Genomic DNA, 288358 nt, shown 5'->3' with positions numbered 1-288358 from the left:
GGATCGGCTTCCCCAGGCGCAATTTAAAGGGCCTGCGGCTCCCAGCAGCAGCTGGAGCCCCCGGCCCTTTAAATTGCTGCCAGAGTCCCACTGCCGGAGCCCTGGGGTAGCGGCAGTGGGGCTGGGGCGACGATTTAAAGGGCTCAGGGTGGTAGTGGCAGTCGAGCCCTTGTCCCTTTAAATCTTCCCCAGAGCCCCACTGCTGCTTCCCCAGGGTTCTGGCAGGCTCTGGGGATGATTTAAAGGGCCCAGGGCAGTAGTGGCGGCCAGAGCCCTGCTGCTGGAGCCCTAGGGCAGCGGCGGCGGGGCTACGGGGACGATTTAAAGGGCCCAGGGCTCTGGCTGCTGCTACCGTCCAGGGCCCTTTAAACCTCTGCCAGAGCCCCTGGCTGCCGCTGTTACCCTGGGGACGGGGAAGGAGGCACTTGCCGGTACAGGGTGGGCCGGGGCTGGCTTTGATCTTCCCCAGCCCAGCCCTGTACTGGTAAGTCCCTAGACTGACTTTCACCCCTGCATAAAACTCATCCATTTCATCCTCATGTAACAAGTTTACATTCAACAAGACTTTGTTCAAACCATGGGAACAGCCATGGTACTAGGATGGCCCCAATATTCCAGCCTCTTCATAGGCCGCCTCAAGGAAGAATTTCTGGACAAATGTACCATGAAGCCAATTGCGTATACTTGAGATACATCAATGGTATTTTCATCCTCTGGACAGATGACCTCATGCTCCCTCATAGATTTCCACCACAACTTCAACCACCACCACCCATACTCTTTCTAGAACATTCCCACACCAGCATCAACTTTCTGGACACCACAATCAGCTTCAACAATGGAACCCTACAGACGACTATATACAAGAAACCCATGAATCAGCACATTTACCTTCAGAGATCCAGCAACCACCCCAGATATACCAATCTGTTGTCTATAGCCAGGCACTCAGATAACACAGAATATGTTCCAAAGATTAAGTCTGGGATACAGACCTTACTCCTGAGGGAATTCAGCACCCAAAAAAAAATCTGCCCACAATATTTTAAAATTCTACATATTTCATTCATGCCAGTTTGTTGTTTGTTTCAAAATACCTGTCAAAAAGTATGACTGTAACAATACAAACAACAAAAAAAGATTCAGGAAATGTTTTTTGACAAATAGATCCCTTACTAGGCATATTAATTCAGAACTTTGAGTAATAATTCATTTAAACTACAATACAGAAACATATTTTTCACATCTCTCAGAAGCAGTGCAACGGCTTGGGGGAGTCGGGGACAACAAAGAAGTTGAGGGAGAGGGAAGTAATTGCTGGGAATGAGCCCGGGGGTGAACCAAGAGGGTTGTTGGGTGTGGGTGGGAGAAGTATGGAACAGGTTTTGAGGTGGTGGGTTTTTTGTTTTTTTTTGTTTTGAGGGGGGAGGATTTTTAGTGAGTTGGGGATCCTCCCCGATGGAGACCCTGGCTCACTCCTAGCCTCTGTCAGGCATATCTGCCCCTATCCCCATGTGTCCCTGCACCCATACTCAGGCCCCCCCCGCTTAGCCACCTCTCCTCCCCTATACGTCCCTGTTCTCCCCTGCCCCCATCTCAATGTGTCCCTGGATCCACACTCAGCCACCCCCTGCCCCCATGTGGCCTGCATCCCCCCCATCCCCATGTGTCCCTCTACCCCCACTGCCATTCAGCTCCTGCTCCAGTCTGTCCCCTCACTAGGCCTTGTGAACCCTACTGTGTGTGACCCCCAAGCAGCCCTGTGTGCCCTGCTCTATTTTTCTCTCTCCTCCCCCCCCGCCCTGTATCCCATGTCTCCTCACCTGGCCTTGTGAGCAACGCAGCCTCTGCTCTCTCCCTGTCGGCTTCTGACTGTTATGGCTGGTGAGCAGTGAACCTGCTGCCTCTGTTCTGACATCATAGCTGCCCCCGTTGGACGAAAGGCGTAACTGCAGAGTCTCCAGTAGAATGTATTTTGTGCGGAGAGAAAAAAATCTGTGGGACACAGGAATTCTGCACTTGCGCAGTAGCACAGAATTCCCCCAAGAGTAACACCTGAAGACACTTAAAACCACTTTCACCAAATAAGAACACATTCTAAATGTTTCCCGAACCCTTTCTTTTGGTCTTCAACAACCCCCCCAAGCTCATCATGAGAAGCAAGCTCCCCATACATCAGGACATACCAACACAAAGCACCAGACCCTTCCAGAGTAACAGCAGTAGAGGTATGTCTGCAAGTTTTACATCTGTGATGATTAATACCCCCCACAAGTCACCTTTCAAAATCCATATTTCCTGCACATGCCTATCACAACATATAATATGCCTCATCCAGTGCACGAAATGCCCCAGTAACAACTTTGTGGATCAAAAAAAAATACTTACTATGCTATGGAATGAACATGCACAGAAAAATTGTTCTCACACAACTGAAGTCAAGAAAAAAGCTAAAGGGTTCTCATTACAATATTAATTTCCCCATTTTAGCCATATGATATGAAGTATAATGACCAAACTTGTAAGTTAGGTTCTTGTGTTTAAAAAAACAACAACAACAAAAAAAAAACAACCCACAACTTACATCATATGTGTATTGTAGAATTATTTCAATCAAAGCTGTAGCTCTTTTCTTTCCTGACTTTTGGGTGTGGTAATTTGTATCCTTCATTGTGCATTAATATAGGCTTTTCCATTAAATATTCATTTTCAAGCAAGCCCATGGAATCCTTCCCTCGAGGCGCTTAGAAGCTAGATTTGCAATTTGCAGAATTAAAACACTGGTGTATAACACCACTTTCCTCCCTCATTCTGGACATGAAAATGATTGTGATGGAGCATAGTGTATTTTTTATGGTGGTGGAGTTTTGTCTTAAAGTTTGTGTGGGTCTGTGCTTCCCAATTTGTTCTCACACCGAAGGATAACTATCTGTCAAGCAGCAGCCACATTGGCATAAAAATGCTTTACACATGGAACCAGCTGCAAAGAGACTCTGAGGGGGTCGCGATTATACTCAGTTTTCTTCTGCAGTCCTTCCAAATGCTGTTGCTGACCCTGTTGAGAACAAAAGAAAAGTAGGTGGAGACAGAGCAAAAGGACAGGATGAAGAGAAAAGGGAGACTGAGGACAAAGGAGATGGAAGAGACAAAGATGGGGGGAGGAAATGACAAAAGGACAGAAATAATGACAGTGGCCTTATATTAGCATCCCAGAATCTTTTTCTGAGAAATGGATAAAATTTTAAGTGAGCATCCGAAATGTGTATTTTAATAGTACACTAGACTATCACATAGAAATCCCCCCTAATTCCCTCCGTCCCACTAAAGTCTTTGAGGTGGGAGGGGAAATGACTTTCAAAAACACCTGCTTGTGCTCTAAGTGTTCAGACACCATTTACTCTCAGTCTTATGTCCTGAGGCTGGGAATTAATGTGGGTGTATGTCACAGAGTTAATGTTACTTACTTCTGCTGCAAGATTAAACGCTTTTAGGCTGTAATGGGGTTTACTGCACATATCTCTAGAAATGATCCCTTTTTGCCCTTGCAAATTTCGCAATCTGAAGAACCCTCTCCGCCCCCCCCCCTTGGGGAGTGGGTAAGGGATGGAATATGGGAAAATATCCCATTGCTGTACATTTCATTTAATAAAAATTGTTCCTTCACTATTCACTTTGTAAGTGTATTTGTTCTCATGCATAACAAGGCATATGTATTGTCCAAAATGGAAATCTTACAGTTCTTCAAGTAGTGTCCCTAAAGGTGCTCCACTTCAGGTGTGCATGTGCCTCTTCGAACTCTTGATCAGAGATTTTCAGTCATCAGAGTCTGTTTGGTCCACGCATGCACTCTGTAGCAGTGCTACTCAAAGTGGTGGTCTGCGGAATGGTGCCGGTCCGCGAGCCATCGGCTGCCGGTCTGCGCACACATTGGAAAAAAAAATTGCCTGTCCCCCACATCAGATAGCTTGAGAAGCACTGCTCTATAAGATCTTGTGCCATGCTCCGAGTGCATATAGGGCTTCTCTAGCGCCTCAGCCTGAGACAGAGTTCTAGAGTGTCTGTGTGTTTTGTAGTTGTTGTTTAGTTAGTGTTAATTGTTAATGTAGAATTAGCTATGTAGTTGTGAGAGATTTTCAGTTTTTACTCTCCCTTTTCCTCCCTCTCTTTTTCTGGGGAGCTTATTTGGTCTGGTTAGGCTTGCCTGGCTTGCCAGGTTTCAAACGCAGCCTCTCTTGTCGGGAGGCTATCCCAATCAGCGACAGCCACTCCAAGTGCATTAATTGTTTCGGAGAGTCCTGTGTCTCCCCAAAGTGAAACTTTTGCCTGTCTCTAAAATTCTGTGCATGGAAGACTCAGGAGGCCAAACTGAAGCTGCTACTGATGGGGTGCTCCTTTCAACCTGCTTCCGAGTCATCTCACGAGACCCGCCCCCTCCTCCAGACAGATCCAGTGCCCCTTTGGCTAACGCCTTGCCTAAGAAGGTTTCAGGGAAGGCTCCAAAGTAGAGGAGTGCAGTTTCCCACCACAAGGAGCTGGCTTCTAAGAAGTCCTGATATCCTGCTAAGTCTGTGGTGTCAGAGGCCCTGACCTCTCAACTCGGTACCATGGAGGTGAAAGACTGTTCATCTGGTACCGGTGGAGCAGGAAATCCTAGAGTGCTTTTGAGAAATATGGCGCTGGCAGGGTCCCAGTATTGTCCACCTCCAGATCGACACTGTCTGTTTTAGACTTAATGGTGCCTTCCCATTCAGCTCCATCGGTACTGCAAAATCAAAGCACATACTTTCAGCCCTGGCTCCTACGTGCTCCAAACCAGTGGTACGACCCAAGTCGATTGCTGCGTCAGTACCAACTCACTTGGTACTGGAGGAATTCTGTTACTCCAGGGACTTGTCAGCATTAGATGAGCTGGAGTCCTCATTACTTGTAGGTACTAAATACCACTTGGTAATGAGACCCCAGACTCTGGATTACCAGTGCTTATCAGTACTGCCAGATTCTCTGCTTTTTTTTCTACTGGAGGACATTGAGGAGGATAAAGCAGACATTGTCAGTTTCCTCCATATCAGTGCAGGGTTCCCCTCCACTTCATTACAGGAACCCAACTTGGGCAAGGCCCCTTGCTCACATCAGGGAGGGTGGGATCAGTGTTGGGTACCACCCCCTCTCCCCTCTGTGGGTCTCGACGCACATCACAAGCTCCTGGACATTTTGCAATCAATGACACCCACCTGGCTTGTCCTACCCGTTAATGAAATGCTCCTGGATCCAGAAAAGACTGTGTGGCAAACTCCTGCCATCATCCTGCTAACTTGTAAATGGGCATATAAGAAATATTATGTTACCCCCAGGGACTCAGAATTTTTGTTTTCCTACCCCTGCACCTCATTCTGTGGTGGTGAATGCTGTAAATGAGTGGGATAAACATCCTTATTGCAGGTCTTCTCCTTATGACAAGGACCAGATAAGGCTAGACCTGTTTGGACAGAAGGTCTAGTCATCTACAGCCCTCCAATTTTGGATCGCATACTTTCAGGCAATCATGGCCAAGTATGTCTGCATGAATTACAAGTTTGCATCCTTTATTGAAAATCTTCCACCGGAGCATAGAGAACACTCCAGGCCATCATTAAAAGGAGGGTCAATTATTAGCCAGAACCTCTCTCCAAGTGTCCTTGGATGCTGCGGACATTTCCATTAGATCCATCTCCATAGCAGTTGTGGTGTGAAGGGTGTCATGTCTCTAGTTGTCAAGATTCCTGAGGTTGGTTTAGAGTACAGTTGAGGATGTCCTGTTTTGATCATCAGAAGCTCTTCTGGGGAACTAAGAATGAGTTCCTGCACATGCTGAAGGACTCCATGGTCATGTTGAGGTCTCTGGGTATATACAGCTCTACAAACAAGAGGAGACGAAGCAGGTCTCAAACTGTCCAGAAATTTTGCCGGGGTCATGGTTTTCACCGAATCTGCTAGAAAAAGATAGAGATTCCAGAGAAAAAGAGCTCTCTACCCTCTTTCAGCTAGTGCTCAGTCATAATTGGAACAGTAATTTTGACAGGTTGTTCAAGAGCTTGACTCCTCCTCTCTTGCCTCTAGTTTGTAAGCTGCAACCTTTGCCCATCTCCCTTCTTTTGGAGATAGTCTTTCCCATTTCCAACAGGCCTGGTGATATATTGCAACAGACAAATAAGCTATGGATATAACATCAGGCTATACTATCCACTTCACATCCCCCTCCTGACCCTTCAGGGACCCCTTTCACAATACTATACTGAATCAAGAAGTACGCTCCCTCCTTTGTTTAGGAGCAATGGAATATGTCCTATTCCTCTCCTGCCCTTGAGGGACACGGGTTTATGCAAAGTATTTTCTCATGCTAAAGAAGGATAGATGATGGAGAGTGATCTTGGATCTAAGACACCTGAACAAATTTGTAAATTCCCAGAAGTTCCAGATGGTGACTCAGGCAGCTATAGTCCCTTCTCTAGAGGCAGGAGACTGGCTTTTGGTTCTCAATCTACAGGATGAGTATTTCCCAATAGTGATACATCCTGCACACAGGAGGCACTGCGCTTCATTGTGGGCCAAGATAACTTTCAGTATAGAGTACTTCCTTCACCCTCTCTTCGGCCCCAAGGGTGTCCTTCAAAGTTTTAGTGCTAGTGGCTGCTTACCTTCGTCAAAAAGCAATTTTCGTGTTCCCATATCTTGATGACTGGCTACTCAAGGGCTGATCTTATGAAGCAGTTATAATTTTCATCCAGTCAGCTTGCTCTCTTCGGAGTTGGGTCTCCAGCTAAGCATGAAGTCTGAGTTAGCCCCTGTACATAGAATACAATTCATAGGGGGCATATTTGGATTTGTTGGCAGTCAGGGCCTTCCTTCCCACAGACTAATTCATAACTTTGTTGAATTGCTTGGGACAGTGGAAGCCCCCATAGTACAGTAAGGAACCGTTTGCAGCTGCTGGGTCATATGGCAGCTTGTACCTTCGTGACATGCAATGTTATGCCTCCGCTGCTTTCAGGGCTGGTTCAGGAGGACCTGTTCCTCAACCAGAGAGAGCTTGGATAAACACGTTATGGTTTCCTTCAGGCTGAAGAACTCCCTGAATTGGTGGAAAGATCAATGCAGAGTCTGTGTGGGCATCCCTTTCCTCCGCCCAGCTCCAGCAATAACTATGACAGCAGATGCATCACTGTTTGGGTGAGGAGCACACATCAACACACTCACAACTCAGGCAGGTGGTCCATCTCAGGAAACTGGTCTCCATATCAGCTGGTTGGAACTCAGGGCAGTCAAGAATGTCTGCCTTCAGTTTCTACTCCTCATGAAGGGCAAATTAATCAGAATCATGATGGACAATGTGGCTTGCATGTTCTATATCAATAAGTAGGGAGGAGCAAGATTCCCCGACGCTGTACGCTAATGCCATGAGGTTATAGAACTCGTATATAGCTCATCAGATTCAGATTTCAGCTGATTACTTTTGTGCAGATTAGAATGTCACAACCAATATGCTCAGCAGGTGCTTCTCCCTGCACTACAAATGGGAGTTGGATGCTCAAATCCTTCATAGGATATTCCAGAAGTGGGGACTTCCACAGGTTGACCTATTTGCCACATTCAGAAGCAGGAAGTGACTCTTATTCTGCTCAACAGAAGGCCTAGGCCGCCTCTCTCTGGAAGGCTCCTTTCTAGGATAAAGGGCCTGTTTTGTGCATTCCTTCCAACACCACTAATATTAAGAGTGATGGCCAGGGTTATCCTTGTAGTGGCAAGCTTGGTATCCTTATCTGCTTCACCTGTGTCCAACTAGCACTCAAACTTCCAGCTGTCTCATATCTCCTCTCCCAGGCTGTGGGTTGTGGCTTCACCCAAACCTAGGGGTCCTTCATCTCCAAGCCTGGCTCCAAGATGGTTCATGAGATTAGAATCCAGTTGCTCAACAGGAGTACAAGAAGTATTACTAAACAGTAGAAGAGAGTCAACTTGAATTCCTTACCTTCAGAAATGAAAAAGGTTCAACCATTGGTGTCGCTGTCACCGCCTTATGCCTGAATTGTCTCTGCTTTCAGCCATCTTGGATTATGTGCTGGACATAAAACCAAAAACATTGTTTATCCATTAACTCTATTAAGGTTCTTCTCACCGATAACAGCATTTCATTCCCCACTAGAGGGGTCTTTTATTTTTTCTCACCCTGTGTCCTTGAGATTTATTAAGGGTCTTGGGGAAATCTTGTCCCCCCAGGTTAAAGCTCCTGCTCTGCCTTGGGATCTCAGTCTGATACTTAGATACCTTATGAAACCTCTGAGCCTGTGATGACCTGCTCCTTGCTTCATTTATCTGTGAAGATGACCTTTCTAGTAGCTATCATGTCAGTCTGCAAGAAATTGGAGCCTTGATGGCAGGACCCCCTTCCCCCCCCCGTTTATAATAATTTTCAATGACAAGGTCCTCTCTATGGCTGCACCCAAAGTTCTTATCTAAGGTGCTGTTGTATTTCCATCTTAACCAGTCTATTCATCTACCAGTATTTTTTTCCTAGAGCACAAATCTCAGTGGGAGACTTTTTTTTTTTTTTTTTTCATACTTTAGATGTACAGTGGATGTTGGGCGTCTATCTGGCTAGGACTGAGCAATTTCAGAAATCATCTAGATTTCATCACTATCGCGTATAGATCAACGGTGCCTGCAGTCTCTTTGCAGAGACTGTCGAGATAGATCTGAGTGTATTGTTGCTTGCTGTGATGTAGCTGATGCTTTGCTTCCCGAAAGGATTTTATAACAAGGATATGTTTCCACTACAGACATAGTGGCAAAGATGCAGCTGCACCACTGTAGTGTAGATATTACAGTGATGAAAGAGGTTTATTGTTTGCTGTTGTAAATCTATCTCCTTGAGAAGTAGCAGCTAGTTTGATGGTAGCAGCCTAGCAGTATCTACACCAGAGCTTAAGTCAGCTTAACTACGTCTCTCGGGGGGTGAATTTTTCACATTTCTGAGCAATGTAGCTAGGTCAACCTACATTTTAGGTGTAGACCTGGCCTTGAGCATCTGGAGTATCTGTTTGTAGAATGCAGTGAAGTAGGCTGGTAGAATTGCAAATTCATTTTCACGTTTGACTTCTCATGTAATAGTAACAAAAGTCTCTCCCTTTGTACCATGGGAAAGGAAACATTGAGGGGTGACAGGTTTCAGAGTGGTAGCTGTGTTAGTCTGTATCAGCAAAAACAAGGAGGAGTCTTTGTGGCATCTTAGACTAACAAATTTATTTGGGCATAAGCTTTCATGGGCTAGAACCCACTTCATTAGATGCATGAAGTGGAAAATACAGGAGTAGGTATAAATACATGAAAAGATGCGAGTTTCCTTACCAAGTGTGAGATCAGTTTGAGACAATTCAATTGACAGTAGAATAATAACTTTTGAAGTGGTAATGAGAGTGGCCCATTTCAGACAGTTGACAAGAAGGTGTAAGTAACAGTAGGGGGAAATTAGTATTGGGGCAATTAGGTTTGGGTTTTGTAATGACCCAACCATTCCCAGCCTTTATTCAGACCTAATTTGATGGTGTCCAATTTGCAGATTAATTTCAGTTCTGCAGTTTCACGTTGGAGTCTGTTTTTGAAGTATTTTTGTTGAAGAATTGCCACTTTTAGGCCTGTTCTTGAGTGACCAGGGAGATTGAAGTGTTCTCCTACTGGTTCTTGAATGTTATGATTCGTGATGTCAGATTTGTGTCCATTTATTCTTTTGCGTAGAGACTGTCCGGTTTGGCCAATGTACATGGCAGGGGGGCATTGCTGGCACATGATGGCATATATCACATTGGTAGATGTGTCGGTGAATGAGCCCCTGATGGTGTGGCTGATGTGGTTAGGTCCTGAGGGGTGAGCATTCCAAGGTGCTCTTTGTACTTATGCCAGCAGAAGAAGGAAGTAGTGTTGTGGTGTCCATACAACTGATCCTTTTAAAAGGAGATAAGCCATGAAACTGCCAACAAATGGACTTGTTAGGACAGAACTGAAAGGGCTTGCTTAAAGGGAAACCATAAACTTAGGCATCTTCCTTTGTTCTTGAACTTATTTACCCAGAACTCCTTTTAAGAGGGGAAAACCCAAGATTGCTATATCTAAAATATTAGAGCAGGGGTTCTCAAACTTCATTGCACCGCGATCCCCTTCTGACAACAAATAATACTACACGACCCCAAGATGGGGGACCTGAGCCCACCCGAGCCCTGCTGCCCTGTGTGGGGGAGTCAAAGCCTGAGCTCCACCACCCTGGGCGGGGGCCGGGGGGGAGGGAAGGCAAAGCTGAAACCCAAGGGCTTCAGACCCAAACAGGGGGCTTGTAACCTGAGCCCCGCTGCCCAGGGTGGAAGCCCTTTGGCTTTGGCCCTGAACAGTGGGGCTGGGGCTTCAGCCCTGGGCCCTAGCAAGTCTAAGCCAGCCCTGGTGACCCCGTTAAAATGGGGTTGTGACCCACAGTTTGAGAACCGCTGTATTAGAGTAATTATTTCTCTATTTTTTCGCTGTTTATTTTGTACATTTGAGAGCACTTTGTCTTTGACTAGACCAACACAAACACGGGAAATTACTTGCACAGGAACTGGAAAGAGGGAAATAGGACAGTCTGATTGTAAAATCACAAAAATTGGGAGGACGATTAGGAACGGGTATAATCTGAAAAGAGAGACTGTGAATTTGAAAACCAGTTAGTTTTTAAAGATTTAGTGTTTGCATTCCTTGATTATACTAGATTGATGTTATGTAATGTGCTTTTTGTTTTGAATTTAGAGCAAATAAAGGTATCATTAATTCCCTGCAAATAACCATTTGGGCTCTTGACCATTTTGTACATTTGAATTTCTACTTTCAGGATTTTTTTCTGGTTAGAAGCTCTGAAAGATCTCTGAGAGGATCAAATTCTTCTCTTAGATGTGCATTACTTCCAGTGAATAGTCTCCTTGGTGAAGTGGTCCTTTGCTTGAGTTCAGTGGGGGTGGAGTTAAAGAGCAGTAAAACTTTACCTATCTTTGAACTAGTCAGTGAAGCCCTGGAGTTTATTTTAGGGCTTGTTTACACAGGGAGTTATTCCAGAATAGCTATTCCTGATTAACTCCATGTTTGGGTGATCTTATTCCAGAATAATAGTGCCTTATTCCATATGATTTTAACTGAATTAAACTAACTTGGAATAAGGCACTCATTCTAGAATAAGAGCATCCACTTGTGGAGGAAATCAGGAATTGTTAATCCACTTTGAATTTACACCATACCTTATTCCAGATAATTTTAATGTATAGGCAAACCTTTAGACAGAGGCCTTCTCCTGTTATGATAGATTTAGTAATCCTGGTTTAAGCAAAGGCATGTTTCATCTTTGAAAGACTTGCTTCTACCCTGAAATAATCCCTTTAGCCTTGGAGTCTAACCCAGACAGAGAGATACTCTGGCCTATAGTTTTAATCCACCTAAGGAAGCTTGGTTTACGTAGAGACCTGCACCAGCAATGAAAGATTCTGTTTGATATAGAAGCTTAGACTGAATGAAAACTTGTTTTAACTCTGGTGATTTATACTTTAGATAAGAGCCATATGAAGAAGTTGCTATGGGAATCTCTGTAATATATGTTAGTTCCTTTGGGACCCCCCCCCCCAAAAAAAGTTGAATTTTTCTTCACAGAATCTGAGTCTGACTCACAGTTCACTTATGTGAGATTATTCTTTTGTATTAATATTATTATTACACTTGGGAGCTCTAGATGGAGACCCTTTTGTACTGGACATACAGATAACAAAAACAGTCCCTGCCCCAAAGAGCTTGCTATTTTAAGTAGATTAATTAGACTAGTGTGCTGCCCCTATATGACCAGTATTTGGCTGTCGATATGGTGCTTTTCCCTCAGACCTGAATTCTCTGGAGTAGACTTAGATACTGCAACTCTGTCACTTTGCCTAGGGTCTAAAAAAGAAAAATGAAGTAGTATATCTAGCTAAAGCTGTGCAGGCATCTAGCGTTTGGCTGTCTCTTTATTTTGTTTTTTTTCATCTCATTGCTGTCTCTTCAGTTTGTTTGCTACATGCATGGATGGAAGATATTGCCTACTATCATTTATTCAGTTTCTGTCTGATAAATGAGTAAACGTCTGAAGCTTTTCTGTGGAAAGTACAGAGTTTGGTTTTGGTCCTTTGTGAAAACTAAGTGCTGAGCAGCACTAAGGGGTCAGCTTAGACTCTGAAATAGAACCTCCTACAGGTGCCAGAGAAGATTTGTTGTTCATATCTTTCAGCTTCTGTGGAGAACAGAAATGCTGTTTTGAAGGTGGGAGGCTGTATCTCTGACCCAGAAAACTCATATGAATCCTTCATATTCTGCCTAACTTTTACTATATCCCAGAAGCCTCCCATAACTTCTCTAAATCTTGTAACTTTGCAACGTGTATGCTATTGACACATACCATATTTCATCTCTTTTAGCCAAATAAGAATTCTTTGTAGGCAACAGAAGCATAATTCTAAAGAAAATGAGTCCTGAGACTGAATTTGTCCTCAACTGAAATAGCTTGGTTTAGAGTTCTTGGTGCAGGAAATAGACATAAATTTTAGTAGAACAGAGTCTTGCGTGGCTCCAAGTCTGTTCCATTTAAGAATGAGTTGCTGAGGTTTTTCAGATTTGTTTTTCTGTAGTCTTTTTGTAGTAGTGACTTTCTTCACTACCCTGCTGTTCAAGGGTGAAAATCAGGTGCCAAGTTTTTGTACCAGAAAAATATTTTTTTAAAGCCTTAATATTTGAACATTTTTTGAATGTTCTGAAATAGTGATTAGTGTCTCTTACAGCTAGAGCTGATATGATGTACTGATATAAGCCCTGTTTTCATAGCTTGTTTGAATCTGGTAAGGATGGGTGGAGTCTCTTTGTGGTGGCTTCCTCTACTTAGTTCAAAAATTGTAAAGGAGTATATTGGGCAAATAATCTCTCTCTCCCTCCCCACTCCCCCAGATCTTCCCTCAGATTCATCATGTATGTGGAGATATCATGAAAGACTGAGAATTTGAGCTACTGTTAGTATAACTTCTCCTAGATTGTTCATTGGAGTTCAGTTCTGTAGTTGCCTTGCTTTTCCCACACCTTGCCTAGGTAGGGTGTGAAAATAAGTGGTGTTAAGATCCACCCAGACAAATGGATATGTTGCTGGTTGGCAGGTGATAGTGAATTGAGGTATTGAGAGAATATGGGGCTCTGTCTGCCTTTTGGTCAAAATGGCTTGCTGTTCCAGGGTCTTAGGTACTCCACTTGCCGTATGACAGGTTTCAGAGTAGCAGCCGTGTTAGTCTGTATTCGCAAAAAGAAAAGGAGTACTTTTGTGACACCTTAGAGACTAACAAATTTATTTGAGCATAAGCTTTCGTGAGTTACTGCGTAGTGACCCAAAGTGCCTTTTTTCATCTTCGGCTGATGAAGAGATTATAGCCATTTTTGTCTGATAGAAGAGGACTTTTTACAAGTGACTCATAGTCTAAGCACAACCTATCTTTAGTGTCTGCTCATTTTAGCTAGTATAGAACATGGCTGCCTATCTTTTAGCAGGAGTAGACTGGCAAATATATGCTCCCAGTTGTTCCAGTTGTAATTGCATGGTGTTTGAAGCCCAGAATAATTTGGAACATGCCTATCTTGGAGGACACTTATGCTAATTTGGAGAGTTTTCCCTGTGTCCTTTTTGTGAGGGATAGATTTGGTTGGGAAACTTCTGTTGTGATTCATTGAGGTTAAATTTTTCTGTGCTGCTAGCAGCAGGACAGTTCTCAATAGAGTATCTTTGACCCCAGAGTATGCTAGCTTTCAGGGAGTGCTTTAAGATTTAAACTAGCTTTTTTTCTGACTTGAGGCATTCAGGTGAGTGGAATTTTTTGATAGCTGTAGAGAGCAAAAAGCAATATTTAGTTTTACCTATACGTTCATATATTTTTAATTTCTATGTTCTAAAGTGTGAAGGAGATACATATTTACATGAAATATAGTGTTCCAGCTGAAACTTGTAAAAGATACAGTGTTCTCAATCCTGAAACAACTTTCCCCCTCCTCCTTGAGAGCAAGTTCAATTTGTTAACTTTATTGAAATCTAGAAAGAACCTGTGGAGTTGGGGAAAGAGATTGGAGTGTGTAATGTTGTGGGTTTTTGTTTGTTTTTAACAGAAGTCTTGTCCACACTTCTACCAAAAAAAGAGGCTTTTTTCAGTACCATACTTTCCAGCCCCATAGCCTTCACTGTAGACTAGCTTGATGTACTGGAAATTTAAGACTAACCAAAACATAATTTATGTTTGAATTGCATGGAACCACAACTCTATTTATGACAAGCTTGTAATGGATGGGATGGGTTGTTGAGAAAAGTTCGGTGGTTAATTTTTGTAAAGCCATGTTTTCACTGTGATGTACTATATCGTATTCAAATTAAATTCAGATAATTGTTTTGTTCTGGGCTTCAGCTTTATTTTAAAGCAAGAAAATTCAGTTAGGATTGTGACTTTGTACTGAAGTTTACTTTTGTACTTCAGATCTAGTTTGAAGAACACTATTGTGCACCATAACTGAATAGTGCTAGTGTGGCAAGGCATCTCTTTTGCCTTGCTGGGCACAGTGTTTCCCACTCTGGCAATGGGGGACGGCCCTGGAATAAATCAGACCCACTCTGGAGAGTTGTTGTTCCTCATTTTGGTTTGTATTCTTCCATATTTTCAAGAGTACTTTTCAGCTAAACAAAGTAACAAGATCATAACAAAAAAGATAATAGCTTTTCCTGATTTTTCTCAGTGGTATTGGCTCATTATGGTGGCCTCTGGGTGCCAGTCCTTCCCCAAGCAATCTGTTAGTTTGGCTGCTTGCCCTATAGGGAGGGGAGCAAGTCTTCCACTCAGGAGAAGCCTTTTTTGTTGCTGCCACTAGCCCTGCTGCAGCTTACCTCCCCTCGCACCTGCTCCTCTCACCAGAAAAGGGGTTTTTAGAGGTAACAGGCAGCCCTTAATTGGGCTCAAAGGTCTCTAGTTGACCCGAGATAACCTCTTTTCAGTTCATGGGGGAAAAGGGCCTTTACCATTCTCAGGCCGATATACCTGCTTTGTCACAGCAGGTGAATTTAAGGATGGCAGCAGCTTTTTATGTCCTTGTTTTACTGATGTTTGAATGTATTTTTCATGTATTGTTTGTTTTAAGACCTTTAATAAATTGCTCCCAAAATTCTTTGCAATTGTATCAATCAAGATGAAATTTTATTTTTCTGGTAGGAATATTTTCTAGAACTTGACAAGACTTTGTCTATTAATCTTCAGATCTGTATGAAACTCTGATGTTGTGTTTAATTAACATACAGTTTATTAACGCATGCACTATACCTGAACACAAAAAGTATGCCTGTACTAAAACAAGTAGAAAAAGTAGTCTCTTCATCCTAGGCCTTTGTGTAAGTCCTGGAGCAGTAATCTAGCCGTTAGTTAACCCGGGTAGTGGGAAGCATTCATAGCCTCCAGCTCAGACACAGCCTTCATACAGAGGGACAGACTGGTTTTAATCCAACAGCTATTTCTCAGTGAAGAAGTTAGGAAATTCTTTCCTGTGCTGGAACTGTGAGACTGAAATTGTGGAAGGAGATTCTGGTTGAATGAGACACTTCGTTACCCTGCAGTTTCTTGATGTCTGTGATAGAACAAGCCAAATATTTTCTTTTTCTCCTTCTAGATCTAGGGTATTCTTACACCTGGATTTAGGAGAACGTCCTAATCAAGTCCAGCTCTACCTATTCTCCAGTTGGGCTTGAAGTTCAGTGTGATTTACAGCTGAACACCTAAATATTTAATAGATTGACATTCTTGAAGGTGGAGGGAACCAGTTACTGTGCCTCACCCACTAGGCTGATCTGCTATTGATGGCAGTGCTCTATAGTTTGGCTTTCAGGATCTTCTGGAGTGGAACTGGATACAGGATTAGCCAAAATGCTGTTGATTGCATGGTAAAGTCATACATGGAAGATTCTGAAGTCCGATTACAACTGATGATTCTCCAAATGTAGATTAATTTCCAAAATTAAACCAAAATATAACCTGGTTTATATATAGCCTCAAGAACTGGGTGCAGTTTGATGTCAGAATAATCTTTTTGTCAAATAATCAGTGTGGCAGATTGAAATACCCCAGAACCAGCAGCACTTCCAAAGTAGCTCCTTCTAATTCATATGTTCTACAACAGGTTGATGCAGACCACATACAAACTTTTTGAAAGAATGTGGGATAACTAGTTGGAAGTGGTAAACTTGCATCTTCCAGTGGAAGTATAGTGCACACTTCAGCTTCCACACAAAATATCCTTAGCCTAAACTATTAGTCTCCTTCAAGAAGACAAGCCAGATAAACCAGCAAATTACATATAAGAAAGAGAGTATTCCCCTCTCCCTCCAAACTCACTTTTTTTTTTTTTTTTTTTAACAACGGTATGTCTGTTTCTGCTTTTGAGTATGTTACTAATGTTTAGCAAAAACAGTTCTATCTTAGGTTCCCGGAAGGTGTGGTTCTGTGTGGAGCTCGAGGAGCTCTCCCTTTTCCTCTTTGTCCAATCATCTCCTTGATGTTTTCATATAGAACAGGATTTATCTTTACAAAAGAAAGAGGAAACTACATGTCTGGCCAAACACGCCACCTATTTCCACTGACCCGTCTTATGTCTTTGACCCACTAGCAGGGAAAAAATGTTTTCTTCAAAGTTTATTTTTATTTTGTGCATCATGGAACAAAAGGTCAATTTTTGATCAGCTAAAATCAGGACTGACTGTTAAAGCTCTGAGTAGTGTTTGGTTTGAAGTTGGTTTCCAATGTTTCATTTAAATGAGGAGGCTCAGCAGCATGTGTGCTTTAAACCAGAACAAAACCTTTTTCAGAGGAATTAAACCTAATTAATTTAAGCAGTAAAATGTGATCAGCACATACTTTGTGCCACATTTCCAGACATGTGCAGGAAAGACTGGATCAACTTGCATTCAGAGAAATGATTGTTCTTTCTATCCTCTTTAACCTTTTCTTCATTTTATTTTATTAAAATCTTCTGCTGGACTTGTATGCCTGTGTCTTCCTATTTTGATTCTTTTCTAATTGCTAATTGTTTAAGCACTTGCTTTCTATTTTCAGCATTTTTTCATGATCCTGTCAGTCTGTAAGTGTGTGCCAAAGTCTTGCAGCATTTTCCCTAGGAATACATTTTGCTAATCTCTTGATTACATAGTATTGCCTTGTTGGTAGCATTTACTATAGTGTGCTTCTGTGTTAAAGCATTTTATTACTGGATTGCCTTTTTGTCAGTGTAGTATCCAGTCAGTAAAGTGAAGTAATCTTTGTCGCTGGGGATTCTAGTTGTTTGTGCTGATCTGGGTAACCACATCAGTTGTTGCTGGGATGATAGAAGAAATTGTATATAGGTTTGTTAAACCAAAAGAAGTAATACAGACAACAGGCACATTTAAACCCTTTGTTGGAGGAGGTGTATGTGTTTGGTGTCACGGTAATGCCTAATTTTTTCTTTCAGCTTGGTTTGTGAAGTACTCCAGAATCCATGCTCTTCCTTGTCTCAAGAAATTTGTATGTGTGACAGAGAGTTGAGTGGAGTATTCTGCACCTGGTTTGCATCTTACCATTCTTAATGGTGTATCGGGATACATTGGGCTGTCTGAATATTTGAATGTGACTCCATTAATTTTATATACATGGGTAACCAGTTAAGTTACTTACTGGTGTAGCTGTCTCACAAATAAGAACAGTCCTTTCTTATTTTCAGTCACTTGATTAACTTTAAAGTTGAGAGATAGTGCTCTTATAGGAGTCTTCACATGAAAATTTAGAGATAGTGCTCTAGTATGAGTTTTCGCATCATCCCTTGTCCCCTTCTCAAAACTCAGGAAAGTATTATTTTTCTGCTTACAAGCAGATGTCACTCTTCAAAGGTGGTGTATAACCAGGCATAAAACAGGCTTGAACTTCTAAGCTCTGGTCTCAGCACTTCATGTATTTAATTAAAAAAATCTAGTCCTTCTGGTTGTTTGAAGAACCATCCAGATGTGAACTGGTGGTGTACTAGTTTTGCTGAGCCTGCAAACAGACATCCTGAAACTAAGTTCTCAGAAGCATAAACTGCAACATGCATCTTGACTGCATGACACTCTCTGCCTTTTAGTGTTGTCATGCAATAACCATACAGCTATGATTGGTACATAAGTGTTTGTAGCCCCAGATTAGATGAAACTGAAAAAAAATCTCTCTTCAAAAGTCAGTTTTTCCTTTGCGTGTCACTACTGGGTGTAATTAAGGTTGCTTTAACTGTTCATTTCTTTACCATAATGTGTTTAGATTTTAAAAAAAAATTTAAATTTAATATTAACTCTTACTCTATGTCTGCACTGGTAACTGAAAGACAAAAGTGTTGCTGGCGACAAGCACCAGTGTGAACAGCGCTTTGTTGGTAGCGCTCTCCTGCTGACAATGCAAACGCCACTCATTGGGGGTGGAAGTTTTTTTGTCAGCAGGAGAGCCGACAAACAGCGGCTACACTGCTCGCCTTTTAGCGGCACGGCTGTAGCGACACAGCCATGTCGCTAAAAGCTGTGTAGAGTAGACAGCCTTAATTTCCTGGGTTTGAAATGGTTTTTTACCCTTGAGTTACTGATATGTACTGAACCTCAACTCTGGTTCAGCATAGTATTTATGTGGCAATTGCATTGTCGAAAAATATGGTATAAGAACACTAAAACTCATAAGGTATTACTATTTCTAATTGAATATAAATTAGTAACAGTAACCTAAAACCTTTAACTTCAGGTGATTTTTTTTGGGGGGGGGAAGAGTCAGATTTGCTAGTATGCTGTGGCTGCTTTATCTTTTTTTTAGAACAATGCTAAGTAGCCAGAGCATATATTGTCCAGTTTCTTACAGCTCCTAGCCTCTACAGTCCCCTGCATATAACCAAGTACTAGTTTTCTCTCCATCCTGCCTCCCATGTTTCTCTAGCTACACATTCCAAATTGTTTATCGTTGGCTGTTATACCCAAACTTTTCTCCTTCAGCAAATTCTGAAGAATTCTTCTACAAAGAATTCCATGAAGAACAATATGGCTGCCATCTTTTGCTCTCAATAAGAATGAGGTTAAGGCTGAGCTTAAGCAAAGATGCCCTCTTTCAGAGTGGCTGCTGCTTCCCATTATCCCTAAAGGTAGTGAAGTCAAGCTGCTCCCTTTAATATCGGAAGTGACTCTTACCTAAAGCAAGCACTATGGCTTCTCTTCCAGTGGGGGGAAAAGGGGGGGTGTTGATGGCATCTTGAAAGGGAAGAGGTAATAGTGTTCTTCTACAGAAAGTTTCAAATATAATGATTGACAAATAACTGAGTGCAGCTCAAGATGTTATCTTGTTTCTTAGTTCCAGAAAAATGTTGCCTAGCTGCATATTCATGTAGTTGACAGTTTCTGTAAAATGTGTCATGGATGGTCTCTTGTGACAAGGGCCCTGCAATGTAGTGACTTGTTATTGTATTGCAGTGGTTTAGATAACGATTTAGATAATGGCATAGAGAGTACACTTATAAAGTTTTTGGCCGATACCAAGATGGGTGCGGTTGCAAGTGCTTTGGAGGATGGGATTAAAATTCAAAATGATCTGGAGAAGTGGTCTGAAGTAAATAGGATGAAAGTCAATAAGGACAAATGCAAAGTCCTCCACGTAGGAAGGAACAATCAGTTGCACACATACAAAATGGTAAATGACTGCCTAGAATGGAGTACTGCAGAAAGGGATGTGGGGGTCATAGTGGATAACAAGCTAAATGTGAGTCAACAGTGTAACACTGTTGCAAAACAAACAAACATCATTCTGGGATGTATTAGCAGGAGTATTGTAAGCAAGACATGAGAAGTAATTCTTCCGTTCTACTCTGCGCTGATTAGGCCTCACCTGGAGTACTGTGTCCAGTTCTGGGCACCACATTTCAGGAAAGATGTGAACACATTGCAGAAAGTCCAGGGAAGAGCAACAAAAATGATTAAAGGTCTAGAAAACATGACTTTTGAGGGAAGATTGAAGCAATTGGGTGTGTTTAGTCTGGAGAAGAGAAGACTAAGAGGGGACAAGACAGTTTTCAAGTACATAAAAGGTTGTTACAACGAGGAGGGAGAAAAATTGTTGTTCTTAACTTCTGAGGATAGGACAAGAAGCAATGGGCTTAAATTGCAGCAAGGGCGGTTTAGGTTGAACATTTGGAAAAACTTTGTAACTGTCAGAGTGGTTAAGCACTGGAATAAATTCCCTAGGGAGTTGTAGAATCGCCATCATTTGGGACTTTTAAGAGCAGGTTGGACAAACACCTGTCAGAGATGGTCTAGATAATACTTAGTCCTGCCTTGAGCGCAGGGGACTGAATTAGATGACCTGTTGAGGTCCCTTCCAGTTCTATGATTCTATGCAAATTCCGTGGAAAGATTTTGTTTTGTCAAGTCTGGAATTGCTGTACAATGTATTTCAAGACTCAACTGTGCACGTGGAGAATTACCTTGTGCTTGCTACCAGTGGAGCCAGACTGAGTCTTTTTCTCTGGTGAAACTACATTACTGTCTACCACTGAAGTAGCACTTATTTTATGAGATTAAATGCAGAGTTTATTTAATCATGTATAATAATTGGAATCTATTTGTTTAAAGTGTTGGAGCCTTTCTGTGAACTATGGATTTTGGGGAAGGGGTTGGAATGCGGGCAGGAAAGGGGTTGGAAGAGGTAGAGCAGGGGCGGGGCCTCATGGAAGGGGTGGAGTGGGGTGGGGCTGGGGCAGCGGGGCGGGGGAGTCAGTGATGCGACCCTCAGGCCAATGTACTTGTCCTCATGTGGCCCTCGTGGTCATTTGAGTTTAGCGAATTCTCAGCCTAAATCAGAAGTCTCATTCATACCAATTTCTTAAATATAATAAGCTTTAGATTGTGTTTTTGTTTTATTTGCTAGATAATCTGTGTTGATCTGTTTGCTATTAAAATCTGTCTTTTTTTTTTTTTTTTTTGGTAGTTGTTAAACTTGTTCTGTTTTGTCTAAAACCAGCGTGTGGAAATCATAATTTGGGGCAGAAAGCTGTGTATATCCCTCTCCACATTGAGGGAGGGGGCGAATTTCATGAGCTTATGCTGTACAGATCTCTGTGTAGCGCAAGACAGTATAATATTAGGTTTACCCTCCAGGTACAGTGTCTGCCTGTGAAGCTGGTTAGTGCCCAAGCTGTATTCCATTGGAGGGGCTAGTCAGAGAGCCTGACTGCATGTTATTACAATTGGGTGTGTCCCTCCCTGTGTGCAGGTGAAAGTGTGAGACTGGGAGTGTGTCTGCAGCTTGTCACAGCATTGCAGGGTGAGTGGGAGCCCAAGCTGGTGGCTTGGGGGCACAGTGGTACCCCAGTTCCAGGTGGCATCTTGAGTGGGGGGAACCCATCACAATTACCTCACCCACTTTGTCTCTCTAAGAATACACTAGAAGTTTCTTCACTTACAATGTAGAGGATGATAGGCATGTAGCCTTTCTAGAAAGCAAATTGTGGATGCACTGTGTGTTCTACAGCTAATAATAGCCTGTGAGATGAAGCCAATACCAGTCCCCTTTCAGATACTTAAAGCAATGTGACACATGTAATAGGCAGTTTTGCTCCTAGTGTGTTTGCATTTTAGGCATACGGTTATCAAATGACTGAAGTAATTGTAACCACATTGATTTAGGGAAGGGAAGGGAAAGGAGGTCATTGTTCTAGTAACAAGTCATATACTACGATAGCCAGCTTCATCTATATTTTAGACAACCACAGACTATAAGGCCAAGTTATTAATGTTGCAAAACCTGAATCCTTTAACTGCTTTATTTTATGTCTAGATACTGAATGGAACAGCAGTTTATTTAGACTTCTAAAAACTCTGTTCCCTTCCCATGTATAGATGGTTTGAGAAAATTGTGCACTATCCCAGCTGGACTCCTTTCTGTATGGAGGATGGGACTTTCAGTCAAATTCTAGTTGAAGTCCTCTAGATGTCAGTATGTATTGGTGTCTTTCTGACTGGTGTAAGAAAGGTATTGGTCATTTAGGACCATATTTTCTCAAACTTTAAGTAAAGTTCTGAAGTAGGCTCCAGACCAGAGTTGGGAAAACTTTTTGGCCTGAGGGCCACATCTGGGTATGGAAATTTATATGGCGGGCCATAAATATTCACAAAATTGGGATGGAGGTGTGGGAGGGCGTGAGGGCTCTGGCTGATGGTGTGGGCTCTGTGATGGGGCCAGAAATGAGGAGTTCAGGGTTTGGGAGGGGGCTCCAGGCTGGGGTAGGGGGATCGAGGTGTGGGAGGTGAGGGCTCCAGCTGGGGGTGCAGCTCTGGGGTGGGTCTGGGGTTTGGGATGCAGGAGGGCGTGGCCAGGCGGCTCTGTGCGCTGCCCCTTCCGCAGGCGCCATCCTTGCAGCTCCCATTGGCTGCGATTCCCAGCCAATGGGAACTGCAGGGGCAGCATGCGGAGCTCTGATTGCACTTATGCCAGAGGCCAGACATGCTGCTGCTTCTGAGAGCTCTGCAGAGTGGGGCAAGCCCCCAACCCTGCTCTCCGGCTGGACTGCCGTAGTGGGGCAAGCCTCAGACCCCGCCCGTTGGCGGGAGCTTGAGGGCCGGATTAAAACGTCTGAGGGGCCAGACATGGCCCATGGGCTGTAGTTTGCCCACCCCTGCTCCAGACCATTTAGTTCTTGTTAACTGCCCTCATTGTCTTGGAAGCTCAGCTGGTGTATTTGCTCTTGCTTGCTATAGCACTTACAGGAAAGCTGCATTTCCTTCAGCATTAGTTTTTGATTTAATGTTCTGTTAAAAGGTGAATGTGGGTATGGAGAAATAAAGGCAGTTTGAACATCTGATAACTTTTATGTCTGTAATAAAACTAGATCAGTAGAACCAAGTAACGTTTTTTTGCTCAGTTGAGCAGCTCAGGGTGTACCCCAAGTGGGACATGAGGTCCTACCTAATACATAGCAAGAATACTTGCCAAAGGTACATCTTATCTAAGCTTGACTTTTTTCCAGAGTAGATAATCTCTTGGGAACAGCTATACCTTGTACCTTACTACCTTTACACAGCAGTTTATGGTCTTAATTTACACACTGGCGTAAACAGGACAGCTGTCTTGCTTGTTGCATAGAAACATTAGTGGTGAGTAACCCAGCATTCAGAGTAAACTGTACAAACTCACACCAAGATTCTCAAGTCATTCTTTGGATAGAATGAGCGTATGATGTGGTTAGGGTTGATAAGGCAAGAGAGCCCACTTTCAGGGCCCAGGCCTGCCCTCTGCAAAATGAAAGCTAGTATAGAAAGTATATGAAAGCAAGTTATTGGGAAGCTTCTTAATAACTTAATTTCCCTAAAACATTAGCACCTCTTTTTTCTCCTCTGCCTTCAAAACCTCAGTAGAGCATGGCAGGGAATTGGTTGTTTCATGGTAGTGAATTGACATTCGTCTGTAGTCAAATCTCTGCAACTGCCTTGAATCAGCCCCAGCCAGTGATGGGAGTGTCTGAGCTCATAACCTCTGTGCAGCTCTGAGCAAGTGCTACTGCACAGGCTCATTTATAGTTCCGTCTTTTCTGTCGAATTGCACCTCTTCCCACAGAACATCTACCAGGGAGAGTAGCAGTGTAAGCTGACAGAAATGGAAACTGTAGTGCTGCCAGGGTGGATTGATTTTAATCAAAGCAATTTAAATCACTGATTTTAGTTAAGACTTAAATCTGCAAGTGGGAAATCTTGATTTAGATCATGGATTTTTATGTTGTGTTATACATTTTTACTTTTCAGTTATTTTTGTAAACAAAAGTTGTTTCTCATTGGTTGGTAGCCATTTAAAACATGTTGATGTCAAAATCTGGCTTAGCACTTCAGTAAATTCTGATTGCAGATGCTTAGTCAGTGACTTCCACCAGTTCAATGGCTTGAGTTTCTATAAAATTTGGAAGTGAACATGTCTGCTTAATATTATTTTTGTATACAGTTTAAATTATTTTAATAATTATAGTAAGTTAAGGCCTTAACATAGATTGCTAAACCTATTTAAAAAAATAAATAAACTTAATTAAAACAAAGCCAATTTTAAATAAAATTCTGACCTTTTTTTTACTCTTTTAAATTGATTTTTATTCCCCCTCATTGCTGCCTTCTCTAGCTTTAAAGCAGTATTTCAAATGCTGGTTAAATGTTTACTCATTTAAAACAGAACTCTTCAGTTCAAATTTATTTTAAATGCCAAGATTATAAAACAATTTTTACCTTGTCATGTAACTCATCTAATTGATGAAGGACAGCTGGATTGTTTAATTTGGGAATCTTTTGTTTAACAGATTGTTAAAGGTTTCCTTGCCTTATTTAGAGTGTCTTCCTGTCTGCTACTCTATTCATGTACTGCAAAGATATGAAATGACTAATGCCCCAACTCATTGAGTGGGCTGTTTTTTGTTTTGCCTCTCAAGTAATCCTGCCAGCAGAGTCTGGTGGTGGTAGTAGGTGAGTGACTTAACCATTAAAACGGTGGCAGGCTGCCACAGTAGGAAATGGAGATGGATTTCATGCATTCTGCTGAGGGTTGGACGACTGTCAGTTGAGGACTGCTTTTGAATAGTCTTTGTGGGAGGCTGAGTAAGGATTCATCATGTACCTGGTTAGTGTAAAATTCCCTTTGCCTTCAGTTGTTACCTTCTTGCTGCCAGATATAAAAAAACAAAGTGAATATTATTTATACCACATGCAGGTGTTAAATAAGTACCAGTGTTTATAAATGATTTGCCTAGCATGTTTGGCCCCACCATCAAGCACTGTGACCACTAAGCTTTCCAACACCACGTTCTACAAGCCATTACCCTCTGATCCCACTGAGGGTTACCAAAAGAAGCTACACCATCTGCTCAGGAAACTCCCTGAAAAAGCACAAGAGCAAATCCGCACAGACACACCCCTAGAACCCTGAGCAGGGGTATTCTATCTGCTACCCAAGACCCATCATCTCAAGCATTGGCACCCTGACAGCAGGATTGTCTGGCTATGTAGACGCCCCTCCTCAGGTCCTATACTACCAGCACTCCTAGGTATCTTTGAGACACCACTGACTTCCTGAGGAAACTACAATCCATCGGTGATCATCCAGAAAACACCATCCTAGCCACTATGGCTGAAAAGCCCTCTACATCCCACACAACATTCCACACAAAGATGGACTACAAGCCATCAGGAACAGTATCCTCGATAATGTCACGGCAAACCTGGTAGCTGATCTTTGTGACTTTGTCCTTACCCATAACTATTTCACATTTGGGGACAATGTATACCTTCAAATCAGCGGCACTGCGATGGGTTCCCTCATGGCTCCACAGTATGCCAACATTTTTATGGCTGACTTAGAACAACGCTTCCTCAGCTCTCATCCCCTAATGCCCCTACTCTACTTGCGCTACATTGATGACATCTTCACCATCTGGACCCATGGAAAAGAAGCCCTTGAGGAATTCAACCATGATTTCAACAATTTCCATCCCACTATCAACATCAGCCTGGACTATTCCACACAAGAGATCCACTTCCTGGACACTACGGTGTTACTAAGTGATGGTCACACAAACACCACCCTATACCAGAAACCTTCCGACTGCTATGCCTACCTACATGCCTCCAGCTTTCATCCAGACCACACCACATGATCCATTGTCTACAGCCAAGCTCTACGATACAACCGCATTTGCTACAACCCCTCAGACAGAGACAAACATCTACAAGATCTCTATCAAGCGTTCTTACAACTACAGTACCCACCTGCTGAAGTGAAGAAACAGATGGACAGAACCAGAAGGGTATCCAGAAGTCACCTATTACAGGACAGGCCCAACAAAGAAAATAACAGAACGCCACTAGCAGTCACCTTCAGCCCCCATCTAAAACCTCTCCAACGCATCATCAAGGATCTACAACCTATCCTGAAGGACGACCCATCACTCTCACAGGCCAGTCCTTGGTTACAGACAGCCCCCAACCTGAAGCAAATACTCACCAGCAACCACACAACAAAAGCAACAAAGCCCATTGCCAACTCTGTCCACATATCTATTCAGGGGATACCATCATAGGGCCTAATCACATCAGCCACACTATCAGAGGCTCGTTCACCTGCGCATCTACCAATGTGATATATGCCATCATGTGCCAGCAATGCCCCTCTGCCATGTACATTGGCCAAACTGGACAGTCTCTACGTAAAAGAATGAATGGACACAAATCAGACGTCAAGAATTATAACATTCAAAACCAGTTGGAGAACACTTCAATCTCTCTGGTCACTCGATCACAGACCTAAAAGTGGCTATACTTCAACAAAAAAGCTTCAAAAACAGACTCCAACGAGAGACTGCTGAATTGGAATTAATTTGCAAACTGGATACAATTAACTTAGGCTTGAATAGAGACTGGGAATGGATGAGTCATTACACAAAGTAAAACTATTTCCCCATGGTATTTCTCCCCCCCCCCCCCCCCCACTGTTCCTCTGATATTCTTGTTCACTGCTGGAATTAGCCTACCTGCTTGTCACCATTGAAGGTTTTCCTCCTTTCCCCCCCCCCCCCCCGCTGTTGGTGATGGCTTATCTTAAGTGATCACTCTCCTTACAGTGTGTATGATAAACCCATTGTTTCATGTTCTCTGTGTGTGTGTATATAAATCTCTCCTCTGTTTTTTCCACCAAATGCATCCGATGAAGTGAGCTGTAGCTCACGAAAGCTTATGCTCTAATAAATTTGTTAGTCTCTAAGGTGCCACAAGTACTCCTTTTCTTCTTACAACAAAAGCACTAACCCAGGAACCTATCCTTGCAACAAAACCCGTTGCCAACTGTGTCCACATATCTATTCAGGGGACACCATCATAGGACCTAATCACATCAGCCACACTATCAGAGGCTTGTTCACCTGCACATCTACCAATGTGATGTATGCCATCATGTGCCAGCAGTGCCCCTCTGCCATGTACATTGGCCAAACCGGACAGTCTCTACGTAAAAGAATAAATGGACACAAATCAGACGTCAAGAATTATAACATTCAAAAACCACTTGGAGAACACTTCAATCTCTCTGGTCACTCGATTACAGACCTAAAAGTTGCAATATTACAACAAAAAACCTTCAGAAACAGACTCCAACGAGAGACTGCTGAATTGGAGTTAATTTGCAAACTAGACACCATTAACTTAGGCTTGAATAAAGACTGGGAGTGGATGGGTCATTGCACAAAGTAAAACTGTTTCCCCATGTTTATTCCCCCCCCCCCACTGTTCCTCAGACGTTCTTGTCAGCTGCCTGAAATGGCCCATCTTGATCATCACTACAAAAGGTTTTTTCCTCGCCTGCTGGTAATAGCTCACCTTAACTGATCACTCTTCTTACAGTGTGTATGGTAACACCCATTGTTTCATGTTCTCTGTGTATATAAGATCGTCCTACTGTATTTTACACTGCATGTATCTGATGAAGTGGGCTGTAGCCCACGAAAGCTTATGTTCAAATAAATGTGTTAGTCTCTAAGGTGCCACAAGTACTCCTGTTCTTTTTACTAATCTCTCTATCTCGCAGGACTTATTCTGACATCCCAAAATGCTGAGCAGCTTTGTCACCATTTTTATTAAAAAATCGGGCATAAAAAAATTGCCTGCCTATATAATACTTATAGCTAGGCTTGGCAGGATTCAATTTTTATTGTTTTTTTTTTTTTTTTTAAGAATTTTAATTGGGAATATTGTGTTTATTTTTAAGCATTTTTTTAAATTTTTATCTATTTAAATTTTCACAGTTGTGGGAAATTATGAGGCGTCAGACATTTAATGACCGTAGATGCTGAGATTCAAAATATTAAAGCTTTAAAACCATTTACATGCAAATTGTCAATATCACATGTGAAAATATACAAAGTAAATATCCTTAAATCAAACTATAAGAAATTCTCAAGCAGCATTTTTCTTTCTTTGCTTATGTGCAAATTTTGATTATTGATGGAAATATTGTTTTTTTGGTTTGTACAGCAAAATCGACATTTACTTACATTTACCGATAAAAATTGAATCCTTGCAAACCTGCTTATAGCCATAGATGTTCACTTGCACTTTATAGTAGTAAACATACATAAAAGACACACTTTTGAAGAGCTTAGTGTTTAAATCTCCATAATAGACAGACAATACAATCAGTGTAACTTGCGTATGATGACCCTGATTTGGATCTAAGCAGAACTTTTGGAGCAGCATGCTTTTTTAAAGAGCGATTTGAAATAGAAGGAAAGTGTTGATTTAAAAGCTTTTCCAGACTTAGTAAGAGGTGTAAACCGAGGAGACCAAGGGAGCAGCTAGAGCAGAAATGAGATCGGATGTAGAGGGATGACTTGTATGTCATACATTGCTTTCAACTTGTATCTTCAGCCAGAAGTTTTGTTCTCGGACTTCAGTTTGCAACTGTCTTTCATAGGTTTTTGCTATGACATTCGTCACCATAATAGGAGTGTTTCTCACATTCATTGATTTATTGAAGTTATCCTCATAACACCTCTGTATGATACAGAAGCATTATGCCCAGTAGAGTTGGAAGTCTCAGTACGCTTCCTTAGCCCCAAGGTCATTCTTCCTCGCCATCTATAGATGGGACAAAACAAGGAGTCAGACTACTTTTATTATGCTGTTCTGTGGTAAGTATGTTCAGAGACCTTGTTTAGTGCAAAGCTCTTCCAAGCATTTGATTTAGTTCCTTCTGCTGAGAAAACAGAACCCCAACAATAATTTGAGAGGAAGTGGCTAGGGCCCTACTCTGGGACTTGGGAGAACCACTTTCAATTCTCTGCACCACTACAGACTTCCCGTGTTGGGCAAATCATATAGTCCTGGTCCACACATGAAAGTTTTACAGATATAATTATTTTGGTTAGGAGTGTGACTTTTTTTTTTTTATAGCCAAAATAGTTTTACTGTTTATAAATGTTAGTGTGGGTGAAGTTATACTGGTATATGGTGACTGGTATAGTTACTTCCCTTCCTTATTGGGAATAACTCTACTGATATGAAATACCTTTACACCATTAGAATTGCATCCATACAAGGAGGAACTGTACATCTGCAAAATGTGGTTACATAGCACTTCTCTACCTCAGAGGGGTGTTATGAGGATAAATAGGTAAAGGCTCTGAGGCGTGGAGATGATACTTAAGATTGGTTGGGGCTATTTTCAATCTTAGTTCAGTTTCTTTAAATTCTGTGCACCAGTCTGCACTCTTGTGGGAAACAAGTCTTTCCTTTTTTCTAAAAGCAGATTTCTCCTATTGGCTCCTGCTTGGCTTTGCTCAGCAGGAGAGAGTCTTTGCAGAAGCACTTCGGGAAGGGCTGGGGACTTGCATAGCCTAGTGGTACATTCCCAACCTTTATATATGGCTGGGCATTGGCAATGTTAAAGAGCCTCCTACTTCAGGAAATTAATTTTGCATTAGGAATGGGAGGCAGTACCTAATGCAGATTCCTTTTGCACAATGGGTTCTCCCAGATCTTACCATCCCAGAGGGATATGCCAGAGTTTGTCCTCTTGCAGCCAGTGACTTAGCGGCCTCAGACTTTGCTGTACAGTGCATTAGGGAGATGCTGAAAGGGGTTTTAGTGCATGACATCAGTCTGCTTTTCTTTCAAGATCTTCACTTTAGCTGGCAAAGAATTTGCGATTTATCTTCGGGATGTCAGCAGAGCCATTTTTGAACCCAGACTGACAGTCTGCTCTTCACCATATAATGTTGTGCCATAAATCCTGCAAACAAGGTCAGGTAAGGAGACGAAAACTCCCTCTCAGTGGGGCCCCATGCAGATAACCTGCTCCTGCATTCCCACAGGGTCATTTACAGTCAGATTCCATGTTCTCTCTTTCCTCTATCACTAACTAGCTGTAATCCAATCAGCAGAGTGAAGCAATTTCCTGTGGATTTGTGTGTGTGTGTGTGTGTGTGTGTGTGTGTGTGTTAGGGATGGGGGGGGAAGGGTTGCGGTACTTCAAAGATTGCTTTAAAGCCAAATGCTTCCTATTGTTGTGGCTAAACAGGAGGCACTTCTCCTGTGTTGTCAACTCTTGTGAATTTGTGAGTCACATGAGTTTGGCTGGCACTGGACCCAGTCTCACGGTGATATGGGGTTTTGCGAATTTCAGCCCTGCCTGGTGAGGGTAACCCCCTCTGACTGCCTTCTCCACTGTCCTAGATCTTGGGGAACAGCTGCTGCAGGAAGCAGTTGACACAGTTCTCACAGGTGGGGAAGAGGGAGCAAAAAGAGCCCAGCACTTCAGCACAGCAAAAAGAGCCCAGCACTGTGCTCCCTCCTTCCCTCTCTGAACTCTGATCAGTAGGACAGCACCTTTCTCTCCTCCCCCCCCCCCCCATATAACACCAGACCTGGGAAGGTGAAGAGCTTCTAGAGCTGCCCCTCCCAGCCTGGAAAGAGTCCTGCTGCAGGCTCTATCCGCACACCTGGGATGGGGGACAAACATTCCCAGGAGCTGCAGAAGGAGCAGAGGTGTGGGGGTGGGTGGGAATTAATTGCTGGCCCAGAAGTGGGCAGATGTGAGAGTGAGAATTCCTGAAGCAGGGGACAAAATAATCTTAATACATTTGGAGCCATTGGGACCATTACTTGACACATGTGCTCTCAAGGGGTGAGCAGGGGAGTTGAAATATCAAGATGGATGAAAACCGCAATATAATCTTATTAAAACAATTTCAGTTTTTGGAGTGGGTGGGGAAGTGTGGGGGTCTGATTCATGATTTTTGACTCTTCGGGGTTGTCAGTACTGCTATTTAGCAAACTTATTCTTATCCTTCATTTCTGCCATATTAACAACCAACCTTTCTCAATAATTCTGAAGATGATGATTTTCAGCGGCAGAAATTTAGATGCTTTGTGGAATCTCTAGTTTTGCCAATCCAAGCATACAAAAATGTTGAGTAAAGGCCCTCAGAAGTCCATGAGATCTTAGATTTTTTTTTTTAAATCTCTCTCTGTTTTTGAGTGTTTTTGAGGCAATGCCTTGTTCAGAATTAAACTTAAAATATGTGTACACAATTGCAAGCCTCCCCTGTTTACTGCTTCGAGGGGGATACCTCTTAAGTTGTCTTAAACCTGTGGTGAGGAACTTGCCTGTCTTTTCCTCTATCCCTCCCCCCCTGGCCTTTTCAGTATTCTGCCTTGTTCCCTGCCACACCCAGTCTCTTGCCCTACATTGTCCTTTCATGGTATGCCACACACCTCCTACATTAACTTGCCCCCATATTTACCTTTGTTAGCCTTATTCTTGATAAAATGCTAAAGCTGGCTGTATGGGCTACATTTCCCTTTCCCTTTTGAAATCATTTGATCTTCATCATATTCCCTGCTCCCTGCAATTTTGTATCACTCCTCAGTCATCTTCCTGCTCCTCACGTTACCCTACCTCTCCCACAGTATTTCTCCTACATACCATATTACCACATCTCTCTACAATTGCCTGTCTGGTTCCCTAACCATATAGTTTGGGAGCTGCTATCTTCTGTTAAGGTTGGCTACCACTTTTGTCGTTTCTGTCTCTATTAGTGCAACGCCTGACTTCCATATGCAAAAGCTGTAGGATACGGGGAGCTATCTCTAGTTAGGTCATAGTGCTACTTCACCCCCATTGAAAGTAATAGAAGATTGGGCCATTTGAATAAGAGCAAAATTCACCAATTTAATATAAGAAAATAGGAGATTGCTAGAAACAAAACACCTAAGATTATGAGGCTTGTGATAAAATCACAGATTTAGTATATGTTGCCGTTTTTCTTCTATGCTGGTCAAATTCTGAATTTATAGGTCAAGATTTTCAAAAATAGGTTCCTAAATCCGTATTTAGATTCCTAAATGAATGGCCTGCTTTTTTTCTCAAATGCTGATCACATTTGAATTCAATAGGAGGTGCTGGATTGGCAGTTTTTGAAAAATCGGGCCACTGATTAACAGACAAGGTTCAAAATCATGTACCTAAAGATTACTTATATGTTGGCACACATGCCCAGCACAATGTGGCCTTAATTTTGAGCAGGGCCTCAAGGTCCTACACTCGTATAAATAATAATTATCCAATGTATCAACATCTCCTTTAAGCATTTGTTTTGTTGAGTGTGATCTTACTGGACTGGTTGGAGACCAAAGCCGTTCACATGTTCATATCCTGGATGACTGGCAGACATCCTTCCTTGAGTGGCGACTTCCTTCCTTGGATAGAAAACTGCAGCCAGCTTTTTCAGATGTAGATCTCTATACAGTCCTTCTGAATTCTAGATGTGGCTTAATCTCTTGGGGTGGGGAGTCTAGATGGTAATTCATTTTGTTCATAATAGAGGTTCACCGTAAGAGCCATTGGAAACATTTATCAAAACACCTTCGCGCTATTCTACCTACACACCCTATCTTTAAAACAAAATACAAAACTGCTCTTAGCAGATAAAGGTTTGTAGTCATGACTTGAAAGCAGCAGGATTTTTGACCTGATTGTACTTATGAGGCACTATTTTTAGATTGACTTCTATTTCTTTTGTTTTAAAAAGCATCCTTTCCAAGCTGCAGAGGGCAAAATTCTTGTCTAACTTACCTGTGAAGATCTCTTAGCATAATGATAAATGTACATTGAATACACTGGGAGTTTCAATGCCCGGGTTAGTGGGTGCTGAAGATAAATTGTCTGTCATGGTATCCAAGCCCTGGTCTACACGACACATTTATGTTGGGGGAAAAATGTTCCAAGTGTAAGAGATCTGTGTGCAGTTCTGGTCTCCCATGTTTAAAAAGGATGAATTCAAACTGGAGCAGGTACAGAGAAGGGCTACTAGGATGATCCGAGGAATGGAAAACTTGTCTTATGAAAGGAGACTCAAGGAGCTTGGCTTGTTTAGCCTAACTAAAAGAAGGTTGAGGGGAGATATGATTGCTCTCTATAAATATATCAGAGGGATAAATACAGGAGAGGGAGAGGAATTATTTCAGCTCAGCACCAATGTGGACACAAGAACAAATGGGTATAAACTGGCCACCAGGAAGTTTAGACTTGAAATCAGACGAAGGTTTTTAACCATCAGAGGAGTGAAGTTTTGGAATAGCCTTCCAAGGGAAGCAGTGGGGGCAAAAGATCGATCTGGTTTTAAGATTCTACTCGATAAGTTTATGGAGGAGATGGTATGACGGGATAATGGGATTTTGGTAAGTAATTGATCTTTAAATATTCAGGGTAAATAGGCCAAATCCCCTGAGATGGGATATTAGATGGATGGGATCTGATTTACTATAGAAAATTCTTTCCTGGGTATCTGGCTGGTGAATCTTGCCCATGTGCTCAGGGTTTAGCTGATTGCCATATTTGGGGTCGGGAAGGAATTTTCCTCCAGGGCAGATTGGAGAGGCCCTGGAGGTTTTTTTACCTTCCTCTGTAGCATGGGGCATGGTTGACTGGAGGGAGGCTTCTCTGCTCCTTGAAGTCTTTGAACCATGATTTAAGGACTTCAATAGCTCAGACATGGGTGAGGTTTTTCATAGGAGTGGGTGGGTGAGATTCTGTGGCCTGCGCTGTGCAGGAGGTCGGACTAGATGATCAGAATGGTCCCTTCTGACCTTAGTATCTATGAATCTATGAATCTTCACAGGTAAGTGAGACAAGAATTTTGCCCTCTGCAGCTTGGAAATGCCCATGCCCTTGAGCAACACAGTTATACTGACTGAACTTCTAGTGTACACAGTAGGTTTCAACCTTGAGATCACAAGTTTTGTGACTCATCCTGATTTTATGAAGATCATGAAATTTTTTATATAATATGACTGGGTCAGGCCAGACAGCTATAGGAGAGTGGTGGAAGGCAAGTATATTAACCCCAGAATAAGCAAGTCTCTTTTCCCTTGGTAACTGAACAGGGGTTGCTCCAGTTTAATTACAACACCTGGGGCCAGTCTAGGGGCCTGCCAGAACCTGTTAAGAGCCTCCCTTCCAGCCAGATAGGGCACTCAATAGGAGCTGTGGGAGGAAGGCGAGCTACTGGAGAGCTGGGCGGTGAATAGGCTGACAAACACCCAGAGGGAAACCCCACAGGTACAGAGGCGAAGGGCAGGGAAAAACCCTGCCCAACTGGGCGAACAGCCCTTCCGGGCATAGAGGTCTGAGGGAAGAGACCCCTCCAGATGGGAGAGACTGAACTGGGTGTCTGGTCTGTAGCCACCACGCCCGGAGGGGCTAATAGAGACTAAGAGCCTCCCCTTGTCCGTCCCCCCGTGTCTCCCCATGGCGTCAAGGAGGCAAGGTGAGGACGCCAAGCCCAGAGGCATGGGGAAATTGAGGGAGAGAGGAATACCCTGGCCCGCTGTTAAGTGGAAGCGCAGAACCCACCGAGGTGGAGAAGGAGATCTGTCACAATAATCTAAGCTGCTATTTTTAAAAAAATTAAATAAAATTGGATTGTAGTCGCCTTGGTTGCAGAGACAACCTTAGAAATGTAAACATTGAGTAATGATATTTGACTGTATGGAACTGGGAAATATGCAGTTAATTGATAAATAGATTATATGGTTAGAAGGGACCGTTGTGTTAATCTGTCTGACTCTCTGTATAGCACAAGCCACAGAATGTCCTGAATTTGTTTGAACTAGAGCAGATCTTTTTAGAAAAAAAGTCCAGTCTTGATTTTAAATTGCCATGATGGAGAATCCAGTATATCCCTTGGTAAATTGTTCCAGTGGTTAATTACCCTCACTTTTTCTAAAATGTTTTGCCATATTTCTAGTATGAATTTTTGTAGTTTCAACTTCCAGCCATTGGATCTTGTTAGCTCTTTGCTAAATTGAAGAACCCATTTATCAAAATTTTGTTCCTCATGTATTTATGAACCGTGATCAAATCACACTTTAAGTTTCTCTTTGGTAAGATAAATAGATTGCGCTTCTTGAGTGTCACTATAAAACATGTTTTTCAATCTTTTAATCATTCTTGTGGATTCTCTCTGAATCCTCTCCAATTCATCTGCCTCCTTCATGACTTTGAATCATTATGTATAACTTAATTCTGGTAGTTTCACATTTTAAAAAACGTCAAATTTATAATGCTCTTTAGTTACACTCCAAGCGATTGGTCGTCAGAGCTAATTGTGAATTAGGCAGTGGTAATTCTTGGGGTTTTTTTGTTTTGCCATTTCATGGCATAAGTTTAGATCATCATTTCCAGAGGAGGAATTAGAAATCTCTTGGGGATTATTTTCTTAATTAAAAAAAAAAAAGCGCGTTACTCTTCAGTCCGAGTGCTAATAAGTGCTAGTATTTCCTATAACATGGTGAGCTATGGAAGATTAGTTTGAAAGAGACTGACTTCTGAAGCCAATAGAGCAGAGGTGGGCAAACTATGGCCCATGGGCCACATCCAGCCTGTGGGACTGTTCTACCTGGCCCCGAGCTCCTGGCCGGGGAGGCTAGCTCCCGGCCCCTCTCCTGCTGTCCCTCCTCCCCCGCAGCCTCAGCACGTAGCACGGTTGGCTCCAGCCGAGTGGCGTGGCTTCCAGTCCTGCTGCTCTGAGCGGCATGGTAAGAGAAGCAGGGGGGTTGGATAAGGGACACGGGGTCCTGGGGGGCCTGTCAGGGGACAGAGAGCAGGGGGTGGTTGGATGGGGTGGAGGTTCAGGGGGTGGCAATCAGGATGGTCAATGGGGGGGTTGGGGTTGGAGAGGCGTGGGAGTCCCGAGGGGCCTGTTGGGAGGCAGGGGTGTGGATAGGGGTTGGGGACAGGGAGCAGGGGGGGCTGGGTAGGGCCCCAGGGGGGCAGTTAGGGCGGGAGGTCCCAGGAGGGGGCAGTCAAGGGGCAGGGAACGGGGGGGTTGGATGGGTTGGGGATTCTGAGGGGGGCAGTCAGGGGGTGGGAAGTGGGAGGGGGCAGATAGGGGGTGGGGGGCCAGGCTGTTTGGGGAGGCACAGCCTTCCCTACCTGGCCCTCCATAGAGTTTCGCAACCCCGACGTGGCCCTCGGGCCAAAAAGTTTGCCCACCATGCAATAGGGTGTTCCAAAATCTATGTGAGAATCAGTTCTACTGCTTGCCATTACCTGAATAAACCCGTCTATTCCAAATAGACACATAAAGATATGGCAATCTAAGTAAGAGGTGACAATTCTTATTTTTAGAGGCAAGTAATAACATTTGTTTTTTGAGCCTCAAGAGTTGATAGGTTTCAGAGTAGATAGAAAGTGGATGTTACTTCCATACAGATGTTAACACTGATTTCACATCAGTTTCTTCCTTTTGATAATTACAAGGAGTTGCTTTGCCTTCATTTCTCTCTCCCCATCTTTCATGGGGAAAGGCTCATTTAAGGGTAGCTCTTTGCCAGTGGACCATGTGGGCTTCTTTTATCCCCTTTTTAGCAATCCTGGGTGATTTTAGGTAGGTTGCACTAGAGCAAGAACTCCTGCCTGCATGCCTCTGTGTGGAGACAGGTGGTATGTGTCAACTGTGGCTGAGTCTTCTTGGTCAGCTGACTTACCTGATAGGCAGTTTGTAGCCCAGTAGCAGCTATTTGGAGTGTGACAACCAGCTTTCCATGCTGAAGTCAGTTTTTATTCTCACCAAAGAGACTGCCTGAAAGGCTCTTAAGGCAGTTGAGGTAATGTGTCCTGGGATCCATTCAGAGATGAAGCCACTGTCATGTTGATATGAGAGTCAACTGTAGATGACTAGTTTCAGAGTAGCAGCCGTGTTAGTCTGTATTCGCAAAAAGAAAAGGAGTACTTGTGGCACCTTAGAGACTAAAAAATTTATTAAGCATAAGCTTTCGTGAGCTACAGCTCACTTCATCGGATGAAGTGAGCTGTAGCTCATGAAACTTATGCTCTAATAAATTTGTTAGTCTCTAAGGTGCCACAAGTACTCCTTTTCTTTTTGTAGATGACTAGTAACTCATTATACCACCTACCTAGCTCTTATCAGTAGATCTCAAAGTGCTTCCAGGCACCTCTGAGATACAGAAGTATTATCCCATTTCTACAGACGGGGATCCGAGGCACAGACTTCATGCAATAAATTTTGGGAATCCAACCAAACAGAGGCTTATATGCCAAAATGCTTCATCAAGAATAAGGAACAACCAGAACATAAGAGGGAGTTTAAGGGATGAAGAGTGTCTGAAAGGGGAATGAGGATAAACAAAAAAGAGGTGTGGAAAGACAAGACATGGAAGAGATGCTGTGAAATCAAAGTTGATCTAGGACCATGGTGTGTAGATGGGAGAAGGCTCTGGTGCAAAAGACCAGATTTAATGCATAAGTGTACTTGGAAAAGTCAAAATTTTAGGACCCCTGTAGTCCCATAAAATTTCTGAAATGAGCACAGTGAATTTGTTTAATTATGTGCCTGCCTCCAGTGAAGAAAAAGACAAACAACTTCAGTTTTTGTTTGAATGACTCCCATAAACTACCTGTTGTACTCGGTATTGCTAATCCCAAATTTAAAAAATCGTGAGTCAGGCACTCCCTCCCCCTTCCCCCCCAAATCATGACATTATCTTAAAACTCTAAGCCTTTTAAAATGTTTTTAAATTTGGGGGTATTTATTTACCTCTTGGTATTTGAACCTTTAGGTTATATCTGGCCAGGTTTTCCATCTTTTTTCTCCTTAACTATGAAGGCTAGCAACTTTGGGGACGGGGGATTTGTTTTGTTTTAAATGAAAGCCAAGCTTCTCATGTAATCCCAGAGCTCCAGAATCTAGGAGTTTACGACAAGAATCAGAGTAGGCAATAATACTGAATATTTGGCTGGTAGACTCAGCTTTACTAAAGTTCAGTTCTTGTTCTTATTAGCCACATTTGATAAGTGACATTGAAAGACAATTATTTTTAGTGTTTTCTCCAATCCCTCTAATTCCCCAGTCAGCTGAAGTACAGTGCTTAAACCATTCCTAATCTATTTCTTTCCATTTTTCTTTTAGACCTTGCTATTGTACTATTGATCTCTGTTTGGAAACTTTATCTAGTCCTCAATTTTCCCCATTGCATATGAAACTTAACAGCTGGCTGAAGACTTGGTAGGGATTCCTGCTTAGTTTCAAAAGCTCTCCTTTTGTCCTCCACTACTTAAATTAAAGGACTGGGCTGGGAGGAGCATACTGCAGATGCACCTTTAATGTCTTTCAATTCAGTTGCATACGGTTGACACCAATTTATTAAATAATTAATGAAGAAAGATATTGATAATACATTTTGAATGTTGAAAGGACATCTTGCTATTTAAGTTAAACCTATGCTGCTTCTCTCTTTTCCTCATTTTAACAATTCAAAAGAAATGAAATTAAGTAATTCACTGTGTTGGCCACCTCATACAGGGAATGAGTTGAATTTTAAATTGAAATTTAAAGCTATTTCTGAACCAGGTTAAAGAGTTTGATATTTGGTTTTAAGACAGAGTTCTTCAAGGATTAGTGTACTCAAACTGAACTGGCTTCTGTTTGTCTTAATAACAAGAGGCATGCACAACTATGAATTAATACAAAATTTATATTTTTTGAATGCTTTATTCAGATCCTGACAACATGCATTTAGTGAATCAAATAGATGGATCAAATTCTCTCCCAGGATCTGGAGTTTTCCAGGACTGAATGTACTATAGAAGAAGCATGCTCAAGCCCTACAAGAAGTAGTCCTCCATATCTCAAATAATGCCACTACCCAGCAGGTGTTTAGAACAGTGCTAATGGGCTTTATCTTCATAACGCTGTGCTTTGTGGGAAAGGGAAGGAATTTGGCAGCGAGAGGGAGCCTGAGGTGTGAAATGCTGTTGCTCACTTGTGACATGAGATGGGTGCTTTCCTTCCATCTCTGAGGGAGCATGGTACCTCAGCTGTTTTCCTAGTCCCTGCCAACCCAGGGAATCAGGAACAGAGTTTGGAATCTGATCTCTGACTCATTGCAGGGTGGGATTTCTCCCGACTGCCTACCCCACTTCACATAAAACCCCCAAAGTGAATTTTGCTTTCTTTCCACAATTTTTAGAGAAAATAGTTTAAAAGTCTCATTTGGGAATGTACAGATACAATTTTAGTTGACAGGTTTCAGAGTAGCAGCCGTGTTAGTCTGTATTCTCAAAAAGAAAAGGAGTACTTGTGGCACCTTAGAGACTAACAGATTTATTTGATCATAAGCTCTCATGAGCTACAGCTCAATGCATCTGATGAAGTGAGTTGTAGCTCACGAAAGCTTATGCTCAAATAAATCTAAGGTGCCACAAGTACGCCTTTTCTTTTTGCGAATTTTAGTTGTTTCTTTTGGGCATCCCAGTTAACACCAACACATCCAGTGACAGTCACTTAGAGTGGGTTTTGATTTTTTTTGGTTAAGTAACCAAACTTGGTGTATAAAATACAGCAGTGAAATGCAAAACCTCAGGAGGAAAAAATATAAATTTCTACATTAACTTTTAAACGTGTGTAATTATGAAACATACAGGTTAGTGAATTTGGAATAAAACTAATCAGTAACTGCATCACAGAAAAACATCTTTACCTGGGGAAATCATCCTATGCAAACTGACTTCAAGAACTGAGCTGGCTATTGAATGATAGCACAGAGCCCTGTCTGCAATTCAGAAGAGTTCTTGTTCCAATCTCTAGCCAGATAATCTGGACGGTAAGAGATTGGAGAAACTATGAAGGCAGCGTACTCTTGCTATGTTAGGGACCTGGGTAAGAAGGAAACACCCCCATGGCTGCTTTCGAGTAAGTCCTTCAGGCTAACCCAATGCCTTCTACAGAAAGGGGAAATGAGAAATACTGACCCCCCGTCGTTTGTGATGTAAAAACAAGCAGGGTAGGTCGGCTGAAATGCCTTTTTTTTTTTTAAATGGGGGAAGAGGACAAATCAGGGGTCTTCTGTGCCCATGATAGCCTTTTCACTTACATGTTACACCTTCCTAGGTAGCTCCAAAATTCAGAAAATATAAAGTAGTTTAATATTATAATGTAAAAAGTAGAGATTTTTATTTCTTTTTCCCCCTAATTTCTGCAGTCAGCAATATGGGTGTGGAGATCAGTGTTTCTAATAATTTCATTCTACTTTCCTCGTTTTTCTCCTATATCTGTCTCTGGCCAGGTTTAGTCCTCTAACTTTTTCAAGGTCTGTCAAAACTGTAGTGAGATTTTCAGTATTCACTTTTACTTTCCATTACTTACTTTGTTTAGTTTCTCTCATCTTTATCAATAAAAATTGGTGAGGTCACTTACACCTTCACATTTTCATTACTGCTGACTCTGCAGTGGAGGTGTTGTTTAAAAGCAATTGTTTCCACTGAAATTTAAAATAATAGAAACATTTCTGTTGAGGGACATTGGCAGTATCTCTCTCCACTTTTAGTGTTCTGAAGATGTAAATCACTATATGTAATATGTATTATTATACACAAACCAATTGCTTATAACTTCGTAATTTTAATATTTTCCTACTTTCATAGTGAATAGTTCTTGCTGAAGATCTCTCTCTCACTCACTCACACAGTTTTAGAGGTCAGTGTGGACTTTTCTAAATGGGAAAAGTATGCATCTTACCACCCTTCTTAAATAAGGTATTTTTCCTCTTCAAACTTAAGCCATCCTACCTCACTTCATTCTTCTATAGCAGTTGCTTGGTTTATAGGTCCTCCCAACCTGCAGATGGAGACCGTACACCAAGTCCTGTGACATACCTCCTTAAGCCTCTCAAATTGTTTCTATCTCTAGCAGGTGGATGACCTATTTCCCTAGCAGTGAGGCTCCTAGAAGGAGAAGAGGGAAGCAGGCCTAGAGGCCTAGAAAACTCATTGCCACATCACTGTGTGCAGCTACATTGCTGGCCCATGTAAGGCACTGACTGCTTTAAGGGTGCTTGTTCATACTTGTGCTGTGCTATGCTGTATCTCAACGCCTGGCATGGCTGACCCTGGCAAGAATCCCAGGTGCCAGTTTGGGGTCGGGAGCTGCAAATGTTGCCAGGCCCCAAATCAGCCTAGCATTGCTGGATTCTTTTGCCTCAACTGCAGTTGTGGTTCAGATACTGAGGAATTGGTTAGCAAAGAGGAGTTTCCCCTAATGAAGTGCGTATCTGAAGGTAAGAGGACATTGCCTGAGCAGCCTAGGCCGGTTCAGCTCCAACTCTGGCACAGATGTGCCAGCCTGGGCACCTGCAGCTTAAACTCTTTTTTTTGATGCACACACTCACCATCCCCAAGGCAGTCCCTGTTCCCACACTGAGTGTTAAGGAGGAAAGAGTGGATGCAGGCACAGCCCTGTCTCTTTGAAGAATCTGACCCTCTACAGGGCCAGTCTAGTAGGGGACATCTTTGGTTCAGCCATAGAGGGTCAGATGCGGAATAGAGCAGCTGTGGCCCCGTTTCCCCTCCCACCCCCTCTTGCCTTAGAGGCCCTCTCCCAAACAGTGCCAGCCCAGTGCTTTAAGTATGCAAAATATCCTGCCTGTTTCTATCCCCACACTCCCAATGGCAGAAGCAGGAAAGCAACAAAATATCCAGTAAGAGAGCTGCTATGTTTCAGAGCAGTTTACTGCACCAGTGGAAAGTACCAGTGGGAGGAACTGTGCCAGCCTCAGCCTGGGAGTTGGATACTCTGACCTAGAGAAGGGCTCAGGCGAACAGGGCATGTTGCTATTCAAATAGTAGATGCTCCAGTGAGAACCCTTAGCATCTCCCTGCCGCTAGCAGTATTGGTCTGTTTGGGCCTAATTTTCTGACCCAACTCCAACCCTTCCCCCCTAACCTGAGTCAGTGTCATCACTGCCACCTCCTGCCTGTGGAACTCCTCCTGCCTGTGGGGTTCATGTGGCAGTGGCTGCATTTGCTGGTGGCTCCATGCCCTGCTCCTGCCATCTGCTGCTCCTCCGCAGGGTGTGTTCTGTGGAGTGAGTACTTCTGGGATTCATCAGCATGCTGACCTTCGAGTGAGGTGGCAGCAGCTGGCAGGAGCATGGCACAGAGCCACCCTCATGCCTACCCCATGGGCTGGGGGCATGCCCGAGAGGGTTTGGTTGTTTTCCCACCCAATCTGGACTCAGTGTTTGTAGTTTTGGGTCCAATTGGTTTGCAGGGCTCTGCCTATCAGGGTGGCTCAGAAGGAGCCATTCAAGCAGTAGTGAGACTCCTACAGTTGCTAGCCCTAATCTCACCTTCCACCCCATCATGAAGAGTATCTGAGAGGGCCTTGGCACTGTTTGAGGCAGGTCTCAAGGGAAACAGTCACAAACATGATCGGACCAGAGAATACAGTGAAATTCAGGATCAGGAGGACCTATGAGGGAGACGTAGTAAACTCCATCTGTCCCTCCTCAAGTCCTCCCTTCTCCAGCAAGGAGGAGGAGAGGGAACAGAAGATATGTTGCCAGAATTTCCCTCCTTCCCTACACCCTCCTTATTTGCAAAACCACAGCACTGCAGCATGTGGCTCTCCTCTCCTTGCAGATCTAGATATTCCAGGGGAGAGATCTTTCCATCACTGTAGGGGCAGATCCATCTTCAGTTCTATCCTCCTATGTATAAAGATGTAGGTGCCCTGCTGACCAGTCTAGATATTTTAGCCAAGATCTGGTTGAATTCTTTGACTGGTTTTGTCTATATGAGAAAGTTGCACTGGAGTAGCTTGACTTTATTTAAACCAATACGAGTAAAGCAAACCCCTGTCTGGACATGCTTATTTCAATTTAAGAGTGGCTTATTTCTGTGTGGCTTATATCAATTCACAATCTGTTTAAAGCCTGGGTTAAAACGAAAATAAGCATGTCCTCAACAGGGATTTGTACTAGTTTAGCTAAGTCTGCTTTAAAATAACACCTGTGGTTAAATCAGTGCAATTTTCTCCTGTAGTCAAGCATTCCAGGTTTTCCAGAAAAAGGAGCAAAAGAGGAGGAGGGAAGAAAAATCATTGCGCCCTGCCTTGCAAGTGATAAGATGCCAGCCCTCAGTATCTACTGAGAATCTCACAGGAAACGATATTGTCATCAGTAATGTTGAAGCTGAAGAAGCTTGTTTCCATGGTAAAGAAGTATACTGATCTCCAGATTAGAGGGCATTGGTTAGATGGCTGCAGTAGCTTAGCAGATACCTGGAGGCAAAGGAGGAGAACCCCAAAGTTACTGAAGCACTGACATTTCTGGAGTTGGCTCTCTTGGTTATATGTGATACCACATGCATGACAGGTGCAACTTCTGGAGTCTTGTCTACTTGAAGAGATTTCTGTGGCTAAAATACTGAGCAGTGGATCATTTTTCTAAAACCAAATTTGCTGTCTTTTCCCTTTTAAACTGTGCATGAGGGAGGTCTACCTTCTCATGGAGTGGTGTCACAGACCTTTAAGGCACATTCAGCTTGATCAGTAGAATCCTTGTGTGCTGACATCAGAAAAGTGTCTTTACTGTAGATCTGTAAGACAGCCAGAGGGGACTTCAGCCCATACCTAACCTAAATGTTGGAGCTAATGTATTTATTTCCACAGATGTGACTTTTGGCAGAGAGGTATTTGGCTGTTGAATGCTAATTTTTCCCACACTCAAGCACAGTAACTGCTTAAGTAGGTCCTAAATGTCTGGACTGCTACAGAGTATCTAGTAGGGGAAATTTTCTTTCCTTTTCTTTTTAAGATCCTTCTGAAGTAGTCAAGACTCCCCATGTTTAGTTTAGCATCTACTTGTCCTATTCTTTTCTACATCAGAATTTATTGAAAGGTTCTGGTTGATGTTCTAATAATCACTGAAGTTGTATGGTCTAGCTTCTGGGGAACTGCTTTTATAATATCAAGTGGGAGTCTTGATATTATACCCTACGTCCTTTATATTAGGGGATTTGTTAACGTATAAGTCAGGTATCAAAAATATTGAAAGAAAACTGACAGGCTGAAACAGAGCATGCCCAAAAGCAAAGGTTTTGAAAACTCTGAAGCTGAAAACTGGGTTAAAAGGTAGTCATGGTAGTCATGCAGCCTTCATAGCCCACATCCAGTACTGCAGCATGAAGCATATTGGACCCAAATTATGCACAAGGTCATGCATGACGCAGTGCAAATGGATGCATAATTTAACTTTCTATTGAATTTGTTCTGCCTAAATCCACAAGAATGTTTTCTTCTGGTTGTGAACTTCACTAGAGCATCTGGATTATATTTACATAAATTCTGAAGTAAAAAACGGTTCCCTGGATAATGAGGAGCAAAGCTCTTTACCCCTTCCATCTTTCTGCAGCCCACCTCCCTGTCCTATATTAAAGCCACTAAGGAGAAGAGACATAGCTATGCGGTTTCAGAGTAGCAGCCGTGTTAGTCTGTATTCGCAAAAAGAAAAGGAGGACTTGTGGCACCTTAGAGACTAACACATTTATTTGAGCATAAGCTTTCGTGAGCTACAGCTCACTTCATCGGATGCATTTGGTGGAAAAAACAGAGGGGAGATTGATATACACACACACAGAGAACATGAAACAATGGGTTTTATCATACACACTGTAAGGAGAGTGATCACTTAAGATAAGCCATCACCAGCAGCGGGTGGGGGGGGAAGGAGGAGGAAAACCTTTCATGGTGACAAGCAAGGTAGGCTATTTCCAGCAGTTAACAAGAATATCTGAGGAACAGTGGGGCGGGGGGGGGTGGGAGGGAGAAATAACATAGGGAAATAGTTTTACTTTGTGTAATGACTCATCCATTCCCAGTCTCTATTCAAGCCTAAGTTAATTGTATCCAGTTTGCAAATTAATTCCAATTCAGCAGTCTCTGGTTGGAGTCTGGTTTTGAAGTTTTTTTGTTGAAGGATAGCCACCCTCAGGTCTGTAATCGAGTGACCGGAGAGATTGAAGTGTTCTCCACATCTCCTACTGTTCTGTTTACAAAATACGTTCAAGCATTGGCTGCTGTGGCTGCAGTCCTCATGCCTCACTGTTGGATATAATGCCATTATAGAGTGGGCAAACATATGGGGGATGGGTGTTGCCTTGTTGCCACTGGGCATGTTAACAGAATATGGTGCTGCACTGGCATTGCTCACATTTCTGGGATGACTCTCAACTGAGTCACTGGTTGAATCCTAGCAATACGTATAAATGGCAGTAGCAAATTGCATATCTGCTTGAACTGACCTTTTTTTAATCCTTTGAAATTGTCCACGTTATTACTCAAGCGAAAATAATGGACAGCAGGACATGTACCTTTGCAAATTGAAATGTAGTCATGCATTCTTTATTTAGCACTACAACAACTGTTCTGGTGCTCCAGCAAAGTTTTCAGGCTGGAAACTGAGGTGAAGGCTGCATGTTTCTGGGGCTCAATCACGTTGCTGGCATTTGTTACAAATGACTCATTAAGTACATGTATATTGAACCACCCCGTCTAAAGGAAAAATGTGATTCAGCACTTAATTTCATCTTGTCTGATGAAAAATTGGCTTGGAATGTGGTGCAGTGTCAAATTGTTCTTTAAAATGGGATGCATGTATTCCCACTTGTGGATTGTATCCACTTGAGAGCCTTCTGGAAAGCAAAAAGAAAGAGGACTTGTGGCACCTTAGAGACTAACAAATTTATTTGGGCATAAGCTTTTGTGGGCTAAAACCCACTTCATCAGATGCATGCAGTGGAAAATACAGTAGGAAAATATGTATATACACAGAGAACATGAAAAAATGGGTGTTGCCATACCAACTATAACGAGATTAATCAATTAAGGTGGGCTATTATCAGCAGGAGGAAAAAAAACTTTTGTAGTAGTACTTGTTGGAGCTATATGAGCACCCTCTCCTGGTACCAGGTGTTCAGAGTTTAGGGTTTAAAAGAGCTAAGTGGCTCCAGCTACTATAGTTTCATCTGTATCATGGCTAGAGGCAGGTGTAGGGACTGCCCCTCCATGACCAGAGCAATTGCACATATGTTTTTATCTAAAACTCTAACTCTTCTTGTTAAATAGAATTACTGACTAGTGGTAAATAACTTTGCCATTGTGTACTTTTGTTTAGACTGGATCCAGGGTCCTTTGATGATCTTGATCATGCCAAACAGGCCTCTAAGATTCTGGACTGGAAAGGTGGATTTAAGTTGTGTGCTTCTCCACGTTTCCGAAGGCAGATATATGTTCCCAGGGTTTGTTCTATCTTAATGAAGCTCATTCCTGAATCTCTGGCTAATGTTTAGGGCCTTCACACTGAATCTGTGCAGGCAAGAAGGCTGTTACCTCACCAGGAGGCCTTACAAGCCCAGTCTCTGAGAAGGGACAAGCAGGTCTCCTTTGTCTTTAAAGCCAGGCAAGTTAGTCAACACTGCAAAAGTCTATGCCAAGAGGATTAGGCTCCATTGCTATAGTGCTGTAGGCTCCATTTCAACAGGCAGAGAAGCCTCCTCAGTTCCTGGAAATGATTGTCAGGTAACAGTGAGAGGTCCATATTAGTTTGAGGCTTATTTTAGTGTGGTAGCAAATTGTTCTTAAGCTTGTTCTCTATCGCTTCTCCAGTAGCTGATGCGCTAAGTTTCATGGGGACATTAAAGGACTCTGCAGCCTGCTTGGGGATTTCTTATGTGAGTACCCAGGTATTGCTCATTACTAAGACTAAGATTTTTCAATGGTTATTTTTAGTAAAAGTCATGGACAGGTCATGGGCAATAAACAAAAAAAATCACGGAAACCACAACCTGTTTGTGACTTTTTGTGCTATGTCTTCATGGTTTCCCTTGCCACCGTGGTGGCTGGGAGCTGCGGGGTTCCCTCTCTTCCCAGGGCAGCTGGAAGCTGCAAGGGGTGCCTCCCGCCTTCACCCATGGCAAGTGGGAGCTGTAGAGTGAACATATTTCCCAAAGACAAAACAGGACACCCCCAGCCGCTCGTCCGAGGCATGTGTGTCCTCCCCACCCCGTGAGTCTGTCGCCTGTGGCTGGAACCTTGCAGGGCCCCGCTAGCTGCCAGCTCCAGTCCGTCAGCCCAAAATGTCAGGGAGGTCTCTAGAAGTCAGGAATTCCGTTACCTCCATGACATAAACGTAGCCTTATTCATCACCCTTAGGGTGCTTAAATATATTGAGGAGCATAATCTGCAAATATGGAATCCTTTGGAACAGGGAGTTAGGGGTGTTCCGTAGTCTTGAGGTCTGTTTATCCCTCTGTCCGTGGGCAGAGTAGAAAAACACATAGGAAAACATTGGGTGCTAATTTTTATGCAGCATGTACGAACCATCAAGGCTGATTGACCTGGTGATGACAGCCTTGCTAAGTCTGAAAGTGTGTGTCTGGCAGCAGCCTGGCATAGGTGTGCTAGATTCATAGATTCCAAGGCCAGAATGGACCATTGTGATCAACTAGTCTGACCTCTGGTATTACACAGGCCATAGAACTTCTGCAAATTTATTCCTAGAGAAGATCTTTTAGAAAAACATCCAGTCTTGATTTTAAAATTGTCAGTGATGGATAATGTCTGTTACATTGCTTAATCCACTATGGTAAAGTGCTAGGATATTATAGTGATGAGTGCAATTTAAGGACCCATAAAGAATAAAACGCAGTCACACAAGTGGAATGGTTTTGAATGGTGGGATCCCTGGCTAATCTCTGCTACTTCCATTTTGTTACAGATTTTCTTGCTGTGAAACATTTTTCAGTTTAACTTTGCAGGTAAAATTGTATTGCTGTGGATTGATGTGATTACCTCTGTGATGATAGTTCAGTGTGTCAAGGGAAAGCAGATATAAAGTATTCACCATTCTTCTTTTTCCTCCTTTTCGTTTCACAGGAAGAAATCTAATTCCATTTCAAAAATCTCTACCATGAGTTGCCCTACCTCTAATTTATTTCAGACTTTTAAAATCTACATTAGATACTGTGTCAGGTTGCCATTTAAAATAATGCGTTTCTAAAAAATGTTAAATTAGCATATTGAAAATTATGAAACTAATACATTTGCACTATAGATGTTGTTTCTTGCTAGCTAGGCTAGTTGCTTTCTGGTTTATTGTCACTTTGTTTTTCATGCACCTGTACAGTTGCCCAATTTTGGGGTCTTCAGAGAAATGTTTGTGTGGGTGGTGTGAGAATGAATTATCGTAAACCGATAGAAATATTTCTATTTTTAAATTTTAAAGTTTCATGCAAGGTTCTACTCTGAGTGGTGCACCTTTATTAGCTAGTTTTTAGAAGCAGAATGTGTTGTCCTTATTCCATTAGGCACAGTGGCATTGGTATGATTAATGATATTATTTCATTGTTACCATTCCAGTTCTGTATTTAAAGGTCTGGGTTTCCATTATTAAGTATGGTTTAGTGCCTAGGTATTTGTGATAATGGTGCATTCTTAAGTACTTGGAATTATTAAAAAAAAAAACAAAAACCACTCTATAAACTCACCATTTATTGGATTCATCTTTGTTTACTGATAGAGGTTTGTGAGAACTGCTGCGCCCTGTTGATCTTTTTAAATCAGGAGTTACTTGGGGAAGGGTTGGGGAATAATTTTCCAGTATCAGCAAGTGAAATAAGATTAAAAATAGATAGGGCCAATCATTAGGAATCATTTAAACTAAAAGACCCACCCCTTCATTACACAGCATCGCTATTTCTTTATTCCTTGCTGCATTGGAAAGTTTGGTTTGGGGGTGGAAGAGATATTGATCGCTTATTGGCTTGAAACTTCCACAACATGGCTGACTCCTTTTAGGCTAGGAAGGACTCATGCTGCTAAACTTTCACCCATTGAATTCCATTTGCTCTCCCAGGAGTTCAAAGGATCAGGAGGTTTTAGTTTGTTTTTTGAGTCCAGGGAGACTAAGGTGAAAGAGCTAAACCCTTCTCAACACTTGCTGAACTGTGACAAACAGTTTCGTCATCTGGGCAGAGCAAAGCAGGTTTTTTTCCCCAAAAAGGATTCTTGTTGCCTTCTATCCATGGCAGCAGCGCACATCCACCCAGAATGCCAAGATCTGGGGAATCGTTTATCACTGATACAGGAGACAAACGATGAACTTGAAATGATCCTCCATAGCCAACCATACAGGAATTCCTTCGCAATGGCCTAGAAAAAAGGATGTATGTTGGCTCCATTTTGTGTTCCCCCTTTTCAGTGGGGAGGTAATGGTTCTGTTGTGCGTGCTCATCTTTGTATTATAATAAATATTGCATACCATCCTAGAATATTTGGAAATGTCTTCTGCAGTTGAACTATGTTAATTTATTGGCCCTAATAAATTGGAAGAAATCTTGCTCAATTGGATGTTTTAGCACTATCAGAAAAAGATGATTAGTAATGTTTTCAAAAGCATCTAAGGACATGTCTACTCAAGAAAGTTATACGTGTGTAAGTTAGGTGTGAATTTAAACTAATACAGTTACACTAGTACAACTCCCCATGTTATCCCTGTGTAGTTACCCCAATTTTACTGTAGTGTTATAACTGGTCTATACAAGAGATATTTTTGAAAACACCTAAGTGCCTTAGGGCTTATGTTCCATTTTCAAAAATAACTTAGGAGCTCAAGTGTTATGACTTTCAATGACATTGACTCCTAAGTGCCTAAATCACTTTTGAAAATGGGGGGATGGGCTCCTAAGTAATTTAGATATTTTTGAAATCTTTGCCCAATGACTTTACAATTGTGTGTCACTAATGATACATGATAATTGTAACAATAATGAAAGGCTGGTGAATCCAGCTTCTAAAATGCTGTCTCATCTGAAAGAATAGGTCCTTTTGTTAAAACCTGGTCAACACCTAAAATTTAGGTTGACCTAGCTACATCTCTCAGGGCTATGAAAAATTTTATGCTCTGTGCGATGTAGTTGGGTCAAATGTAGATGAAGCTAGGTCAATGGAAGAATTCTTCTGTCGACCCCAGCAACTGTCTCTCAGAGAGGTGGATTTACTACAGCGATGGAAGACTCCCTTCTGTCTACACTACAGTGGTGTAGTTGCAGCTGTAGTGCTTGTAGTATAGCTCTCTAGTAAATCTCATTGTTTCCTTGGACTTTGGCTGCTCTGCTGGATTACGGGCAGCCCAACCAGATTAGCCTATATTTCCTGCTGAATTGTCACCTTCCTTTTCCCTCTTGCTGCAAGCTGGACCCTAGCTTTGGATCACTGATCGCCTGTTGCTTGGCTCCTTACAAGGAGCATGTGCTGTCAGGAAAGTTGGAGAGCAACAAATCCCAGGAGGAGACAGAAAACAAAATGTCAGGCACTGGTTGGAGCAAAATGGTGAATTCCACAGCAAAAATCTAGAATCATGTGGCATTTTTCAAAAATGCCAGTGGAATCAGGGTCCCTAACTGAGATGAATGGGGCAGCTCATGCCTCTTCAGAGCAATTGTTTGAGTCTCTTTGATCTGCTCGGGCAGATCTCACCGTGTTGGATTGTGCTCAGTTCACATTTTCAGGGTTATCAATGGCAAAATGCAAATATGAGAGCTATAAACATTAACTTTTTTTTAACATACAAGATGAGGTTCTGGAGTTTAGTTCTGCAGCAAGAGATTAATTCTGAGGTATGTTCTGCAGATTCAGAATAAACAGGCTTGTGTATAAGACGGTCTACTACTTTGTTGTTGTAGTGTTTTTCACAGTGGAGACCCGTTGTTGGTCCTTAGGCACTACCATAATAAGCATGACGATGAAAATCTTCACAAAGTGGTAAAATAGAGATTGCTCTTAAGGTCATGGTATTGTATCTTAATCTATGCAAGTTTCAGTAGTTAGATTCTACATAACTTACTGCTACTTCAGAATCTTGAGTCTTTCATGGTAGAACACCATTATTTGGTACAGAAAAGTGGTGAAACTATGTTTGTGCAGTGATGGTCTCAGGCCTCACAGGAGTATGTAAGAGGAGCATACTTGCATTTAACAAACTTCAAGAATGATGATGATGTAAATATTTAACTGCTAAGAAACAAATGGAGCCAGGATGCATTCTGAAGTGGACAAAGGGCTACATAGTTGAGCAGCTTATAAGAAATCATTTTGTGAAGTAAATAAGCTTACAGATGACACAAAGTGCTTAGACAGCACAATGATAGGGGCCTTAGAAATTCCAAAGAAGTGTGTGCTTTTTAGCAGTATGTTAGTCATTTAAACGCATTGCATAGAATTTGTTGTTTAGCAGTCATCCTAATTAAAGTGAATATGCTAGTTATTGGAAGCCTGAGTGGATTTTACTGTACCTGCATTTCTAGAAGTCACCATTATAGAGATGCATTGCGGGTTACCATTGCATGGTATGAACATAATGTTATCTGGGTAAATGAATCACTGAGGAAATAGGGCCCATTGATAAATCAGAGTTCCATGGTAGCCTCTCAAACAAAAATGCTGTCCAGCTCTTCATAGAATGCACATAAACCTAACTCATTACTAAGTACCAGTCATTGTCTTGGGTATTCTTCTAGTTTTGCTGTAGTTCCTTAGCTTTGATGTGGTATCAAAAAGGTTCCTGAGAGTATCTCTTCTCCATTTGCTCTGCTAAGCCTCCAATGTTTAATGGAAGGATCAGACTGGACGTTCTTCCTCTCTGGAAGCAAGTCCAGGACCTCTTGACAGGACCATGTGGAATGTTGAATTTCCCAGCTAACAGTTGTGTTTTAGAAAACTACAAAGTTAAGAGTTAGGCCAAGGTGTACTGAAACCGCAGTCTATCGTGGTGACCAATATTGTTTCCTTGTACTCCCTTCTCTCTCTTTAGCTGTTTGTTGTCTCTTGTTTTATACTTAGTCCACGCCCCAAAGAGCTTACAATCTGTCTTTTTGTTCAGTCTGTACAGCACCTAGCGCAATGTGGTTCTGGTTCATAACTGGGACTCCTAGGTGCTGTGGTAACACAAATAATGTTTCACTTTTAGTTAGAAAAAAATAAATTGAGGAAATTATTCTGTCACCCCAACAATCTTAACTCTGCCCTGTAACGCTGCCTGAGAACAGCCAAAAAATTTTAGACTATCTTTTTTATGCAAAATGCATATCAGTTAATCTCATTAGTAACACAACTAGAATATTTTAATCTTAATTATACAATAGCTGCACAGACTCGTTAGCTTAGTGTTGGACATTGCTATCTGGCCCCGAGTAAGGAATACTTATCTAACTCCTGATTGCCTTCAGTATGCTGATTACTCATTCCACTCTATTCCCAAATATTCCCTGTATCAGTTATACAGGTCTCATTACACAGATTGTGAAACAATGGCACTTGTATGGAAAAAGTAATGGCTAGTGGGATGATGACAGAGCATCCCAATAGTGTTCAGGACAGGGACATCTTTTTGTTCTGTGTTTGTACAGCGCCTAGCATAATGGGATCCTGGGCCATGTCTGGGACTCTTAGGTGTTATGATAATACAAATAAATAATAATTTAGTCTAGATACATATACAAAAACAGTTACATATACAAACAAAGCTGTGGCTCACATTTTCAATATTCCCCACAAATTGTATGTGTGTATTCTCTACAAAGTATGTAGTGTTGGTTGCCTATTGTGCTACATAGACTGAGCTGGTGTGTGTATGTTAATTTTACGTGTCTATATTTTCTGAAGTAGAACTGTAACTTTAAATTCTCAGGTGAATGTTTATTTTGTCAGTAAAGTATTTTCTCTTTTTATGGTTGCTTCTTGAAGTAATGGCTTTTTTTTTTTAACCTTAGCTGCAGGTCAGCAAAGCTTTTTGCCTGGGAATTAGTTATGCTGGTCTATGTTTGCAGTGATATTACAAATATCTAGGATATGCATTAACTTCTGTTATGAGTTATCTTCTCTAAGAGAGTCCTCAAAATGTGCTGTTTGTGGTTACCAGAGGAGGTTGGTGCAAGAGGTAAGTAGAAGTTTCAGAAAAGGATAAGCATTTGCTTGTTGCTCAATAATACAATCTGCTGAGGAAGTATGTCTTTCCTGCTAAGTGACAGATGGATAAACTAGCTAGGCAAACTTCTGCCCACACTTTCCATTCTATGGCATACATTTTCTGTGAGATGGTTCAGAGTAAACTTTTTGATGCTGGAAAGGATGGAGAAAACTGACTGAACTGTATCATGGGTGTTCTGTTGTGTTTTTTCTCTTGATCATTGCTTCTTAACTGTGTAAAATAAGGCAATCTGTATGGTAAAAAGGCAGACAGTATTTGGAAGTTAAGCCTTATTGTGACTGGGAAGTCGATATTTAAATTTATTATGAGAGTGTTGCTATACCTACACACATAAACCCTCCCCCTTTCCCCTGTCTTTCCCAAACAATATTGCTAGTACTAAACCTGCAAAGAGTAAATTATATGACTGAAGAGGCTAACTGAACTCCAGCACTGAGTGGAATGACTAGAACAGAGACACTAATAGAATCCCTGGACCTATTTCTGGATGATCTTTTGATGGGTATTTTCAGCTGCTCAATTTATAGGACAGAAGAAAAGTGCCCGCATGTTGATTTTAATGAGTATGGCAGATAAGAGGCAAGTATCTACTTACCTGCAGTTTCACTCATTATTATGTGACAACCCACGTACTTACTGTTACTTCCTATGGCATATAGTGATTGAGAAAAGACTTAAACACCACAAAAATCAGTTGAGCTGCTTATTAAAGTCGTAACGAGTTTCTGTCTCCTTGATCCACTGCCCCTTGCTCTGTGTGATACTATAGCTGATTTTAAGAATATAATTGTGTTTATTTCTACATGAAATTTATTTTAGGCAGCCCCCAGATTTTCAGTTTTCTGTACATTGTAGATTTTTGTATTTGAAAATTCATAACACTACTCTTTAGAAGTTGTCAAGTTGCTAGAGATGTTGAGGGCTTAGAAGCAGCTTTGGCAGCCTACAGAGGCACTGGAATTCTGTGTTTGGCTTTTGGCATCTAGGAGACATTATTAGGATTTTGGTGCCAGAGGAAGGAGTATCTCCTTTTCTGCCCACATTATGAGAGGAACATGTTTTTTGGTATCTTAGTTTTCTACATCAGCAATTATTGACAGTAACTTCTAGCCCTAGTGCATCCTTCCCCTATATTTGCCATTACATTCAAGAAAAGTGAATAAGCACTACAGCTGCTCAGAAATTTTCCACTAAAACTGTTTCATCGGAAAATGCCAATTTCGCCGAGCAAATTGTTCTGTCAAATCTGTGAGAGTCAACAATTTTTTTTTTTTGTCAAAATGTAGCAGAGTACCAGGGTGGTCTGCCTCCTCACCTCCACCGTTGCTCTGGGGGATGGAGAGGCAGAGCAAGAGTAGTTTTCCAGATTGTGTAGGTGACTTAAGAGCAAAAGTCCTCTTGAAAGTCAATGGCAATCACTGAGGTGCTTTTGAAAATCTCCCCAATGTGCTTTGAGAAACTGTCCCTCCAGAGACTGCATCTTGCAGATCAAAAGCAATAAAAGCAAACAAAAATACACCTCAAGGTATTTGAGTTAAATGTTACATCTGTAATTCTTCTTCTGAAACATTGACTAATGCTTGATCAAATGAACCAAAATTAGAAACATCTTGCAAGTGTAAGCAATTGAGTTGAATTGTACAGAAGTGCTTGTGACATGAAAAGGTTGTTTTCATAGAATATCAGGGTTGGAAGGGACCTCAGGAGGTCATCTAGTCCAACCCCCTGCTCAAAGCAGGACCAATCCCCAGCTAAATCATCCCATCCGGGGCTTTGTCAAGCCTCACCTTAAAAACCTCAAGGAAGGAGATTCCACCACTTCCCTAGGTAACCCATTCCAGTGCTTCACCACCCTCCTATTGAAAAAGTTTTTCCTACTATCCAACCTAAACCTCCCCCACTGCAACTTGAGACCATTATTCCTTGTTCTGTCCTGTTGCTCATCAGGAGGGACTTAAGCAGGATTCAAGAGAATTGGAAAGGGACCTATCAAGGCATGTGATTTCTAATCCAGACAAGAACTAAGAGTGTGCATGCCAGTTTGCCTCTTCACTTCAAAGCATCATATGAATGATTGGTGGCGGGGCCACAGAGCAGTTGTAGAGGAGAAAAAGGAGTTGATGGAGCAATCACAGGAGAATACTAAAGGGAAAGGATGGAGTCACAAGCCCAAGGTCTACAGGAGAAGTGGGTTGCTGACTGTGTCAGGCATCCCAGCTGATTGAGGTGCATGAGTATAGAGAAAATACTACTTAGACTTTTTTTTTTCAAAAAAAAAAGGCAGGTATTAGTGATTCTAGTGAGGACATTTTTTTAATGGGGAGGATGAAAGCCAGATTGGACGGGATTAAAGGGGGAATTGGATTGAAGAGAGGGAAGGTGCCAGGCATTAAAATGGATCTCTCAATCTCCCCACTGTATTTTCCACCAAATGCATCCGATGAAGTGAGCTGTAGCTCACGAAAGCTTATGCTCAAATAAATGTGTTAGTCTCTAAGGTGCCACAAGTACTCCTTTTCTTTTTGCAAATACAGACTAACACGGCTGCTACTCTGAAACCTGTCAAGGAGTACAGAGATGGTGCAATGTGGGGTTGCTTGAGGTTTTCTTTTAGGACAGATAAGCAGCCTGTCTGAGTACAGAGGGGACAGAGCCAGTGTGTGTCTATGTAAGGGAATTGAAATAAGGGTGGAATGAAAGAGGAAGTAAGTGAAGCCTTCAAGTTTCTGTTCACAAACTCCTCTGCTTGTCATGCTTCAGAGTAGCACACAGAGTTCAGAGGAGACAAAGTAGGAAGAGCACAGGTGGAGAGAACCTGCTGGTTTCTCTCACTTTTGCCTTTCAGTGTAGTACAGAGGAGGCACACTTACACACAGTTGAAGGTGGTGAAGAGCTGTGGTGAACTAGCTATGAATATATGAAGAACAGTGAAATTGCTTGGTCAGGAGCTGAACAGCTGAAGGAACATAAGACAGACAGTTCTGGATTTTTTCCAGAGTCATTCAGTAGAGTTTATGGGAGAGCAGTCTGACAAACAATCAAATCTTTTCATAAACTCTTTAACCCGAATGGAATTTTATCTTGACGGACAAATTTACCTTGGTTAGACACAATCAGAATATCTTTCAATTCTGATTAACTGATTAGAAATCTGCAGCTGCAGTTTTTATGTCAGGTAATGCCTTTCACCAGTAGCTAGAACCCAGTTTCTCATCTGGAGAAGCATTTTCAAAAAATGTAAGGTTCCTAGAAGTTTGTCTTTTTGTTTCTAAAACTCAGAAATATTTCACTGAAGTAACTGTCAATATTTGGCTATCTCAATTTACATGACTTCTATAACAGAGCAGGTACTTGAATACATTAGCTTTTATGTATGTGTGAAGTTGGGTTAATATTCAGCTTGAAAGGGTCTGGATAGAGAACTCTGGTAGAGATTAAATGGTAAAATAAGTCTCAAGTTGTCATCAGAACACACTGCAAAATGGATTTACGGATTGAAATAGCATTTAATAGAGCTATAGCTTGTTAGTATAGTGCGTTTTCTTTCCCCAGGAGGAGATACCTGAAGACGATACCTGCAGTCAGTACCTTGAAAGCAGGGTACGTTAATGTTAGTGACTGAAACGTAAAGAGCGAGGAGTAAAGATCAGAGCAGTTGACAGTTAGGACTTCTAGATTCTATTTCCAGTTCTGCATTTGACTTTTGGAATAACCTCTGCATCAGTAGACTTTGTGTAATACTTCATAGGTACTAAACCATACAATATCACTGAAAAGTCCTTTGAGGGCTTAAGATAAAAAGTGCAGCAGAAGTGCAAAGTATTATAAACATATAGACATAAACATAGAGCGGTACCAGTTTCACATCATGCAAAAGTTCTGAATATTAAAAAGGCTATTTGCTTAGCTGGAGTTCAGTTTTATGGCTGAGGGAATTGTGCAGTCTCACATAGTTACAATAAAGATGGACCATACTGCCACCAGCACATCAGTCTACTTTAGAAACCAGCCTCTTTCACATTATTGTGGACTCTTTCCCTGGATGTGAGAGATGCTTTGAAGATTGCTTAGTATTTGGAATTTTGGTCCTTTCTTTAGATTTTTCAGAAGAAATAATTTAAGTATTTTAGTTCTCTTATAGGTATTTTGCATTCGAAGGCCTCAAGATGTATTGTGTGCTTCTAGGTCAAATGCTTCCCAGGGACCAGTGAGTATAACACTGAGGCCATGTCTACACATACAGACTTACAGCAACACAGCTGTGCTGCTGTAAGAGTGCTCATGTACCCATGTTATGCTGATGGGAGAGAGCTCTCTTGCTGACATAATAAAACCAGCTCAAAGAGTGGCAGTAGCTATGTTGGTGGGAGAATGTCTCTCGCTCACATATCGCTGTGCACACGAGCGCTTATGCTGCCAAAATTTATGTCAGTCAGGGTGGTTGTTTTTTTTTTCCACACCCCTGACCGACAAAAGTTTTGCTGACATAAGTGCTAAGAGATGTACAAAATAAAGTACTTAGTTTCTCATTAAGTCCAAGTTTGGTACAATGCTTGTGGGTTTCACAAGTCACAACTCGCACATAGTGGCAAAGCCTTCTGAGAAGAATTAGTACTTTTAGAAGCCATTCCCTCCTCAGTAGCGTCCCATCTATGCTGGGTTTAAAACCAATATTTGCCAGATGTTTTAGGTAAACTCTGTTTAAAGTCTGATTAGCTGGCAAGTGTATACAGTCAAACCTTGCTGCTCAGGCCCTAACTAAGACACGCATACAAATACTGTATGGTTCTGCATGTACTGTTCAACTAATATGTATGTATTTAGCTATGCAACGTATATGATTAGTACAGTGGCTAGTGGCTTGGTGCTATCACAGTACAAATAAATGTGTATATATTATGTTTGTAAATATGTGTTATGGTCAGAGTCAAGGTTGTGAAATGTGTAAGGTGAATTTTTAAAGGTAGGCAACACGCATAGTGGGATGTTTATAATTACTTGTACTGGTCATGTCCATATTTACTAATCCTTAGTGCTTGTTAACTGTAAAGTTCTTACTATCCATTTGTAGATTAACCAGTGGAACTACTTTAACTTGGGATTTACAAAGTTTTTGTGGAGGAAATTCCTAGGTTTTTATAAAAAGAAATGCATGGAAAAAGGAGTCTAGGCTGCATTGCATCTCTTTAAAATATAAGCTGGTAGAGGCACAATAGCTCTTAGCTGAGCTAACTAAATACTTCAGTGCTTACATTTTTAAGCATTCAATGGGTACAATTATGAGTTAGTTTTCTTGTAGTCCAAGGAGAATTTCAAGGAGCTGAATAGGTTCTAGTACCTGACCCTATCAGCTCTGTGGGGGTTTAGCTAGGTAGCCAAGGGCCTGTGGATAATACTCTATAATACAGCTTTTGTTGCCCAGATATTGGTGAAGGAGAGTTTCTGCTGGCAGAGCGAGCTCCAGCTCTGAGAAGAGGCATTTGGACAGGTCTCCTGGCAACTTCCTTTAAATCCTGCTCACTTTGCTTTCAACCTCTAAAATTTAAGTGCTTCAGAGTTTAACTGGCTTGTCTGTAAAACAGTTCCCTTCTACTCCAAAATTTTAATAGCAAAGTTTGAAAAATTTACCAGATAAACCCTAACCTGAGGACTTCAGTCTGCTAGCCAGAATGAAAAGTACTTGTGTCCCCCCCCACCACCCTTTGCTTTAAAAGAAAAACTGTGTGGTGATTGTGTTGTATTTGATGGCATATTGTCAATCAGCATTCTGTTCATTAATTTTTTGAAAAGTGACTTAACTCTCATTTTTATTGTATTCTTTCCCTTCCTTGCTTCATTCCATTTTTTCTTTTTCCTTACCCCATGATCTATTACTGCAAATCTCCTAGGCCTTGGGTACATGGGGGTTTTAAAGCCAGATTAAGTGCACAATGACACAATTCATTATAGCTCACGGACTCTGCATTTATTATGAATTCTGGAGTCCTCTTACATAAGAATGGCCATATTGGGTCAGACCAAAGGTCCATCCAGACCAGTATCCTGTCTACTGACAGTGGCCAGTGCCAGGTGCTCCAGAGGGAGTGAAACTAACAGGTATTGATCAAGTGATCTCTCTCCTGCCATCCATCTCCACCCTCTGACAGACAGAGGCTAGGGACACCATTCCTTACCCATCCTGGCTAATAACCATTAATGGACGTAACCTCCATGAATTTATCCAGTTCTCTTTTAAACCCTGTTATAGTCCTAGCCTTCACATCCTTCTCAGGCAAGGAGTTCCACAAGTTGACTGTGTGCTGTGTGAAAAAGAACATCCTTTCATTTGTTTAAAACCTGCTGCCCATTAATTTCATTTGGTGGCCCCTAGTTCTTATATTATGGGAACAAGTAAATAACTTTTCCTTATTCACTTTCTCCACATCACTCATGATTTTATATACTTCTATCATATCCCCCCTTAGTCTCCTCTTTTCCAAGCTGAAAAGTCCTAGCCTCTTTAATCTCTCCTCATATTGGACCCGTTCCAAACCCCTAATCATTTTAGTTGCCTTTTTCTGAACCTTTTCTAATGCCAGTATATCTTTTTTGAGATGAGGGGACCACATCTGTATGCAGTATTCAAGATGTGGGCGTACCATGGATTTATATAAAGGAAATAAGATATTCTCCATCTTATTCTCTATCCATTTTTAAATGATTCCTAACATCCAGTTTGCTTTTTTGACTGCCGCTGCACACTGCATGGACATCTTCAGAGAACTATCCACGATGACTCCAAGATCTTTCTTCCAATTAATTGTAGCTAAATTAACCCCCATCATATTGTATGTATAGTTGGGGTTATTTTTTCCAATGTGTATTACTTTACATTTATCCACGTTAAATTTCATTTGCCATTTTGTTGCACACTCAGTTTTATGAGATCTTTTTGAAGTTCTTCACAGTCTGCTTTGGTCTTAACTATCTTGAGGAGTTTAGTATCGTCTGCAAACTTTGCCACCTCACTGTTTACCCCTTTCTCTAGATCATTTATGAATAAGTTGAATAGGATTGGTCCTAGGGAACTGACCCTTAGGGAATACCACTAGTTACCCCTTTCCATTCTGAAAATGTATCATTTATTCCTACCCTTTGTTCCCTGTCTTTTTTAACCTTTTCTCAATCCATGAAAGGATCTTCCCTATTATCCCATGACAACTTAATTTACATAAGAGCCTTTGGTGAGGGACCTTGTCAAAGGCTTTCTGGAAATCTAAGTACACTATGTCTACTGGATCCCCCTTGTCCCCATGTTTGTTGACCCCCCCAGAGAACTCGAATAGATTAGTAAGACATGATCTCCCTTTACAGAAACCATGTTGACTTTTGTGCAACATTTATGTTCTTCTATGTGTCTGACAATTTTATTCTTTACTATGGTTTCAACTAATTTGCCCGGGACTGACCTTAGACTTACCGGTCTGTAATTGCCAGGACCATCTCTAGAGCCCTTCTTAAATATTGGCATTACATTAGCTATCTTCCAGTCATTGGGTACAGTAGCTGATTTACAGGACAGGTTACAAACCATAGTTAATAGTTCCGCAATTTCACATTTGAATTCTTTCAGAACTCATGGGTGAATGCCATCTGGTCCTGTTGACTTGTTACTGTTAAGTTTCTCAATTAATTCCAAAACCACCTATAGTGACGCTTCAGTCTGTGACAATTCCTCAGAGTTCCTCAAAGTGAACTAAATTTGATAAAAATTGAGTTAGTTCAATATATTATTTATTCACACAGTGCTGCTGTGCCCTACTTTAGTAGTCCTCCAATTGCTATCGCACACACAGCTATGCAGGCAACCATTACTGACATGTCTGTTTACCTGTGTATCCTCCACTGCTCTGGTGTCACATTGACTAGGTGCCTCCTCCCCCATTTAAAACTGGCATGGTGCCAGAATTGGCCTATTTGCTCTTGGATTTGAGTATATCGGCATTGCTGCAATAGTTCTTCAGAAGCCTTACAACATGCCTCCAGCAGCCTCTTGGAGCCATGCTGGAACCCTGGATCTTATTGCCACCTGGGCAGAAGCATTGGTGTAGGGAGCTCTTGTGGCCAGTTAATGAAATAAAGCTCTTTTTGTGCACACTGCTAAGTGGAGGTCTGTGAGGGCTCACAACTGGGACACCAACTAGTGCAGGATAATAGAGCAAACAGCTGAGGAGAATGTACTGTACATTACAACCAAGGATGCCAGGAAAAGGTACAGCAGCAGAAATGTTATCTGTGTGTTTTTGAGGAGCTGCACAGGATTTTGATCAATTACACCACCACTGAACCCTACAAGGTTGTGGACCCTGCTGCCCACCTTGATACCTCAAGGATGAGCACCAAGAGTCCTCAGATTGAGCAGTGAAGAGCTGTCCCGGGAAAGCCAGGATCTCTTTGGCTATTTCTGAATAGGAAATGAGCCTGATTCTCTTCCAGAAACCTAGGCTAGTATAGGATGTAACTTCAGCATGTAAGTATCTATCTGTGTTTAAAACGTATTCTGCTATACTGCCATGCTAGCTTCAGTTCCTGGTGCTCCATGGCCGCAGATGTTTTTGTTGGATGTGAGCTAGAAGCCATCAAGTCTCCAGTCTCCACCTCCTTGCGCCCACACTATGTCTCTAATACATGTTTTCAAAATGGCAGCTGCTCCAGCTGGGCAGTTGGCTTATGTCTCTTGCTAAAGCCCCAACTATCGACTGTGCTCAAGATCACACCACAGAAGGCACATCCCTATCTACTTATTTTCCTTTTGCTTTCCTGCATCTATCCTGCCTAGTGAATGCCCTCCCCAAACCCCGTTTGCCAGCTCAAAATGGCAGCCAGCAGATACTTACATGTGACCAAGGAGAGTAGGCAATGCAGTGCGGTAAACCGGGGCTTAGTCATATTCTGCAGCCTTGGGACAATACAGAATGCTTGCTGCAGCCATGCTCTGAGGCCATTCCCTTTACAGACGCTCAGGCCAGAGAAACAGCCTAGCTCTCTTCAGCAAAAACGAGGCTCTGTTGAGTCATTGAATAACTTTGAGTCTAGCCCCTTAACACCAGACGACCAAAGAACAAGAAGAAGCAGAAGCAAGACATATACTTGCCTGTGACTTGAATTCCTCCTCCCCTTATTGTGTTCTACCCTGCACTGTGTCAGTTTGAATTTGTTTCGTTATTGTTGTAATTAAAGGTTTATTTCTGGTTGCTATGTAATAGATTGAATTTTTAACGGTTTTTATGATTAACTCTTATAAAGAGTCATCAATGCAGTTTATATGGAAAATCCATATATTTTAAATAATTCATAAGGATTTACAAAAACTTAGGCACAGATACAAGATAAATTAAGGCTTGCCACAATGTTCCACTTCCTCTACCCATAAGCGAAAAATGCCAATATCATTCTGGGGTGTACTAACAGGAGTGTCTTATGTAGGACCTGGGTAGTAACTGTCCAGTTCCATTCAGCATTGTTGAGGCCTCAGTTGGAGTACTGTGTCCAACTCTGGGTGCCACACTTAAAATGGGAAGTAATTGGAGAGAGGTCAGAGAAAAGCAACAAAAGTGATAAATGGTTTAGAAAACCTGACCTATGAGGAAAGGTTAAAAAAACAGGGCATGTTTAGTCTTGAGAAAGATGACTGAGAGGGATCCGATTAACAGCATTCAAATATGTTAAGGACTTCTTATAAAGAGGACGGTGATCAATTGTTCTCCAGGTGCACTGAAAATGGGACAAGAAATAAGGGGCTTAATATGCAGCAAGCGGGATTTAGTAACATTAAGGAATACTTTGCAGCTGTAAGGTTAGTTAAGCTCTGGACCAGGTTTCCAAGGGAAGCTGAATTTTCTGAAAGATCCTAGCATCATGGACCCTTCTAGGATACGCTGATTTAGGTTTAGAAACCTGCTGCAGTGATCAACCAGGCCTTTGAGCACCATGAAGAAATACCCACTTCCGTTTATAAATTCTGAGCTCTGCCTATAAGAGAACTAAAATACTTAAATTATTTCTTCTGAAAATCTAAAGAAAGGGCTAAAACTCCATAATACTAAGCTATCTCCAAAGCATCTCTCTCACCCAGACAAAGAGTCCACAACAATGTGAAAGAGGCTAGTGTCTAGTAGACTGAAGTCCTGGTGGCAGTATGGCCCATCTTTATTGTAACTATATGAGACTGCACAACTCCCTCAATCATAAAATCAACTCCAGCTAAGCAAATAGCCTTTTTAATATCCAGAACATGTGAGAGAAGGGGGAAATAGGCACATGAATCCTTTTAGTTGCCCCAATACAATTTGGGAATCCCATGTGTGCAAAGCCATCAATAATTTGAGCATTACCAAGCTTTGTAACCCAGTGCAACAGTACCATAACCATAGTAGCATCACACACCTACGTGACGTAAGAACAGCCATACTGGGTCACACCAAAGGTCCATCTAGCCCAGTATCCTGTCTTGGGAACCTGGCATTGGCCACTGTCTGAAGATGGAATGAACAGAACAGGTAATCATCTAGTGATCCATCCCCTGTCACCCCTTCCTAGCTTCTGGTAAACAGAGGCTAGGGTCACCATCCCTGCCTACCCTGACTAATTGCCATTGGTGGATCTATCCTCCATGAATGTATCTAGTTCTTTTTTGAACCCTGTTATAGTCTTGGCATTCACAGCATCCTCTGGCAAGGAGTTCCACAGGCTGACTGTGTTGTGTGAAAAAATACTTTTGTTTGTTTTAAACCTGCTGCCTATTAATTTCATTTGGTAACCCCTAGTTCTTGTGTTTATGAAGAGTAAATAACACTTCCTTATTTACTTTCTCCACACCAGTCATGATTTATAGACCTCTATCATATTCCCCCTTAGTCATCTTTTTTCCAAGCTGAAAAGTCCCCAGTCTTATTATGTCTCGTATGGAAGTCATTCCATACTCCTAATCATTGTTGTTGCCCTTTTCTGAACCTTTTCCAATTCCAGTATATCTTTTTTTGAGATAAGGCGACCACATCTGCACGCAGTATTCAAGATGTGGGCATACCATGGATTTATATAGAGGCAATATGATATTTTATGCTTATTATCTATCCCTTCTTAATGATTCCCAACATTCTGTTTGCTTTTTTGATGTGTGCTGCACATTGAGTAGATTGTTTTCAGAAACTATCCACCATGACTTCAAGATCTCTTTCTTGAATGGTCCAGCTAATTTAGACCCCATCATTTTGTATGTATCGTTGGGATGGCCTCAAATGACTTGCTTGTTGCAGACTGCTAAAATTCAGGGGTGGCCAGCTTCCAGCTGGCACTGGCAACTCCCTTCTCCACTAGCATGGGACACCACACATTGGTATGCTGCCACTGCAAGTCCAGGGTTAGTTCAGCACATATCTCACAAAAGGTTGCAGTTGCCAGCATAATGGTGTGGAGCATTGTTGGTCCAATATTGCTGATAGCAATTCAAAAATGCACTAGCAGTCAAAATGACACCAGAAAGGAAGTATGGGTTGGAGATGGTGGAAACATGGGATTTTTAAAAAATCTGAACCCACTGGCTTCTGCTACGCATCCCACAATACCCAGTGAAAAAAAATCTAAGAATGCAAACTGCTCAGCAATGAAGCAAAGGACCATAGGATATCCTCAGAGAATGCCATGCATTTAGTATGTCTCAAGCCACCGCTTGAGAGTATTATTTTTCCAGAAGAAAACTGGAATTAATACCAGGGTGCTGTCCAATGTTCCCTCTCTAAATATTTCCATCCATGGGTAGAACAAATTTTATGTGCACCAATATCGAGATAATGTGCGGTGTGCATCACAGTAGAAACAAAAAACCTAAATATATAATATATATTTTTAAAAAGTTACCATAGCGATAATTACCTCCGTCAGGGCAGGTTAGGGCATTTTAGAACTCCCTACTCAAAGAATTAAATTTAGCAGTAAGAGAGAAATAAAAATTATGAAATGCATAGACCAGTCAAAAAACTAAAATAACACACTTTGAAACAATAAAATACAGAGAATATATGTACATTGCAGGAAGTACCAAGAAGTAACAACAACACAACAACAACAAGTTCTGTTGGAGATGGGGGTGTGTGTGTGTAAATGTGAGCGAGAGAGGAGATATCCTGTGCGTGTGCGTGCGCTGGCTGCTGGGGAAGTCCTGAGGAGGTCTGTGCACTGTGTCGCATTAAGGCCCGGGAGGTGTTCAGACCTCAGACCGCATCATGTCTCCTGCTCCTGAGCCCTGTCCCTTCCCCCAGGCTGTGGAGATGGGGAATGTGAGCAGGAAGGAGGTGGGTGAGGGGACACCCTGATGTCAGTGCTTCCCCTTCCTCCCCCCTGCACAGCAAGCAGGAGTGTCCGGGAGCCTTTGGCCAGGGCTCCAAGGCAGAGAGCAGGAGCAATGTGGCTGCAAAACAGCCGTGGGGGGGCACCTGAACACATGCTGCCAGATGTGCGCGTCTCTGCTAATGAAGTGCATGCCACTTGATTAACTGCTGGGCAGCTGCGCAACCACACAGCTTAGAGGGAACACAGGTGCTGTCTGAAGATTTTGCTTAGTGGTTCCATCTGTTCTAGCCTCTGGCTAGTAGGTGAGCTGATCATTTTTGAAACTCCTTGTGTGTTCCTGCCCCTTCTGACTGCTGAAGGGAGAAAGAACATTCATTCCCAAGACAGTGATGTTGACCTGATTCTGTATGTTTGGCTGCTGCTGGTCACGGGATTCTCAGTAGTAGCATGTGAAAAAGAAATCTAGATTCTGCAGAAATTGTGGTACTTTCCTGGAAGAGATTGTTACTAGCCACAGGTTGATGGGCTTTTCAACTCACATTTTAAAAGGGTCATCTTACTGCTTGGGTCCTGGAGCTAATAGGTTGTCCCTCCTCTTAGCTCTCACTACCTTAGAGGTTAGGAGCATTTGTAAGATAGCAAGAACCTAAGGGAATATACCAGATAGCTCAGAGACCTCAAGAGTTAGCAGCTTTCCCGAACACAGGGAGCTATAGGTAGTAGGAGATAGAGAGCTTATTCACCACTTCAATGGTCTTATGGGAGTTAAAGAAACTGACTCATAACTGAGACAGGTATTGCTTATGATTTGATTTAGAGCTGAACCTTTGAAGAGCGTAAACCAATGTGTAACTTTTATACCAGCTTTGCTGACAGTAATCCAATAACTATGAACACTATAATAACTTTACTATTTAAAAACATTTTCTAATACTGTTATGGTGAGTATGTACATTTGTGGTTTTAGAATGGTGCAGTTTCTGAAGGAAGGGAATCAAAGAATCATAAACATCTTATGGATTTGAAAAATGAAGCACTTTAAACATATATCCTAAATGTCTGAAACTCCATAAAAATTATTTTCTTAAACTAAAATGACTACAAATGTGTAAGGCTAGCCTTGTTCCTATTAAAATTGTGCAAATTTATCTTGGTTATGGTCATTAGTAGCTAGCCACCAGTGTAAGTGAAGCAGTGCAAATGCCTAGTGTAGGTAGGTCAGGTTGTGATAAATTCTAGTTTGTATAGATGCAACTTAAGCTGGTTTCACATGGAGTTAAGCAGCAATGGTGCATACTGTGGCTAAAGTGGCTTTTGTCTGTCTGTAGTAGTGGGGTTACGCTGGTGCAGCTAACTGGTGTCTAGGTGCTGAGGGCTGAACTCCACAGTTAGACAAGATTTTAGGCTCTTAATGGATTGCTGATTGTAGCCTTAACTATGGAGTTGTGACAAGCACTTCCAAAGTGTGTTTTGTAGCTAGACATAAATGTTTGAAGGAAAGAATTCTGCTCTACTGGTGTTAAATTGGCAGTTTGGTTGTGGTAATTATCAGAGTAAAATATTTGGAAGTGGATTGATATTTGTTTCAGCAATATAAATAAACCTATTGCATGGAAGAAATTAGATGTACCAATTTCTCTCTCACTAAATAGTGCCAAACAGTACATTACATTTCTTTGCATTGTTTCCTTTCCCTTCCCTGTCACGTTAAGATAGTTCAAAAGTTAGTAAAGTTTACTATCTTCAGTGCTAGTCTGTCTGATAATGTCACACACGTATCTTATTCAATGTTCTCTGCTTTCCAGCGAGACAAAGATGGCAGCAAAGTGACCTACAGTGGTGGCAACTCCTGGACAAGGTCCGTATCGACCGCAAGAAGTTAGTTATACAGACACCAAGGTGATTGGAAACGGATCTTTTGGTGTTGTGTATCAAGCCAAAACTCTGCGATTCAGGAGAGCTGTGGCCATTAGAAAGTTCTTCAGGACAAAAGATTAAGGTGGAGATTTATATGAAACTTAAGTTGTCTTTAAAATATTCTGTATTTCTACTCTGATTGCAGGTTCTTTGGTGACTTGCTTTTCATGGTGTACATATACTTAATATTGCAACTTGAATCACTATCATAATAATTTTGCTTTGTGTGAAGGAAGAAGTTTGAAGTCCTAATTTGAAGGTGTTAGTTACATTTCTTGTATCAAAGTATTTGTGGTCTCAGGTTGGGTTCCAGTAGCAAACAATTAACTAGGGGAAGTAGGGAAAAGCTCTTTGTTAAAAGTATTATTTTTTGATATGAGAAGACTGCCCTGATCATTAGTAATAAGCAAGTGGGAGAGGATGGGGACGGCAAAGGCCGTCAAGCTTGTTCTAGATAGCTATATCTACAGAGCTAGACTGTGCGGAAGGCCCTTCTCAAGCAGTGAGAGATGCCTCACACCAAGTGAGAAGGAAGTAGACAGAATGAGCACAGGGGAATTGGGACTCAGTGGGAGTTAGGCGCCAGGGGAAATAGACATCTATATTTAATTACTTAGTCCTATCTAAACCTCAATATTAACTTTTGTGTGTTTTCTTATATTAATCTATCTCTACTCCTTTAAATGCACCCTAACTATGGAGGGCGAAGGTGAGCAATGGATTAATCAGGAGAGTGCCACTCAGTGTATTGTTCCAAGTATTGCTGCTGTGTTGGTCCCACAATATCAGAGGGATAAGGTGGGTGAGGTAATACCTTTATTTGACCAACTTCTGTTGGTGAAAGAGACAAGCTTTCAAGCTACAGAGCTCTTTTCAGGTGGTCCTTAATTGCACAGAGTACTTGCTTTGCGGTCAAGTGGTGTATGTCTGCACCTAGTGCAAGCAGCTCGTGGCCCTCAGAGCCCAGGTACAGCATCTTGAGGACAGTGTTGCTGGACATAGGAGCGTCTAGAGATGGTATATAGCAGGGATCAGCAACCTTTGGCATTGGGTAAGCCCCCGGTGGGCTGGGCCAGTTGTTTACCTGCTGCGTCCGCCAGGTTTGGCCAATTGCAGCTCCCACGGCTGTGGTTCGCTGCTACCAGGCCAAAGGGGGCTGCGGGAAGCGGCGCGGGCCGAGGGATATTCTGGCCGCTGCTTCTCACAGCCCCCTTTGGCTTGGAGCAGCGAAATGCGGCCAGTGGGAAGCTGCGGACGCAGCAGGTAAACAAACTGGCCCGGCCCGCCAGGGGCTTACCCTGGCAGGCCGCATGCCAAAGGTTGCCGATCCCTGGTATATAAGGACAGGATTACAAGACCAAATGTAAGCAAAAGGTGCAAGTTAAAGAGAGATGGTCAATTTGAAAATCAAATTTTCATCTTAAAGTTGGACACCTATTTGTAACACCTCAGATTGGTTCCCCCCCCCAAACCCAGTCCATCTTGTTTTTTTCCCAGTTGCTTACTTTGAGCATTTTGGCAGCACTTTGTGTATAGTCATTTTCATTGGTGGTGGTTGTACTTCTGGTTTCCTGTTCTAGCATGATGACATCACTCTCATGGACTGCTTTACCAGAGCTCACATACATGCTCTTCCTCAGGCCTTGCAACACGGTTATCATCAGTAATGGCATCAGCAAACCTGAATGGCACTGAGTAGGCAGAGACAGGCAAGCACACAGAAAAGGAGGCGGAATGATATATCTTTATAAGGAATCTTGCACTCATTTAAAGCATTTTATTTTAACTCTTCTGAGTGAGAAACCAGACGTAACTTTTTGCATTGTTGTTCTGTCTACCAGAATGCCATTCCTGAACCTTTTACACATGTGGTAATGGCTGGCCTGGGAAGGCATGCCACATATTGTGAGGGCAGTGAAGAGAGAATTCTATGGATGGGGATTAGGTAAATGGTAGAGCTAGTCTGTTTTGAGAGAGAGGTATTACAATCCTCTTTGTGCGTTTTCAAGGGAGGCTAGTTAACTATTACCACTGCTAATGTCATAATTGTAAGATGCAAGGTAGTACATTGGGACCAATTCTTTACTTCGTTACAGCTTGTGCATTCCATGGACTTTACTGGAGTTTCACTGGGTTTAAAAGTCAGAATTTGGCCCAGAGTGCTAGTTTCTGTGGGTCAAACCTTAAGACCTTAGCAGTGGTAACAGTTTAAGTGATCTCATCTTTTCTTTATAAATCAGCATGGGTGGTTGTGTGATGCACTTAAACATAGGCAGTTGTTACTCCTTCAGTAACAGTGATGCAGTACAGTAATGTTCCTAGGTTATAGCTTCTAACTTTTCAACTTCCTTTAAGCAATTAAGAGAAAATAAATTGTAGCTTGAAATTAACATCTGTATTACCTATGTTTCCCTATTCAGTTCAGGAAAGGCTCCTGATTTCAGCAGGATTGCTCACTGAAGTGAGCATAATATTATTATCCTCCTCTTTATGGCTCCTAGCTAATTGGTTAGGCAAGGATGTGTATCAGCAGTATATATGTCCAGTTTGCAAAAGCCATAATAATCCTGGCTAGGAGCAAGTAATAGTAAGTTCCCTACAGGATGGGCACCAAGTCCTTTCCTTTATCTTGTGCAGCAACCAAGCACACTGTCAGATGAACAAGGTGTGCAATTTTGCTAGCCTTATTGGATAGACACACTCAGAGTGTAGTTAATATATGAAAACTGAAGGCTAAATCACACTGGCCATCCAAGAAGCTAGGGCATCAAGCACCACTGCTGCTCTTGAGTGGCCATGGATTTGATTTGGGGGAAACGTGTGCTTGTTCACAGGAAATGCATATCACTGTCTGTAAATTCCATATCTGATCTGGAATTGAACTTGATCCTCCCTTCTGACCAAAGAATGTGGCTAAGGCCAATGGTTAGGTTCAGTGTCCTTTAAAAACTTGTCAGCCCGCTTCTGAGTCAGCTGGAAGGCATAAAGGAGCATTGGGAGACTCTCCTTTCCTCTCTTGATAGGGTGTTGCATCCCAGCATGGCTGACTTGGGAAGAAGGGTTCAAGCTCAAGTCTTTTGTATGCTAGATTTCCTTGGAAATCTGCCACCATTTCACTATTACTGGTATGGCTCTGCTGGTGGTGGTAACTCAGGAAGTACTAGTGTAGACAGGACTCGGGTAGCTTCAGCTGTTTGCCTTCTGTGGGTAGCACATCTAGCCTGTCAGGTTCAACCTGTAGATATCTGTAACTTGATAAATCCTTTATTGTGTCCTCCTTTGTGTGTGTGTGTGTGTGTGTGTGTGTGATTTTTTTATTTTTTTAAAAAGAAGCCATTAGACTTAAAATACACAGCTTAATAGGTCTAAGATCCATTTCATTCCAAAAATATGAGATATTTCCAATGAGAAACAACAGTATTGATGCTGAGGGCGATATTCGGAAGGGAGTTTCCAGTCTCATATTCTCAAGTGTGGAAGGAAGGGTATATGTAGGGGGAAAAACATATTGGCAAGATTGGCAAGTTTTGTGTGTATTTCCATGTGTGAGTCTGTGGAGAACAGGAAGTTGAGAAATGCTACCTTTCATGTTAAGTTTAATCTGGAAGTTAGTAGCTGTAGTTGGAATTGCCAGGCCAGCACATGATACTTCTTAAGCTGATCTGTCAGGTTTGTTATAGGAAATATGGAAAACCCTTTTTTTAACCTTCCATCCATTTTGGGTCTCCATGCATTCTGTAACTGAAGCAGCAGCACTACATTGTTTAAGCATGAGAAAGGCAATATATTGACAACATTGGCACATGATTAGTTTAATTTGGCAACTGAGATGTCCTATAGAAAGCTCCATGGTTAAAATTGTCAGGGAAGCATATATTGACTACTTCTACATTTTAAAGATTTTTCTTTATTGTGGAATTGAACACCCAGTGTTAATTGGTCATGTAGAGAAATAATGAACTAATGCAGTGATGTTGTTTATCACTGGGTGTACAAAGGACAACTTTCCAAATGAATAATTCTACTGAATTCTGTAATGCAGTCTCTAATTTCCTTCACCTTTTTAATATGAATGTACTGACCAAGGAGATTTAAATTTTGTTGTGCAGTGTTCCTGGCTCTTGTGATCAAGTCAGAGCACAACATGCTAGGATCCGATGTGTCTGTGGGCCTCGTCTCCACGTTAAAGATAAGGATGACTGCAGTCACTTCAGTTCATGTAAATTAGGTGTTACCCATGCAGTTCTTAGTTGAGCAAAGTGTGAGCACCCCAAATTTAGTGGAATCATTCCCATGTTGCTGGTTCTGTCGGTACTTTGAGAGGTGACTAGGCTGGTTGAATGCCGTTGGCACATAGGAATAGTAGTCTATAGGAAACACATTCAGAAAGTTTACAAATACATTTGTCAGCTTGTCTTAATTTTTACATGTATTTTCATCCATACCTGTTTTATACGTAGCTTCTTAACTGGTGCAGCCTAATTTATGTGATTTTTATTTTTCTTGTCTAAATTTTAAGTGAAATTATATTTTTATTAGCTTGTGATTACTATTCTGAGGATTTATGTTCACAGACCATGTATCAATCGTGTTTCTCTCCGTTTCTTTGAGAAATGCAGTAAAATGTTAATTGATACATTGGCACAAATAATGGACATTCCAGAGGAAGAATATTCATATTCCTACATATATTTTAAGAACATTTCCGGATATGAATAAATCAGCTTCTAGCATAATCTCCTAATTGACTACCAGTAGTGACTGTAACCATTCATGTCAAGGTGCATACAGGCAATCCTTGACTTTACAACATTCGACTTTTGACGAACAGTACTTACGACATCTTCTGAATTGACGCCCTGATTCGACTTATGACAGTTGGTTTCAACTTTACGATGCTTGGTCCCACAATGGAGTGGATTGCGGTTCTGCGTTATGATGGTTCGACTTACGATGCAAATTTCGGGAACCAATTGTGTCGTAAGTCCAAGGACTGTCTGTATTGGAGTCTGCAGGCCATCTCCATCTTAACAGTGAATGTGGCTGTGTTCTATTTTGTATTCAGGTAAGTTAGATTTGGTGTCAAGCCTCTGGAAAGCTGCAGATGTGGACCTCAAATTGGGGTAAAACTTAGATACTTTGGGGGGGGGGGTGTGTGTGTGTATATATTTTTTACAAGATACCTGTTATCATGGAATGTGGCTGCTACACATTCAGTTTCGAATCAACAAATGAATCCCCAGTAAGTGACTCAGAATGAGAATTTAGCCCCGTTCCTGATGGCAATGGTAATAAAAAACCTGAATTAAATAAGTTAATTTTTTATGGTGTCAGAGTAAAAAACTTTAGCTCTGGCTGCCCACCAGTGTGCACATGTTCCATAGGTGAGGACCCTTTACTCCTGAGGGCATTCTGCACCAAAAAATTAGAAATTCTGCACACCGTATTTTAAAATTCTGTAAGTTTTATTTGTCCATAAATAAAAGAAGAGGCTCCAGCTTGGCTGCACAAAGGTAGGAGATCACCCTGCAGCCACCCCCACCCTCACTCCTGGAGGACGGACTCAGTGGAGAGGCTGCACCAGACCCTGACACAGCACAAGGGCTGGGCCTTCCCCAGAAGCATCCTAGAGTCTTGCCCCTCTGCACCAGGTGTGGGGCAGGCAGGCTCAACCAGGCAGTATCCAGGTGTGAAGGGGCAGTGTGGGGGGATCCAGGTGTGGGGTGAGAGGGTTCTGTGTGGGAAAATCTGGGTGCAGGCAGCTCAGTGCCGGAGGTCTAGGTTTGGGGGCATCTGGATGCACAGAGGCTCGTTGTGGGGATTCCAGGTGCAGGGGAAATGGGACTCTGCAGGGGCTTCCAGGTGAAGGTGACTGGTGCTCAGTGGAGGGGTCTGGGTGTGAGGTCTCAGTGGGGGAGCCTGGGTGCTGGAGGAGGGGGGCTTGGTGGGCTGGGGGTCTGGGCACAGCTAGTTGCGGGTCAGTGGCATGGGTGTCTGGATGTGGGGGCTCAGCTTGGTGTGGGGTGGGGCTTGTCAGGATGGGGGTTTGAGTGCAGGGAGCTCAGTGGGGGGTGTCTGGGGTGCAGGGGGGTTCTAGATGCACTGGTTGAAGTTCAGTGGGGTGGGGTTCAGATATGGAGTGCTAGGGATGTTCTGGGTGTACGGGGTGAGGTGTGGCAGGGGTGTCTGGGTATGGAAAGTCTGGATGAACAGGGGTTGGGAGGATGGGGGATCAGCTCCGCATACAGTATATCGTCCTCCCCATCCCCCCACTGCAGCTGAGGAGTGATGGGAGCAGGAAGCAGAGGAGGATGCTGAGCTTCCTGCAGTTGGGGAAGGTATGTGGGGTGGGTCTGACGTAGCCCCACCAACTCCTTGCAGGGGAAGAGGAAGCTCTGTCCTTTCCTGTCTCCAGCCCAGCTGGGACTAGCAGCTGATCCTGGCTCAGGCTAGGAGCCACTGGCTGGGGTGTCCCCTGCCCCGTGGTGATTTACCTCTCTGCTGGCTGCTTTGGGTGCCTGAAACATTGTACCTGCACTGCTAGGAAGTGGTGTGTGACTGCTCTTGCGTCTTTCCTTTGCTTCCCTGTTTTTTTCTGTGGGAAAGCAAAGAAATCTGCAGGGGAAATGAATTCTGCACACATGCAGTGGCACAGAATTCCCCCAGGATTAAATTGCAGCTTTCACCTTGGAAGATTCAGTTTCAGGAACTGACAGCCAAAGTATTCCAGCATACTTTATTGGGTTTTTTGTGTGTGGCTTTACAACTGCTGTAAAATATTAATGTTAATTTGAAGTTTCCTCAGCCATAAGAATGAGCTTATGAAAATACAGCTGGTATAGTCATTGAGCAGTGCATGCACTAAACAATTTGCTATCTTGCTGTTCCCATGAAATGGGAAGTAGTTGCTGTCTCTATGCGTATGCCTTTTTGCATTTGTAAAATGTCTTTTTGAATAGCTGAATGTTATAGCATAATGAAGCAACCAGAAGGTAAGATAAGCATTTTGAGCATTCAGCTTGCTTGCCTTTCTCGGGGGTGGGTGCACTTTTGTAAGCTGTCTCAAATGTTTCTCAAAAAAAGCCTGCTCTTCTCCAAATCCTGCCTGGTACATATCAAACTGCTAAATATAGAAGGACCTCTTCAAAACGGTCAGCATCCATTGTTTGTGTTAATTTCCTTACAGCTACTTTGGTTGCAAATTGTGAAGAATGATATGTGATGATGGGTAAAATTTTCAAAAGCACCTAAATCACTCTTGCAAATGAGACTTAGGGCTTGTTTACACTTGAAAAGCTCCAGCAGCACAGCTGCAACTGCACTGCTGTAATGCTTCAGTGTAGACACTCACTACAGTGATAGGAGGGGTTCTCTTGTAGTTTGTAGTTAATCCACCACCCTGAGAGGCAGTAGCTAGGTCAACAGAAGAATTCTTACCATGGAATGGGGGTGCTACACATTCAGTTTTGAATTCTTCTGTTGACCTAAGCTCTTCTATGCCGGGGGTTAGGTCGGTCTAACTACATCGCTCGAGTTGTGGATTTTCACACCCCTGAGCGACATAGTTGGCTTAACATAGTAGACTTAACTTTTGAGAGTAGACCTGGTTGGAGGCACTTACAAACTTAAATTCCATCCACTTAGGCTCCTAAATCATTTAGGCAGCTTTGGAAAATTTCCCCAGTGTCTCTTTCTATTGTGTTAGCAGCTCACTACATTAAAAGGTTTTTTCCCTTTTGTGATTGATGGCTGCCACTATCTGCACACTTAAAGAATGCTCTCCTTTGTCTAATCAGACTTATTGATACCTTTCACTTCCAGAAGGACGGTGGCTCATAGTCCCTGTTGTGGACTGAGTCTTTGAAATAGGTTTATCTGGAATTCCTCCCAGTGTCATCCCTGGCCTCTTTCTCATTCTCCTCCTCCTCCTCCTCATGTTCCTGTTACGCCTCTGGTGTTTAGGGCAGTGACGAAGCTCCTCCGGTCCTGTCTGTTTCTGGCAAGTCTTTCAGTGGTTCCCCAGCTGTGCCCCAGGTTTTTCAGCTCGACTTCCACAGCTCTTCACCAGGTTGTTTTCAGGCGGCCTCGTTTTCGCTTGCCTTCACATGTCCATCTTATTGCTGCTCTGGTGATGGAATCAGTTTCCATCCGAAGCACGTGACCGATCCATCTCCAGTGCCTCCTGGCAATGATGGTGCTCAGATCCTCTTGGCTGCACTGTGTCAATAAATCTTGGTTTGAAATTGTTCTGGACCAAAAAATACGGAGGATTTTTCTGAGGCAGGTTGTATGGAATGAAGACAGTTTGGACATGTCATACTTTCTCATTTCCCAGCATTCTGCACTATAAGTTGAATGTACACAACTCTGATAAATCTTGAGTTTAGTTTTGGTGTCGTATTTAGATGATTTCCAGACAGTATTTAAGCTCTTGAAGGTGTTCTTGGCTTTATTGATTTTGTTCTGGATGTCCTGGCTTGTTCCACCGCCTTGGCTGATAAGTGCTGCCCAACTATGTGAATGTTTCTACATTGGTAAGAATATAATCCTCTACCTGTACTGGTGTTGGTGAAGCAATAGTAAAGGCATGATATCTGTCTTATTGCAGTTGATTTTTCAGTCCAATTTGCTGGCTGAATGCGTTGAATTGAGTTGTTTTTTCTTGTATATGGTGTTGGGTATTGTGACAAAGTTCCTCCTCTACCTTGGTGGGTCTTGTGCTTATTGGCAGATTTGCTCGCCTCGGAGATTGACAGCAGCCCTCAGTTTGGCCGTTTTTGTGAACCCACAGTCCAGGTCAACTCCTCCTGTGTCTGATCAGGAGTTGGGAGGTTTGGGGGGAACCTGGGCCCGCCCTCTACTCTGGGTTCCAGCCCAGGGCCCTGTGGAATGCAGCTGTCTAGAGCGCCTCCTGAAACATCTTTGACAGCTACAACTCCCTAGGCTACTTCCCCATGGCCTCCTCCCAACACCTTCTTTATCCTCATCACAGGACCTTGCTCCTGGTGTCTGATAATGCTTGTACTCCTCAGTCCTCCAGCAGTACACCTTCTGACTCTCAACTCCTAGTGCCTCTTGCTCCCAGTTCCTCACATGCACACCACAAACTGAAGTGAGCTCCTTTTTAAACCCAGGTCCCCTGATTAGCCTGCCTTAATTAATTCTAGCAGCTTCTTGATTGGCTGCAGGGGTGTTCTAATCAGCCTGTCTGCCTTAATTGTTTCCAGAAAGTTCCTGATTGTTCTGGAACCTTCCATTACCTTAGCTAAACTCTCCTGTAGCCATCTGGCCTGACGCTGTCACAGTATGCGATAGGAGAGCGACATCATCTGCGAAGTCCAGATCTTTAAGGGATGAGAAGATTGTCTTTCTCTTATGAGAGCTAGACTGAAAGGGAAACATAATATCGCCCTGATTCAGTGCTATGCTCCAACAAATGACAGTGATGAAGTAAAGAGAACAAATTCTACCTTATGCTACAAGTGGAGTTAGGTTGTGGCGTGGTACTCTTCTAACTACTGTCATGGGAGACCTGAATGCCATGGTCGGTAAGGACAATACAAACAATGGAAAGACATGGGTGGCACCATGAATGAAACAGAGAAAAGCTTGTTGATTTCTGTAATATGAATGACCTCCGTGGAACCCTATTTGTGAAATTCACAAGCTGACATGAAGTTCTCCAAATGGCAGAGATAAAAACCAGATTGATCATATCATGATCAATGGCAAATGGCGACGCTCACTGACAGATGTGAAAGTGAAAAGGGGGGCAGATGTTGGTAGCGACCACCACCTTGTGACAGCCTCCATCAAGCTAAAACTGAGAAGTGTGGGTCCACCAAACAAGGGACATAGATGTTATGATATTGACAAGCTAAAGTCCCTTGAAATACAGAAAGCCTTTGTTCTGCAGTTAAAGAACAGGTTTCAAGCAGACCTTTCTCATTCTTTGTGAATGAATTTGTCCATCGTTCTCAGCTGTTTAACATGGAGGACAGATGGAATTTATGCATTTTTAAAATCTGCTGGGTTTCTAGGAACTGCATTCCCTGTTGCAGAGAAGTCAGCCTGATATGACAGAGTGAACCCGATGACTTCATAGTTCTGTGTCTCCATTTTTTTCTACTAGTCTTGTTGCTTGGGATGTAGACAGTTCTTCCTGCCAGCATATTAAAGACGTGCAGAGTTTCTATTATCAGTCCCCTGTACATAAGGAGCTTGTTGGTTGAGGATCTGTAGTTGGTTTTTCTCCAAAGGTGCAAAAAAAACCCTCTTTGATCTGACCGGTAAATTTTATCAAAGACTATTTTCTTTCTTTGCCACTTAAACTGTAACAGAGCTGCATGTGGCTCTGGAGCCACGGTTTGGCCACCCTGGCATAATTTAACAAGTGTAACACTGAGGCCACTCAGACAGCTGCAGCAGCACAGAAGCCAGCAAACAGAGCTCTAAATGGGAGTTTGAGTGGGAGTTCTGTTGGAGGCGTTTGGGGGAAGACTAAGAAGCCAGGCAAAGGAACAGACAGGCTAGCGAAGGGAGTGTGTGATGGTCTGGCAGTGTTTTGGTGCTCGTTGGGGGTTTGTTTAGCTGTGGGTGGTGGTTTTGGTTTGGTTTGTGTTTCCTGGGCTAACAGGACTTAGGTGAGAAGGCGATGATAGACACAGAGGCATCAGTGGTAGTGACCAAGCAGTGGAGGACACAATGAAGATGACTGGATGTAGAAGCTGTGGCATGTACATGATTCTGGAGGGGGTACCTGAAAAGAGTTTTGTCTGCATGAAGTGCTGCCTGATAGAGCTGATGGAAAAAAGATCTGAGGATTGGAGATGCAGGTGGAAACTCTGGTTGAGTTTAGAAGCGGGTTTGAGCAGATGATGGAGCAAAGACATGAGGAGGCTGAAGGGAAAAGCTTAGACTTGCAGATGGAAGCAGGACCAAAGAACTCTGAGGGGAGACTGCTGGGTGAGGAAAGTGGACAGTGGAAGCATGTGACTAAGAGAACCAGGCAGAGGAAAAGGTGGACAAGTGAAGGAGAAACAGAGCTCAGGAACAGGTTTGCAGAGTTGGAAAGTGAAGCAGGGGCATAGCAGGAGATCATTGAAGGTGAGAGGAAGGAAGAGAAAAGCAACGTGTCCTATAGGAAGAGGGCAAGAGCCAATGGAGATAATACCAAATATGAGCCCCAGGAGGATACAGGATGGGTTGCAGAGGATTGCAAGGGGCAATAGAAATCGAGAGGACTTGCAGCCAGACGGAACAGGGGATAGACTGGAGAATCGCACCATCGCCAGGAAAAGGCAGGTCTACGTGACTGGGGACTCCTTACTGAGAAGAATAGACAGGCCTGTAACCAGTGCTGATCCAGAGAACAGAAGGGTGTGCTGTCTGTCGGGGGCTAAGATACTGGATGTGGACCTGAGGCTGAAGAGAATCCTAATGGGAGCGGGAAGGAATCCACTGATCGTCCTTCATGGGGGAACAAATGATACTGATTAGATTCTTGCTGGAAAGTATCAAGGGAGACTATGCCAGGCTGGGGAAGACATGTAAGGAAATCGAGGCTCAGGTGATCTTCAGTGTGGTTCTGTTCCTAGAGAAGGGCAACAAAGGTCTGACAAGATTATGATGCTCAACAGATGGCTCAGGCGCTGGTGCTGTAAGGAGGGCTTTGGGATGTATAGCCACTGGGAAGCATTCATGGACAGAGAAGTGTTCTCTCGGGATGGACTTCACCTGAGTAAATAGAGAAATAGACTTCTAGGATGGAGGCTGGCACAACTGATCAAGAGAGCTTTAAACTAGGAATTTGGGGGAGATGGTTGGGAGATGTCCAGGTAATCTCCACACCGGGTTTGAACATTCAGAGGGAAGAAAATGAAGTAAGAAAGGATACAGCTGTGGATAGGAGAATGGACATAAGGAGGAAAGGTAATGTATGTACCAGTCTAATAGGTGATGCTGGCGGTAGAATGTGAATGAGGCCAAACAGCAAAAATTAAGATGTTTGTACACTAATGTGAGGAGCCTAGCTAACAAAATGGAGGAACTAGAGCTACTGGTGCAGGAAGTGAAACCAGATATTACATGGTGGAATAGTAGTCATGACTGGACTACAGGTATTGAAGGGTATGTGCTGTTTAGGAAAGACAGAAATAAAGGCAAAGGTGGTATAGTAGCATTGTATATGATGATGTAGACTGTAAAGAAATAATAAATGATGGAATGGATAAGACAGAGTCTGTCTGGGTAAAAATCACATTGGGGAAGAAGGCTACTAGAGCAGGCAACCTATGGCACACGTGCCAAAGATGGCATGCGAGCCGATATTTAATGGCACCCTGCTGCCTGCTGGGTCCCGCTCGCCGGCCCTGCTCAGCCCGCTGCCGAACCCAGGCCGGGACCCCGGCAGACAGCAGCATGCCATTAAAAATCCTGCCAGCCCTGGCCCGCTCTTCTCCCCCCCCCCCACTGCCCCTGCGGGGGCAGGGTGAAAAAGCTTGGTCCTGCCGGCTGCTGCTGCAGGGCAGGCAAGCTCCCCCCTCCCCCGCCTCTTCTCCCAGTGTGCTGGGTTCCTGCCCCTCCTCCTCTTCCTCCATTCGGCCGATCAGCTGATGGCCCTTGTGGGTAGGGGGAGAAGCAGAGCTGCAGCGTGCTCGCTGCTCGGGGTGGGGGGAAGGCCGAGAAGAGGTGGGGAGGGGAATCAAGGCATATCCCCTCCAGCCCCCTGTCGTGAGCCGCTCTGGGCAGGGGCTGAGAGCAACCCCCCTAGCTCACACCTTCAGCCCTCTGCTCTGACCCCTGCACCCCCCCCCACACGCCTCCTGCCCTGACCCCTGCACCCCCCTCACATACACCTAGCCCTCACTCTAGCACCCCCCACACATGCCCCCAGCCCTCTGCCCTGACTCCTGCACCCTCCTCACACATCCCAGCCCCCCACACCCTATGCCCTGACTCTGGCACCCCCCATTCCCACCCCCACCCTGAGCACCAAACAGAGCTCCTGCACCCCCCCCCCACAGTCCCACCTGCACCCCTCGCATCAAATGGGAGCTTCCAGGTAAGCATTCCACACCCAAACCTCCTGCCCCAACCCTGATTCCCTCCCTCATTCTAGCTCCTGGCCAGACCCTACACCCCAACCCCCAGCCTGCTCCTTCACCCCCAGCCCTGTGCTCAGTGCACTCCCACCCTCAGGTCAGTGCAGAGAGAGAGGAAGAGAATGGGCTAGAACCAGGGAGAAGGTAGCTACTCACTCTGTGGGGAGGGCCGGGATCCCAGACCGGCAGCGGGCTGAGCAGGGCTGGCAGCCGGGATCCTGGCTGGCAGGAGCCGGTGGACGGAACTCCAGACCAGCAGTGGGCTGAGTGGCAGCAGGCTGAGCCGCTCAGCCCACTGCTGGTCGGGGGTCTTGACCGCTGGCCCCAGCTCAGCCTGCTGCCAGGTTCTAGCTGCCGGCCCCTTGCCAGCCAGGGTCCCGGCCTCAGGCCCCTTTTGGCCTGCTGCCTGCCTAGGTGAACAGAACCCCAGGCTGGCAGGGGGCTGAGCGGGCCGGCGGCGTAAGATCAGCATTTTAATTTAATTTTAAATGAAGCTTCTTAAACATTTTGAAAATCTTGTTTACTTTACATGCAACAATAGTTTAGTTATATAATGTATAGACTTAGAGAGAGACACCTTCTAAAAACGTTAAAATGCATTACTGGCACGCGAAACCTTAAATTAAAGTGAATAAATAAAGACTACTCGGCACACCACTTCTGAAAGGTTGCCAACCCCTGTACAAGAGCCTCCCTTGGGATGGCGCTTGGGTTGTGCTGTAGGCTGTCAGGATCTGATTTGGATATGGATAGAGACCTCTTTAATGTGTCTAATGGAAGTAAATACTAATGGGAATTGTGTGATCATGGGAGACTTTAACTTCCCAGATATAGACTGGAGGACAAGTGCTAGTAATAATAATAGGGCTCAGATTCTCCTGGATTCAATAGCTGATGGATTCCTTCACCAAGTAGTTGCTGAACCGACAAAAGGTGATATCATTTTAGATTTGGTTTTGGTGAGTAGTGAGGACCTCATGGAAGAAATGGTTGTAAGGGACAGCCTTGGTTCGAGCGATCATGAGCTAATTCACTTCAAACTAAATGGAAGGATAAACAAAAATAGATCTGTGACTAGGGTTTTTGATTTCAAAGGGCTAATTTTAAAAAATTAAGGAAATTAGCTAGGGAAATGGATTGGACTAAAGAATTTGTGGATATAAAGGCAGAGGAGGCCTGGGATTACTTTAAATCAAAGTTGCAGAAGCTATCAGAAGCCTGCATGCCAAGAAAGGGGAAAAAATTCATAGGCAGGAGATGTAGACCAAGCTGGATGAGCAAGCATCTCAGAGAGGTGATTAAGAAAAAGCAGAAAGCCTACAAGGAGTGGAAGATGGGAGGGATTAGCAAGGAAAGCTACCTTGTTGAGGTTAGAACATGTAGGGATAAAGTGAGAAAGGCTAAAAGCCATGTAGAGTTGGACCTTGCAAAGGGAATTAAAACCAATAATAAAAGGTTCTACAGCCATATAAATAAGAAGAAAACAAAGAAGTGGGACGGCTAAACACTGAGGATGAAGTGGAAGTTAAGGATAATCTAGGCATGGCCCAATATCTAGACAAATACTTTGCCTCAGTCTTTAATGAGGCGAATGAGGATCTTAGGGATAATGGTAGCATGACAAATGGGAATAAGGATATGGAGGTAGATATTACCCCATCTGAGGTAGAAGCCAAACTCGAACAGCTTAATGGGACTAAGTCGGGGGGCCCAGATAATCTTCATCCAAGAATATTAAAGGAACTGGCACATGAAATTGCAAGCCTATTAGCAAAATTTTTTAATGAGTCAGTAAACTCAGGAGTTGTACTGTATGACTGGAGAATTGCTAACATAGTCCCTATTTTTAAGAAAAGGGGACAAAAGGTGATCCGGGTAACTACAGGCCTGTTAGTTTGACATCTGTAGTATGCAAGTATTTCTTGGAAAAAATTTTGAAGGAGAAAGTAGTTAAGGACATTGAGGTCAATGGTAATTGGGACAAAATACAATGTGGTTTTACAAAAGGTAGATCATGTCAAACCAACCTGATCTCCTTCTTTGAGAAAGTAACAGATTTTTTTAGACAAAGGAAATGCAGTGGATCTAATTTACCTAGATTTCAGTAAGGCATTTGATATGGTTCCACATGGGGAATTTATTAGTTAAATTGGAAAAGATGGGGATCAATATGAAAATTGAAAGGTGGATAAGGAACTGATTAAAGGGAGACTACAACGGTCACCTGAAAGGCGAACTGTCAGGCTGGAAGGAGGTTACTAGTGGAGTTCCTCAGGGATCGGTTTTGGGACCAATCTTATTTAATCTTTTATCACTGAACTTGGCACAAAAAGCGGGAATGTGCTAATAAGTTTGTGGATGACACAAAGCTGGGAGGTATTGGCAATACAGAGAAGGATCGGGATATCATACAGGAAGATCTGGATGACCTTGTAAACTGGAGTAATAGTAATAGGATGAAATTTAATAGTGAGAAATGTAAGGTCATGCATTTAGGGATTAATAACAAGAATTTTTGTCATAAACGGGGGACACATCACTTGGAAGTAACAGAGGAGGAGAAGGACCTTGAAGTATTGGTTGATCACAGGATGACTATGAGCCGCCAGTGTGATATGGCCATGAAAAACGCTAATGCGGTGGGATGCATCAGGCGAAGTATTTCCAGTAAAGATAAGAGGGTGTTAGTACCATTATCCAAGGCATTGGTGAGACCTCATCTGGAATACTGTATGCAGTTCTGGTCTCCCATGTTTGAAGGATGAATTCAAAGTGGAACAGGTACGAGAAGGGCTACTAGGATGATCCGAGGAATGGAAAACCTGTCTTATGAAAGGGGAGTCAAAGAGTTTGGCTTGTTTAGCTTAACCAAAAGAAGGTTGAGGGGAGATATGATTGCTCTCTATAAATATATCAGAGAGATAAACACCACGGAGGGAGAAGAATTATTTAAGCTCAGTACCAATGTGGACACAAGAACAAATGGATATAAACTGGCCATCAGAAAGTTTAGACTAGAAATTAGACAAAGGTTTCAAACCATCAGAGGAGTGAAGTTCTGGAACAGCCTTTCAAGGGAAGCAGTGGGAGCAAAAGACATATTTGGCTTCAAGAATAAGCTTGATAAGCTTATGGAAGGGATGATATGATAGGATAGCCTAATTTTAGCATTTAATTGATCTTCAACTATTAGCAGTAGATATGCCCAATGGCCTGTGATGGGATGTTAGATGGGGTGGGATCTGAGTTACTACAGAGAATTCTTTCCTGGTGTCTGGCTGGTGACTTGTCCACATGCTCAGGGTTTAGCTGATGGCCATATTTGGGGTTGGGGAGGAATTTTCCTTCACGGCAGATTGGCAGGGGCCCTCAAGGTTTTTGCCTTCCTCTGCAGCGTGGGGCACAGGTCACTTGCTGAAGGGTTTTCTGCACTTTGAAGTCTTTAAACCATGATTTGAGGGCTTCAGTAGCTCAACATAGGTTAGGGCAGGGGTGGGCAAACTTTTGGGCCTGAGAGCCACATCGACGTTGCAAAACTGTATGGAGGGCTGGGTAGGGAAGGCTGTTCCTCCCCAAAGAGCCTGGCCCCTATCCCTGCCCCCATCCGCCCCCTCCCACTTCCCACCCCCCTCAGAACCCCGACCCATCCAACGCTACTTGTCCCCTGACCATCCCTTCCCAGGACCCGGCCCCTAACCTCAGGACCCCACCCCCATCCAACACCCCCTTCTCCCTGTTCTCGACTGCCCGATCCCTATCCACACCCCCGCCCCAGAGAGGCCCCCCCGGGACTCCCATGCCTATCCAAACCCTTAGTTCCCTGTCCCCTGACTGCCCCTGCCCCCCGAACCTTCTCCCATACAACCGCCCCTGGCTCCCTGTCCCTTGACTGTTCCCCGGGAACCTATGCCCCTTACCTTGCTACTCAGAGCAGCAAAGCCCCTCCGCCTGGCCAGAGCCAGCCACGCTGCCGCTGTGCTGCCCAGCAGTAGCGGTGGCCCAGAGTGCTGGCATTGCATCGTGCTGAGGCTGCAGGGAAGGGGGGACAGCGGAGGAGGGGCCGGAGGCTAGCCTCCCCAGCTGGGAGCTCGGGCCGAGCAGGACGGTCCCGCGGGATGTAGTTTGCCCACTTCTGGGTTAAGGGTTTGTTACAGGAGTGGTGGGTGAGACTCTGTGGCCTGCGTTGTGCAGGAGGTCAGACTAGATGATCAGAATGGTTCCTTCTGACCTTAAAGTCTGAGTCTATAAATTGAACCTATCATCTTTTTTCTGGGTAATATGTGCTAGTCTACAAATGTGTGCATACTGAACTGAGAACTGCTATATTTGATAGGTAGGGGTGTGTGTGTGGCAGGGTGTGTGTGTGTGTGTGTGTGTGAGAGAGAGAGAGATGGGATGTGTGGAATCTTGGAGGGCTGATTGTTGGACGTTCGTCAACGCTTCCTTTGAAAAGGAATACTCTTCTGAAGGGCAGATTAGGCAGTCTTGCCTTGGACAATTGCTTTAGCCACTCCTGGCTGAGTTGGAGGCTGCAGTGGAACAAAAAGTTGCAGAACAAATACATATATGAAACCTCCAGAAGTTTGCATATTGGTTGCAGATGTTGCCTGTGTGGAGGAAAGACCATGGTGGCTGGAACAACTTTTCGAAAGGTTGCATTCCTTTTATTGCCAAAGAGCAGTAAACAGCTTTCAAACTCCATGCCTCTAAAAATTAATTAATTAGCCTCTTACAGTTTGTATGGCAACTTCCACCTTCTCTGTGTGTGTGTATCTTACTATATGTTCCATTCTATGTATCAGATGAAGTTGGCTGTAGTCCACAAAAGCTTATGCTCTAATAAATTTGTTAGTCTCTAAGGTGCCACAAGTACTCCTGTTCTTTTTTTTTTTTTTCTAAAAATTAGTTTGATATAATGGCCTATGCTCAGATTAGTAGCTTGACATGGAGATAGAAGTATTCTAACAGATCCGTTTGTACTTCCACTTTTGGCAGGTTTTAAACTGGACAGTGGACTCGTAAATGTACAAAATGGAACATTCTTGCTACTGGCTTGACAGGGAAGGAGCTAGATGTGACCCTAAGAGATCTCTCATTCCAATTTGTGTGTCTTAAAACATCAATCCATGGTAGTAGTTTGTCGAGGTTTTGCTTCTCAACAACAATTAGCTTGGAACTCTGTTGTGCTTAAATATTTGTGTTCTTAGGGCATGTCTACGCTGGCGAAGTTACAGTGCCCCTCAGAGCGCTGAAGGGAAACTACTGTTGTATGTTCACACTGTCAGCATCCGCAATAGCGTGTTCACACTTGCGGAACTTGCAGCGGTATTTGGAGCAGTGCACTCTGGTCAGCTATTCCAAAGAGCACCTCTTTCTCTTCTGCCACTAAGATTTGTGGGAAGGTGGAGGGAGTCGCAGGGCATCCTGGGTCCTATCTGTGATGCATTGCTTCGCATCCCAGAAATCCATGTGCTTCCCTCTGCATTTGGCGCCACCTTTCAATGGTTTGTGTACTGCGCACCCTGCCTCTTCAGGCTGCAGGAATGGATCCCGAACTGCTGACCAGTATGCTGCTCGCTGTGACCAACACATCATGAGTGACAGTGGAGTTATTCCTTAAACTACAAAGGCCAGAGGAGTGCGACATTGATCTCGCCATGCATAGTAGCTATGACATGCGATTGCTTGTGGCATTCATGGAGGTGCTAACCACAGTCTGGAATGCTGCTTTTGGGCTTGGGAAACAAGCACTGACTGGTGGGATCACATTGTCCTGCACGTCTGGGATGACTAGCAGTGGCTGCAGAACTTTCGCATGAGGAAAGCCATTTCATGGGACTGTGTGATGAGCTCGCCCCAGCCCTGCAGCGCAAGGACACGAGAATGAGAGCTGCCCTGTCATTGGAGAAGCGGGTGGTGATTGGAGTAGCCAGCTTTCAAAGTGCAGACTGCTACCGATCTGTCGCTAACCAGTTCAATGCTAATATTTGTTGCTGTGCTCGGGATTGCAGTGCTTGTAGTTCTAGGAGGTGATTGGTGCACATGATGCAATAATTGTATGTTGTTTTCCAGGGCTCTTTTTGCTTTCAATTAATAGAATAAAGATTGCTTTCAAATCAACGCAATTCTTTTATTAAAAGACAACAACCGGAGGAGAGAGTCAAATGAAAAAAACATCAGCAGGGATGGGGAAGGAAGGTCCCAGGTGGAGTCGTCCCAGGATGGCTAAAGATTTGTGCATGTCCAGGGATCATATCCAACCTTCTCCTTTGGAGTGCGGTGCAGCGGGTACTGTACTTCAGCAGGACTAAACTGCAGAGGGACAGGTGTTGACTGCAGTAGGTAGTGGGAGTCCACAGTGCTGGATTGTGACGGGGAGGAGTGGAATGCCACGGGTATAGACTGGAGCCAGGAGGTTGATAAGAGCGTGTTGGCGATGTTTGGGGGGCACGTGGGAAAGAGTTTTGCAACAGCAGCTGCAGGGGAGAGCGTGTGTGGAGCTGCTCTGTTTGAAGAGCTAGTATCGCCTGGAGCGTGTCTGCTTGGCACTCCATAATCTTTAAGAGCCGCTCTGTGGCTTCATTCTGGCGTGCTGCGTTCTCCTTTCAGTCCCTCTTCTCGCTCTCCCGTCTCTCCTTCAGTTCCTGTTTCTTGGTGGTGTAGTGTATCATAACATTATGCAGAAAGTCCTCCTTAGTTCTTCTTGGCTGCGCTCTAATTCTGCACAGCCGTTCAGCTGCCAATAACAAAGAGGGAGGCTGGGCTCCCAAGGTCATCTCTGTGAAGTTTAAACACAACATTTTGCAGAAGCAGTATTGTTTGCAACACACAGATCACTGATTCAGTGATTTAAAACAGCACCAGTACTCTCACATCTGTCGCTAACTGGCTGACCCCAGGCAAGCACACATGAGCCACAAGACCCCAAAATGATGAGTAGCCACAAGGGCAGGGTAAATCACTTTTCCCGAACCCTGCTGTACACTGGGCATGTGGGGAGAGCCAGCACTGTAGGGGGGGCCTGATAAGCATTCCTGTCCCCACACTTTCCACAGGATGTGATCATTATGGAAGATACCCCACTGTTGAGGGTGAGCTGGGAATCAAGGGAGGGCCTTCTCCAAGCCTGCAGCTTCTGCCCTGGCCCCTATGCAGCTTGCTTGTGTGCAGCAATGGTCTCTCCCCTTTGCCCCCCCCCCTTAATTCTCTTACTCATTCTCCATGTGTCAGAAGGGCTGGATATATAATGGATGATGCAGGTCTGAATCTGTTATTAAAACACAAGGGTGGGGGAGGGGGTCTCTAGTTCAGTGGTTTGGCATGTGGTGAGAATGGAGCTTATACTGACGAGACTGTGATTTAAATTTCCTTTATGGCTGGTGAGGTTAGACCGGAAACTAATTAGTTTGGGAATGCAAAATTAATCAGCTGTAGTTAGCCTGGGGGACGAGAAGGAAGGGTTTGTAATCTGCGGTGTGCGGTTCTACAGTGTGGAAATCTGTTCATTGATGGGGAAATATCTGGCATAGCAAGGTGTTTTCTCCTCACGCTCACTTTTTATTAAAGCAACTGAGCTCAGGCCCCATCTTCATGTGTGCTAGAGACATTATTCATATGTATATATTGAATACTAAGGTACATTTCCAGATAGAAATCCTACGTTAAGGTTGAGAGTACATATTGGTAATTATAAGATAAGAAACATTACTGGGTTGTTATAATTATTCCAAAATCAGGATGTTCAAACCCAGTAAGTACATACACATCAAAAGAAATCCAAACATGTTAAGACATGGAAATGCACAGTTAAGGTACCCAAACTGCCATATCTCTGCCCTGTAGAGACACCATGCAATAGTCTGATGATTATGGCTAAAGAATTAGTGTGTTTGGTCCCCAGATTAGATGAAGTTGATTTTTTTTTTTTTTAAAAAAAACACATGACTTTTTCATATTTTTCTTGTCATGATGTCACTACATTTGTTAGGTATATGAGAGGCTGTAGTTGGAGCTGGGATATTGGGAACCTGCAAGGAAGTCCCAAGCAGCAATTTACATTTTCTTATTTTTGAAGTTTTCAAACACAGTGAGATGAGTTTCAAATTCTGGTCAGACTTGCCACTTGGAGAGAGTCTGATGGATGGCATGTGTTCCTCAGTAATGTGTTGCCAGAGTTGTCAAGACATTTAAACTTTAGTTTGGGTCGTTGTCTTGATCTCTCAGTATTTTATTTTAAAAACAGGGTCAAAAATTGTTTTTCTGGATAGAAAGGTCTGAAAACTCAGTGCTATTGCAGTGCCAGTAGTTCGTATGTCTGCTGACATGAGGCTAGAATTCCCCATTGGATAGACCCCTTTGAGTTTGCCTATGCAAGGATAGGTGGAGAAGAATTGCTTCATCTGCCTGGAGGGGGGGAATAAAGCTCTCAATGGCAAACCTAGTATTTCAGCATGTTAAAGTGTGCAGACAAAGTAACATTTACCTCCCCCATTCAGCCAGTTTGGCTACAGAGGTGAGCCCAAGTTCAGTGTTCAGAATGCATTTGTGAGGTTAATGCTAAATAACAGATCACCATAACACAGCAAATATTGTGCTTAATCTATTTGCAGAAAAGCAGTACGTGTAAACTGGCTTCTGAAGCCTAGTGATCCAGTGACCTATTGCCACATGAGATCAGATTGGAGTCCTATGCTTTGTCCTTCACACTTTGGTTCTGACCCCCACAAAAAGTAGCATTGACTGGTTCAGCCATAGCTACTGCTGACCTCTTCGGTCATAGGGCATGTTGCTACAATATGGGGCCTGAGGAGTAGGATGGGTGTGGGGGGCGGGGCGGGGCGAAATGGGCATCCCACTGGACTTTTTCCAGCCTTTAAGAGAAAAAGTGACTTGTGTAAGTGAAAAGTAATCTACTGAGATGTATTCATATAAGGAGATTTGTGAGCCCTGTTTTGATTAAAATGCTGCATTTTAGGTCACTTGGAAGGCCTCTGCCTCATGCAAGTCATTTCACAAGTCAGTTAGCAGCATTGCATACTGCCTTTAAAAAGTCCCGCAGCATAAGGTTGCCCAGCTATAAAGTTTTTAACACTTTTCACATTTGGGCTATATTGGTTTTTAGCCACAGTTATGATGTGTGTGAATGCATTATTATTTGGCTGTTTTAACCTCAACACAATTTATTGTTTTTAACAGGAATAGATTACCAAATATTCAGGCATATTATACTGCTGGGAAGAGATTTGCCTATTCAGTTTGTGCCCCAAAGCAGGGCTTTTTATTTTTAAAATGCTTGGCTCCTAACTCAGACCATTACCAATTTTTTGGTCCTGTTTGAATTCACTCTTCGTTACTTACCTTATTAAAATGTTTTACTAAAATAGCTCTTCAAAATTTTTTGTTTGATTTGTTGTCTTATTTTTTTAATGGCGATAAATGTGAGACAGGCAAGACAGGCACATCCCACCCCAGTGTCAATGAACCCTACTGTTCAGTAACATCTGGCTCATGTTCTTTCTGACTGCTCCATTATGTTGCTGATCAGACGGGCTGTTAAGTTCTGAACCAATTATAGCCTTTTTTTTAAAGGTTGCAGTCCCTCCAGTGCACCACATTCTTCACTGGCTTCCTGTTGAGTACTGGTTCAGATTCAAGGTTTCAGTCCTCCCCTTCAAAGCCTTTAATGGGATTGGCTTGAGTTACTGGAGGGGACTGTCTGCCCTGTGAGATCCACGAACTATCTTACACTGGAGCAATGGAACTGTCAACTTCAAGAGTGAGATGTATGTGTATGGGAGACAGAGCTTCCTTGGAAACTGGCCCACAAATCTGGAATCCACTCCTAGGAAAGATCAGGAGGAGCACAAATTTCTGTGGTTTTAGGGCACAATACAAAACCCACTTTGACAGAGTCTTCTTACAATAACCTAATTTAAAACAAAATATACAGAATAAACAGTTTGGTCCCTTCAGACTGGAGGTATGTGCAGGGAGGGATATATCTCTATAATTTTGGGAAGTGCTCAGCACTTTGGTTATGGGAGGCCATGTAAAGAAGGAAATTGAAACACGATCTTTTCATTATATCTCAGCCAGGCTGCAGGGTGATTTCCTGCTGGACCACCACTCAGTTCATTTCAAGATCTCTTGGCTTGTTTTGAAACATCAGTAATATGCAGTAGCATACTTGGACGTGGGTTTTGCCTTGAGTAGAGGACATTCAAATTCAGCGTAGAAGTGTATACAGTTGGGGAATTCTTTGATATGAGAAAGGCGAGCAAATAAGGGATGACATAGAGAAGGCTGAAACATTTAATGCCTTTTTACTTAAGTCTTCACTTAAAAAAAGTTTGTGACCAGGTGTTTAATACAGTTTAACAACAAGGGAGAAGGATCTCTAGCCAGACTATGAAAAGAACAAGTTAAATAATACTTAGTAAGTTAGATGAATTCAAGAGTATGAGGACCTGATGAAATTCATCCTAAAGTTCCTAAGGAACCAAAGTAAATCTATGTACCATTAGCTATTATCTTTAAGAACTCATGGAGGACAGTTGGACTGGATATGGGCAAGCATAGTATTTATCCTCAAAAAGAAAAAAGGAGTAACTGGTAAATTACAGACTTGTCAACCTAACTTTAATATCCAGAAACATACTGGAACTAATTATTAAACAATCAATTTATTCAAACCTGGAGGATAATAAAGTAATGGGTAATAGCCAACATGGAATTGTCAAGAATAAATTATGCCGAACCAACCTAATTTCCTTCTTTGACATAACAAGCCTATTGTATGGGGGAAGCAATAGACTTTAGTCTTCAGTAAGGTTTTTCACACTGCCCCACATGACATTCTCATAAGCAAACTAGGGAAATCTGGTCTGGATGAAATTACTATAAGGTGGGTGCACAACTGACTGAAAGACCATGCTTGGAATAGTTAAGATTTGCTGTCGAACTGGGAGTACTGATCTAGTGGGTCTTGCAGGGTCTGTCCTGGGTTTAGTACTAGTCAATATTTTCATTAATGACTTAGATAATGGAGTGGAGAGCGTGCTTAAAATTTGTGAATGACACCAAGATGGGAGGGATTAAAAGTACTTTGGCGGACAGGATTAGAATTAAAAATGATCTTGTTAGGTTGGAGAATTGGCCAAAAACCATAGATGAAATTCAATAAAGATAAGTGCAAAGTACTACACTTAAGAAAGAGAAAAACCAAATGTATAATTACAAAATGGGGAATAATTGGCTAGGCAGCAGTACTGAAGGAAAGGATCTGAAGGTTGTACTGGATCACAAATTGAATGAGAGTCAATAATGAGATGCTGCGGTGAAAAAGGCAATTGTCATTCTGGGATGTATTAATAGTAGTGTTGTATCTAAGGTAACTTTGTTCTGCACTATTCTGTATTGGTAAGGCCTCAACTGGAGTACATTGTCCAGTTCTGGGTGCCATACTTTAAGAAAGATGTGAACACATTGGAGAGTCCAGAGGAGAGCAACAAAGAGGCTTAGAAAACAAGACCAGTGAGAGAGGTTGAAAGAATTGGGCATGTTTTTAGTCTAGAGAAGGCTGAGGGGGCATAAGTCTTTAATTATGTCCTCTTTTTAAAACCTTTCGGTGATCAATTGATCTCCATGTTTACTGAGGGTTAGACAAGAAGTAATTGGCTTAGTTAGTTGCAAGGGAGATTCAGGTTGGATTTTAGGAAAAATCTTTCAAATTGTAAGGATAGTTAAGAATCAGAACAGGTTACCTAGAGAGTTTGTGGAATCCCAATTATTGGAAATTTTTAACAAACAGGTTAGACAAACATCTGTAAGGGATGGTCTAAGTATACTTAATCCTGTCTCAATGCAGGGGATGAACTAAATGACCTAAATCAGGGGTTCTCAAACTGGGGGTTGGGACACCTCAGGGGGTCATGAGGTTATTACAAGGGGGTCGCAAGCTGTCAGCCTCCACACCAAACCCCACTTTGCCTCTAACATTTATAATATTAAATATATAAACAAGTGTTTTTAATTTATGGGGGGGGGAGGCACACTTAGAGGCTTGCTGTGTGAAAGGGGTCACCAGTACAAAAGTTTTTGAGAACCATTGACCTAGATGAACTAGAGTCCCGTCGAGTCCTATGTTTCCAGGATTGCTTCCTTTTTTTCTCCCATCTCATGTGGACATGAAGTTTTAGAGCCATCTTCCATGCCCCTGAGAACTATGGTGTTCAAAGTATTAAAGGCTATAGATACATTTGCTACATGTTTTCTTGGTCACTAAAAGTTAAATCACCTCCCCAGCCCTGCTCTGAGAAGTAGCAACAAGATATGAGAAACTAATGCAAAGAAGCAACTTTTGGCAAGCATCTGTAATGCAGAGGCATACACTCTATCTAGGAGTACTCCTCGAGATATCACTTTCTCTCCTCCTAGGTACCTCTCCTGAGGAGAGGCACCTTTCCTGGTATTGTGTAAGAGACATAAGAAATCAGATGGTCACCAATTTTTAAATGCTGGAAGATCTGCTTCTGCTAGGAGATCTAGGTCTCCAGTGGCATCTTCAGGAAGGGTGGGTACTTGGAGGTACAGTGCCAGCCTTGCCTCAGCACTCCCTGGCACCACGTGCTTCCTCCTCCTATCAAACAGAGTTGTGGACTCCAACACCAGCCTCTGTGCCATTTAGACCAGCTCCTTTGACTGTTCCTGCTTCCTTGGTGCAGCAGGCATCAGACCACGGCAGCCTTTTGGTGCCGAGAACTCCAGAGGTGTATGCTGCAGCCAGAGATTTACTCTGCCTCTCTGCTTGTCCAGGATATAGACTTATTGGTACTGATTGCATCAGAGTCTCCAGCATGGTCTGTGTAAGCTGGGGCATTCCATTCCACTATGGCTGCAGAGTCTCAGCCTGTGATACCACCGGTGGGCAAGGTTTTGGCACAGACAGCCCTTGCCCAGCCTGTTTTGTCAAGGGTTAAGCCACATATGCTGTCATCAGTACCAACTACATCAAATTTGAGACCCCGTTCGCCAGCACTGAGTGGTACTGCACTACTGTGACTGTCAGACTATTCCGTGTCTTCCCTCAGAGTTGGAGATGGGGTCTACGTTCACTGTTTCTGAGATGAAGCCTTACATTTCTTTGCCCTCATTGGGAAGATGCTGGTCATGGTAACCATTTTATCTGTGCTCTTCTGTTCTCGCTCAGTTTGCAGCCAGTCAGATTCATAGCCCTAGTGGGGGTGCTATTAAGGGGCTCTGTAGAACAGCATAGCTAATAATTTCCTGATTCATATACAGAAAATTATATCTAAGACAATGTAATTGATACAGGTGGAGAATGCACCTTTAAATCTGCATTGAATTTTTAAGGGGAGTAAGCACTCTGCTCTGACATTCTTTGCTAATCTATGTGTATATTTACACCACAGCTGCTACAGTGGCATGGCCTCAGTAGGGGTTAGGTCAACCTCACAAAATTTTTCATGTAGCTAATTTTTAAGTGTAGACCAGACCTAAGTGTCTGTGCCATGCTCATTGTGATGAAATCTAAAAAGCATTACAAGAAGAGGTTTATTGCAGGAGTGGGTGGGTAAGATTCGGTGGCCTGCATTGTGCAGGAGATCAGACTAGATGATCATAATGGTCCCTTCTAACCTTAATATCTATGAAAACCAGTGGCTTTTTGTCATGTTGTCCTTTTCCTCTCATGGCCTATTGTAGTCGGGTAATATGTGATAGCAGTAATGAATCTTAAAGAAAATAACCTAAAAGAAAAGGAGTACTTGTGGCACCTTAGAGACTAACAAATTTATTAGAGCATAAGCTTTTGTGAGCTACAGCTCACTTCATCGGATGCATTTAGTCTCTAAGGTGCCACAAGTACTCCTTTTCTTTTTGCGAATACAGACTAACACGGCTGCTACTCTGAAACCTAAAGAGAAAGCTAGGATGCAGAGATGGATCTTGCATTTGGATTTGAAAGGTGAGATTAGTAATCATCCTGATATCTTGAGAAGTGGGACTATAATCATGATCTGGATGCTGTAAAAACTCGTTTCACAAGATGGCCTGTTCCTGTGGGTAGTTTTATTTAAGAAACGTATTTGTCAAAGCTGCAAAGACAGGAAGGACTTGGCTGTGGAATGAAAGTTGGTCTTGCCCCTTGGACAGCTCCAAAAATTTCAACCACAACCTTGTGGTTGGTCCACCGGTCCATGAAGAGTCAAGACTGGCTGGAGGCCCTAACATGTTCAGGAAATTGCTTATGTCTTTTTGCTGAAGTATTGGGTGTATCTGTTGGTCAAGGCCTGGCTGCAGAAATGTTTGGTGGGATAGTCATCAGTCTAGATTGGCAGAAACAAGTCACAAGACAATCCTTCCCCATGTTCTTGTGCACTCTGCTGTGGTGACATAAATATATGTAATCTTTTTAGTTGACTGTGGACCAGAAATACTTACTATTTCACCTACCTGCTCAAAGGTATATATTTTTAGCATGACTGCATACATTTTTAATTTGGTATAAACAAAACTTCAGACATAAGGGAAATGGGCAAACTAATTGTGAAGGAACTCCTTCAGGATGTAGGTTTTTGTTGGCTTGTCTAGACAAATGCTTAATCAGCTTGCCTGCTATGCTTGTAGAATGCCTTGTGTCAGGACAGGTGTCCTGTCTGAATCCGTTATTTAGTGATCTGTTTACTAGTGCAATTTCTAAATTGCAAACATTGGTTGTTTGCATCTGTTCAAGTAATAGATATGACCTAAAAGGTCAGTTTGAATTTTTGACTAAATAAGCATCTTGATCCATTTTAAATAATTGTGGGAATTGTCCTAGTCATCTTATAAAACTGATTTGAAACTTGTGGCATGAATTGCTAGGTGAATCCATTTCAGTCATCAAATGCAACTGAAAGAGGGACCTGTGGTAGTAATTTTAGCTGCTTTACTACATAATGACATAAATGAGAGGAAACGTAATTTGTTTGAAATGTATATAAGAAATCAGTACAGTGACAAGGACCCAGCTTTCTCCTCCTTCTGAGCTATTGAATTGCAAGCCATATTCATATTTTAAAAATGCAAAATGTAAGCTTTTTGTATAAATTAAAATGTAAATGATTGGTTTTGCTAATAGTGTGGGGAAATTAAGATACAATAATTGTGATGGAGATTTGAGTGTCCAATGGGCAGAACTAGATTAGCACTGTTTTATTACTCAGTTTGTTTTGTGATCTCTGCATGTGTTTTTTGAAGTCTGTGTTTTAATTTGTGAAGTATGAACTTGGAAAGTTGTAGTTTAGTGTAATTAATGGTGTTTTAAAATACTTCTTTTTCTCTCGGCATGTGGATATATCACTGTTAATGATGGGCATTTATATGCAAAGATGAGAGCCGAACCCTTAGTTTTGGAAGTAAAAAACATGCACTCTTTTGTCTCTCAATAATGCATTATAAAACTGAAAGCTTTGTGTATCTTTTTGTTACTTTTTGGAAATTTTACCAGTATACTAAATTTTACCATGTTTATGGCTGTGTTACAACATTTTTTTTTTTTTTTTTCTTTTTTTTTTTTTTTTTTTCCCCTGACTGCTTCTTTTCATTTCTAATTTTGCATAGCTAGCTGTAATTTTCCTTATATAATGAGATAGCTAAGGAACAATTATGTGCAATAATACATTCAGCGTATGAAAGCAACAGTTTTCATTATAAAAGTGCAACAATTTAATTAAAGTAGCAAAATATATTAAAAAGAATAGGTTCAGTGCCCCCAGATTCCCAAAATAGCATAAATGAGTTGGTTGAAATTCTGATTTAAAGTGTTAAAACTTCCTGAGATTCCTCGATGACTCTTAGGAGCATGAATTGGTTTCTGTAGTCAGTTTTTAGAGTTCTGTGTTCAAAACCAAATCTTTATACCAGCTTGTATTTGTTCAGGATTATAGTCGAAAGAATTACTGAAAAAGGATATTTTATTGTAGATTCTTTATAAATAACCTGCAAACTTTGTTTGTTTTAACACTTTGTAAATGAATTTAAACTGATCTCTTAAATTTGATTGCTTTGCTCATAATGAACCCACAGCTTCAGTTGAAAAAATTCATTTTAAAGAATGTTTTGTTTACTCAAAATTCTTTTACAAAAGTCTTATCTACACATTAAGAAAAGGAGTACTTGTGTCTCCTTAGAGACTAACAAATTTATTAGAGCATAAGCTTTCGTGAGCTACAGCTCACTTCATTGGATGCATTTGGTGGAAAAACAGAGGAGATTTATATACACACACACACAGAACATGAAACAATGGGTTTATCATCACACTGTAAGGAGAGTGATCACTTAAGATAAGCCATCACCAGCAGCGGGGGGGGGAAAGGATGTGGTGCCAAGCAAGGTAGGCTAATTCCAGCAGTTAACAAGAATATCAGAGGAACAGTGGGGGGTGGGGTGGGAGGGAGAAATACCATGGGGAAATAGTTTTACTTTGTGTAATGACTCATCCATTCCCAGTCTCTATTCAAGCCTGTTAATTGTATCCAGTTTGCAAATTAATTCCAATTCAGCAGTCTCTGGTTGGAGTCTGTTTTTGAAGCTTTTTTGTTGAAGTATAGCCACTCTTAGGTCTGTGATCGAGTGACCAGAGAGATTGAAGTGTTCTCCAACTGGTTTTTGAATGTTATAATTCTTGACGTCTGATTTGTGTCCATTCATTCTTTTGCGTAGAGACTGTCCAGTTTGGCCAATGTACATGGCAGAGGGGCATTGCTGGCACATGATGGCATATCTAGTGTGTATGATAAACCCATTGTTTCATGTTCTCTGTGTGTGTATATAAATCTCTCCTCTGTTTTTTCCACCAAATGCATTCGATGAAGTCAGCTGTAGCTCACGAAAGCTTATGCTCTAATAAATTTGTTAGTCTCTAAGGTGCCACAAGTACTCCTTTTCTTTTTGCGAATACAGACTAACATGGCTGCTACTCTGAAACTTATCTACACATTAACACTTTCCCCCCACTTTGAGAAATTTTTCTGTTTGATGTCATGCATTTGACAGATAGGTTGCACTTGCTCATACCTTTGGTAAAGTATTACATATGTACATATGTGCATGAGAGATGATCCATATGGGTAAAAACAGTATGTGATCATTCCTGGTAAACCATACATACAAGAGAGCAGAATTGAGGTTGGACAGGTACCCTTAATTTTGGCACTTCGTAACATTTTGGTGCTTGACTTTGCAACATAGCTTTTAACATAGCTTTTTCTTTACTGTTTGTCTGCTTATAAGTTATCCTGTGTCCCAATACGTGCCAACTCAGGGCATTGTCATTTCAGCACATTTCATCTGTAGACTACCAATCTGGATTCAGCGCAGCTCAGTAGGGTTTAAAAGTTGTTCCCATGTAAAGGAAAGCTGATGGTTCGGGTCTTTTGGTTCTGTCTCACAAGTCACAAACTCATGGTGAACCACATTTCATGAAAATTGGCAGACTCTCACAGAGAGACAAAGGATCATGAGCCATAGAAACTTAACGCCTGGCCTTGCTGAAACCATACATGATTTCTTTGCACAGAGGATGTTGGGGAGATACCTGCTCTTTTCTGGTAAGAAAGATGAGATACTATTGGAGACCAAGGTGTCTGAAGAATAGATGATGAAACAAATTGAAAGTCTAAAAAGCAAGAAGTCACAAGGTCAGATGGTGTCTATCCAAACATTCTGAAGGAGCTCAGGGATGAAGCAGCTGAACTGCTAGCAAAAATATGCAGTGTCATTAAAATAGCTGCTGTATCAGGTTTGGTGGAAGGTACCAAATGTCAGGACATGATCAAAGCATAGAAAATGACATTTTTAAAAAAGCTTATATTTAAAAGAACATTAACTTGGCACAGTCTAGCATTCAAAAGTTAGGGAAAGCCGGATTTAAGTTGTCTGATTCTTAAAGTTTTATTTTCAATTTAAGTTTTTTAAAAGCTTAGGAAATCACATTTTAAAAAAATTGTCACGTAGAACAACAATGACCTCCATATGGGCTATTATATTAGCAGGGTTGAAATTCTTAGGTGCACAACACAAACTTCTGCCACTTGAACTAACAAAAGTAACTGGTTGTGGTAGTAGGCTGTTCCTAGAGGGAGATGACAAACATTTTGCCACAGGGTTTCAGATATTAGCTAGACGTCAGAGGAATGTTGAGTCAGAATGGATTCAGTTCTGTATTCTGCAAGGGAGTGTGTTCTAGTATTCACAGCAGTATTGCCAGCCCCAAGTGTTCAAAAAGGAGTAGTTGAGCCCCCCCATCATGATTTTTTAAAAAAATAATAATTTTGTGGTTCTTTGTATCTGCCTTCTGGTTTCTGAGCCTTTGGAGTGCTCTTGGGTTGTGTTCTTTTTTCTCTGCAGCAATGAATCCTAGAAACTTACTTTCTGTTTAAAATTAAAGCAGAGATTTCTCCTAAGCGCATATATTCAGGAGATGGGGTTTTAAGAAAACCCTCATATGTCGTGAAAATCATAACGGTTGGGATCAGTGTTACAGACCTTTTGCCTCTGTTTTGCCCCTTCTGTCCAATTCTTCCCTTGTCTCCACCCATGGTTTTTTCTCCTCCAGAGCTCCAGCCCTTAATCCCCTTTTTTTCCCCACTCTTCTCCTTATTCCTTACCCCTCTGCATTTGAGTCAGGCAGCTTCCTCCTTTTCAACGTTCCTGGGCACTAGCAGCGGGATCATTGAAAGCACTAAAAGTATAGCCCTGCTTATAGTTCCTATGCCTGGCACCACAGCAGCTGGGAACAACAATTCCAGGGAAAGTCCCGCTCAACCTTGGGATGCTCAGTTCTGTAAAGATTGCACATATATTGTCTGGTTGCAGATCAGAGCTGTGGAGGTGGGGGGGGGGGGGGGAAGCATGCCCAATGCAGATAAAATCTTCAGCTCATTTAGCTGCTGAACTCTTAAATCTCTACTGAGCTGGTGCTTGTCACTGTTGAAGCTGGGGTACTGGACTAGGTCTGATCCAATTTGGCAATTCCTATGCTCATTCAGTCTCCTGGATTCCTTAGTTCTCCCACTTCTTGTTCCTCCCAATATGTCTCCTATATGCTCCTGTGCCAGCCCCATTTTTTCCTGGTGACTCCATCCTTTCCTCTACCACCCACAGTTATCTCTTCTTTATACCATGGCTGTCTCTTTACCGTCATGGCTGCCTGCCCCCAGGGGTTAAACCAGGTCCCATAAAAATTTGTCTCTCCCCCTTCCCCGCCCCGGAGTGCTGCTTTACCGTGTTATATTGGGTCGCGTTATATCGGGGTAGAGGTGTAATTAATGTTTAATAAAATACAGTGGTTAGCAACTCAGAAAATATCTTGTATCCAGAAGACAGAGTCTTATTTTATTAATGGATTATTACAACCTGCTCCTGTTGTGATGAGAGATTGCAGTGGATGTTGTGCATATTCTGTGTAATGGCTGGATTTTTAGGCTTGCTTTTTTTTTTTTTTTTTTTTTGTCTGGAAGGCTAAGAATCTAATAACTAGGACCACCTCATATGTTTTCCCTGAAGTGGAAAGTGAATATAATGCATGAGTTCTGCAATTCTATGTGCTAAAGTTCTCTGTGCTATGCCCTTGCCCAGAGACAGCCATTCTTTCAGAAAGCAAAGGGTTTTTCTTTAGGAAAATACTCTTCCTGTTAGTAGTAATCTGTGAAACAAAGAAATAACCATCTGAGCTCATTATAGTTGTTATACTGCACATAACTAAGGACCTCGGGTTTCTGTTCCCGTTTTACTCCTCCAAATTAGGACCTAATTTCTGTCTTGGATGCACAATAACTATTGCAGTAATCTAGAAAAATCAGCAACTCTGTAAATGCACATGCATATTGGCAGGGGATGATAGAAGCAGCAGAACTAAGGTTAGAAATGAGCTTTTCACCTATCCACCAAATGTGAAACAACTATTTGAAAAGATTTTGTGTTTCAGTTTAGTAGTCTAATGGCAGAACAATGCAGTAAATTGGAGTTTGTGTTCTAAACATGGTCTCCTCGCTCCCAGAGTCGTCAGGAGTTTAAAAGTGGTATTCTCAGTCTCCATAAAGAGGTCATGCTGCTCTGAAGCAAACCCTTTTACCATTCAAGAATAGGTTGTAGTTTTTGGTCTGGCTGGGGTTCAGGCTAATCTTCTCATGTCAGGATTTGTAATAGGGGAAGTAAAAATTAATTAAACAAAAGGAATAGTCATGCAGCCTTATAGAATGAAACAAGGCACACATTCTCCTCATCCCTTCATTCAAAAGGATTTGTACATGAATCACTGTGCAGTTTTTTTTAGAAAGCTCAAATGTACATGGCTACAACATGTCAATCGGACAACTAGCACTATCCTTTTGTGATTAGGATTTTAAATCCATTCAGTATTCAGGGAGTTAATATTGCTGGAACATATACATTTTTAAAGACTGTTTTGCTGCACATTTAATTTCAGCCCTGTTCAGTCGCACATTTCATATCAGTCAAGCTTTAATAAAACACTGGCTTGCTGGCTGGCAGTTCACCCTTAACTCCATCTACGCTTGCTTGTACCATCTGAGGCTGTTGGTTTGGACTCGGATACTGCCAAGTGTGCTGTGCATGCTGATCTCATGAGGCAGACTGCGGCTGTTGCATCATTCTGAACTGACCACTGTAATCTGAACGTGTGCTAGGGTTGAAGGTTTCAGTGCACACTGGTAATCTTTGGCTAAAATGTAGCTAACGTACATTGCGTTCTCTGACCTTTTTGGATGTTCTGCATTGGTAGTTTTTTAAGGCCAACATCCAAAAACAGTTGTCCCATGGCCCACTGTATCACATAATCTTTTTTGTACCTTCAGGATTATGGGATATGGGTCATGGAAAGTTTTTGGGTACTGTGGGATTTGTGGATGAGGGGGGAAGTTGGTGCCTTCATGTTGCTTTTAGTTACATAAAATAGAAAGTGCTGTTGTGACTATTATTTATGTTTACAGGGAGTATGACCAGCAAGCACATGTACAAAAACATCTGATTTTCTGTTGGAACTACTTGATGTCGAGGGGAACATCTCAGTTTTTTTTTCTATTGTGTGCACAAATTGATATTTTATTCTTCTAAATGTGGTATTTTAAATTTATGGGATTTACCTTGTTTGTGGGATATGGGGGGAGTAATGTCTCAGAAAACAACTTGTACTCATTGCTTTAAAATTATTATGCCACATCCCTGTTTATGAACAGTAATTAATCCTCAGCCCCCCTTCCTGTGCTGTTTATGCTGTTCATTGGCAGGTCTCGGAGAAGAATACTGACTTCCTGACATGTGCTGTAACCAAACTAGATGGAAAGTATTTAATAATTACGAATTGGCCTGCATTAACTGGATGATGGCTGTTCTGTGGGGTTTTTTAATAAAATATCATGGATGTGGATTACCTTTCATTTTGATATCATTTTTCTTTTCCCAAGTGTTGTCCTGTATTAACCCAGACAGTAGATGATGATGATATGATCATTGATTGGCTTTCCACACTCTCTGTTCGGGGGCTTACTATTATTAGTCATTCAGTTATTCCTTGAGATTTGCAAGCCCCATGCTAAAAAGTGAGACATTGCAGACTTCAGTCATGTCTGCGCTGGAAATTTGCACCAATTCAAGCAATCAATGGCCTGCACCAGTTCAAATCCCAAGCATAGACAAGGAAGGCCATGATTCACATGGGAGTTTATCCCTGCCTAAAACTTCTTGTCTGCAGTTGAGATTTGCATTGGTGACTAGCCATTAAGTGCGGGGCTTGGGGCAAATTCCCAATCTAGAGAAGACTTCAAGGGATGCTAGTTGGACACTTAGGACTCAGTTCTACATTTCTTCTTCTCCCCCAAATTCTATTTCAATGGCAGTTTTGGATAAACAAGAAGAAATGCAGGATTCTGCAAGATGATGGACTGGCACCTGCCTTTTGAAATGGAACCAGGTTCTTGATTCTCAGATTGGTGTCTGTTTTTTATTTATTTCTGTCTCTAGGAATCAGTTAATATAATCTGTTGTAGGGAGTAGGGGACAGCATTCAAAGACCTAATGAATGGGAGTGTTTGGGACACATTTCAGGAGGACATTTGAAAGTGTGGGAGGCTTTGGTTTCCAGCTATCTCTATATAATCTGTTAGGTTAGGCTCTTAGTGAGAGAGATTGCAGGAGTTGGCCTCTGCTAGTGGGATTCATGGAGAACAAGCTGATTTGCTTGTTTCTTGGCAGTATGGTGTCTTCTGTTATGGTCTATGGAGTGCTGTGACTCAGTATCTAGACTGACAGTTCTGCATCCGAACACTGTTAGATTCCCTTTCCCTTTCCTGCAGCTATGGTGTGCTTTGATTTCTTACAGCAATTCAGGTGCTTGGATTAGAATTCCTCTCTGCGAGCAGGTCTTGAGGCTATAAACCGCCATATAATAAGGTTTAACTATCTCAAAATTTCCACTTTTGTTTTTCAGCGTGTGTGTGTGGGGGGGGAAATCTCACTCTCTAGTAGGAAGGTGGCTAGAAAGAGGTCTAAGAAATGCTCTGTCACAGCACATCCTATGTGTGCCAAACTCCTGCAACTGGCACCCAAAGTGGCTGGCCAGGAAAAGGTGATGTGGCCAGCATGTGTCTTCGTTGCCAGGCCCCAATACAACTTAGCATTGCACCTTTCTTCTTCAAATGTGGAGGGAGGCTAGTTGGGAGGAGGAGCTCCTTACCTTATCAAGGCTGTCTTTTGGAAATACTCTGGAGAGCCCAGAAGTGGACTCATCTAGTAAACAGGTCCAGAAGTTCCATTCAGCTATTTTCAGCCACTGGGGCAAAGGTAATTTCCACTGTAAGACATAGCAAGATGGAGAGGGAGGACAGCAGATACAGGCATAGCTTTGTCCCTACATTGCTTGACTTTATCACTCAGGACCAAGACAGAACAGGCACAATCTCCTATCCTGCTAGCATAACAGAGCAAAGTCTTCTAGCCCAGCCCCTCAAACTTCCAGAAGCACACCTGGGGGCTCGGCCACTGGAAGCACTCAAGGGACACAAAATAATCTGCTTGTTTGATCCATGTGATGGTAGTGGAGGAAGTTCAAAACAGCTATTCTGATAGTGGTAGCTTCCCTTTAACAGCAGTAGCTTTAGTAAGCACTCCCTCACCAACTCCTGTGTAGCAACCCAGATGGGGAGACTGAGAAGCTGCTCTACTTGGCATTCCCCCTGGAAGAGAGGAAGAACAGACCTGGCAGAGGGGCAGAAGAACTACTTGGATACCAGGAGGAACCACTTGATTAGCGACTCAGCTATGATCAGATGAACCAGTCCTCTGTTGATGATGTCCAATGTGGGGACAGGGATGCAATTTGTTTAGCAATTTGTCTGATCAGATCAACATCCCCAGCTAAACAAAGGCGGGCTTGCTCAAACAAGAGCACAAAGCCAACCTGGCTCCTCTTTCCCTCATTGTCCTGCTCTTCACGGCCCTCATTGCAAGAGAGGAATAAGAAGGAGGCCAGCAATCCAATGTTCCCTACCCTACAAGATTTCACATCACATGGGTCTCTTCACCACAAAGAACAAAATTCTGTAGTACAGAAGTCTCCCCAATAATTCTAGATTCAGTGGAGTTTTTACACTTTACCATTCAGGCTTCCAAGCAAATGCAGAAAGGGAATATCTCTGCTGCTCCATCACTGCCTTCCTAGCTCATGGCTGAGAAGACTGCATTAGTTCCTCTGACCATTTGAGTAGTATACAGAGGAAATTGAACCTAATAAGGTCATAATAGGAGACCTTGGCTGAAGATGATGATCTGTGGGAGGATGGAGATCATGATGAGGGGAAAGAGGAGGAAGATGCAGACATTTTGGGGGGGGGGAAGAGGAGGAAGATGCAGACATTGTGTGTGTGGAAAGAGGAGGAAGATGCAGACATTTTGTGTGTGTGTGTGTACATTTAGAAAACTGGACCTACCTGCACTTCTCCCCAGCTTGGTCACTGAAGCTCAAACAAGAGAGTCTTCTGGAACTGAAGCCTGGGCAGATCCCATAAAGCCTTCATCTTCCCGGGCACCCAGGTTCCGCCTATCTGCAGTGAGTCGCTCGTTACTTTTGCAGAAGTGCAGCTTCTAGCAAAACCGTTAGAACTCTGTCTCTTACTGTACAAGAGATAGCTGTGTTCATGGAAAATCCAGGATAGATGCGACAATCTCCAGACTAACAAAAAGAACAATGCTATTCTAAGGATTAACAATCTTGTAGGAAGGTCAAGGCCTTTCTAAAATGATAATCTTTGGGCCTGACCCTGCAAGCGTCTGTTATCCACTTGTGCTTTGACATCAGTGTTAAGATGGTTACAAAATTTTTGCTTAGAAGATTCCTGGAGGATCAGGACAAGAACACTGAAATTATTGAAGTTTTTACTGTCCTTGGGTCCGCTTTCATTTGTCTGCAGTATAACCATATAACATGATACAAATTCATAGATTCCGAGGCCAGAAGGGACCATTACTTAAAGCCATGGCCTAACTTGGTTCAGCAAAGGAATTCTGTTGCTGAAATATTGGGCAGTGGTTCATTCCTTCATTGCAGTCTAAGTGAATTAGAGAAGATTCAGTACGCCTTGTCTGTTCTGAAGAACTAGGGCCTGTCCCCAGGTAAGACACATGAGGTAGAATGGGTTTAGAGTCTCTAAGGGCTTGTCTATAAATGTAGATATTTCTGAATAATTCCATGTGTGGAGTAGTGTGTTCCGTTTGTCAAACCCACTAAGCTAAACTTGTGTAGACAAGTTTTGATGTTCATGGCAGAGGAAACCAGCCTCAATGAACTCTCCTGAGGTTTTAAAACACTCATTCTGAAGCACAAGGACCCAAATCCAAATGCCTTTATCTGGGAAAAACTGAAGGAACTCCCTGCATGTCTGGACCCAGATGACATGTTGATATGAATATACAGTTGAGATTTATACAAAAGCTTCAGGCGGCTTCTTCATTCACTTTACTTATTCCAGCTCAAGGTAGATGCAAGTTCAGAAGCACTAAACTATCGGAGAATATAAGTTGTTGTCCCCAGCACAGAAGTCAGAAATTAGGTGGAAATGAGGTAAAGCAAATGTAACTCCAGCTCCTATATGCTGCTGCTATAAATAAGAGGAAACGAAGCAAGATCTGTCTTCAGCAAGTGGGGATACCAGTGAGACTAGAAACTGTCCGCCCTGGCAGGAAAGGTTTGTCCTAGGAAGCACCTTGTAAAGAATAAAGGCAGCTAGGGCGTATGTCTAGGAGAGCAGGGGGACTAGGCACAATGCCTTCCATTCGTGATCAATCTCTTGATCAAGAAAAGGTTCATACTATGAATAACATTGTGAATTTCTTTTGTAAAGAAAAGCTATTTTCCTGGTCTATAATAGCAGAGTACAGTAACTCAAGCCCAATTCCTGCTTCTCCAGTTTTAAATCCATTGCAGTTTACTTGTTTTCTGATGAATTTTCACGACTAGGTGGGGAACCTATGGGGGAGTCTAGAGAAAGTGCTTCTTCCAGAAGGCTAGAAAGAAGACATGAAGCAACCTTTATTTGTTATATTACAGGATTATTATAATCTGAGCATGTCCTGTCAACTTTTGTAACTGAAATGTGGGATGGGCAATCAGGTTAATTTAAAATAATAAGCTATATGGATAGTCTCTTTGGCATTTGGGCTAGGAAAAGTGTTTTAGAACTGGTAGAATAATCATTACTGAAGGAGCACTTCTGGCACATCAGGTTTTATTTTGTCACCAAGAAAAACTTAAGAGTGAACTTATAGTTTCACGTGTGAACATCACCCCTTTCATTCTGGTTTTAGCTGAATAACACAAACTCCAAATAAGTTGCCAAGAGATCTGCTCGTAGCCCTTAATGCTCAGTGTTTCTCAAAAGAATGTGTGCTTCAGGAATTCTTTATTTCACTATAAATGAATCTTTATTTTGTCTCCAGTGTGGCAATTGGGAATGAGGGCTGCACATTCACTAATGCCTAGTGAGATCATAGTTCTGATTTTAGACTAACTTCTCTATGGTTTGTAGCTATGGTAACCAAAGATTTGTAGAAATTTGGAAGTGTACAACTGGAAAAAACATACTCTACTCCCAAAGAAAATGTTTGAGAGCCTTTTTATACCAAGCCGTTTCCTTGCTTTTGAGAAAACTGGTATGGTAACATTTGGTGGGATTGTTGATAGAAGATATTCTAGGACAGGGGTTCTCAAACTTCATTGCACTGCGACCCACTTCTGACAATAAGAATTACTACGCCACCCCAGGAGGGGGGACTGAAGCCTGAGCATGCCTGAGCCCTGCCACCCTGGGCTGGAGGGCCAAACCTGAAGCCTGAGCCCTGCCATCCCTGGTTGGGGGGCCAAAGACAAACCCGAAGGGCTTCACCTGGGGGAGGGCTGTAACCTGAGCCCGCTGCCCAGGGCTGAAGCTGAAGACTGAGCCCTGGGCTCAGGCCCAAGCAAATCTAACACTCGCCCTGGTGACCCCATTAAAATGAGGTCCCAACCCACTTTGGGGTCCTGACCCAGAGTTTGAGAGCCACTGTTCTAGGTGAAGCTTGTCTTTGCACATTTATCACCCAACTCACTGGCTGGATTGTTGCTTCTGGAATAACAGAAAGAGACATTACTGGGTATGAGCAGAGGTCTTGTGTTTTCATCCACCCTCTACTTTGGATGTGCTCGGTCTTTCTTGGCTGTCTCTCTGAAATGATTTTAGTTACACTGTACTTAGACAGGTTTCAGAGTAGCAGCAGAATATAGTTAGTCTATATTCGCAAAAAGAAAAGGAGTACTTGTGGCACCTTAGAGACTAACAAATTTATTTGAGCATAAGCTTTCGTGAGCTACAGCTCACTTCATCAGATGCAGTAGCTCACGAAAGCTTATGCTCAAATAAATTTGTTAGTTTCTAAGGTGCCACAAGTACTCCTTTTCTTTTGTACTTAGACAAGCATTGTATCTGTGTTATACTTATATGTAAGGTAGCTATCACTGATTTATGTAATAAGGCTCTGCTAATATAAGTTGATTTTGTATGCTGTATTCCATTCACACACTTTCTCATCTGCTTATGACTTTTATTGGAACTTTTCTGTTTATTTCAAAAGCTATGATTGAGTGATCTCCAAGGCAAGAACAGTCACTGTAGTTGGGAACTACTTGGTAATATGCTACTTTGTAAAGTGAGTAGCTCTTGTTTATTTAGGTTGTTCAAGGAAATTTATATGCTTGGAGTACTAATATGAGAAAAATGAGTCCTTAAAGCTTACTGCATTTCATATTTTAGCATTAGACTATTTTATTTTAATCATCATTAACTTTAGTATGTGTTCCCTGTTACAATAATTGTTGTTATTCACAGCTGTTTATGTATTTCTGATCTAACTTGTTCAGGTGAACTGTGATTCAGAGATTGGTTAGGTTTTACTTTAAAGAAATAAAATCCTTCATTTTATCCTGTTAGATTCTAGTATGTGAAGTGTTTGTGTGTTTGGTTGAATTAACTCTCCTGTCACCACTCAATAATGAGCTGTTCATGGAGCTGAGACAGATGGTTAGGGAGAGCGCCTAAGGAGATGGAGCAAGGAGTGGGAGGCATCAGAGCAGCAGAGATCGCACTTGTCCTGGAATGGGTTACTGACACCACACAATAGAACTTGTAACGGTATTAGAATAACATCTGCTGATTCCGAATGTATTATTATATGCTATCAGGCATACGGATCCTAAGATCATGAGCAACAGTATGAGCTGGAGTACACACACTTATTCAGGAGTTTATAAAGATACTTTTGAAATAATATACTTGTGTAGTGCTTTGCACATTCAAAGTACTGTACAAACATTGATTTATCTTCCAGTACCCCTTAGAGATGTGAAATTATTACTATCTCCATCTTCAAGCTGTTGAAACAAAGACATTACTTGCCCCAGGTAATGGAATGAAAAAATAGCTGGTGGAGCTGGGTCAATCTCAGAACTTCCAGGCTTGTGTTCAGTACTCCAATGGAAATGTGAATACCTTGAAAACCCTCCAGAAAGTATTAAGATTGCTATCATAATAGACAGCTCAATGATTGATGGCATAAGGAGCCTTTCGTATTATGATCAGTGGTTCAGATTTGACTTGTTTCTCCAATGACTAAAAGCTGATACCATATGATGAATGTCCAATGGTTAGTGTGAAATGTTGATGAACTCATTCTTCTTCCCAGTGAATAAATGTGCCTTACAGAAAACGCTATCATATTTGTAATATTTGGTTCCTCTTTAGCAATCTGAATAGAGATCAGGGACAGAATGATTGAAGAATTGAACTCTCTTCTCTCTTTCTCCCCGCCGGAGCAGGCTTCTCCCGGTTAGAAATGAAGCACATTAGAGAGGTAATTTGAGAAGCTTATGTGCCTGTCATATACAAAACCTGTGTTGTTTCCATGGATTTGCCACAAATAGTGGGGCTTTTGATCAGTCATTTCTCTGAGCCTCAGTTTCCTTATCTATAAACAAAGTAATTGCCAATTTCATAATGGTATTGTAAAATGTCACTGATTGTAAAGTACTATATAATACAAAGCGTGATTTAAAGTCAGTCGATGCCAGTAATAGGATTAAAACTCAAGGCCTCCTAGATAGCACCTATTCTTAAGCGTATATGGTAAAGGATTTTGAAGCAGGAGGCAGGAAGCTTCTTGAACTGAGGGTCAGAACCATGCATACTTTAAGATCTCCATATGATGCATGCAGTTTCTGAAGTTTGCAGAGTAATGATTGGGGAGGGGTGGGTGGACAGGAGGGGCTTTGATGCATGGCTTATGAAGTCCATATTATGACAGTGATGCTTTATAAAGCAGACATTAGCTATGTGCACTTAGGTATATGGAAACACTCTCTCCCTCCCAAATCTTCCCAAAGTTAGTCAGAGGTAACAGTGCTAACAAGACAAATTTAATAGTTCTAAATCAAGCTGTTTTGGCTGGCATGTGACAAAGCAAAAAAAAAAAAAAAGTTAAGAAAATGACCCAGAAATGAAACTAGCCTGAATTTTTTAACCCTCCCCCCCCCCCCCAGCTCTCAAATTTCTTTTCCCATTTGCCCCAAGTCTTGCAGAAAGATTTTGCCCTTGACTAAGATGCTGCATGCCAAATTTCAGGTATATTAGTTGAAATCTGGCAAAGTTACGGTGTAGTGGGTACATCAAAATTGGATGTGTATAAAAAGCTAGTTTCAGATCTAATTTTATAGTGACTAGTCTGTCTAATAAAGCTTGAACATTTTTGCTACTGATATGCTACACTATCTCCTATAGCTTAGTGTAGAGGTAAAGGAGATGTGGAAAAGAGAACATGGAAGAAGTGATTAGGGGATGGTGTGGGGGGAATGTACAATAACAATACATGAATTGGCATGGCTTTGTTAGTTACATCTCCTTTTGTGTTCTAACCCCATCCACACTTCACCCTTCATTTATTTTTGTATTTAGAGTGTAAGACTCTCTGGAAAATGGATTGTTTCTTGTACTGTCGGCTCATCACTGTGGGGCCCCAGTCTATTTCCCTACACACCTATGTTTGTCACCATCTCACTTTGTCTTAAGCTTTTTGAGGCAGGGACCATTGTCATCTGTCATGAGCTAATGCACATTTATCGTGCTGTATAAATGTATTTTAAATTAATTGTTTTTTTGGATTGCTACAAAGTGGGAAATGTTTAGTCACTAACAGTAATTGTCTTTATTCTGCCAAGCAAAACAGAGTGTTCTTCTGATCATTCTGTATAAATCTGTTAGACTTCAGTCAGTAGAAGTGAGATTTGAATGCATGGTTGTCTGATTCCCAGCTCAGGGAACTGCCTTAGGCAACAGGAGTATTTGGTGTGAGAATGTGTTCACCTTCCTGTATGTCTGTCTGTCTGTCTGTCTCTTGCTGTTCGATAGCGGCTTAGAAACATTGTGAAGAAAAAGAGAGTACCTGCATCTACGTAGTATTGTCCAAAGCAGAAATCAGATCCATGAACTTAGACATTTTGACACAAAGGTTCCAAGAAAAGGGGAATCACCTTTTAAAATTTGAATTTATTTTTGATTACTTAGTTGTATCTACCCATATGCATCAAACCAACATGAAAAAAAAACTGTCAGTTAACGTCTGTTCTGTTTTTTACCACTTTACAGCATCTTCAAAATAAAGATTTAAAACCCTGCTGCAGCTTAACTGTGAAATCTCTACCATTCCACTCTGTGGACAGTTCAAGCCTGCTGACCATTCAGACTAGAATATGTAGCTTTCAAAGCTTAGAAGATACAAACTGAAAACTAACTGAGTTTGATACCATATTTATTGCATCTGCTTGACAGCAACAAGCTCTGGTGCTCGACACTTGGGTTGGTTATTTAATTACAGTGCTCTTTAGTTTAAGAAAATCTGCACCCTTGAATACTATAGTTAAAACAAGTGGAGGAAGAGGATATGAGGAGCAACATGTGACAGACTAAACCACATTTGGTAGCTTATGACAAAGGAGCTACTTACATTCTATTTAAACTTACAGACATTTCTTTTCAACACCCCATTCGTAATGCATCCCTGATTCAGTGGCTTTCATGTGCTCTTGGTTGATACATTTAAGGTGCACACTACGCCGTAACGTCACTATTTAAAAAAAAAAAACAAACAAAAAAACCCCACAATTTTTTCTAACCTTAGGTGCTTTTTCTCTTTAGAACCGAGAGCTCCAGATCATGAGAAAGTTGGATCACTGTAACATTGTCCGATTACGATACTTCTTCTACTCTAGCGACGGAGAGAAGGTAAGTTAGCATTGAGAGGCTCACAGACAATAAGCTTCATTAAGGCCACTTAGTGATATTGTTATAATACTGTACTTTTGAATTTTTAGGGTGTATTAAAACAGTTTGAAAATAGTGGAGTCCAGAATAAGAAAACAATGGTAAATGTGCACATCAGGAGCTCAGATGTTCCTGAGCTGAGGGGCGTAAAATCTGTAAGGCAGAGCATGTTAGAGCTGATCTTACCTTCGGACTATGAGGTGCGCATGGGTTCTGTGGCTGCTAGAATGCAGTGATCAGTTTGATTCCGGCAGCCTTCTGTCTGCGTCAAGATGAAGAATTGCATAGCTGGGAGCTGCGCTTTCTATAGGCTTCACTTCTTTATTAAAGATGTGAGCGAGCCACCAGACACCTTTTAGAACTTCATGTGTTACATCACCTCCTGTGTTGTATACAGGGGTCAAGCAAGACTACTGGAGTATTCAGTCTGAAATCCATCGGTATCTCAGAACTGTCCCTCATATACCAAAAGCTGTAGTTAATGATGTAATAAATGGAAAATGAGAAAAAGAAACTTAAAAATAAACAAACAAACCAAGAACTTACTATCAGCACTGGTGTCAGAAAGTGACACTGGAGAGTGTGCAAGAAGCAGGCCTGGGGATTTTCTCCGCCCTCCCTTTTTTTTTGGTGGGGGGGTCTCTCTACTCTTCCAAAATGGTGGAGCGGGGGTTGCAGGGAGTCTAGCCTGGGTCTTCCCCTTCCTCCATGGATTGGGGACACATTGCCCCCTGTGATGACCCAGAGGGCAAAATGGACTTATCAAGCCATGTGACAGACGTTGTGGTCAGGGGAAGTTTAATCTGGCTCTCTTCTTCCTCCCCTCATCCCACGCTGCTCTCGTAGTAGTTCCCTGGCATTTTGAGTACAAATTTGTGCCACTGCTGTTTGAATGGCAGTTTAGACTCTGTTTGTTATCATGTTCATGTTTGGTTATAATTTTGGCATTTGTCAGAAGCTTCCTTAGTAATGCAAGTAAAAGAAGGGAAGTGGTGGCTTAACAGTTTATAACTTAGCCACGTAGAGTAGAATTTTATGGCACAAGCAAAGGCACATGTCTTGTCTGAGGGCTTCCTCCCTGCGAAATTTCAAACGCCTGCTGCAAAACAGTGTAGAGGTTAAAACGTCTCCGAAAAAAATCCCAGGACTTTATAGCAGGAACCATTAGGCGCGTAAATACAGGGGTTCTACAGGTTTTACCACATAGCGCGTGCAATGTTCAAACAATTATCACAGTCAGTGATCTAGTTTTGGTGGAAACTGTTTTTCACTTGACTACAGTGTTTATATATGGCAAGTGACTCAAAATGCTGAAATGAGCAGTTTTTTTAAATTGTGATACTCCACTGTAATTTTCGAAAAAAGAAACATAAAATAGTATAGTAGTCCACGATCCCTTGGGGTTCAAGGATGGTTCTCTTCCATGTAGTGATAGTCAATTATTGCTGGTGGCTAATGAGACCAATCCACAGATCTTGTCACAGTTGGGGCCAACATTTCCCAATGGAAGGGGTAGATCAAGATTGTTGATGGGGCTGTGGTGTGTCTTTCCTTTTATTCCATTTATCCATTTCCTGTTGTCTTTGTTGGATCTTGAAATACTGGGATCCTTGCCACAAGATCCTTTTCTATTTTTGTCCATTAAGGGCTTGGGTTTCCCATAAGTTTGTCAATATTGTACTTCTTCATGTTGGCTTTGAGGATGTCTTTGAAGCACTTTTTTGCCCCCTTCCCTTGTCCCTTGACCATGGCTCAATTGTGAGAACATGACCTGCTTCAGGATTCGATTTTCTGGCGTTCGAAGAACTTGACCAGCCCAGTGGAGTTGTTGGTGGATGATCATAGCGGTCAATGCTGGAGGTTTGGCTTGGGACCAGGACACTGATGCTGTGCCTTGGTCTTCCCACTGGTTCGGAAGATCTTGCAGAGGCACCATTGATGGTATCATTCAAGAGCCTTGAGGTGTCTACTGTACGTGACCCATGTTTCAGCACCATATAAGAGAGCAGGGACAACAATGACCTGGTACAGGAGAGTTTGGTTAGATTCTTGATGTCACGATTTTTGAAGATGTTTTCTCAAGTGTCCTAAAGCTTCACTAGCGCATTTGAAGGCACTGTTGAATTTTCCTCCTCAGTATCAGCTTTGTGTGATACGTAGCTGCCAAGGTAAAAGAAGTGCTTGATGTTCTCCAGGGTTCTTTATTGATCTGAATTACCGGAGCAGGATCCTGGTAATTCGGAGCCTGTTAGTGGAGTACCTTAGTTTCCTGGCGTTGAGTGTGAGACCAAGTTGGTTATAGGCCTCAGAGAAAGCGTTGGCTATTTTTTGAAGATCATCTTCTGAGTGAGTGCACAGGGCATAGCCATCTGCATATTGGAGTTCAGTAACTGATTTAGTGATAGTTAAGGCTGTGTTAGTCAGGGCTATTTTTAGTAAAAGTCATGGACAGGTCACGGGCAGTAGTAAACAAAAATTCATGGCCGGTGACCTGTCCATAGCTAGTACTATATACCCTGACTAAATCTTGCAGGGAATGAGGGGGTAAGCCCGGGGGTGCAGTGGGTGCATGTGGGCAGGGCTGGCATGCTACCTGCCTGGCTTCACGCCTCCCTGAAGCAGTGAAATCCCCCTCCCTCTGCTCCTAGGTGGCGGCGTGGCCAGGCAGCTCTGGGCGCTGCCTCCGCCCCGAGCACTGCCTCCGCAGCTCCAATTGGCCGGGAACGCATCCAGGGGGGAGTCCCGCCTACCCCCCACCCCCCCAGTAAGTGCTGTCCAGAGGCCTCACCCCGTCCCGCACCCCAGCCCTGAGCCCACACCCAAACTCCTGCTGCCGCTGCGGGAGAAGGGCACGGTGGCCCGAGACTGCCCCAGCAGTGGCTGTTGCAGCTGGCTCAGGGGTTGCATGAGCTGCTCAGGCAGCCCTGGGTGAGCTGCATTGGCTGCTGCAGAAGTCACAGAGGTCCCGGAAAGTCACGGAATCCGTGGCTTTCGTGACCTCCGTGACAAACTCGCAGCCTTAGTGATTGTTTTGTCTTGGATCGGAGGCGATTGAGGTTGAAGAGTTTGCTGTCCATTCTGTGTTGAATGTCAGGGCCAGAGAGGAGCTTGTCACTGATGAGAAGAAGGATGACGGCAAGGAGGATGGAGAAAAAGGTTGGAGCTGACAACAACCTTGCTTTACTCCTATCTTGACTAGGAAGGGGTCTGTTTCAGATCCATTGCTAACAGTCAAAGACATGTCATGGAGGAGTCAGGAGAACACAATAATTTTTGGCAGGCATTCAAATTTAAGGATTTAAATTCTCCACAGCCTCATGATTGGTGGAGTCAAATGCTTTTGTGATGTCATTTAAGGCCAGGTATGGAGGTCAGTGTTGCTCACAGCACTTTTCCTGACGTTGACGGGCAAAGAAAATCATGGTGGTGATATATAAAATAGTATTCTTAATGAATTCATATATGCAGCTAAGAACAGCTCACTTCATTGCTCTTTGTCTTTGCTTGAGACTTTTAACTTCTTGTTGAGAAATGGGACAAATCCCGGCCTGTCAATATGGGAGGGTGAAGGGGTGCACAGGACAGCTTAAATAATGTAGTTTTTCCTGTTTGGTATAGGGCTGGTTGCAGCCATCTTTGCTAGTGCTATGCAAAATGGCACTTGGAAAGTTGGTATAAAGGAGGATAAATATTTCCATATCTGGTTACTGACCTTTATTTCAGACTTACACCAATTCTGAAGTTGAGGGCCCCCACTTCATAAGTGCTCAGCCCCAGCACCTCATTGTTCTCAGTGGTTGCTGCTAGGTGCTGACGTGTTTTAAACAAACAAATAAACAAAAAAATAGCACCAGATGTGAGTGTTGAACACTTCTGAAAATATGGCCTTGAGATGCCTAATCACTGGTGCTGATAGTTGTACAGGAATCTTCCTCCAGTGTAAGATGAAAGTAGTTGACTACCTTGCAGTTTGATGTATTGCCGTCTGGGAAGCAAATCTGAGAGGCCTAAAAATCTCTGGGTTTGTATTTAGTAGGATGACACAGGGAATCTTATGCAGTATGCAAAACCCCCCTCTCATGTGATGTCCACGGTAATCTATCTGATGATAATGGCTAGGCCTTTAGAAATTCTTTGACTTCAATCTAACTTTTTTAACAAATTAAACATGAAACCTGAAAGTTACACTTACATACAGATTTAACTTCCACAGCTCCCTATATCTCTGACTTATGATTATAGGTGTGCAGAAAATGGCCTGCTGGAAACTTCTTTTAAGTACTAGTACTTTTAAACTAGTTTCCCTTTCAAATCAGAAGCGAAAGTCAAAATATCAGAAAATTCTTAAGAAATGAAAAATTTGAAAAAGTTTTGAATCAGAAATCTCAAAACAAAATTTTGACCAAAATGAAAATGTTTTGAGTGGACAGTCATTTGAATATATTGCATTTGTCAAAATGAAAACTGTAATTTTTGTTTCAAAATTTTGTTTTGAAACACAATTTTTTGTTCTGATATTTCTTGATATTGATTCACAGACCGCTAGATGGTCACATGGTTCTGGCTTCTCATTTCCAGCTGCTAAATTATAGTAAGGGAAGCTAAAAATACATAAGTACTTTCCTAATATTACTTCATTCAGGAGAGCAATTGCTGTAGTTGCAATAGGGATGTTAAGAATTGTGAAGGTGTGGGGGAGGTCTGTGCAATCATCAGTGAGTAGGTAGATTATCTACAACACACAGTTGTTCTAAGATGTGCTCCACACTATGAAAATGTGTGGGAACTTCTCTAGCACAGCAAAATTCAATTTTATTTTTTCATTAATTTATTCTTGTAAGTTTAAAAAAGTTGTTCAGTGCTATTAACCCATAATCATTACATACATCAATGCTAGGCCTAAGTAGAATCCCTTCACTTTAAAAAATAAAACAAAACAAGGCTTCCCAGCATTAAACCACAGCATTTACCTACCAAAGCGATACAGGTTTGAAAATCTTAATAGAATCATATAAATAATGGTTAACAGTTCAGTTCTAGCATCAAGCACCTAGAGCTAGAGGCTTCCAAACTGAAAAGTAAAAGGCTGTTTGCCATCTCAGTCACCTTCATTGTAATGGCTTCTGAGGCTGTATTGAGACTCCAAACTGAACAGATGATTTTCTAAGATGGGCCATTGGGAAGCTTTTAGAGAACAAGGCCAAACCCCCCTTCTTCCCCTCCCACCCCCATCACCATCAGTTACTGGTGAGTAGAAAGCTTGTCCTGACGATTGAGGTCCTAACCCATCAATATCTGCAGAATTCAAACTTTAATTAAAATTAAGTTTCTAACTTGTATGTTTACAAAAGTGAGTTTCTTAATGTGATCTAATATAGTGTTCTCCTGAGTCTGCAGACAGGCATTCCTTGGGATACCACTGCTGCTCACAACTTTGCGAATCAGAGTATAATTTTGGTCAGGTTTACTGCTTCCATTCAGAACTCTGTGGGCAGTAGTGAGAATGAATGAAAATCATTACACATTTTCTGTGTTGTAGCCATATTGGTCCTAGGATATGAGACATATAAGATGGGTGAGGTAATATCTTTTATTGGTCTAACTTCTGTCAGTGAAAGAGACAAGCTTTCAAGCTCCATAGAGCTCTTCAGGTCTGGGAAAAGCTCTCTAGAACCTGATACAAAAAGAGATTCTCTAAGCAGGGTCTAGTGACATAAGAATCCCAGGGAAAGGCAGGGGCTTAGCATCACACCAATGAATTGAAGCTAAAGTTGCTGTGTTTGTGACTAGTGCATTATCCATGTCCATTTTTCTATCCCAAAATATGTGCTTAAATTTCTCTCACATAGTGTGGCCACATTGCTTACGTGTTTCAAACACTCCATGGTCTCCCCCTTCACTTTATGGGATGTCAGTGTCTTTTCACACTTTCACAAAATCTTTCTGTAGTTGGTTTAAAAACCTTTTCTTCTGAAGTTGTACCATCTGTCACGACCTTTGTGTATCTCTTCACCTCAGTGGTACCAAATCATTTCAAATCTCAGCTGAAAATCTTTTTTTCCTTTCAATTTCTCTCCTTTTAAACTATCCTTTTAGAATAAAATTGTGCCTTGCATCAGTTTCCCCATCTGAAAAAAGGAAGTTGATACTTCTCTTTATAAATCACTTTGAGATTTGTATGTGGAAAGAGCTATGTAAGTGGAGTGCCATTATTATTATTGTGCCATTATGTATTAATTAATCAGGAGAGTTAGATTTCTTCTTTTTCAGTACTGTTTCCCTGTAGCTTTTGATTGAGTCAGCTTACAGCAGGTGGTTAATATTTTTTTCTTTTAAAAGCCTCTTTTTCTTAAACTTCTGGCCATGAAGTGGATGGTGGGAAAGGAGGTAGGATAGGATTGTTTTGGGGGAATTCAGTAGTCCCATTACTTTGGATGTTGGTATGACATTCCAGAGTGAAGTCCAGACCAGTAAGAGGTTGTGTCAACCTACCCTGCAGTCGTGGGGGCCTCACAATGTTTTGTGCTGAGGCTCCCACCTGGGCTGCTCACGAACAGTCTTGCATGCTGCAGGTAACACCATTGAGTGGCTGTGTATAGCTGCAGCCTGCCAGCCACACATCAGTCACACTCTGGCTTACACCAGCCTTGGCTACAACTTGCAGAGTGACACCAACACAGTCCCAGTCCCGGATTTTCCTCACAAAATGTGTGTTCTGCACTCTCCAGCCCTCTCATAGACAGTCCAGATCTTGGAGGTTTGTTCCTCCTGTAAGGGGTCAACATACAACCATTTGCCACTTTAAATGGAGTTACCCACACAGTTCAGTTTAAAGACAACACTCAATTAGTTTTGATTAAAGAATAAAACAAGTTTATTTAACTACAGAGAGGGAATTTTAACTGAGGACAAGTGGCATGATTGGAAGGTAGTTTCATACCTGCTGTGGCCATTTCGAATACTTCATCATGCCCTTCAAGTCTTTTCAACAACCCAACCACATTCCTGCATTTTGTCAATGACACATTTAGGGATTTTATGGACCAGTTTGTAGTGATCTACTGAGACAACATTCTCATCTTGGAAAATCAAGCCCTTCATGACCAATGCATCTGGTTGGTACTTAAGTGTTTTGAAGCAAATGGCCTGTATGGGAAACCCAAGAAGTGAGAGTTCAACACACCTCTGACTTCAGGCTATATCATTTTCCCCCAATGGGTAAAGCATGTATCCCCAAAAAGTGTCTGCAGTTGTGGACTGGGCAGCTCTGAGAAACATCTCTGAAGTCCAGTGCTTCCTGAGGTTTGCCACTTTCATCAAGGGGTGTTTGAAGGTGGTTCAGTTACCCAGCTGCTCCTGAAGGACACTGCCTTTGTTTGGAATCAGGAAGCCCAGTCTGCTTTTGATAAACTGAAAGAAGCATTTACATTAGTGCCCGTCATATTTCATCCGGACCTGACAAAACCCTTCATTTTCAAAGCAGACATCTCTGACTGTGTGATCAGAGCAGTGTTCTTAGCATCATGGATCCCTGAGCATTCTCCATCTTTGCGCATCCTGCTTCTAAAAGTTGATACCTGTGGAACAGAATTACGAAGTCTGTCACAAGGAACTGCCACCTTTGAGGAATGGGATCATCCCTTAGAAGGTGCATGTTTTCTGGTTGAGGTATTCATGGATCATAAGAATTTGGAGTACCTATGAAATGCAAAGGCTCTCAGCACCAGATCTATTGGTACCTTTTTTCCTTCCTGATTTGATTTCATCCTGACCTATTGTCCTGGTACTCAGAATGGTAAGCCTGACATGTTACCTCACCAGGACCAGCACCTGTATAAGGGAGATAGACCCACCAGGGTCTTGAAGCCCTTCCATTTTGTCAACGTACTAATCAACAATGTTTAATTGTTCCTTGTGAAGTCTTCCCTGCCTCATGATATGTTTGTGGTGAAATTAATGTTCACCAGTACAGATCCAGCCCCAGCCCCAACTCAAACTTCTTGGTAAAGAATAGTGTTCTCTTATTCCAGGATCAGATCGAGGTCCCCAAAGGTCAACAATATCTGGCCATATTCTGGTTGTGTGATGACTCGCTCCTGGGTGGCCACTTCAGTCACTGGGAAGCAATGAAGCTGGTCTCACAATTTCTGGTGACCAAAACTACAGTTGCCTGTAAATCTTGCACATCATGGTCGGGGATAAAGTATGACACTAGATGCAGCACCTGGACACTGCCTAGCCCTCAAGAAAGCTGGATTACAGGTATCTCAGTCCATTCCAGATCATCCAACAGGTTAACCTGGTAGTCTTCAAACTCCAGTTAGCCAATATGATGATGGTGCACCTGGTATTCCATATATCCCCGCTGAAAAAGTATATTGATAATTCCTTTCCTGGACAGATAAAGCCACCTACTCTTTTCTGTCTGTCTCTGTCTGTGTTTCTTTCCCCCCTCCCCCGCTGATCTTGGCAGATCTTGGACTTAAGGTTCTCCAAGAGAAGCTCATGTACCTTGTTGATTGGGTGGGCAGTGGTCCAGCTGATCACTCATGGGAAGCAGCTGACAGCCAGGATGTACCCCAGCTACTTTGGGAAATTCCACTGGTCATATCCTGACAAACTGAAGACACCTGGTAAACACCTTTTGAAGTAGAGGTGATGTGATATCTTTGAGCCTGCTAAAGCCTGATGAGTCATCCCTGACTCAGCTTAAGCCTGATGAGTAATCCCTGAGCCAGAGTGTGAGAGTTATCAGAGGCAATTACCTGAAGGTCTTTTGATAGGCCCCACACCATTCAACCAATCCAGAGTTGAGGACCCACCCAGGTGATGCTGAGGTAGGTATATAGGCTCCGAAGGGAAGCAGTCTGTCCAGTCTGTTCAACATCACTACCTGGCCAGGAGTGTTTCTATTGTGAGTAGTTTCAACAGACTGCTCCTGCTCCTTCTCCTGCCTGTTTCCACACTAGCAGCCCCAGCTCCAGTCTGCATCTACTCCTGCCTCAGGTAACCACCCGCTGACTCTGACATCACCACCTCAGGGATATGCCTGTGTCTTTAAAGTGCAAGATCTGCACAAGCTTCAAGAGTTGCTCCAGTTGGACAGAGAACTAAAACTTGTGATGGAATGCTTCCTTCATCCGTCTTCAGATTCAGGCCCAAAGACTCCTCTGGACCCCAGCTCCCCATCAGTTCCAACAGCTCAATTGTCTTCTAGGTCTTTGAAAGACAGATTGAGCAAAACAAGGAAAGCCTCATGCAAGAGGAGTGCTAGATCTCCTCAGAGAGACCATATTCCTATGAAGGCGGATATACTGGAGACCTTGCACCCCTTAATAAATCTGATGACTAGGACACTTCCTGCTTTCCTTTCTCCCCTCCTCCCCAAATTTTCTAGAGTAAATTTTCCTTTCTTTAATTTCTATTACTTGTAGAGACTTGTAGAATAACTAAGTAAACTAATGAGAGAGAGAGGGCAATAGTTGCCAGTGGAAGGGAGTATCGGGTACAAAGGGAGAGGGAAGGAGGGTATAGCAGCCACCAAGAGGAAGGTGGGTTTTGGCACGTGGACCATGAATAGACTTCCTTTACTTTGGTCCTAGAGAGTCATTGATTTCAATGGCTGAGAAAGCCAAGAAAAGGGAGATCTGTGCTTTATTTTTTCAGTAGCTGTATCTCATGCCTCACTAAGAAGATAAAGGCTTTCAGTGGATTCATGAGCAGATGTCCTCTCCTGTCCCTAGGAATTTGAGCTATTGGATGTATTCCGTATACACTTTCATCACCATTACTGGTTTGAGTTATGAGGAAAGATTTTTTTTTTTTGTATGTGTTCAGTAGTGGGCCAGATGACTACTAAGAGGGACAGAACAGTCTACAATTATTTATTTCAAAGATATAAATTCCCAGGAAGGGGAGTTATTTTTTTGAGGCGGTGCAAAGCCAGTACCAAGCAGTAGTGCAAAGAAAGAGAGGCCGAATAGTAGGGAATGCTTCCCTACAGGGAAGATTGATGGATTGATTAATTGGAAAGTGCAGTATTCTCTTAATGAAAGCAAGTGTTTTCCATACCAACTTTTTTTTATCTTTTTTATCTTTATCTTATCTGTCATCTGTAGGGTTCTAAACAATCTTCAGAGGGACAGACCAGATTCTAGACATTGTAGGCTGGTCCAGGAGATCTTGGTATGCCAACCTGTTGGGCATAGCGATCATGTTGCTCTTTTGGCTTATTTTGAGCAGGTCATGCACAGGAAACCTATGTGCCTATCAGCCTGATTCTGGATGATCAAAGTATGATAGGAAGATGTGCTTTTCTAATTTACTGATTTTCTGTTTTGCTATAATTCCGCAAGGCTGAAGATTGCTGTCTTGCATTTAGCCTGTCACACAAATGTAAAATTGTGGTTGGCTGAAGCATTGGCTTTTTTTTTTTTTGACAGGACTTTTCTGTCCTTCTGAAAGAAGCTTTTTGAACTGTATTCCAAGTGAAAATAAAGCTGGGCAAGCTGAATGTTTTTTGTGATGTCTATTTCAGAATGTTCTCATGTTTTAAAGCATTTTTCTGCACAAGGGACGGCTGAGTAAAACAATTCAGTTGAGTGAAAGCAAGTATAATGGAGGTCGCAATGCCAAATTTTATTATCTGCATTCTCGTTTAGTTTCATTGTAGTATTTCATAACTGTTTTTACATGGTTGTGTTAGAGCATTTAATAATCTGATCAGTCCATGTATTTTATTTCCACATTTAAAATAGACACTAGAGAGATGTGTGCACAAACTTAAAAGCATATATTGCTTTTGTTTGGTAATTATGCTTCTGATTATGTAACATTTAATCTGTTTCAAATAGGTGTTTGGTATCCACAGTAATCAAAAAGCATCAAAATGGAAGTGTGGATAGTGCATGAATAACAGGCAAAATACTGACTGTTTTGCTGCATGGAGTAATTGATTTTAGTCCTGTTGGCCTTGCCTGTAAGGGCACACAGCCAAAAGTCCATCCAGCTCAGGAATAGAAATTTACTCCCATACGCTTCAGTCTAAGTGTTAGGTAAATGTCAGGATGGCACTGTGCACTGCAATAGCAGATTGGATTAAATGTGTAGTCTCTTGGTATCTTGCTCACACTCCAGGTCAGCAGAGACGTGCATGTTTCAGGGGCCAAGTGTTAAGTCTGGTGGGAGAGGATGGGGAAAGGCAGTGATGGGAATAATTACTGCTAAGCCATCTGATTAAGAAAGAGCATTAACTGGCTCCAGGTGGGGATTTATCCAGGCAGCCTTGGCTGGAAGGATAGTCATGACAGTGTTTGAAAGATGGAGATATAAAATGTGGGGGGAAATGAAGGAACTTTCTGGATTCCAACAGGTCCTGGAGAAAAAGGAACTATTCAGAGGAGCCCCAACTTGCATGTCACTTATTCAGGTTTTTTAATAAACTTTTTTAAAAATCAGCAGCACTGGTGCATGGTGGCAGATTGTCAATCCTGGAGACTTGAGGTATCTGTATCCACTGAACAGGTATAGTTTGAGCAGCGGCTGTGAGAGTTTCCCAAGCAATATGTCCTAGACCAGGGGTGGGCAAACTTTTTGCCCCGAGGACCACATTGAGGTTGTGAAACTGTATGGAGGACCGGGTAGGGAAGGCTGTGCCTCCCCAAATAGCCTGGCCCCCACCCCCTATCCGTTCCATCCCCTCCCACTTCCCGCCCCCGACTGCCCCCCTCAGAACCCCTGACCCATCCAACCCCCCCGTTCCTTGTCCCCTGAGCACCCGCTCCCGGGAATAACTGCCCCTTCTGGGACCCCACCCTGTAACCAACCCCACCCTGTTCCCAGAGTGCCCCGATCCCTATCTACACGCCTGCCCTTTGATAGGCCCCCCGGGACTCCCATGCCTATCCAACCCCCCCGTTCCGCATCCTGACTGCCCCCCGTGATCTTCTGCCCCTTATCCACCCCCCGCCACCTTACTATGCTGCTCATAGTGGCAGGACTGGCTTATTGGAAAGCCTTGGAGGTGGGCAGGCACAAGCTACACTGGCGGCATGGCCGAACTGTGGGGGGGAGGGGACAGCAGGGGAGGGGCCGGGGGCTCAAGGTCGGGAAGGACAGTCCCACAGGCCGGATGTGGCCCATGGGCCGTAGTTTGCCCACCTCTGTCCTAGACACTTGTAGGAAAAGAAAAGCTCTATAGCTGGTCCCCTGAGCCATCCATTCTGTAGGGTTGGTCATTTTAATCTTCTAGTTTTTTGTTTTTTTCCTTCAGCCTCTTTTCGGGGATGAATGATATTTGTGGAAGTGGAGAACAAATAACATTGGCTAGAGCCAGGCACAGTTTAGATAGTTGGTGGAGCAAGCTGTCTTACATGCTCAGTGCATCTCAGTGTTGTCCTGTGTGTCCTGACCATAGATTTTCGATCATGCTAAATTGTATGAATTTGTGTCATGTCCACTAGGGTTTTGGTTAGGAAAATCAGTCCTTTCAGCTTTGCAGATAAGATTCTTCGTTCCAGGGATTCTTTAATCACTCCCAAATAGTTGAGGGATTAAAGAATTTTGCAAGTCTAAAGTAAACTCTTTGAGCAGACAGGAATTCATGGACAGTCTTCATGAATGAGGTTTTTTTTTTGGTTACAATCTGTTTTCTACAAAACAAATATATTATGAAGAAAATTATATGAAATCCTAGGCTGTGTCTATGAATGGAGAAAGGCAGCATTGCTATACCTGCCTGAATACACCACCCAGTAATCCAGACTCATTCAAAGTTACAAGCTACAGAAATTTTTGACACAGTGACCAGTCCTTCATCAAACCTGGCTTAGATCATAAGCTGATGTAGAGGACTTGACTTAGCTCCCACTGGACATAAGCCTGTTACGAAGTCATCTCAGATTTATCAGTAGGCAGTTTCAACACCAGGGTGTTGTCCAAGATTAAAATAAAGGTGGGTTACAGGTCAAGTTGAGGAGGATTGGCAGAGCAAGGTGGCAGAGGAAGACTATGATAGCTGGGAGTTCTGCAATTCCGCACTGAGGACTGGGAGAGTGGTGAGGAGGAATTTGTCTAATATCTGCAGTGCTACTAGTATGGGTGAATATTTCCCTGAGCATTAAAAGTCACCTAGTTGATCCAAAAATAATTTCAGAGATGGAAGAGAATTTGTATTAAGTACACTGTAGAACTAGGGGTGATGTGTGCTTGTGCACACATTCACCATATATCTTTGTTCTAGAACAGTGGTTTTCAAACCGTGGGTCGAAACCCAGTACTGGTCACGGAATGGAAGGCACTGGGTCGTGGCGGCTCCGGTCAGCATCACCGACCAGGCAAGTAAAAGTCACATTGGCCGCGCTGCTAGTCCCTACCTGTTCTAACACTGCGCTGCCCTGCCCCCGGAAGCAGCCAGCAGCAGGTCCAGCTCCTAGCCAGGGGGGCCATGGAGCTCTGTGCGCCACCCCGAGCACCAGTTCTGCACTCCCATTGGCCAATGGGAGTTGCAGGGGGGGTGCCTGTGGGCAAGAGCTGTCTCGAGCTGTTTGTGCGCCTCCGCCTAGGAGCCGGACCTGCTCCTGGCCGCTTCCAGGGCACAATGCGGTCCACGGTGCCAGGACAGGCAGGAAGCCTGCCTCAGCCCTCACACTGTGCTGCTGACCAGGAGCCACCCGAGGTAAGCCCACACCACAATCCTGTGCCACAATCCCATGCCTGAGCCCCCACCAACCCAGAGCCTCTTCCAGCACCCCAAACCCCACATCCCTGGCCCCATCCAAGAGCCTGCACCCCCAATCCAGAGCCCTGACCCCCATCTGCACCCCAATTCCCTTCCCCAGCCCTGAGCCCTCCCAAACCCCTCAGCTCCAACCCCACCCCAGAGCCCACACCCCCAGGCTATAGCGTTGGCCCCTCTCCTGCATTCCCTGCCCCAGCCCTGAGCCCCCAAACCCAGAGCCCCCCTGCACTCCAAACCCTTATCCCCAGCTTCACCCCTCTGTCCCGCACCCCAACCCTCTGCCCCAGCCCTGAGCCCCTCCCACACCTCAAACCCCTCATTCCCAGCTCCGTTGGGTCAAGGGCATCAACAATTTTCTTTAATTGGGTCGCCAGAAAAAAAGTTTGAAAGCCACTGTTCTAGCACTCATTTCCAGCTCTGCTTTGAAATACCTGGAAGCTGTGAATTGCAAGTAAAAGCATGCTCATGTGGCCACTGGATGTCACCATTCCTTCATACAAATAAAACCAGTTACAGTTTTTCAACTCCCAAACTCCTCTAGAAGATTATGGCTACTAGATGCTTTGAGTAGGGAAGCTACACTTCTCAAATGTTTGCTCTTTCTTAAAAGCAATGCAAAAGTTTTTATGCCTGGTAGCAGTATATATGGCCTGTGGCCATGTTTCTTGGGCCGTATCTCACCTTGGTACAATGGAGGAAGCCATGGCTTCTTATAACTTGATAGGATGTGGTGTGGGAAATACAAAAGTGAAACAAATCTGCAAAGAGGACGTGTTATATTTTTGGCTTGTTTCTAGGACAATGAACTTATGATTTGAACTGTATGTTTTTATGTAAGTCAGATTGGTCCAATTAGTAACACTTTTATTGTTGGGTTTGAATTTCCTGGAGTTCAAATGTCACACTCGGATAATGGGGACTTTTTTCTAATACTCACACTGTGTTGCTACAGGGAGGTGATGCACTCTTAAAGAAAGCCTAATCCAGCTGAAATGTTAAACCGAGACTCCTGCCTGTGCCTGGCTGCTCAGATTAAGTTAAACATCCTTCGGGAATTTCTGAATAGACCCTGACCTATATTACAGTGTTCCAACCCCCCTCTATCAATAGTATGTGTTAGTGTATATAATACCTTTGAAAAAACATCACACATCTTTAATACAATACAGAAAATGTACCATTTGGACACCCTAGCGGCTCTGTTTTCCTGCACAGCCAAACTTCCTTGTTCCAAAGTGCTTTATACTTTACAAACACTGGTAATAACTTCAGTTAGGAAAACAAATTCTATTCTTTGTTTTACATCTATTGCTAGAATTGCAAAAAGAAAAGGAGTACTTGTGGCACCTTAGAGACTAACAAATTTATTAGAGCATAAGCTTTCGTGAGCTACAGCTCACTTCGTCATTAGCCTTTTATTCTCTTAACTGATAGTTTTAGTTGTCCTCCTCTCCCAGCAGATGACATGGTAGAAGGTATGCTCACTTCATGAATTGTCTGAAAAGGGGAACTACAAATGGGTATGTTTAGTCTCCTCTCTGCAGTGTGCCATATCTGTCACCAGTGTGCACGCTATCAGCCAAGAAAGAAAGGGAAGATGTCCAATGTAGTTTTCTGAAGCTGTCTCTATCATGCTACTAGTGACTGGAAGAAATTCTTGCAGATAACTAGATAAATTTTTGACAGAATTGGAAGAGCACTGGAGCTTTCCGATCTGAACAATGAGGTATTCCTCAGGGGGAAGAGACCCTGTAGTTCATTTCCACTTTGTGCTGAATCTTTGTGTGTTCATCTTTGACAAGTGAACTCTAGCACTTCCATTATCTTGTTTTTATCTATAGTAAACACGTATGGGAAATGGTGGTTCCATGGTGGTGTCCCTACAGCCTAATTAACGACATTACCCCAGTTGCTGTAGTATTTAATAGAAATTGCTTCCCCCCTCCAGGGGAAAAAAAAAGTGAAGCTTATACAAAAATCCCCATGTTGCTTGGTGTTTTGGCAGGTGAGGGACAGGGAGGAGATGTTTGACCTTCATTCTGTACAAGAGTGATCCAGGAGGATTGAATCCCTACATCCCACAACTTGTTGGCTCATATTGGCAGTAGTGATGGCCAGCTCGGTGGTATTTCCAACACTAGTTTGTTTGTTTTTTTCCTGTATGGTGAAGGACAGATAGGCTTGAATGGAGGGTTTAGCTTGTGACCTCCCAGCATCAGGGAGAGTGAAAAGCTGCAGCATTTCATTTCCCTAGCTCTCTATGCACACATTTAAATAATGCAGCAGCTACACTGATGCCACAGTGCTGATTCTTACAGGCCTATTTCAGCTCTGATTTCTGAGACAAAGAAAATGAAAAAGTAAGCTGTTAAAATATTTTGGCTTTTGGATCTTTCTCTTTCCCACACTTCCATAATGGGGAGGCTTGTAGTGAGTGAGAGGTGTGTGTGTGTGTGTTTAAAAAAAAAAAAAAAAAAAAAAATTTTAATTGAGTGACATGATGATTTTGTCTGTATTGACAATTCTTGAGTATAGCAGACTGGTTCAGCAACAAGGCTATAGCTATTTTGCTTTGTTGGCTGAGCTGAATGTTTTGAACCAGTCTGGGGAGGGATTATTTGCCAAGTGGCGGAAAGCAGGGTCTTTAATGCCTGATGCAATTAGAGGTTCAGAGCCCAAATGCAAAAAAGCTAGATGTCCAAAGATGACATCTTAAAGAAATCAAAACAATAAAAAATAAAACCCTGATGAGATTGATGATTAAAGAGAAAATGGTCAGAACGCTAGTGACAAATACAGAAAGATATAAATGCTCATATATTTGCCTTAATTTAAGGGAGCTCTAGCTCTGGTATCTTGGTTTATTCTATCTTAACAGCTGTAAGGAAAAGTGCATTCACCCATGCTAACACCACCTCCTCCTCCTTATTCCCTCCACTTCTGTGATGCCAGCTGCTCTGGACCCTGCTGGATCTCTGACAGACCCCACAAACATGTTCTCTTATCTGATCTGCTTTCTCTCTTCTGCTTCCCCAGGCCAGTGTTGTTGAATGGTAGTGTGGAAGTGGGTCACATGAGGAATGTGTGATGAGTAATGAAGAGGGTTTCTGGTAATGGAAAGACGGGAACCATTCATGATCCTTGAGTAATTGCCCCCAACTGGCAAACCCTTTAAAATAGTCAGTTTCCTTATGCAATGCACTTGTCTCACAGTAAATTGTTTTGTTTAGAGAATGCAAGAGACAAACAAACCAGGTTACATCATCCAAGAAGAGAGCTTTTCAGTCATATCGCTTTCTAGCTCATAGCAAATCTCCTAAAGGAGAATTCAGAGAACTGGTGGATTTCTTTGGCCCTATTTTTATGTTTGTAAAGAGGGGATAATGAAAAGTACTACAACAGTATAGTAAGCGATGTATGAGATTCACATCATGGTATCTGCAAGGAGAGCTAATTCAGAATAGTTGACTCATCTTTAGCTGATGAAAAAATTACTTGTCTTGTGCACTTGGTTGTGGTAGGAGAGAATAGTAGGCTGTATAAGATTAAAAAATGCCATATACTTCAGGGCTGCTTTCACATCAGTAAATTAAGGGTCCAAAGCTCTGAATGTATAGATATAAACTGTGTGTTTTCCAGTTAGTCTAGATGTGTATGTGTGTGAATGTTTACATAGGAACAGTAGTATGTAAAATATTATTTATAGATTTTTGAATAAAGCTGATCACACTGCTTTTTTTGGGGGTGGGGGGAGGAACTCACAAAAATGGATCAAATGTATGGATAGACATGTTACTACACCTGTGAGAATTGAGGTTTGACCAATAGGCTAGGGCATCCTTCCTCATTCTCAAAACCAACACTACAGGAAGAGAGAAGAGCCAAAGGATGGGTACAAGTCATTTTGGCAGCAAAAAAAGGCCGCAAAAACAGATGGGGAGTTTTCTGGGACGAAGAAGGGGTGGGAAAAGAGAGAACAGGGTGTTAATATCAGAGAAAAGGAGAGAGAGCAACAGTAGAAGCAGGTCTGCAGGTGTGGATTTGTGACAGGAATCTAAGTAGTAAATAAAATAAAAACATGCAAATATTGATTTGAGGATCTAAAACTGTCCCTGGATTATGGTGATCTGAGCTTTGCACTCATGGGAATGGAATCCTTGCTATGAAATTACAGTCTGACATCTGTCAGAGCAGAAAATAAAAATCAGAATGAAAACAAAATAAATCACAAATGAAAGATTGTAAACTAGGTCTGTATCACAAAGTTGTTGGACTTTGTCTTGTGGCAGTGAATTCCACAGGTTAATTATATACAGCATGAAAAGTGTTTATTAATTTTAAACTTTTTCTTTACATTTTTCATTTTATTCTCATTTATTCTTGTATAGGCAGAGAGCATAAATGGGAGTGCCAGGTTTCCTTTCTTCTAAACTTTTCATTATTTTGTGTACCTCTCCCATCTCTTCCTTTTTGTTTTTGGGGACACTGAGCTCTTGAGTCTCAGAGTAAAAAATAATTGTAATCAGCCCTGATGATAATAGTGTACTTTGTGCTGTAGCTTACTGCTAGCATGATTTTTTTTTTCTCCAAGGTACAAGTGTCCTATATAACTGCACACACCCGCTCATTAAAAATAAATCATGTTACATATTGAGAAGGCTATATCTATACTGAGGCTATTGGAATTATTTACTTATGAGATTGAAATTTCTCCCTTGAGGTACAAGGCCTTCTTATCAAGAATGTATAAATTTGAATGTCACACTGAATTTTATATTTATATAGAAAATGTATGTCCTGATTACAAAAAGTCCTGTTGTTGCTACCTTTGGCTTAGCTTCACCTGTGGTAGCAATAGTGAGAGTGCTAATGTAGGTAGGCTTTCTGAGGCTATGACTGGTACTTAGCTTAAATTGAATCATTCTGAACATAACAGATATAAAAGACACACTACTGTTTTTAAAAAACAAAATTGGAACCTTTTCTATGCTGGCACTACCATCAGTGGAACTTAACCGGTGGTAGCAAAAGTATGACTTATTTCTGGGAGAGAAGACTGATGTAAACAAGGCCTTAATGATTTGCAGGGTGGCTCTTCTTTAGGTTAAGCAGTACCAGTAAATGCTCTCAAAATGCCCCTTAAAATACTTAAGTTTGCCGTCAAGTAATGATACTGACCCACTTCTGAGTTTGTGAAATGCTAAAATCCAGAAAGAAAAGGAGTACTTGTGGCACCTTAGAGACTAACAAATTTATTTGAGCATAAGCTTTCGTGAGCTACAGCTCACTTCATTGGATGCATTTCTAAAATCTAGAAAATCTCCACATTTTTCGTGTACACATGATGTGCGTATGTTATGTGTCATGTCAAAAATTCTCCATGTTTTCTTTATTCACTGGAGGTCACTGCTGTTTGCGTGCACAGAGTAGAGACAGCTTAAATAATTCAGTACTTGTAGCACCTTAGAGACTAACAAATTTATTAGAGCATAAGCTCACGAAAGCTTATGCTCTAATAAATTTGTTAGTCTCTAAGGTGCCACAAGTACTGCTTTTCTTTTTGCGAATACAGACTAACACGGCTGCTACTCTGAAACCTTAAATAATTCAGTGAGCTATGAGAGAAGCACAACAGGCTGTGCACTCTAATTGGCTAATTAAGTCACAGCATTTAAGACTAGGACAGTTGTGATTAAATGACTACTGCAAATGCATCCAGAGGTTTTCTTTCAAATTGGGAGGTATTAATTAAAAAGTATAGCCAAAGGACCCACTAGTGACAAGAGTCCCAGCTGAAGTCTGGGAGTACTGTGCTCAATTTCCATCCACGAGGCCTCTCTAAGTGTCATGGAAATCTGTCGTCTTTTTCTATAGTTATCTCTGTAGTTTTTGATACCAAACATAGAAAATCTTGACTCCTTTCTCTTCTGTCTGTTTTTATTTTTTTGAAAATTAACTATTAATTATGCTCAATTTGTATAGTTGGAAATGTATATCACGAAAGCTTATACTCTAATAAATTTGTTAGTCTCTAAGGTGCCTATCCCTAACCTCCAGCATATCTACCTCTCCCCCTAGTTTAGTGTCATCCACGAACTTGCTGAGGGTGCAATCCATCCCATCATCCAGATCATTAATGAAGACGTTGAACAAAACCAGCCCCAGGAACTACCCCTGGGGCACTCCGCTTGATACCGGCTGCCAACTAGACATTGAGCTGTTGATCACTAGGCATTGAGCCCCACGATCTAGCCAGCTTTCTATCCACCTTATAGTTCATTAATCCAATCCATACTTTTTTAATTTGCTGGCAAGAATACTGTGGGAAACTGTATCAAAATATTTGTTAAAGTAAAGATACATCTTGTCCCCTGCTTTCCCCATATCCACAGAGCCAGTTATCTCATCATAGAAGGCAGTCAGATTGATTAGGCATGATTTGCCCTTGGTGAATCCATGTTGACTGTTTCTGGCTAATTTCTAGTTAAGCTAAGCACTGTGTGAATGTGATGTCTCATTTTATTTAATTCCTCTTTTAACATGAATAATTTAAGGAGGGCAAGAGTTAAAATCAAGACCCTTTATGTGAGGTCACAGATTTTCATCCCTCTCCCACCTCAGTGTGAGGTTTGAAATTAGGTTACTGATCTCTCTGAAACTGACAAGCTCAAAATGTTAAACATCATGCTTGAAGCTTTGTTCTTGCTCTCTTGTATTATGCTAGGGTTTTTGTTGGGTTAAAAGAAAAATCTCTTTAGTCCTCAAAATACTTATAGCAGTGTTACCATTTCAACAGGATCAGATTAACCTTACTCAAATATGCTGGAATTAAAAAAAAAAGTTTTTATTGATAAGTAATTAAGTAGGGTGTGTCAGGGAATTTGAAGTTGGCAGTTCTTGTAAAAAGTGTGAGATTGTGAGATGGAAGATACAATTTCCCCCCAATGGAGACTTGAATGGGCAGAGTGGTCACTGATCTAGTCCGAGATCACGTCTTGTCGTATTGCTGAGCAGCATAACTATACTGACAAAAGTCTGTTGTGCAGACAGGGCCAAAGTTGGAAGAATCCACGTGTTAAAGATTTGTCTACATACAAAAGTTGTATTGATTTAGCTGTACGGAACAGTTAACCTTGTCCTACCTTGTCCTTTAGCCTTGTCCTACCACTTATAACATTTCTGCTGGCATAGGCACAGTATATACAAGCTAAAGGGTCCTTTTGCTAGTACAGTTTATACAAGTTGTCCAAGTGAAATAAGCTATATTGGTAAAAGCACTCTTTTGCTTTTATAACTGTGTCTACATTGGAACTTTTACTATAGTGGGTGGGTGAGATTCTGTGGCCTGCGTTATGCAGGAGGTCAGACTAGATGATCAGAATGGTCCCTTTCGACCTTAGTATCTATGTACCTGTTTGGCCTCACCTGCACTGGGAAAATGCCTCATGTTAGAAAACCTGTTAACTAATCTGTTTTAATTAGCATGATATTGAGTGTAATTTAGCAGTAATAGACAACTCATGTTTAACATTGCATTAGCTTAAAAAATGTAAGCATGTTTTCTAACATAATGCACTTTCAGAGCGTAGACATACGGTTTGTTAAACCTTAGAACCTTGCAAGCTAATGTATTTCTTAAGCTGACAGCTGCCTTGAATACTGTTCTTGCACTTCTCTGTTTTGAATCTTTTCCTAATTATTTCTTGTGTTCTCTTTTCCAGAAAGATGAGGTGTACCTGAACTTGGTGCTGGATTACGTTCCTGAAACAGTATACAGAGTTGCCAGACATTATAGCCGGGCCAAACAGACACTCCCTATGATCTATGTCAAGGTAGGTAATTATAATTATAAATTGAACTAGGAAGTTTGCTGTAACACAGTATTTCTAATTGTTGTTAGTTTCCCCTAACCTGAACTTTAAATTCTCCCACTAAACTGCAAGGTAGATTAAACAGTGAAGGGTTTATTTCAAGGCAGCAAAATCTATAAAAATGATTATAACAGGAAATTATTAAAAATTATTATAAGAGATGATAATAAGAGGAAATTGTTGGAGCCTAACTGCGTATATAAAAAATTTAAGGTAGCAAGTTTCAGCAACACTCCGTGCTGCTGTTTAGACTCCTACATTTTAAGAGAAATGATAGCCCAACAGCAATGTTTTGTCCCAGAGACAAATCAATGTATCTAAGCTGTTGTTGAAGTAGTATGTGTACAATTTAACTGTATGCCCTCCAGAGTTTGCCCAGTTATTTGGTTCTTATGCTATTAAACATTTTCAGGTGTTTGCAATTACAATAAGATCATATCCTACTTAAAGGTTCTTATAAGTTTAAAAGCTCATGGCTTTCCTACATACACACTCTGGGGAAACTGGTTTTATCTGAGCACCTTCTATCCTGTGAGAAGTGATGTGGTATCAAGGCCTTTGTAAATTCTCCTGCTGGGGAAATGACCATTTTGGGAGCTGTGGGCATTGTCATTTTTTCTAGACCTGGGGACTGTTTTTATACTCTTTTTCTGACACAACAGGCTTTTCTTTTCATCCTACTATTGATAAAGAATATTGTCTTGATGTCAGGAACACTTAGTATTTACCTCAAAGACATCTCAAAGGCAAGAAGAAAGTCAGATTACATCTATCTATAGATTTTTATTGATTGATTGAAAGGATATCTTAGCAAGGTAGGGTAGTGTCAGTTTTATTACCAAATAAGTCAAAGAAACAGTTAAGCCTCTTTGGAGTTGTCCACAATGTGAATTCTGGCAGTGGAGGTATATACTAAAATTATACACAAAGTATAACATACTTTACTCCACTTAGGAAGGAACAATCAGTTACACACATACAAAATGGGAAATGACTGCCTAAGAAGGAGTACAGCAGAGAGGGGGATCTGGGGTTCATAGTGTTTCACAAGCTAAATCTGAGTCAACAGTGTAACACTGTTGCGCAAAAAAAAAAAATCATAATTCTGGGATGTATTAGCCAGAGTATTGTAAACAAGACACGAGAAGTAATCCTTCTGCTCTACTCCGCACTGATTAGGCCTCAACTGGAGAATTGTGTCCAGTTATGGGTGTCACATTTCAGGAAAGATGTGGACAAATTGGAGAAAGTCGAGAAGAGCAATAAAAATTATTAAAGGTCTAGAAAACATAACCTATGAGGGAAGATTGAAAAAATGGATTTCTTTAGTCTGGAGAAGAGAAGACTGAGAGGGGACATAAGTTTTCAAGTACATAAAAGGTTGCTACAAGGAGGAGGCATAAAAATTGTTCTCCTTAACCTCTGAGGATAAGACAAGAAGCAATGGGCTTAAATTGCAGCAAGGGTGGTTTAGGTTGGATATTAGGGAAAAACTTTCTAACTCTCAAGGTAGTTAAGCACTGGAATAAATTGCCTAGGGAGATTGTGGAATCTCCATCATTGGAGATTTTTAAGAGCAGGTTGGACAAACACCTGTCAGGGATGGTCTAGATAAATTTAGTCCTGTCATGAGTTCAGGGGACTGGACTAGATGACTTCTTGAGGTCCCTTCCAGTCTTAGGATTCTATGATACAGCTTCTAACACTATATAATATGGAAGGCAAGAAAGTAGCAATGTAAAATGACGACGACAACAACAACAACAAAAAATACAAATTGCATCCAGTTGTATTCTGAGATAAAGTTTGTCATACTAAATTTTGTATATACCAGTTTTTGACTCATCAGGTAATAAAGAACTCTTAGACTTTTTGGAGACAACTTACATAATACTTGTATATTTATAAAGGGAAATTCAGACAACAAATTTGACTTGTTCGTAATTATTGCATTTTAAAGTTAACATCTCCTAATGGTGTATCTGGGGTGCTATAAAATAATAAAAACTAACTTGAACCTGGACTCTGGCTGGCAGGGGCCAGCAGACGGAACCCCAGTCCAGCAGTGGGCTGAGCCACTCAGCCTGCTGCTGGTCTGGGGTTCCGTCCACCGGCCCCTGCCAGCCGGAGTCCCGGCCACCAGCCCCGCTCAGCCCACTGCCGGCCCGGGGTTCCATTCATCTAGGCAAGCGGCGGACTGAGCGGGGCCAGCGGCGGGACCCTGGCTGGCAGCAGAGTGCCACTAAAAATCGGTTCCCATGCCGCCTTTGGCACGCGTGCCGCAGGTTGCTGACCCCGGACTAGAGTTTTGAGTAGGGGGAGAGTGGATACTTCGTTTAGTGTGCTTAGTTGTTCCCACTCCAAGTGAAGTCACTCCAAGCAGTGGTGACTGATCACCTTCTTCTACCCAGAGCTTTAAAAGTAAAACTCAGGGTGGTGGGGATGTCGGGACACAGCTCAACTGACTGGTGGAAAGACAGCATACAAGAAACACTGGAAGTGGGGTACAGCAGGGGTTAAAAGTAAAACCAGAGAGGGATGGTCTTTAAAATTTCCCTCTAGATGTATTGGACCAAATCTCAGAAGTGTGATTGGGACAGGCAGCTAGAGAGTAGAAGCAAAAGAGACCAATTTAGGGTGGTAATTGTATTTTACTTGGGGCTGGGTGTCCAATAAATTCATCGTTAAATTGAAAAACTCAGTCTCCCTTTCTCTCCTCCATATCTCCTAACCATCTGAGATATGTAGAGAGATCCCCACTACGGTTGAAAATGAACCTTCTGTCCTACGGAATGAGGAGAAATGGCTGCTCAGCTACTTCTGGCCCAGATTAATTGTATGTTACCAGTAAGAGTAAGAACTGATGTAATATTTAGAGGCTATGCAATTCAAACTGAACCTTGACAATGCCTTTACCTGCACCATTCTGTCTCCTTCCGTGTTACCCCCCCCCCCCCCGAAAAAACAATGATTAGATTTTTAGTTCACCTTCAAAATACCACAGTTCCACTCATGCAAACTTTAACCAACAAGAATATTTTGCTAACACTCTGTTAAGCTCTCCTGGTCTACTTTATTTTTCCATTACTTCTGATCACCAGGATTGCATACATATTTGCATGGAAAAACTTTGTCCCTTACAGCTGCATTTCTTGTTTGTGCCTTATTCAGGCAGAGTGGTCTCAGACTAGTGGATGTGATTCACTGCCACACGAGCAGTTGTGGCATCATTGAATGAAACTGTGGAGAGTAACAGAAGGTTGGTTAAAGAAGTGCAAATTTTGGTTTGTAAACAACATGATACCTTGGTGATCAGCTCCGAGTAGTAAAATAAAGGACACATACAGGACTGTTTAACAGGGTTATGGTAAAATATTTCTGCAGACTGTGTGTGTGCAATCCTCAGTATTTATAACACACCATTAGGGTGTGCTTACCCAATGCATGGAGAGCATTGAGGAACATTCTCTGCATTAAATGATGGGTTTTCCCATCCTTGTTTTTTTGCAATGGCCCAGTGTTGTTTGTCACGAGTATGTTTCCAAGCTGAACCATTTTGGCACTTCCTCACATAGTACATCCTACTGTCACAATTGCTCCAATGCATTCTGGGACTCCCGAAGCACCTGTTCTCCTTCAAGTGGCTCCTGCATATGCCCACTCGTGATGCAACAGCCATGCGCAGCTCAAATGTTAGGACCTTGCTAATGGTGTCCATTTGAGTGCTCATGCACTCCTCTTGCCATACTTTCCAAAAGGGGTGCGGTGTGTTAGCTCTCTTAGTTCTATCCAACTCTGTGCAACTGCGATAAAGTAGGAACCTACCCAGACCTCATGTTTGGATCTTTCTCTTAGATACTGCACAGTTAGTTATGAAATGCTAGTTTTAAATACAGTTACTGGTTTTAGTTTAATTAGCATTTTTTGTGTTAGATAGCATAGCATTCAGAAGCTTTAGGTCTGTACTAAGACCTGATGGCAGATCCGAAAATAAAAACAAATAAAGCTTTAAACAACATGGATTCTGCTCTTCAGTCTTTCTAGCATTGGATGCTCATACACTGTCTTGCCTGCCTTAGTGAAGGACCTTCACCCTCCAGGTGCTCCATCTGCGACATCTTTACCCTGAGAGTAAAGAAGAAGAGACAGAATGGACAACAAGTAATTGCCTTCGAGGAAGTGATTGCAGCTCTGCCTGCCAGATTGGGTAATAATGGTCGGTTCCAAGAAATGATATACACTAGTCTTGGCACTGGACACATCGAAGGATGAGTTGATGACATAAACCTTACATATCAGAAATCTACGGAGAGAACCGTCAGTAAGATGGCCATTCGTCACAACCTCTGTGAGGAGAGCCAATCCATCCAATCCAGCTCCTTGGATCCTACTACATTGGAGTCAAGTAGAGGACCATTGTGTAAAGACTCTGGAAGTAGAACTAAGAAACACGCAGCTGTGACACCAGATCCAGCTGTCATTCTGGTTGCCAGAGATTTTGATCCAGTAGGAAGATCGAAGGATCCAAAGATTCACTTATCAAGACAAAAAGAGGCAGCACAAGTTAGTATCAGATCCGAGTATCTGTTCTGATTCCCTCACCCAACTTTCTCTGATGGTACTGGCACAAATCCATCATTCTGCTCCAATGCTGCCGCCTCAATCAAATTTAGAGAGAGAAGAACTACAAAAGAGAAGGAACTCCTCTCTCTAGATTTGACTGAACTAGGGAACAGAAGGATAAAAGAACAACAAATGTCTTCTCCTCTTCCATTACCCTAAAACAGCATTGGGTTCCCCAGTAGGTTTCTTTCCTATACTGCATCCACTGCTATTTCCTCTTGGCTCCTGATTGTGTCTGAGTGGCAGGTCCTGTCTTTGTTCTGTCCACCATTAAAGAGAAAATGATTGGGCTCTCAACCTTTCTCAGAGAACCCCTTTAGTGGGATCATATTATGAATTGGACTCAAATATGGACTACTGGCCTGATTAGAGAATGCTCCCAAGGCACAGAGATGGTCTGACTGGTCAAAGTCCATCTTACTAACCAGATCTGCAGCACTAAGGGTATAGTGGACACCTTCAGTCACCAGCACCATTGGAACCAGGCCCTACAGAACTAAAGATACAGGATCTATTGATATCACATAGGAAAGGAGATCAGTCTCCTGCTCTTATGCATGATTCTTTGTCTGATGTAGAGGAACAGATCACCCTTCAGGAGTTTAAAGAATTATATCCTGAAACTGACAATCGGATATCTCCTGAAGAGAACCTTGGTGTCTACGCTGTCGCATCTCCATTGAAGGAGAAAGCAGCCTTTCAGGTATTAGCTTAGTTTATATCATTTACCCAGGAGGGAATTTCTTTCTTTCATACTCTCCCGGTGCCAGATTCCTTAGTAGTGGAAGCAGCTGTTTAAAGATCTAAGAGTGATTCAGTTTACTTTACTCGCTTGGATAAACTCAAAATGATGATGAATGAACTGGGAAGAACAGTTTTCTCTTCCATGTAGAGCATAAGGGTTGTGAACTACCAAGTATTTATGGCCAATACTCTTTGGAAGAAAATGTCAGCCTTTACTAAAAGGCTATGCCAGATGAACAAAAGAAACTTTCTAATGCTTTTGTTACAGAGAACCAGCAAGTAGTAGTAAAGCATGCATTGCAGCCATCTTTTGATTCTTCAGATTAGACAGCTAAAACTGTAGTATCTGCAATTCCTCTTCGATGATATGTCTCGTTCAAATTTTCTAGACTACCCTGAGAAACTAAACTGATATAGAAGATTTTCCCTTTGAAAGAGAAGGTCTATTTAGTACCAAGACTAATGACTTCCTGGAGAAGATGAAGAAACAAATTATGCAGGAAGACCTTTGGACGTTGATCAGCAAGCCCAGAGAAGACCAGGACTACCATATTTAGGTACCAAAGATAGCTTCCTTCATGGCCATCTTCCTTTTTTTTTTTTTTTTCCAGTACAGAGGAGATAATATTACCAACAGCAATATCCTCCTCAACAGTCTTTCCAGCAAAGGAGAAGAAACTTCAAAACAAGGGCAAAAGGTAAGCAAACATCTTTGGCAGCTATGATGTTGAACCTTAGCCCACAAGTTTGAGGCATTTCATAAGGACTGCAATCCAATTTTGACCAATGCTTACTTTTCCCTCTTCAGAGAGCTACTTTATCAGTATTTCTACTGTTGGACTTCTATAACTATGTACAGGTGAATTTTAGAACTCATCTGCACTGGGTATTCAATTCTATTTGAATACCTCACCTCTTCCAACTCACCCTCCCTGTTTCAGTTCAGGAGCCTCTCTCACAAGAACCTGTTAAAAAAACGAGGTTCTGGCTCTATTCAAAATGGGAGCTGTAGAAGAGGTACCAGGGAGATTCAAGGTGCACAGGATTTTATGCAAGGTATTTCATAATCCCCAAGAAAGATGGAGGCCTTTGACTGATTCTAGACCTTAGGAAACTCAATACATCTCTCAAGAAGTTCCATTTCCATATTTTAACCCTAGTTCTATCATACCCTTCCTTTTTCCAAAAGATTGGTTTTCAGCCATTGATTTGAAAGATGCCTACTTTCACATTGCTGGAAGTCATGTATATCAGAAGTACTTTTGATTCACAGTGGAGAGAGAACTACTTTCAGTACAAGGGCCTTCCATTTGAACTTTCTCCTGTCTCATGGCATTTGTTAAATGTCTATTGGCAGTGGCAGCTCACCGAAGAAAAGAGGAATTTGTGTTCCTGTATCTCGATGATTGGTTAATAAGGCCCATCAAACGATCATCTAATCATTGCCATCCTTTGCATGTGTACTCTCTTCAGAAGTCTATTTCATGATAAACCAGAAAAAAACCCACTGTTACAGCCGTCTCAGAGAATCCCTTTCATAAAGGAGTATGTAGAGGCCACTCGAAGGAAAAATGAAAGTTACTTGTAACCAAAATTCTTTAAAGTGGGACTCTGCATAGTGACACCCCCAACTCACCTTCCCCTCTTCCTTGGGAGTCTTAATTAAAACCTGGACCAGAGGAGGTGGTGGGAAGGAATTGAGGTGGCCAGAGCTCCAAAAGGCTCCACACTCCAGAAGACATTGCTATCTAGCTTCCACCATCTGAGCTGTACGTGGCTAGTGCATCTCATGAATATGTAGCCTATGTCTTGAAGAACGTCAGTTACAAGTAACCAACATTCATTTTCATAGTGCTTGGTGCCATTGGTGGGAGCAAGGACTTTGGGACAGTTTCAAAATAGCTAGATTTTACTCGTTCCTCTAGATTTGATCTAAAGGCCATCCTAGGCAATGCAGGCTGCTAGGACAACCAACACTAGAACGTTGCTTGGTGTGAGTGTTGTGTGTGGATGCATGAAGTTGTACCAGTGTAGCAAGCTCAAGGGTTCCATTCAAGAATTTGTCACAATGCCTCTTCACCTAATATAGACAAGACTTGAGAAATCTGACATGAAGTACTTTTATTTGCTGTGCGTTTTTTCTTTTTGTCAGCCATCATTCCTTGTAGGATGCTTGTGAATGCTGGACTGCTGTCACTGAATATTCTTTATGAATAAAACATTTTGTTTTTGAAAGGTCAAGGAATACTTCTGTAACAAATTACACTGACTTGAACAAAGAAGTGCTGAGGTTGTGTGGAAGGGAAGAAAAGTGAAGTCCAACTTTTAGGCCTTATCTGTCTTGCCAACATTGCTTTAAATTTTGTCTAGCTAGTTTTTTTTTTCCCCCATTGGTGAGCTGTAGAATTCACTCTTGTTTACTATGTAGGGTTTTTAGCATGCTAGTCTCTCTCCCACTTTCCTTCCTCCTCTTCCCCCCGCCCCCCTCCACCACACACACTTTGTCATTAGGAAGTCGTACATTATACATTGTCTGTTTGTGTTCCAGTTGTACATGTATCAGCTGTTCCGGAGTTTAGCCTATATCCATTCCTTTGGAATCTGCCATCGGGATATAAAACCACAGAACCTCTTGCTGGACCCTGATACAGCTGTCCTAAAACTCTGTGACTTTGGAAGGTAAGTCTATCTCTTTGGCCTGGTCTACAGTACACTTAACACTTATACTGGCATAGCTAAATTACTTAGGGATGTGATTTTTTGTTATAATTCTGCCAGTATAAGCCCTGATGTAGACACACTTATGTCTGTATAAAAGTGCCAGTATATCGTATGTCTCTTTGGGTTCTACAGAAGCACTTTTATGCTAATATAAACTGTCTCTACACTAGAAGGGCTTGCCAGTGTAGCTATGCCAGCAGTGTTTTTCTAGTGCAGTCAAGCTCTTTGTATTCCAAAGCCTGGTTAAAACTAATTTATCTGAAGAGAACCATGACTTAATTCGTCACAGAGACTTCTTATATTATGTAGAACAGTATCTAGATAGGGTTCCCTTCTAGCTGGGAAAGGGTGAGCACAGAGGCTTTCTTCGCGAACGTGTGTGTGTGTGTGTGTGTGTGTGTGTGTGTGTGTGTGTAATTAACCCAGAGAGAGAGAGGGATTGCATGAATGCAAGAGGATTCAGAAGAAGGGGAATTAAAAAATCAAAACAAGAAATTGTATAGGTATGTTTAAGAAAATATACAGATGTGTAGAGAAAATATAGTGGCTAAGAAAGAACAGCTATCCGAGTTTAAGTATTGAGTGATGGGTGTGATATAATAACCTCAATAGAAAAATATAATGCTAATCCAGTACTACTTGAATATGTATGTTTGTTTATACCAATTAGTATAGTGTTTCAAATACCAAAGGACTTAGTCAGCCAGAGATAATAGACTTTTAACTAAGGGTCTTAGATACTGGGATTTACAAATCTTTTGTCTAAAGCAGTGGTTCCCAAACTGGGGTTCGAGAACCCCTGGGGGTTCATAGAAAGTTACTGGGCGTTCGCCAGAAAAATTTCACTAATGGCGGCCAGAGGACCCTTGGCATAGGAGGAAGCAGGTGGGCTCTGGTTGCAGGGCAGACAGACTGAGCCCCAGGGAGAGCGGGACCGGGCAGTTGGGGCTGGCAGCCGAAGCCCTGCCCCGTGAGCAGGGGAGCTGGCAGCACGAACTCCAACACTCTGGGACTCAGGCTGCCAGCCCCATGCAGGGAGAGCAGGTCTGGGCAGTTTGGGCTGGCAGCCCGAGCCCTGCCCCCGTCAGCGGGGGAGCCGGCCGCCCGAACCCCAGCGCTCTGTGTGGGGCTGGCAGCCCGAGCCCCAGGGAGAGTGGGGCTGGCAGCCCGAGCCCTGCCCCAGTCAGCAGGGGAGCTGGCTGCCAGAATCCTAGCACTCTGCACGGGGCTGGCAGCCTGAGCCCCAGGGAGAGCGGGGCCGGGCAGTTTGGGCTGGCAACCCGAACCCTGCTCCTGTCAGCGGGGGAGCTGGCCACCCCAACCCCAGTACTCCATGTGGGGTTGGCAGCCCAAGCCCCAGGGAGAGTAGGGCCGGGCAGTTGGGGCTAGCAGCCCGAGCCCCGCGGTCAGTGGGACCTGCAGCCCGAGTTCAGTTGACCGGAGCAGTCAATGGGGGTCCAGCAGCAGGAGCCCCACGGAGTGTGGAGGAAATTTAAACTTAAATCCCTGGAAATATTCATTTTTAGGAGGGGGTTCATGAGATTTCACAATTTAGTGAAAGGGGTTTGCGGGCAGTTAAAAGTTTTGAGAATCACTGATCTAAAGTCACATTCTTTTTCTGGTATCCATAGAGCAGAATTGTCACTAGATGCTTAAAGCTGTAAATCTCTTTACATGGGCAAGATCACTGGTAGAAGTCAGGAATCCACTTCCTTTCTCTGTGAGTCCCTTACCCAAAATGCCCTTTAACTGTAGTAGACTTAAGTAACTTGAGAGTGTGTGTGTAAGAGATGTCACCAGAGCAGTTGTTGCTAAACTGGCTTGACCATTGTAAATTGGAACTTTGGTGTTTGAAGTGCTATAGATTCATGCATGGTGGTTCTTCAGGAATCTTCTCCTGAGATTGTAATAGGAGACTGTTAAAATAAGAATGACAGACTGTAAAACTTAGTTTAATTTTGCCTGTAAAAAAGCACTATTTAGCTACATAGGATGCTCCATGGAAAAAATTGGAGTTTCCGATCAGGTTAAATGAGAGAGACTAAATATTCTGGGTTTTTTTGGGGGGTTTTCAGTGTAACTGAGCATTTGATTTGAATTGTTTCTACAGCATATGGACAGCATCAGATTACCAACTCTTTAAGCTGCATTGCTTTTTTGAATGATGATGATCCAACCCAAAATGCATGTTCAAGTATAACTCACGTGTTTGAGACACAAAAATCTTTTTAAAAGATTACAATACATGAAGCTAACACTAAAGGAGAAGGAATCAGTGACCTCAAGGCAAAACAAAGAGAAAGCTACTTTTAGAATTTGACAGATACTAAATATCTTGTCTGCCACCCTCCAGAAAAAGCCCCACATCAATTAATCCATATTGTTGTCATTTAAAAGCAAAGTAATCAGGAGCATTCAATAGAAGCTCTTTGTTAGATTGGGCTAAATTCTGAAACCTGGAGTGACTCTTCTCTTAAGAATGTACGTTGGGGTTTCATACTGTCCAGAAGACTGCAGAAGGAGAATTAAAGATAGGGAAAACTAGGGGATGAGTTGGGAAGGAAGAAGATAAATCCCTAGATTTGCATCTAGGACGAGAGTGGTCAAATATCCAGTGAAACACAAAATGTATAAGGTTTCAGTATATATTGAAATCATGGCTTTGGAAGTTTACATTTCTACTTATTTAATTTTGCAATAACCTTTTATTTAGAATCTAAATGTTTAGCATGAATTACATTGAAATCATGGCTTTGGAAGTTTACATTTCTACTTATTTAATTTTGCAAAACCTTTTATTTAGAATCTAAATGTTTAGCATGAATTACATTGATGTGCCTTTAGAGCAACTGGAGCAGCCATAGTAGTAACTCAATGCCCTGCCGTGTGCGGGAATCTTCATTTGGATCTGAGCTTGTCCTATTGTCCCTTGATTTTATATATGGTTGTGTTGTACAAAAAGATGCTGTGGGCATAGCTCAGCTGTGTTTGTTGTAATCTTTTTCAGCTGTGTGGCACAAACTGGTTACAAAACCATGATTATACTGAAGTGTAGATAGCACTAGCCTCTGTTTGCCAGAAGCTGGGAATGGGCAACAGGGGATAGATCACTTGATGATTACCTGTTCTGTTAATTCCCTCTGAAGTACCTGGCATTAGCCACTGTCGGAAAACAGGATACTAGACTAGATGGACCTTAGGTCTGACCCAGTATGGCCGTTCTTATATCTTCTAAAAGCTACTATGGTTCACACTTTGCTTCTACTGCCCACCCCATATAACGTTTTCCATCTATATCAGCTAAAGCTGTGGGAGTACAGTAGACAATAGATATGTTCATTGCCTGATGTTGCAAATTAAACTTCTTGAGTTCCTTCATTTTCTTCGGTGGGGGGTATTACCTGAGGTGACCTCTGCTTTGGCAGAGGCAATTCTACAGTAGTTTAAAGCCCAAACAGGCATTGTGTAATGCAGACAAAGCCTTAATGTTAAGTTGGGGCAGAGCCACTGTCAGGTGCCTGCAGCCTGCTCTTTCTCCTATTCGTCCTATTCTCCTATTCCTAAGCTGTATAGAACCAAAGGAGTGCTGATGTGATCATAAAGAAAGGTGATATTTAGGTTAGACTGAGTGAGTAGTAGGGGGTTTTGAACCTCAACAGTTGACTGAATTTGACTGAACCATACTCTGTCCAGCCTTTATCCTCTGTAAATAAATCTTTGCACCCAGCAAAGTAGTATAGTGTTATCCAGGAATATGAATCTATTTGTCCACTGGATTGTGCTCAGGATGTCCTTTGGCATGGCCAATGTGTTATCATAAGGTAACTGGCTGTTGGATTGAGTTGGTTTGACAGTTTAAAAAAAAAAAAAAGACTTTGTCACATGCATGTGTGACGGGTTAGTCCCCTCCTTCCGGGATGCCACCTGATGTACTGGGGTTTCACTGAGCCTCTCCTGCTCAACCAGCCTGGGTTCCCTCTCCCTGCTTTGCTGAATTTGGCTCTCAGGCCTCTTGCAACACACGCACACAGGTAGGGCAACACCCCACTGCAGACACAGACTGAAGTCAGCTCTGTGTGAGAGGACTCACCCAGCACTCGCATGCACACCCCTTTTGGGAGATAAACCCAAAATAATACTGTCTTGCACTGTATAGAAAAATCTGCACAGTGCAAGATCATAAAATTTCTCCCTCTTCCTCAGTGTGAAGAGAGATACGCACTACTTCTTGTCCCCTCAGTTAGAAATTATATAAACTGGGTTTAATAATAAACAAAGCAAATTTTATTAATTATAAAAGGCAGATTATAAATGATTAAGGAATAGCAAACAGAACAAAGCAGATTACTAAGAAAATAAAACAAAACATGCAAACTAAGCTTGATTCACTAAAGAAACAGGTTACAAAATGTAGTTGCTTACCCTAAATGTTGAATTAGGGTGCAGAGTTTCTGTAGCTTAGAGTTCCAGTTATTTCTTCTTACAGCCTTGGCCCCCCCGCCTTTCCCTTCATGTTAGTTCCTTTGTCCCTTCAGTTTCTTCAGCAGTCCTTCTTGGGTAGGCAATGGAGGAGAATCCTGTTTGCCTTCCTCCCCACCCTTAAATAAGATTTACATAAGGCGGGATCTTTTGTTTCCCAAACTTGACCCTCCTCTCCTTTTAGTGGAAAGTTACAAGAAGTCCAAGATAGTGTTTAGTATCCAGTGACAAGACCACTTGACCTAGTAGGGTCACAGCTGTGTCCCAGGATGCCTCCCAGGAAGAAGAGAGATTAGTGTATTGTTGTTTCTTCCTAATGGCCCATCAAATCTGGTGGCCTATTATCTGGTGGGTGTCTTCCCAATACACCCAGTTGTAATTTGTTACGTAGTCCATATTCCTAACTTTAGGTACAGAAATGACACAAGCATATAAATTGGATAATCACATTCTCCAATGATATCTTACGTGAGCCATCTTGCATAAAACATCTTAGTTATGCCATATTCATATCAACAGTATTTCTATGAAGAATATGGGGTGTAATGTCACAGCATCAATACAGAAGTAGTTTGGAAATCGGGGTGGGAGGGAGAGAGAGAAATAAATTTGCCTGTGCTGAAGTGTGGTAAAATCTTCTGTCACTGAAGGAGATCTCTGTTTTGCTTCTATCTAGTGCAAAGCAGCTGGTTCGCGGAGAACCTAATGTCTCTTACATCTGCTCTCGGTACTACAGGGCACCAGAGTTGATCTTTGGAGCCACCGATTATACCTCCAGTATAGGTATGTATATCTTTTTGTGTATTGTACTCTGTACTGACTGCACTGTTTTTTATTTCTTTTATTGTGGACAAAATAGATTTATAAATAAGTTTATAACTGTCCCAAAGTGCTCAAGTGTGACCCTTGAAGGGAGGACCTGGTTATAGGTGGTCAAAGATGGTTCTTAAAATAAATGCATGTCCGTTCATCTTTCTGAAGTTATCACTACGTGATTTTCTAGCTTCTAGACTTCCGTGTGGGCTGGGAGGTTATTTGTGTTTGGCTAAAAGTCAAACTTCAAACAGTTTTTTATTTTTTTTCTTTCCCCCAGCTGTCCAAACAATTTCAGTGGAGCAGTTTTCTTGCTCAAGTGTTTGGTTGAATTTTATTAAGTATTTTTAATAAGAATGAAAATGGAGTTGGGTGTTGGCTTTACAGTCTCTTGGAAAAACTCTGGGCAAGGATCTGTGTACTTTATAGGACATTAAAAAATCTCAACAATTTAAATCAAATATGATAATGAATAATATAATCTGTGTAATAACCCCCTTTGTTTGTTTTGATATTCAACTTATGTTATGCTGTCCCCACACCTCAAGTTTTCAAAATGTCAAAGATTATTTTTTTTGTTTAGATAACTAGTAACTGCATCATAGAAGCTGTCAAGAAAGCTGGCACTTGCATTAGACAGAGAGTGAAGACTTGGGGCTTCTGGTACCTGTGGAGGTGTAGGAAGCAGGAGATTTCTGCTAAAAAATCAACAGCAATGAAATCACTAACAGTGTTGGTAGTTTTGGTTTCTAAATCACAGAATACATAAGGACCCTGTCTGTGGACTGGCATTAAAGGGATCATAATTCAGATCTCAAGCTTCCTGATCTGGGGACTTACTATGTCTATTCAAAGTGGTTATGAGTGTTTTGCATTTCATATGGGCCTTGCCTGCACTAGGAGAAGGAGGTACTTCTAAAAACATGCTAGCGATCACATTTTAAAATATTTCTTAGTACCTAGTGTAGGCAAGATGTAACACCTTTAAAAATGTTAGGAAGTCATGGTAAAGCATGGGAAGAGTCTAGAATTAACCGTACCAGTTAGCATATTTTAAGGGTGTTAAGCCCTGTCATGCACCAAATGCTTAGTGGTGTTTAAAAACTAATTAAAACAGGTTAGCTGATATAATTTTTAAAAATCATCTTTTTTCCTAGTCTAGACAGCCACAAGCAGCACCCCTGGCTTTTGCTTAGACCTATGATGAATCCAGTGGAAATACAAGCACATATCCTTGCTACTTTTCTCCCAAATGAAGTGATCCACCTGTATGTGACACAACCATACATGATATCACAGAGGATTCATGAACAAGCATTACATACAGAAGTACTCTCAGGAAACTAATACTCTGTTTTCAGGCAAATGTTCTGTTGTAATGAAACAAATATTGTAGGCGCCACTGACAGAGACTGTTATAGTTAAAGTTGAAAAACGCTTCTCATTTAAAGTCTTTCTACATGAGTGCTTTTCAGAACTCTCACCTTTTCTGAAGCCTTGCCTGGTAATGTTTTCCATGCTTGATTTTTCTTTGGAGGTGAATTTTTGTTTGAAAGTTTGAACCAAATCTATGCAAAATTTTTGGAGTTCTGGGCAGGTTAAACACTGTAAAAAATATTTGTTTGTAAGTGCTGTTTTAGAGGTTGATAAATATGAAAACGATCTACATGAAATTGATTGTTAGCATTTAACTTGAAAAATAATACACAGCAAATCCTTGCTTCCCTCCGCCTCAAACCCCCCTCCCAAAAGAATCCTTACCTTCATGGAGAGGAAAAAGTTTAAAATTATAGGCATATCCTGAAAATTTAGTCTCTTGAGTTTGGCTGCATTTTGCAAAATACTACACATTTGGGGCTTGCTGTTTTTTAACCCAGTGCAAAGAGTCATCACAAAGTAAACAGATATACAGCTGCCCAGCTCAAAAACTCTTGATAGGCAAAACAGCAGCAGCAAAAGTGGGAACTCACCCTCCCTTCCTTCATTGGCTTCAGAGAGGAGTGAACTTCAAAGCCAAACTGAAACTATTTACCTACCAGCCTAAAAGCACAGATCGTTTTTGTTAAAGGGAAGAGAAAAATATTAAATCATATCTTTCAAAAAAGTCATTAATGTATCATTAATATTGCACAGTTTAAATAACAGAAAAGTCAGGAAATGGTCCAGCATTTCCAAAAACAGCATTAACTTGGCCACATTAAACATACGTATATGTTTTCTTTTCCTGTTTTTCTAATTGAATGTGTAGCATAACCCTATTCTTTTGGTAGGATAGAATGGATCCTGTAAGCATACAATCTGGGTAACAAAACCAAGCAAATACTGCTATCAGAATCTTAATTTTTACACTTTCTGACTTTTAACTGGTCCTGCTTAATGTTATGTTAACTTATTTTATTGCATTTAATAATATATAACCAGAAGTATGTTTCATGGGTAGAATGTTTTTTTTTTTTTTTTTTTCCAAGGTTATCCATGAGACATCAGCTACTCTTGAACAATAGTGGTACTTCTGAGTGCAGCTATAGTAACATGATATAATGCAGCAACCATTGGAACTGCCCCTGTTCCAGATGTGCTTCTCAAACCCCTTCTGTAGCTCTGCATGTGAATCTGTGCATAAAGAGCAGACACAAATGTACAATGACACTATGGTGGCACAAGAGCAACAGTGCAGTCTTAGTGCATCGCACCCATGTCAGTGGTTGGTTATGATGTTCTGCATTGTAACTAACGTGTTCTAGTCTGCCTATTTTCAGTATCTAGGTTGTAGTCTACCTGTTAGCTATTTATTGTCATCATGACTGACCTGGACACATGAGAATCTAAGTTTGGGTACAAGATAGGTCTTTTTTGACTGTAGAGATCAGGAACAGAAATATAAACAGTTTCTTTTAAAAAAAAAAAAAAATCCTCAAAGTGCATGATTTCAAGGAAGTTGATGGACTACAATCTAAAAATAACATGTTTTTAAAAAGCCCAACGGATGCATGAATCCTATAAATGACCACATGATATTGTTATCACCTTCATTATCACTGTGTCCCTCAATCTCTGTGTTTGAAACCTCTTGTCCTTATTTTATGTTGTAAGTTCCTCTGCACTGACACTGCATTTCAGTTTTGTAAAGCACAGTGCAAATTTATGATATTGTATAAATAAGGCTGCGTGTCTATCACAGAGGTCATGGATTTCATGACTTTCTGTGACCTCCGTGACTTCTGCAGCAGATGGTGTGGCTGGCCCCAGGGTTGCTTGGGCAGCCGCACTGTCTGCTGCTAGGGCAGTCTCTGGCCACCGTGCTCTCCTCTACTCCCCCGCCCCCCCTGCAGCAGAAGTAGTTTGGGTATGGGAGGGGGCGGCGCTTACCTCGGGGCAGTCCCCTGAAGCGGCCGGCATGTCTCTGGAGCTCCTAGGCGGAGGGGCCAGGAGCCTCTGTGCGCTGCCCCTGCCTGCAGGCACCGCCTCCGCAGCTCCCATTGGCTGCGGTTCCCAGCCAATGGGAGCAGTGGAGCCAGCGCTCATGGTGGGGGCAGTGCATGGAGCCCCCCCTGGCCTTCCTTCCCCCTAGGAGCTGCAGGGACATGCCAGCCACTTCTGGGGAGCTGCACAGAGCTGGGTAGGGAGCCTGCCAGCCCCGCCCCAACCCCTTCAGCACCAGTGGTGGTCCTGGGCCGCTGCCCGTCCCCTCCAGCACCCGCAACACACCCCAGGCCACCCCACAGAGCACCCCCAACCCAAGTTTTAATTAGGGTTATATAGTACAAGTCATGGACAGGTCATAGGCCCTGAATTTTTGTTTACTGCCCATGACCCGTACGTGACTTTTACTAAAAATACCCGTGACTAAAATGTAGCCTTATGTATAAATAATTAATTTATAAATAATTAATAAATAATTATAAATAACAGTATAAATATACTGTTTTGGTGCTGATTCTTATTATAGGTAGATGCTCAGTAGATCATCCAACAGACCTGATTATATTATTTAAGTAAAGAATTAGACAATTACTTATTCTAGTCTTTAAAATAATAATTGTTGTCAACATGGATAAAGGTACATAAGAAACAGGTTAGTAATGAAGCCGTGTGTTATGTGAATAAGTGTGCCTACACTACAACTTTTAACAGAAATTTTAACGGTATAGCAGCTGAGTCAGCTGTAAACCTCGCTTATTACTACAGGCACATGGCCAATACTTAGTAACCATGGCAACTAACAGGATTTTGCCCTGACAAGTAGTTTAGCTGGCAGGTGGTTGTCTTCTTGTAACCATTTTGCAAGAGGTTCTCCCCTTCACCCCTTTGCGGTGTATACTCTATCCCTTAACTGTGTATGCAGTTTCGTGGCTGCACCTTCCTTATAGCTCTCTGTGTCATAGGGCAACCCAGTGTGAACTGCACCCTATGTACTATGGGAGAACTTCCCAGATTTTCCCAGAACATATAGATACGGTCAGGAAGTGTGGTGGGGTGAATGCACAAAAACATGATAGTTGTGAAAAGAGCTGCTGTGTGGGCACAACTTTGTGTATTTGTAACCAGGTCAGATGAATTTGTCATGTATTGGTTAGAAAAACACAGTTGTACATGTAGTGTAGCCAGAACCTTTGAGTCTCTAATGCAGTTCCTCACCCTCTGTGCTAGCAGGGGATTGGGAGCATTCCAGAGTGAACATTTACAGCCACTGGCAGGGGAAGATTGATCTGTGTGGTCATATCACAGACTTCTATTGTGGTTATCCAAAACCAAGGGGTCATTGAGAGTAGTTCAGTCTTTTTCCTAGAGAGCAGTAAGGTTGTGAGGGAGAGTGATAGACTCTATCTTTAAAGAAAGACTCTGAAAAATATCTCCTATAGGTGTGCTAGAACAGAGGGATGGCAATGAGACTTTTGTGAGCAGTCACTTTCAAGATAAAGCATTGAGCCCCAGCTGCCACACTAATGAGAGATGGTTTCCTTCTGCACCTCATCAAGCAATAATTTTCAGTGCTGAAAATAAGTATGTGCTAACCTGTTACAATTGAAATGACTTGTAATGTTAGATTAATCTATTTGTTAATTGAAAAGGACAGGGATACTGTGATAGATGAGTATAAACAGAGCTGTTGTGGTTCTGATGACTTCTCAGACCCTTCAGATTCTTCAAGTGCTGGTCCCCATGTATATTCCACACGTGAGTGGGCATGTGTGCCATGTGCCTGTCTGGAAACAGTGTCCATTGGCCCACATGTATGCAATAGTTCTTTGTGTTCTTCCTCTAGTGATTGCTTATGTCTATTCCAAGTAGATGTGTGCGTGCTGCGTGCACAATCATTGGAAGGTTTTTCCCTAACACTACCCGTCGGGTTGGCTGTGGCCCCCCTGGAATGGTGCCTTCATGGCGGTGTATATATTTCCCTGCTGACCCACCACCTCTTCAGCTCCTTCTTACCACCAGTGATGGTTGTTGGAGAAGCTCCTCTTTGCGTTTGCTAGTGATTCCCTAGTGTACTCTTTTTTTTCTCTATCTGTAAATAGTTTGTATAGTTGTAGGTAGTTAGTTAGTTAGTATAGTTAGTTAAGTTTACATTGGTGGTTCCCTCTTCTCCCCCCCGCCCCGCATCCCATCCCCAGGACCAGGGCATGCCTCGGTCTCAGGGCTTCAAGCTGTGCGGGTCCTGCCTCAAGCCCATGCCCAAGGGAGACCCACACGACTCCTGACTCAGGTGCCTTGGAGAAGGCCACCAGTCCCGACAGGTGTAACATTTGCAGGGGCTTTAAGTCCAGAACAAAAAAGGAGTGGGACTTCAGCTGAAACTCCTTCTAATGGAGTCAGCCCTTTGCCCCAGGCGACGTCGAACCTGGCACTGGGCACTTCAGTATGGGAGGCCATGGTGCTGAGAAAGGACTCATCTAAGGAGACCTGGCACCACGGTTCCCCGGCACTGAGAACCAACTCCAGTGTGAGGCACTGCTCACAGTCTCTGGTGCCACATGAAACGGAGAGGGTGGGCAGGGAGTGCTTTCCTACTAAGGCAATGGAGAATCTGGGCACCAGCGGGGTGCATCCCGTGTTGGGACACCCAACTTTGGGCACGCCTATGCCAGGACTGTCAACTCCAGCCTCACTGGGAGGTCCGTTGAGTCTGGTTCTGGTGGACTCCCCGATGCAGGGGGAGTGGAGGAGGACCTGGATCTTCCCTCCACATCGGACATGTTGGAGGCACAAGGGAGCTAATCACCATGACAGCACAGTCTCCTATCCCGCCGGGCTAGGCTCTGCCTCTGACGACGGCACTGACAGTGGCACTGGCGCTTGCCCGTCATGGGGCAAGCCTACTATGATGCAGCACTGCTTGCCTTCACCCCGGGACCGTCTAGGTTTGTACTGCCCTGGTTACACTTGGACTCAGAGGTGGACTCCTACATATCCTGGCGGAGCTGATACCGCTCCCGGCACCGCCCAAGGCAGGACAAAGGAGAGCTGATGCCTGTAATCTCCTGGCCTCCTCTGTGGCAGGGGCTGACTCAGTGGCCCTTTTGGACACCATGGGCCTACCACCAAGCCCAGAGGCCTGGTTCCAGGTCCCTGTCAGTGGTGTCAGAGGCTCAGATGACTCCATCGGCTTCCTCTGTCACCCCGGAACCTCCCTGTGGTCAAGATGCAGAAGCCCAGACTAACACTCAAGACCGGATACCGACGCGGACACCAGCTCTGTAGCAACTACTGCACCAGGCACTGCAGCCGCCGCCTGCACCGCTCAAGGGGCCACTACGCAGGTAGATTCTCATGAGCCAGGGGGTCAGGAAGACCCAGTGCCACCAAGGGCATTGTCCTCTTCCTCTGCGGATGAGGCGGTGGCAGGGACCTGCACCACATTGCCTGCTATAGAACACCAGGGCCCATCAGGACCTACTTAGGAGGGCTGCCTAGAACCTGAACTTGGTGGCACACACCCACCTCTATCCCGCCAACGGCCAAGGGGGTGGAGCATAAATACTTTGTGCCATCTAAGGGATACGAACACTTCTGTACCCACCCCCACCCTGTGACTGTGGTGGTAGAGATGGCTAATCACAACCATCAAGGATACGCCATAGGGTTTTTCCTTCCCTCCTCACAAGCTTCTTTCCCAGCCCCCCTTCAGGGACCATTCTCATGAGGTGATTCTTAACTGGAAGCAGATGCCCTCCTCCAATGAGGGGCAATAGAGCAAGTGTCACCTTAGTATTGAGGGAGAGGGTTTATTCCCTTTATTTCTTAGTCCCCACAAAAGTCAGAGGGTGGAGACCCAGTCTAAGCCTTCTGCAGCTGAACTAGCTGTATTCAAAAGTTGAAATTCGTAGTTCACAGCTTTCGATGAAGGATATGTAGATATTAATTTGTCCCACAGAGAGTTCCTTTGGTTTCTAGTGGATCAGGAACATTTACAGCTCACTGTCCTTCCCTTTGGACTAGCAGTAGCATCCAGAGTATTCATAAAGGTCTTCTCTGCAGAGGAAGCCCAAATGAGACTTCAGAGTTGCACAGTTTTCCCAGGTCTTGACGATTGGTTCCTAGGTAGGTCAGATTGATGACTTTGTTCCTGCTTCATCTTCTAGCAGCGCTGGGCACCTGCATGAAGAAAGAAAAGTCTATTTTAACACCTACACGGACGTTACATTTATTCAGTGACCCTGGACTCCATTTTGCAAGAGCTTTTCGCCCCATGGAAAGATTTCAGTTAATGAGCAATCTGATAATACTGTTTATTTTCAGACCAAGGATTACGGTCAGTGTGTGCCTCATTGACTTGTGACACTGTTCGCCAGACTTTATCTATGATGCCAACAGGTCTGGCTTTGGTTGGTCTACTCACCAGGCAAGAATCACCTCAGCACCAGAGTGACTGATTTCCCCCAGGGTCATTGCCTCTCATACCTGGTGGTTGAATCCAGAACCAGTGAGAGTAGGCATCCCCTTCAACACTCCTGCCCCCCCAGTGCCACCATCATAACAGAAAAGGAGTACTTGTGGCACCTTAGAGACTAACAAATTTATTTGAGCATAAGCTTTCATGAGCTAAAGTGAGCTCACGAAAGCTTATGCTCAAATAAATTTGTTAGTCTCTAAGGTGCCACAAGTACTCGTTTTCTTTTTTGCGAATAAAGACTAACATGGCTGCTACTCTGAAACCCATCATAATAGATGCATTCCTTCTGGGTTGGGGTGCTCATCTGAATGGTCACATGGTATAAGGTACCTGTGCCCCACAGAAGGCCAGACTGCACATCAGTCTGCTGGGACTAAGGGTAATCTGCCTGGCATGCATGGCTTTTCTCCCATTTATGCGTTCACTCCATATCCAAATAATGTCAGACAATATCACCACAGTCTTTTACATAAATAGGACAGAGCAAGATCTCTTCCCTTCTGCCTAGAAGTAGTCAGGCATCAGAAACCACATCACCATCCAAGCCATATACCTTCTAGGTCCTCAAAACTCTTTAGCAGACAACCTGAGCAGACGCTTCTCTGGCGATCGCAAGTGAGAGACACACAGCTCTGTCCTGAGTGAGATACTAACTCAGTGGGGCATGCCTCAGTGGGATCTCTTCAGGTTCCAAACGAACAGAAACTTCCTCTGTATTGCCCCAGAGGAGCTATGGGTCATGACTCCCAGGGCAATGCTCTCCTGTTGGTATGGATAGATGAACTCAGATATGCTTTTTCTCCTGTTACCCTGCTACCACAATTATCGAGAGAGATCCATCACAACAGGGTCACAAGCATTCTCTGAGCACCCAACTGGCCCAAACCGTGTTGGTTCCTGGAGCTTCTGAGGAGAATATCAGTCTGTCGTCTTATCAGGATCTGCCCCTTCCCAGGAAGAGGAAAGAATCAGGTGCCCCAATCCAGACCCACTCCACCTCACAGCCTATTTGGATGGGCATCAGGACTAGAACGTTCTTGCTCAGCACCTATCCGAACTATTCTTATTCAAAGTAGGAAAGATTCAACTAGGACCTGCTAACTAGCTAAGTGGATATGTTTCTCTGCTTTGCTTAGCATAATCAGTCTTTTCCTGTTTTAAAAAACAAAAACTCAAGTCTTTCCATTAGCTCACAGAGTGATCAGTGCCTTCCTTCCTCCACTAGATGGATGTTCAATTTTCACTCGCCCAACAACACAGAGATTCATGCGGTCTAGTCAGGACTTTCCACCAGTGGTCAAAGTTACTTCTCAATGGGACCTCAATCTTGTGGTGTCAACACTTACCAGACAACCATCTGAACATTTGGCAATATGCTCCATGTCCCACCTGTCTATAGAAGTTGCATTTTTAGTTCTTATTAACACAGCAGAAGGGTGAGTGAGATGGAAGCCCTCATGACAGACCCACCATATAATATTTTTCACAAGAAAAGGCCTCCCTTCGCCTTCGTCCTAAAAATCCTCCCCAAGGTTATTTCTGAAATTTCATATCAAACTGTCCACTTACCTGTTTTCTTCCCAAAACCCATGTCTCTGCTGAAGAGAGGAGAGAGACTTCATTCCCTCGATGGCAGTGGTGCCTCGGTGTTCTACATGCAAAGGCCCTATCAAAAATCACCATGGCTATTTCTTGCCACAGCAGAAAGGTCATGAAGACAAGGTATATCTACACTGCAATAAAACACCCATGGCTGTCCTGAATCCACTGACTCTTACTCAGATTGTGGTGCTGTAAAATTGCTTTATAGACTTTCAGGCTCAGGCTGGAGCCCAGGATCTGGGACCTCCCCCCTCACACAGTCCCAGAGCCACGGCTCTAGTCTGAGCCTGAAGGTCTACAATGGAATTTTATAGACCCGCCAGCCAGAGTCAGCTGACATTGGCCTGATGTGGGTGTATTATTCCTGTTTAGACATATCCTAAGTGGATTTCTGGGTGCATTATTGTGTGCTGCTAATTAGCACGTATCCCTATACCTAATGAGGTAAGGGCATGCTCTATGAGAGCACAAGGTGCCTCTGCAGCATCCCTGCAGGAAGAAAAGATACTGCATAGATGCAGCGCGGCTACCTGGAGTTCCATTCACACGTTCACAAAACATTGCATGCTATTTCAGGCTTCTGAAGAGGATGAGGGGGAGAGAGAGAGAGCACTAGATGACAGAGGAAAGCCGGGGGGACACGACCATATTAGGATGAGGAAAGGGGAAAATACATAGTGGATGGAGGAAATTATTGGGTGGAGGGAAAGAGGGGTAAGGTTTTTATAGCCCATGAAGATGTCAGAGAAGGAAGCACTCCTATTTCTTATCCCAAATAGCACAAGATAAAAATGAGTAGGCTGTAGCATCATTATGGATGGGGGGGGGGAATCGGGGCCTGCAAATATTTGTTCATGTCTGTACAAATATGGGGCCTGGCTGAAGCCTCTTTAGGTTTCAATAAGCATCCAAATTTTGGGATCTGAGCACTGAACCTTTTTAGAGGGGGTTCCTGTCATAATGTGTTTGCTATATTGATAGCAGGGTTGCATAATTCTGACAAAACATACAATCGCTGTAATGTAATATTTTGAGGCAGGGAATTAAGGGTGTAAATAGTTTTTTGATCTGGTAAGAGAGCAGACTTTTTAAGAGCCTGAAAACTATAATTTTTGTTGCCATGACAAGATATAGTTAAACAGGAACTAAAATTCCAAAGAGCATGCACATAGTCAGCTGCAGCCAGAAATTAGAAAACGTATGCAATTGTTAGCCATTACCCAAAAGTAGGAATTGAGCAATTAAGCTTTGGTTGGTCTACTTACCAGGCAAGGATCACCTCAGCACCAGAGTGACTGATTCCCCCTAGGGTCATTGCCTCTCATACCTGGTGGTTGAATCCAGAACCAGTGAGAGTAGGCATCCCCTTCAACACTCCTGCCCCCCCAGTGCCACCATCATAACAGATGCATTCCTTCTGGGTTGGGGTGCTCATCTGAATGGTCACGTGGTACAAGGTACCTGTGCCCCACAGAAGGCCAGACTGCACATCAGTCTGCTGGGACTAAGGGCAATCTGCCTTACATGCGCGGGCTTTTCTCCCATTTATGCGTTCACTCCATATCCAAATAATGTCAGACAATATCACCACAGTCTTTTACATAAATAGGACAGGGCAAGATCTCTTCCCTTCATTGATATGGTATTTCTGAGAGTTCCTGGTTTAATCCATTTAAGATCAACGATCACATGCTAGTTTTTGTTTCCTCACCTGATTAAAACACAGAAATAGCTGTCTGAACCTCCATAGAATTTGTTGAGCACTAAGGCAACTTCTGCTGCATTTGAAATCAAAATTCACCGGTCTAAAAGAGTGGAGAAAATCAAGAAGACAGACAAGATGGTAGAATTATGCAATCAGCAAAACCCTGTGATTTAGCTAGTGTCCACAGCTCCTGAAAATCAGTTATCTACTTAAAGAATAAAGCTGAAGAAATTTAAAATAGAACTCAGTATATAATTTCTCAGTCTCCCTGAGGGAGTGGGAAACCTGATCCAATTAGCTATTTTTTAAAAATAAATCTCTCATCTACTAGAGCTAATGTTATAAAGGAACTAGTGAATAGATAGAATCCATTGGGTACCAAATACGGTGGCAAAAGACAACCTTCATCCCAACATGTAATTAGCCACCTACAGAATTTTAAAGACAGGCAGTCTTTATTTTACAATCTGTCATGAAAAATCTTTCTTACTGAAATGGGGAAAAGTGTTTGGTTTTTTTTTCCACATATTTACAATGGCAGAATTACTTAAAAAGGCAAGAAAATCACTCAGATCAAGGTATTAGAGAAGTTACTGTATATCCATCAACCATGAAGATCATTAAAGGAACAAAAACCTATAACTTAAATAAAATTACAAATTTCAGAGCTTCATTTTTTAAGACTTAAGAACAGAAAATCTTAACCCAAAAAGAGGCTACAGGAACTTCTTTGTGGGTTAAATTGTGCTTGTGTGTAATTAGTCGGTAATACTATTTATCAGATAAGATATTTAATTAACTTTTCTCATTAGTTATAACATATTTGGTTAGCTGCAATGATGGTCATTTAATAAGTTACATTTACTGTAATACTTCTGTGACAACTTAATTATTGATGGTCCAAAAGTAATAGCAGTCTATGCTTTCTGTACAGTCTACAGCTGTGTGCTAAAGGCCGGCTGGCCCTGCTCAGCAGGATCCTGGTTGTCCAGTGTGGCATAGTCCAGGGTCCCAGCCGCCCAGCCTGCTGGTGTCCAGGGTCCCAGTGGTCCTGCTGCCCAGCCCTGTACTTGGGGCTCCGCTCCTGTCCCCACTCTGTGGAGGTGTCTCTGGGTGAGGGGCATTGGGCATAGGGGTCTGTGGGGTGGTATGGTGGAGTGCTATGGTTCTCAACCATAAATAGGTCTGTGGGGGAGGGATAGCTCAGTGGTTTGAGCATTGGCCTGCTAAACCCAGGGTTGTGAGTTCAATCCTTGAGGGGGCCATTTAGGGATCTGGGGCAAAAATTGGGGATTAATCCTGCTTTGAGCAGGGGTTGGACTAGATGACCTCCTGAGGTCCCTTCTAACCTTGATATTCTATTCTATGACTATGTAGTAATTAAGAGGGCCTATATAAAATACCATCTGATATTCTTATTTATAGGAAAAAAAATACCTGAATGATGTCATATCCTCTCCTTAGGATCCTGTTAGTCCCAACTGTTGTTCCTTATATGTGACTAAGATTGCGAATTCATTTTCCTATTCTTTCTCAAGGGCATATCTTACCTTACTGATTAATCAGTTTCAGCAGTTTGACATCCACTTTTGTCCATAGTTAATTCTATTTACTACTGCAAACAGTAAACAAAATATATAGTGCCGTAGAACCTTGATTTTATAAACATCTATCTTATGAATGATGAAGTATATGAACCAAGTTTTCTGCCACTGCATGTGACTTCAGTCCTCCAGCCAACATTCAATCAGCTGTGCATGTTTGAAAAGACAGATCTGGTGGCAAGGAAGAGATACAGTTCTCTCAAACAAAGAAAAATCAGGCACACTGTATGCATTTGTTTTCTTTTGTTATGCATACTGTTATTGAATGATTAATATATTATACACTGTACCTACTGTAATTTTGAGATGTTTTATAAACTTTGTTTTTCTGAACTCGTATCTCCAATTAATTAATAAAATAGGGGTTCCAATATGATTGAAAAACTCCTGCTTATAGAAATATAAGGATTTAGAAGGTGAGAGGGTTATCTGTTGGATATATAAAATTGTAAATCAGTTGTGAACAACTATTAGAGTATTATTTTATAGTTATTAAATGGTCCTAGTTAAATATAAATAGAAGGTCCAGGGAGTAGTGCACAGAGACAATTTACAAAAAGAAAAGGAGTACTTGTGGCACCTTAGAGACTAACAAATTTATTTGAGCATAAGCTTTTGTGAGCTACAGCTCACTTCATCGGATGCATTTTAGACAATTTAGAGAGTCAAGGGTGAGGCCTGATTAGGAGGCCTGTAAAGGTAGCCAAGGGGCTGGCCAGCAAGCAGCACAGGAGCAGTGGCCCAGGAGTCAGCTGAAAACAAGGGAGTTTTGTAAGGAGAGTTTGGGAGCGAGAATGTGTGGGGTTAAGTTGTTTTTTTTTTCTTGACAGAAGTTTGAGGGGGAAGTTTGACAGGTACAGAGGCAGCAGTGGTAGTCCCACTCAAGGAATGGAAGAGAATGAAGATGAGTTAATGTGGAAGCTGCAAATGTATATTATCCTGCAGTATGTACCTGAAAGATGCTTCATTTGTATGAAGTGCTGCCATATAGATTGGATGGAAGAGAAGATCCAAGGTTTGGAGATGCAGATTGAAACTCTTGATTGAGTTTTGAACAGATGATGGAGGAAGGAAAGAGGGAGACGGAAGGGAAAACTCAAGACTTGTAGATGCAAGCTGGACTGGAGAACTGTGAGGGTAGAGTGCTGGATGAAGAAAGTGGCCAGTGGAAGCATGTGACTAAGTGAACAAGGCAGAGGGAAGTGAAGGCTGAGGCTAGTGAAGAAGAAATACAGCTGAGGAACAGGTTTGCTGAGTTGGAAAATGAAGAGGCGCAGCAGACAGTAACAGATGGTGGGATGGCAAGGGAGAGGAGAAGAATGGCTAGCCCTACAAGAAGAGGGGAAGAGTCCGTGGAGAGAGCTCAAGTTCAGCTCCTCTGGATGAAAGAGGATGACTCCTAGAGGATCGTAAGTGAGAACAAAAGACAAGAGGACTTGCAGCCAGAAGGAATAGAAGGAGATAGACTGGAGAATTGCACCAACACCAGGTCTACAGTTCTCCATGATGGGGGACTCCCTAATAAGAACAGACAGGCCTGTCACTAGAGCCGATCCAGAGAACAGAAGGGTATGCTGTCTGCCAGGAGCTAAGAAACGGGATGTGAACCTGAGGATGAAGAGGCCCCTTATGGGAGTAGGAAAGAATCCACTGATTGTCCTTCATGTGGGAACAAATGATACTACTAGATTCTCATTGAAACATATTAAGGGAGACTATTCCAGGCTGGGAAGTAACTTAAAGAAATGGAGGCTCAGGTAATTTTCAGTGGGGGATTCTACCTGTCCCTAGAGAGTGAAGGCAAGGCAAGACAAGATTATGATGATCAGCAGATGGCTGAGGCAGTGATGCTATAAGGAAGGTTTTGGGATGTTTGATCACTGGGAGGCCTTCAGGGAGAGAAGGATGGGATGGACTCCACCTGAATAGGGATGGAAACAGACTTCTGGGATGGAGGTTGGCTTTAAAGAGCTTTTAAACTAGGAATTCAGGGGCGGTCTGGAGAGTCTCATGTATAAGGCCCTACCAAATTCAGGATCCATTTTGGTCAATTTCACGATCATAGGATTTTAAAAATCATAAATATCATGATTTCAGCTATTTAAATCTGAAATGTCAAGGTGTTGTAATTGTAGAGGTCTTGACCCAAAAAGGAGTTGGGGTGCAGGAAGGGGGGGAGTCGCAAGATTATTGTAGGGGGGTGCAGTCCTGCTACCCTTACTTCTGCACTGCTGCTGGCAGCGGCACTGCCTTCAGAGCTGGGCAGCTGGAGAGCGGTGGCTGCAGGCCAGGAATCCAGCTCTGAATGCAAAGCTGCTGTCCACAGAGCTGGGCCCTCAGTGAGAAGCCACCACTGTCTGGCTGCCCAGCTCTGAAGGCAGCAGCGCAGAAGTAAGGGTGGCAATACCATTCCATGCCATCCTTCTGCTCTGCTGCTGCTGGTGACTCTGCCTTCAGAGCTGGGCTCCCAGCCTGCAGACACCGCTCTGGCTGCCCAGCTCTGAAGTCAGCGCAGAAGTAAGGGTGGCAATACCGCAACCCCCTAAAATAACCTTGTGACTGCTCCTGCAACTCCCTTTTGGGTCAAGACCCCCAATTTGAGAAACATTGGTCTCCCCTGTGAAATCTGATTTCACAGGCGGAAACCAGATTCACAGTCCATGACATGTTTTTCGTGGCCATGAATTGGGTAGGACCCTACTCATGTAATCTTCATGCCTGATTCTGATACTGAGCCTCCGGGAAATCAAATAAGAGAGGATACAGCAATGGAGAAAGGTACAACAGAGGGTAGGAGATTGGATATCAAGTGGAAAGATAGTGCCAATACCAATGACACTAAGAGTCAGGTAGGCAATACTGACAGTAGAATAACTGCAGCTAAACAGGCAAGGAATCTGGGCGAAGCCAAGCAGAAAAAGCTAAGATATCTATACACCAATGCAAGGAGCCTAGGTAACAAAATGGAGGAATGAGAACTGCTGGTGTAGGGAGTAAAACCGGATATTATAGGGATAATAGAAACACGCTGGAATAATAGTCATGGCTGGAGCACAGATATTGAAGGGTATGTGCTGTTGAGGAAAGACAGAAATAAATATAATAATGAGGTAACTGCAATAAGAAGTGATTGACCCAAACAGATTTAGATTTTGGTCAATCACTTTGGAGAAGAAATGCAACAGAGGCTCCACTGGAATAGTGCATGGGGTATGATACAGACCACTATAGTCTGCTCTGGATATGGATAGAGACCTCTTTAATATTTTTAATTAAATAAATGCTACTAGGAAGTGTGTAATAATGGGAGACTTTAATTTCCAAGCTATAGATTGGAGGAGAAGTGCTACTAAAAATGGTAGGGCCCAGATATTCCTGGATATGATTTCTTCACCAAATAGTCACCAAACCAACAAGAGGTGATGGCATTTTAGATTTGGTATGTGTAAGTAGCAAGGACTTCACAGAAGAACTGGTTGTAGAGGATAACTGCGGTTCAAGTGATCATGAGATAATTCAGTTTACACTAAATGGGAGGATAAACAAAAATAGGTCTGCAGCTAGGGTCCTTGATTTCAAAAGGGCAAACACTGAAAAATTAAGGGAAGTAGCTGGGGAAGTGACTCAAGGATCTGAAAGTGGAGGAGGCTTGAAATTTAGTTTCTGCAACTCTGACTTAAAGTATCTGAAGCCTGCATCCCAGGCAGGGAGGAAAAAAATTGTAGGGAAGGGTTGCAGATCAAATTGGATGAACATGCATCTCAGAGATTTAGGAGAAAGCAGAAAGCCTACAAGGAATGGAAGATTTAATGGATCAACAAAGAAAGCTACCTTTTGGAAGTCAGATAGTGTAGGGGAAAAGTTAGAACTGCCAAAAGTCAAGCAGAGTTGGAGCTTGCAAAGGAAATTAAAACCAATGATACAAAGTTATTTACCCATATAAATAAAAAGAAGACAAGGAAAGAAGTGGGTCCGCTAAACACTGAGGATGGGGTGGTGATGAAAAATAATCTGGCCATGGCCCAACACCCATACGACTACTTTGCCTCGGATTTTAGTAAGAATAATTAAGAGTTTTGGGGTAGTAGCAGGGTGGCTAATGGAAACGAAGATATGGAAGTAAAAATTACCACATCCGAGATGAACATCAAACTCAAACAATTTAATGGGACCAAATTGAGAGGGCCTAGGTGATCTTCATCCAAGAATATTAAAGGAACTGGCACATGAAATTGCAAGCCCAAAAGCAAGGATTTTTTATAAATCTGTAAACTTAGAGATCATACCCTGTAAACTTAGAGATCATTGGAGAATTGCTAATACAGTACCTATTTTTACTAAATGAAAAAAAGTGATCTGGGGAACTAAAGGACCATTAGTTTTACCTCCGTTGTATTCAAGGTCTTGGAACAAATTTTGAGAGAGAAAGTAGTTAAGGACATAGAGGTAAATGGAAATTGGGATAAAATACAACATGGTTTTACAAAAGGTAGATTGTGGCAGACCAGCATGATCTTTCTTTGAGAAGATAACTGGTTTTTTAGACAAAGGAAATGCAGAAGATCTAATCTAGCTGGATTTCAGGAAGGCATTTAATACAGTTCCATATGGGAAATTATTAGTTAAATTGGAGAAGATGGAGATTAATATGAGAATTGAAAGGTGGGTAAGGAACTGGTTAAAGGGGAGACTACAGCGGGTCATACTGAAAGGTGAACTGTAAGGCTGGAGGGAGGTTACTAGTGGAATTCCTCAAGGATCAGTCTTGGGACCAATCTTATTTAACATTTTCATTCATGACCTTGGCACAAAAAGTGGGAGTTTGCTAATAAAATTTGCAGATGACACAAAGTTGGAAGGTATTGCTGATGTGGAGGAGGACTGGAATATGGCCTTGAAAACTGGAGTAATAGAAATGGGATGAAATTTAATATTTCAAAGTGCAAGGTCATGCATTTAAGGTATGTCTATACAGCAACTAGACACCTGAGGCTGGCCTGTGCTAGCTGACTTTGGTTCGGGCTGCAGGGCTGTTCGATTGCTGTGTCTACATCAGAGGGATGAACACCAAGAAGGGAGAGGAGTTATTTAAGTTAAGGGCCATTGTTAGCACAAGAACAAATGGCTATAAACTTGCCATCAAGAAGTTTAGGCTGGAAATGAGATGAAGGTTTTGAACCATCAGCGGAGTGAAGTTCTGGAACACAGTCCCAAGGGGAGCAGTGGGAGCGAAAAACCTCACTGGTTTCAAGACTAAACTTAATAAATTTATGAAGGGGATGGTATGAGGAGATTGCCTCCAAGGGCATGTGGCCCATCTGCAACTGCTATTAGGAAGTATCTTCAATGGCTGGAGATGGGACACTAAATGGGGAGGGCTCTAAGTTACTACAATGAATTCTTTCCCAGGCATCTGGCTGGTGGGTCTCAATGACATGCTCAGGGTCTAACTGATCATCATAGTTCAGGTCAGAAAGAAATTTTCCCCCAGGTCAGATTGTCATCGACCCTGAGAGGTTTTCACCTTCCACAGCAGCATGGGTCACTTGCTGGTTTGAATTAGAGTAAATGGTGAATTCTCGGTAACTTGAAGTCTTTAAATCATGATTTGAGGACTTCAGTAACTCAGCCAGATGTTCATAGTTCTATTACAGGAGTGGGTGAGGTTCAGTGGCCTGTGATATGCAGGAGGTCAAACTAGGTGATCAGAATGGTCCCTTCTGGCTTTAAAGTATGAGTATATGAGGTGTTGTCTTTTATTGGGCCAGCTTCTATTGGTGAAAAAGACAAGCTTTTAAGCTACGCATAGCTCTTTTGTAGCTCGAAAGCTTCTCTGTCTCACCAACAGAAGTTCGTCCAATACAAGATATTACCTCACCCAGCATGTCTCTTTTAATATCTTGGGAACCAACATGTCTACAACAACTATGCAATTAACTAGTTAACTCACTTTGCCTCCAGTAGAATATCTTTAGACTACAGAAGACAGCAAAATATCCTCTTATCCAAGAATTCCTTGGGTAAAGACATCTAAACAGAATTCACCTCATCTCTTCTGGTTCTTAAAATTATATACATAAAATATTAAGGGCATTAACCACCTCATAAAATGTAGGAAAGTCTCTCCTGAAAGAAAGAGGTGGATACTGCTCTAACTCGGAAAATAAATCTAAATACCCCTGAACTTGTACATTCAAAACACAATGAGGGTGAAATCCTGACCCCATTACAGTCATTGGCAAAAGCTCCATTGACTTCAGTAAAGCCAGGGTTTCACCCTGAATATCTGCTGCTTCCTACATTAATCATCAAAGTGGGGAGGAGCTATGCAAATACATCAACTATATTTTGAAGCGGGGATCTCAACAGAGGTTCATAAGTCTGCACAGAGTTCGGAAGTTATGATGTCAGATTGCTGTGACCAGATGACTTTATCAGTAAGAATTTTTGTGCATTTCCTTGAACAGGGAAATTGCTCAACCTGTATTTGGAAGTGAGTGTGACCTGAAGACTGATTTAGGGATATGAGCTGAATTCTTTAAGGTTTCTCATGTCCCTGAATCAATCTTCAGTGGTTGCAGCAATCAGGAAAGGTAATAAACTGACCAGAAAATTATCAGATAAGAGGCAATTCCTGACAAAAGCATTTAAAACAACAGCTAAATATAGTGCAAACATTGTTTCCCAGTGATCTCATTTAAATGCACAAGAGGGATATGGAATATTAGTTCCCCTGTTGTTTTCCAGCAGGAAGCTTGATTCATAAAGCCAGGCAGAAGTCTGAAGAGAATATTCATTTTTTTTCTTGGCATTAACACAGCTGTAGGCTTTCTGAATCTCCAGTTAACATTGATTGATTATGAGTGACTTTCAGTGTAGCAAGGCAGATTTGCATTGAATAAATAATTGATTTGTGGAAATCCTTGTGAAAGAGCAAGCCTACCTTCCCAAGAGAGCATCTTTCTTTACAAGTGGCTGCAAAACCTTAACAGTATTTCAGTATTTGATGTGGAGATTCATCAAAGTTCCCTTGCAGAGGCTTCCGTTGTGTAATAGTTACCGCATACTACTTAGTATGGTTTCTGTTTTGGATTAAATTTGTTTGAGAACAGTCTGTTTCATATAACAATAAAACAAGACAGCATGTACCAAGATTCTTCTTCACGTTGTCTCTACGGGTGTTTCACATCAGGATGTGCTTGTATCCATACACTGGAGATTTTTGTCAGCAGTGTCTGTGCTTTACGCCCTCTTGTGTTCTGGTGTGAGAGTATATAGGGAGGGGAAGACCCACTGCTGCTTCAGTTCCTTCTCAACCAACTGTAGCATGAGACTGAGTGTCACAGTGTCCCCTAGCTAGCTATGCAGCCTGCTGACTCTTCTTTCTGACTTGTTCCAATTTCTTTAATTCAGTTATTTCGTTTTTATCATTCTTACTTTTTAATTTGACACAATTGTATGCTTTTGGAGGGGTCTTCCCCCCCCCCCATCCTTTTTCACCCTGTCAGGACCTATGTTCCTCTCGGCCCTCTACATCTGCCTGTCCTTTCTTACTGGGTTATGCCCAAGACCCTAGGCTTCAAACCCTGCCATGTCTACCATGGGTCCTTTTCTCTCAACAATGGGCATTCCAACTGCCTTGGAGAGCTCACATTCCCTCCAAGTGCAAGGTTTGCTTCAGATGCAAAAGCAGATTCAGAAAGCAGAGGTAGGACGGATTGAAACTGCTTCTTATGGAACACTCTCTGAGAGCCGCAAGGTCCAAGTCCCTCCACACACACACATCAGCCTCAACTGCCAATTCTGGTGAGCACACCAGCCCTGGCTCCGGTAATCAAAGACCCTGCAGCCCTTTAGGGTCTTCAAGATGATCTAAAATGAAGAGACCCCACTCTCCAGAAAGAGAGACCCTGAAAAGGATAAAGTCACCCTCTTGATCTGGGAACAAGGAGACCTCACATCCTGGAATGGGTACCACTGAGGCTTTTTCCTCCCCAGTACGGAGGTCCCAATATCACCTAAAATAAATCTCCAGCAGACTATGTACTTAGAAGCTTCCCAGCAAGCAACCTTGAGAGCAGCACACACACATAAAAAAATACAGCATATCACAGACAGTGGTCTTGTCCAATTTACTATCAAACTACAAGATCAACTGAACCATCCAGAAAGAAACCTAGATTTTTCTAAGAAAGGGCTGTCTTCCCTAGTGCCATCATAATCAGCAACTTCTTCTGAACGGCTTTTGTGATCAACTGGTCAAGGGTCACAAGTGATCATGCTCTACACCAAGGCCGTCATCAGCCTGATGGGGATCATTTCTCCCATTTCCTGTCTGCCTGGGAGTTGATCACCTTTGACAGGTGGATCCTGGAGATGGTTTCAGCATGCTATTTCATCCAGTTCAGTGTCCTCCCTCCCCGTCTTAGGGATCCTTCTCACAAGGAGGTGCAATATTCCCTATTCCTAGGGGTGATCTAACCCATTCCACTAGACTTCCTTGAGAAAGTCTTTAGAAAAGGTTCTTCTCGAGGTGCTTCCTGGTTCCCAAGAAAAGAGGAAGAAAAGACCACCAATTCTGGACCTCCAGACTTCGTCCTCTCACAGTGGTTCAGAATGGTAACCTTACCCATGATGATTTCCTCTTTAGAGCTGGGGAATTGGTTTGTCTTCCTTGACCTCCGGGACCATATGTCCATATAGCTTTGCACTCCTTCCCAGAAATGTTTCCTACAATTTGTCATGGGCAAGGACAACTGCTAGTACTAGATCCTGTCCTTTGATTTTTGACTGTGCAAAGGATCTTTACAAAGGTCCTCTCAGCTATCGCCAGCCCATCTTCATTAGATGGGAATAATAGTCTTTCCCTGCCTGGATGACTGACTTCTTAAGGGTTGCTCCTTTCTCAGGGTGCCGTCAGCAATCAACAAAGTCCTATCCCTCTTCCACTTCTTGGGCTTCCACCTCTACTTGGAATAGTCTACATTTAGACCTGTACAACAAATAGACTTTATCAGAGTCACTTTGGACTCCATGACAATCAAACCATACCTGCCCACGAATAGGTTTGCTTCGATGGCCAGCCTCAGTATCATGCTACAACAGAGCTACAAACCACAGCAAAGAGTTCTCTTCAACTCCTGGGCCATGTGGCAGCCAGTAAATTTGTAACGTCCCTGGCAAGACTACACTCCTGATGTATTCAAGCCTGGCTCTGGTCTGTCTATGCCCCTCAACAAGTACAAACTGTTCTAGTGGGTGTCAATACCTCAAAGATTATTTCTTTCATTTGGGGTTTCCTGGAGAGAGATCTTTTTGTGACATTGTCCAATGCAGATGCTTCTTCTTGGGGGGGCATAGTCTCAGCTTGTTGGGAGATGCCCTCCTTACCCTTGGCCTCTGCTCCTGGTCTTGCTCTTTGCTTATCCCCCAAAGTTTTTGCTCCTCAAGGTCTTGAAATGAGAGATTGGTAGCCATCTTCATAGTACCATCGTGGCTTCTCGCAGTCTGATTCCCTCACAGAAAGAATGAAAGGGTACCCAGTATCCACCCAGAGATTGTTGAAATGGTGACATCTTGACCTGTTGTGAAGCCTTGGAGGTACCTCTTTCACTGAGGGTGATTGCCCATTCTACTAAGACTTGGTATACTCTGTGGTCTTATTGAAGTACATAACCATCTCAGACATTTGCAATGGCACTTTTCCCAGCATTTTACTATTGTGTGTATGTCTAGAGTTGACATGGCCTTTGGTGATGCTGTTCTACAGAGCATACTGAATCTACCTCCTCAGCATCCTCCTCCATAATTGGGGTACCGCTTGTGAATCTTCTGATGTGGAGCACTCATAGGGAGAAGGAGAGGTTACCTTGCACAGTAATTGGAATTCTTCTAGATGTTTTGTTCCCTTGGGTTCTCCACCCCCCTGTGGGGCCCTTCTTCCCTTCAACTTCGGGGTTATACTCTCTGGACTTTGTGGTTGAGAAGGAACCGGAGAAACAGCAGCAAGCCTGCACTATATGCCTTTGTACAAGAGCACGAGGGTGTGTAGGACACAAGTGCAGACCCACAGACACTGCTTACAGAAATCTCCAATCAAGAGTGCATGGGCACATCCTGACTGCAGCACCCGTCAGGACAAAATATCTCGAAGAACTCCCATTTACTCTGTACAGGTAAGTAACCTCTCCTTTGGCTGTTACAGGGTCAAGTGAGGTTATTTGTAAGTAAATAAAAATTAGGTACAGTGGTGTTTATCCCAAAGGAAACCATCTGCTATAAATTATCATAATTCTGTGTATCTGGATGTAGCTAAGGTCTAGTTGCAGCACGTGGTATATGACTGAAGATAAATTGGTGAGTAGTCATTGACAGTTGATGTTGAATTCATTAAGCCATCTTCCACTATATACCTGATAGTTCCATGGGCCCCTGACTAGTTTGCAGGCTCCACTCTGTAGATTGGGGATGGGTCAAACTGTGAATGCCTCTTCTTCTGGTCCAAGTGCTTGGGAGTTGGGATTAGGAGGAGAGAAGAAACTGTAAATTTATATAACATAGCTGTCTTTCAGCTGAGCTGTAAGATGTTCGTGATCACTTGTCATTGGCCATTGAAGCCCACATGGCATTCTTTTCACAAATCCTGATGTTATGGTTGTGTTCCATCTCTAACTTCATTACATCTACCTATGTCCCCCAAATGCTGCATATGAAATTTTTATTCACTTTGACTGAGACTGTTGTGAGAAATTGCTGTGTGCTTCTAAATTGCTGTCACCTTCTACCCCATTTCAGGCATGGGTGTGTCATACCTTTGCAGTATAGGTAAAAGTTACAAAGGAGCCTGTCACTTAGGCACTTTTGAAAATATTACTTGTGGGATAAAAAGCAATATAAAATATTGGGATGCCAAATAGATTTTTAAGCTTTACACTTTGTTTAATCTCCATTGTATATACTGTTTTAGAAGCTTAAAATAGAATTGCTTTCCTTATAGATCTTGAGTATGTTCTCTTCCTCCGTTTTTTCCATTAATTTCTCTACTGTTTTTCTACTTGAACTTAAAATTGCTGTGGCTTTTTGTGTACGTTCTTCTTTGTACAAGAGCTTCAGTGTCAATACAGTTTTGGAAACTGGGTTTGAGTAGTGAATTGCAGCTCTAGAGGGGACACAAGCAGAAAGCATATCGTCTTGCTGTCTAACAGTTATGATTACATTAAATACTTTAGAGGGAAAGGTGGATATTTTAAGAGGGTTTTTTTTTTTTAGAATTTAGGTTCCCCAACAGAATTCTTCAGATAATGTTTGTAAATTTCTCTGAAGTTTGAAAGTTCTGAAAGTTTTATAATACCAATATAACCATTTCAAAGTGGGTGAAATTTGGAGCTTAAATTTTGTGCTAGTACAGTCTGAGTCTGCTGTCCTTGCACAACCTAAATTCTCTTTGATTTAAAGCTAGCACTATTTGCAGCTCTGATTCATCTTTTCATATATATAATGACACAACAATGAGTCTGTACTCCTAGATTAAAAAAACAACAAAAAAGCATCACCTGTCCTTTGATAGAAAATGTCTTTACACACTCGGTATGTATGACTAAAGATATGATATGAGTAATCACTAACAGGATATGAGTAATCACTAATCTTTCAGTTAATATATTCTGTCTGTGTGTGGGTGGGTGTTAATATGTACTGATTGATGGACTTTTTTAATACATCTTATATCTTTGATTCTACCAGAGGTTCTCCATGTCTTCACTGTTTGTCTTTTAGATATAAAGTCTGAATGCTCTTGATTAACTGTATCTTCTACAGAACCAAACACAGAGTAATATATTAAATGGGTTAAATTTGATGTGTTTATATTTATATTTATATTTATATTTATATTTATATTTATATTTATATATATATATATATATATATATATATATATATATATATATATATATATATAAAAACAGGATATAAGTAATCGCTAATCTTTCAGTGGATCAGGAGTATGTATATGTATATATTCTATGGGTGTGGGTGTTAATATGTACTGATTGATGGACTTTTTTTGTAGATCTTATCTCTCTGGTTCTACCAGAGGTTCTCAGTCTTCATTGTTGGTCTTTTAGATATAAAGGCTGAATGCTCTTGATTAATTGTATTTTGTACAGAACCAAATACAGAATAATGTATTACATGGGTTAAATTTGATATGATATATATATATATGTATAACATCTTTCACTGAAACACTTTTCCCCCTTTTCTTTTCAGATGTGTGGTCAGCAGGCTGTGTATTGGCAGAACTGTTACTTGGACAACCAATCTTTCCAGGCGACAGTGGTGTGGATCAGTTGGTGGAAATAATCAAGGTATGGAATTCAAGTTACTCTTGGGTCACCTCCTCGCTCCTTGAACATAGATATATTGCACACAAAAACTAGGTTAAAAGAACATTATTAAGATTGCAAAGTAAATCACTTGAAAGTTAGAATTAAGGTTCTAGTTCCTCATTTGATCTCTCTCCTTTTCCCTCCCCTCCACTGTCTTCCAGGCTCCTCATCCAATCTCTCTCCCCTCTTACCTCATCCTTGGCTCCTTATCCCAGTCTGTTCACTCTGCCTGGCCCAGCTGAGAGCAGCAATTACAGGGGAAGTGCTTCTGTCCCCCACCCACAATTTGCCCTGCACTGGAATATGCTTAGTCACTCTTGTGGGGATATCAGTTGCACAGTCTGGCAATAGGTAGAAGCTGGTAAGTGATGGAGCATGGTCATTCAGCCTGTAGGGGTGGTGCACTGGCAGTCTAGTCAGTACTTGGAGCTGTGAGGGGCTCTAGTGTGCTCAGAGACAATTAAGTCTTCAGAGATTTTAGCTGCTAAAATCAAAGTCTGTTCTGAGCATGTGCAACTGCAATTTTTCATTGGCTTGTAACTTGGTGAGGTTTAGGTGGATTTTCATGATGACAGCAAAAATAGTTCAAAGCCTGGGGGGGGGGTCCTTAGGGCATTTCAAGGAAAAGATCTCAATTTTTTAACACAAGCAAAACCTATTTTTCCCTAGCTTCATTCTTGGAAATGGTTGAACCATTTTGGCTGAAATTTTCCAAAGAAGATTGGCCTATAGCTGACTCCTGGCATGGAAAATTTCAGCCCAGACAGCTACTTTTATCAGGTTATAAGCAACTTAAAACAGGATCTTTAGTGGGAAGCTTTGGGCAATCTTAATGGGAGATGCTACCAGCCCAGCCTATAACACAATTAGAAAAAGTAAAAATCTAGATAGAACAGATTTGCCTGCTGTCTTGTAGCACCTTAGTCTGTGATCATGTCATAACTCATAAGTTAAACAGGTTTAAGCTGGGTCAGTACTTGCAAAGAAACCTCAAATGAAAACTTAGGAGGCTCTGAGAAGAAGTGTTGGTGATTCCTTAAGTGGTAGGTTCCTTTTTAAGTTGTACTGAAACTGTGTCCTAGTGTGGTGTAGTGTGTCTCACAATGCCATTCTTTTGGATGAGATGTAAATTTACAGTTGCAAACATTTATGATCTTAAAGGTACAAAGCATTGCTTGCAAAAAGTTGTGGTATTTGCTCTGGAATCCCTGTTTGGCAAGATCCCTAAATTTCCCCCTGTAGTTCCATAAATATGGTGGTATTCACACTTTGCCCTAAACTGTTATGAACAGCTAGTATGGTCTACTCCCTAATCCGCTTTATTCATCAATGAAATGATTAAGTGATTATTGTCTGTATATCAATATGGAGTTTATTCAGGAGTAAAGATATTACGTAAATATAAGATCATTTAATTGTATATCAGGTGACATAGTCCAAAAAGTCACATCTCACTCCCTTAGAAATCTGGTTATTTCAATAAAATAGGTCTATCTAGAGTTAATGAATGTGCTTTGCCTTGCCTTTGACTTGGTTCTGAGCAAGTGGAAGTATAGTATTTAGAAGAAAGATGTACTCTGGTTGACAGGCTGTCTGCCAACCAGAGTTCATGGATTGGCATAGTGCTTGTGTAGTTACTTTTCATTAATTATACAGTATCATTCAGTCAGTACAGGAAGTGTGCATCCATGACTCATAACTGTACAGAATCCATGTAGAGACAGGGTGGGTGAAGAAATAGCTTTTATTGGACCAGCTTCTGTTGGTGAAGAGACAAGCTTTCGAGCTACACGGAGCTCTTCTTCAGGATCCATATATTCAGTTTGGCTGAGATGATTCTGTTTTAGCATAATTTAGTATAAACACAAAGGAAGAAGAGAAACAATTTAATAAAATTTGTCACTGCATGTAGACCTTGTACAGATTTTAAACACCACCTTCATAAATTTTATCCTCATTTTTAATTGACAGATCCATAGCTGAATATAAAGAGTACTGGTGTTAACCGTTTTTTCTATCATAGTTGGAAGAATGTGCACTCTGGAAGCTTGGACATTCAGTAAGCTGTATTTGAGATGGTTTTCCACTTGGCAGAAGTAGGTTCCTGGAGCATTGCTCTAACTGTGGACATGGAAATCCTGAATGATGATGATGATGATGATTATGTGAAAATCAAAAAATGGTACATGGCCCCCTAGATATGCATATTAACAATTATACATGCAGGTTAAATGCAAGAGGTATTCCACTGTAGTAAACCCTGAGATCTTCACTTGAGAAGACACAGTGGTAAGAGAATATCCAGAGAGCAATGACTATGATGAAGTGCTAGATGGCATGTTCTCTGACCAGCTAAGAGAACAAGCTCTGTGAAGCTTAGAAGAGGAGAGAATGGTCTGGGTTAGTAGCAAAAGGGAGCGGAATTTCACAGGGATGTCTAAAGGAAATGTGACAGGGGTTGTGAAGTTTAGTGGACAGGTGCTATGGAACATTATTCTGGTCACATGCTGCTTGTTACCAAGAAAATGTAGATGCAGATTCTAGAAGCTCTCCTGGGGAAAATGAAATACAAATTACAATAATGGAATGTCCTGCAGTATGAACATACAAAACTCTGCAACACAAAATTTGGTAGATTGACAATTCATAAGTACACTGTTGAAGTTGACAAGGGGATGGGGTGAGAGGATAGAGATTTTAGCTTGTTGAGTAGAGTGCATTTGAGGCCTTTGGCATCTGAGAGGATTTGGAAAGTGGTTTGGGATTTTGGTACCCAAGAAGTAGTTAAGGCTTTTGGCATAGGCCTTGGAGAAGGAAAGGGTATTGAATGCCCAGTGGAAAAACTTCAGCTACAGTAAACAAAGGGCTTATATCAGAAAGTTGTTGAAGATGATTCGATAGGAAATGAGAGTTGGAACCAAATAGGCATGTATCCATTCTCCTAAACTTCCACTAGAATTTTCTGAGCAGTTTCTTTCAAAGGCTGTCTCTTCTTAAAGCAACAGACATTTTAAGTTGTACAGGAAATTCTGTATTACTTTACCTTGAAGTTTGATTGTGGGTGAGTTGGTGCATAGAAATCAAGATATCCTAAGTTCTCTGGCCACTATAGGAACTGTATCAGTAAAGGCATATCAGATAAACACCTTGTAATCAAGGCCTTAAAACAAGCTGAGTCTGAATCAGATGGCAGATTTTGAGTCCAGAAGACTGAGACAAGTATTCAGGGTGAGCTGATAACACAGAAAGTGTTGTTGCTGAAAGGATAATATAGCAGAACAAAGAGAACTGGAGAAGTTACAAATAAAACAGCGCTATTTGAAACATTGTAGTGAAGGGCTAGAGATTGGGTGGGGACACTAGATGTAGTTTCAGTTGGCGTAAGAAAGAAATGTTGAAATTAAATGTAGAATTCACAATAGTAGTGGGGAAACAAATGAGGGACATACCCACAGTTTCAGCCAGATATGAAGATTCCCTGACTACTCTGCAGAAGGAGGCATCCATTTGTTTGTGCCTTTGAGGAAAATATGTGAGCAGTACATATTAAAGTGTGTACTTCCCCTCTCGTCACAATTGTAACTAATGCTCATACTAGAAAATTCACATTAAAAATATACATACATTAGATTGAACTAAAATTGAAAGGATATGAACACTCATGCATCAGGTATAAACCGACCACTAAAATGATGGATTGGGAAGAAGTTTTGTCCATTGTGGGATTTCTTTGTACCCTTTTCTGAAGCATTTGTCAATGGTCAACGTCAGGAACAAGGTATTTGATTAGATGTAGTACTAGTCTGATCCAGTATGGTAATTCCCTTGTAAAGAACAGAAGGGATTGTATAGTGTGTATGCTAAAGAGAAAGCTAATAAGATTCAAGATGAATGTGATAGCGTGGCTCAAGCACGTCCATCAGCCTAAAAATAGGGCTGACGAAAGTTCTGCAAATATACCTGTATCAATAGCAAGCAATTTTGACAAGTGGATAGAAGAATAAGTGAGACCTGTTTTACCTTGAACAATTTGAGGGTTTCTCATAAGAATTTGACTAGCAGTTAGAAAACATAAAACAATCTAACAGGTTGCTGAGTTGGCAGATTAATATGAGACCCGCAGGTGCTTGAAGGTATGAAGGTGAGGCTAGTGTAAAGTTTAAGGGGTAGCCTGCAAATTGTTCCTGAACCAGACCATCTTCAGACAATCACCTGAAGAAGCAAATGGACACTTTAAGGAGAGTTTGTGCTGATTGCCCAACCCAAAAAAGCCAGGGATGGCGGGTTCTGAGACTAGTACCCATACTTCTGTTGTATGCATTTGAGTGAGGTAAGTATTACTATTACCATAGGCAGACTTGGAAACTGAGGCACATAGTCGCACTGAATCAGTGGCAGAACCAAGAGTAGACTCCAGTAATCCTGATTCCAGATTCACTCCCCTAATCATAAGCCAACACTTCCTCTGTATTTTCAGACGTTCATAACTTTATTTCAAAAACTTTTTTCCAAACTTCGCTCAGAAGGCACATGTAATATGATGATCTCAGTGAAGAACATAAAATTTACAAACAAACGCACCCACTCCAGTACTGGATGCTGACATCCAGGAGTAGGCAATAACAGAGGGACGGCAGCAACTTCAGTCCCTGTCTAAAGAATTGTTGTTGCTAGAAGAGGACATGACACTGGTTGATGACTGTAAGGATTCCAGAGCCTTCTGTCCCAGGTCATGGAGACCTGGACATCAAAACAACAGTAATCCAAGAAAGGTCTCGCAAGCTATTTGATTAAACTGAGCTCTATAAGCCCAGCCGGGATCGCTCTCCTGATCAATGAGGGTTTACTTGAACCAGCAAAGGGGCTGTGGCAGATTCTGGCCACTCTCTCCTCCACAACTAAATTTGTGGAAGAGAGTACCAAGTGCCTTCAAAAGAAGCCCAGATCCACAAAAGGCACCTTGAAGGAAAAAGACCCAAGAAACTGGACCTTTTGAGGCACAGGGCATGTTTCATTACCTCAATGCAGCTCTGCATTATGAATTACTAGGCCATGTTTGCAAAATATAACTTTATCTGGAATTGGAGAGTCATCCTGTTAATGTCCAAAAAATTCTACAGGAAAACAGAAAAGAACTGAATGAGGTCATAGGGCCATGGACACATCCAATACAGCTGCGAGGTCAATGGCCAATGCCCGTGGCTGTTTAACATCAGGCATCTAGAAAGAGGTACAAAGCACCATCACACATCTGCTCTTTGGGGTGGATGGAGTTCTTCATCACCAGAACAGATGAACTGCACCATTCACTGAAAGATTTGCAGGTCACGTTAAGATCCCTGGGGATCTATACGCTATCTCTTTACCAAAAATGATACAATTACCAGCCTCAGTAGGATGCTATCCTATTCCCAGAGTAGGTAGCCTGAATACCTACCAAGGAAAAAACCTCTCAATTCTAGGAGATATGCCTGTCATCGTTGTACTCGGTCATTCACCCTGCACCATCACAGAGGCAGCAGGTTTAATGGATATATCAGGAGCTTCCTTTCCCCTGGGCTTGGCTTGCTATCAGAGAAGTGGATGTTTGGACATCTTTCACTCATGGCTACCCTGTTCATGTCTGCTCTTTATACTCCTGCACAAACCTCTTCCCTATCCTCTTCAGGGATCCTTCTGAGGAGAGCCTGTCACAAAGAGAAGTGGACTCATTGCTCTGTCTAGAAGCCATAGGAGAGCTCAGAAGTACAAGGATCTTAAGAGGCTTTTATTCCTGATATTTCCTCATCCCAAAAAACTGGGGGGGGGGTGTCTTTGTCCTGTCCCTGGCCTGAGGAGACTGAACAAGTGCAGGTGCAGCCTTGAATTCAGAATGGTAATGCTTACCTCCATTATTCTCTGCAGGTTCAAGACTGGTTCATGGCTCTTGTCTTACAGGATCCATACTTCCACATAGCCATCCTCCCAGCCCACTGGAAGTACTTCAGGTTCTCAGTAGAGTCAAATCACTGTCATCATCAGGGCTGCCATTCAAACTCTCAACGGCACCAGATGTAGAGATGAGCAAATAGTTGATTATTTTGATTCCATTGCCAAACCAAAAAATCCAAAGAAAATTTTTTCATTTAGAACCAAAACTGAAGGTCTGTTTTTGTCAAAGCAAAACATTTTTAAAAACTGTGCTAATGTCAAAATGAAATGTTTTGAACATCAAATAGAAACATTTTCTAAATGAAATGTTGAATCAAATAACTTATAATTTCAGAACGGTTTGTTTTGATTTTTTTTTTTAAATGAACTGTTCCCAAAATTAGTTTTGTGGGGGGTTTTTTGGTTTTGATTGGGCGGGAAGGGTGGTTTGTGTGGTTTGGTTTGGTTTTTGTTTTTTTGCCAAAACTATTCACTGGAAGAAAAAAAAATCACTTCACCCTAACCCAGAGTCTTCACAAAATGCCTAGCGGTGGTAATGGCATGCTTTTGAAGACAGAGTATGCACATCTACCCTTACATGGAAGATGGACTGATCAGAGCAGGAGGCAGCAGTGAGTCTAACATATGCAGTCTCTGTTTGCCTGACTGGGCCACCTTCAACTATGAAAATATCACCTTTTCTACCATCATAGAAGATAGGAGCTATGATCGATTTCAGATCAGAGAGCACAAACCTGTCTGGGGACAAGTTCCTGTCACTGCAGTCACTACTACTCAAGATAAAATCAAACCTGTCTATAACAGTACAAACTTGGCTAGGAGTATTGGATGATACATTGATGTGCACGCACATGACACTGCTTGCCAGACTTCGTATGTGGCCCCTAAAACTCTGGCCTAGATCAGTCTACTTTCCGCCCTGTCACCAGATGGACAGGAAAGTCTTGGTGTCACCTCACATCCTTGCAGAACTGTAATGGTGGTTAGAGATTGTATAAGGAGGCATGTGATTTTCAGCCTCCTCTCTGACAAGGACTTTAATTGTGGATGTGTTAGGGACGGGGGTGGGGAATGCCTGGACCACCTATAAGCACAAGGGGCCTGGTCCACAGAAGGAGACCTGGGACTTCACATAAATGTCTTGGAACGCAGAGACAAAAGAGTGAGTGGACTCCAAGCACTTACAGCTGACCCTCCCTACGTGGTATTTCATAGGTACCTCACCCGAAGTTCCCTCCCAAGAGAACTGAGTTCAGTTTGAGTTAATCAGTTAACCTGCCTGTCTTATTCCTGAAGCCCCACACTGTATCAGGAGAGAAGTTACATTTTATTGGCTGTTTCCAGAGCCTTTCTTTACATTGACAGTCTGTGCAATTTGATTCTGTCTTCCCAATTGTTTCTGGTTGTAGTTGGCAGTTCAATCTCTGGGCCATCTCATCACAAAGAATATCAAAGTGGATATGATAGCGTATCTTGCTGTTACTAGTTGATTGATGTACCTCTCCCAATGAACATCATGGTGGACTCTAGCAGACCACAAGGGGCATTCTCTGCCTGGTTCAGAACCCCGAAATGTCAATTTCCGAAATATGCCAAGCGGAGATGTGGAGAAATCCACGGACTTTTGTCAAGCATTATGCATTGAACTTGGATGTCAGGGCAGATGCCAAGTTTGGGAGAGCAATACCACAGTCTGTTGGATATAGCTGAAACCCTTCATCCCAACAGCCAGAGGAGGTACTGCTTTCCACTCCCCTACAGTGGGGTCCACGCTGACACTCACTGAAGAATGAACTTACCTTATAGTAACTGTAGTTCTTGGAGTTGTGGCACTCAGTGTGGATCCCACTATCTGCCTTCCATCCCTGGTTTTGGAGTCCTCAGCTACATTGGCAAGGGAATAGAATGAGGGTTGCAGCTGCTCTGCCCTTTGTTCTCACATGTGAGTATACGGAGGCTCCGGGCGTGTGTGCACTTCTGATGGACACTATTCAAAACAATGCAGTCTTGAATGACTGAGGCACATGTACACCTGCTGTGGGATCCACACTGACTGCAGCATCTCAAAGTTCCATGGTTACTACAGGGCAAATAAGAGTTCTTTCTTCTTCCTGTGAGAATCATCCTGTGAAACATAAAAACAAGTTTGTGTTTTTAAAGGAGCAATTCATTGTCTGAAGGTAAGCCTGTTGCTGCAGTTCCCACATCGCCATTAAGAAATAGTCTAAAGAAAAGGAGATCCTCATCTTCTCCAGAAGAATGACAGTGATAGTGACCTAATCCATTCACCCCTGGATACTGACAGGCCTTCATCTGTCAGTTTGTAACTAAACAGGAACCACTTACAATAAAAAGAGAATGAAGGGCAAAGTGGTTTTTCCATTCCAGAATTACTAAAATTCTATTCCAAATGGTGCAGTCCAGACTGAAAAAATGTAGTATTAGGGCTTCTCTAAAGTTATCTCCATGTACAATGAGACAAAGCCAACAAGTTTTCTTCTGTTCCCAACCTGGACAGTGACTCCTTGCGCTAACAGCTAGATTACGTCTGTTATAGAAAAACTAACAGTAACTGTCCCCTCTCTTCCAATGCCTCTCAGGCTGGAATGGGAAGAATAATTTTTGTGTGGTATTCATGGAGGAAAATGTTAAAACATGAGAGCTGTAAAGTGTCAAGAACCTAACCAGTGAGTAATTTTATAATCTGTGATACTTTTACTGAGCTGAGTGCTAAAAATGGGTTGCAAATATAATACATGGCTCATATTCAAATATCAAGGTACTATTTTGGGCTCAGTTTTTGAAAAAATAAATATATAAATTTGTTTATAGTAGCTAAATGGCAAAGAAAAGCTGCTTCTACCAAAGAAGAAATTGCGGGGAAGAATGTTTTTTTTTCTTCTGGATGTGATCCTGCGTGGAGTGAAAGTATGCCATTGGGATGGGCTGTCTGTGCTACAGAACACCTGCTAGTATTGACATGGTTTAAAATTAATCCTTTCTCCCCATTCATAGAGGAAGTGTTCTGGCATTTCTTGCCATTGTGTAACCCCCTCCCTCAAAAAGCTCAGTTCTTTCTCTGCATAATATAATTTCCCCACTTTCAGCAATTGCTGGCAGCATAAGAAGATGAACAATTATATGCATGTCAACCAGGGCAATGAAGCGTCTTACTAGGTTAGTGTATGGTTGAGCTTGTTTCTGTTAACAAAGAAATTCATGTTTCTGGCTGGCTTTTTTTTTTTTTCCATTTAATATTATGGGACTCTGTCAGAGTTGTAGCTTTCTTTCCTCTGTCACCCTTTCAGATTATTTACTTCAAAGTTGATTGTATTGTAGATTGAGATTCCTCCATCCTAAAATCTTTTAATAGGTACTTGGCACATCTCTAGCACCTTTCTTCTGCAGTTCAGTTTATAAACAGCTAATTAATTACACCTTTCAACAAACCAGTATGAGAGTAGTAGTTTTTTCTTGTGAATATTTGTCAGTATAAATCTCCACTTTTAGGAGCATGTGCACTCCTAGAGCAAATCTACACAACCACTTATGTCGATATAACTTACATTAGTCAGGGGTGTGAAAAAGCCACTCCACTGAGCAACCCAAGTTACAGCCACCTAAGTGTTGTCAACACTAGCTCTATGTCTGCAGGAGACGCTCTCCTACCAGAATAGTTTCTGCCTCTCGCGGAGTTGGAGTAATTATGCCAACAAGAGAACCCTCTCTCCTGTTGGCATAGATTGTCTTCACCAGATGCACTAAAGCGGCACAGCTGCACCGATGTTGCGCTTCTAGTGTAGACTAGCCCTTAGCGTTGAATTCAGCTTTTGGGCTCTTATGTCCTGTCACACAACCTAACATTTAGCTTCAGCGAGTTTATATAAGGAGCTGGTGCCTCAGTTCCCTTCAGCCACCACTTCTAGAGTTCTCAGCACCTTTAGTCTCCTTTACTTCCGTGCAACTGATTTTTCCTTCTTAGCTTTGTTTTAGCTGTAGTATTATTTATTAGCAAAGAGGATTCAATTCCAGAAGAGGTTGGTGTGGCGCTTGAGGCTGAATACATCTGTTTCAAGAGAAGTGCAGCCTTCTCTCTTCATGCAGAGTATACTGTCGCCACCAAGCACCATTAGTTTCTTTGTGCAATGCCAATTATACTTGCATTGTAGCTGCTTCCTGAGAAGTATCTTATCCACCTTCCTACAGTGGAATTGAATAGGTCACTTTCATGCATTTTTTCCAACTGAAAGCGGGGATCCAAAAATTCCTAGGATTGGACTTAATACCACTTGTAACTGAGTCCAAGGTTATCCTCGGGACTTTCAGATCAGAAGCTTGTCCCTTTTGACAGGGCCAGGGGGAGAGAGACCCCACACACTTCTGGAGGTAGGGTATCCAGGAACAAAGGTTCCCCAGAGGCCCACTGAGGTATGTCCATGAGTCAGTCACTTTTTTCCCTCATGAGCCCTGAAATAATGGCCTGGGTGGGCTCCACCTTCTGTGGATCAGTTGTCAAAAGGGAGGTCTCCTGTAAAGAGACTGAAATCTGGTCTGTCCACTACTCCCTCTCTCTTGAGAACTATGAAAGCATCTACTTTGTCAGTGAGTATTTCCTCCTATAATTCTTTTATGGATGATCCTCCTGATTATTCAGATGGGAATGATCAGGAGACCCCAAAGGACAATGGTGTCTTGCCCATTATCTTCCACCCCAAGACTCTCTCTTGTTTGGAAGCTACATCCAGCCCTACTTCCTTCTCAGATTCTCTCTCCATTTCAGCTCCAGCTGCCGTTGCTTCCTTCTGTCAACTGTCATTTTCAAACAGATTAGATAGTCACTTAGACGCGCTAGAAAGTTTTACATATTGTCTCTTTTTGTGATTGCTACTGTAAATAGACATACCAATTTATGGATTTTGCATTCCAGTAAAAGAACAAAGTACAGTATTAGATATATTCAGCAGATCTTTGTCCAGTATTATTTTATTAGAGGACATGTCCTGAATATGTACAACACCAACAGAGTTACCATTTTACAGTTGGCACAACTGTTCTGCTGATTTTGGGATTGAATTACATGATTTGGTAGAAATAAAACGTTAAAACATTCTCATCTATTTTCCTTTCTTTTCTTTCTTTAATTTCTTTTCATCTCTATTAGCACTATGAGCTGAAAGCACCTTGAATCTTTTAACAGCACCAAGTTGTTTTCATACTTGCATTAGGTACACATGAGAGAGCAGAGTAAATACATTGAGTGCTAAATAAATCACTACCAGTTACACTGTTGTGTCGAAGCCTGTATAATTGAAGTGTCCGGCTTTTACCTCCTTTCAGTAAACAGATTCCCTCACACACACGCTTCCTCTGTCTGAAGCATTCAAGAACTATGGACTATTTCTGAGAACACAGCTTCTTAGAAAGCAAATAAGCCAAACTTCTCTGACCCTCTGTACCTTGCCACAATGGATTTGTTAGCAAACCACAGATGTTTCACAGAGACGATGGAAAGACCTGGAAAATCAACATGGTCACAGATCTTTTTGGATATTTAACTGCAGAAATCATTCAGACAAATCCTAATTCCTTGTGGTTTACAACTACACTTTATATTATCCAGGCTTTTCATGTGCAAGAGTATCAGGAAGTGTCTGTGCCTGCATTTTTATGCAAACTTACTGTCTTCAATACTGCCAAGGCACCTAGGATTTGAGGCAAAATGTTCCTAGTATATAGCATGGAAGTTCTAGTATTCCAAATGCATATTGATATTTTCAGAGAAATATTGCTGCATTCCAATCAGACACCAATTTCATCTAGGATGTGCTAAACTGAATTTGAAAGAGTTTGGAATATAATCTAAAACTACAAATGGTTCTTTGGAAATGGAGGAGGAAGCTAAATCAAGGTGCTCTGAGTTGATCTGTTCTAAAAAGGTTCTTCACAATAGTTTCTGAGAGCCTTCCAGCAGTGCATTAAGTGACATGACTAACGACTATCACATTTATCTTATCTCCAGAGGGGGTAAAGTATGTGCAGTGTAGTGTCTTGTTTTTGTCAGGGTTTTTGTTTGTTTTGTTTTTAATGTACATGTTGCTATGTATGCATTAGAGAAGGCAAGATCAAAGAACTGCACCTTGCATTTGGAGTGGAAGGTGGTGAGGTTTGTGATGGTCTTTAACTCCTGGGGGAGTTCATTCCACAGTCTTGGACAGGCCACTGAGAGAAAGTTCTGTCTCCCACACTGCTAGTGTGCAGTGAAGGATAAGTAGAACTGTATGTCACCTGCATGTTGCTGGTTCTTGAGTCCGTGTCCTCTGATCAGTTCACCTAGTGGTTGGATGTAGACGTTGAAAAGGACTGAAGAGAAAATTGATCCTTTTAGGACTTCATAAACGAGGGGTCTACTGATGGAGTTGTATTTTCCCATAATTATGTGTTGGGGTATGTCCCTCCATAAAGAACTCAGACCATTTTAGCACATAACCCTGGATGCCTGCCATCTCTCTGAGGCAAGATAACAATATCTCATAATCAACCTTGTTTAATGCTGCAGAGAGGCCAAGGAGGGTAAGAAAGGATGTCTGATCTCTTTCCATTGATAGGAGGAGATCATTCATCAGTGCCACTCAGGGCTGACCTTACCATAAGGCAAACTAAGGTGGCTGCCTCAGGTGCCAGACTGGGGGGAGGGAAGCCACTAGAACCCAGAGTGTAGAAAATTGTGTCTGCTGCTGGTGCATATGTATTCTCTCTGCTCTAGATGCACAGAGATGATGGAGTGCTGTGCTGGAGGAAAGAGGGCACAAGAGACATAACAGGCAGGCAGGAGAAAAGGTGAGAGGGAATAACAGAAAGGAACAGGAGCTGCCACGAGACAGAGGAGGAGGAGGAGCCTCTTATGTACCTCTCTAGCACACCCAGGACCCTGGACTGATTAACAACAGCTTCTCAGGGAGCTTCCTGTTTCCTGCTGCTTCCCTGAACCCACTTGAGGAGAACAGGCAGTCAACTGAAGTAGTAGGAGCCAGTTAGGCCCTTAAGATGCTGATATCTTCCCTACTCAGGCCCTGCTACCAGCCTGCTTCAATTGAGTGTTGAGAGCCACTATAGCTGGCACAGAACAGAAGTCATGAGTGAAAGACGAAAACGCCCCTCTGGGGCAGCATTCAAAAAAAGAAAGAAAGTAAAGGAAGCTTTTCTATCTAAGCAGGAAGGAGCTCTCCTGAAATACATAGACACAAATGTTCACGGTGAGCCTTCCATCCCCAGTGAGGATGAGAGTGATGAGGAGATGCCTGATCTTCCAGTTAATCAGAGTGCAAGTGACCTGGCAGCTACTGCAGCATCCATATCTCCATCTCAAATGGATGTAACTATGCACATTCCTGAAGAAAAGTGGGGATCAGAGAAGAGTGTGGTGGAGGTGCAAGAAACAACTGCTTCTGAGTTTAGTTCCTTACGTCTAGATGAACCAGGACTGTGGACCCACTTGAGCAGTAGCCTGAAGGATTTCCTTGTACTGTGTGGGCCACAGGAAGTAAAAACATCATGTTCCCCAAAGACAATGAAAATAGAAGTTTCCATCCAACACATTACTGGCATGAAATCCCCAGTGGTGACAAAGTTGAGAGGCCATGGCTTATGTACTCAAAAACCCAGAATGCTGCATACTGTTCTTGTTGCAAACTCTTCCAGTCTAATGTTCCACCCACATTGGGTTCTACAGGAACAAAGGACTGGAAAAATCTGGCTAGAAATCTGGCATGCCATGAGAAGGCAGCAAATCACCAGAGAGCATTCCACAGGTGGAAAGAGCTTGAGATGAGACTAAGGTTAAAGGCCACCATAGATGATCTGCATCAAGAGAAAATTGCATCAGAGTCTCTTTACTGGCAAAATGTTCAAAAGGCTCATTGCCATTGTGAGAATGCTTGCTACCCAAAACCTAGCACTGCGTGGCACTTCAGATCAGCTGTATGTGCCAAACAATGGAAACTTCCTTAAAATTGGGGAGCTGATGGCTGAGTTTGATACTGTACTCCAGGAACATCTAAGAAGAGTCACCACTCAAGAAATGTATACACACCACTACCTTTGAAAAACTATTCAAAATGAGATCATACAGTTACTGGCAACAAAAGTCAAACAGAAGATTGTGGCAGATCTGAAGTCAGCAAGATATTACTCTGTTGTTCTGGACTGCACACCTGACATCAGGTATAGGAAACAAATTACTTTAATGGTGCGTTTTGTAACAACAACAACAGAACCTAGTGAAAATGTCCCTGCAATGGTGACTGTTAGAGAGCATTTTCTAGAACTTATTGACATTGATACTACAGGAGCTGGTATGACAAATGTGCTTCTTAAAAAGCTGGAAGATACAGGAATTGCGATAGTTGACATGAGAGGTCAGGGCTACGATAATGGTGCCAACATAAGAAGAAAGAACAGAAGAGTGCAGACACAGATCCAAGAGTTAAACCCTTGAGCTTTTTTTGTCCCATTCAGTTCTCATTCATTGAACTTGGTGGTCAGTGATGCAGCATCAGCTTCTAGTGAGGCTGCTGAATTTTTTAATGTAATTCAAAGCATCTATGTATTTTTCTCTGCATCAACTCATCAGTGGCAAATTTTGAAGCAACATCTGGGAACATCCTCTCTGATACTGAAACCACTGAGTGCCACACGATGGGTAAATCTAGTAGAGGTGATAAAGCCTATCAAACACCAAATTGGGAACAGAGATGATGCTATAGTTGCCATTAGAGAGGCTAATGCTGTGACAGGAACGGTTCGTGCAAGAACAGTGGCAGAGGGAAATGGAATCACCAGAAACATACATAACTTCAAAATTTCTGTGTGGCTTAGTGTTGTGGCATGACATACTGTTTGAAATAAATGTAGTAAGCAAGAGACTCCAAGATGTTGACCTTGATATATCTGGAGTAATGGAACAACTGGACAAAGCAAAGTCATTCCTACAGTCTTACCGGTCAGATGAGGGATTTCAAAACATTCTGAAGAGTGCGCAGAAGTTGGCAGAGGAACTTCACACTGAAGCTATTTTCCCACCCATTCAAGAATACAAGTCACCGAAGAAGGCGGCATTTTGATTACGAGGCACAGGATAATCCCATAAGGGACCCCAAACAACAATTTAAAGTTGAATTCTTTAACCAGGTGCTAGATTGTACAATACAGTCAGTTGAAGAAAGTTTCATGCAGCTCAAGGAACACAGCAGTATATTTGGGATGTTGTATGATATTCCAAAACTCCACACTATACCTGAAGAAGCCCTACGCCAGCAGGGCACTAGAGACAGTGTTGACACATGATGACATGTGCGATATTGATGCGAGTGATTTAGGTGATGAACTGAAAGCCCTTTCAAGATGCATATCAGCAGGATCAACTCCAAAGGCTGTTCTGGAATATATGTGCACAAATAAGATGATCACCCTCTTTCCAAATACTTTTGTTGCTCTGCGCATACTTCTAACACTTCCTGTAACAGTTTCCAGTGGAGAATGCAGCTTCTCCAAGCTGAAGTTAATAAAAACATATCTACGCTTCACAATGACACAGGAAAGGCTGGTTGGCATTGTAACCATCTCAATAGAGCTTGAGCTGGCCCAGACTGTGGACCTTCAGGAAGCAGTTCAAATCTTTGCAACCAAGAAGGCACGGAAAGCACCACTTTGATTATTCAAACAGATAAAGATGCCAGTGTTTACTATGCAAACAAGAAAAGTTACATTTGCTGTTCAGGTGTTTTGAAAGTGAAGTGTTAATTAAAATTTTTGAACAAGGCATTTTAAGTTGTTAGTTCTACTCCTCTCACGATATAGCTCTGCTACCTACCCCAATAAAGGAGAACAGGAGTAGAACAGGAAGAAGGCAGAATTCTACTATACTTTGGGAACCTTGGCTGCAAGGCAGCCTGCCAGGTGAGCTGTGAAGCCAGGGCTCTTGTACTTTCAGGCTCTCAGCAAATAGGCAGGCTACTGTGGAGCCTGGCTTCAATGCTCCTGGCAGGTGGGCTGTGCGGGAGTCAAGATGGCAAGTTGACAGGGAACTTGCCTGGTTCGCTTCAAAAGATTCGTTGAAATCGATAAGTTCCTGCAAGACGTTTTACTTTCAGTGAATTGGTGTTTTCTGATGGAAAGGCGTTCTGTCAGAAAATTTCCAATCAGCTCTAAGTGTGGTCTTTCACTCATAGGTTGCTGGTTCAAATCAAGCCTTAGGCTGTTAGCAACCCCACCCATAGAAATTATTTTACCAGGTTCTGGTTGACATCCATTGACAGGCGGTGGTGTAATGCAAGCTTGCACTGCTACAGCCTGGATTGTGATTTTTATATGGTTAAATAGAAGATTTTATTTGCCAAAGCAGTCAATCCCGCACCTTACACAACTATTAAATTCACACTCAAAATTAGAAAATAAATCAAATCATGAGATTTTTTAAAAAACTATTATTCACTTTTCATAAATTTTGGCCACAGTCTTTAATTACTTGAGATGTATTTAACCCATGCCTTTTTCTTTCCCCAGCCTCTTTACACTTTCTGCTTATTTAAAAAAATTCTATTGATGTAAAATAATACAAAACTTCATGAATACAGCTGACAATATTCAGCAGGAGGTTTTTCATAACATCTAGACATGTTCCTGTTTATCCTTGAATTGAAATCCTAGTGATGAACTGGCAACATGACATGAATTTCCATGGCAAAAGATTTGTCACAAGGCTGTAACATGACAGTGAGCTTGTCTGTATGAAGAGGTGCCCGAGTTTCAGCCTTCCTCTCCCACAGTGCTTTCTGTAATAGCAGAACCCAGAGTGACTGAATTTAAACAAAAAGCAGTGGACTTCCAAATTTGCTGAGGAGTTTTTTGTCCCTCTTAAAGGATTTGAAGTTTTTCTGAGATTAATGTTAATTGAACAAAAACTACTAATGTACTCGTATGTAAAACTCACCAAATCATTTCATAAATACAATCACATTTCTTTATGGAAATGTACATACAGATAACATCATACTGATTGTGGTGTTATTATTATATAAACATAGATCCTTCTGTATTTGAATTCCTAGAATAAATGTCTAAACTACAGGTACGTGAATTGAATTCCTGTAAATTAGGTGTATTTAAGTTAACACTCAGTCTGCATTTAGATATGAAAAAAATCAATCTCCATCTAATAAAATCTGTTCTGCCTCTCTCAGCAATGCTTGTCTGATCTTTTAAGTTCATCAGAGAGCTCTCCCTCATGACTATTAAAATGCATTTGGGTGTTCTATTGTTCATTACCTTAATCAGGGTGTAAGACTGCAAACTAGAGCCTATTACATTAAAGATGTTCATCAAATAATTCTTTTTATAAAATTCCTAATCTGGAGAAATTCTGCTCTGTTCTCTTTTGAAGCATCATTGTATTTGAGAGAGATGCCTGAATTTTATGAAAGACCTTCATCAGTTAAGTAAATTTGCAAAATTTGAACTGACCAGTCTGTTGTGCCCCAAGTCTCAGTGCATTGCAAAAACTGCTTGGTACCAGTGACCAGTTATGTTTTGCCAGACGCTCTATGCCTACTCTCTCTACTATACTGCACATTACAAAAAAATGACATTCCTTATTGTAAAGTTGATCGTATGGTCAAACGAGTTTTATTAGGACATTGATCACTTTGTAGATCTGAAGGATATGTAAACAATTTCTTTTTCACCTTTCTAGGTCCTGGGAACGCCTACAAGGGAACAAATTAGAGAAATGAATCCAAACTACACTGAATTCAAATTCCCTCAGATTAAGGCACATCCATGGACTAAGGTGAGGCTGTCTGAGTTGGATAATGATGGTATGTGGGATAAATGTAACATTGCAGAATTTAAGTCCAGACCTTGATTTCTGTGCTTGGTTACTTTCAAACTAACCTGGGACCCTGTAGTTGAATCAGAACCCAATAACTGTTTATGTAGGGAAGGAGGACGAATGTACCTAGGCTCTGCATTGAATTGTCCATGGCTCTGTTTTTTTGTGATTTGCCCATAGACATTTTCCAGGCTGGGTATGTATTTATAACCCATTACAATGCACTTATATTCCATCATGGCACAATTCTTGACCTGTGCAAAGAATCTCCTATAAATAAATACATTCTTTAGAGGTGGGTGATGCACTCTCATCGTACAAATACATCATCTGTGAATACAGGAGTGAGACCCACAGTGCAAATCCGTCCCGTTTCCCATCTCATAAACATAGTGAAGATCATTAGATTTGGAACCCCAGTAATATGCACTAGTTATTTTTTCTTGCATTACTTTTAAAACATTTTTTTTTAGTTTGGTTCAAAGGAAGAGAATACTGCTACAAAATTTCTCAATAGCAAGTTAGGAAACCCAGCAACACAAATATGATGATTTTCAAATGCTGAAGAATGAAGTGCATAGATTGGCTTGTGGAAGAGTACATATATTCCCTCAGTTCTGCCAGTGACTAGGTCAAAATCATTTTGGACCAAGCCTTTCACAGTGCTAGAGGCCCGAGCAGATGATGTAACCTACTTCAGGTTCTTTGAGATTGTGGGCTATGCACATTACTGGAAGTCAAATCAATATTTTGGTGATTTCTTCTCAGATGTTCTAAATATATGCTTCCTCTCCCCAACAATTCCTGGGTTGCATTTCCAGATCTTAGTTCTTTATTGCATGTTGGTTCCAAGACTGAGTGATTTATAATACTCAGAGGCCATTAAATCAGCAAACTTGTTTATATTATATGTTGATAGAAAAATTTCTGAGATAGTAAAATTTATGGAACTCCCATGAGGATTAGGCTTACTTTCATTATTTCAAAATAAATAATGGAAAAAGCTACAAAAATTAGCCTAAGACATTAAAACAGTGAAGTTGTAGTGGAAAATGGTTCCAGTGCTGCATCTGAATGACTTGGTATTGAGGGTGGGCTTTAACTGAATGCAGTATGTATTGGAGCCATAGTCTGTCCTGGTGCCGGAACACATTATAAGTAATCAGGGTTGAATATCTAACCTGGTTCTACATCTCCTCTACCATCCATAGATCCTTAGATGTCATTTGTTTGTATATGGCTGCCCCTTGGGCCACAGTAGAGACCTTTTTGTAAAGCTAGTGAAGAATATAATGTGATCTTCATGCAGAAAGTGAAACTGAGAGTTCCTTCTATTTTTACCTTTTATACGCAAGTGAGTGCTTCTCTGGGCTTCTAAACGACCATAAGTGAAATCAGGCAAGCATAGAGCAATGAGAAGAGCTTGCCAGAAGGTTGAATTTCCTTTTGCCTTAGCACATGGGATTGTTTTGTTTTGGTATTGAGAACTGTGCTTGCAACATAATGCCTCATTCTCAGTTTGTTATACAACAACAAACTCCTCCCAATACCAGATGGGTATAGAACCGCATCTAAATTAATTTATTGGATTTGGAGAGGGTGACCATCTGGGTATGAGTTTTTTTTGTTCTTTCCTTGCCATTTAAAGTCTCAAGTAGGAAAAAAAAAATAGTCTAGAATGTCCTTTCTAACAATCATCTTTCCCTACTCTTTTAAAAACTCTCTTCCTCCAACGTTTTGCCGTTCAGCCATGAAAGTTTTCTGCTCTTCTTGTGCCATGTCTGATGGAATGTGGGGAAACAGTGCTGCCTGTCCTGCCCTTCAAATTTCCCACCTGATAGTTATCTTCAGTTTCTTTTAAACTAGAGTTGCAGAAACATTAATTTGTTAAATTGCAGTTGTTGTTATTGAGCAGAGTGAAGGAAGGAATGAAAATTAGAAGCATTTGCTATCATTTTTATTAGAATGACCTATGAATGTGTACTGACAACCATTACAGGTTGTCAGCAGGGTTTAATCTCCGAAACTTTCAGCATCAAATACAAACATCTATTACTTGAGCTAATGGAGTAACTTGTTAGCTGGCAGCATTAATAAGTTCTTTTCTCTTCTGTGTGGGCTGGCCATGGCAGGGGCATGACAGACACTTTACTTTACCACATCTCCATACTAATGAAGGCAGCTAAGGAGTTCTGATGTAGAACTCCATTGTCTGCATTTTGTTCCTGAGCCATACATTGGCCACTCCTGACACACTTGGATATGCTATTTCATCCCCCATATCCATAGTATTGTTTCTGTTCACTAGTGGCTGGTAGGTCAAAAAGAGAGCAGCTGCTGCTGCTACTTTTGGTATCTAGTAGGAGATCTGTTTTCTCAAGTATTAGAGCAACTGCTTTAATATCTGAGAGTCCGAGTTCAGATCTCAGCAGGAATATATTCCTCATATTGCCATCCAGTTTTAGGCATAAAGCAGGATTCTGAGCTTAAGTTTTATTGCTCTGTACACAGAGTTACAGCTCACATTACCTGACGCAGTGTAGAATGGTCAATACCAATACAGTGGAGATGTCCATGTACAGAACTATGGCTAATGACGTATAATATGAAGGATTGTTTGTGTTCATATTAGAGTAGTGGTGTGTGATTCCAGTACAAACTCAGTTAGTTTTGAGAACAAATCTTTTGAGTTACACGCTTCTAGCCTTCTTATTGTTTAAAACCTAGTTCAAAGTGTATGTATGTCTAATTCTCCAACATTACTGTGTATAGGCTCAGATAGATGGATAAATTCCAACTTGCTAGGAGATGAAGACAGAAGACAATTGAACCTTCTGCCGCAAAGGGAACAGATAAGCCTAAATTTGCCCCTCAAGAAGGGGAATGATAAATTTACCTCTCAAGAAAGGCAATGTTCTTCTCTAGTATTTATAGCACAATCTTTATACTTTTTTGTTCTTGCATATGTCCATTACACTAGGTATGTGTGCATCTTGTGCACCAGTGCCACGGAGTTTTCCCTAACGGTACCCGCAAGGGCAGCCACACTTGCACCCTGCTTTTCTTTGTGCTGCAAGTTGAGGGCATAAATGAGTGGAGTCACCCCTCACATCTTGTTGGTCCTGCTTTGAGCAAGGGGTTGGACTAGATGACCTCCTGAGGTCTCTTCCAACCCTAATCTTCTATGATCTTTCAGTTCCTTTTTACCTTCAGCGGTTCGAGCGTGCTGTCAGGTCATTCCTCCGGCAAATGTGCTGTCTTAGCTAGATGACATTAGACTGTTGTGGTAGTCCGTAGTCAATGAACTCCAGTCTCCATCTAATACCAGGGGAGCCTACACCAAGGTCCCTGGCTTCAAACCCTGCTCTAAATGTCACAAGCTGATGCCCATGAAAGATCCTCACTCTCCCAGCTTGAAGTGCTTAGGTGAGGGTCACATTAGGAACAGATGTTTTGATTTGCTGGAGCTTCAAGACTGAGACCAGCTGCTTCCTTGGCACAGGCAGCAGAGCCATCAACCGCGTTGACAGCAAAACAAAGGCCCATTTCCGTGTCAGCCACCCAAGAGGCCTATGCAGCTGTGAAGGATCTATTGAGCTTCTTGGTATGGCTCTCGCTGGTCATTCAGCTCCATGGTATCTTGCTGGGGCCATCTCACATGGTGCATTTGTAGGCTTTCATGTAGTGGTCTGCTACAGTGCCAACTACACCATGTCTTGTGCTGCTTCCCTTGGTCCGAATGCCAGCTCTGAGACCAGCAGTAGCTACTCTGGCTCAGCACACAGTACTGATAACCAGATGTTGTTGCCAGTATTGTAGGCCCATTGAAGATCATGATCCTGATCTCCAGTGATGCTGCCCAGTACTGCTTCGCACTGGCCTTTGGAGTTCTCATGTTTCTCCTAAAGAGTCTGAAGTGGGTTCCTACATCTCTCACTTCTGGGAATCCGGGGCATCCTGCGGGGATTGTTTCCATTCTTGGAGTTATCTTGATTAGGTCAAAAGAATGGGAGTGCCGGTTCTAGGCACAAGTCCCTTCAGCCTCGTCAATGGCCCTAGTGGGTACCATGAGATATGTCTCCAGTGTCTAGATTGTTATCTCTGCTGCATCACAAAAGTCAGTCACTGAGAAGATAGGTTTCACTGCCTAGTACTGACAGACTATCTAAAGTCTGTACTGGGCAACCACTACATTACAGAAATATATCCCCAAAAGGGAGAAGTTTCTCCACACAGGCCGCGCAATGTTGGTACCAAGATCCCACGGGGCACTGAGGATCAGAACCACCCATTACTTGCTTCAGGCAGGTTTTCTACATTGGCGATTCAAGACCAGCCTCAATAAGGTTCTAACCTGCCTCTACTGAACACCTCGTCCTCCTTACTAGATGAGACCCTGGTACTGGAGATGGCATCTCTAATATCGGATGATTTTAAGTCTCATCGACTTTAAGGTCAGAAGGAACCATTATGATCATCTAGTCTGACCTCCTGCACAACGCAGGCCACTGAATCTCACCCACCCACTGTTGCAATAAACCTCTCACCTATGTCTGAGCTATTGAAGTCCTCAAATCATGGTTTAAAGACTTCAAGGTGCAGAGAATCCTCCAGCAAGTGACCCATACCCCACGCTGCAGGGGAAGGCGAAAAACACCCAGGGCCTCTGCCAATCTGCCCTGGAGGAAAATTCCTTCCCCACCCCAAATATGGCGATCAGCTGAACTCTGAACATGTGGGCAAGACTCTCCAGCCAGATACCCAGGAAAGAATTCTCTGTAGTAACTCAGATCCCACCCTGTCTAACATCCCATCACAGGCCTTTGGGCCTATTTACCATGAATATTTAAAGATCAATTAATTTCCAAAATCATGTTATCCCATCATACCATCTCCTCCATGAATTTATTGAGCTTAATCTTGAAGCCAGATAGGTCTTTTGCCCCCACTACTTCCCTTGGAAGGCTGTTCCAGAACTTCACTCCTCTGATGGTTAGAAACCTTCGTCTAATTTCAAGTCTAAACTTCCTGATGGCCAGTTTCTATCCATTTGTTCTTGTGTCCACATTGGTACTGAGTTTAAATAATTCCTCTCCCTCTCTGGTATTTATCCCTCTGATATATTTATAGAGAGCAATCATATCTCCCCTCAACCTTCTTTTAGTTAGGCTAAACAAGCCAAGCTCCTTGAGTCTCCTTTCATAAGACAGGTTTCCATTCCTTGGATCATCCTAGTAGCCCTTCTCTGTACCTGTTCCAGTTTGAATTCATCCTTCTTAAACATGGGAGACCAGAACTGCACACAGTATTCCAGATGAGGTCTCACCAGTGCCTTGCATAACTGTACTAACACCTCCTTATGTTTACTGGAAATACTTCGCCTGATGCATCCCAAGACCGCATTAGCTTTTTTCACGGGCATATCATATTGGCGGCTCATAGTCATCCTGCGATCAACCAATACTCCAAGGTCTTTCTCCTCCTAGATTCATAGATACTAAGGTCAGAAGGGACCATTCTGATCATCTAGTCCGACCTCCTGCACAGCGCAGGCCACAGAATCTCACCCACCCACTCCTATGAAAAACCTCACCCATGTCTGAGCTATTGAAGTCCTTAAATCATGGTTCAAAGACTTCAAGGAGCAGAGAAGCCTCCCTCAAGTCAACCATGCCCCATGCTACAGAGGAAGGCAAAAAACCTCCAGGGCCTCTCCAATCTGCCCTGGAGGAAAATTCCTTCCCGACCCCAAATATGGCAATCAGCTAAACCCTGAGCATATGGGCAAGATTCACCAGCCAGATACCCAGGAAAGAATTTTTTATAGTAACTCAGATCCCATCCATCTAATATCCCATCTCAGGGGATTTGGCCTATTTACCCTGAATATTTAAAGATCAATTACTTACCAAAATCCCATTATCCCATCATACCATCTCCTCCATAAACTTATCGAGTAGAATCTTAAAACCAGATAGATCTTTTGCCCCCACTGCTTCCCTTGGAAGGTTATTCCAAAACTTCACTCCTCTGATGGTTAAAAACCTTCGTCTGATTTCAAGTCTAAACTTCCTGGTGGCCAGTTTATACCCATTTGTTCTTGTGTCCACATTGGTGCTGAGCTGAAATAATTCCTCTCCCTCTCCTATATTTATCCCTCTGATATATTTATAGAGAGCAATCATATCTCCCCTCAACCTTCTTTTAGTTAGGCTAAACAAGCCAAGCTCCTTGAGTCTCCTTTCATAAGACAAGTTTTCCATTCCTCGGATCATCCTAGTAGCCCTTCTCTGTACCTGCTCCAGTTTGAATTCATCCTTTTTAAACATGGGAGACGAGAACTGCACACAGTTGTGCAGTCTGCTCCTTTGTTACTTCCAATTGATGCGTCCCCATCTTATAATTAAAATTCTTCTTATTAATCCCTAAATGCATGACCTTATACTTCTCACTATTAAATTTCATCCTATTACTATTACTCCAGTTTACAAGGTCATCCAGATCTTCCTGTACAATATCCTGGTCCTTCTCTGAATTGGCAATACCTCCCAACTTTGTGTCATCTGCAAACGTTATTAGCACACTCCCACTTTTTTTGTGCTGAGGTCAGTAATAAAAAGATTGTTCCCAAAACCGATCCCTGAGGAACTCCACTGATAACCTCCCTCCAGCCTGACAGGTCACCTTTCAGTATGACCCACTATAGTCTCCCCTTTAACCAGTTTCTTATCCACCTTTTGATGTTCATATTGATCCCCATCTTTTCCAATTTAACTAATAATTCCGCATGTGGAACCGTATCAAATGCCTTACTGAAATCGAGGTAAATTAGATCCACTGCATTTCCTTTGTCTAAAAAATTCCTTTCTCCAAGAAGGAGATCAGGTTGGTTTGGCACGATCTACCTTTTGTAAAACCATGTTGTATTTTGTCCCAGTTACCATTGACCTCAATGTCCTTAACTACTTTCTCCTTCAAAAATTTTTTCCAAGACCTTGCTTACTACAGTGTCAAACTAACAGGCCTGTAGTTAACTGCATCACCTTTTTTCTTCCTTAAAAATAGGAACTATGTTAGCAATTCTCCAGTCATATGGTACAACCCCTGAGTTTACAGATTCATTAAAAATTCTTACTAATGGGCTTGCAATTTCATGTGCCATTTCCTGTAATATTCTCAAATAATATTCTGGGCCTCCTGATTTAGTTCCATTGAGCTGCTCAAGATTGGCTTCTACCTCAGATATGGTAATATCTACCTTCATATCTTCATTCCCATTTGTCATGCTACCATTATCCCTAAGCTCCTCATTCACCTCATTAAAGACTGAGGCAAAGTATTTGTTTAGATATTGGGCCATGCCTAGATTATCCTTAACTTCCACTCCATCCTCAGTGTTTAGCCGTCCCACCTCTTCTTTCCTTTTTTTCTTCTTATTTATATGGCTATAGAACTTTTTACTATTGGTTTTAATTCCCTTTGTAAGGTTCAACTCTACATGACTTTTAGCCTTTCTCACTTTATCTCTACATGTTCTGACCTCAATAAAGTAACTTTCCTTGCTAATCCCTCCCATCTTCCACTCCTTTTATGTTTTCTGCTTTTTCTTAATCACCTCTCTGAGATGCTTGCTCATCCAGCTTGGTCTACATCTCCTGCCTATGAATATTTTCCCCTTTCTTTGCATGCAGGCTTCTCATAGCTTCTGCAACTTTGACTTGAAGTAATCCCAGGCCTCCTCCGCCTTTAGATCCATAAGTGCTTCAGTCCAATCCACTTCCCTAACCAATTTCTTTAATTTTTTTAAATTAGCCCTTTTGAAATCAAAAACCCTAGTCAGATTTATTTTTGTTTATCCTTCCATTCAGTTTGAACTGAATTAGCTCATGATCACTCGAGCCAAGGTTGTCCCCTACAACCATTTCTTCTATGAGGTCCTCGCTACTCACCAAAACCAAATCTAAAATAGCATCCCCTCTTGTCGGTTCAGCAACTACTTGATGAAGGAATCCATCAGCTATCACATCTACGAAAATCTGAGCCCTATTATTATTACTAGCACTTGTCCTCCAGTCTATATCTGGGAAGTTAGTCTCCCATGATCACGCAGTTCCCATTAGTATTTATTTCATTAAACACATTAAAGAGGTCTCTATCCATATCCAGATTAGATCCCGGCAGTCTATAGCACACCCCAAGCATTATCCCAGGGGAGGCTCTAGTAGCTTTCTTCCCCAATGTGATTTTTGCCCAGACAGATTCTGTCTTATCCATTCTATTGCTTCTTATTTCTTTACAGTCTACCACATCATTGATATACAATGCTACTCCACCACCTTTGCCTTTATTTCTGCTTTCCTAAACAGCACATACCCTTCAATACCTGTAGTCCAGTCATGACTACTATTCCACCATGTTTCTGTTATCCCTATAATATTTGGTTTCACTTCCTGCACCAGTAGCTCTAGTTCCTCCATTTTGTTACCTAGGCTCCTCATGTTGGTGTACAAACATCTTAATTTTTGCTGTTTGGCCTCACTCACTTTCTTCACCCGATTAGGCACGGATATTCTACCACCAGTATCACCTATTAGACTGGTATCCACACTGCCCTTTCTCTTTATGTCCATTCTACTACCTACAGCTGTATCCTTTCTTACTTCATTTTCTTTCCCCTCAATGTTGAAATCTGGCATGGAGATTACCTGGACATCTCCCAACCATCTCCCCCAAATTCCTAGTTTAAAACTCTTTTAATCAGTTGTGCCAGCCTCTGTCCCAGAAGTCTATTTCCCTCCCTACTCAGATGGAGTCCATCCCAAGAGAACAGTCCTCTGTCCATGAATGCCTTCCAGTGGCCATACATCCCAAAGCCCTCCTTATAGCACCAGTGCCTGAGCCATCTGTTGAGCATCATAATCTTGTCACACCTTTGTTGCCTTTCTCTAGGAACAGGCAGAATCCCACTGAAGATCACCTGAGCCTCGATTTCCTTACATGTCTTCCCCAGCCTGGCATAGTCTCCCTTGATACTTTCCAGCGAGAATCTATCGGTGTCATTTGTTCCCCCATGAAGGACGATCAGTGGGTTCTTTTCTGTTCCCTTTAGGATCCTCTTCAACCTCAGGTCCACATCCCGTATCTTAACCCCCGGCAGACAGCACACCCTTCTGTTTTCTGGATCAGCTCTGGTTACAGGCCTGTCTGTCCTTCTCAGTAAGGAGTCCCCAATCACGTAGACCTACCTTTTCCTGGTGAAGGTGCAATTCTCCAGTCTATCCCCTGTTCCGTCTGGCTGCAAGTCCTTTCCATTCCTGTTGTCCCTTGTAATCCTCTTCAACCCATCCTGTATCCTCCTGGGGCTCATATTTGGTGTTGTCTCCATTGACTCTTCCCCTTTTCCTATAGGACTACCAAGAACTCTCAAAAAGGATAGCTGTGTCCCTGGGAATATATAAATAGAGCTTTCAGAGAGAAATCCCCAGAAGCTAGACATTTTACACTTGCCTGCAGTAGGGGAAATTGCTCTCCTTATAAATGAGACAGTTACACAGCCTATACAAGCTTTATGGCAAATCCCCTCATCCCTCATGCTGGTGGCAAAGCACACAGAACACAAATACTAACTGTTCTTTTACAAACAGTTTTATCCACACCCCTCACTAGGCTCCCTGATCATGGCAGGAGAAAATGTGAGACACTGCCAAGCTAGAGAAAAGCAAGTCCTACAGAAACGGATGCAAAGAAATAGGGCATTTTTGGTAGAAATGTGGGTTAGTCAACTGAGAAGTTACAGCTATGTATAGCAAACTATCAGACCCTTTTTGCCTATTACGATTATTCAAATTGGGATGCTATATCCAAATTCCTCAGTTAGCTGCCCAAGGACACGAGGGGCAAGTTTGTCTTTCATGATGGAAGATTGACTGGTCACAAGGTCCACTCTGCAGGCCTCCCTGGATGCGGCAGACTCAGCTTAGCTGCCAGAGTCATGGCAACAGCAGTAACCCTGTGCCACTCCTCATGGCTCCAGTCATCGGGGTTTCCTGTAGAAGTACAACCCGTCCATCTCGAAGTCATTTTCTCTTCCTCTGTGATGAGGACCTGCTCTATGCTTATCCTCCAGTGCCATTGATTCCCAAAATAATTCTCAAGCTGAAGCAAGAGTGAGGCAAAATGATATTCATTGTGCCAGCCTGGGCAAGGTAGCCATGGTACTTGGACCTCTCCAAGTTGTTCATCAAGGAACCTTAACCTTCCCCTGCCCCTCATAACCCCCATCTTTAGTCAAGGACCTGATATCACCAAATCATGAGCAGGTGTTGCACTGTAACTCTGTCACTACGCCTCATGGCCTGGTTTTTCAAGGTAGCTAAACCCAGAGGAGGTACACTGTTTGGAAGTAGAGCATAATGTCCTACTTAATAGTAGAAAACCATCCACCAGAGCTCCTTACCTTAGTAAGTGAAAGGGTTTCTCTTCCTGGGTGGCTAGTGACAATGTGTCTCCCACACAATCAATGATTCAAAAGATTTAGGACTGTTTGTTGCACCTAAAAGAGTCAGGTTTGGATGTCAGCTCCATCAAAATGTGCCTTGCTGCAATATCAGTGTTTCGTGCCCAGGTAGGACTGTATTATCCAAGGGTATGTCTACACTGGCAGAGTTACGGCGCTGGCAGTTACAGCACCGCTCAGAGAGTGCTGAAGGGAAGCTGCTGTATTATGTTCACACTGTCAGCTGCCTGTGCAATAGCATGCTCACACTTGCGGCACTTGCAGCAGTATTCGAAGCAGTGCACTATGGGCAGCTATCCTACAGAGCATCTCTTCCTCTTCTGCCGCTAAGAGTTGTGGGAAGGTGGAAGGGCTTACAGGGCATCCTGGGTCTTGTCCCACTGCCTGTAATGCATTGCTTCGCATCCCAGAAATCCCTGTGCTTCCGTCCGCATGTGGCACCATCTTTCAGCAGTTCATGTACTGCACTCCCTGCCTCTTCAGTCTGCAGGAATGGATCCCGCACTGTTGACCAGTAAGCTGCTCGCTCTGACCAACACGTGATGAGTGGCAGTGGAGTTTTTCCTTAAACTACAAAGGCCAGAGGAGTGCAACATTGATCTCACAATGGGTAGTAGCTATGACACAAGATTGCTTGTGGCATTCACGGAGGTGCTGACCAGAGTGGAACAGCGCTTTTGGGCTCGGGAAACAAGAACTGACCGGTAGGATCACATCATCATGCATGTTTGGGATGACGAGCAGTGGCTGCAAAACTTTTGGATGAGGAAAGCCACGTTCATGGGACTGTGTGATGAGCTCGCCCCAGCCTTGCGGTGCAAGGACACAAGAATGAAAACTACCCTGCTGCTGAAGAAGCGCGTGGCTATTGCACTGTGCATACTGGCTACTCCAGACTGCTAACAATAGGTTGCTAACCAGTTCGGGGTGGGAAAGTTGACCATTGGAGTCGTGTTGATGGAAGTCTGCAGGATCATTAATCGCATCCTGTTGCGAAAGACCCGTGACTCTGGGCAACCTGCGTGATGTGGATGGCTTTGCACAAATGGGCTTCCCTAACTGCGGAGGGGCAATAGATGGCACGCATATTCCAATTCTTGCACCAGACCACCTCACCACCGAGTACATTAATCGCAAGGGATATTTCTCAATGGTTCTCCAGGTGCTTGTGGATCACCGTGGGCGTTTCACAGTCATTAACGTAGGCTGGTCCAGAAAGGTGCATGACGCACGCACCTTTCAAAACACTGGCCTGTTCAGGAAGCTGCAAGCAGGGACTTTCTTCCCAGACCAGAAGATCACCGTAGGGAAAGTCGAAATGCCCATTGTGATCCTGGGAGATCCTGCCTACCCCTTAATGCCATGGCTTACGAAGCCATACATGGGATACCTTGACAGCAGCAAGGAGCGGTTAAACAACAGGCTGAGCAAGTGCAGAATGACTGTTGAGCGTGCTTTTGGCAGTTTAAAGACCCACTGGCGTTGCCTATATGGGAGCCTGGACCTGACCAATGACAATATTCTTATTGCTGCATGCTGTACACTCCATAATATTTGTGAAGGGCAAAACTCAGGCCAGCCTGGGGCCCCACAGGGCTCTAGACCACCCTTTTGAGGGTACAATCGAGGACGGCTTGCCAGTTTGACCTTTGGATCCTTCCCATCTTACTTTCTCATCCCATCTATCCCCTTTCTACCGTGCCTGGTCTCAAATTACTTCGGACCACTGGGTACTCCGCACGGTAGAGAGGGGATATTCCATCCAATTCTGTACCCTCCCACCCCCCCAACCCACTTCGCCGTCCCTCTTCAGGGACCCCTCTCACTTGACACAGAAGTTGCTCGAGGTGCAGTCCCTCCTCTTAGTAGGGGCAGTGGAGGAGGTTCCTCAGGAGCTAAGGGAAAAGGGTTTTTACTCCCGGTACTTCCTAATACTGAAGGCCAAGGGGGGCCTCAGACCCCTACTGGACCTGTGACAACTCAACAAATACATAAAAAAACCTCAAGCTTTGCATGGTCTCACTAACCTTCATTATCCCCTCACTGGATCCAGGAGACTGGTACGCCCCCCTCGACTTGAAGGATGTGTATTTTCATATTGCAGTAGTCCCACGTTACAGACGTTACCTCAGATTCGTGGTGAACACAGGGCGCTACCAGTTTGCGGTCTTCCCGTTTGGACTGTCGACTGCCCTGTGAGTATTCACAAAATGTATGGCAGTTGTTGCGGCGTTCCTGCGCAAGCACCAAATACAGGTTTTCCCATACCTCGACGACTGGCTTATCAAGGGTTGCTTGAGGGCCCAGGTGGAGGCTCAGGTCAAGTTTATAAGGAGGACCTTCCTCGACTTAAGTCTCCTCCTGAACGAGGAGAAATCCACTCTGTTTCCGGTGCAGAGGATAGAATTCATAGGCGCGGTCTTGGACTCTACTCAAGCCAGAGCGTACCTCCCAGAGGCCAGGTTTCGCTCATTTCAGGACACCATACAAGGCCTCAGTCAATTCCCCATGACACTGGCAAGAAACTGTCTAAAGCTGCTGGGACACATGGCCTCATGCACTTATGTGATGTAGCATGCCAGGCTCAGGCTGCGCCCACTCCAGTCTTGGCTGGTGTCGGTGTACCGACCAGCCTGAGATGCTCTGGACAGGGTCGTAACCCTGGTACTGGACTCCCTCTTATGGTGGCTCAACCTCGAATGGTTTGCACAGGGATACCTTTTGCCAGCCCTCAGCCCTCGCTCACCTTGGTGTCAGACACCTCGGATCTGGGTTGGGGGGCTCACCTAGGGGACCTCAAGACCCAAGGCCTCTGGTCTCCAATGGACCTCGCTCTTCACATCAATGTCAAAGAGCTGAGGGCAGTGCATCTAGCCTGCTACGCTTTCAAAGCGCACATAACGGGCAGATGTGTTTCAATCCCCACGGATAACACCTTGGCGATATTTTATATCAACAAACGGGGGTGCACGCTCCTCTCCCCTGTGCCGAGAAGCCCTTGCGCTGTGAGATTTCTGCATAGAGCACTCGATCACCACTGCAGGCCTCATACCTCCCAGGGGTGCGAAACACACTGGCGGACAGCCTCAGCCGGACCTTCAATGGCCACGAGTGATCTCTTCAGCCAGACATGGTGACTTCAATCTTCCAGTTTTGGGGCTCTCCCCAGATAGATCTGTTTGCCATTCCGGGCAACAAGAAATGTCAGACATTCTGTTCTCTCGGGAACCACAGAGCGGGGTCCATCGGGGACGCCTTCCTCCTCTCGTGGGAGGGCTGCCTGCTGTACGCTTTCCCACCCATCCCCCTAGTCCACAGGGTGCGTCTCAAGATCCGCAGGGACTGGACTCAAGTCATACTAATAGTGCCGGCGTGGCCACGTCAGCACTTGTTCACCTCGCTCCTGAAAATGTCCATAGCGGTCCCTCTCACCTTACCGCTGGTTCCTGACCTGATCACACAGGACCAGGGCCGTCTCCGGCACCTGAATCTGGAGTCGCTCCACCTTACGGCCTGGATGCTCCATGGCTAAGTGCCACAGAGCTCTCTTGTTTGGACCAGGTCAGACGAGTCCTCCTGGGTAGTAGAAAGCCCTCCACCAGGGCTACTTACCTGGCTAAGTGGAAAAGATTCTCCATTTGGGTGGAGCAACATAGTCAGCCGCTGCTCCTTGCCCCCATGCCATTTTACTGGACTACCTCCTTCACCCAAAGCACCAGAACTTGTCCCGGTCATCAATAAGGGTCCACTTGGCCACTATCTCCGCCTTCCACCTGGGTTCAGACGGCCTCTCGGTCTTTGCAAACCCCATGGTCAATCGTTTTTTCAAGGGTTTGGACAGGCTCTTCCCACACACGCGTCAGCCTGTCCCTACCTGGAACCTTAATTTTGTCCTCTCCAGGCTTACAGGCCCACCATTTGAACCTCTGGCCACCTGCTCCCTGCTATATCTCTCATTCAAGGTCGCGTTCCTCGTAGCAATTACCTCGATCTGACAGGTCTCGGCGCTCAGGGCCCTCACATCTGAGCCCCCTTACACAGTTTTTCATAAGGATAAGGTTCAGCTTAGGCCTCATCCGGCTTTTCTCCCAAAGGTTGTCTCCCATTTTCACGTGACCCAGGACATCTTCCTCCCAGTGTTTTATTCCAAGCCACACTCCTCTGATAGGGAGCGCAGGCTGCACTCACTGGATGTGCATAGGGTCTTAGCCTTCTACATAGAGAGAACTAAATCGTTCCGGAATTCCATCCAACTCTTCGTAGCCGTGGCAGATAGAATGAAGGGCCTTCCGGTATTAGGGTTGCATTGCCATTTATCAAGTCAATAACTGAAATGTCTAAGAACTTGTGGCAAACCCCTGCTTCTCTGGCACCTACGGCCAAGAAATCTGAGCGCCGCTACTTTGTTCCCTCTAAAGGGTATGAACACCTTTATACCCACCCTCCTCCAGACTCTTTGGTGGTCGATGCAGCCAATCAGAGAGAACATCAGGGGTTTCAAGGCTCCACCCCTAAAAACAGGGTTGCCAAGAAACTGGACCTGTTTGGCCAGAAGGTCTACTCCACAGCAGGTCTACAGCTTCGTATAGCCAACCAACAGGGCATAGTAAGCCGCTATGGACAAAACACCTGTTTGTCCATGGCAAAATTTGCAGAGTTTCTGCCCCAGGAAGCTCGGGGGGAGTTCTCTGCGCTCATGGAGGAGGAGAAGTTGGTCTCCCGAGCGTCTTTACAAGTGGCCCTGGATGTGGCGGGTGCCGTCTCTTGCACTTTGGCCACAGGGGTGGTCTTGAGGAGAGGCTCCTGGCTACAGGTCTCTGGTCTTCCCCGCGAGGTCCAACAGACCATTCAAGACCTTCCCTTCGAAGGTGTAGCTCTCTTCTCCAAGAAGACAGATAAGAGACTTCACGGCTTGAAGGACTCAAGGGCTACCCTTCATTCGCTGGGGCTTCACACGCCTGCTACTCAGCACAGACAGTTTTAGTCCTCAACTTGCTCCTCGTCCTTATCAACCCCAGAACTGCCAGGACGCTCCGCGTAGGCAGAACAGGAGCACTTGGAGGAGGCGACGTTCTCCCTCTTGGCAAAACTTGGGCCAGCCTATGGCCCCATAGTAATTCTATGGCTACAATGTAATTTAGGGCTTTTCTATATGGGAAAAACTACTGGCATTGCTATACCAGTATAATTACATCGCTGTAGTTATGAGATAAGCTAAACCAAAGAAAGACCACTGTTATTCCAAATAGGAGTGTCCACACAGGAAGTTATACTGGTATAACTAGAGCGGTATAATTATAACAGTGTAGTAATGCTGGGAAATGTCTCCAGGTAGACAAACCCTGAGGCTGTTAGAGGGGGTGGAAAAAAAATCTTCCCACCTACAAAAAATTTCTTTCAGTCTGAAGCTGGACACTTGTGTCTATTTTCAGAATGTCTCCAGTCATATTTCCCAATACAGCCCTCTCTAACAAAATTAGTATGGGTAGTATCATCTACTTTTATTTACATTGATTTAATCTGAAGCACTTATCTTTGTCTCTGTCTACTTTTACAGTAATTAAATGTCAAGTTACCAAAATGCATAGTTGGCTGCCTATGAAGAACCAAAACAATTCTCACCTACAAAACTAACCTTGCATCAGACCACCCTCCACCCTTCAGCCCAACCTTTTTCAAAAGCCAGTGGAGTGGGGGCTTTACAATGTGCCCAGAAAATCCGCAAGTCTAGGCTGTGATGGACTAAGGAGGGTTTCATGTTCCTAGATTGTGAACATCCAGCAACAAATTACAGAAGAAACTATCACATGTGCTTTTCCAAAGGCCAGTGTTTGATTCTTTCTTTTGGTAATAGCTGCATTGAGTATCACGAAAAGAACTAAGACAACTTTGGAATGAGGTATAGTCCCCAGTAAAACAATGGAAGAAAGAAAAGTGACAGTCCTATAGAGTTCATGTATGTCCCTCCAGGGAATGATACATGCTATGTATTCTTTTTGCATAATTGTCAACTCTTCTTTGAGTGCTTGCTCATATTGATTCCAATTAGGTGTTTGTGAGCACAGTTTGCCGGAAGATTTTTCCCCTAGCAGCATCTGTCAGGTCAGCTCTAGAGCCCCATAGAGTCTCGCTTTCTTGGCGCCCCATATACGGCCCTGCCGACCCGCCGCCTCTCCAGTTCCTTCTTACCGTCATTGGCGGTCGTCGGAGCATTTCGTGTCTCGTCTTCAGCGAGCGACCCTCTTATCCTATTTTCTGTAAATAGTTAAAGATAGTTTTTAAAAATTGTTGTAGACAGACAGACATCTGGATTTGGGGTACTGGGGGGGTGTTTCCCTCCCCTACTTCCCCATCCTTCTCCTGGACCGGGGGCATATCTCAGACCCAGGGGTTTAAGCCATTCAGGGTTTGCCAGAAGCCTAGGCCAAAGGGCAACTTACAATTGGCTTGTCTAAAGTGCTTGGGGGAGTCCCATCAAGCAGACAGGTGTAAGACCTGTAGGAGCTTTCACCCCCGCAAGAGAAAGGAGAGGGATCACAGGCTAAAGTTGCTGCCAATGGAAAGCAGCCCTCAGTCTGAGTCAAGCCCCATGGACACAGCATTGGACTTCTCAGCGTTGGTGCGCAGCACTCCGACTTTGGTCCGGGAGATGCCGAGGAAGGACTCTGGGGTCAGAGACCCTCAGCACCAGCATTCCCCGGTACCAAACACGGTGCAGGATCAATCTCTGCACCACTCTGTCTCCTGTCCTGAAGAAGAAGCACAGGAAGACTGATAGAGGGCACTCCCCTTCCTGTGCACGGGAACGTGAGCCCAAGGGAGGGAGACCAGTGCAAGATCTCACCTTCCCTCCCCTCCAACTCAACAGCTGGCAGCGTCTACTCTGGGCCCCTGGGAAGGACCATTGAGTCCGGTGCCACTGGAGGAGACTCAGGTGTAGGATTTGGACCTCCCTTCCACACCTGAGACCTATGAGGCGGCGCGGGACCTGATAACATCCCCACTCCCCAGACCATGGTGTCACAGCACTGATCTCGAGTCCCCAATCGACTCAGAGGTCACCAGTGCAGTCCAGGGGTAAGCCGGCTATGACTCGGCAACAATCTACATTGCCCCGGCACCAACAGGCACAGCGCGGCTATGGTCCCCGCGTGCGGACTCATTGGAGTCCACATCAGACACTGACTCGTGTGTGTCACAGAGAAGCCAACACAGTAGCCGCCAGCACTCCCAATCAGCGGGGATGATCCAAACTTTTCCTCCAGTATTGTGGCCACCAAAATGGCAGGTACCGGCTCAGATTCCGACACAGTCTCCCTTCTGGACCCCGTGGGCTTACCACCAGTCCCAGGGGTCCGCCTCTGTATGTTCCTTTTTGGTCACGTCCAGAGCCAGGGATTTCTCACAGGCCACCGACAGCGCCATGACTGGTACTGTGCTAGGCACCGAAAACACACCCAGCACCTTTGCTACACTCAGTACCATGGACGGTGCCGCTATTGCCACCTGTACCGGAGCCGGCACCAAAGTGGACTCTGACTTGGGGGGAGAGCCGCAGAATTTTGAGGAGCTGGATGGGCAGGAGGCCCCTCCCATATTCCGGGCTCCTCCTCATAGTCTCCACATGAGACAGTGGCAGGAACATCCTCAGGGTCTCACCTTCCTGACAGCAGAGCCCACCTTGAACTTCTGAGGTGGATGGAGGAGGTCACCGAGGTGTCACAACCAATGGTCATCATTTTATCCCCGGCAGGACCCACCAGGGTGGCCCTTCCCCTGATAAAGACCATTCAGGAGAACACACAAACCCTGTGGCAAACACCATCCTCTCTGGCTCCTACAGCTAAGGGAGTCGAGAGAAAGTACTTTATGCCCTCCAAGGGCTATGAATACTTCTTTACTCACCCCCTGCAGGACTCAGTAGAGGCAACTGTTAATGCAAGGGAAAGGCAAAGCGGGCAAGGACCTATCCCTCAAGCTAAGGACGCAAAGAAGCTGGATCTCTTCGGGAGGAAGATATACTCCACTGGAGGGCTCCAGCTTTGGATGACAAACCAGCAGGCGATCCTTAGCCAATATAACTTCAAGTCATGGAAGACAATGTCCAAATTAGACCTTGTCCCACCAGATGCTAAGCTGGAATTCTCTGCTCTCGTGGAGGAGGGCAAGATGGTCACCAGGACATCGCTACAAGTGGTGTTAAACTCAGCGGACTCTGCAATGCGAACGATGTCTTTGGGCGTCACAATGCGCCGTTGCTCGTGGCTGCAGGCCTCAGGTCTCCCTAGGGAGTTCCAACAGACAATTCAGGACCTACCATTCGAGGAAGTCGCATTATTTTCGGAGAAAACAGACTTGAGACTCCACAGTCTAAAAGACTCCCAATCCACTCTAAGATCTCTAGGTCTGCACACACCTGCCACCCAGCATAGACAATCTAGGCCTCAACCCACGACACTACCATACCAGGGGCAATTTAGGTAGAACCAGAACCATAGGCATCCCGGAAACCAGAACCGCCATTGCCAGCCCGAATCCCCAAATATCAGGGGGTCTGGGTCATCCGGGCAGCCACCAGGCCCTAGACAGACATTTTGAGGATGTGCCTGAGGGCGTTATACCAACCTCTCAACTGGATACTTCTTTCCAGTTTTCGGAACATCTTTCCCATTTCTACCAAGCATGGTCCCAAATCATCTCAAACGGTTGGGTCCTCCACATGGTAGAGATGGGATATTCTCTCCAATTTTCCTCTCCAACCCCTCTTCCCTGTCCCTCTTCAGGGACCCCTCTCACGAGCAACTTCTTGTCTAGGAGGTACAAACTCTCCTATTGGCGGGGGCTGTGGAGGAGGTTCCACTGAAGCTCAGGGGAAAGGGATTTTATTCCCACTATTTCCTAATATCAAAAGTAAAAGGGGGCTTCAGACCCATCTTGGACCTGTGCAATCTCAACAGGTTCATGAGGAAACTAAAGTTTTGAATGGTCTCTCTGGCCACTATTATCCTGTCCCTGGATCCAGGAGATTAGTATGCCGCCTCGACTTGAAGGACCCATATTTCCACATTTCCGTAATCCCGCCCCACAGGCGCTTCTTAAGGTTTACAGTCGGGAGTTCCCACTACGAATTCACAGTACTACCATTCAGCCTATCATCGGCACCTCGGGTGTTTATTTGTATTTTTGTATTATTTAATGTATTTTCAATCGTGACTGCTGTTCTGCAGAAAAGGCAAGTTCAGGTATTTTCTTACCTAGACAACTGGCTAGTCAAGGGCTGGTCCAGAATACAAGTGGATCAAAAGGTCTCCCTCATAAAATCCACCTTCAGAGTGCATTAGGCCTCCTCCTAAACACTCAAAAGTCAACTCTCACCCCTACTCAGAGAATAGAGTTCATAGGGGCAGTGCTAGACGCAACCCAGGCCAGAGCGTTCCTGCGCCAATCCCGCTTCCAGGCCATTCACAACATCATACAGGACCTCAAACGATTCCCTATAATCACAGTAAGGAGTTGCTTAAAACTCCTAGGTTATATGCCATCTTGCACATATGTAGTGCAACATGTGAGGCTCAGACTCAGACCTCTCCAAGCTTGACTGGCATCTGCGTACAACCAAGCAGGCACAGTCTAGACATGGTGTTTAACCTTCCACCGGACGTTCTCAAGTCTCTTCACTGGTGGCTCGATCCGCACTTGGTGTGCGCACGAGTCACGTTTTCCAAACCCCGTCCATCCTTATGTCTGACCACTGATGCCTCAGCCATGGGGTCGAGAGCACACATTGGGGAGCACAGAACTCAGGGCCTCTGGTCTGAGGAGGAACTGATGCTTCACATCAATGTAAGGGAGCTCAGGGCGGTCTGGCTGGCGTGTCAGGCCTTTCAGCCTCTCCTGGAGGACAAGTTCATATCAGACTTGACAGACAAAACAACAGCGATGTTTTATATCACAGATGGGGGAGCACACTCCTCTCCCCTGTGTGAGGAAACCCTCAAGCTTTGGGAGTTCTGCACAGCACACTCCATACTTTTGGAAGCGTCCTATCTTCCAGGGTTGCAGAATGAACTAGCAGACTACCTCAGCAGGTCTTTCCACAACCATGAGTGGTCTATCCACCCAGACGTAATAAACAATGTATTCCAGAGGTGGGGAGTTCTCTAGATCGATCTGTTTGCCACAAGGGCCAACAGGAAGTGCCTACAATTCTGCTCCTTCCTAAATCACAGCCCAGATTTGTTGGCAGCTGCACTTCTCCTTCCATCGAAGGACTGCCTCTTCTACGCGTTCCCTCCCATACCGCTAATTCGCAAGGTCCTCCTCAAAATCCGGAGCAACAGTACCTTTGTGATCCTGGTGGCACTGGCCTGGCCATGTCAGCATTGGTACACCACGCTACTGGAGCTATCGGTGGACATTCCAATCACTCTACCGCTAGTTCCAGACCTCATCACTCAACATCATGGAAGGCTTCAACATCCCAGTCTCAAATCTCTCCACCTCATGGCTTGGAAGCTGCGTGGTTGAACCCCCTAGAGCTCACATGCTCAGACCCTGTCAGGGAGGTTCTTCTGGGTAGCAGAAAACCTTCGACCAGAGCAACTTATCTAGCCAAGTGTAAGAGAGTCATGATTTGGTGCTCGCAGAGTCGTATCCCTCCGAACACAATCATCGGTCCCCTGTATCTTGGACTACCTCCTAAAGTGAAACAGCAGGGCTTGTCTCACTCCTCGATAAAGGTTCATCAGGCTGCCATCTCAGCTTTTCACCCAGGAGACACCATCTTGACCACCATCTTCACTAACGAAATGGTGCGGCGATTCCTCAAGGGTATGCACAGATTATATCCTCATATTTGGTGGCCCACCCCCACTTGGGAGCTTAACTTAGTACTCTCGAGGCTGATGGGATCCCTATTCGAGTCCCGGACTATGTGCTCACTCCTCTACCTTTCCTACAAGGTGTCCTTTTTGGTTGCAATAACATTAGCCAGAAGGGTGTCCGAGCTTAAGGCTCTCACATCTGATCCTCCGTATACCATTTTCTACAAAGATAAGGTGCAACTGCCACCCATGCACAGACACACACCCCCCTTCTTTCTGAAAGGGGTCTCGAGTTTCCATGCCAAGCAAGACGTATTCCTTCCGGTCTTTTCCCTGAAACCCCATGCCAATAGCCACGAGCAGAGGCTCCACTCCTTGGATGTGCGGCGTGCATTGGCTTTTTATATTGAACGAACTAAGCCATTCTGTCAGTCAAACCGGCTGTTTCATCCTGTCTGCCACAGCAACAAAGGCCTCCTGGTGTCCACATAAAGGATATCATCAGGGATCACATCCTGTATCCGGGTTTGTTTTGACCTTGCTACGGTCCCTGCCCCTGCTGACTGCACACTCCACCAGAGCTCAGGCGTCTTTGGTGGGCTTCCTGGCCCAGGTGCTGATCTAGGAGATATGCAGAGTGGCTACTTGGTCTTTGGTCCACACCTTCACTTCAAATTATGCCATCACTCAGCAGACATGGGATGATGCAATGTTTGGCGGGGCTGTGCTTCAGCTCCGACCCCAACTCCAGGGGAAAGCTTGGAAGTCACCTAATTGGAATCGACATGAGCAAGCACTTCAAAAAGAAGAAACTGTTACCTTCTTGTAACTGGTTTCAGAGTAGCAGCCGTGTTAGTCTGTATTCGCAAAAAGAAAAGGAGTACTTGTGGCACCTTAGAGACTAACAAATTTATTAGAGCATAAGCTTTCGTGAGCTACAGCTCACTTCATCGGATGCATTTGGTGGAAAAAACAGAGGAGAGATTTATATACACACACACACAGAGAACATGAAACAATGGGTTTATCATACACACTGTAAGGAGAGTGATCACTTAAGATAAGCCATCACCAACAGCAGGGGAGGGAAAAGGAGGAAAACCTTTCATGGTGACAAGCAGGTAGGCTAATTGCAGCAGTTAACAAGAATATCAGAGGAACAGTGGGGGGTGGGGTGGGAGGGAGAAATACCATGGGGAAATAGTTTTACTTTGTGTCATGACTCATCCATTCCCAGTCTCTATTCAAGCCTAAGTTAATTGTATCCAGTTTGCAAATTAATTCCAATTCAGCAGTCTCTCGTTGGAGTCTGTTTTTGAAGCTTTTTTGTTGAAGTATAGCCACTCTTAGGTCTGTGATCGAGTGACCAGAGAGATTGAAGTGTTCTCCAACTGGTTTTTGAATGTTATAATTCTTGACGTCTGATTTGTGTCCATTTATTCTTTTACGTAGAGACTGTCCAGTTTGGCCAATGTACATGGCAGAGGGGCATTGCTGGCACATGATGGCATATATCACATTGGTAGATGCGCAGGTGAACGAGCCTCTGATAGTGTGGCTGATGTGATTAGGCCCTATGATGGTATCCCCTGAATAGATATGTGGACAGAGTTGGCAACGGGCTTTGTTGCAAGGATAGGTTCCTGGGTTAGTGATTCTGTTGTGCGGTGTGTGGTTGCTGGTAACTGTTGTTCTTTTGAGATGTGTTGCTCATATCCATTCCAAACCCACCCACCTTCCCCTCTGTCAGCGTATCCAGCATTAAGGAACTGGAGAGGCGACAGGTTGGCAGGTCACTATATGCGATGCCATGAAGGTGCAACTCCAGAGCCAACTTGGTGGGTGCTGCTAAGAGAAAAACCTTCCGGTGAAGTGTGTATGCAGCATGTGCACATCTAATTGGAATGTGTATGAGCAACACATCTTGAAGAACAACAGTTACACGAAGGTGAGTAACCATTTTATCTCTATAGAATCTGAAACAAAATTCTAAGCACCCTGATGATCCTGAAATGGTTTAGACTCTACTAAATCTAAAATTTCCTGTCTCCTTCATAGTGTATATGTTTACATCCTTATCAGTACCGTATCAAGAAGCACTATGTCTGAGCATCACTCTTAGACCTATATGTCTTAAACGCAGCTTAGTCAACCCAGCCTCTAAAGGTTAGACTGACTACTCTTCGTTTGAAGGCTAGCATTTATTTGGATAAGAAAAGAATATAAAGTCACTGCAGATCTCTGCAGTCAATCTCTCTTGCGATATTGAAACCACAGCAGCTTGAGAATTAATTGTTGGGATTTCAGCCATACTTTTATTCAAAACTTCTTTTCAGTATAATTGTCTCAATTTTTTCTTCAGATCCTTTTGTGTTAATACACATAGAATGAAACTGAGCCTCCAGTACATCTATTTCACATATTACTTAAGGTTTGCAGAGGTTTAGATACACATCAGAAAAAAAAAGTCTGACAGATTAATTTCTGTTGGTGAGGATCTGCACATCTTTGAATTAGTGTCTTGAAACTATTGCGTGAGGATGTTCTGACAAGATTAGACCCATGGGGGTGGGAAACACTTCAGCATGTAAGAACCTTGCCCTTGAAAACAGCTATACTGTAAATGTAGAACCATTTTCAGATGCAGGTGACTTTTCAGGTATCCTCTGTTTCATAATACTGAGGGATGCGAGACTTGCATCCACTGCTGTCTCTGAACAGCATAAATGGTGATGGTGTTGAGTTTCTGACTGGATCCTTCTGCTGTCCATTTTTAAGTTGTGAAATGGGAGCATTTCTTTGTACTATATGCCTTCTAGATCGGGGTGGCCAACCTGAGCCTGAAAAGGAGCCAGAATGTACATTGCCAAAGAGCCACAGTAATATGTCAGTAGCCCCCTATCCACTCCCCAGCTCCCAGCGCCTCCTGCCTGCCGGCAGCCTCCAATAATCAGTGCCTACTGCTCCCTCTCGCCGCAATCAGCTGTTTCATGTGCTCAGGAAGCTGGGGGGGGGGGGGAAGAGGGCACAGCAAGATAAGGGTAAGGGCCTTGGGATTAGGGGTTGGGGCAGAGCAGGGAGTTGAGCAGTGAGCACCTCCCAGAACATTGGAAAGTTAGCATCTATAGCTCCAACCCCAGAATCAGTGCCTAGGTAAGGAGCCGCATATTAACCTCTGAAGAGCCGCATGCAACTCCGGAGCCACAGGTTGGCCGCCCCTGTTCTAGATGCTACCTCCATATCTCCTTCTAACGGGTCAGTTGAAATTCTTGTGATTCTGAGCCCAAGGAAATATTTCCAGTACAAGGAATTCTGATTCAGTTTAGCAGTTGTTTCTAATACATTTCCCAATCTCCAAATGTGAGCCTGCACAAAGGCCTCTTTAGTCACGTATCTATCTAGATGTTGTCTAGCCTCTTCTCTAGATGATTGGCTTATCCATGGGAACCTGCACTCAACTATGCTGGATCTTCTGGGAAATCATAGATGGATGGTGAATGGAGTGCGGAATGCCTTTAATGTTGCTTCATTTTTGCAGTAGCTGAGAATCTTCCTTGATCAATTTCAGGAGCAAAATTTCTCATGGCATGTGCCACCGTAAACTGAAATCAGAAGCAGAACTTCAAAACTTTTCTGCATCAAAGCTCTGGGATCTATGGTGGCCTTCATGTAATAACCTGGTCTGGGTCTGAGAACATTAGGTGCTCCTTATTGAATGATTGTCATCAGCATCCCAAGATTTTGGTTGCCAGTTGAGACTGCTGCCAAGAGTCAGAATGTTCTTTAGACAGTGAATGGTAGGACAAAACCAGATTAAAAGTAGATCTCCCTAGAATCATAAGAATGGGTACTATGGACAACTACCTCTGCAGAAAAAAACATACAGTTTTATCAGGAGATTAAATGTTAATGACAGAATAGACAAAAAATGATTTAGAAAGTACATTTATACTTGCAAAGACCTAAATCAGACAGTGCAGCCACAACAGGTCTTGCTGAAGTTTGCCACTTCTCACAAATCAAGTGCAAGCCCTGTCAGTTGGGCACTCAGACATTAGTTACTTTCGAAAATGTTAGCTCAAGATCCCTGCAGAAGAGATAGGAATAGTAGATCTAGAAGCAGTACTAAATAAAACAAAGTTTAAAACTGTTTATACTCTGAAACAGACAAAATGTAGAGGGGTTTTCCTGCACTGGGCCCATTTAGCCTCCATATTCCACTGCATGTGGGACTGGGATTGCCCCTTATTTAATCAAAAATTCAGAAATGTTCATGGGACCAAATGAGTTTGGCCAAGTCATCTGTCTTCTTGGGCTGGATTGCACATGGTTGGAGATAGGCAAAGTTGTAGACAAGCTAGCATTTTGGCAACAAGTATTAGTTCTTGGCCCTACACTATTTAAGAGTTTTATCTTTACTTGGAAGAAAACATGAAATCATCGATAAAGTTTGCGGGAGTGGTAAATACGAAAGAGCACAGGCCACTGATACAGAGCAATCACTTGGTCAGGCTGGGCACAAGCAAACAATAATGGTTTTAATATGTCCAAATGAGAAGTTACTCACTAAAAAATGAGGAGCAAAAAGTCAGGCTGTATTTACAGGATGAGGGACTCTATCCTGCGAAGCAGGGACTCTGAAAAAGCTTTGGAGCTCATGGAGGATCATCAGCTGAACATAAGCTCCCAGTGCAGCGCTATGATTTAAAGGGCTAATTTGATTCCTGGAAGTAGAAACAAAATGGGAATATTGGATAGGAATAGGGAGTTTCTATTACCTCTGTATTTGGCAGTGGTGCAACCACTGCTGGAATACTATGTTCAGTTCTGGCGCCCACAATTCAAAAAGGATGCTGATAAATTGGACAGCGTTCAAAGAAGAGCCATGAGAATGATTAAATGTCTTATAGTGAAGACTCAAGAAGCTCAAACTGTTTAGCATAACAAAGAAGTTTAAAGGGTGATTGCCATAGAATACCATAGAATACCAACTTGTAAATACCAAGATAGGGAATAAATATTTGATAATAAAGGACTCTCCCATCTTGCAGACAAAGGTATAACAAGTTCCAATGGCTGAAGTTGAATCCAGGCAAATTCAGACTAAAAATAAGACACATATTTTTAATAGAGTAAATAATCATTGGAAACATTACCAAAGGTTGTGGTGGATTCTGCATCACTGAGGACTTTTAAATTAAGATTGGATGTTTTTCTAAAAGGTACACTCCAGTTCAAAGAGGAATTCAGGGAGATCCTGTGGTCTGTGTTATGTACTGGAGGTCAGACTAGATTATCATAATGGTATCTTCTGTTATCTGTGATTTCTGAAAGAGTTGGGAGCAGAGTAGGGGTATTGAATAAGGATTAATAACTATAGGTAACAGCATAAATAGGAATTTGTTAAGAGAATTAACCAATGGGAAAGGATTAGTCATAGGAAAGAGCTAAACCATTTTAGGAAAGAATTAGTTTAATAAAACTACGTTGGAGATAAAAACATTAAGAAGGGGGGAGGAGGTATCTATTGTGTATACCATGTTGAATAAAGGTTACAAACTCTTAATCATAAAGTAAATATAAAAAGATAATTTATAATAAAGATAAATAAGTAAAATAGGCAAGGGGAATGAAGGAAGATATTTTTAAAACATTGCAGACTTGAATTAAATAATCTTGTGTTACATAACACTTTCTGCCATGCTCTCAAATTTTGGTCTTTGTGTCATCTACAGTAACTCCTCACTTAAAGTTGTCCTGGTTAACGTTGTTACGTTGCTGATCAATTAGAGAACATGCTCATTTAAAGTTGTGCAATGCTCCCTTATAACGTTGTTTGGCAGCTGCCTGCTTTGTCTGCTGCTTGCAGGAAGAGCAGCCCTTTGGAGCTAGCTAGTGGGGGCTTGGAGCCAGGGTGGACCGGCAGCCCCCTATCAGCTCCCCACTCCCCTAAAAGTTCCATGTGTCCCAGCAGGCTATCAATTGCTGGCAGTTCAGCTGTCCCTCCCCCCACTGCCATGTGCTGCTCCTGCCCTCTGCCTTGGAGCTGCTGCCGGGAGCCTTCTGCTTGCTGTGAGATGTGGGGGGGGGGGGCTAATGTCAGGGTGTCCCCTGCTCCTTCTTACCCCATCTCCATAGAGTGGGGGAGGAGGGACACGACAGGGCTCAGGACGGAGAGAGCTTTCTGGTAGCAGCTGCAGTCTCAACTTGCTGATCTACTTAAAAAGGCAATATACTTACAGTGGGGTCAGTGACTTAAAGGGGCAATGCGCATATCTCTCTCTCTCTCTCTCTCTCTCCCCCCCCCCCCCGCCACACAGGGTGTGTCTCTGTCTGCCATGCTATCTCCCCTCCCTCCATTTGTGCTGCCTTGTAGATTGTGAGGATACATTAACAATAATGTGTTAACCCGTGAGGGCTCAGCCGAGTGCTAGTTCATCATTTAGCACGAAGGCATTTCCCGGGAAATATCCCACCCTTTTCACCCTCTGACTCCACCACCTCAACCAAGCTTCATAATCATCATTGCTGTGTACAGTATTAAATTGTTTAAAACTTATAGTGTGTGTGTGTGTGTGTGTGTGTGTGTGTATATATATAATATATATATAAAAATATAGTTTTTGGCATCTGAAAAAAATTTCCCTGGAACCTAACCCCCCCATTTACATTAATTCTTATGGGGAAATTGGATTCACTTAACATCGTTTTGCTTAAAGTAGCATTTTTCAGGAACACAACTACAACGTTCATTGAGGAGTTACTGTATTTAGATTACAGAGTAGCAGCCGTGTTAGTCTGTATTCGCAAAAAGAAAAGGAGTACTTGTGGCACCTTAGAGACTAACAAATTTATTAGAGCATAAGCTTTCGTGAGCTACAGCTCACTTCATCGGATGCATTTGGTGGAAAACATGAAGTGAGCTGTAGCTCACGAAAGCTTATGCTCTAATAAATTTGTTAGTCTCTAAGGTGCCACAAGTACTCCTTTTCTTTTTGTGTATTTAGATTACAAGGTCTTCGGGGCTGGGAACAGTTGTCTTGGATATTTCTAATGCATTTAACACAATCTCTAGATAGTAATGGCCATATGGGCCTCAGAATTGTGACTGTTTTAAACTTCTTAGCACTACACTCAGTTCCCTGTACATGGATAAACTCCACTTAAAATCATATTACCCATGGACTTTTACTGTACAATCCTTATTCTTGATGTTTTCCTGTGATATTCATCTGATAAATATGGTACCACCTCTCCATTATGCCACCTTCCCTTCACTGAGGAGAGCACATAAACCCAGTAGATATAGTTTTATTTAAAGACCTCTCATCTATGTAAACTCAGTATAATATCACTAAGTAGAGTATTGACATGGATAGGGACTGTAGGTTTGCATCCATATGTTGGAGATTCTTGAAACTGTTTAATTGAACGCTTCCTTCCTGCAAGTGCCAGTGCTCCCCAATCTGCCCCCCCCCCCCCCGGACACGAATGTAGTTATAAGTAAGGCTACATTTTAGTCGTGGGTATTTTTAGTACAAGTCATGGACTGGTCACAGGCCATGAATTTTTGTTTACTATCCATGATCTGTCCATGGCTTGTACCATAGACCCCTTACTAAATCTTGTGTACTCTGGGGGAGGAGGAGGAGGAGGAACCCTGGGTGCTTGGGCGGGGAGGTGGCCTGGTGGCACTGCTGATGCTGGGGGGAGAGGTGGTGGGGCTGGCAGGCTCCCTATCTGGTTCCGCACAGCTCCCCAGAAGTGGCCAGCATGTCCCTAGGCGGAGGTGTGGACAAGGGGCTCTGCGCTCTGCCCGAGCGCCAACTCCGCTGCTGCGTGGGCAGCGCCTGTAGATGGAGACAGCACGCACCCTCTTTCTGAACCATTCCCTGAGAAGTCTGAAAGATGGCTCACATGGTTAGATATGGACCTGGCCTTTGCACTGATGAAGGTTATGGTCACCAGCCCATTCCTGCTCTGAGAAACAAACAAATGCCAGAGCCAGTCTCAGCTTTTATTTTTTAAAAGTCTTGCTCTTTTCCCCATTGTAAACCAGTTGCTAGGGTTGAAAGCTTGTCTTCAGTATTTCCTGAGAATCACAGGTTATTTACAATCCCTTAATAGTTGTTGAAGGCTAATCACTAGGCTGCACGTATACCATAGTCACAGCTCTCTTGATTTCTGCATGGACCCTTGGTCATTTTATTGGTGTGGGGACTCTGCTGTCCAGGTTGCTACTGATGGGTCATTGGAAGCTCCTTCCCAGCCAGCTGCCTACAGCAGAGCTAGCTTCTCTACTGAGCTACCAGTGTGACTTCTGGCCATGAGGGTAGCACAGTCATGTGAGAGGTATGGTCTTTGTTGCTTTAGTCAAATCATTTAACCTGACTGCTGTACTTCCATCTCTATAAAATTGAGATAATTCTTTCTACCACACAGGATTGTTGTGAGGATGACTGATGTTTATATTGGTTATAGGTAAGGCTATGATTTAGTCATGGGTATTTTTAGAACAAGTCATGGGCAGTAAACAAAAATTCACGATCTTTGACCTGTCTGACTTTTATATTAAAAATACCTGTGATTAAATCTGGGGGGATGCTACTGGGGGGGCACCCAGGGCCAGCAGCACCAGCTGCTGGGGACCGCAGCTGCTCCGGCCGGCAGGGGATTGTTGCCCAGTCCAATGGACCGTGGCTGCTCCAGCTGGTGGGGGACCACTGCCCAGACCAGCACACCATGGCTACTCCAGTTGGCCCAGGACCACTGTCCGGGACTGCCGGAGCAGCAGCTTGTGTGGTTGTCCTGAGGGGGCCATCTGAGCAGCTGGCCCCAGAGCCAGCTGCTTGGGCAGCCTTGGGGTCAGCCACACTGTCCCTTGCAGAAGTCACAGAGGTCATGGAAAGTCATGGAATCCATGACTTTCATGACAGACACGGAGCCCTAGTTATAGGTGGTAAAATGCACCAGAATGTGCACACTATCTTTTGGCATGTGGTGTTATTTATAGTGATCCTAGTCTTTCTGGTATCTTGGGATAACTATCCCTTGCAAAACTTTCACATGTGAAGTCAATTTTCTCACATAAAACAGTAGTCTATTAAATTTGGGTGTGCTCCAAAGAGTAATCTCATTAACTGCCCCCAGAATCTTCAGGCCAGTGGTTTGATGACAATGGACAAGTCATTTTGGTAGTGGAAATGAAAAATGAAAAGAGTACAAGAGACCAAGTTCTGTTTTTGAAGGGGATTGTCTTCCTTCACAGCAAAGTAGTAGTAGGCACGGGTTAAGGTCTATTCCCATACCTCTAAGATGCTCTCTGATTTTCACATAATTTATGAAGCAGTTTTTCCTTCCCTGTGAGCAAGCCCCTAAGAACATAAGTGCGGCCACACTGACTCAAATGGTCCATCTACCTCAGTATCCTGTTTTCCAATAGTGGCCAGTTGCAGATGCTTCAGAGGGAATGAACAGAACAGGGCAATTTCTAGTGATCATCCTCTGTTTTCCAGTCCCAGCTTCTGGCAGTTGGAGGTTTAGGGACACCCGGACCATGGGGTTGTATCCATGACCATCGCAGCTAATAGCCATTGATGAACCTATCCTCCATGAATTTATCTATTTATAAGTTAATAATTAGTTTATATGACTAGAGAGGATAGTTACGACTTAAGGTAAACTGCATCCAGGAATCTTGTATTGCTGGGATTGAGCCCTTCTGATATTTCTCCGAGGTTATTGGCACATCCTGGTTTTCATTTTGGAGCTGTGCAGGATAGTAATCTGGCCATCTGTGTAAACATTCAGGAGGCATTATAGACTAGGTTGGTGGATGCTGTCTTTAGGAATGCGTTCTTCATATAACAAGAAGTCTGGTGGCACCTTAAAGACTAATAGATATATTTGGGCATAAACTTTCGTGGGTAAAAAACCCACTTCTTCAGATGCATGGACTGAGAATTACAGATTCAGGCATTATTATTATATATATTATTATACCCTCTGATACTTGACATTCTTCATATAGTACAGTGGAGAACTAATACCAGAATAAAGTGTTTGCCAAAGTACTTTATTATTGTAAACATATTTTCTTACTAGCTTTCCTCTTTCTATGTATGCACATTTAAATAGTATGCTAATGACTGATCCTGGAACTTGGGATCTTTCGTGTTAGCTGCAGGCTAGCCTTGTTCTTATCCCCTCAGTCTGGATTTGAGGTCAAATAGTACAGTCTCATCTGTGAGTTTTTCTCTCTCCTCTTGCTGGTACTAGCTATCTCTCTCTATTGCTGTCACCTTTCCTTCACTCTGTTGCTATCCTCACTTTCTCCCAGGATTTATACAGATTCTGTTCTGCTTCTACAGCTTCCAAAATTCATGTTCAGACTATAGTTTTGGGGGGAGATTATCAAACAATCAAATAGATTATTCATTCTGTTCATTCTCATTCTAATTGATATAAAAATGTTGATGGGACATAAATAATTTAGTTCTACATTTTGTTGTATTCTTTTGTCAATAATCTTATAAATTGGCCTACATTACATTAAGTTAAAAAGGCAAATTCTGCTATACTTCCTGTGGTTAAAAGTATGTCTCATTTGTCTGTACAGATGTAAGAGAGTAATGGAGACTGATTATTTCTTCCAAAATAATGTAGCTTTTCATAATTCTTCAACAGTTCACCTCTCCCATTTTTCATAATCCGTTATGGCTGTGCCATATTTCCATAGTTATTTTGCCCCTGCTTTTTAGTCTAACGGTGAAAATAACAGTATTTGAAATAAGTAAAAAAACCACTTAAGTTTTACTGGGAAGTTCAGGCCATCCTACTTTGTGTGTAGGGGACAATGATTTTGTCAGTGAGTTTCCTGTTTCCACCTGTTCCTTTAGAGTGATGTAAAACAAACTAAATTGTCAGGTAAGAAATTATCCTTTTCCTGCCCAATACTGTCAAAAAGAAATTGCCAGTTTTTTGGGTGTGTAACAAAAAAAAAAAATACACCATTCAATTTTTTTTGTTAATTACTATAATATTAAAGATGTGACTTGCGTCCTCATGAACAAGGAAATTCAAAGTTTGGTGTGAAATGTCCTCTGTAATTTACTTCCTGCTTTGCCTTTATATTGCAGCACATATAGTTTAGTGCTTCTCAGCCAATGATTGTGCCTTTCCTGGAAAGGCTCTGAGCAGTTCAGATTGAGTGTCCTAACTGAAATATAAAAAAGGAATTCTTTTCTTACTTTATATCATTTTCATTTAAGATTTGGCAGAAGCTGAACAGCGTACTGGGTAATGAATATTTCTTTGAGAACTTGGCAAAAGTAAAACATACTATGGAAATGATCCAGTCACAAGTTTGTGGTCTGTTGATTGGAGATTAAGTATGCAACTCAAGATTCTGGTTCTGATCCCAGTCCTGTACTGACTTACTTGTAAGTCACTTAAGCCTGGATCCTCTCAGAGAGAGTGAAAATGACTCAGTAGCCCTGTGATTAGGGCACCTACGTGGGAGGTGGGAGACCCAGGGTCCAGTCTCGCTGCTCCAATCAATCTTTTGTTATCCAAAGAGGAACAGGTTCAACAGGAGTGACTGAGGGAGCAGCATGCCACAATCTCCCATAGCTCCCTGGTTAGGGCACTCCCCTGAGAGGTGGGAGACCCCTGTTCAAATCCTCTCTTCTCTTCTGGCAGAGGAGGGAATTGGGTCTCTGACATCCCAGGCAAGTGTTCTGACCTGTAGGCTAAAAGTTACAAATTGGGCACCATCCCCCAGCTCTCCCTCTGACTGGCTGGGTTTTGAATGGGACCCAATCTGGTAGGCGGCTTCTGAGCGCACCTAGTGGATCAGGCCCTACACGTGACTTAGGTGGATGAGTGCCTATCTTCCCCCCTTCCTTCCTCCCCCCACTTCATGTTTGTGAATTGGGGGCTTAGGTGGGAAATAAGTGTCTGGTGCCTAGAGTTGAGGCAGTAATGCTAGAAATTTAGGCTCCAAAGGAACTTTTGCTCTGAAAACTTAAGTGCCAAGTGAGTGTAGGCACCTACAGGGTTCAGCAGGAATTTTGTGAATTGCTGTGGAAGTAAAACTATGAGTGCCTAAGTACCTTTGCAGATTGGGCCTGTAACACTCACTCTCTACCTCATTTTTTCCTATCTGAGTATAAAGAATGGTATCTCACAGGCATTTTATGACTTGCAAAGCACTTTCTATAATGTTTCATCCAAGAATACTCCTCAAAGTATTAAATATTAAATTTTTAAAACAAAGGGGGAAATAACTTATATGTTCAAAATGCACCATGGGCGGGGGGGAGGGGGTGTCCTTAAGAAGGTTTCTTGTTTTAACCCTTTTAAAAAAATATTTTCATCATGTTGCAGGCATTATGTACCTCAGAGAGTCATCCAGGAACAGTATTTCAGAAAATTGTCTTTGGAGTAGTTTTCAAATTCTTCTGCAGTTCCAAAATACAATGACTGGTTCATTCAGGGGACAAAACTTCAACCTTAACTTTGAATTTCCTTGTGTTGACTGAAGCTCAACTCTAACACTGCCATCCTTATAGATCTTTTTTTCATTTGCATTTTTTTCTGTGAATGTGGTTTGTTTACTGGAAGTCTTTTAAAATTACACTTCTCTTAGTGGGAGCTTTTGAGAGTTGCTTTTTGTTCTAGAATTGTGATAGTTACACTGTGAAATTGCTTTTAAAGTCAGCGCCCCAGTATCATCAAAGAAACCCTCAGAGAAAATGGTTAGCCCTAATGTGTAATAAAGGGTTTTCCATTCAGATTTGCTCCGTGTAAGCTAAAAAGCTTGTCTCCCTCACCGACAAAAGTTGATCCAGTGTAAGATATTACCTCATCCACCTTCTCTCTCAATTCTGATAGAAGTGTGTGGGAAACCTTGATAAATTTCCTTCCTTCTAGTGAGATCAGTGGTGCTGAATCCTTAATCTTCACAGAACTTTATCAAATAGGGAGTAGATGTGTCAGGGAACTGATAATGCAATCCTGAGCCATTCATTTTTAGAGTACGAGTTCGAATGTGGCCTCCAACTGTAGCAACTGAAAGCTGTTACTAGCTGACAGCTTCTTTGGTGGCCTGTGTGAAATGAATTGATCTCTTAAACACTTCATAATTGACATCCTCATAGACAGTCTTGACAGACACAGTGATGAAAGATACTGAACTGCCCTCTATAAAATGATTCCTCCAAGTTAGGGGTAAGAGTGATAATTGTATAGTGGGGTATAGTGGAGAAGCAGGGAAGCTTACAATGCTACTATATCGCACCTGTTCTTTGGATAGATGCCTGCAGTCTCCAGGGCTGCAAATATGGCATTTATAAAACAAACCAAAAAAATGCTGCACACATTAAGTAATTTTCCTCTGAAAGTTTATCATTTCTCCTTTCTTGTTAAACCAAACACAGCACCAGTCCAGAGTGTAAAAACCCAAACAAATGCATGCCAAAATGTCACTTTTTTCAATGGGATTTTTGCACTTACTACATCTAGCAAAAGAAAATTAGCAACTAGTTGAACATTCAGGCTTTTGGAAGGAGTGGGTGGGGAAGAAGCTTGCTCTGTTGATCTAATATAAAAATCTTTCCAAAGAGACTTGGATAAAATGTTGTTCTCTTCCCTCCCGATTCCACCACATTGACTATTAAAAATTAGCAGACAGACTCTGAGGAGTTGTACAACAAATATGAGCCTGGATCTGTGTTGGTGCTTCTTGGGAAAACCTATGAACTCTTGAAGGTGAAGATAAATGCTTAACGGTGATGTCAGAAACTTGACCTAACGTTCTGTACCAGATGACTGGAGGATAGCTAATGTGATGCCAGGTTTTTTTAAAAGGCTCCAGAGGTGATCCTGGCAATTACAGGCCAGTAAGCCTAACTTCAGTACCAGGCAAATTGGTTGAAACTATAGTAAAAAACAGAATTATCCGACACACAGATGAACACAATTTGTTGGGGAAGAGTCAACATGTTTTTTTGCCTCACCAATCTACTAGAATTCTTCGAGGGGGGTCAACAAGCATGTGGACAAAGGTGATATAGTGTACTTAGATTTTCAGAAAGCCTTTGACAAGGTCCTCACCTGAGGCTCTTAAGCAAAGCAGGCTGTCATGGGATAAGAGGGAAAGTCCTCTCATAGATCAATAACTGGTTAAAGACAGGAAACAAAGGGTAAGAGTGAATGGAGAGAGGTAAATAGTGACAGGTTTCAGATTAGCAGCCGTGTTAGTCTGTATTCGCAAAAAGAAAAGCGGTAAATTTGTTAGTCTCTAAGGTGCCACAAGTACTCCTTTTCTTTTTAGGTAAATATTGGTGTCTCTCAGGGATCTGTACTGGGACCAGTACTGTTCAACATATTAATAAATGATCTGGAAAAAGGGGTAAACAGTGAGGTGGCAAAATTTGGAGATAATATAATACTACTCAAGATCATGCAGACTGTGAAGACTTACAAAGGGATCTCACAAAACTGAGTGACTCGGCAACAACGTGGCAGATGAAATTCAGTGATAATAAATTCAAAGTAATGCACACTGGAAAACATAATCCCAACCATGCATATAAAGTGATGGAGTATAAATTAGCTGTTACCACTCAAGAAAGAGATCTTGAAGTCATTGTGGATAGTTCTCTGAAAACATCCATTCAATGTGCTGCAGCAGTCAAAAAAGCTAACAGAATGTTGGGATCGTCAGGAAAGGGATAGATAATGAGACAAAAAGTATCATATTGCCTCTATATGAATCCATGGTACACCTACATCTTGAATATTGCATGACGATGTGGTCGCCCCATCTCAAAAAAGATATATTGGAATTGGGGAAAAGGACAACAAAAATGATTAGGGGTATGAAACAGCTTCCGTATGAGGAGAGATTAATAAGACTGGGACTTTTCAGCCTGGAAAAGAGACAACTAAGGGGGATATGATAGAGAATCTATAAAATCATGACTATCATGGAGAAAATAAATAAAGAAGTGTTATTTACTCCTTCTCATAACACATGAACTAAGGTCACTAAATTAAATTAAGAGGCAGCAAGTTTAAAACAAACAAAAGGAAGTATTTCTTCACACAATACACACCTTTGCCAGAGGATGCAGTGAAGGCCAAGACTAGATGAGTCCATCAATGGCTATTAGCCAGGATAGGCAGGGATGCAAAACCATGCTCTGAAATGTCCCTAGACTCTGTTTGCCAGAAGCCGGGAATGGGCGACAGGGGATGGATTGCCTGTTCAGTTCATTCCCTCTGAAGCACCTGGCATTGGCCACTGTCAGAAGAGAGGACACTTGGCTAGGTGGACCATTGGTCTGACCCAGTATGGTCGTTCTTATGCAATATCACCATAGTGATTTTTAATAAGCCTCTGCTTTCTTGGGTGTCACAGCATGCTAACAGTTGCCACAATCTGCATGCAAAACACATTGTCACTGATGGCATGAAATAATGTCTTGTAATACATATGAGGATAGACGAGCACGTTGGGGTAACATTGTCAAGCCTCGGATTCGGTGCTTAATTATACAGAGAAAAAGAGAATTCCATGTTGTGCATGGAAAAAAGTCTGTTATAAGAATGTCAATGACTGAAAGTCAGACTAGCCATTTGGTTAAAACAATACATTGCCAGTACCCCTTGTGGTCTGGTTTGAGAGCTGAATGCTGATTGAGTAAAGCAAGATGTGTGTCCATCCTAAGCCCCATCTGTCCTCTTTCTTCCCACTCTCACTGTAGAAAGATTTTAAAATCAGGCAGGTCATCAGCATTGTTGACCAACTGCAGCTACTTTAAATTGAGAAGATTAAAAATGAATATGCTGCTTCTGCACAAAGACTTCACAAAAGTTTTCACCTTTTGAGGAATGGAACAAGGTGTCATATTAGAGACATTTAACTTGGCAATGGTTTTTGAAAGGTCTACGATGATTGCCAGTCTCCGAAAAGCGATTAGTGAAATGCACGTTGATCACAGTGTATGTTAGGAAGGAGGGTCCATTTGGAAGAGGCAGCAAACTTGGTTTTCTTATTTAACCATGAAGGTTTATTAGCATTTGAACATCAACAACTTGAAAAAAGGAAGAAATAGCATTGTATTCCAGCTTTTTGATATAGTATAGAGTCATTGGAGAGTGGAAGGAAAAAGCTGTATGGCTGTTCAGATGACTTTACGTGTGCATTGTACACAAAAATTTTCACGGGGTTTGTAACTCAGCCATAAAAAATGCAATAGTAGCTGAAATTCTGGCAAGCGAGGTCTCAGCCTGAAAATGATTGTTTTGGGAAATTTAGTTTGAGTCATACAAGTGCAAATTCTGCTTGAAAAATGTTATCTGTAAAGACCATTTTTTGCATTTGTTTATCTCCAAAACATGTTCATTTTTGAAAATGAAATTTACTAGTCTGTCCCTACTGTGGACATCTCAGCTTGAAAAAAGGAGTAATTTCGTTTTATAAAAATGAATTGCTGCGCAGGTGGGGTAATATTTGATCACTTTAAAAGTTCCTGTCAGTGGTTTTTTTTGTTTTGTTTTTTGGTTTTGGTTTTTGTTTTTTTGTTTTTGTTTTTTTCTATCTGTGGCCTTGCTGTGCATTTTGCCCAGCCATATTTAGTCTGCATACTAAATGTTAGTCTCCCCAACTATATTTACTTTGTGAACTTAGCTTTTTTCCCCCCTTCACCCAGATGTATTGTAAACTGACGTAGATTTTACTCTGACGGGCCGGATTTTAGTCCGTGCACTAAATTTTAGTCCGCAGACTAAAAAATAATCCGCGGATTATTTACTAAAATCAATTCCCTCACTGAAAACTACATTAAGACTGTTTAACTGTCTCACCAGGAACATAAGAGTGAGGGAGTTCACAGCTAATGGTGAGTCACGTCCGTCCTTTAGGCACTTAGGCACAATAGAGCACTGACACCCACCCAGCTTTCAGGATGTGCCCCATTGTGCTTCAGTGTTGGCATACTTACTGTTGTGCACTTCACCTGTAACTGTGACTGTCCCTTGCTCTTCATGTTTAATGTTGTGCCCTTTTGTGTAGTTCTTGGTGGGCGAATTAGTCAGAATTTCTGGTGGAACTGTGTTGAATTACTATAGCTAAAAGATGCAGGTTTTTGCTTTAAGTAATGGGTGCAAGGATATGAGGGGGAAAAGCCCACAATAAAGTGAGAAAATTAAGTCCATACCCTCACTCCTGAGGAGACATGTCCAGTTCCTGAAGAATCCTAAAGAGATAACATCATCAAAACAAATCCATTGGTGGGGAAGTCAATCCAAAATGGAGAATAATCCGCGGCGGCCTGATACACTCATAGCTCTCACAAATTTAAAACAGCCAAATTACAAATACAAATTAAAACTTCTTCTTTTCTCTTCAGCAGAAATTATAAATTGGTTTTTTAAAAAATTTTCACATTGTGTCTCTGGGACAGATTTACAGAGGAAAAATATGTAGTCTGTGCATGAGGGATGCACACACTAAGACAAACTAATTCAGCCCCGTTGTCTATGGACATTTATATCCAGGACAGAGAGGACTGCAAATTGCTTAAGATGGCAGCTCAGTTACCCTTTTCTTTCTAGTTAGAATTTTGATTTCAACTTTTTTTGTTATTTATTTTTTTAGTAAACGCACTGGCATTGGAACATAAATTAACATAGAAATGTTTCTATACTATGCCTCACCATTGCACAATCAATTTTTTTGGCATACACTGTGGTCAAGTTGGACTTGCTGCTATGGAGAGTGATGTTTAAAGTTTCTAATTGTATAAACATTTTCTATGTCCCCCACGCCATGGATTTCTTATAATATTGGATATATTTTTCCTTGCTGGACTATTCTCTTTTGGATTGACTCCCCCTGTTTGGATTATTTCACTGCATTATCATCTTTAGGACTCGTCAGGAACAGGACATTTCACCTCAGGAGTGCGGGTATGTACTTAAATATTTTTTCAAATTATTAGGGCTAGTCTTGAAAAGAGGAGAGAGAAAAGCTAAAAGTGGAAAAGTTGGGTTAAAACAGCCACACATCAGCTAGCAGCCAGGTGAATATTTTCCCCGTGTCATACAAGAAGGTAATGATTAGATAGACGTAGATCTGCACACGTTTCACTTTTTATTACTCTTTATTTGTGGAGGGTGGGTATTTGTGTGGGGTTTTTTGGTTTTTCAGTTTCTGGCGTATAGATTATTGTAGTAATTGCTTATTTTGAGTGCCTCATTCCCAGTCCAGAGGGAGGCTGAGCAGTTGTTTCTTAAATTCTATAAATGTTGACAGAGGTTCACTGACCTGAAAGATGAAGAATTTAAGGGAGTGGGGGGTGAGAGGGATTCCTTTGTTAAAGGGCAGATTTCAGTGGTTCTCTGTTTTCTATCTTCATTTAATAAAAGGAGACTGTCCTGTTCTCGGTGGGCTGTCACTTGGGAATCTTATGCCACTGCACCACCCTTGTATTGTGGTCAGTAATCCAAACTCTGGAGACAATGGGTTTTGACACTGAATGTAAATAACCTCCATCTATCCTTCCCCCTAAAAATATACACATAGCTACTTCAAGCATGGAAGTAATTAGAACTGACTGCAGGGGCTACAGCATTTGGGCTTTAGTGCCAAACAGAAGGTTTTTCTTTCATTACTGGAGTGCCCACGGTATCTTCCCAGCAACCTGAACAAATTCTGCTCTTTTAGTACCTTAACTCTTTGACTCCAGGAGTCAGGATTCCCTGACATGATGAGTTAGTACAGAATGCATTAGAACTAACTTAGGTGCTCCTGACCCAGCTGGGCACCAAGGGGTTTAAAAAAAAAAATCAGTCAATTGTTGTCAGTGACCTGATTAATTTTAATTAATATAATCATAAATGTCTTCAGTTTAAAATCTACTGAAGCAGAGCCTGTCCAGGTGCCTGGGGCTGCAGTCAGTTAGCATATGATATATAGGTCATTCCTTGGTGCTAGGTGGTTTGGGTTCACCTGCATAGGTGCAAAAGCATTTTGGATTAGCTCAATTGCATCAAAAATGCTGACATCGGAATTTAACACTTCCACCCCACCTCTCACCACGCTTCTTCCTGGCCTATATTCCACGTGCAACAGAGTGAACGGAAACTGCTCGAGCAGCGTGTTAAGGACATGGATGTGACTGTCCAATTTTGCCTTGAATGTAATGTGATGGGGAAGGCAGATTTGGGGTGTCATTCTGGCTATGTAGGACCATTTTTTAAAGGATCTGAACTACAACTTCAAGGAAGAAATGCTGTGAACTCTGTGGTTTATATCCTCAAGGTAAACTTCTGAGACAGTCAAATAGCTTTCTCACTTATCACCTTTTAGTGTTATCACAAACTCCAAATGTGCAGGAATTATCCCTGTTAATTAGTATGAATCACTTAACACAATAATGTCAAGAAGAAGCACCTGTAAACTTGAAGTAGAGAGCTTTTCTGCACCAAACCTGTTCATTTCCAAACTTGAACAGTGTCATCCATAGCAATAATCTGACCAACTTGCCTGCAAAAATCCACATTAGGGGGGAAAATCATTTGTTTGCTGCCAAAATTAACAGTGGCAACCTTTTTAATTTTAACTTTCAGTGAATCCTGCTCATTTGCACCCCTCTCCCTATCATATTCATGGCTGATTTCATCCAGTGTGTTTGTTGTCATATGATCAATGAATTTTCCTTTAATTCTTAAAGTTGTTTCTCTGAGCTCTCCCATGCAGCCTTTCACTAGCATTGCACCTTCACTCACACAGCAAAATCCTTTGCACTTAACCTTTTCAACCCCAGAAGCTGGATTCTCCCATCCCAATACCTGAGGACCCGTTATATTAGCACAAATAGCATTTAGTTTCAACTCACTAGGCACTGAGCAATTTAATTTCTCAGACTTGCTGCAGTAATAAAAAAGAAACAAGCCCAAACAATCTGTCTCTTGTTTTTCTGTAGGTCTTCCGACCCCGCACTCCACCAGAAGCAATCGCACTATGTAGCCGTCTGCTGGAGTACACCCCCACTGCCCGCCTGACTCCCCTGGAAGCATGTGCACACTCTTTCTTCGATGAACTACGGGACCCAAATGTCAAACTACCCAATGGGCGAGAGAAACCTGCACTCTTCAACTTCACCACTCAAGGTAGCCTGTGAGCGTTGAGGAGCCTTCCGCTGGGAAGAAGCACTGTGCCAAAAGTTCTGTCATACAAATGCCATTCCCCCAGTAGTAAAATCAAGAGGTGGGGCAAGAACATGGACCCGTTGTATAGCCAGTGATCATTCTCAAAAATGGACTGCATCAGCTTCGGGAGAGGGGAGGAAAGGGTTATGAAATCGTTATCCTCTTGCATTATTGATTCAAACTCAGTCCACGGGACTGGAAGTCATTACTGTCTGATTGCATAAAGTAAGTTTGCAGCTTCAGGTCCTAGTGTCCATAGTCCAAGTGACACCTTTGTTTGGAGTCTCTCCACAAAGGTTGAGGACCCGGTGGACCATGGAGACTGAATTGCTTTCTAAAGGTGACCCTGTTCCATCATGTTTGAAACAGGTTGTTGGGAAGCAATGTGGGAAAGCTTGCACGGCTGCTGCCAAGACTGTCTGGTCTTGGGGTGGGGCAAATATGGAGTCCTTAGTTCTCCAGGGCTGTAAATACTATATCCGTCATCCAGCAGTAAGAACTTTTGAGGAAGTTACTTTTTAAATTACACAGCATGACCCTGAAATGTTTCATGTTGAACTATCTGCGGCCATACCAGTACCAAATTAGCCATCCTTGTCTCCTCTTCCCCCCAAAAAATGTACGTGCAAAGCTTGCATCCTTTACATCATTTATTCTCTCCGTTCACATTTGATAAGTCTTCAGGGTTGGTCTGGTTAAGTATGGAGTGCAAGAAATGTGGTGTACAAGCTTGTTAGTGTTGTAGTGTAGTTTTCTAAATAAATAGCTGCAAGCCCTTAGCATTAAGGCAGGGAAGAATCCCTATGCATTGTTACCTGCTAGGAATCCGTTCCCATTCCAGTTCAGCTCGTGTAGTTTAAGCACTGATGCCTGCTCTGTAGTGAGTGCAAAATCCACCTTCTTATGCTTGAAACAGAGTCCTGTCCATGCTCCCAACTTTGAAAAATGGTGCCCTGTTGTAACTCAGATAACTGAGTTTGTGTCCATACGATGTAACTTTTAAACCATGCTACCACTTTAGTTCAAGCTCTGCCAGGGAGCGTAAACACAAACGTAGTCTTTCGACTTAACATGATTCACACTACCCATGTGGGAAGTGCACTGCATTGGATGTACCAAAACATCTCCCAGAGAGAGAGAGAGAGAGAGAGAGAGTGGACAGGCTAAACCAATATGGAATGTAGTTTTAATAACACACACAGGGCCAATTTACATTATAAGGGGAGACTGTTGTACTGTTTAGTCCTGCTAGATCTGTAAAAATCATTGTCCACACACAAGATTGTGCAAGTGTTGCTAGTATTGTTGAAATTGCACAACCTCCCACGTCACTTTGAGCAGGGGGTTGGACTAGATGACCTCCTGAGGTCTCCTCCAACCCTAACGTTCTATGGTCCTGTGATCACCTCCATCCACAATTGTTTACGCATTTTTGTCGCCCTGAACTACCAGTGTTGTAACGGATCCTACCAGCTCAGTCCCACCAAGGCATCTGATATTTCTGTTACTATTGTGCTGTGTTAGTTTACTAGTTACTAGTATGAAGTTTTGCAGTTGAACCAGCAGATAAGAAAATGATTTTCTGCCTCTGACACAACTGCCATTTTGCCAGTGTCTTTTTTAGGCAGTAAAGAGCAGTCAGGTGTATTATTAAGCATTAGCAAATCTTTAATCAAAAAGTTTCATTTGAAATCTGTCTTTCCACATAACTAGAAATCTTCGCACTATAACCTTTTGAGTACTATGCAGGTCCAGTTCACTTTCAGACAAAATAGCTTGGCTTGGAAAGGGGTGCAGTCTGAAATGTATGGGGGCTGAAAACTCTGAAGGGCTTGTCTACGTTGAGAAGAAATTATTGCAGTGACATAATTGCGTAAAAAGTTTGGTCCTCTCACTTGTCCTGGTTTAGCAATGTTTGCACTTGCGGCAAACAGGTCTTAAAACTGTAGTTTTAACAATGCATTCTGGGATTCCTGAAGTAACTAACCCATTGATATTGGGAACAGGGGCTACTGGGCAATTTCTAAACAACAAGACATTGCATTGGGATGGAGCTAGGGGGACAAGCTGAACTGTTATATCTGTAATGTTTGACTCCTTTTTCCTTGATGGGGATATAGCTCTGTAAACTGCCCTGATTCTGCTAGAACTGAACTAAAGACATGGTCCCAGTTGTGGCAGCCAGTCCTTGTAAGATGTCTTGGACAATTGTGTGTGGACAGGAGATGCTGAAGTCTTTGCAATCTAAAGGCTTTCCAGGCAATGGGCTTCTTACAGCCATATTTAGTTTATTTATTTACAGATTGTAGAGAGGGCTTCAGAGTCCTGAGTTGGGAATTTGATTCAGTTAGGCATCCTAAAGTTAAGGTTCTTTTTCATATCTTGGGCTGAAAATCTTCTGAGAGAGAACGGAGGCAGACAGGCTGCAGATAATACAAATCCAGCCATTCCCTGCAGTATTTTGGCATGTCCAGTATTGGGCAGAACCAGGAGGTGTGTTGCATCTAAACACAAATGAGAAAACACATATTTAATCAAGTTTTTAACCAAATCTTCAATTCTATTTCAAAAAATTGCAGTTTGTTTTGGGTCATTTATTTTCTCTGTTTTGATCCATCCCTCTCTAGTTGAAATACTGTGGTATTCACATCATCCTGAATTTAGATTCCTGGATACAATGGGGAGGGTGCGGGCCTCTTCTGCCTATTATCTCTATTCCCTAGTGTAGCTTCTAACATGTTTGCACTTCTAGTAGATTTTTCTGTCTGAACCACAGGTGGGAAGATGCTTAGTGAGTGAAAGTGGCTATTCTGCCAGTGTGAGCTGAGTTCTTTAATGACTGGATGCCAGAAGAATCACAGGGGAATGGGAGCTCTGTTGACTCATTGTAGTTATACTAGGTCAGCCATACCTTTTAGACACTGGGAGTGTGGTTATAGACACTTGGCTGCAATACATTTTAGCTGGATGTGCTATCTCTAAAACACTACCATCAAGGGGTACTATGTCAAGCAAAATGAATGACATTTTTGCTGTGCTCTTGGTAGGGTAAGTGTCCATATTTCCCCTTCATTTCCCTGTTGGATTATATGCCAGTGGCTAACAGAAAAGTATATTTGTTTGCACTAGGAGCTGTAGAAAGAGCGAGATACACAGTGAGTTCTCTATACCAACTGATTTAAGAAATTACTCGTGTGGGGGCGGGGAAAGAGTGGAGTAACTTCTTTGGGCATGGAGCGGCTGGTAGCCGTGTGCTCATAGTTAGATGGTGTTGGTCTGGTTTCAGTTATTGCAGTGACTCATGTTTACTTACGGCCAGTCAGAGTTTCTGTGTATTTTGTGGAAGCACAGCCCAGCACTGTACAGTTGTGAGAGGTGAGTAAGTAGTCGAAATGAGCTTTCTCCAGCTTGGCTTCTCAGTCAATTACTTTTTCTTTTTACATTATTTGTTGAGAAAAGGAAAAAAATCAAATGGACACGTCAGCCCTTATAGGCTCTAAATTCAATGTACATGTTACAGAAAAGACATAGGCTCCTTAATCTGCATAGTAGATAAAACCCAGTAGCTAGTGACAGTCATGTACAAAACCACCCTGTTTGTCTGCAGGATGATTGGACTTGGTTTCAGGACAGATTTTTCTCTCTTTATAGAGTTTATATTAACTACTGTCTGCATGCACTTCTCTCCCAGGCAAGTTCTTGCAGTGCCAAGGGTTGTCTTTCTCCTCCTTCATTGAGGTGACTGCCCCTTGCTTTATCTGGATGTGACTTCCTTTAGCAGCAATCTTTTCCACTTCTGAAACAGCCATCGGGAGGCTCTCCTTCCTCTCTGCTCCATTGCCAGCTTTGGTGTAGTACTAGAGTGATCCCCTTCAGGGCAGCCTGCCATATTATCACTTGATGACCTAGTTGGCTCCACCCCATCACACTTAGCTGATAGTATTACCACCAGTTGCCATCATAAGATGCCTGTTACTCCGATACATATTGCATCTATTTTAAATTGGGGGCCTCAGCAACTTGACTGTTCTATTTTTCTTAAGTTACGTTTTTTAGAAAGAACAGTAGTAACTTTTGTGTTCCATTTAACTGATCTTAAAATCAAACCCCTCAGCTTTTCACTGTGTCTTCAAATAATAAGAATAATCAGCCCTTCTAGGCTGCTTGGCATCATTTAAGGAGACTTAACTATGTCTCTGGTGTTGGGCTTGTAGGTCCCTGACTAGTGGAGTTTAATGCAGTGTAGTTTCACAGATTCACAGATACTAAGGTCAGAAGGGACCATTCTGATCAGTGTAGCTGTGTCGAACCCAGGGTATTAGAGGGACAAGGTGGGTGAGGTAATGGCTTTTATTGGACCATCTGTTGGCGAGAGAGAGAGACAAAGACACCGTCCCATCTCAGCAGTACAGTAGCATCTCTCGAATGCTTGTCTCTCTCTCTCTCCAACAGAAGTTGGTCCAATAAAAGCTATTATCTCACCCACTTTGTGATTCTAGTGGAGTTTCTGAGCCAAGGAACTGACTCCCCAGAGCTGTTGGCGAACCTGTAACAGTCAATGCACACAGAAGCACGTTGTTGTCATCAGCCTTCTCCTTTACGATGACTGAGTGGGTGTGTTCATGGAGGGAAAGGGTGATTCTCAGAATGAAGTCGTATTAACAGGCTGTTTCCAAGCACCAGGACTGGTTGGTGCTTTGCTTACTCCACGGTCATCTCCTTTCACAGGGAAATGGTCACTTCTTGTAGCTGATACAGAGATGCTTTCCTCTGGAAATTCCCATGCTGGTTGTCACTGTGGCTTCCTCTTGCTCATGGACATACATGGAAGTGTAATGTGACCTTGTTTATTAGGGCATGCATTTCATTGATGGTTACGTGTGCTGAGAAACCCAAGGAGTTAATCTGCATGCAGAGGTTCTGTGTGGACTATAAGCTAACTCTGTTTGTTCCACCTCCCCTCCAGAACTGTCAAGTAACACATCTTTGGCTTCGATCCTCATCCCTGCTCATGCTCGGAATCAAGCAGCTGCTTCAACCCCTACAAATGCTACAGCAGCCTCAGGTGAGAACATGCGCCTGCCTGCCTGTCTCCCTTCTCTCTCAAACTACACTCCTCCATTAAGAAGCTTGAGTAACAGACCCTGGGGTGGACGAGGAATAATTTAATTCCATTTTAAATTCAGTCTTGTTAGATTAGCTGGCTATGGGCACTTTGGCAATACTAAACTGAGTCCTAACCCAGCTCATTTTGATGATGCTTCCTGGTGTCTGTGTCTCTTTCACTCAAATTTCTAGTGTGAAGAAGTGGAACAATGAGAATAAGCTCACCTTCGAAAGATCCTCTTGGTCAGTTAATTTCTGGAACCCACAGACACTCAGCGCTAATTTTGTTGAGCTCTAAACTTTAGCTAGTTTTAGAGATGCCCAGGAAAAAGAGAAAAGATCAGTTCAGTAAATGTACCCTCATCTGAAAGGTTTATTTCCAATCAAATTTTGACTGATTGTGGATAAACAAGATTTTCTCACTAATGCAAAATATATTAGCACTTCCAAAAAGGATTACCAAGGGATTCACTTTTAGTGTATTGATTTCTGCTGCACCTAAGCAGTTACAACTTCTTATTGTGGATGCCCTTATACCAGCTTTGGGCACCAAATAATGCTCTGGCTTTTTGCCCAACCAAGAGTGGTTCTCTTCTTTGTCTCTGTCTCTTGCTGTCAGAAACTTATAAAACCTCATTACTGGCTGGAGACGCACCCTGGTGTGTTGTGATCTTGTATGAACTTACAAGTTGAGCAGTGTCAGAGCTTGGCTAAGAGATCTCCAAGGAAAACTTGGGAGTGCAAGTATGATCAAGTATGATATAGTGTTGATGATTCAAGAGAGAGGGCAGTTTTTTCTCTGAGTCAGTGCTGAGCCAATCCTCAGTATGCTCTCGGCAGTTTTGTGTGGCTGAAGGTGTTGTCTTTCAGATGAGCCGTTAAGATGTGCACAGGGTACAAAAAGTATGATTGCTTAGAGATGATGAGAAATTAACTAGTGTGAGTTCAAAAAAGCAGTGGTGTTGCTTTGTTTAGCACAGCTTTCGAAGAGCTCACATAGGGAAAAGCATTTCAGGTCAAGTCCTAAATGTGAACTGTACTCAAAAATGGCTAATTAGTGTCAGCATTTTATCCCTCCTGTTAGTAGCCACTATATTGCTGAGATGGGCCAGTGTCTTTGGTCCTCATGAGAATCTTTTGGAGCTACAGAGGAATTTTAATTTATAGTTCAATATTAGATAACTTTCGGTTACATCTTCTTAGTGTTTTTCACACGCAGCTATTTTGATGACCTTGGACCCAAACCTGTGTAGTCCTTACTCGTACAAAATTCTTGTACCAGGAGGAATTTAGCCTGAATTAAGATTTCAGGATTGGGCTCTGTTGGAAATTGTGTGAACCTGATTTGCTTTAGCTCTGGCAGTAGAATTCACTGTCTAGACCAGGTGGTGTCTCAACAAAATTTTTGGTGACCTCACAGTGTGACGGCCAACTCTTGCTTGTGACCGCTCTGACAATATTTCCTAAAATACTTAATTAACTTCAGGAAAAACAAATATGTATATTTACATGTCCAAATCATTGTTGTTGATTGATTGTAGGGTTTTTGTTTTGTTTTGTTTTTTTTGCAGACTCAATAATAAAAATAATGTACAGTTATATTTTGGTGCCCTTGCCTCCCCCAGGCCCCACTGCTTCCCCCAATTGCCCCAGGCTTCCTTCCATGGCCTCAGACCCCAGGCTTACCCCACTTCTTGCCTCTGAATCATAGCACCCAGTAAGGCTGGCCCTACAGACTCCCAGAGCCAGAGTCCCATAGCTGGAGCCGGGGGGGAGGGGGGGCTGAAGCCCAGAGTCCACAGCCAGAGCCCTGCTACCATGGCGGGGGGGCTGGCCTGAAACCCAAAGCCCTGAAGTTGGGGGCGGGGGAGCCTGCTGCTGGAGTCCTGCGGCTGCAGCCAGGTATGGGAGGGGACTAAAGCCCATCCCTGAGCACGGCAGGAAGGGGTCACTGCTTTGCCCCCTCCCCCATCTCTGCACAAGAAGCTGTTGTGGACGCAGGAAAAACTCCTGGTGGCCACGTGTGGCCAGAGTGGCTGCATTTGAGAAACACTGAGACCCTGAGTAGCAAAGTTCTTCTAATCATTAAACCAGTATCAGAGCAGCATGGGAATAGGTTTGCCATCTGACACAGGGTACCCACAGTGACACTTTTCAGCAAAATGTTTGCCCTTGTAAATAAATTATTCAAAGCCACTCTTAGAGTGGTGAGATGTTAGCTGATTGTAGATGTAGCAGGAGACTTTAAAAGATTACATGAGTTAGTGTGGTATAATTGCATGGTAATACAGTGTGGTGTTTTGTCCCCTTCTAGTGGCTAGACCAATTATAGCATCTGTTTGAGTTTGAGTCTTCGTACCTTCAAGCCAGTGGACCTGATCAGTTAGCTCAGGTAGTAGCCGCTCAGACTTCAAAATCCAGAGAGTCCAGGTTTAGTCCCCACAACAACCCACGTTAGGGACTTGTTACATAATCACTGTCACTTCTGATGGTGCTGAAGTGTTATTGTTACATAGCAACATTAAATCTGTGTCTTTGTAATGCAGTAACTGAAAATTCAGGATATTGTGCTGATCAAAACTGGGATGGGGGAGCCAATTTTTGTGTTATGATCAGCATGACAGAATACTGTCTACATCTTCCTGAATCCAGAGCAGGGTCATGGTTAAAAATAACCTCTAATTGGTATTTTTCCCAAGCCTAGCATGGTAATGGTGGTCAGGAGAGTTAGATTTTGTCTCACCAAATTCTGTTAGCATGTAAACTGCACTCTATTTGGAATAATAGCACATCTTTATTTAGCATTTGTTACAATAGCACCTAGAAGATCCAGTCACACTCATTGTGCTAGGTAGGTCCTGTACAGACACACAAGATGACACAGGCCCTGTGCAAATTGCCCTGACATCTATAGAATCATATACTGGGGAAGGTGGGGGGTATATAAAAAAATATGTAAGAACCGATGGGTTGAATTTCTGCTTTAAGTGCAAAACTCAACTCAGCTTTAACTATGGAATCACAACCAGCATCTTGAATGCACACACTGTGTTTGAGAGACATTATATGTGTAGTCACAACCACCATTTGATTTTCACAGTGATTTACACCACTGAGTATCTGGATCAACACCAATTTACTGCAGATGAGGATCTGGTCTGTAGTGTGTGTCTGAATGTGTTTGCAGCCATCACGCGTGTGGTGGCAATAGCTATCTGTTGAAATGCATTTATCATGCAACTTTGACAGCTTTATCTGAACTTCACCTGCTCAGCAGTCCCTCCCAGAACTTACTGTAACATCATAGCTTCAAACAGCTCCTGTTTAAAATGCTCACAGAGAAAAAGCCTCCAAAATGACTGTTACCTGATTTCCTCAAAAATGTCTTTGGCCTATGGCTCAAGCTGGGCAATAGTTAGTCTGGATGAGTGAACGTCACTTGCTTCTAGCCCAGTGAATATCAGCCCTTGAAATGAGGGCAGTATGTGAAAGGGAATTATTGTGTGTAATTTTTAAGAGATTTCCAAATACATTGGTTATAAATTCCCTCTCCTTCAGATTCCTATACAGGTGGGCTCATGGTACTGATGGGAGCTGGCTTTTCAGGAAGGTGGGTATGAAATTTTGCTCCAATACCATTTGTAAACTTACTCAGACACCCCTAAAATAGGATTTCTTTGACCCAGTGGCATGTTTGAATACATGATGGTTTGGGGCGGGATAAAAGTTGTACTCGGATCGAGTTTGGAATGATTGTATTGTTCCCAAAGTGCTTTTCCACTTGTGCATTATGCAGGTCATCTTCAAAGTGCCAATAAAGCCCTTATACCACAACATCATGCATCTTTCTTCCTGGATCAATAAGCGTCCAGATAGCTGCTCTGCTAGTCAGCATTTCTACCTGAGGGGGATGGGTGCTGTCCTGCATGGGACCCCGGCCAGCATAGCTGCAGGGATCATTTTCTGATACATCGTGCTGTGCTAATTCCTTTAATCTTAAATGAGACATGTTCCAGCATCCTCAACAACAAGGTGGGACAGAGCGGAACTGGAGTTGCGTGCCAGCGCAGGGCAGTTGCACAGGACCATGACAACACTCATCATAGAGTAATATTTAGCACAAAGATGTGCAGTTTCACCTTGAAAGCACTTGGAAAGCATTTAATTCTTATCACCCATGAGAGAGAGGCAGGTATTATCCCAGTTTTAGACAAGGAAAATGAGGCTCAGAGAGGTGCACAGGTTGTCAGTGACTGAAATTTCTGGCTCCCAGTTTGGGCTTAGACCACTAGATCACAGTTCTCTATAGAGAGCAATAAAGTACAAGATGAGCCTGGATTTCTAGGCTCAAAGAACACCTCTCTGATGAATTTTGACTCACCCCACCCTTCCCCTTGAGTCCTAAATTGTCCTTTTAAGGACCCTCAAACTATTGGCAGCGTACCTCAATGTGTCCTTTCAGGTTAGCATTGCAATATATCAGGAATGAAAATCCCTGTGGCCTTTGATCAGTTCTTAAAACAAGTAGCATCAAGGGGTTGTAGTACCCTGACTGCAGCTCCATCCTATGTAGCAGCCTTTCTGGTAGGCTTCTGAGGGACACCACATCCCTGACCAGAAAGCAGAGGCAATTCCGGAAGTAGGACGGAGAGAAGCCGCAGCAAAATGCTGCCTTAGGGAGCAATAGCTCACCACCACTCTTGACAAGACTGTGGAGACAGTAACAAGGCCTAAGCCCTATACATGGCATGTTTCCATCATGTGCAGAGCTGTCAGATTAATAATGAGGAGGCTTCTGGCTGAGAACAATCTCACCCCAAGCACTGCTGAGCCTGCTGCAGTCATCTCCCCAGCCTGGGCAGATTTAGCGGGAACCAGCAAATACCACAGTCACAAGTGCTTGTCACAGCAGCACAAACACTAATCTCTCCCCCCTTCCCCCCCAAAAGGCTTTTTTTTTCTTTCTTTTTTTTTTTTTGCTGGTTCTGTCAAAGGCACAGATTTCCTCATGTACTCCGCTTAACTGCTGACTCCCCAATGAAGGAGGGAGAATCTGAGTGTGCAGGGCCCCTTTCTGGGCTGGGTGCTTTCAGTGCAACATCGTAGTACAGAGGCACTGAAACTAGCCTATAGCCGCACTCGTCCTGGTGCCCAGCCTGCACTCTGTTGATTGGGCAGCACAGAACCTGCTGAAAAGCCAAGGTGGTATCTTTCCTAGAGTTCATGGTATACAGCACATTGGTGTTTGCAGGCATGTAACAAGCTGCCTGAGCAGTCTGATCCCAAATTGGAAGGCCTTTGTATATATTGTTGTGGAAGAGCCACAAGTATGGGAACCTAGGCTGTCTCCTTGCTTACCCCTCCCCCTAATGTGTACACAGAGCTGATCCGAGGCAAATGCTCTGCAGGAACTCCAGCTAGCAAACTGACCATGAGAGAAGCAGGTTTTACATACACTACTTGGAGGTAGATTTTTCCCCATTCCTCTTTGTCAGTTTGATAATTACATCTTAACACTTTTAGCCACGCTGTCTTCAGGGGAAATAAATCAAGAGTCATAGCACATTCCAACAAGTGGTATACAGAACACAGTGTTATATGTATTCTCGTACCCAATGGGACTGGTACTTTTCAGCTTGGAAAAGAGATGACTAAGGGGGGACATGATAGAGGTCTATAAAAGCATGAATGGTGTGGAGATAGTGAATAAGGAAGTGTTATTTACTCCTCACAACACAAGAACTAGGGGTCACCCAATGAAATTAAGAGGCAGCAGCTTTAAAACAAACAATAGGAAGTATTTCTTGACACAACATACAGTCAACCTGTGGAACTCTTTGTCAGAGGATGTTTTGAAGGTCAAGACCAGAGGTGGGCAAACTATGGCCCACTGGACCTCCTGCCTGGCCCCTGAGCTCCTGGCCCGGTAGGCTCACCCTGGCCCCTCCCCTGCTGTTCCCCCTCCCCCGCAGCCTCAGCTGACTGCACAATTCTCTGGGCGGCAGGGCTGCGAACTCTTGCCGGGCAGCATAGCTGCAGAGCCGCGGCCTGACCTGGTGCTCTGTGCTGCATGGTGGCGTGGCTGGCTCTAGCCAGCCAGCACAGCTGCCTGTCCCGGTGCTCTGGGTGGTGCAGCTGTAGCGCTCCCAGCCACCGGTGCTCCAGGCAGCACGGTAGGGGGCAGGGAACGGGGGGTTGGATAGAGGGCAGGGGAGCTGGGGGGGGTGGTCAGGGAATGGGGGTGTGAATAGGGGTTGGGGTGGTCAGACGGCAGGGAGAAGGGGGGGGGTTGGATGGGGAAGGAGACCCAGGGGGCAGTCAGGAATGAGAGGAGGGATTGGATGAGGAAGGAGTCCCGGGGAGGCTGACAGGGAATGGGGGGATTGGATGGGGCAGGAGGCCCAGGGTGGGGGGCCATCAAAGGGTGAGAAGCGGAGGAGGTCAGATAGGGGGCGGAGCCAGGCCATGCCTGGCTGTTTGGGGAGGCACAGGCTCCCCTAACTGGCCCTCCATACAATTTCAGAAACCCGATGTGTCCCTTAGGCCAAAAAGTTTGCCTGCCCCTGGTCAAGACTGTAACAGGGTTCAAAAAAGAACTAGATAAATTTATAGGGGATAGGTCCATCAATGACAATTAGCCAGGATGGGCAAAGATGCAACACCATGCTCTGAAGTGTCCCTCACCTCTGTTTGCCAGAAGCTGGGAGTGGGCTACAGATCATCCAATGTTTGCCTGTTCTCTTCATTCCCCCTGAAGCACCTGGCACTGGCCCCTGTCAGTAGACAGGATACTGGGCTAGATGGACCTTTGGTCTGACCCAGTATGGTCATTCTTTTGGTCAGTGTGATAGTGAGTTAGCTAGTTAGCGTGAACAGATAGCTATCAGAACAGCAGGGACTATATTTTAAATCCAAGGGCTGTCAATAATGCCAACATACTGGTTAAAAAAAAATTTGTATCTTAAGTACACTTGGGTGATTTTTACTGCATTTGAGGAACCATTCTGGGGTGGAGGGAAGCCAGGACCAGAAAATAACCTGTTACCTGAAGTAGGATTTCCCTTCTCAGCTTAATGATCCCATCTTCTGCTCCTGGTTATCACTCCTCAGATGTGGGTAGGTGGTCACCCTCTTTTTCCATTTGTCTCCTTTTCTCCTAGGTGACAATGTTCTTTTAGCCTTATCTCTCCTGGAGCATATTGTCTGACTCTTCCGTCATCCAGTGCTGTGCTTTTCTGAGCTCTTTTCCTTGTTTATCAGTGTCCTTTTTCCAATGCGGTGCCCCCTACTTTGGTCACTATTGAGTATGGCTAGATAGAAGAGCTTCATCAACAAATGTGTGCAGATGCACAGTACATCCCTATAGTTACTGTTTTATTTTTTTATTGCAGCTGCATTGCATGATAAGCTCTTTACTGGTGTGGAGACGGTGTCGCCCCCCGTTTTTCTCTACACAGCCTCTGATTTTGTACTTGTGCTAGCCAATGCTTTCCTTCAACTGTATTGTTATATTTACCTACATTCAATCTCCCCCTTTTTTTAGTGAGCCTATTTCTCTCAAGATCTCTGGTTTATGTTCATCCAGTCTAACCTCAGCTGTGTTGCGATAGCTTCTTGTGTGAAACCATCTGCAACTTTGATTAGTTTACAATTAATTTAATTCTTTTAATTTGGTAGTGGGGAGGAGGGAATAAAAGGGAGAGTGCCCTGTGCTAACCCTCAATTATTATCTTTCTCCAGCTTAGTATTCATGATGGTCATAAATTTCTTTTTCTTCACAGTCTGTGTCAGCCAATTTTGTATTATCCATACTCACCAGACAACAGCTTAGTTTTCTGTGTGGGACTAAACCAGATACATTTTCCTTTTCTACCAGAGCTGTAATTGTGCATAAGATTTATCAGCTTTGTCTGTCCTCTGCAAAAACATGTGGCTAATTGGCCATTACGTTGTTCTTGTATATAGGCTTCTGTGTTGTCACCTCTAATATTTTATCCAGTTAACAGCATCCTGGCTTTTGTTTTATCCTTTTTTAAATATTTGCTTTTTCCAGGCTTCTTACACCTCACCTATTCTCCTAAAATGTTCACGAATGCACCAGCAAAAACACAGAGATTCTCTCTGGAAGGACCTTTTGGTCACAGTCAAAGATCCTGCTTGCCAACAGATTTCTATTTTGTTATAAACTGAGATGATCTGTGCTGCTTTTTGTACAGTAAATGAAAGAATGCCATTGAAATGACTTAGTTTCCAAAGAAATAGGAAAAAGAAACAATCCTTTGCTGCACTTCCTTAGAAAGCGTCTTGACACATGCCCACCGTACCCTATAGAGTCTCTTTTCAGTGAACACTGTTGTCCGAGTTAGGGAAGAGAGAGAGCGTGTTTCAGGTTATTCACCGCCAGGCACTGAGCCTCCCAACAGTGCAGTATGATTGTGTAAGCCTCATTATTGGCTTCAGCCTTGACATTAATCTGCTTCAGCAGTTAGGAAGGTGGCAAGTCTATCTTGTGTTGAGCAACCCCAAAATAAAGCAGGGTGGATAAAAATCAATGATTTTGAAAAAAAAAAATTAAAGATTGATTTTTTATTTAAATTAGATTTTTTTTGATAAAATACTTTTTGAGGAAAAACCTATCAGAAGATAGTTTTAATTAAGATACATTATAGCTCAAAAATACTTAATCATGGAATAGGGATTATAAATTCTAATTCTATTAGTATGAGACAATATATTCATGTAATGTTTAAGAAAAGGTTTGTAAATGAGTTCCAATAGTTCATGGATTAGGGACCCAATCTTACAGAGTTCCAGGGGCTTCTGTATAGATTATTTAGGTTAATCTTTCTATCTACCCAATGGGACTAGGTGCTCAGTCTAGAAGATACGATCAGAGATGCTTAGTTTTGAAGTTCTCAAACTGTGGATTTGTGTCTCCAGAGGTAACATGCTTGTTAACAGCAAAAATATTTTTAAATAAATAAATGATATATAGAGGTGAGAAATAACAGGCCTCAACCCTATTGTCCCTCTGCAAATTTGTGTACACAGTCAATCCCTTACCTCTCTTTAAAAGTGCAAAGTTTCAAAAAATCCAATGAATAGAAGATTGTTGGGAGTGGAATAGATCTGAACAAGGAGAAGTCTGGAGATAAATGTGAGAAGCGAGGGACATATGCTTGTTTTGTTAAAATATTATATGCTTGCTGTTGAAGAAAAAAATCCAGAATACTTGACGTTGTTGTTTTAGTTAAATAAAACAATTTAAATGTCTGTCTGGTGATGTTCTCCTCCTAATACAGCATGGCAAGAAAATCCTCCAAATATTAATGATTAACGTGTTGAATTGGAGATAGTTCACCTCCCAGTGATTTCATAAATATCTGCTTTAATTACCTTTGGTAAATGAAATAACCAAACAATCATTCATTTTCTGATATAGCTGTAAAACTAATCTGAAAAGTTTTCAAAATAAATCACAGTTTAAAAATGTATAGTGTGTACCTTCTAAAAATGAAACCTACATCAATCTCTGAGTTGTGAAGAATATGTATTAAGGTTATAACAATCAACAAGAATGCACTTTTATGTAGAAAACTATGATTAAATCGAGTCTTCCTGACTAGTGATTTAAATCAAATGCACCCTGAAATAAAGCAATAGACTTGAAAGACGTATTGAGGGAACAAGTCCATGAATTATACATTAATATGCAAGCTGTTTCTACCAGAGACTGTGGCCGGTTGCTTTCATTGTCTCGGCTCATACACACATTTAACAGATGGCTTCACTACATGATGGACACAATATAAAGCCTGAGCACCAATGGGAAAGCTTGTGGTAGCCACATATACTTTGGGATTGCAAGTGTGCCTTGCCATGCCAGTAAAGTTATTGAATTCTAACATGACTGTGAGCGTTGCAGCAGGTTTTCCCACTGGGCCACCTCTGGCATACAGCTATGCACACTTGCAGTTTAAAGTGCAAGATAGTGCTGGTACCCTGGTGACTTCAGCCTTTGAAAAAGGCTTTTCTGCAGCTCCATTTGAGTCAGTAATATACTTCTTGCAGATCATGCCCCATTGAATCACTCCCTCCTCACCCATGATTGCGTTCAGGAGAACATCTTAACCCCACAGCATGGCACAGTGATGCAGACTACATGGGTTCTAAGTTGGTGGGGGCTGTAGGGCTGAGTGCACCAAAAAGGTCTAATCCATTGATTGAGGTGACTGTTGCTTGGAAGTAACACTGCTTTTTGCTCTCCCTTTTCTGTCATTGGCAGATGTTAATGCAGGAGAGCGAGGTCAGACCAATAACGCAGCTTCAGCATCAGCCTCCAACTCCACCTGAAGTGGTCCCACGCAAGCCAGCTGCACAGGACAAATCACCAGTAATTTGAGTCTTGCTCAGCAACACTGGTCACATTTGGAAAGGAAATTAAAAAGAGGAAAAAAACAAAACAAAACAAACCCTGTTCATTTTAGTGTTCAATTTTTTTATTATTATTGTTGTTCTTATTTAACCTTGTAAAATATCTATAAATACAAACCAGTTCATTGTATCTCACTCTGCGGGGTCTCCAGGGCAGGGGAATAGGTGCGGGGGAGAAGGGAAAGTGGAGCAATAGAACACACCAATGTCTCTTCCCTTGACAATCTCTGCGCATGGAAAGTTTGTGTACTTCAGAACAAGGAGTCTTGCCTCATGCCCCCTCCCACAACAGAAAGACCGTCATTCTCTGCTGACTTTGTTTTTTTTGTTTTTTGTTGTTGTTTTTTTAAATAACCTTTTTTATTTTCTTTTGAAGTGAAGTTTCAGACTTTGGTGTAGTGCACAGCTTGAATTTGGTTGGGAGCTTAGCCAGGATCATTCAACAGAGCTAAGTGATTCTTGTAAGTGAATCCATATCTAGGCTATCTGAAGAACTGCCTTTGGCATGGTCTGGGGGATGGGGAGGCGATAGGATAATAGGTAGCCTGGGGCGGGGGGTGCTTACTGTATGTCTAAACTTGGAACTGCTAGTGGAAGACTTACTTTAAAAATTAACGCTAGCAATAGAGAAACCTGCAGCTTCGATATGGAAAAAAGTCTATCAAGTGGGATATATATGGATATATATTTATAATATATACACACACGCATGTCAAACACACCCGGTTAGCTTTATTGAAGCAGCTTGTTTGCCTAGTCTGAGCTCCTCCACCAAGTCTTGGACTTCTGTTTTTAAGAGAGCCATATAGTGCAAGAGAATGGCCAGTAAGCTCTAATCTCCAGCAGAGAGAAGATGAGGAATGGAATCCCACAGGAGGAGGGGGCAGGCAGCATTTTGGGGCCTTTTGGAAAGTGGCCACTGTGAAAGCATTTTTCAGTTTTTTGCTCTGAACGAGATGCCCTTTCCCAAGATGCACACAGGAAAAGGACACCAGGGTTTATAATGTGAACTGTAACAATCTACTGGTTTATTTGTAATATTTTTTACTGCAGTTTGAGCTTGCAGATTGCCATGCTCTATAGATAGATCTCATTTTAAATCCACAGCTAGAATCTGTATTTAATTTCATCATTTTAACCTTCTGCTTTTTTAATCTTTATTTATTGATGCATGTCAGAGTTGCCATTATGATGTTTTTACATTGGTAGAATATTAATAAAATACACATCAAAGTGATATCAACAGTAACTTGTACCTGCTGACTTGAGGGGAAGCTGACTAAATAAGTGTGTGTATATAATATAAATAGATACAGTACTACTTTTTGAGTTCTATTTTGTCTACAGTCTTTAAATGGTCTGATTGAAGCATAAGATGAATGTTTGTTTCCAGTCTGAGTTTAAGGGTTTTTTTTCCTGTAGTGGTGAATGGTGTAAGAATCAAAGTCTCCATTTCTGAAGTTAAAGCAATATTCCTTGGGAAAAGTCAGTTGAGCAGCAGGAAGTTGCAGCTGCAATGTAGAAATAGACTTTTGAGACCTGGTCTGTCTTATCGTTGAGGTTGATGTCTGTGTGGGCCTTATACACATTCAGAGAAACGTTAGTCACCTTGGTGCTTATAGGCTATTACTTGACCTGTGGATCTTTAAGGCACAATAAATTGTTTCTTACATTTACAGACTTTTATGTGTGGCCCAGGAGTAGCCAGCAGTAGCGGCTAAGTAAACTCAGTCACTGCAGGGTGGCAGGAGGTTTGTTTATGAACTCAGTACATTTCCTGTCCATGTGCTTCATATTTGCCCGTTTGTGAGATTTTTTTTTTGAAGGAATGTTTCTTAGCAGCCGTAGAGGTCCCTCTGTCCTGTCTGATAAACAATGGATGTTTGGGAAGGGAGTTATTTGCACAGATGAATGGAAACCTGGAAAGAGAGTGGCTAATCCACCTTAGTTATGTCCCTCGTTATTTAGTGAAACTGGGGGCAACAGAAAAGATTTTTAAGCAGCTCTAGACTGATTACAACTGGAGAGAAGGGAAACCATGTTTTTCAATTGAACAAAAACAACCCCCAGCACTTGTAATAAATAACTGAAGCCTGAAAGGAGTGTTAATGCAAGAAATGAGCCAGTGAGTGCCATGAATGATGTACTAGAGCCTGACATGATCAAATGGCCGGAGAGATTTTAGAAGACTTGAAAAGCAGGGGACAGTAGCAGTGACTGGATCTGCTTCATAGACAAGACAGCTGGAAGGCTGGGCAAAGACATTTACTATGGACTTAGGGACAGTAAATTACCAAGTTGATAAAAATCGCTGCTTCAGGTGGTTGGTTTGGTTTTTTCATTCAAGGTTGGTAGAGGAAAGTAAAGAGCTTTTCCTCTCATTCTTTTAGTTCTACTTCATGATGGTGCAAGTGTGTCTGTGTAGGCTGACGTCTCTGACTTTTTTTTTTTTTTTTTTTTTTTTCAAGGATCATGGCAGGATCACAAACGCTTTTATACATGTTCAATCCAGGCCTTTGAATCACGTTTTTTTTGTTTTTTGTAAATAAGGGTATGGGGGGAGCTCCTCACCAAATTCAAGCTTGTACATTATTTTTGATTGTTTTTAAATTTTGAGTTTTATTGTTTTGTATGTAAATATGTGGACCCAGGAACTGTTATTAATGAGCAAAAAGTTACCATTCAGGGCAGTGATTCTGTTTAATAATCAGATAAAATGTAGACGAGCTTTTTAAAGCCATATAGTTTTAACTCTGTACAGTAGGTACCGGCCTGTATTATTGTAACAATAACTCTAGCGATGTATAGTGTATCTATATAGTTTGGAGTGCCTTCACTTCCATGATTTTTTTTAATTTTATTTCCCTTTTATTGTCCTTTTTAACAGCTGTATCCCAGACAAAATGGCATCTTTGCTCCCCTGCTTTCTCACCCTTTAGAGTGCTTGTAAGGTTTCAGTAATACCATGGTCAGTAATGGAACGAAAGGAAATTGTGTTTGTGATTCATTTCGTTCAAGCCATGGCTTTGCTCTGGATGTTCTAAAGTTGCCCACGCCACCGCCCTCCAATAGCAATGACTGGTTTCATTTTACACCTGCCCACTTGGCACCTAGTAGCTAGATTAGACTTTGCACGTCTCTCCCTATTCCTTCTGTCCAGAGGTCTTGTGGAGCCTTTGGTTTTTTGTCTCTCCCTTCACTGTATTAAAGAGAGAGCAATTGGGCTTTTACAAACAGAAAAGATATTTAAAAATCCCCCTAGTATTCTACACTGATAGCCAGACAACCTGCAGGATAGCTGCGGTGCTCTGGGGCCATTACTGTAGAACACTACAGCATCTTTGTAATAAGGGAATTTCCTGTTCCCGTTTCTGCTATTCCCCAGCCCCTCCCCGCCAGTTTGTTTTCTTAAGACAATAACTTCAATGTTATTCTTGATTTCTTGTGCCCAGCACGAAGGCCTTGTTTTTAAAACTAGTTCACTTGTGTTTTCTACCTTGTTAGTATTCCACATAAGATTGTCTTGAATGGAAAAACACTTAACTCTTTACCAAACCAAAGGTTGCTGGTTTTTGTTTTTGTTTTGGTTTTGGTTTTTGTTTTTTTGATCCATCTCGTGTCCATTCCAGTGAGGCAGAGGCTGCACTTTCTTTCTGGTGACACGAAGGTCAGTGATGTCAATTTGTTTTTGACAGTCCACTCGGAATTGTTACTAGCTTTTTTTTTATTTTATTTTATTTTATTTTAGGCTTGTTTTTAATGAAGTATGGTCTTGATCTGTCATTTTGTCTACTCTGCAATTGCATATGTTTCTGAGATGGAATTAATTACAATCTCTGTGTCCCCTGGTGGACGCCAATCAAGACACTGGTATTTTAATTTCAAACTTAGCTATCTTTTTAAGGAAAAAAATTAATGATGGTCATTTACCTATAAATTTAAAAAAAAAATGGCTGATCCAAGATCCCAGTTCACTTTTCTACTTGTTTTAAACCAAGTTTTATCTCAATACCGGCAGATGCCTGCAATTTGCAACTAGAGATCATTTTATGTTTTTCCAGACTTGTTATGCTTTTAAAAAAAAAAAGACCAGTAAACTTTTCTCTATTAGAAATCTCAGCTACTCAAGGTTTAAAAAAAAAAAATGATAGCTATAAAAGCACAGTAGAGTATTCGACCCAGGAGCTACTTTTCTGAGAATATAAAAAGGCATCTTTGGTGTTCCCATTATTTCCACAGCGGTTTTAGTCAGTTTTTGTTCATGGAATTTGTTTCATTTTGCAACACTGCAATAACAGCAAAACAACAAAAAAGTAAAACTAAAAAAACAGTACCTAGGGGGTTAGCTTGAGAAAAGTAGCATCCTTGTGTTGTTCTTCCTCAATTTTATATATATATATATTTATATATATAAATTTGCTTGCCTGTAAAAATTTGCGTTCATTAATGTGTTGCTGATGGATCACTTGGGCCTGTACACACACAAATTAGCGTGACAGCTTCCATCTTAAAAACAGAAATCTAAAAAAAATAAATATATATATTAAGGATTGTGGGTATACAAACTATTGCATACACTTGTGCAAATCTGTCTTGATTTAAAGGAAAAGCAAAACCTGTATAACTATTACTACTTGAATGCCTCTGTGACTGAATTTTTTTTCATTTTAAGTATAAACTTTTTTTGTGGAAAGTATGCTTAATGTTTTATTATTTCCCCAGCCCCTCCAACCCCCTTGTAAATACATTTTGTTCTGTGTGACTCGGTTCGGAAATAGTTAACTGGTACTGTAATTTGCATTAAATAAAAAGTAGGTTAGCCTGGAAATTAAATTTAAAAATGCAAAGTGTGTGGTCTTTATTTCAAAACCCTGGTTTTTCTCTCCTCCTCTTCCTGCTCCACCCCATTCCTTACCCCACACCTCTTTCTACCCCCCCCAAAAATAGGTGGACATGACTCTTTGTAATAATTAAAACACAAGAAATAAGCATGTTTTCTTAAATGATCTGTGTTATTCCATGATACTTTCCCAAGAGATGCCAGCTTCTGTCTACAATTCCATTTGGTTTGATGGAGCGAGGAACCCCGTGGCGGTACATCTAAAAAAACAAACAAAAAACATTACCCTCCACCTATAGGGGCAAGCTAAGAACCTGTGTAAATTGCTGGCTTTGAATACCGCACTCATCTTTTTTTTTATTTGATCCCATTAGTAATGTTATTTGGTGGTGATCTGTAAAGTTTGTCAAGACCACATCCAGTGGGGCTGTTCCTCCAACAAATCAGCACGTTGCTATCTCTGAGTTGGGTTTTCCAGTACTGGATAATGTATGTATTAAACATGACTTGTCTATTAGCGCAACAACAAAAATCCTTTTTGGGCTGGCTGACCTGGCCACATCCGTTCTGTCGCTATCCTAAAGTCTAGATGCAAGGTCATGTGACTGCTGCTTCAATAAAAACAAATTTATATTGCAAAGAGGCTCATCTTGGTTTATTCTTAGAGTCGCACGTCACATTCAGAGCTGTCTGAACAGTAACTCTCGAATATGCACAAACCAAGGTTGTCCCAGTCTTGCATTTCTATAGCGCCTTTCCTTCCTGAGAATCCCAGTCCATGTTACGAATCTACACCAGGGCTTGTTTAATTCACTGCTGGCATACAGATGCTTATGGGGTAGCTGCCTAACGGCTCCCAGTAACATGACACAGAGGGTTAGGAGAGGAGCTGTGGGAACATTCAACTGAAATTCTCAGAAGTTGGTTAAGTAGAACATCGTTCCCCAGGTTCTGGAATGTGGCCAGGATCCTGGAGCAAATGTCCCTCCCACGGGTGATCTTTAGTGATAACAAATGGGATTTATGGCTCCTACAGCCCAACACCCCTTCAACACTATCCTGACTCTGTACAGTACTGTATATTAACCTCCTGAATTGCCAAGTCCTGTTTAAGGCTTATGGGTTTGTTTTTTCCCAAAAAAATCTGGAAAAGCAAGTGTGTGTATTTCCTGGTTATTTCTGGGTTGCAAAAGGGCTGATGAGATGTATGAAATCAGCATCTACCCTGTTGAGATTTTTTTCTGTTTAAATCAGTATCATTAAGCCCATGACCTAACTGAACCCAAACCCACAGTTCCCCTCCTGGAGGCTGTGCGGGTGGCATGGTTTCAGGTGGAGTTTGTAAATTCCATCTTGCTCTGGTACTTCCTTCACTCCTCCATGGCCTGCAACCTAGTTTCATCCCCCAAACTAATCGAGATTTCTCACTGCCTGCCTGAGCTGCCCTGCTTCTCATTCTCTGCTGTTGCCTAGTACTGAATCCTGAAGCCCTTGGGACTGTTATGATCCATTTCTGAGCTGTTACAATCCTTCATCCTCCAGCCTTTCATGAATACTGCATAATGCTCAGCCCTAACCTCCTGCCCTTTGTCACAGCTCACTGAGTTGCCCTAGCCTATTCTCTCAGCTCTGTTGGCAGTAAATTGGAGCAGCCAATTTCTCCTTGTGAGAGCACTCAGGATCTAGCTAATGTGTCCTCTCTGCTTCAGCGACTAAAGTAGATCCAGTGTAGTGAGTCACATAGTAAGGTGGGTTCTATATATGGGGCAGGGTAAGGCTGAATTGTGATCCCATCACGTACTCAAGGGGAGGAGGGCTGTACCTGGGCACACCTGATGCTCCCTGGCCTTGGGGGAAACTCTGCCTCAGGCATGAGCTGAGACGAGGAGGGAAAGCTCAGTCTCTGTGGCACATTGAGGGCCCAGTCCAGTAGGGTGGCACTATCTGAATGCAGCACTCCCATTGGCTTGGAAGAGTTTATAAGATCAGACCCTGAATCTTTGGCCTCTATCCCAGCCATAGGGTCAGGGCAATATGGACTGAGGCCATCAACTTCCCATAGGAACCCCTGGAAAGTTGTCAGAGGAGTGACTTGGTGACAACCATGCTAGGCTGGTTTTGAATGGGTGCTCTACAACTAAAAGGCTTTACAAGCCGTTTCCAATCCCTGCCACCAGCCTATCCCTCAGCAGGTAAGTTCCAATTTACCTGTCAAGGGCTTGGTAGAACCAGGTGACCAGGACCTTGGCGCTGCTTCTCAAATTTTCTACTGTAGGTGTAAAAATAGGCAATAAAGAGGGGTAGTGTTGGACCAGTGTGCACCAGGTGCTCCACTTGCACAGCTAGGTTCATAGCACAGTGATCTGCAAGTTGGTAGACAAGGTGCAGAATGCCCGGGAACCCAGCATGTTCCAAGGGCAGAATGGAACTGCAGAGCCGGGGCTGGATGTGATGGCACCAGCCCTGGAGCTGTCGCTGCAACAGAAGATTCACATTATCTCACACTTGGCCAAGGGCTATACATGCCTTTCTGAGTTGGGACTGGCTAAGGCAGTCAGGTGACCTGTGAGTGAAATGCAGGATAGAGAGGGAATGACAAAGTGCAGGAAGGAGGCGGCGGTGAAAGGAAGCTCCACCCAGCCATGAAACATTTAATTGCCTGGATGAAAAGGGGGAGCTGGAAGACTGTTGCTGGACCTGCTGGGAAGGCCACTGACGTTCAAATCCTGGCACTTGCTTCACAGCCTCATTAAGCTCCAGGACCCAATCATGGTGTTTTCCGTGTGCAGTCCCCACTGGGACATGGGTTGGTTTGGGAATGACCCATACCACTCACTCCTTGTCCATATGCCCCATATCATCTTTTCTCATCCTGCTTAATTTGCAGCCTTTAACCTTTGAATCCCTTTCATCAAACACTTAGTGAATGTGATCTTCTGCACTAACCAATTCAGCAGGCAGGTTCCAGCAGCTGTGTTAAGCCACCCAGCTTGTTAATGATACACTAACCTGGGAGGGCTAAGGTTGGCCTGAGTGTCAGGAAAGGCAAGGTCAATACCTGGATCCTGTAGAGTCGACATGCTTTAAGAACTGTCCTAGCTGACACCTGCCTGCATGGATCATGGCTATTAGGAAGGCAAAATCTCTCTACCCCCTTTTTTTTTTTTCTCTTAGGCCTAGGAAGGAAGCTGTGGGAGTGCTGCAGCGGGTGAGGGGGGGAAAGCAGGACCATAGGGGATGCAGCCAGCCGCTGCAGCTAGGCAGAAGACTGCAGGGCCAGAGAGCTGAGGTGCAAGTGACACAGCTGACTTGTCACTGTTCTAAACCGCAGGCGGCTGATCTCAACTGCCGGGAGCTAGTGGCAAAGCCTACAAGGGCACCCTGAGCCAGAGGCTGATCATGAGGTGCTCCAGTCAGCAGGGGAAGATGAAGTATAAGGCCAGCAGGGAGATTAGCAGCTGGGAAGAGCTGGCAAGAAGCTCAGCAGGTGCAGTGTGGAGGGCCTGGGCCAGAGGATGCTGCCATTACAGAGCTGTGTGAGGGCATCTGGGGGAACCGCAGTATGACCTTTTTCCACAGGCCTGGGGAATAGGACCAAGAAGGCAACCTAGCAATACTTGGGAGCTTGCCGGGGTCTAGGTGTTGCACATTGGGCCCTTCAGCACCTAGGGCAAGGTAGCAGCGAAAATTGCTGTGAAGATGGCAACAGGTTGTAGGAGGGAGCAAGACTCCCGGGCCACTTTATGATTCCTGGGAATTTACACCCTTACGAATAAAAGAAAATTTAGTAGGTCACAAATGCCCAGAGATCCCATCCAATCATATTCTCTAGGTTCCAAAGACCCACTGAACCCTCCAGAGGAAAAGAACCACTTATCCACTTGGCCCGAATACAGCCAGCATCAAAACACCAGTTTTGATGGGTTGGTTGAGGGTTCAAATCCTCCCATTTTTTTACTTCACCACGCTCAATTTGCCCAAATTCCCCATTTTCACCATGCCTGGGTGCAGATTATTACAGACAAATGGGTCTTTGAGACTGTACTAATGAGCTACACCAACCACATTCCATCCCTCCCTTCTCTTCCACCGACTCTTTCCCACCCCTCTCATAAGGGGTCATTCAGACAGGACATAAACTCCCTTCTTTGATTAGGATCAATAGACCTTGTCCCTGCTCAACATAAAGGAAAAGGGGTTCTACTTCAATTACTTCCTCGTACCGAAGAAAAATGGAGGCTGGAGACCTCTTTTAGATTTAAGGCTACTAAATAAAGTTCTAACATCTCAGAAGGTCATGAGGAAACTACAATCCATCGGTGATCTTCCTGAAAACACCATCCTAGCCACTATGGATGTAGAAGCCCTCTACACCAACATTCCACACAAAGATGGACTACAAGCCGTCAGGAACAGTATCCCCGATAATGTCACGGCAAACCTGGTGGCTGAACTCTGTGACTTTGTCCTCACCCATAATTATTTCACATTTGGGGACAATATATACTTTCAAATCAGTGGCACTGCTATGAGTACCCGCATGGCCCCACAGTATGCCAACATTTTTATGGCTGACTTAGAACAACGCTTCCTCGGCTCTCGTCCCCTAATGCCCCTACTCTACTTGCGCTACATTGATGACATCTTCATCATCTGGACCCATGGAAAAGAAGCCCCTGAGGAATTCCACCATGATTTCAACTATTTTGATCCCATCATCAACCTCAGCCTGGACCAGTCCACACAAGAGATCCACTTCCTGGACACTACGGTGCTAATAAGCGATGGTCACATAAACACCACCCTATACCGGAAACCTACTGACTGCTATGCCTACCTACATGCCTCCAGCTTTCATCCAGCTCACACCACACGATCAATTGTCTATAGCCAAGCTCTACGATACAACTGCATTTGCTCCAACCCCTCAGACAGAAACAAACACCTACAAGATCTCTATCAAGCGTTCTTACAACTACAATACCCACCTGCTGAAGTGAAGAAACAGATTGACAGAGCCAGAAGAGTAGCCAGAAGTCACCTACTCCAGGACAGGCCCAACAAAGGAAATAACAGAACGCCACTAGCTATCACCTTCAGCCCCCAATTAAAACCTCTCCAACGCATCATCAAGGATCTACAACCTATCCTGAAGGACGACCCATCACTCTCACAGATCTTGGGAGACAGGCCAGTCCTTGCTTACAGACAGCCCCCCAACCTGAAGCAAATATTCACCAGCAACCACACACCACACAACAGAACCACTAACCCAGGAACCTATCCTTGCAACAAAGCCCGTTGCCAACTGTGTCCACATATCTATTCAGGGGACACCATCATAGGGCCTAATCACATCAGCCACACTATCAGAGGCTCGTTCACCTGCGCATCTACCAATGTGATATATGCCATCATGTGCTAGCAATGCCCCTCTGCCATGTACATTGGCCAAACTGGACAATCTCTACGTAAAAGAATAAATGGACACAAATCAGACGTCAAGAATTATAACATTCAAAAACCAGTCAGAGAACACTTCAATCTCTTTGGTCACTCAATTACAGACCTAAAAGTGGCAATTCTTCAACAACAGACTCCAACGAGAGACTGATGAATTGGGATTAATTTGAAAACTGGATACAATTAACTTAGGCTTGAATAAAGACTGGGAGTGGATGTGTCATTACCCAAAGTAAAACTATTTCCCCATGTTTATTCCCTCCCTACCCCTGCTCCCAGCTGTTCCTCAGACGTTCTTGTCAACTGCTGGAAATGGCCTACCTTGATTATCACTACAAAAGGTTCTTCCCCTCCCCTCCCCCCGTTTTTCTGCTGGTAATAGCTCACCTTACCTGATCATTCTCGTTACAGTGTGTATGATAACACCCATTGTTTCATGTTCTCTGTGTATATAAATCTCCCCATTGTATTTTCCACTGAATGCATCTGATGCTGTGAGCTGTGATCCGATGAAAACTTATGCTCAAATAAATTTGTTAGTCTGTAAGGTGCCACAAGTACTCCTTTTCTTTTTGATGGTGGCTCTGGCAGCTATAATTCCTTCAACTAAATTCTGGGGATTAGTTTTCAGCCCTCAACTCACAAGATGCATATTTCCATAGTGATACACCCACCTCACAGAAAACCTGCATTTTGTTTTTGGCCAGAATCATTTTCAACATTGGGTAATCCCCTTTGGACTCTCCTCAGCTCTGAGAATGTTTTCAAAGGGTCTAGTGGTGATGGCCACTTACTGTCATTGAGAGGTGATTTTAGTATTGCTAGCTAGTGAACGGGACCACAAACGGGAGTTTGAGAGAGGGCAAAGGAGATTCCCCCTGCTGAACAAACAAGGTGCGAGTACTAACCTTGCGGTGAGTGAGTTTGATTGGCTGTTTGTGTTTTTCTTTGTCTTTCAGGTTATTTCAGTTACAGGGTCAATTGGGATTGTATGTTTGGGGACCGTTTGAGCCTTTGTTCCCTTGATCAGTCTGTCAGCCTTGTGATCATCCTCCCCCTGTATGATTAACAAGGGGGTAGGGCTGACACAGGAGGGAAGGCCTTAAAAGCCAGAGGCTAAGCGACCAAGAGAGTTTGAGAGAGGGAGTTTTTTTGTGGGAGGGAGACAAAATAACATTGCTATGGTTAGGAATGGCCGAATCGCCAGTTCAAACACTGCTCCTGTCTCCTCCACCTGCGCCTGTATCCAGACAGAAAAGGAGTACTTGTGGCACCTTAGAGACTAACAAATTTATTTGAGCGTAAGCTTTTGTGAGCTACAGCTCACTTCATCGGATGCTGTAGCTCACAAAAGTTTACTCTCAAATAAATTTGTTAGTCTCTAAGGTGCCACAAGTACTCCTTTTCTTTTTGCGAATACAGACTAACCCGGCTGCTACTCTGAAACTGTCTGTATTCAGACAGAGAACCTAACCCTGAATGCCCGATCCTGATGTGGATTTGCAGAGACTGTGGCCTGCATTTCCTATTCACAGAAAGCCAGGCTGGGGGGACCATCCAGTGTGAGAGGTGCCTGCTGGTGGAAGTTCTCAGGAAGCAGGTAGGAGAGCTACAGGAGGAGGTGGCTAGGCTGAGGAGCATTCATGCACATGAGGAATTCATTGACGGTGTTCATATGGAGACTTCTAAGGCTGAGGACGCTATCCAGCTACAGAGGACTGCTGTCATGGCACCGGGGGAGGAAGATAAGGCTCTGGTACAGGGAGGACACTGGCTGCTGGTTACTTCTGGCAGCAAGCAGTGCTCCACCCCAACTCCCAACCCACCCACCATGGTGATGGAGAATGTTATGCTGCCCTGGCAACGAGAGATGAGGAATCACCCCCAAAGGTTGAAGAGGAGAAGCCATGTATCCCCAAGTTTCAGAGGATCACAGCCACCACTCCCAGGAGGAAACGTAGGGTAGTGGTGGTTGGAGACTCTCTTCTCATAGGGACAGAGGCACCCATCTGTTGTCCTGACATGGCATCCCAAGAGGTATGCTACCTACCAGGGGCCCATATCTGAGATGTTATGGAGGGACTGTTGAGGATCATCTGGCCCTCTGACTACTTCTCCATGCTACTCATCCATGTGGGCACTAATGATACTGCAAGATCTGACCCTCAGCAGATCAGAAGTGACTACAGGACTCTGGGAGTAAGGGTGAGGGAGTTGGGAGCGCAGGTGGTAGTCTCTTCAGTCCTTCCAGTCAAGGGTAGGGGCCTCAGCAGAGACAGATGCATCCTGGAAGTGAATGCCTGGCTGTGAGGATGGTGTCGCCAGGAGGGTTTCGGCTTCCTTGACGTATGGGCTGCTGTTCTAGGAAGAAGGATTGCTAAACAGAGATGGGGTCCATCTATCGAGGAAGGGGAAGAGTATATTTGGCTACAGGCTGGCTAATCTAGTGAGGAGGACTTTAAACTAGGTTCAATGGGGGCAAGTGACCAAAGCCCACAGGTAAGTCAAAAACATGGAGAACTGGGAGAAGGGTCGGAATCTGGGGGGAGCATGGGCTAGGATAGCAGAAATAAAGGAGAAACAAGATAATGGGAGGGGGAATCAAATCAGTATCTTAGATGGCTGTATACTAATGTGAGAAGTATGGGGAATAAGTAGGAAGAACTTGAAATGCTAGTAAATAAACACAACAATGACATAGTTGGCATCACAGAGACTTGGTGGGATAATACGCATCACTGGAATATTGGTATAGAAGGGTACAGCTCGCTCAGGAAGGACAGGCAGGGAAAAAAGGGAGGAGGTGTTGCCTTATATATTAAAAATGTATACACTTGGACTGAGGTTGAGATAGAAATAAGAGGCAGACATGTTGAAAGTCTCTAGGTAAGGATAAAAGGGGTAAAAAACCAAGGGTGATGTCATGGTAGGGGTCTACTACAGACCACCAACCCAGGAAGAAGAGGTGGATGAGGCTTTTTTTAAACAACAAAATCATCCAAAGCACAGGACTTGGTGGTGATGGGGGACTTCAACTACCCAGACACCTGCTGGGAAAATAACACAGCAGGGCACAGATTGTCCAACAAGTTCTTGGAATGTATTGGAGACAATGTTTTATTTCAGAAGGTGGAGAAAGCTACTAGGGGAGAGGCTGTTCTAGATTTGATTTTGACAAATACGGAGGAACTGATTGAGAATTTGAAAGTTGAAGGCAGCTTGGGTGAAAGTGATCAGGAAATGATAGAGTTCATGATTCTAAGGAATGGTAGGAGGGAGAACAGTACAATAAAGACAAGGGATTTCAAGAAGGCTGACTTTAGCAAACTCAGGGAGTTGGTAGGTAAAATCCCATGGGAAGCAAGTCTAAGGGGAATAACAATTGAAGACAGTTGGCAGTTTTTCAAAGAGACATTAAGGGCACAAAAGCAAACTGCGTAGGAAAGATAGGAAGTATTGCAAGAGACCACATTGGCTAAGCCAGGAGATCTTCAATGATTAAAACTCAAAGAAGAGTCCTACAAAAAGTGGAAACTCCATCAAATTACAAAGGATGAATATAAACAAATAACACAAATATGTAGGGACAAAATTAGAAAGGCCAAGGCACAAAAAGAGATCAAACTAGCTAGGGACATAAAAGGTAACAAAAAAAATTCTAAAAATACATTAAAAGCAAGAGGAAGACCAAGGACAGAGTAGGCCCATTACTCAATGAGGGAGGAAAGACAATAACAGAAAATGTGGAAATGGCAGAGGTGCTTCATGACTTTTGTTTCAGTTTTCACCAAGAAGGTTGGTGGCAATTGGACATCTAACATAGTGAATGCCAGGGAAAATGAGGTAGGATCAGAGTCTAAAATAGGGAAAGAACAAATCAAAAATTATTTAAGACAAGTTAGATGTCTTCAAATCACCAGGGCCTGATGAAATGCATCCTAGAATACTCAAGGAGCTGACTTGGGAGATATCTGAGCCATTAGCAATTATCTTTGAAAAGTCATGGAAGACAGGAGACATTCCAGAAGACTGGAAAAGGGCAAATATAGTGCTCATCTATAAAAAGGGAAATAAGGACAACGTGGGGAATTACAGACCAGTCAGCTTAACTTCTGTACCTGGAAAGATAATGGAGCAAATAATTAATAAATCAATTTGCAAACACCGAGAAGATAATGAAGTGATAAGTAACAGCACGGATTTGTCAAGAGCAAATCATGTCAAACCAACCTGATAGCTTTCTTTAACAGGGTAACAAACCTTGTGGATAGAGGGGAAGCAGTAGATATGGTATATCTTGACTTTAGTAAGTATACTGTCTCGCATGAACTTCTCATAAACAAACTAGGGAAATACAACCTAGATGGAGCTACTATAAAGTGGGTGCATAACTGGTTAGAAAATTGTTCCCAGAGAGTAGTTATCAGTAGTTCACAGTCATGCTAGAAGGGCATAATGAGTGGGATCCCACAGGGATCGGTTCTGTTCAATATCTTCATCAATGATTTAGATAATGGCATAGAGAGTACACTTATAAAGTTTGCGGATGAAGCCACACTGGGAGGGGTTGCAAGTGCTTTGGAGAGTAGGATTAAAATTCAAAATGATCTGGACAAACTGGAGAAATGGTCTGAAGTAAATAGGATGAAATTCTTTAAGGACAAATTGCAAAGTACTCCACTTAGGAAAGAGCAATCAGCTGCACACATACAAAATGGGAAATGACTGCCGAGGAAGGAGTACTGTGGAAAGGGATCTGGGGGTCATAGTGGATCATAAGCTAAATATGAGTCAACAGTGTACCGCTGTTGCAAAAAAAGCAAACATAATTCTTGGATGTATTAGCAGGAGTATTGTAAACAAGACCCGAAAGTAATTCTTCCACTCTTATTCAGCGCTGGTTAGGCCTCAACTGGAGTATTGTGTCCAGTTCTGGGTGCCACATTACAGGAAAGATGTGGACAAATTGGAGAAAGTCCAGAGAAGAGCAACAAAAATGATTAAAGGTCTAGAAAACATGACTTATGCGGGAAGATTGAAAAAAATTGGCTTTGTTTAGTCTGAAGAAGAAAAGATTGAGAGCAGACATGTTAATAGTTTCCAAGTACATAAATGGTTGTTACAAGGAGGAGGGAGAAAAATTGTTGTTCTTAACCTCTGAGGATAGGACAAGAAGCAATGGGCTTAAATTGCAGCAAGGGTGGTTTAGGTTGGACAGTTAGGTTGGAAAAACTTTCTGTCAGAATGGTTAAGCACTGGAATAAATTGCCTAGGGAGGTTGTGGAATCTCCATCATTGGAGATTTTTAAGAGCAGGTTGGACAAACACCTGTCAGGGATGGTCTAGATAATACTTAGTCTTACCACGAGTGCAGGGGACTGGACTAGATGACCTTTTGAGGTTCCTTCCAGTTCTATAATTGTATCATTGCTGTACCTCAACAATTGGCTTTTCAAGGATCAGTCACAAGAAAAAGTGCTGTCAGCCATGCAAAGGGCCCTTTCTCTGTTCCTGGAACTAGTCTTCAACTCAATGTAAAAAAAAAAAAAAAAAAAAAAATCAATGTTGACCTTTGTTCCGAAAATACAGTTCATAGGGGCGTCCTTCCATTTGTTGGCAGCCAAGGCCTACCTCCCTATGGACAGATTCATAACTTTATCAAACCTAGTCAAGACTATTCAAGGGAGCCCCCAAAACCTCCTTGATGGGGGTGAGAAACTGCCTCCAACTTCTTGGTCACATGGAAGCTTTCACTTTTGTAAGAGATCATGCAAGGTTACGCTTTTACTTCTAGGAGTGGCTCAGAGCAGTACTCACCAAACAGACACAGCTTAGACAAACAGGCTTCAGTACCCTGCCAGGTGAAAGATTCCCTAGACTGGTGGGAAGATCATCACAACACCGGTGCAGGCAACCGATCCCTTTTCTCCAACCGATCCCAATGGTCACTGGATGCATCTCCATTAAGATGGGGAGCTCATCTCAAGGCTCAGACAATCCAGGGCAGATGGTCACCTCAAGAAACCAGTCTCCACATCAACCTGTTGGAATTCAGAGGCCAGAAATGCCTGCCTTCATTTTCTGCCTCTCATCAGGGACAGCTCACTCAGGCAATATGGCAGCAAGGAGGAATGAGATCCCCTTCTCTGTGCACTGAAGCAATAAAGTTGTAGAACTGGTGCATAATCCACAATGTACACATTTTGGTTAGCTATCTCCCTGGCATTCAAAAAACACCATGCTCTCAGCAGGCACGTCTCACAGGACTATGAAGAAGAGTTGGACTCTCAGATCCTCCATAGCATATTTCAAAGTTGGGTATTTCCAGAAGTGGACCACTTTGCCGCTGCCACAAACAGGAAGTGTCATCTGCTCTGTTCAAGAGAAGGTCTAGGCCACCATTCTCTGGGGGATGCCTTCTTCCTGCCTTGGATGAAGGGATTGTTCTCCATGTTCCCCCAATGCCTCTAATACTGAGGTTGATTAACAAAATCAGACAGGACAAAGCCAGGGTTATTCTAATCATCCCAATGTGTCCATAGGAAGCATGATATCCTTACCTGTTCCTCTATCCAGCAATCAAGCTTCTGATCAGCCCTCATCTCCTCTCCCAAGACACTAGTCAATTGTTTCATCCCAACCTAGGATGTCTCTGCCTCCGGGCATGGCTTCTCCCTCATTTGTGGGGCTAGAGTCTGACTGTTCTGCAGAGGTATAATGGGTGTTACTAAAGAGTAGGAAAGAATCCACCTGAAATTCTTACCTTCAAAAGCGGAAAAGATTTAGCCATTGGTGTGAATTCAAATAACTTGCACCTGAATCTTCCTCACTCTCTGTTATCCTGTATTACCTACTGGAACTGAAGAAAACATTATCAAGCAGCTGGGGCAGTATTTGCTTGACCACCGTAACAGCCTTTCATTCCCCCGGGAAAGGTTCTCAGTGTTGCTCACCCAAAATCTCCAAGATTCATCAAAGGCTTGGGGTAATTTTTCCCTCAAGTGAAAGACCGCACTCCAATTTGGGATCTCAATCTAGTTCTTGGACCTCCCTTTGAACCTATGGCAACCTGCTCCTTACTGAACCTGTCTATGCAGATGGTCTTTTTGCTATCCATCACATTAACCTGAAGAGTTGGAGAAATGGGGCCTTAATGGCAGACCCTCGTTTCATGGTATTCTGCAAGGACAAACTTTCCTTACATCCACATCCTATATTCCTAACTAAAGTGTCATTTGAGTTTCCTCTTGATCAGTCCATTCATTTGCTGTTTTTTTTCTCCTGAAACTATAATTCTCAACACGAGGCATCCTTCCATATTTTAGATGTGAGAAGAGCACTGGCCTTCTCTCTAGATAGGATCAAAGAACTTCAGAGGTCTCCTAGTCTATTTGTTTCCACTGCAGACTGATCCACAATCTACACTCAGAAGCTATCAAGGTGAATCTCTGGGTGTGTGATTGTATATTACGAAGTGGATAGCATTCAACCTCCTTCCAGGGTGTTGGCACGCTCTACAAGGTCCCAATAAACATCAATGGAATTACTTAAAGATGATCCAATATCTGAGATCTATGAGCCACTATGTGGTCTTTAATACATATCTTCTCCAAATACTATGCCTTGGTTCATGCCTCCAGATTGGGTGTGGCTGTTGGCAATGGAGTTCTATCTTCAGTTCTGTACACAATACAAAAGCTCCCTTTTTCTGCTGCTTGCCAGGGGTTAAGATTCGTGATGTGACGGAGAGACTGCCGAGACTCATCAAGCCCTCGGATCGCTACCCCTTCCTGCTTCTCCACGTGGGCACCAATGACACTGCCAAGAATGACCTTGAGCGGATCACTGCGGACTACGTGGCTCTGAGAAGAAGGATAAAGGAGTTGGAGGCGCAAGTGGTGTTCTCGTCCATCCTCCCCGTGGAAGGAAAAGGCCTGGGTAGGGACCGTCGAATCGTGGAGGTCAACGAATGGCTACGCAGGTGGTGTCGGAGAGAAGGCTTTGGATTCTTTGACCATGGGATGGTGTTCCATGAAGGAGGAGTGCTGGGCAGAGACGGGCTCCATCTTACGAAGAGAGGGAAGAACATCTTTGCCAGCAGGCTGGCTAACCTAGTGAGGAGGGCTTTAAACTAGGTTCACCGGGGGAAGGAGACCAAAGCCCTGAGGTAAGTGGGAAAGCGGGATACCGGGAGGAAGCACAGGCAGGAATGTCTGTGAGGGGAGGGCTCCTGCCTCATACTGGGAATGAGGGGCGATCAACAGGTTATCTCAAGTGCTTATATACAAATGCACAAAGCCTTGGAAACAAGCAGGGAGAACTGGAGGTCCTGGTGATGTCAAGGAATTATGACGTGATTGGAATAACAGAGACTTGGTGGGATAACTCACATGACTGGAGTACAGTCATGGATGGTTATAAACTGTTCAGGAAGGACAGGCAGGGCAGAAAAGGTGGGGGAGTAGCACTGTATGTAAGGGAGCAGTATGACTGCTCAGAGCTCCGGTACGAAACTGTGGAAAAACCTGAGTGTCTCTGGATTAAGTTTAGAAGTGTGTGCAACAAGAGTGATGTCATGGTGGGAGTCTGCTATAGACCACCGGACCAGGGGGATGAGGTGGATGAGGCTTTCTTCCGGCAACTCACGGAAGCTACTAGATCGCATGCCCTGATTCTCATGGGTGACTTTAATTTTCCTGATATCTGCTGGGAGAGCAATACAGCGGTGCATAGACAATCCAGGAAGTTTTTGGAAAGCGTAGGGGACAATTTCCTGGTGCAAGTGCTAGGGGAGCCAACTAGGGGGAGCGCTTTTCTTGACCTGCTGCTCACAAACCGGGTAGAATTAGTGGGGGAAGCAAAAGTGGATGGGAATCTGGGAGGCAGTGACCATGAGTTGGTTGAGTTCAGGATCCTGACGCAGGGAAGAAAGGTAAGCAGCAGGATACGGACCCTGGACTTCAGGAAAGCAGACTTTGACTCCCTCAGGGAACAGATGGCCAGGATCCCCTGGGGGACTAACATGAAAGGGAAGGGAGTCCAGGAGAGCTGGCTGTATTTCAAGGAATCCCTGTTGAGGTTACAGGGACAAACCATCCCGATGAGTCGAAAGAATAGTAAATATGGCAGGCGACCAGCTTGGCTTAATGGTGAAATCCTAGCGGATCTTAAACATAAAAAAGAAGCTTACAAGAAGTGGAAGGTTGGACATATGACCAGGGAAGAGTATAAAAATATTGCTCGGGCATGTAGGAAAGATATCAGGAGGGCCAAATCGCACCTGGAGCTGCAGCTAGCAAGAGATGTCAAGAGTAACAAGAAGGGTTTCTTCAGGTATGTTGGCAACAAGAAGAAAGCCAAGGAAAGTGTGGGCCCCTTACTGAATGAGGGAGGCAAGCTAGTGACAGAGGATGTGGAAAAAGCTAATGTACTCAATGCTTTTTTTGCCTCTGTTTTCACTAACAAGGTCAGCTCCCAGACTGCTGTGCTGGGCAACACAAAATGGGGAAGAGATGGCCAGCCCTCTGTAGAGATAGAGGTGGTTAGGGACTATTTAGAAAAGCTGGACGTGCACAAGTCCATGGGGCCGGACGAATTGCATCCGAGAGTGCTGAGGGAATTGGCGGCTGTGATTGCAGAGCCCTTGGCCATTATCTTTGAAAACTCGTGGCGAACGGGGGAAGTCCCGGATGACTGGAAAAAGGCTAATGTAGTGCCCATCTTTAAAAAAGGGAAGAAGGAGGATCCTGGGAACTACAGGCCGGTCAGCCTCACCTCAGTCCCTGGAAAAATCATGGAGCAGGTCCTCAAAGAATCAATCCTGAAGCACTTAGAGGAGAGGAAAGTGATCAGGAACAGTCAGCATGGATTCACCAAGGGAAGGTCATGCCTGACTAATCTAATCGCCTTTTATGATGAGATTACTGGTTCTGTGGATGAAGGGAAAGCAGTGGATGTATTGTTTCTTGACTTTAGCAAAGCTTTTGACACGGTCTCCCACAGCATTCTTGTCAGCAAGTTAAGGAAGTATGGGCTGGATGAATGCACTATAAGGTGGGTAGAAAGCTGGCTAGATTGTCGGGCTCAACGGGTAGTGATCAATGGCTCCATGTCTAGTTGGCAGCCGGTGTCAAGTGGAGTGCCCCAGGGGTCGGTCCTGGGGCCCGTTTTGTTCAATATCTTCATAAATGATCTGGAGGATGGTGTGGATTGCACTCTCAGCAAATTTGCGGATGATACTAAACTGGGAGGAGTGGTAGATACGCTGGAGGGGAGGGATAGGATACAGAAGGACCTAGACAAATTGGAAGATTGGGCCAAAAGAAATCTAATGAGGTTCAATAAGGATAAGTGCAGGGTCCTGCACTTAGGATGGAAGAATCCAATGCACCGCTACAGACTAGGGACCGAATGGCTCGGCAGCAGTTCTGCGGAAAAGGACCTAGGGGTGACAGTGGACGAGAAGCTGGATATGAGTCAGCAGTGTGCCCTTGTTGCCAAGAAGGCCAATGGCATTTTGGGATGTATAAGTAGGGGCATAGCGAGCAGATCGAGGGACGTGATCGTTCCCCTCTATTCGACACTGGTGAGGCCTCATCTGGAGTACTGTGTCCAGTTTTGGGCCCCACACTACAAGAAGGATGTGGATAAATTGGAAAGAGTACAGCGAAGGGCAACAAAAATGATTAGGGGTCTAGAGCACATGACTTATGAGGAGAGGCTGAGGGAGCTGGGATTGTTTAGTCTGCAGAAGAGAAGAATGAGGGGGGATTTGATAGCTGCTTTCAACTACCTGAAAGGGGGTTTCAAAGAGGATGGCTCTAGACTGTTCTCAATGGTAGCAGATGACAGAACGAGGAGTAATGGTCTCAAGTTGCAATGGGGGAGGTTTAGATTGGATATTAGGAAAAACTTTTTCACTAAGAGGGTGGTGAAACACTGGAATGCGTTACCTAGGGAGGTGGTAGAATCTCCTTCCCTAGAGGTTTTTAAGGTCAGGCTTGACAAAGCCCTGGCTAGGATGATTTAACTGGGACTTGGTCCTGCTTTGAGCAGGGGGTTGGACTAGATGACCTTCTGGGGTCCCTTCCAACCCTGATATTCTATGATTCTATGATTCTATGAATACTGCTTAGGAGTCACCTTGAGTGAAGTATCCAGCTGGACACCACTCAAAAACAAGCAATGGTTACTTTCCTGTGCAGTAACTTTTTTTGAGATGTGTCCCCCTATGGGTGCTCCACTACCAACCCACCTTCCCCTCTGCTTTGGGGTTGCCCTTGCAGGACTTTGCAATAGAGAAGGAATTGAGGGAGATTCACCCACGCAGCCTTATACAGAATCATAGAAGTGGAAGAGACTTCAGTAGGTCATCTAATTCAGTCCCCTGAACTCAAGGCAGGACTATGTAATAATTAGATCATTCCTGACAGGTATTTGTGTAACCTGTTCTTAAAAACTTTGAATGACAGAGATTCCACAATCTCCCTTGGCAATTTGTTCCAGGGTTTAACTATCCTGACAGGAAGCTTTTTCTAATGTCCAACCTAAACCTCCCATGCTGCAATTTAAATCCCTTGCTTCTTGTCCTATCCTCAGAGATTAACAAGAACAATTTTTCTCCCTCCTCTTGGTAACAACATTTTATGTACTGTGACGGGGCAAGGCCAGATGGCTATGGAAGAGTAGTCTTATTGGGATCCGGGAAGTGGGCGGGCAAAGCCCGTCCACTGCGAAAGGATCCCCCCCAGCCTAAAAGGGGGATCCACAGGACCTAGATGCCCAAAAAATTCCGGGGGACAACTAATAAAATAACAGGGATAGGAGTGCGGTCAAAGGGTCAAACGAAGGGAACCGGACACGGACACTGAGCAGAGAACCCTGGACAGCGCCCACTGCTCCTCAAAGGCGTCAAGGGAGTCAGAGGACGCTGCCCAGAGGAACTCTGCCCGGATACGTGAACGGACCGAGGATCGGAAATAGGCCCCACAGTCACAGGAGACTCCATCGGCCAACCTCCTCACTCTGGTTTTGTAGATGGCCATTTTAGCTAGGGCCAGGAGGAGGTTGACCAGGAGATCCCGTGACTTTGTGGGGCCACGGATAGGGAGTGCATAAATGAGAAGGTGAGGGGAGAAGTGCAACCAAAAACGTAATAAGATATTGGTGAGGAGCCGGAATAGGGGCTGCAGCCTGGCACACTCCAGGTAGACATGTGTCAGGGTATCCCTCATGCCGCAAAAGGGGCAGGTGTCTGGGATTGAAGTGAACCACGCCAAGTGCACGCCCGTGCTCACGGCTCCGTGAAGGAGCCGCCAACTGACATCCCCAGCGGGCCTTGGGACTAAGGTGGAATATAGGCTGGCACACCGGGGCTCCTCACCCTCCAAAGGTGGCAGAAGGTCCCGCCATTTTGTATCGGGGTGGGACACGAGGGTGTGGGCATGAAGGGGGTGGAGCACGAGCATGTAGAGATGTTTTCTTGGCGCGGTTTGAAAACAGACCGGCTGCATCTCGTGCAGCCGGCTTCTAGTGAAGGGGTGAAGGGATCGGTTGGGTCCACAGGGCAGGGGTCCAATTAAAAGGTCCGGTGGGCCTGGGGTAGTGGGTGGGCGGGGCGTGCCCTCGTGCAGGACCCGGTCGAGATAAACCCGAGCAGCGGGCGGCAAAGCGGCCTTCACCTCCTGAATTATGCGTCGGGGAGTCCAAGGTCTGGAAAGCCCCATGCGCTGAGCGAAGGTTAGGGGATCCAGCCAGTCTCCCCGGTCATAGTCCAGGAGGTCTCCGACTCTTGTGACCTCTGCCAGGACCAACCTCTGGCGCACCGAGCGGGACTCCGTCACCTGCAAACGGAGCTGGGGGTTGTGTAGCAGGGGCTCCGCGAGGAGATCTGCCCCCTCGGTGGCCGCCACGGACCTGGTCGTTGTAAAGAGTTTCCAGGTCCGGAGGAGGTCCTGGTAGAAGACCGGCAGCCCGGAGAGATCTCGTGGAAGACCTCTCGGATGGAGATAAAGGAGCTGCCGGTCGTATCGGAGCCCTCGGAAGCGGCGCAGGAAGGCGTGCGCCAGTATGCTCCACGCCGGACTACCTGCACCATAAAGGAGCCTCTGCAGGGTCTGGAGGCGGAAGACATGGACCTGAGTAAGCAGACATTTGAGGCCCTGCCCTCCCTCCTCCACAGGTAGATGGAGAACCCCTGCAGGGACCCAGTGCAGTCCTGACCAAAAGAACTCCAGAATCGATGTCCGCAGGTTGGTCAGGAAAGCCGGGGCCGGGACCAGGGTGTTGAGCCGGTACCAAAGCATGGACAGGACTAGTTGATTAAGCACTAACGCTCTCCCTTGAAGGGAGAGGCACCGGAGTAGTCCTGTCCATTTCCGGAGCCGCTCTATCACCCCGCCCTCTAAATTCTACCAGTTCTCCGGCGGAGAGGGATGCGTGGCAGAAAGGTAAACGCCCAGATAGAGCAGCGGACCCGTGCTCCACCGGATGGCTTGAAGCGCGGGTGGGCGGGGGCTCACCTGCCGCCAGTCCCCTACCACCAAGCCAGAGCTCTTGACCCAGTTGACCCGCTCAGAGGAGGCTGCTGAATAGATGGCCTGGCAAGCCTCCACTCGCACCAAGTCGCCCGGGTCCTGGACCATGAGGAGCACGTCATCAGCGTACACCGACAGGACCAGCCGCAGCTCCGGCTCCCTCAGCACCAACCCTGTCAACCTTCTTCGGAGGAGACAGAGGAAGGGCTCGATCGCCAGAGCGTACAGCTGGCCTGAGAGGGGGCACCCCTGCCGTACTCCTCGCCCGAAGTTGACCGGTTCGGTCAGGGTCCAGTTGAGCCTTACCAGACACTCTGCGGAAGCGTACAGCACCCGGAGAAAGTTCACAAACCTGGGTCCGAAGCCAAACGCCTGCAGAGTGCTCAGGAGATACCCGTGATCCATCCTGTCGAACGCCTTCTCCTGATCTAAGGACAGGAGGGCGAACGACAGACCATCCCTACACCCAAGTTCCAATAGGTCCTGGACCAGATAGAGGTTGTCGAAGATGCTGCGGCCCGGGACGGTGTAGGTCTGGTCTGGGTGGACCACGTCCGCCAGCACGGACCCTAGCCTCAGGGAGATGGCTTTTGCCATGATTTTGTAGTCCGTGCTGAGGAGCGAGACGGGACGCCAATTTCGTAAATCGCGGAGGTCCCCCTTCTTCGGCAATAAGGCGAGCACGGCTCGCCTGCACGAAAGAGGGAGGACCCCGCTCTGCAAAGACTCGGCCCATACGGTGACTAGGTCTGGGCCTAGGATGTCCCAGAACACGCGGTAGAACTCCACGGTCAGCCCGTCCATGCCCGGAGATTTATTGGTGGGCATGCGACGGAGGGCTTCCGAGAACTCGGCCAGAGTGAGAGGCAGCTCTAGCCGGTCTCGGTCGTCCACGCTGACCGTCGGGAGCTCCTCCCACAGCACTCTGCAAGCATTAGGATCGGTCGGGTCCGGGGAGAATAGGCTTGCGTAGAAGGCTCTCGCCCTCTCGCACATCTCCACCGGATCCGTGAGGGGGGTGCCATCTTCTGCCAGTAGGCAGATGATATGTTTCTTAGCCCCCCTCTTTTTTTCCAGGGCGTAGAAGAAGCGGGAGCCGCAATCCATCTCCCGAAGGAGACGGATGCGGGATCGAACAAAGGCACCCCGGGCCCGATGGTCCTCGAGGCTCCGGAGCTCCTCCCGCTTCTCCCGGCACGCTCCGCAGAGGGGTGGATCCTCGGGGCTGGCGGCCAGACGCCTCTCCAGCTCTAAGACCTCCCGTTCCAACTGCTCTATCGCTGCATCCCTCCGTCGGCTGGTGCCCCGGGTGTAGTCACGGCAGAAGAGCCGGGCGCGCACCTTCCCTACGTCCCACCACCGCCGTGCCGAGGGAAAGGCACGCCGCTGCCCTCGCCAGGCCAGCCAGAACTCCCGGAAGGACGCCACGAAGCCCGCATCCTCCAGCAAGCTGTTGTTAAAATGCCAATTGGCCGGCCCCGGCCTCTCCGCGCAGAGGGAGGCTGTCACGGTGGCTATGTGATGGTCAGAAAATGGGGCCGGCCGGATGCAGGAGGAGTGGGCTTGTGTAAGATGAAAGCGTGATAAATAAATGCGGTCCAACCGGGAGTGGCGCGACCGATGGGCCTCCACCCGGACAAAGGTGAACGTGGAAGTGTCATCCGGGTGGTGGTCGCGCCAGACGTCCACCAGGGAGTGGTGTTCGACTATCTCCTGGAGGACGGCGACGGCGGCCGGGCTCTGCTCGGTTCCCGAGCGGTCCCGTTCCTCAAGGGTGATGTTAAAGTCCCCTCCCAGGACCAGGCACTCCTGAGGATCCAAGGTGCCGAGGAAGGCGGATGCCTGCTGATAGAATTGCAGCCGCTCCGGGCTCGCTGCTGGGGCATAGATGTTGACGAGGTTGACTACGAGTCCCTCCATGTGGACCCGGAGGTGCAGCAGGCGACCCGGCACAGCCTCGGCGACCCCCAGCACCTCGGGCCGTAGTTCGGGGGAGAACAGGGTCGCCACTCCACCCGTATGAACTGTGAGGTGGCTAAAGTAGACCCTGTCCCCCCAATCCAGCCGCCAGCTGTCTTCGGCGGTCGGATCCGTATGGGTCTCCTGCAGGAAAACCACAGAGTACCTCCCCTCTCGAAGGAAGGAGAGCACCTGGGACCTGCGGAGACCCATCTTACAGCCACGGGTGTTCAATGTTGCGATGGTAAAGGGTGCCATGAGGAGGGCTGGGGGGGATCCTCGCCGGCAGGGATGCTCGTGGCTCCCGGCGGGCCGCGCAGCAGTCCGTGACCCACCCCGTAGGTGAGTAAGGAGTCACGGAAGTGGCGGACCCGCTGGTAGGCCGCGGTGCCCTGTCTCCCGGTCCTTTTCCCCTCCCCCATGAGGGCCCTTGCGGCTCGGAGAATTTGATTAAAGTCCCCCCATCGCTGGAGGGCAAGTTGGACTTTGTTGCGGGAGCCACGGACGTCTTCTAGGAACTCCCGCAACTCCTCTCGCAGCGCATGGGGGGCTGGGGTTATGGTCTGGTTGCTTCCCGATGGGGCCCTTGGTACAGCCCCCTGGCCCAGCGAGATGGGCAGACAGGGTGAGGACCCCCGACGGGGCTCCTGATGGGTTGACCTGAATGCTGGGGCGATAGGGGGCGGCGGAGGGAGGATAGCAGCCCCTGGTGGGTCGGGACGGGCAAACACAAAGGCCATTCCCTGGGAGTCATCTGTTGGAAAGGGGAGGGAGACAGTCCCAGGGGTGGCAATGATATCTCGGGAGGTGGGCGGGATAAGGGCAGGGGCAGGGGTAGAGGTGAGAGTCTGGGTCGAGAGAGGGCTCTCACTGAGGCCGGGCGCAAGCTCTCTGGTGGATTTGGCAGCCACGGCATCAGGAGGTGGACTTTCTTCTGTAGGGTCCTCTCTCGGAAAGGAGGTCGAGTGCTCCTCACCAGCGAGGGATGCCCCTGGTGGCTCAGGTTCCAGCCACGTGGCACTGGCCGTCGCCTCAACTGGCTCGGCGGCTCTCAGCGGGGTGCCCTCTGCAGCCGGGTTGATGGAGGAGTCCAGGGGCTCCTCGGAGGTGGGAGCAGAAGCAACGGTTAGGGGGAGGGAGTATGGGGAAAGGGGGGCTGGAAAGAAGTCGTCCAGATCGAGGCCCGCTGGCATGGGATCGTCCTCCCCCTGGGTGACCGGGGTCAGACCCAGGGCCTCGATCTCCTCATATATAGAGGGGAAATTGTTTTCCGCTACCCCGGGATTCTCCCCGCCGGCACCTGACGCGACGGTTACTTCGGGGCACACTGGGGTTTCAGATGGTGCCTCGGGGGTCTTGGAGGGGAGGGACTCCCGTGGAGGGGAGATACCACCTTCCAGTGCTGCCACGTCTTCCCCAGCCGGCTCTGGTGGGTGGAACACACCCGTGGGTAGAGCGGAAGGCTCGGCATCGGTGCCCCCCTTCCTGGTCTTCCGGGGGGCCTCCGCATCAGATGGGAGGAGCGGAGCTCGAGCCTTCCGCTTGCCCCGCTTCCCCTGGACTAGGGCCCAGCCCTCCATGGCATCATCCGGGGGCTGGCTAGCAGGGGTTGTGTCAGGGGGCAGAGGCGATGGCTCAGGGACTCGAGGGGGTAACGGTGGGGCAGCACAAGGGAGGGAAGATTCCCCTTGGGGCGGGCCCTCTCCCATGCTTGGCGCTGTCCCTGCCGCACCCTCCTCCACAGGCCTCGCCAGATTGCAAGCAGCGGGGGCGGGGTTCTCCCGCTCGTCTGGGCGTAGTGGGGGAGGTGCCCCTTGGGCCCGAGCGGGAGCAATGGTGGACTGGGAAGGAGGAGGGGCGGTTTCAGGTGCCGGGCAGCCAGGGGCGTCAGCGATGACGGGGCTGGTGCCCTGCCGGGGCTCGGGGGTCCTGGGTGCCCCTTCTTCCCGGGCCAGGGGGCAGTCCCTCCGGACATGCCCCATCGCCCGGCAGAGGTAGCACCGGGCCTCCCCCGTGGAATAATGCACCCTGTAAGGGGTCCCCTGGTAGGGGACTAGGAAGGACCCCTCGAGTGCCTCTCTGTCGCGCGCCGCCGGCGGCAGTTGAAGCTGCACTTGCCGGCGGAAGGAGAGGACGTGACGGAGGGCGGGGTCTTTGCAGCCCAATGGGAGAGGGCTGATGACAGAGATGGGCTTCCCCAAGGTAGAAAGGGCGGGTAACAGGGCGGCATTGGGGAGAAAGGGAGGGACGGAGGTCAGGACCAGGCGGACGCCCAGGTCCTCTAGCGGCTCTAAAGGGACGAACACGCCCCCCCCCGCCAGGCCCTTCTCCACCGCCTCCTGGGCGGCGGCCTCCGATGCTAAGAAGAAGACGACCTTGCCATACATTTTGGAGGCCGCCACAATGGTCGTGGGCCCCACCACCCTTGCCAATGCCCGCACATAGGTCTCCACGTGGGGTGAGGCGGGCACCAGGAGGCAACGGACGCCGTGCTTCCTGGTCATGGTGGGAAAGGGGCCCCGGCCGCTATAGATGGTAGCGGAGGCGGTGGGCTGGAGAAATGATGTAGCGGCAGGCGAAGGGGCTGCCGCCACCTGGGCGTATGCTCTGGGGGCCTGGGGAGGGACACCTGCAGAGCTGGTGGAGGGAACAGCGGGGAGGGGCGCCCCAGCTGGAGATGGGGCCGGGGCATTGGGGACAGCCCCTGCCATGGAGGGCCTGGTCTTTTTAGTGGGGCCCTTCCCCTTCTTCTTCCCCTGGCCCTTCCCGCCGGCTGGGAGGACTCCCCCCAAATCTGAGGGGGTGAGAGACGTGGCAGCAGTGGAGGTCACCCCGGTGCCCGTCGCTGCTGGTGCCGCAGCGGGGGCGATGTCAGATGGTTTGGCAGCGGAGGTAGAAGCTTGAGGGGGTGACGGAGGGGTAGGCGGGGGAGGGGGAGCTTGGGCTGCTGGAGAGGTCTCACCCGTCTCATCCCCCGCCATCATGAGCAAGGAGGAAAGGGGGGACACCAAAAGGAGGAGGGGAGAGGGGAAGCAGGTCGACCACTCCTCCCCGCTAGGCTGCAGGCAGGGGAGGAGGGTGCCAAAAGGGGTGGGCTGGACGGGGGGCAATCAGGGGTTAGGGGTCAGTCACCGACACAAGGTGGAATTCCGGCTCCTCTTGGTGCACTATGGGGGGGGGGGGATTCAACAACATTGAAGGTGCAGTGAAGAGGGTTGCAACTGAAATGGGGAGTTGCACAAGCGCATGGGAGGGGGCCTGGGCACATGGAGTGAGGGGCTAAGCGGTCTGGGGGTAGAACAGGGAAACCAAGGGGCTAGCTTCAGAGGCTGGGGCGGGGCAAACAAACAAAGGCTGCAGAAGGAAATGGGCGGGGCAGGCAAACAAACTGAAGCTAGTAAGGGGGGCTGGAGCAAAAGAGGAGGCAAAGCAAGTGGCAAATGGGGCAGGTAGTAAAGGGCAAAGCTGGGAGTTAGGCAGTCCGGGGGGGCACATGTGCCCATGTGCACTTGCACAAGTCTTTTTTAGCTGGCTGCTGCTTCTGGCCCAAAAGGTGGAAATAGGGCGTGGCAAGCCAAGCAAGCAGCTGAGTCCAGAGGCAGGAGCTGAGGCAGATGGTATACAGCCAGTGGGGGTGGTGGAGGGGGCAGCGGTGGTGGTAATAGTGGTGGAGGTTGGGGGGGACACACAGATGGATCGGGGGGCAGCTCCATACCACACCCCCTGTGTCCCTACAAACACAGTCAAAACCCCCACCACAAGAGCACAGTTTGGAAATTACTCAGTCTTATGGTCCCCTCCACGGTGGTCTGCAAAGTCTCTAGGTGCTGCCCCACTGGCAGATGATCCTCTTCTTCTCCTCCTCGGGCTTCAGCAGCTCCAGGCAGTGGCCTCTGCAGCAGCACCAGCAGCAGCTCCAGGAACTCCAGGTGGTGGTCCAGGCAGGCAGAAAGGACCCCTCTCAGGTGGTGGTGCTGGTGGTGGTATCCACAACAGCAGTGGCTGGGGTCCCTCACTCCTCCTCTCTGGGGAGTGGGCTAGCAGCCCCCCCCCGGGGCTGCAGTTGCAGCAGTAGCAGCACCCAAGTGTGGGGGGTCCAGCAACCAGGTAGCAGAGAAGGGGGGGGTGGGTGTCTGGCCCAGCCAGGGGAGCAGCTGGAGCAGCAGGGAGAGCTTAGGGCCTAGTAGCAGCAGGAGTAGCAGCTTCCCACCTCCCTCCAAGCTAGAAGGCTATGGGAGAGCAGTCTTATTGGGATCCGGGAAGTGGGCGGGCGAAGCCCGTCCACTGCTAAAGGGTCCCCCCCAGCCTAAAAGGGGGATCCACAGGACCTAGATACCCAAAAAATTCCGGGGGACAACTAATAAAATAACAGGGACAGGAGTGCGGTTAAAGGGTCAAAAGAAGGGAACCGGACGGGGACACCGAGCAGAGAACCCCGGACAGAGCCCACTGCTCCTCAAAGGCGTCAAGGGAGTCAGAGGACGCCGCCCAGAGGAACTCTGCCCGGATACGTGAACGGACCGAGGATCGGAAATAGGCCCCACAGTCACAGGAGACTCCATCGGCCAACCTCCTCACTCTGGTTTTGTAGATGGCCATTTTAGCTAGGGCCAGGAGGAGGTTGACCAGGAGATCCCGGGACTTTGTGGGGCCACGGATAGGGAGTGCATAAATGAGAAGGTGAGGGGAGAAGTGCAACCAAAAACGTAATAAGATATTGGTGAGGAGCCGGAATAGGGGCTGCAGTCTGGCACACTCCAGGTAGACATGTGCCAGGGTATCCCTCACGCCGCAAAAGGGGCAGGTGTCTGGGATTGTGGTGAACCACGCCAAGTACACGCCCGTGCTCACGGCTCCGTGAAGGAGCCGCCAACTGACATCCCCGGCGGGCTTTGGGACTAAGATGGAATATAGGCTGGCCCACCGGGGCTCTTCACCCTCCAAAGGTGGCAGGAGGTCCCGCCATTTTGTATCGGGGCGGGACACGAGGGTGCGGGCGTGAAGGGTGTGGAACACGAGCGTGTAGAGATGTTTTCTTGGCGCGGTTTGAAAACAGACCGGCTGCATCTCGTGCAGCCGGCTTCTAGTGAAGGGGTGAAGGGATCGGTTGGGTCCACGGGGGAGGGGTCCAATTAAAAGGTCCGGCGGGCCTGGGGTAGTGGGTGGGCGGGGCGTGCCCTCGTGCAGGACCCGGTCGAGATAAACCCGAGCAGCGGGCGGCAAAGCGGCCTTCACCTCCTGAAGTATGCATCGGGGAGTACAAGGTCTGGAAAGCCCCATGCGCTGAGCGAAGGTTAGGGGATCCAGCCAGTCTCCCCGGTCATAGTCCAGGAGGTCTCCGACTCTTGTGACCTCTGCCAGGACCAACCTCTGGCGCACCGAGCGGGACTCCGCCACCTGCAAACGGAGCTGGGGGTTGTGTAGCAGGGGCTCCGCGAGGAGATCTGCCCCCTCGGTGGCCGCCACGGACCTGCTCGTTGTAAAGAGTTTCCAGGTCCGGAGGAGGTCCTGGTAGAAGACCGGCAGCCCGGAGAGGTCTCGCGGAAGACCTCTCGGATGGAGATAAAGGAGCTGCCGGTCGTATCGGAGCCCTCGGAAGCGGCGCAGGAAGGCGTGCGCCAGTATGCTCCACGCCGGACTACCTGCACCATAAAGGAGCCTCTGCAGGGTCTGGAGGCGGAAGACATGGACCTGAGTAAGCAGACATTTGAGGCCCTGCCCTCCCTCCTCCACAGGTAGATGGAGAACCCCTGCAGGGACCCAGTGCAGTCCTGACCAAAAGAACTCCAGAATCGATGTCCGCAGGTTGGTCAGGAAAGCCGGGGCCGGGACCAGGGTGTTGAGCCGGTACCAAAGCATGGACAGGACTAGTTGATTAAGCACTAACGCTCTCCCTCGAAGGGAGAGGCACCGGAGCAGTCCTGTCCATTTCCGGAGCCGCTCTATCACCCCGCCCTCTAAATTCTGCCAGTTCTCCGGCAGAGAGGGATGCGTGGCAGAAAGGTAAACGCCCAGATAGAGCAGCGGACCCGTGCTCCACCGGATGGCTTGAAGCGCGGGTGGGCGGGGGCTCGCCTGCCGCCAGTCCCCTACCACCAAGCCAGAGCTCTTGACCCAGTTGACCCGCTCAGAGGAGGCTGCTGAATAGATGGCCTGGCAAGCCTCCACTCGCACCAAGTCGCCCGGGTCCTGGACCATGAGGAGCACGTCATCAGCGTACGCCGACAGGACCAGCCGCAGCTCCGGCTCCCTCAGCACCAACCCTGTCAACCTCCTTCGGAGGAGACAGAGGAAGGGCTCGATCGCCAGAGCGTAGAGCTGGCCTGAGAGGGGGCACCCCTGCCGTACTCCTCGCCCGAAGTTGACCGGTTCGGTCAGGGTCCAGTTGAGTCTTACCAGACACTCTGCGGAAGCGTACAGCACCCGGAGAAAGTTCACAAACCTGGGTCCGAAGCCAAATGCCTGCAGAGTGCTCATTAGATACCCGTGATCCATCCTGTCGAACGCCTTCTCCTGATCTAAAGACAGGAGGGCGAACGACAGACCATCCCTTCACCCAAGTTCCAATAGGTCCCGGACCAGATATAGGTTGTCGAAGATACTGCGGCCCGGGACGGTGTAGGTCTGGTCTGGGTGGACCACGTCCGCCAGCGCGGACCCTAGCCTCAGGGAGATGGCTTTTGCCACGATTTTGTAGTCCGTGCTGAGGAGCGAGACGGGACGCCAATTTCGTAAATCGCGGAGGTCCCCCTTCTTCGGCAATAAGGCGAGCACGGCTCGCCTGCACGAAAGAGGGAGGACCCCGCTCTGCAAAGACTCGGGCCAGACGGTGACTAGGTCTGGGCCCAGGACGTCCCAGAACACGCGGTAGAACTCCACGGTCAGCCCGTCCATGCCCGGAGATTTATTGGTGGGCATGCGACGGAGGGCTTCCGAGAACTCGGCCAGAGTGAGAGGCAGCTCTAGCCGGTCTCGGTCGCCCACGCTGACCGTCGGGAGCTCCTCCCACAGCACTCTGCAAGCGTTAGGATCGGTCGGCTCCGGGGAGAAAAGGCTTGCGTAGAAGGCTCTCGCCCTCTCGCACATCTCCACCGGATCCGTGAGGGGGGTGCCATCCTCAGTCAGTAGGCAGATGATATGTTTCTTAGCCCCCCTCTTTTTTTCCAGGGCATAGAAGAAGCGGGAGCCGCAATCCATCTCCCGAAGGAGACGGATGCGGGATCGAACAAAGGCACCCCGGGCCCGATGGTCCTCGAGGCTCCGGAGCTCCTCCCGCTTCTCCCGGCACGCTCCGCAGAGGGGTGGATCCTCGGGGCTGGCGGCCAGACGCCTCTCCAGCTCTAAGACCTCCCGTTCCAACTGCTCTATCGCTGCATCCCTCCGTCGGCTGGTGCCCCGGGTGTAGTCACGGCAGAAGAGCCGAGCGCGCACCTTCCCTACGTCCCACCACCGCCGTGCCGAGGGAAAGGCACGCCGCTGCCCTCGCCAGGCCAGCCAGAACTCCCGGAAGGACGCCACGAAGCCCGCATCCTCCAGCAAGCTGTTGTTAAAATGCCAATAGGCCGGCCCCGGCCTCTCCGCGCAGAGGGAGGCTGTCACGGTGGCTATGTGATGGTCAGAAAATGGGGCCGGCCGGATGCTGGAGGAGTGGGCTCGTGTAAGATGAAAGCGTGATAAATAAATGCGGTCCAACCGGGAGTGGCGCGACCGATGGGCCTCCACCCGGACAAAGGTGAACGTGGAAGTGTCATCCGGGTGGTGGTCGCGCCAGACGTCCACCAGGGAGTGGTGTTCGACTATCTCCTGGAGGACGGCCACGGCGGCCGGGCTCTTCTCGGTCCCCGAGCGGTCCCGTTCCTCAAGGGTGATGTTAAAGTCCCCTCCCAGGACCAGGCACTCCTGAGGATCCAAGGTGCCGAGGAAGGCGGATGCCTGCTGATAGAATTGCAGCCGCTCCGGGCTCGCTGCTGGGGCATAGATGTTGACGAGGTTGACTATGAGCCCCTCCATTTGGACCCGGAGGTGCAGCAGGCGACCCGGCACAGCCTCGGCGACCCCCAGCACCTCGGGCCGTAGGTCGGGGGAGAACAGGGTCGCCACTCCACCCGTATGAACTGTGAGGTGGCTAAAGTAGACCCTGTCCCCCCAATCCAGCCGCCAGCTGTCTTCGGCGGTCGGATCCGTATGGGTCTCCTGCAGGAAAACCACAGAGTACCTCCCCTCTCGAAGGAAGGAGAGCACCTGGGACCTGCGGAGACCCATCTTACAGCCACGGGTGTTCAATGTTGCGATGGTAAAGGGTGCCATGAGGAGGGCTGGGGGGGATCCTCGCCGGCAGGGATGCTCGTGGCTCCCGGCGGGCCGCGCAGCAGTCCGTGACCCACCCCGTAGGTGAGTAAGGAGTCACGGAAGTGGCGGACCCGCTGGTAGGCCGCGGCGCCCTGTCTCCCGGTCCTTTTCCCCTCCCCCATGAGGGCCCTTGCGGCCCGGAGGATTTGATTAAAGTCCCCCCATCGCTGGAGGGCAAGCTGGACTTTGTTGCGGGAGCCACGGACGTCTTCTAGGAACTCCCGCAACTCCTCTCGCAGCGCATGGGGGGCTGGGGTTATGGTCTGGTTGCTTCCCGATGGGGCCCTTGGTAAAGCCCCCTGGCCCAGCGAGACGGGCAGACAGGGTGCGGACCCCCGACGGGGCTCTTGATGGGTTGACCTGAATGCTGGGGCGATAGGGGGCGGCGGAGGGAGGATAGCAGCCCCTGGTGGGTCGGGACGGGTAAACACAAAGGCCATTCCCTGGGAGTCATCTGTTGGAAAGGGGAAGGAGACTGTCCCAGGGGTGGCAATAATATCTCGGGAGGTGGGCGGGAGAAGGGCAGGGGCAGGGGTAGAGATGAGATTCTGGGTCGGGAGAGAGCTCTCACCGATGCCGGGCGCAAGCTGTCTGGTGGATTTGGCAGCCACGGCATCAGGAGGTGGACTTTCTTCTGTAGGGTCCTCTCCCGGAAAGGAGGTCAAATGGTCCTCACCAGCGAGGGATGCCCCTGGTGGCTCAGGTTCCAGCCGCGTGGCACTGGCCGTCGCCTCAACTGGCTCGGTGGCTCTCAGCAGGGTGCCCTCTGCAGCCGGGTTGATGGAGGAGTCCAGGGGCTCCTCGGAGGAGGGAGCAGCAGCAACGGTTACGGGGAGGGAGTATGGGGAAAAGGGGGCTGGAAAGAAGTCGCCCAGATCGAGGCCCGCTGGCATAGGATCGTCCTCCCCCTGGGTGACCGGGGTCAGACCCAGGGCCTCGATCTCCTCATATATAGAGGGGAAATTATTTTCCGCTACCCCAGGATTCTCCCCGCCGGCACCTGACGCGATGGTTACTTTGGGGCACACTGGGGTTTCAGATGGTGCCTCGGGAGTCTTGGAGGGGAGGGACTCCCGTGGAGGGGAGATACCGCCTTCCAGTGCTGCCACGTCTTCCCCAGCCGGCTCTGGTGGGTGGAACACACCCGTGGGTAGAGCGGAAGGCTCGGCATCGGTGCCCCCCTTCCTGGTCTTCCGGGGGGCCTCCGCATCAGATGGGAGGAGCGGAGCTCGAGCCTTCCGCTTGCCCCGCTGCCCCTGGACTAGGGCCCAGCCCTCCATGGCATCATCCGGGGGCTGGCTAGCAGGGGTTGTGTCAGGGGGCAGAGGCGATGGCTCAGGGACTCGAGGGGGTAACGGTGGGGCAGCACAAGGGAGGGAAGATTCCCCTTGGGGCGGGTCCTCTCCCATGCAGGGCGGTGTACCTGCCGCACCCTCCTCCACAGGCCTCGCCAGATTGCAAACAGCGGGGGAGGGGTTCTCCCGCTCGTTTGGGCATAGTGGGGGAGGTGCCCCTTGGGCCTGAGCGGGAGCAATGGTGGATTGTGAAGGAGGAGGGGCGGTTTCAGGTGCCGGGCAGCCAGGGGCGTCGGCGATGACGGGGCCGGTGCCCTGCCGGGGCTCGGGGGTTCTGAGTGCCCCTTCTTCCCGGGCCAGGGGGCAGTCCCTCCGGACGTGCCCCATCGCCCAGCAGAGGTAGCACCGGGCCTCCCCCGTGGAATAATGCACCCTGTAAGGTGTCCCCTGGTAGGGGACTAGGAAAGACCCCTCCAGTGCCTCTCCGTCACGCGCCGCCGGCGGCAGTTGAAGCTGCACTTGCCGGCGGAACGAGAGGACGTGACGGAGGGCAGGGTCTTTGCAGCCCAACGGGAGAGGGCTGATGACAGAGATGGGCTTTCCCAAGGTAGAAAGGGCGGGTAACAGGGCGGCATTGGGCAGAAAGGGAGGGACGGAGGTCAGGACCAGGCGGACGCCCAGGTCCTCTAGTGGCTCTAAGGGGACGAACACGCCCCCCACCGCCAGGCCCTTCTCCACCGCCTCCTGGGCGGCGGCCTCCGATGCTAGGAAGAAGAAGACCTTACCATACATTTTGGAGGCCGCCACAATGGTCGTGGGCCCCACCACCCTCGCCAACGCCCGCACATAGGTCTCCACGTGGGGTGATGCGGGCACCAGGAGGCAACGGACGCCGTGCTTCCTAGTCATGGTGGGAAAGGGGCCCCGGCCGCTATAGATGGTAGCGGAGGCGGTGGGCTGGAGAAATGATGTAGCGGCAGGCGGGGGGGCTGCCGCCACCTGGGCGTATGCTCTAGGGGCCGGGGGAGGGACACCTGCAGAGCTGGTGGAGGGAACAGCGGGGAGGGGCGCCTCAGCTGGAGATGGGGCCGGGGCATCGGGGACAGCCCCTGCCATGGAGGGCCTGGTCTTTTTAGCGGGGCCCTTCCCCTTCTTCTTCCCCCAGCCGGCGGGAAGGGCCAGGGGGACTCCCCCCAAATCTGAGGGGGGGAGAGATGTGGTAGCAGTGGAGGTCACCCCGGTGCCCGTCGCTGCTGGTACCCCAGCGGGGGCGATGGCAGATGGTTTGGCGGCAGAGGTAGAAGCTTGGGGGGGTGACAGAGGGGCAGGCGGGGGAGGGGGAGCTCGGGCTACTGGAGAGGTCTCACCCGTCTCATCCCTCGCCATCATGAGCAAGGAGGAAAGGGAGGACATCAAAAGGAGGAGGGGAGAGGGGAAGCAGGTCGACCACTCCTCCCCGCTAGGCTGCAGGCAGGGGAGCAGGGCGCCAAAAGGGGTGGGCTGGACGGGGGGCAATCAGGGGTTAGGGGTCAGTCACCGACACAAGGTGGAAATTCCGGCTCCTCTTGGTGCACTATGGGGGGCAGGATTCAACAACATTGAAGGTGCAGTGAAGAGGGTTGCAACTGAAATGGGGAATTGCACAAGCGCATGGGAGGGGGCATGGGCACCTGGAGCGAGGGGTTAAGCGGTCTGGGGGTAGAACAGGGAAACCAAGGGGCTAGCTTCAGAGGCTGGGGCGGGGCAAACAAACAAAGGCTGCAGAAGGAAATGGGCGGGGCAGGCGAACAAACTGAAGCTAGTAAGGGGGGCTGGAGCAAAAGAGGAGGCAAAGCAAGTGGCAAATGGGGCAGGTAGTAAAGGGCAAAGCTGGGGGATAGGCAGTCCAGGGGGGGCACATGTGCCCATGTGCACTTGCACAAGTCTTTTTTAGCTTGCTGCTGCTTCTGGCCCAAAGGGTGGAAATAGGGCGTGGCAAGCCAAGCAAGCAGCTGAGTCCAGAGGCAGGAGCTGAGGCAGATGGTATACAGCCAGTGGGGGTGGTGGAGGGGGCAGCGGTGGTGGTAACAGTGGTGGGGGTTGGGGGGGACACACAGATGGATCAGGGGGCAGCTCCACGCCACACCCCCCGTGTCCCTACAAACACAGTCAAAACCCCCACCACAAGAGCACAGTTTGAAATTACTCAGTCTTAGGCCCCTTCCACGGTGGTCTGCAAAGTCTCTAGGTGCTGCCCCACTGGCAGATGATCCTCTTCTTCTCCTCCTTGGGCTTCAGCAGCTCCAGGCAGCGGCCTCCGCAGCAGCAGCAGTTCCAGGAACTCCAGGTGGTGGTCCAGGCAGGCAGAAAGGACCCCTCTCAGGTGGTGGTGCTGGTGGTGGTATCCACAACAGCAGTGGCTGGGGTCCCTCACTCCTCCTCTCTGGGGAGTGGGCTAGCAGCCCCCCCCCGGGGCTGCAGTTGCAGCAGTAGCAGCACCCAAGTGTGGGGGGTCCAGCAACCAGGTAGCAGAGAAGGGGGGGGTGGGTGTCTGGCCCAGCCAGGGGAGCAGCTGGAGCAGCAGGGAGAGCTTAGGGCCTAGTAGCAGCAGGAGTAGCAGCTTCCCACCTCCCTCCAAGCTAGAAGGCTATGGGAGAGCAGTGGGGGAGAGAGAGAGAGATTCGCTCCAGGCTAAACAAATCCCTGGCACCAGGGTAAGTGAAATGGCCGCTGCTCCAGGTCAATTAAGACACCTGGGGCCAATTAAGAACTTTCCAGAAGGCAGGGAGAAGGCTAGGTTGATTGGGACACCTGAAGCCAATCAGGGGCTGGCTGAAACTCGTTAAAGCCTCCCAGTTAGTCAGATGGCTGTGCATGTCAGGAGCTGTGGGAGGAAGTTGCGCTGTTGGAGAGGCTGAGTAGTACACACCATATCAGGCACAAGGAAGGAGGTAAGGGTGAAGTGGAGCTTGAGGAAGTGAGGGCTGCTGTGGGGGAAGTAGCCCAGGGAATTGTACATGTCATGTTTCTAAAAGGTCAGCTACCATAGCTGATACTATTAGGGTCCCTGGGCTAGAGCCCGGAGTAGAGGGTGGGCCTGGGTCCCCCCCCACCTTTGCCCCCTGATTAATCACTGAGACTGGGAGACAACAGAGACTGTGCAAGGAAGGATAACTTCTCCTCACCTCCCTCGCTGACTTATGATGAAAATGACTCAGTAGATTGTGATCCCTGTCTCTAGAGAAAGAAGGGTTACGTGGAGGGTCACAGTGAGCCTCTGAGGCTAGCAAAATCCGCTAGGACCCACGGGACCGACGGAGGCAAGGACAGAGCTTTGTCACAGTACTTGAAAATTATTATCATGTCCCCCTTCAGTCTTCTCTTCTCCAGACTAAACTAACCCAGTTTTTCCAATCTTTTCTCATAGGTCATGTTTTCTAGATCTTTAATCATTCTTGTTGCTCTTCTTTGGGCTTTCTCTAATTTGTCCATATCTTTCTGAAATTTGGTTCCCAGAACTAGCCACAATACTCCATCTGAGGTCTTATCAGCATGAAATAGAGTGGAAGAATTACTTCTTGTGTCTTGCTTACAACACTCCTAATATATCCCATGATGATGTTCGCTTTTTTTTTTTTTGCAAGTGTAACACTGCTGACTCATATTTAGCTTGTGATCCACTATAATCCCCAGATCCCTTTCTGCAGTACTCCTTCCTAGGCAGTCATTTCCCATTTTATATTTGTGCAGCTGATTTTTCCTTCCTAAGTGAATTACTTTGCATTTGTCCTTATTGAATTTCATCCTATTTACTTCAGACCATTTCTCCAGGCTGTCCAGATCATTTTGAATTTTAATCCTACCCTCCAAAGCACTTGCAACCCCTCCCAGCTTGGCTTCGTCTGCAAACTTTAGAAGTGTACTCTCTATGCCATTATCTAAACCATTTATGAAGATATTGAACAGAATGAGACCCAGGACCCATCCCTGCGAGACCCCACTTGATATGTCCTTCCAGCTTTACTGTGAACCACAGATAACCACTCTCTGGGAATAGTTTTCCACCAGTTATGCACTCACCTTATAGTAGCTCCATCTAGGTTGTATTTCCCTAGTTTGTTTATGAGAAGATTGTGCAAGATAGTATTAAAAGCCTGACGACAGTCAAGATTTACCATATTTACCACTTTCCCCTATCCACAAGGCTTGTTATCCTGTCAAAGAAAGATATTAGGTTGCTTTGACACAAGTTTTTCTAGACAAATCCATGTTACTTATCATCTTATTATCTTTGCAAAGTAATTGCTTGATTATTTACTCCATTATCTTTCCAGGTACTGAAGTTAAGCTGACTGGTCTGTAATTCCTCAGGTTGTCCTTATTCGCCTTTTTATCGACTGGCACTATATTTGTCCTCTTCTGGGCCTCTGTAATCTCTCCTGTCTTTCATGAGTTTTTGAAGATAATCGTTAATGGTTCAAATATCTCTTCGTCAGCTCCTAGCCTCAGTGTGGGGTGCAAAAACTCGTGCACAGGCCTAATGGACATTGCTAATGAAAATTGCCAATGGAAGGTGCATGATGTGTACCTTCACTTGAATTGGAGCACCCATAGGGGACACATCTTGAAGAACCAGTTACTACAGAGGGTGAGTAAGCTTTTCTTACCTACCTTATAGTAACTTGAGTTCTTCAAGTTGAATGCCCTATCAGTATTCATGACCAGTCTTCTTTCCCCTCTGCTCAGATTCTCTCTTGATTTGCAGTAGAGTGATGGTCAGTCCTCAGTGCCTCTTATGCCCTCAGCAGGGAGCATGAGCAGGAGAAGGGCAGAGGAGTGGACCAATGGTCACTGCTACTGAAGAATTTCCAATTCTCAGTGCATGGAGCTCATGCACGCCCACAGTGACTATCATAGGACCACACGTTTTGAAGAACTCCAATTGATATAAGGAAAGTAACTTTCCTTTTTTGTTTTGTGTAACAAAGATTTTTGGCTTAGAAGAAGGGATCTAAAATGACAAAGAACCCAGACAGCAAAGGGCTTCTTGGTTAAGAAGGAAACATAAAAGGAAAAGTAAGTGGCCACTTCTGGATTTGGCTGATCTGTGCAGATGTAAGCCATGTTTAGATGTAAATGCTGATCTGCCTCAGAAAGATGGTGGGGAGAGTGGGGTTGCACCGAGGTGACCTCAGTCATTCTTCTCAGGCTGCACTAAGTTGTATGACATTTGCTGTGTCCCTCACAAGCCCTCATCTATGGGTCCATCCTCTCCACTGCTACTGGTGTGTGAGTCTTTTTGGGAGGACTGTGAAACAGCCTGGATTAAAATGACAGCAATAAGTAGATGACACCCAGCTCTGTATCCTCTTCACATTAGCCACAATCAGTGCCAGCTTCCAGCTTTCCCAAGGCCTGGCTGGGAGCAGCATCTGGAAGAGCAGCTCGCTGGAGGGAAGTCTGGGAAAGACTAATGTGATGCTGGTGGAAATAGGAGAAAATAATTGGAAGAACTCATCACTTCTTAAACATCCTCCTGCACGTCAGTTTGACAGTCTGCATTCTCAGTGTTCTTCCAGGATCCTCCCTGATTCTGTGTACCCATATAGGGACACCCTTTTCCAAGCACTACTGGCAAGGCCATGACATCTCCTGTAAGAATGGGATTTAGCCCCGTGATCCAGGCAATCACCTCTAGGCCACAATACTGTAAATCTCTTGTAGCTAGGTCTGAAATCACCCACCTTCAAACAGCTACAGTCAAGTCCAGTCCCTGTTCACTGGAGGGAAGGGAGAAATGTATCCTTGAGTGCTCACTTTGTATGTTTGGGAGGCACTCTTCAGATACTACAGTAATGGGGTTGTCTAAAAACCAGCTAGACTGATTTTAACAATTCCTCTTCTTCCCATCCTCTTTCTGTTTGTATTGTGGCTTTAAAGGGTTGCTTGAAAGGCTCTTAAATGGCATCAAATATCCTTGTTGGGATAAAAGCAGACTCATTTAATAACATATAAGGACAGAAGGGCACCACTATGATCATCTAGTCTGAGCTCCTGTTTACACAGGCCTTGGGACTTCCCTGAATTAGCTCTTGTTTGAAGGAGAGCAGATTTTTTAGAAAAATATTCTGTCTTGATTTAAATATTGTCAGTGATAGAGAATCAACGACAACCCTTGGTAAGCGGTTCCAATGGTTAGTAATTCTCACTATTATTTACACCTTATTTCTAGTCTGAATTTATTTAGCTTCAGCTTCCAGACATTGGATGGTGTTATACCTTTCTTTGCTAGATTGTAGATCCCCTTATCAAATTTTTGTTCCCACGTACTTATAAACTGTGATCAAATCACCCCTTAACCTTCTCTTTGTTAAGCTAAATAGATTGAGCTCCTTGAGTCTATCACTATAAGGCAGGATTTCTAATCCTTTAATCATTGTCGTGGCTCTTCCCTGAACCCTCTTCAATTTATCAACATCCTTCTTGAATTGTGAACACCAGAGCTGGACACCATATTCCCGCAGTGGTCTAACCAAGCCAAA

At 44.0% G+C, this 288358-nt stretch overlaps 1 protein-coding gene across 6 annotated transcripts; it reads left to right on the top strand.

Annotated features, from left to right (window-relative positions):
• Positions 1-67163: 67163 nt before the first annotated feature.
• GSK3B (glycogen synthase kinase 3 beta) lies at positions 67164-251237 on the top strand. Of its 6 annotated transcripts, XM_043512558.1 has the most exons (12): positions 67164-67355; positions 111171-111257; positions 132756-132866; positions 140821-140951; positions 146149-146255; positions 171364-171461; positions 189160-189255; positions 228574-228612; positions 230631-230817; positions 235823-235921; positions 239521-239572; positions 246248-251237. In XM_043512558.1, exons 2-12 carry the CDS (start codon positions 111189-111191, stop codon positions 246252-246254), a joined length of 996 nt encoding a protein of 331 aa, XP_043368493.1. In that variant the 5' UTR covers positions 67164-67355; positions 111171-111188; the 3' UTR covers positions 246255-251237. The 6 variants fall into 6 exon arrangements, with proteins under 6 accessions (XP_043368493.1, XP_043368508.1, XP_043368485.1 ...); XM_043512573.1 differs by lacking the exon at positions 228574-228612; XM_043512550.1 differs by lacking the exon at positions 239521-239572.
• The last annotated feature ends 37121 nt before the right edge of the window (positions 251238-288358 follow it).

The sequence above is a fragment of the Dermochelys coriacea genome, chromosome 1 (assembly GCF_009764565.3).
Source record: "Dermochelys coriacea isolate rDerCor1 chromosome 1, rDerCor1.pri.v4, whole genome shotgun sequence".
NCBI classification, from domain to species: Eukaryota; Metazoa; Chordata; order Testudines; family Dermochelyidae; genus Dermochelys; species Dermochelys coriacea.
Note: the sequence above shows the minus strand (reverse complement) of the source record. Positions and strands in the feature narration are given on the sequence as shown.

Coding starts and splice junctions, on each gene's coding strand:
- GSK3B (XM_043512550.1), top strand. CDS start 111,189: ATGAGAAAGTTGGATCACTGTAACATTGTCCGATTACGATACTTCTTC. Junction 111,258..132,755: donor ACTCTAGCGACGGAGAGAAG/GTAAGTTAGCAT, acceptor TCTCTTTTCCAG/AAAGATGAGGTGTACCTGAA. Junction 230,818..235,822: donor CTTCAACTTCACCACTCAAG/GTAGCCTGTGAG, acceptor CCTCCCCTCCAG/AACTGTCAAGTAACACATCT.